This window comes from Lontra canadensis, unplaced genomic scaffold (genome assembly GCF_010015895.1).
Source record: "Lontra canadensis isolate GAN:19392208 unplaced genomic scaffold, GSC_riverotter_1.0 scaffold4, whole genome shotgun sequence".
In the NCBI taxonomy this organism is placed as follows: domain Eukaryota; kingdom Metazoa; phylum Chordata; class Mammalia; order Carnivora; family Mustelidae; genus Lontra; species Lontra canadensis.
In genome coordinates, this window is record NW_022630998.1 from 32,144,825 (window position 1) to 32,384,362 (window position 239,538).

The 239,538-nt window shown below is 38.5% G+C and overlaps 2 protein-coding genes and 1 pseudogene across 6 annotated transcripts; 1 reads left to right on the forward strand and 2 right to left on the reverse strand.

Annotated features, from left to right (window-relative positions):
* Positions 1-6,152: 6,152 nt before the first annotated feature.
* Positions 6,153-180,432, reverse strand: MSH3 (mutS homolog 3). 3 transcript variants are annotated; one of them, XM_032847505.1, is made up of 24 exons: positions 180,183-180,432; positions 178,137-178,257; positions 173,321-173,541; positions 169,656-169,871; positions 167,677-167,793; positions 167,165-167,282; positions 164,850-164,995; positions 161,330-161,496; positions 127,840-127,952; positions 125,142-125,256; positions 114,024-114,108; positions 111,336-111,445; positions 93,979-94,111; positions 77,927-78,114; positions 77,012-77,180; positions 71,784-71,848; positions 69,282-69,398; positions 65,424-65,531; positions 58,630-58,741; positions 42,697-42,854; positions 20,510-20,696; positions 16,317-16,446; positions 9,500-9,668; positions 6,153-6,667 (listed from the first exon to the last, which is right to left on the reverse strand). In XM_032847505.1, the coding sequence occupies exons 1-24, from the start codon at positions 180,387-180,389 to the stop codon at positions 6,559-6,561; spliced, it is 3,381 nt and encodes a 1,126-aa protein (XP_032703396.1). In that variant the 5' UTR covers positions 180,390-180,432; the 3' UTR covers positions 6,153-6,558. The 3 variants fall into 3 exon arrangements, 2 of the variants coding, with proteins under 2 accessions (XP_032703396.1, XP_032703405.1); XR_004381402.1 differs by lacking the exon at positions 6,153-6,667 and having other exon boundaries at positions 9,557-9,668; positions 16,317-16,406; XM_032847514.1 differs by lacking the exons at positions 6,153-6,667; positions 16,317-16,446 and having other exon boundaries at positions 9,511-9,668.
* Positions 180,433-180,589: 157 nt separating this feature from the next.
* DHFR (dihydrofolate reductase) lies at positions 180,590-204,451 on the forward strand. Of its 3 annotated transcripts, none has more exons than XM_032847536.1 (7): positions 180,590-180,715; positions 181,065-181,114; positions 183,569-183,674; positions 191,339-191,465; positions 194,384-194,499; positions 201,714-201,820; positions 204,359-204,451. In XM_032847536.1, the coding sequence occupies exons 1-6, from the start codon at positions 180,630-180,632 to the stop codon at positions 201,790-201,792; spliced, it is 564 nt and encodes a 187-aa protein (XP_032703427.1). In that variant the 5' UTR covers positions 180,590-180,629; the 3' UTR covers positions 201,793-201,820; positions 204,359-204,451. The 3 variants fall into 3 exon arrangements, with proteins under 3 accessions (XP_032703427.1, XP_032703436.1, XP_032703418.1); XM_032847545.1 differs by having other exon boundaries at positions 201,714-201,799; XM_032847527.1 differs by lacking the exon at positions 204,359-204,451 and having other exon boundaries at positions 201,714-202,907.
* A 14,997-nt stretch (positions 204,452-219,448) lies between these two features.
* Positions 219,449-219,763, reverse strand: LOC116863910 (annotated as a pseudogene).
* Between the last annotated feature and the right edge of the window lie 19,775 nt (positions 219,764-239,538).

Sequence of the window (239,538 nt, forward strand, 5' to 3'; positions counted from 1 at the left end):
TTGTACCTACAGTGAAAGAATGTTTTAGAATGTAGCTTGTGTCCAGATAGCAAAGTCCCTGATCTCTGGAAATCTGTAGTGTTCAAGGTCATGAAACAGAGATGGTGCTTGGGAACACTCTCATTGGCTCCTTTCCTGATTATTCTATACATAGGTTCGAGTATTTAGAGTATCATGAAATATTACCAGTATTTGAATGACAGATTGTTAGAACAGCATTATAGCAGAAAGCTTATGAACAGTTTAAAGAATCGTGCATGCTCTTTATAGACACTCCTTCAAATCTCATAACACAAAAATGTAACTTTAAATGTTTGCTTTTGCCTGAGACTCTGTTAACAAAAACTGCTCTAAAAAATAAAGCCTATTTTAAAAAAGGAATCTAGATATAGACCTTCCACCCTTCACAAAAAATAACTTAGATGGTCATAAACCTAAATGTAAAATGCAAAACAATAAATCTCCCAGAAGATAAGAGAAATCTAGATGATCTTGGTATGCCAATGACCTTTTAGATGTAACACCAAAGGCACTAACCATGAGAGAAACAGTTGATAAACCTGACTTCATTAAAATTAAAAACTTCTGCTCTGCAAGACACAATCAAGAGAATGAGAAGACAAGCCACAGACTAGGAGAGAATCTTTTCAAAAGATACATCTGATAAAAGGGCTATTATCCAAAATATGCAAAGAACTCTTAAAATGCAGTAAGAAAATAAACAACCCAATTAAAAAATGAGCAGAGGGCCTGAACAGACACCCCACCAAAGATATACAGCATTTGAAAAGACATGCAGCATCCTGTCAGCAGGAAAACTGCAAGCTCAACAAAGAGATTCTACTAAATGCCTATTAGAATGGCCCAAATCCAAAACACTGACAACACCAAATGCTGGCAAGGATAAGGAGGAAAAGGAACTCTTGCTAAATGCTGGGAGACATGCAAAATGGCACAACCACTTTGGAAAACAGTTTGGCAGTCTCGACTAAATATACTCTTACCATATGATCTAGCAATTACACTTCGGTGTTGGCCCAAATGAACTGAAAACTATGTCCACACAAAAACCTGCATGTGATATTTAGAGCAGCTTTATTCCTAATCGCCAAAATTGGAGACAGTGACGATGTCTGTCCTTCAGCAGGTGAATGAATAAACTGTGGCACACCCCCCCAGATAATGGGATATTATTTGGTGCTAAAAGGAAATGAGCTGTCAAGCTGTGAAAAACATGGAAGAAACGTAAATACGTATTACTAAGTGAGAGAAGGCCATCTGTAAAGGCTGTACGATCTCAAGTTTGTAATGCTCTGGGAAAGGCAAAATTAGAGAGAGAGTAAAAGGATCAGTGGTTGCTTGTGGTTAGAGGAGAGGAAGGGTTAAACAGGACGACTACAGAGGACGTTCTGGGCAGTGAAACTATTCTGGATGATACTGCAACGGTAGATACATGCCATTATGCGTTTGTCCAAACCCACAGAGTGTACAGCACCAAGAATGAAGCCGAATGTATACACGATACGCTTTAGGTGAAAATGAAATGCCAATGTAGGGTCATCAGTTATAACAAATACATGACTCTGGCGAAGGATGCTGACCACAGAGGAGGCAGTGCTCGGGGGCGGGGCAGAGACTACAGAGGGTCTCTGTACCTTCTGCTCAACTTTGCTGTGAGGCCTAAAACTGTTCTAAAAAATAAAGTCTAGTTTACAAATAATAAAGTTCCCTGGGCCCCGAGCCAGACCTACAGAGTCAGACACAATCTCGTAAAGGGGTGAAGATCTAAGGAATATGATTTTTAGCAAATGGCTCTGGAGACAAGATTACTAACATGGTGGGAGTGGTGAGAAAGGTCAAGGGGAGAGAAAATGGAGAAGAAATGAGGACAGAAATGAACACTCACTGACATTTTCATGTCCCAACCTTAAAGATTCCGGTTCAGTACAGTGAGAGTGGTGCCCGGAAATACGTCTTTGAAAAACTCTTTAGGTGGTTCTGATGAAGGGAAGCAACTGCCCAACCCAGTGAGGAAGATTCAGGGAAGTAGGGTTTAATAAAAAGGAGATAAAAATGGCGTGCATTATTTCTGATGTAGAAATAAACTGTTCTGAATGTCCAAAAAAGAAAAGAAAGAAAAAAGAAAAAGAAAAGACAAGAAAAAAAGAAAAGAAAAAAGAGAAAAAGAGGATATAGTCAAAGGCAATGAAGGGAGGATTTGAGCAAAGGACAAAACAACCCAAGAAAGGATTCTGCCTTCCAAGCTCAATAATTATTTCTGCAAGAAGACAGCCTTGCTGTGTGTCTTATGAAGTTGTGTTGATGCACATTCTTCACCACAATTTCATTGAAACAAGGCAGATGACAAGTAACCTTCAGGAATGTAGTCACAAAAGTAGACTGGGGGAGGGTGCCTGGGTGGCTCAGTTGGTTAAATGTCTGACTGTTGATCTTGGGGTCAGGAGACAAAGTTCTGCCTCGGGCTTCACACAGAGAGTCTGCTTCCCCTCCCTTGCTCCCTCTGCCCCTCTGCCCGCTCACCCTCTCTCTCTTTCTAAAATAGATTATGGAATAAAGCTGTAATAAGCCAATTAGCAGAGAGTCATATTTTCTAAAAGCCACAATAGAAAGCATTTATTGCAAACAGAAAAAACAACTGGTGGGTCTTTGATATAAAAATCAGTTCATGCAATGACTGCCTAAGAAAAAAATGAATTTTTTAAGATGATATTTAAAATCTATCAAGTGGGTAAAGTTTGCCTATGAAGTAGAATCTATAACTGGGTAATCATATAATGTATTATCTAAAATGGGACATTTGTGAGTGAAAGAGACTTTTAATAACTATTCCAGGTGGGATGGCTGGGTGGCTCAGTCAGTTAAGCGACTGCCTTCGGCTTGGGTCATGATCCCAGGGTCCTGGGATTGAGTCCCGTGTCGGGCTTCTTGCTCAGTGGGGAGTCCTACTTCTCTCTCTGCTTGCGCTCTCTCTTTGGCAAATAAATAAATAAAATCTTTAAAAAAAAAATCAAAACACACACACAAAAACTATGCCAGGAAAACTGGTATAGACCAAGACTGTCCCAACTAAACCAGAAAGGATATTCCCCTAATGGTAATAGTTCTCAGGACATAATAAATCTAACAATAATCATATATACTAACTTACAATGGTCCAAAGAGGAACTGACCTTAATTATAAAGTTAGAAAACACAGATGGCATTAATTCAAGTTTCTTTCTCTCTCTCTCCGCATCCTTGGTTGAGAGCACCAAATAGCACTTTTATAATTACATAGCCCAGCAGTAATTAATATTGATTTTGGAACCCAGTAAAGGTCAACATTAATTTGTGTACTACACTGGATTTCAATCTATCCTTTACTCTGGAATTCGTTCAGCAGGCATTGTTTCACCAGCCCCGTTACCACTCCAACCATGACAACAGGTTCAAACTTGAATAAACTGTCATAATAGATTTTTTTAAGATTTATTTATTTATTAATATTTTAAGATGTAGCATAATTTCATATGGATCTTGACTCCCTAGAGAAATGGTATCTTGATTATAAGAAGGGTTTTTTCCTTGAGTTTTTAATCTGAAAGGGTTTGGGTTTTCTTTTCTTTTTCAACAAACAAGTATTGGTGGGGGGGTAGCTCTAGTGTGGCATACTTTCTCCTATGTGACAGATAAAGCAGAGGAGAGATGGAGCAAATAATTGTCAATCCAATGAGAAATAGCTTAGCCATTTGTCGTCATTGAGAATAGTGGCTTACAAACCTGACTGCACGTTAGAATTATTAGGGGAGCTTTAAAAAAACAACCATGTGTCTTGTCACATAAAAATTCACAGCAGAATTACTCATAAAAGCCAAGAAATGGGAACAACCCAAATGTGCATCAGCTCATGAACTGATAAATAAAATGAAGTACATAAAGCAGAGTAGTTTGCAATAGTAAAAAAGAATGAAGCGCCATTACCTGCCACCACATGAATGAACCTTGAAAACAAAATGCTAAATCAAAGAAGCCAGATACAAAAGACCATATATTGTAATGACTCCATTCATATGAAACGTCCAAAATAGGAAAATCTACAGCGACAGAAAGCAGATTAATGGCTGTCTAGGACTAGGGATTTGGGGGAGGAATGAAGAGAGACTGCTAATGAGTACATGTTTCTTTTTTAGAGTAATGATAATGTTCTAAAGCTGACTGTAATCATCAGGGAAATGCAAATCAAAACCACAATAAGATATCACTTCACACCTGCTAGAATGGTTGTTATCGAAAAGCCAAGCAATACGAGTGTTGGTGAGGACAGAGAGAACGCGAACTCTTGTGCACTACTGGTAGGAATATAGATTAGTACAGCCATTATGCAAAACAGTATGGAAGTTCCTCAAAAAATTAAAAACAGGGGTGCCTGGGGGGCTCAGTTGGTTAAGTGGCTGCCTTCAGCTCAGGTCATGATCTCAGGGTCCTGGGATCAAGTCCCACATCAGGCTCCCAGCTCCATGGGCAGTCTGCTTCTCCCTCTGACCTCCCCTCTCATGCTCTCTCACCCTGTCTCTCTCTCAAATAAATAAATAAAATTTAATAAAAATTTTAAAACAGAACTACCATGTGATCCAGCAATTCTACTTCTGGCTATCTATCAAAAGGAAATGAAATTTGTTATCTAGAAGACATTAAAATTGCACCCCTCAGTTTGGTTATCTGCAGTATGTACCCAACCAACTGCATTTTTCCTGCCAATCTTCATGGCCTTTGTGCCCTCTTCCTAACTGGGACTCTGCCCCAGCGTTCCCTTCAACATCTCAGCTACCTGGCCAGGAAGGGGCCTTGCTTGGAAATGCAGTTCCGCAGTGCTGGTCTTTTCCTAACCAGGCCTGACCTCTTGCACACTGGCTGGCTGATACCCTGCCTCATGTTAAAGAATCTACCTTGTAATAGCCCACATTGTCACTTGCAGATACTGTGTATTGCCACTGCCTGGGCACACTGCTCCTGGAGCCCATACCTGCTTAAATGTTGACGCTGGCCTGCCCAAGTCAGAGATGGCCCAAGTGTGCACTTGGACATGACCTGTGACGGCCGGTCCCTGAAGCTCCCTCAGGCATGGGCATGACATTCCTGGATGCATCTCCTTTTCCTGCTGGCCTGCATTAAAGTTACAGCACTACCTCCAAAATCTTGTTAGAAAGAATATAAAAACATTTATAATCATACAGAGTATTAAAGCACTATTTAAAGAGTATTGTTCTTTTTAAAATTTAGATTCTACTTCCCAATAGCAAATTCTTTTGAGAAATTCTTGAGGATTTCCCTGTGTTAATACTTCTGAAGGGACCATGCAATCAGTCAAGTGGTACTCTTAACTTCAAAAAGGCTAGGAGTCAAAGGGCTACAGTGTGAGTGATCAAAAGTACAGCAACCAACCACCCTTCAGCTTAGGGAAATTATATGGACTCCCGTGTCCAGGGGCCACTGTTAGGACCATTAGAGGAAATAAACTAAAGAAAGAGTTTGAAATACGTCCATCAAATGTGGAGAAGACATTTAATGAATAGGGATAACAGCTGGGTGTAAAATAGGAGGGAGAGCCTTTGCCCAAGATCCCAGATTCACCACCGCCACCATACGGCTGTGAGAAGCTGGGGTGTAAGTGCTGTTAAAAACCTCAAGGACACAGATGAACGTGTGTCAACCTAAACACGCAGGGAGGGAGCATTGTTAACTATCAACAAAGCTACATATTTCAATATGAGATCATATGCTTTCTATACCAATTAACAAAAGATCCAAAATAAATGAGCTCAGGACTCATTTGGTAGAAGCAGCAACCTTGGTTCCACAATTAAACCTAAAAAAGTAGCAATTGCCAGATAGAAGAAAAAATCCAAAATCCAACAAGAAAAAAAATCATTATTTATAGCAAGTACTCATTAAATGTTTATTACCTGAATGAATGACAAATAATTTCATTCCATAATTTTTAAATTGCGTAAAACTGTGAGAGTATTTAATTTTCAAATTTCATACGATCTTATTCCTTCCATGCTCTACTTTCTAAAAGTTTGATAATCTTTTCCTATTTCTCATAAAAAATTCTTATGCTCACAGTGAATAAACTGGTGGCATAAAGTTACTTTAGTTCAAGCGAAAAGGTTTATTTCTGCTAGATGTCTCACCCCGTTGCAAATTAATCTGAACTGGAACAAATAAAAATATGAATTAAATTTTCCTATCACTCTCTAAAGGTTCATGTTAGGCTTCATTTAGGTGATCAATTTTATGTGAAGTTTACTATTCATGAAGTTTTTAAATTATGTAACAGAAGTCTTAATATTCAAAACTGTTTATACTTTTCTAAGTCAGGATGACAAGAACCTGGAACAGACTTTCTACACAAAAGGCCTGTTTCCCATGGGAATATACCAGAGTTCTGATTTTACGCTCACATCACACAAAGATAGGCTGTTACTGGAGAGTTTTTTGTACAGATGGTATTTTTAATTCTCCATGTTTTGTCCAAAAATGTAGTCTTCGTTTTCATCAAGAAGAGAAGTCTGGAATTTCTTCCATTTCAAACTCGTCTCTCCATTTTTGCAGGTCTTTTGCATCATTTATCATCCATAACTTTGCAAAATACTTTAGCTTTTTCCTGGAGAGAAAATAAAATATGATTTATTTTATAAATGGAATTATCGGGGTACAATACATTTCACTGACAGCTATAAAAGGTCTAAGACAGGTGTGCCTGGGTGGTGCAGGTGGTCAAGCATTTGACTCTTGGTTTTGACTTGGGTCATGATCCTCGGGGTTGTGAGATCGAGTCCCATGTTGGGCTCCATGCTAGGTACAGAGTCTGCTTGAGACGTTCTCTCCCTCTGCTCCTCCTGTTTGCGTGCTCTCTCTCTCAAATAAATAAATCTTAAAAAAAAAAAAAAAGGGTCTATGACTTAGAACAGCAGACAGGGCTCTGTGGTTAGGAAGTTGTGTCAGCATCAGCCTTCTGGTGACACTGTTATAATCAAGGACTGAGGCTGCTGATTGCCACTACTACCTCCAAGGAGGGGAGACCCCAGCTTCTTACCCTTCTAACTCAGACCAGAGGCTAAGTGCGCTCACAGGATGAAAAGTAAAGCTGATTTAATATAGCAAAGCTAGCTAATGAAAGAGCAGAATGCCAGCATAACATAGACCAACCAGTTAAATATTTAGGTTCTGGAGCCAGGGTGAATTCCAGTTATTGCTCCACCACTGACTAGGTATGGGACCCTGACTTCCTGGTCGATTTCCAACCCTCGCTTGGCCTCATTTTCCACAACTACAATATGGGGATAATGCCAGTACCTGTACCTCACAAGGCTGTCATAAGGACTGAGGTAGTGCAGGTAAAGCAGTAACACTAGTAACTGGTGCCTGTCTGTCTGGGCTGCTGCAAATGACTGTGTAGACTTGTTTCTGTACACAGTAAGCATTCGATAAATACTAGCTGTTATCATAAACCCACAGAAATGTACAAGATTCCCCTTGGTTTCTTTGATCTCGCCAATGGAACTGATGTGATGAGCACTTTAAGTCAAAGGGTAAAAATAATGAATATAGTGTCTGAGTAAATGATCAGTTTCTACCCCAATGCAACCTCTTTTGACAATTCTATCTTGTCAAGATTATAGATTTCAAAATGTCACACAGTAGTTGGAAGAGTTAAAACATTATAACCTGTGAATTTTATTGCTCTTGCTGTATAGCAGAAGTAAGTATAAACTACCATATTTTACTGCCATCTCATATATATATATATATATATATATATATATATATATATCCCTTTGTAGTAAAGTTTTATTCTAGTTTCTCTAGGGAAGAAGAAAAATAATAGTAAGATAACAAAAGAGGATTTGTCTTTGGACTTGTGCAGAGAAGTAAGGGCTCATCTTTGAACTCTCATAATAAATAACTACTTTTCTAACCTGGTATTGTGGAAAGGATCCAAAAGAGAATGCCAACAGAGGAAGCCACACATCATGCCAGAATCCAGCACTTTGGATTTGGTCAACCATCATTTACCCCTGCACACTACAGAGTGGCAAGGCAGAACCACAAGAGGAAAGAAATGGAGAAGTTGTTTGCAGTACTGTACTTCAGTATACAAGTTGGTAATTGTTTAATTAATATTAGGTATTGCTATTTCAATATTTAAATTTGGTAACGATTTGCAGGACTAAAAATTTTTCCTGTAGTGTGGTCACCAGCCAAAATTTTCTATTTGACCAAAGATCTGTTCCCTCGCAGTCACAAAGTTATCAACCAGGGCAGTAATATCTTGCCCTAAGCATATCCCACTTTCCAGGTAGCACAGGAGTGGGGCAGGGGATGGATGAGGAGGTTATGTCCTTTTATCATATAATCTTGTATTTGGGGGGAAAAGGCTGTAACTTATTATTTTTTACTATAATATTTTTCTTGGGAGTATCTTTCTTCCAAAGCATAGCTCTGATACAGATCAAGATCAGTTAATATACTGACTACCTACTGGCTGGATATCAAGGGTAAAAGATAGAATGCATTCACATAATTCACATAAGCATTCTAAGTGACAAAAAGAAGTCAATTTAAAGATATATTTATTCATCTCAGAGAGAAAGAGGAGAGAGAGCCAGAGCAGGGGGGGGGGGAGGGGCAGAAGGAAAGGGAAAGAGAATCTTTAGGCAGACTCTTCACTGAGTGCAGAGCCCCACACGGGGCTCAATCTCACAACCTGGATATCATGACCTGAGCCGACACCAAGAGTTGGACGCTTAATTGACTGTGCCACACAGATGCCTGAATAAAGCTGGTTTTTTGTTTTCCATTTTTTTTAAACATAGACTCCACACCCAGTGTGGAGCTCAACATGGATCTTGAACTCACAAACCTGAGATCAAGACCTGAGCTGAGATCAAGAGTCAGATGCCCAGCCAATTGATCTACCCAGGTGCCCTGCAGGTAGTTTAGAAAGAAAAATTTGTCATAAACAATCCACAAAAGAAGGGACATGGGGATATGGACTATAATTACATAGTTATATAATACTATTATTTTCATTCATACCCTGACAGAATTCTTACTTTCTGAATGCAGTATATGGATAAAGGAAGTACTCTAAAGGTTTTAAATGTCATGGTTTCTTTTAGTCATTTGTTGTATAATTGAATGCTTTAAGCAACCAATGTGTTGGCACACAGTAAGGAGTTAACTTAGTTCTTTAGAAAAATGACTTTAAAACCAATTTAGCAACTCAACAGATAAAGATCTGAGTAAAGAAGGCGGACTGAATTCACATGAGCTTTTCAAAGATCTGTTTTCATTTTATTTTAATTAAATGTTTCAGAATATTTGAAGAAATGCTTAAAGGTAAACCTAACGTTCATTTACAGGACATTCCACTTCATTGGACAACTTGGAAGTTTTCATTATAAGTAAAAAAATGCCACACAATCATTCTGACCTCTTCATATTTACTAATCCTTCTAACTCTTTTGACTTGCTAGCTGCTTTCTTTAAAATTTCTCCAGGAACATCTGCTAGTTTAGCCACATTTAGTCCGTAACTCCTTGCTGCAATTCCTCTGGTTATTTGATAAAGAAAAGTGACAAAATCAGGAACTTGCTCTTCACCTACAAAATAAAAAATAAATAAATAAATAAAAAAGAGGAGATAAAGGAAACCATGCCTGAAAGTTCAAAGCAGAAGATTAAATAAAATCTATAAATTCTTACAACTTCACTCAATTAAAACTTACAATCTGAAAAAGAAACCCATTGTTCCTAATCACTCTCAGCTCCATTTATCAATTATACATATTTAGGAAAAGGGGAAATACTGTTTTGAAGATTCTCTTGCATTTAGGACCTTATAGTTCACCTAAAGGGTTTTTTTTTTTTTTAGTAAGATTTTGTTTTTAAGTAATCTCTACACCCAGCATGGGGTTCAAACTTACAACCCTGAGATCAAGAGTCACATGCTCCAATGACTGAGCCAGTCATGTACCAACCCCACCCCGCCTGACATACAAGTTTTTAAAAATGACTTGGTGTAAGGAAAAGATTTGTTTTATGCTTCTTCCTAAAAAATTTCAACTGAACTGCTATTATCAGAAGGGAAATGATTCTGATACACAGTACAATTTTTCCTGTAAAAACAGACCAAGAAAGTGTTATTTCAGTGAATGTGCTCACTGAGCAGTCTTGTATGCAACACACTCTGTAAAGTAACACATGTAAGAGATATTTCTAAGAATGCTAAAAACAAAACAACAGCAAAAAACGCATAAGGAAATACAACATGGTGCAGTTTAAATAACAAGACTGAGAAATTCTGGTTTACTAAATGTACTGGGTTAACTGAGAGTTATATATATTCAAGTGGACACAGTTCAGTTCCACCCAGCTCCCCCTGAGGACTAAAGGGTTTATTGCCTCAGCTCTCAGGAAGGTTGTCAGTCCACAATCCACAGCTATATCCCCTCTTTGGGAGTCACCTCAGCTTAAGAAGAGAACTGCTTCATCTGAGGTCATGTCCTGTCTTGGGCAGCCTGCACCATGACTGGTTGCTATGGGAGTTGGTAGGCAGCTTCTAAGATGGCAACTAAAAATCCCTGCCTCCTGGTGTTCATGCCCTTCTATCATTCTCTGCCGCTGAGTGAGGCAGGACCCACTGACTTGCTTCTAACAAATAAAATATGGCAAGAATGATGTGTTGTCACTTCTGAGATTAGACTGCAAAACACTGTGGCTTCTGTCCTGGGCATTCATTTTCTTGCTTACTTGTTCTGAGGGAAGCCAGCTGCCATATTGTGGGCTGCCTTATGAAGAAGCCCACATGGAAAGAAACTTATGTCTCGGGGTGCCTGGGTGGCTCAGTGGGTTAAAGCCTCTGCCTTCAGCTCAGGTCTATGATCCCGGGGTCCTGGGATCGAGCCCCGCATCGGGCTCTCTGCTCAGCGGGGAGCCTGCTTTCTCCTCCCGCTCTGCTTGCCTCTCTGTCTACTTGTGATCTCTGTCTGTCAAATAAATAAATAAATAAAATCTTAAAAAAAAAAAAAAGAAAAGAAAAGAAACTGATGTCTCTGGCTAACGGCCACACGAGTGAACTTGGAACTTGGAACTCTAAAGCTTGCCAGCACCCATGTAAGAGGTCTGGGAAGTAAATTCCTCCAGTGAAACTGTGAAGTGATGACAGACCTAGACAATGTTGACTGTAGCCTTGGGAGAAATTGTGAGGTAGATGTGGCCATCTAAGCTGCCCTTGGTTTCCTGATGCAGAGAAATGGTAAGATGATCAATGTTTGCTGTTTTAAGCTATGTTTGGGAGTAATCTGCTATGCAACAATAGCTAACTAATAAAGGGTATTAAAGGCCAGGCCCCCTCACCTCAAACTGAGTCAACTCTGAAAGACCAATCCCATCTCAGAGCTCTTGGTAGGACTGGCTGAAGCCGGATGACCACAACACAGCCCCATCGGAACAGGCCTGCCCTCAGGTGTTGATCATGAGAGCACTCCCAGCCAACACCTGCCACAAAAATCTCAGACTCTGCTACCACACAAATACATACACAGAAACTAAAAACTTCCAAAGAATTGGGATATAATGAAGTACAATAACAGAAAGACAAAGCTTGCATACTGTTTAATCTTTGATAAATCTCACGCATCTCAGGATTATGCAGCTTTTATTATGAAACTCAATCTAATTACATAGAGTTGTAAAAATGCCCAAAATGAACCAGATTTTTAATAATTTCTGAGATCCTGGGGCCCCTGGGTGGTTCAGTCGTTAAGCATCTGCCTTTGGCTCCGGTCATGATCCCAGGGTCCTGGGATCGAGCCCTACATCGGGCTCTCTGCTTGGCAGGTAGCCTGCTTCTCCCTCTGCCTCTACCCCCTGCTTGTGTTCCCTCTCTCCCTGTGTCTGTCAAATAAATAAATAAAATCTTTATAAAAAGAATTTCCGAGATCCCAATAAACATATTATAATTTTATCAAGAGCTTTTTCTCATGTCATTTCATAAATGTGTATGATAAATGGGTTTACTCTTTTATCAGCTAAAAACTAAAAAGCATAACTGAGAACAAGGATAATGGAATTTTCTTTAACCTCTTCTAAGAATTCAGCAGCAAATAAAACCTTTCTAAGGCTGGATGCTGGAAGTGGGAGGTGGAAAGAATGCTGGCACTCTCAGGAATACAGACTAAAACTCACATTACAAAGCACTAAGAATACCTTTTGCCTCCAAATAAAACTTGAAGAACATAAAGAACAGGTGAGGAGGTGGGTGGAAGGAGACTAGGAAAGAAACGTGGAGAAATCAGTGCCTGCTAACCTGGGTAATTTTTTGTTACTCACTGATGCTCACATGACCAAAAGTGAAGTGAACAGCAGTAGGCAATCCAAAGGGTAAATTCTTCTCATCCTTAAGACAAAAAAACAGTCTTTATCACTTCAACTGGCTTGGTTCTAACTGATGTACCTATGTCCAGCCTCTCCTCTCCTCTATAATCTAACCTCCATGCCAGTTTTCTAAAAAAAAAAAAAACAAAAAACAAAAAAAAACAAAAAAAAAAACCAAAATCATTCATCTGTCTGTCCATTTGTCATCCCTCCAGCCATCCACTCTTCTATTCTTTTCTGGAAGCCCACTAATGCCACATAAAACCCCCTTAGTTTTTAAAATTTGCTTTGCTGATGGCATTTTTTTTTTTTTGCTTTATATATATAACATATAGTATGTATACATATACATAGCTATACTATGCTTTTTATATAATATAGCTATAATATTCCTATATTTTATAGCTATATAATATAAAATACTATGTTGTTCTAAATAATTTAACATACCTCAGTACAAACAGCTGCTCAATTTCTCATCACATCCTAGTCTCCACTGTAGTACTAATTTTGGTAGTTCTCACACCATCAAGGTAAATAATGAGACTACTCTTCCATAATCACATTAGGGTTTTGTTTTGTTTTTTTTTAAGATTTATTTATTTACTTGAGAAAGAGAGAGTGTGAGCATGAGCATTAATGGACCGAGGGAGAGAAAGAATCTCAACCAGACTCACCACCAAGTGCAAAGCCTGACAGGGGGCTCAATCCCACCACCCATGAGATCGTGACCTGAGCCGAAACCAAGAGTTGGACACTCAACTGACTGAGCCACCCAGGCACCCCCTCACATTACAGAGTTTTTAGAGTTATGTTCTACATCAGGACTGTCCTTCACTCCTCTCAAAGGGGAGAAGGGGAGAGAGCGTGAGTGTGTGTGTGATGCAACTGTGGCAGCAGACAGCCAGCGAGGAGAGAAGATGGTAAATAAGAGCTCTTGGTGAGGACTTCACTTATAAGCTATAACCATTTCTAGATGGGTATTACTGAAAAATTTATCTGATACTGCTTAGAGTCAGAGAAAGTAATAATTCATGTTTCTGCTGGTCACAGGGGAACTTAGCAAAATTTGTTTGAAAGCCAAACTTCTGTGGGCAGTTATTAAAGAAATATGTGTGTTGATCAAATAGTGTCTGAAGTCACTTTTGGGACTGATTCATAACATTTTTAGAGGTGGACGAGGTGAGGTAACCTGTCCAAGATTTTATAGACTGGAATAGATTAAAGTACATGTTTCTTACTGCAGGTCCGCTGCTTTATCTACCTCGCCACGAGAAATAACAGCGTATCTTCAAAGCCACCCAAATGGTCTTTGGGGTGCTTGAGCGATGACCTACGCAGGGGCCTCTAATTCAGACAGCAGAGGAGCTAGGTTAGAGGTAATGGATGAAACACAGATGTAGCTGGAAAAACACTGGAGGTAAGCAGGCAATGCACCAATACTTCAAAATTCTGAGTGAAAATTATTTTCAACCTAAAATTCCAGCCCTAGGGAAATGATAAATGAAGTATGAAGGTGTACTAGAGACTTTTCATTCCTGCAAAATCTCAAAACTTTTCACTCCTTTAGCTGATATTATTAGTAGCCTATCCAAAATCTTTTCCAACCCTAAGAAAACCCTGATTTTATATGGAAATAACTCACTGACCATTTATTTAACTGAGGGGATAATGTCCTCATGCCAAGCTCCGAAAGTTGATCCTGATTAATCTAGGCTGATCCAAGCTACCCCTGTCATTGTCGCTTTCTAGCCATTGGTTTAAGGGTGAGCATGTGATTCAACTCTGAAAAGGAGAGGCGACAATGATGAGATGTTAGTGAACATCTGAGGAGAGCTCCCTGGCTCCTAAGAAAGAGTCCCAAGAAACGCTGGTCCCTATTCTTCCTTTGGATATTTGTTGATTCTGGCTTTAAGGCACGAAAGAGCCTCGGCTACCCTGTCTGATGACGAAGCAAGCAAGGCTGGAAGACGGAGCCTGGGGAACTGTAAAGAAGAGCTAAAGCCCACTCTTCCTCCGAGGTCCCTGTAATGTGAGATTATTTCTACTCTTACTGTTGGAGCCCCTGTGAATTCCAGGATCCTGTTACCTGCAAGCAAATGCACAGAAGGCGGGATGAGAGAAGTCCTAGTGTGCTGGTGAACGCAGGTGTCGGGACAACAGCTGTGCAGCAGGCCTAGGGAGCAACCAGCGCAGAGGAGCAGGACAAAGGGCTCCAGGGGGAATGACTCCGGCGAGGAGAAGTGGAACCAGCAGTTCAATCACATAGAAAAATGTCTAGAGAGGCATTTTATAAAGCTACTGGCAGGTACAGGAAGAGTCAGATATAGACTCAAAGAGAAGAATGGAACGAAAACAAGGCAATTACTGCCTTCAAAAACACAAAAAGCAAAAAAGTTGCATAAGAACAAAAATGCACTTGTCCTCATACCTGGCTCATGATTAAGCAATACTTCCTGGCAATAACAGTGATAACTCTGAAGAGGAATGAGGCAGAAAGAACCTGGAATGAGTACCCTGGGAGGTCAGAGCAGGAAAGGCTGAGGACTCCCATCCAGCACAATGAGAAGCCCGAACAGTAATGTGTCCAGATGATGAAGCAGGAGATGGGCAGATAAGTGTATGATTTAGAGATTCGGAAAGAGCAATGAAGAAGGTGAAAGTGGCTGCCTTGGGACTGGACGGGGAGAGGGCATGGAGGGAACGGACAGAGGCAGGGGTTTACTGCCCATTAGCATGTGCCTTTCAGCATCATTTCATGTTTAAAATTAGGTTCATGAATTTAAATTTCAATTAATAAAATAAAATGCCAGAACACTTACAGGTTGGTAGTCAGTTCACATAAAGGCTTATCACTGACCCTTCCCTGCTGGTGAACTCTTGTTTATCCCACTGGGTTTTAGCTTATAAGCTCCTCCTGTCACTTTGGATGCAGATTAATAGACATGAAACTGCTTCCATGAGAGAATTTATGATGTGTTTTTCAAGATTGCATGGTGGCGAAAGGTAAGGATTGCCTAACATTACATTTAGCTCAAGTCCAGGGCTTTGTTTTATTTGGGCCAGCTGCCTGATTTCTTTTTCAGGTCCATCTTTATTACTTTTCCAAAATAAAATTTGGACCCTAGAGTGTCTTGGGTAATGGATTTTCCATTGTAACAAACCAACTGTGTAAACCACCACTGGCCCACAGGCTGGGAGCTTAAAAAAATTACTACTGAACAGGAAAATAAGATTATACTGAAACTGAATTACTTAGAGCACTTGAATTTATTTCTGTTGGCTAATGATGTTCTTTTTCATGAAACATCTCATTCCTGTGACAGTGGTCCAGGATGGGAAGGCTAGGAAAAATAGTGTAGATCCCACATACCTCTTTTAGCAGAGCAGGAAAGAACCTGCAAGCAGATTCTAGGATGCTAGGCTTAGTTCAACCCCTACCCAGGTGGCCACGTGGGCAAGCCACTTGACCTGACATTCAGTTCCCTTGTCAAGTTAAGATAAAACATATGTTCAGTATAGAATACTGGGGATGAGACATTTTTAAAGATGACTAATATACTTGACTGTTCGGGCACCTTTCCTGAGACCAATCTAAGAGTAAAACCTACACGGCACCCCTGACTCCATCTCCTTCTTATAGAAAAATGAGGTAGACAAAGACCAGAAAAGTGCTCATAGATGGCAAAGATAAACGTAAATTCTACTTGACCTAAGCTTGGAGAAAATGAACTTGGACAAATGTCATTTATAATCAACATTCACAGCTTTTATTTTTAATAAGCAATAAGTTCACGTATTCATAAATCTTGAGTTATCAAACACGAAAACCAACAACATTCCCGTTGTACTTACTGCAAGTATATTTCATACCTGAATCCTCTTTGCTTTCATCCTCAGTGATCAAGAATCCCATGTGATAATTTCCCACCTGTTGCAAGTAACTTTTTTCTAATTCACAAACTGGTGGATAATGGGTGACAAACAGGGTTAAGGATTTCACCTAAAGCAGTAAGAAGACATGACAAACGTTATTTTATTTTTATATTTATTTATTTTTAAAGATTTTATTTATTTGTCAGAGACAGAGAGAGAGAACATTAGTAGGGAGAGCGACAGGCAGAGGGAGAAGCAGACTTAGCGATGAGCAGGGAGCCGGATTCGGAACTAGATCCCAGGACCCTGCAGTTATGACCTGAGCTGAAGGCAGATGCTTAACCAACTGAGCCACCAAGGCGTCCCTGTTATTTTATTTTTAAATTTTACCTTAAACTTTTCTCCAATTTTGTTTTGAAAAAGTTCAAACCTTTATAAACATTGTAAGAAAAGTACAATGAACATTGCTATATTCTTGCCCTAGACAACCGTTTTTTGGTTCAATTTTATACATATAATATATAAATATATATAAATATTTTATATTTGGTTTGCATTTTATATTTTATATTTGTTTTGCATTTTGCCATACACACACACACACACACACACACTTTTTTTCCTGATACATTTGAAAATTGCAGACATGATACTTCATCCCTAAATACCTAAAATTCTATCTTTTAAGAACAAAAGTATTCTCATATTAACCAGATAAAATTATTAAACTTGAGAAATTTAACACTGATATATTACTATTACCTAACATTAGTCCACAAATTTCCTTAACTGTCCCAGTAATACTCTATAAAGTTTCTCTAGATTAAAAAAAAAATTCAAGGATCATGCATGCCACGCACCTCGTCATGTCTCTTTAGTCTCCATCAATCTAGAAGAGTTCCCAGCCCCCTTTTTACGTCTTTTATGACATTAATGTTCTTGAAATATCTAAGCGTTTCTTATCATGTTTTGTATAATGTCCCTCAATTTGGATTTGGCTGATTTTTTTCTCCAAATAAGCTTAAACCTTACTGGCAGAAATATTACATATTTATGAAGGTGCCATACTCTTTTCAGTACCTCATATCAGGAGCCACATGATATCAATTTGGCCCACTATCAGGGATGCTAAATTTGCTTATTTGGTTTAAGTGAGTGCCCAGAAGATTTCTCTACTATACCGAAACCTTTCTCCTTTGTAATTAATGTCTTCTGGAGTAATACTTTGAGATTGTGTGAATATCCTTTTTTCCAACAATCTTTCATCTCAAAGTTGTGCCATCTATGGATCATTGTTGCCTGATGATGCGGTGACTAGTAAATACTGATTTTAAAAAATTCTCTCTGTATTTATTAGTTGGCATTCTGTAAAGAAGAGCTTTCTTTTCTCCCTACCCTACCTCTGCCATTTTGAAATTTATTTTTGTTTTGTTAGTACTCATATGCATTTATGGATTCCTTAATAAGCATTATTTTAAAGTGTACATTATTATGTATTTTTGGAATCCCTTATTTCTTAAATCTTAAAAGAAGCTTACACCAAATCTTGATCTAAAAATTGGCAGAAGAGGTGCCTGGGTGCTCAGTCAGTTAAACAGCCAACTCTTGATTCTGGCTCAGGTCACGATGTCAGGGTCCTGGGATCAAGTCCCGCAATGAGCTCTGTGCTTAGCGGGGAGTCTGCTTGGGGAGTCTCTCTCTGCCCCTACCCCACCGTTCACACATTCTTTCTCTCTTTCTCAAATAAATAAATAATCTTTTTTACAAAAAGATAAAAGTCAGCAGAAGGGGGTGATTAAATCAAAAAACTTCAGTTTTGATTCATCTGCCATTCACCTCATTAAAAGAGAGAACATGTGCCTTCTCTCTTATAACAATTACAATAAACCTATTAAGGCAAGATTTCTTTGATGAGCTGCTCTTAGAATCTGCCCCAAAGTATCTGTGGACCAGCTGTCTCCATGATGCCCCTTCCCTGAGGTGACATGCATTTGCTGCCAGAAGACCTAAGGGTTTGGGTCATAACACTGCTCTCCTCAAGGCCATTTTCAGCTCACAGCAGCTACACAGAGCTTCCCCATTCCTCCTCTCTGCTCTCTCTTCCCCATCCCAGCAATCAAAAGACACCAAGAAAATGAAGATTTTCATCCATAAAAAAGGGTAGAGACTCTTTGCTCCTGAAGAATCCTCTCCAGTGACTTACCTCTAACATAAATTTTACCTAAAAATAACACTTTCTTCATTAACATTTAAAACATCAAAAAGCTGCTATAGAAGCAATGAAAAGAGAAGTGACAAATTTAATTGTCATGATTTGTTCCTGAGGGTTCCTAAAGGGATCTTTAACATATCGCCAAACTGCTTTTGGTAGCCAGCCTCCAACATGGCCTCCCAATGCTCGTGTTCTTGAGCAGCCCCTTCCCATAGTGAATCAAGGCTGGCCCTTGTGCTCAACAGCATATGATGGTAGTGACAGTGTGTGGCTTGTGAAGCTAGGTCATAAATGCATAAAATACTCGGGCCACTTGGAATGGTTCTTCTGGGAGCTGCCAGAAGCCACTCATATTCGAACGGCCCCATGGAAAGAGGTTCACAGAGAAAGGAAATGAGAGCCCTGGGCAACTGCCAGCACTAATTTGCCAGCAGCGAGCGAGCCACATTGGAAAGGGTCCTCCAGCCCCAATTAAGTCTTCAGATGACTCCCTGACCACAACCTCAGGAGAGAGCCTGAGCCAAAACCACCCAGCTAAGGTGCTCCCAAATTCCTTACCTCCAGACCCCTGAGAGATCTAACAGATGATTACTGCTGTTTTAAGTCACTTAGTCTTGGGATAATTTGTTATGTGTCACAGTAATTGATAAGCACTTGGAGCAATGAAATCAAGCTCAGAGGGGGCTGTCAAATTCAGTCTGTCATGATTCGTTCCTGAAGGTTCTTAAATCAATGTTTAGAATGTGTTTGGGAGGCAGTGACAGGACTTTCCTGAACCTGTGATATGCAGTTTCTACGATAATTAAAGAGATGTTCCTGAGCTTTTCTTGCAAATAAAGAATTTTTTTAAGAAAAATTAAAAGTATTTATTTTAAAGTGGAAAACATGCCACCGTTAACTATGTAATCTAACTAAATGTTCAAACAAAAAACAGGCCCACAGAAGTTTAAAGAAAAGGGGAGTTATTTTTGCATCCTGTGCTGTGTAAAGGAATAGGAGTAAAAAATATGCTTTTACTGGTTATGTAAGGAAGAGAAGAAGAAATGAAAAGGGAGGAAAGACCGACAGGAAAGAATTTAAAAAACAGAGAACAAAATACTAAAAGAAAAACCGAAGACCAGACAAGGTTCTGGACAGGTGCCAAGAAGGAGAGAAGGGAGAGGAGAGACGAGAATGAACAAAGAGAGAGAGCATTAATAAAGGGGGGGAGCTTGATGGAGAGGACAAGGATGGAGCATTTAACACAAACAAAACTTCTCACCAAGAGGCTCAGACCTGCCCTCTGGAAAAAACAGATATGCCTTCAAAGAGTGAAAGAAAGACACAAAGACATGAGATTAAACGTCTTCTACCAAGGTCCTGTAGGATATTGCTCAAAAAAGGATTTCATAGGTTAAAATGGCTCTATCTCCTTTTTGTTCTTTCCTTAAGGACTGGGTTGCAAGTTGAGGGGGGGTGTCCCTGCTTTTAATTCAGAGTTTGCCAAGGATAATGAGAAACAGTTCTGGGGGGAAATACTGCCAGAGAGGCCTTTATCCTACTGACCAGGTTTACTCTGTTTCAGCAAAAGCAAAGAAGACACATCAAAGAATTATAGACATGATGTAGGGCCAATCCATCTAAGTTCAAAGTAGAGTGTTTTAATGGCCAATTGCAGGTACAGGGTCACTTATAATAAAGATCATTTTTTAAAAACAGATTTTAATTATTTATTTGACACAGAAAGAAACAGAGACAGTGAGAAAGGGAATACAAGCAGGGGAAGTGGGAGAGGGAGAAGCAGGCTTCCTGCTGAGCAGAGAGCCCGACTCGGGGCTCGATCCCAGGACCCCGGGATCATGACCTGAGCCGAAGGCAGCCACGTAACAACTGAGCCACCCAGGCATCCCTGATCATTTTGAATATTTAGAAGCTGACCAGAAAAACAATTTATATGCTATGCACCATTCACATACAAAAAGCTGTGCAAGATACTCACATCTCTAATAAAATGCTCGAGTGTAGCATAAGCAATGGCGATTCCATCATGGGTGCTCGTCCCTCTTCCCAATTCATCCAAGATAACCAAGGACTGGGATGTTGCTTGTCTTATTATTTCTGCAGTGTCAGTCAGCTCTTCCATAAAGGTACTCTGTCCTTTATATATATTATCTGCCGCTCCCATCCTACAAAAAAGATGAAGACACCTTGATTTTTCCTCTGAATTTTATTATTAGGAAGCCAAGTATTACTTTATGAAAAATAAAGGATCCCTGAGGGCCTATATACTGTGTGCCAATAACAGCTGAAATCATATTAAAAAAAGAAAGCATGTGTTGGATATAAAAGAGTGCCTAACGTCAAAGTGCACCCTGTAGAAACATTGTGGATAGAGCCTGAGGTCCAGGACAGAGCTCCCAAAAAGTAGGGAAACCTCTGACCCTACCTTCTGGGCAATCATCCCAAACCAAAGTTTTGGTATTCCAAGGGAAAATAATGCTTCTCTGTGTCGTTGTGTTTAAAAATCCATGAGTACTAGAAAATTACAGAATTAAAGGGTTTTTTTCCCTAGTATTTCCTTAACAAGATTCCACAGTGTTTTACAAATTACAGTACCACCTGAAATAATTTATTTATATAAGCTAAAACTTTTTATTAGGATGAAAGATGTTTAGTAATCTCAGACACCTGAAACAGGTTCCTAAAGTGGACTTCATGGAACACAGTTCTTAGAGGTGTCAAGAAATGGGTGCAAAAGATGTAAGGGTTTCTTTCCTATAAGATTTCCACCATCCTTTAATACTATACTGCACATTGTGTATTTTCTAGAGAAGGATTTACTATACAGCATTTCTCTAACTCATTTCACTGTGGACCCCTAAAACTCCCAGAGCACCTCATGGCAATAATGGTCTACAGAACATATTTGGGGAAATGTCTATTTAGTCTAAAAGGATTCTGGGAGAAAAAAAGTGTATGTGGGGGAGAATCATTAAGCAATACTCACTCAAGGTCATGCAGTTAATAGCAAAACTCAGAATTCAGGTTTTCGACCCGCTAACCAGCTTTGTGAGTTCTGGTTAACTATTTTCTTAGCAAAATACCTTCATCAATGTAGTTTTTCTCCAATAGTTCACATGTGACCTACAGCAGCATAATGTACCTTCTCTTTCTGGAGAATGTCATGGTGAAATCCAGCCTTAACCATCTCTGGGCTGGAGCCTTGTACTGGGCAGGGAAGATGGAGTACATTGTTTTTCCCACAGATTGGCAGACCCTTAGGAGAACTACTCCAGGAATAAGTGCCATTTAGAAACTGTATGTAACTCCATCTAGGATAACTCTACCATAGATAGGGTTATATAGAAATATCCATACAGGGCCCCTGGGTGGCTCAGTTGGTTAAGCAACTGCCTTCAGCTCAGGTCATGATCCTGGAGTCCCGGGATCAAGTCCCGCATCGGCCTCCCAGCTCCATGGGAAGTCTGCTTCTCCCTCTGACCTTCTCCCCTCTCATGCTCTCTCTCAAATAAATAAATAAAATCTTAAAAATTTAAAAAAAAAGAGAAATATACATATATATTTATATAACATATATGGTTTACATATATATGGTTTATATATATATATATATATATATATATAGTGCTTTAATTTTATCCATTTTAAAATCAGTAACAATAAAATAGAACTTTTGAAATGTTGCTAACTTATGAGCATTCTGGTTACTTCCTTAAAGTTCAAACACTGTTATTTATATCAATTTTCAATGTTTAATAATATTTCTCCCCACCACAAAGGTTAAACTTTTCTATCTCTGAAACTACTCAACTCTCCAGAATTGTAATGTTTGACCCCATTTAACACAGTTGCTTTTTCTCCCTATATGTTGCAAGCTGACAAAAACAATGAACCTTTGGCTGATAACAAAGTGCTCTGATAAGGCCAACGTGGGGGGGGGGGCTTTGAGTCTCAAGAATTAGAGTAACAAGCAAGCACTAAGATTTTCATACAATATTTTAAGTATTTTCTAGAAACAGTAGGGTAACAAAGGGGTCTGGCTAGAAGTTTCATGAACTGTAGAATGCTCTTGGGAAGTTATTTTTAGGCAGATACATACACATATAAAACATTTAGTATGTGACAAGGGAGAGATTTTTAATGAGGAAGGGAGGAAAGGATGAATGATCAATCCACAAAAAAAAAAATGCCAGCTAGGTGGTTATTTTGAAAACAAAACAAAACAAAACAAAACAAAACAAAAGAGACGTGCCCCTACTCAAACCATATTCCAAAATAAATTTATGTAAAAGAAGAAACCATAAATATACCAAGAGGTATAAATGAAATTTAATCTCTGGATAGGTAGATGGGTGGCTTTATAAACTTAGCACCAAAACATGTGTACAGCAAAAAACACATAGGAAAAAGTTAAAGGCAAACCATAAATGGACACAAATATTTGCAACATGTATAAAAAAGGGTTAATATTCCTAAAACAAATACTTGCATAAAGCAAAACAAAATGGTGAACATTTCAACAGAGGCAGGCAAAGGACAGGAAGAGTCAATTCACACACACAAAAACTCATGAAAATATTCACATATTATGCAAGTTCAAACAGGAATAAAATGCCATTTTATATACATCAATTAGCAAAGAGATGAAAAGGAACTATGACATCTACCACTATCGAGAGTGAAGGGAAAAGGGTATTCTTATGTGAGACTGAGACCTGATACAATCTCCCAAAACGCAATTTAGTGATGTCTGTCAGAAGTCTTTCACAACCCATAAATTTCACTCCAGTAATTAACACTATGGAAATTATTGCAGAGGTATGAAAAATGCATGTACAAATATATTCCTTAATGTTATCCAGTGAAAACCTGGAAAAATCAAATGCCTAAAGGAAAAAAAAGAGCAGTAATAGTAGGATGGAAAACTCTGCAGCCGTAGAAGTGGCATGTTTGAACTTAGGACATTGGAAAATGGTCACAACATATCTTGTGTGAAAACACGAGGTCACCACAAAGTGTCTAGAGTTAGTAGAGGGATCCGTGAGGGCAAGAGGCCTGTCCAGCTGCTGAGGGAGCACAGGCTGGTGTTAAGAACATCTTTAGCAGTGTTCCATACAGACACAAGGACAGCACCCAAAATTAAAGAAAAATCAAGAAGAGTTGAGGAAAACTGACAGGATAGAGAAGGACTGAGAACAACCAACAAAACAACTACCACAGAAGAAATGAATAAAAATATAATTCACTAAACAGAGTTAAACCAAACAAAACCTCTATTTGGTGTCCTCAGAGAGATTAAGAACACTGCAGCCTTAAAATAAAATAGCCTACCAAAAAAAGGAACAGCTGGAGAACATCTTGTAAATTAAAAATATGATGACTGAAAAAATTCACTGTATAGGCGGGATTAAAATTAGATACTGTGGAGGACCACGGTTTTAATCTGAAAGATAAATTCAAAGAATTCTCTGAGCCCAGTAAACAGATCAAGAAATGAAAAATACACACAAATAATTTTAACACAGTCAGTTTCTGAGAGTTTAAATCCCACCCAATAGGAAGTACAGAAGCCAGACACAAGAAAAGTAGTAATATCATAAAAGAAATAAGACATGCATCTTCAAATGGAAAGTTTCCACAAAATGCCAAGTAAGATTAGTAAGACAAGATTTATACCTAGAAACACACCGGTAAAATCTTAGAAATGACAGAAATTTAAAAAAAAATCCTCAACACTTCAGAGAGAGAAAAAAAAATTCCTAAGAAAAGAATGAGAATAAGGTGCCACCAAACTTCTCATCTGTAATGAATGCCAAACTAGAAGATAAGGGAGCAATTCCTTTACATTTAGAATCTGGGAGTTTATATCCATTTAACCTTACAAAACAGATATGAAGACAAAATAAAGCTTATCTTAGACTTTCAAGAACTCTGAGTTCTCAAGAATAAACTGCTCAAAGAGAGATAGAGACCAAAAAGGGAAAAGAGCATTTGAGAGGAAAACACGAGATACAGGGAATAGGAGAAGTGCAAAAAGCTAAACAGAAATGAGAATTTTAGAGTGGGGTACTTAGGAGGGGCCCCTCTGACAGTCTAACACCTTAAGGATTACATACTTTTTAAGCTATCAAGTGAATGTGGCTGTAACATATACACAAATCCGAATAACATAAATGCTCATTATTGGCTCCTTCCATTTGTAAACTAGCCTGTGAAAAAGAACGAGGTAATTGCAGCAGGACAGATGTTGAGAGCTTTTGGAAAGGTATAAGTAAGAACAGTTTTAAAAATGAGAAGGCTCATATAATGATAAATGATTTCTTTGCATTTGTAGCCAGAAGTTCAACAGCTAGTGTTTAAAGCAAATAAATCCAAAATTAGAGTGAGGACTATTTTATAGACATTGTAAGGTTAACTACCAGCAGAACAAAGGTGGGACCCTTCAGAGCAACTGCTTTGAGTGCACTGGTCTAGGGTTCAGTAACAGAGGTGCTGGGAGTTTGAGGGGGGGAACCTTTTAGTTTTCAGTTGTATGCTCCCTGTACCATTTGAGCTCCCTTCTATTGTGACCGGGCATTGCTTCTGTAATCATTGTTTTTAATAAAAATATCATTTTTATTAAAAACTGTGCAGAAAAAAATATAGGAGGTTATCAATGTGGTTAGAGTTATTGTCTCAGGGTGGGAGAATTCCTGGTCATGTGGTGACCCTTTCTCTTCCTCCAAGCCCCTAGCAAAACATCTGGTACAAAGATGGAGAATGATAAAAGAATATTAAATAATGTCTTCTTTCCCAGCTCCAGGGATTAAGCAGGAAATACTGGCCTAACATGGCTGCTAACAAGACTGTATACTTTTTAAGTGCTCCTTTCATTACTATCATTGAGGTGCCTTTAGAAATTAGTTCAAAATAAATATAGAGTCAATAATTATAGATAAACATATACATGTAAGTCAGTAATTTAAATTTACATTTAAAGAAGCAAATCACATTTTATATAAGAGAGATGTTCAGAAAGGCTGAATTTTAGTCACTAGAGATAGGTGAATTCTTATTTTAGGCCTTAGGCCTTGAAATTGAACTTTCTATATATCTATCACTTGGCATTAAAAAATCAGCTGTCACATTGAAAAAGGAAGTTCTGGCCTAGAAGATGGAGTGAAAACTTTTTAAAAAGTCATGCAATTTATAAATTATGTAATGTAGCCAAATATGGTAGAAAAAGTAACTTGAGGGAAGAGACCAGCGCTCTAGTCCTGGCTTGGCCACTAAGTACCGTGTCATCTTAGCCGAGTTAGGTTACCTTCCTGTGTGGTCCTAAGCTTCGTCATCTGTGAAATGGGGAGACTGGAACAGCTAACCTCTATGGGCCCATCCTCTTCCCAAAGTCCCATGATTTCCACGAATGTGTTCATTTGTGGTCATACTAGTACGACAAAAAGTCCGTTAGATTAAGTTTTCAAATCCTGAATATCAATATCAACTTATTTAACTTGGGCAAATCCTTTAATTGAAACTTAACTTTTCAATTAGTTATTCTTCACAGTGGCTGAAGCCCAAATGTGATAACACACGTGAGAAAGAATGAGCATTTTACTGTGTTCTGGGCACCTACCTGAGTGTTATACCTGCATTATTTCACTGATTCCTGACACCACAGGAGATAGACCTTATCCTCATTTACAGATGAGGAAACAGGTTTAGTGACCAAAAGGCCAGTCATTCATGGAGTCAGGATTTGAACCCAGGTCCATCTGATTCCAGAATGTACACTCCGATCTCCTTACTGTACATGCTGTCAAAGGCTGGAAGTATGTGTGGTAGACACACAATAAAGTGACCCCAATGAATTCTGCATTCTGGTATTCACCCCTTGTACGATTCCACCTCCCCTGAGTGTAGGTGGGACCTGTGACTTGCTTTCAATCAATGGAATACAGCCAAAGTGATGGGATTTTACTCCCTAGATCATATGATGTTATATGAAACTACATCTTGCTAGACCCATTCTAGAGACTTTCTCTAATGCTTTGAAGAAGCATGCTGCCACACTGTGAGAGGGCCATGGGAAAAGGATCTGTGAGTGGTCTCCAGGAGCTGAGAGCAGTCCCTAGCCAAAAGCCAACCAGGGGACTCAGTCCTATCATCTCAAGGTGATAGATTCTGCCAGCAACTTGAATGAGCTTGCAAGTGGATCCATCCCCAGTTCAGCCTCCAGATGAGAACTCTGCATAGGACCCATCGAAACTACAGAAACCACAGAAACTCTGAAATAATATGCTGTTTCTTTTAGCTGCTGAGTTTGTGACTGTTTGTTACACAACATAGAAAACTAATTCAGTACCTTTACTCTGTAAGTATGAAAAATGAGAATGTGGCGTTCTCTTTGGATTCTTCTTGGTCTCTTAATCTACAGTATCCAGTCCTTAGTACGTTCCTTTCAATCCCACTGATGTTTCACTAATTTATATTCATTGATCTGAGTTATTCCAATAACCTTTTCTATCTTCAATTTCTCTAACAGCTATTCTATTTTTCACCTTACCACCAGACTCCTATTTTAAAATCAACTGAGTCATGTTGGAAATAAGTATAATAAGTCAGCCATAGAAGGACAAATACTGACTCCACTTATGTGAGGTCTCTAAAATAAACAAACTCGGGGTGTGGGGGTGGCTCAGTTGGTTAAGTGGCTGCCTTCGGTTCAGGTCATGACCCCAGGGTCCTGGGATCGAGTCCCACATTGGGCTCCCTGCTCAGCGGGGAGTCTGCTTTTCCCTCTGACTCTCCCCCTTCTCGAGCTCTCTCTCTCAAATAAATAAAAAAAAAAAAAACCTTAAAAAAATAAAAATAAAACAAACGAACTCATAGAAACAGAGAAGTAGAATGTGGTTGCCAAGGGCTGGGGTGGGGGTGAGGAAGGAATGGGAGTTGCTAATCCACAGGCATATAGTTCTGATTTTCCAACATGAGTAGGTGCTAGAGATCTGCAGCACAACATTGTTCCTACACTCAACAAAAATGCATCGTATACACTTAAAAACCTGTTAAGAGGGTAGATCTCATGTTAACTGTACTTATCACAACCAAAGAATTTGGGGGGGATCTATGATAAAAGAAAAATAAGAGGGTGTCTCAAACTGGACAACAGCTTTTTCTGCAATGTCAGCGAAAAGTTGATGTTGCATGAATGCATTTAAAAGTTTATATGTACTTTTTTCTCATCTTAATACTAATTACTGAGTTTAATCACTGACAACTGCAGCATACAGAGACAGAATGAATCCTAGGCAAGCGGCAGCAGGACATAAAGGTTGAGTGAGTAGACAAGTTCCAGAGCACTGTGCTTCAGCTTCCCCATCTGTAAGCAGTGACAGTAGTATTGCCTGCTTTTCTACTTCTTTCAAAGGTTATGAGAAATAAATAAGTTAATTTCTTAATTTTTTATAAAACAAAACATAAAATAGTTTCTTAATGCCTGGAAAATGAAACCCTAAATTCCTAGCATGGTTTATAAGGCCTTCTGAGTCTCTGTCCTTAAACCCTCTCTCCAATCTCTTCTCCTTCTACCCAACCCAAATGAGTCAAGAGCGAACAACAACGTGAGTGTCCAAACTTAAAGTTAACAAAGGACTGACTGATCATTTGTGGCAAGAGTTGCAAGGGATGAAAGGTTTTAAATTTATGTTCTCCTTTGTACTTCCGTATAAATTACAGTTATCCTTGTCCACTGTTGCTGAGTTTATTCTAAAATTATAACGTACAAATCTAAGGAACATAAGAGAAACTTAAGTTTTTAATGAATATAAAAATTAATGTTTAATATTTTCATGGAAAGCTTATTGCAATAACATGGTACCTGGTAATTAAAAACTAGCATGCAATCTCAACAGTATTCACTTGCATTTTCCATTCAGTTTAAAGACACTGCATTGAAAACAGTAAGTCCAATTTTCACTTTTCACGATAACCTATTTAATGTAAAAATGCTTTTCCTATGCCAAATTTTTAGTGGTAAAGTCAAATTCATACTGATGAAGTATAATTTTTAAAAATGCTATTTACTTTCTGCTTCTCCAAACTATCCTTGCTAACGTCTTCAAGGCCTTCCTGACAAGACTAACAGATCACCCATTCTCCATCCTGACCTTGTTAGATTTTGTCACTGATGGTGACCAGCTGTTCTCTAATGATCTTAGCATCAAGCCTAGATAGACTCTCAGTCAATCTCAGACCCCACGGTGAACATGGAAGTCCAATGTGGGCTTGATCCTGTGACCATGAGATCATGATCTGAGCCGAAATCAGGAGTCAGACGCTTACCTGACTGAGCCACAACATGCTTTACGGTATTATTGGGTTTCTGCCCTTAAAGACAGCAGACCAGATTTGAGGGCGTCTTAGATGTACTTTTATTATGCAGTGTTCCTAACTACCATTAGGCCACTGATTTTCAGTATCTTTTTAGCTCTTAAATCCCTTGCTCAAATGAAATTTCGCAGAAAAACTCACTACAGATCAGATAAAAGGCATGCTGATTTGGTCCCGACATAGTCCTGTAAGGCCCCCTCTCCTCATCTGGAGGGGGCTCTGGGGTGCTCTCAAGACCCTGTACAACAGTTTGAAAGCCATCGCCTCAGCAGGCAGTACTTTTTCTATTACAATTATATTTTTCCACAGCACATGATGAGAAAGGAACAGTGGTGCCCGGCAGACACTGAAGACAGACCAGCTTGCTAACCAGTCACTGAGGAGAATAGGGAAGCATGAGCTTCTGACTATGGGAAATGTTTACTAATAAAATATTTTCTGCTAACTACCCTTAAGGAATATAGTTTATTTTTCTAATAAATTTCAGCAGTATAGTTATTTTGATGGACACAGAATTTTATAACTAAACACATTTTCCTTTTTGCCTTGGTTACTAAAAACTGAGTAACATCTTATAATAACAAACAGCAAATCTCACTTTATTTTTCTATCCTTACTATCTTATGTTTCTCTCCTTATGTGCTCTTTATTCCAGGGTCTTTAGATACCATTCAACTTTTCCATTATCTTGCTAACTTGTACATATCCCAGAAAAGCACCAAAAATAAGTTTTTGAAGACATTATAAATTAATATATTTTTTATAAGTTTTTATTACTTCAACAAGCACTTTACAAGACACAATACTGGACAATGATTCTGAAGTTTTTCAAATGTTAAAATATGTTAGAAATTTAAGGACTTCTAGAACACATGTCATTATTATTCCGTCTGTATTTATATTCAAAAGTAGTAAAAAAATGCATTCTTTAGGTTTCGTCTTAGAGTTAGTTTGCTCTGAGTACACAGGTTATAGTTATGTGATTAAGAAAAAAAATCACTCTGATATTTTTAGGAGTGGCGGTTGACTAATCTTTCTAATCCCCTACTCCCTCCTCGCCTATAACCCTTAAATAGGTCAACAAAGTTTAATAAAGCACTAATGGAGAAAAGAATTGATAGTTTCTAAACTCAGTTTCTAAAATAAAGAACAGTTACATGAAAATTTGAAAAGGAGTTTGTTTTTATGAGATCTTGATATTTTGAGGTAACATTCTGGATGTTTTTCAATTGTAGCTAACAGGGTGGGCCTCTGTCCCCTCAAATCACAATTTCCAGGTCTTACACAATTTCCAGGTCTTACAAAATGCTAGCATGAGGGAAAAGTGCTGTAATTAACAAAGAAAAACAGTTTTTCTTATTGAATGATCAATACTGGAGCTCAAATATAAAAATCACTGAATAGAGGCAACAATTATTATATTTGGATTTGGGGACATATTTGAGTGCTTCAAAAATTGTGGTAAAAAATATATAAATAAAGTTTACCACTTACCATTTTTCAGGTACACAATTCAGTGGCATTAATAAGCACATTCAAATGTTGTGCAACCATCACCACCATCCATTACTAGATCTTTTCATCATCCCAAAAAAGAAATTCTGTACTCATTAAAAAACAAACTCGCTATTCTCTCCTTCCCGCCAGCCCATGGTAACCTCTATTCTATTTTCTGTCCTTATGAATTTGCCTATTCTAGCTTCCTCATGTAAGTGGAATGCCTTATTTGTCCTCCAAGTGCTCTGTATAGGAGGAGGACTTTTGTGTTAGCTTATTTTGCCTTCTTTTTGAAATTAAAGATGTTTTCCTATTTACTTCACTTTGCTACAAAGTTAACAGAATTCTGTAGAGTATACATGTCAAAGCTTCTTATTTTTTGAGTATTATATAAATGTACACAAGCAAAATAATCTCCTAACTTTGGAGAAGGATGGTATAAGAAAAATTTAAAAATTACAGTCCAAGAAAAGAAAAAGCCGTAAAAGGATAGCAATTACTACAAGATGTGTAGATACTGGATAGTACTTAAAAGGCATTAAAAAAAAGATCTGTGTTGCATTTAATTAAAACATAAACATTAAACCAGAAATGGAATGCAGTCACCAATGATTTACCACTACATTGTATGCATTTTTAAAAGAGCCCAAAAAGGCAAATACCTAAATAACGATTTCCAGGTGGTAGAATTGCAGGTGATTTAAATTTTCTCCTTTTTTTGAGCTTTTCTATTTTTAAATCTTGCACAGTGAACAAGCATTCCAGTGTAATTAGAAAACATGTTATTTTTAAAAATCACAAATGATACATTTAAGAACACTTTATTGTATCATTACTTTAAGACAAGGGAAAAAAGAAAGTAATTACCAGGTTAAAGAAGCAGCTTTCTTCTAGCAACATTGAAAACACTTGATTAGCAGCAATAAAATTATTACAAAAGACAAGAAAAGTTTTTCTTTCATATAATTGTTTCTACTAACAGTTGCAATCACATCATACTACAGTATTTAAAATTAATTTATAAAAGTTGTAACACTGAACTGCATATGTGTGTGTGTGTATATATATATATATAACCAAGCAAAAAATACTGTTAGCAATCTTTCAATTTCAATGGAAACGATGTTGAGAATCAAGACAGTAAGCCAGGAAAATGCCAAACTTCTGTTGGCTCTCGTGAAACTACGTTCACTGGAAACATCTACAAACAGGCAGGCCACTTATGAAGGACAGGGGCATTTTCCTATCAAAGGGAACCCAGGATGTGCTGACTGGGCAAACTATTCTCTAACACATCTACAGTCCACTCTGTGGGAAAGTCCCAAGAATTTCAAAGGATAATAATGAAGAGAGCAAATGTTCTTTTCCAACCTTAACTGCATATGTTAAAGCCACAAATAATTAAGGCCATCAAAAGGAAGACAAGATCAATCACTCATCAGGAATAAGATAATCAGATTAATTAATTACTCAAATTAATTAATAAGATTAATAGAGGGGAACCTGACACAACCAGAGGGATGCATCCTTATAATTAAACACTCATTATGAGCTCAGGCAGACAAAATCACAATCTCTCTGATTCTGTTGTTCTCTTTGCAAAATTTCGGGAGTGGAAATTGAACAATGGCTCCTAAATCTGAATACGTTTCAGGGTCACTTGCAGAGGTTCTTAAATACAGAGTCTAAGAGTCTCCTCCATCACACCAATTACAACACTATATCCAGGGCATCTGTGTTCAAGGGAACTGCCTGGGCTCTGCATTTCAAACCAAACCAAGTCCTCAGGTGACTGAAGTATTAAATTCACACAACCACTTCTTATCAAAAGATGAAGTGAGGCATCTCCTGTTTGGCAAACACAGCTGTGGGAACTAAATAAACAACAGAGATATTAATAGGCAACACTTCTGATGCCAATAGAATTCATAACAGCCTACTCATTTAGGAAAATATCACTTATCATGCGGTTTTTAGTGCTGGTATTTACTACCAACTGGAAAACATACACTGATTCAAGATGTTCTCTTTCTGCCCAAGGAGGATATATACATACATATATAAAATATATATATTAAATATATAAACATATATTAGAATATATACACATACAAGTATACATAAATATATATCATATATATTTAATAGAGTACAAATACTCCACAGTAGGTGCTCAATCAGTATTTGCTGAATTAAACTAGACTGGGCAAACAAATCAGTAATCATTCACACAGTCAAAAGCAAATAATCAAAATAAGTTAAGCATTTGAATGCCTATTACGCTCCAATTCTCTCTTAAAATAAGCACACTGTTGCCATTTTGAGTACACAGTTCCTGAAGTGAGGAGCCGAAACAGACTTTACTTGGGTAACATGGCAAGAAAATTATTAACCAAGGGCCATTTAACGTAAATACCACTTTCTACCAACATTTAATTGACATAAATTATTCTGACAGAAGCCAATTGTTTTTGCTTTTTTCAGGCCACATTTAATTCACTGCTTTTCTAAAATGTAATTAGCAAGTCTAAAAAGGTAAATGAGGTTTAAGTTTGCATTTATCAGGATAATAAACAACAGATCTTATATTCTGCTGATGCACTCAAACATGTTAATGATCCTTAGAAATATGTGTCTAGAAATAGTTCACTGATAAATACATATGCCACAATATACTGATATAAATATACTAATTAGAGCCACATGTATATGTTTGCCAAAATTCTACTTTTAAAAATAATGTTCTTGTTCAGGAATAGGCTTATACAAGGTTACAACATTCAGCAAAAAATATTCCTAAAGCCTGTCTGTTCACAGCTTTTCACACATTCATTTATTCCTCTGACAGCACAGCACATGGCACAAAGTAGGCACTTGAGTATTTACAGAATGCATGAATTTAAACCCGGTATCATAAATGTCCGGTCAATAACACAAAAATAACCAACTTAAAGGTAAAAGTTTGCAGCCAAGTGTTATGCATCTATCTCACTCTGCTAGATTTTCAGTCCTCCTTCCATTGAGTCCAAACAGGATTTGCAATGATTTGAATAACAATATACCTATTATGGAAGAATTACAAAGAATATGAAACTAAGATCATAAGCCATCCAGTAGATCTTCATATTTAAGACAGCACATTTTACATGAGCTTTGAAAATGCTAATTTTGGGTCTCAGCGATTCCAACTTAATAAATAGGTCTCTGATCAGGGCTTAGAAAGCTTTAAACATTTGAAACAAGTTTCTCTCTGATTCTGATGCAGCTGTTATAAGAACAGTATTAGAGAAACAGTCCCATGTATGAGAAGGGGAAAACTAAACTAAATCTGTTTCTGCACCTGAGCCTTGAATTTAGCTCTTGCTTTCCTGGCAGCCAAGACAAAAAGGAATTAAAGAAAGTAACCATCAGCTGATGAGAGGAGGCCTGGCAGTTTGTCAGAGCAGGCCAATAAAGTGCTTCAGATCTTTTTGTAAACAGGCAAAGCATGCACAGGGAGGGAAAATAATCCCCTAGCATTAAAAAAAAAAAGACTTCTCAGATGGCACTTCATGTACAAGACTGTAAATTAAAAAAATGAAAATTTACTTACGAGCAATTTGGAAGACTATATAGAAACATCATCAAATGGGTATGTCTAATTTTCTTTTATTTTCTGTATTTATGTCTGAGACAGAGCATGTATGCACAGGCGAATACATGCCTGCATGCCTGCGCCAGTGGGGGAGGGGGACAGAAGGAGAGTGAGAGAGAGAACCCTAAGCAGGCTCCACACCCAGTGCGGACGCAGACACCGGACGCAGGGCTCAATCTCATGACTGAGAGATCATGACCTGAGCCAAAATCACGAGTCAGACTCTCAGCTACCCGAACCACCTAGATACCCCTAATTTAATGTTAAAGCGCAAGTACAAACTTTTACATACTGCTGGCAACCTCCCTGAAGAACAAGAAAGACACACACTCCTTACACTCCACAGTCCCACTCCTAGATAACAGCTGGGATTCAGAAAACTCGTTCATGTGCACCAGAAGGTGTGTGCAAGACAAGTACCAGTACTACCTGCATTTGCAACAAATCTGAATCATGTTAAATATCAATCATGGAAAATGGATAAACCGTGGTAGGTGCATGTACAATGGAATATCCATAATTACAGAAAAATGAGTAAACTGGAATTACATGTATCCATATGGATTAATTTCATAAATACAATATTGGGGGAAAGGCCACTTGCAGAAGAAAACACAGTGTGATAACATACATATAAAGGGTTAAGAGCATACCCAATAACTCTGTATGTTCTCAAAAACATACCTATGTAGTAAAAATAGAGACAAATGCATGGTATGACAACTATAGTCAGAAGGGCAGATCCTCTAGATGGGGTGGAAAGGAAAAGAATTAGGGAGAATTGTGGGTTCAATAGTATTGGCCATGTTTTATTTCTTTAGTAGAGTGGCAGTTACCTGGGGCATTGTTATATGTCTGAATTATTTTACAATAAATAAATGAAAATATGAAGGCATACTATCACACCACATTCCAGTAAGGATCTAGGATATAAATGAATGTGGTCCATGAAGACTCCTTTCCAACTGTAAAGGGAGAGAGGATGAGGACAGAAGAAAAGACAGGGAACAGGATCTTTATACTAAAGCAGTGCATCGCAGATACAGCCCTATGAGGTTAGAGACCCAGGAATCTCCGCACAGCAGATACCTTGCAGCCATTAAAACATGTGAGATTAATTAGCATGAACTGGTAGAGAAACATGTCCCCTACATATCTGGAAATAAAAGCAAGCTGCATAGCAGTAATGCTTAGTATAATACCTTTTATATAAAAGAAGATTTACATATACTTGCACATTTGTGGAAAGTTATACAGAGAACCATTAATAGTTGTTGACCTGGGCAGAAGGCAAAAGTTCCACTCTATGCCCTTTATACTGTCAGGCTGTTTTCATAATAAGCATCTACAATTTTTAAATTAACTTTTATAATTAAACAACTGAGCTCTCCAGCAAGGGCTTGGGGAAATGCTTCTCAACCTCAGCTGCACTTCAAAACTATCTGGACGCTTACATAACTCAACTTCTAGACCCTAGTCCATCTTAAAACCTCTAGGGTCCATGTATCACTATTTTCTAAAAGCTCCATCCCAAAAAAGTCCAATGGGGGTACCTGGGTGCCTCAGTGGGTTAAATGTCAGACTCGTGATTTCAGCTCAGGTCATGATCTCAGGGTCATGAGATCAAGTCCCATCTGTCTCAGGCTCTGTGCTGGGCTTAGAGCCTGTTTTAAGAGTCTCTCTCCCCCTCTTCCTCTGCCCCTTACCACCCTTGTGTGCACACGTGCACTTTCTCTCTCTTTCTCAAAAAAAAAGTCTAAGGTACATTAAGGGTTCAAACTCATTGTTTTAGATGTTACATGTGCAAATGACAACGTGAGTTATGAAAATTAAAGACACCATCTTGTATAATGACCCAGACAAGAAAACCATCAATGTCTATAGGAGGAAGAACGATAGGCTCGGTTAAACACTTTTTTGAAAAGTAAGCTCTAATACACTGAATCACCTGGGAAGGTTTACCCTCAGAACCCCAAATTCCATTCCACTGAGTAGGGAAGAGAAATCTGCCCTGGAAAAAAGTGTTCCCAGACAGTGACCACATAAGCATTTCACTGGACTCCTACAAAACATCTCGTTTTGATTGATACAGCCCTTAATTTGAGGTTGTATCTTTGTTACGTATTTATTTCAGATGTTTAAAAATATTAATAAGCAGTAGGAAAGAACACTCACCATAATCCCATATCCCTCATGGTATTTTAGAATACAAGCCTTCTATTTCGATGATTTTCTCTGCATATATTTACATGTATAATTTCTCATACAAAAGTGGAATCATACTGAATGCCAGGCTTTGTAACCAGCTCTTCTTTTCATGTATTATAACAAGAATATTCCTTCATGTAATACTTCCTCTGGATGGGCCCACAAGGACCAGGTAACTAACTGTAAAATGTATCCCCAAGTAGCTGAAAAAATGGACGTGTGTGAAGACGTTAATTTGGAATGAAAACTACTCTGCTGAAATCATCAATTCGGTGTTTGCAAGGTTTAAAGCTTAGTTGGTGCATTGACCAACGCAGTGACTGGTGATCAGTCCAGCTCCTCGAGGCTGCTCCTGGTTCAGGAGATGAAGGCACACTGTCATGCATGGAAGAGAAGAAGCTCATGTTCCATCCAAGCCCCTTCCAGGCCAGCCACTAGCTAGTCTTACTGTTACAAACTGTTTTCTAACACAATAAAAAGGCTTTTCTGAAGCTGTTTTCTTAAGCAATTTGTTTGTTTTTCCAGGCACTGTGAACTATTTTAACTGAACAAGATTACCTTTGTGGAAACTCCGCAACGGTGTTAGTCATTATGTGATAAATATTTTCAGATTCATTGCTGGCTCCATTTTAAGGCCTCACCCTCCTTTTTACTTACGCTATTTAGAATCTTCTGCAAACCAACACTTAACTCTTTTCTGGAAGATGGCAGGATAAATACAAATGAACGGGCAAGCAAATGACGATACAGACACAATCATTTCTCCAGCACTGCGAAGATCTCACCGCATTGTAATCCCTCAGGCCTCTGTCTCCCTCACCTGTTTCTGGAGGGCAGGTCAAGAGGTCTCATTTGGCTCGGTATCCCTAACTCCTGGCATCAAACTCTAGTACATGGTAAGGTTTTAAGAAAAACATGTGTTCAGTACCCTAGAGTTTTGGCCTTCTCATTGAGTGAGTGCTCAATATCCCAACAGCCTATAGTTTGTGCTCACGAACACAGAAAGTAATGGCCGTCTTATGATGAGGCCTCCTTGCTGTGCTGCGTGTTACCAGTTAAGATCACTTCCGAAATCAGATCCTCCTCCTGAATTTCCCAGTGTTATTGACAAGCACCACCATTTACTCCTTTTGGTCACCTAGGCTTGATGCCTCCTTGCCTCTAGTTCTTCAACTATCTCTCTTCATCCACTGTAGCTACCAGAGCCTGTCAGTTCTAACCCTGCAATATCTCTCCTCTGTCCCTCGTCCACTCCCATGTGTATCAGTCTAATCACAATGCCCAGGATCTCTCCAAGAATTAGATAATGACATCATGCCTTTATATAGTCTGTCTTTCACAGGGTAGCCAGATGAATCCTCCTGGAACCTCAATTCTAACTCTGATCACATCACTTCCCTACTCCTACGTCTTCAAGGGTCCCTACTGCCTGTGGATTTATCTTCCATGTGCCTGATCTTGACTTAAAGGTCAATTCATTCAACAGCCCTGTTTTGTGTATGTATAAGTAGAGCAAGGTCCAGGTTCAGGGAGGGAAAAGAGAAATGTACAAAACATGAGACTCATCTTTTGGGAACAGACCACACAATAGCAGAGGCAGACCTGTACAGGAAGAGCCATAAAACTAAAAGTGGTAAGAGCTTTTAAAAAAAGGCAAAATACATGGATGATGGAAGTACAGAGATGAGAAAGATTAGTTGTGGCTAGGGGAATCAAGGAAGGCTTCATGAAGGAGGTGGAATTTTAACAAAAAAAATTAGAAGAAGTATTTCTGAAGCAGGAAATAGTAAAAACTAAAAAAAAGACAAATGAGAAAGCACATAATAGCTTCCTGGAATTCAGAAGGAAGTGCTGGGTTAACACATTGGTAGGTGAGGGAAAGAAACAGAAAACAAGACTGAAAAGGTTGCAGTCATCTGGGGGTTCTGGACTGACATGCCCGGAGACCTGTATTCACGGTTAGAGGTTTAGCAGAATTACCTGGTCATAGCTGTGCTCTTAGAGGCACCTCACAGAGGTGTGAAAACTAACTGGAGAGGAAGAAAGGAAGACAGGAAGAGCAGGGGACCAGTTTCTGCAATAATATGTAATAAGAAGTGGGGGCCAGGATTAGACCTGAAGCAGGAAAAATTGCATCACTGGCCAGAGTGCATCCAGCAATATCCGTAGGGGACAATGCCATCGACTCACACTTATTTTATCTGTTTCTTTCCTGCTGGACTGAGGAGCTTCTGGGTCCAGGTGACACAGTACGCATCTCAAGTTTCAGGGCCAGTCCAGTTAGGTTGTGGTGTGTGGCACCGACAGCTTGTGGACCCACCACTGCCCAAGCTTGGTGAGACTTGTCCCAGGTGCCACCCTTGTCCTTCCATGTGTTCCTCAGTCAGAACACTGTCTGTCCTCCTCTGTGGCTCTTGTAGCCTCTAACATCAAGTCCATACTGCTCTCCACTTCCAGGTTTTCTCCAACTCTCTACCTCATCACCTCCTAAACCCAGGCACTGGGCACCTTGCCATACTGCCAAATGGCCGGCCAACTCGCCTGTGTCCTCACTCTCTTTTCCCCGTGGGCACTCCCTCCCTTTCCTCTCCAGTCCCTCCCCTGCAACCCTCTCGGAAATCACCTATTTATTTCCTTGCCTCCTGTGGTACGGCAAGGATTCTCCTGCTTACAGTTCTTACTTCTAGACTCTACCTTCTTGTAATAACAACAGCTCCTTTGAGGTCATACCGTTTGACCATGACATCCTCCCTTTGTCCATGTTGTCAGCTATTTAACTTCAACCCCCACCCCCCATCAAAGTTGTTAACATTTGGTGTATATTCTCTCCTCTGCCCCAAGAAACCTGCCAACGCTTCTGGAAGCTAAACTAGCTAACACCACCTAGATCGAGCCTAGATCTCCTCTTAGCCGCTCTCCTCCTCTACTCTACCTCAGCCATCCAGCCCCAGGGGCACATCTTGGACTTCAGCAGAGATATGAACTGTTTCACCTCAAAAGCTGCCCATTCTGGCTCATGCAGCACGTCCACCACAGCTGCTCTTCCAGCCCCGCAGGACTCCAGCCCACCTACCACTGTGCTTTCCCTTGGGCCCTCTTCTCTGTTGACATGCTATGGTCCATTATTCCCAATGTGCACTTGCCAACCCTAATCTTTTTTTTAGATTTAAAGATTTTATTTCTTTATCTGACTGAGAGAGAGAGAGAGAGAGAGAGACTGTGAGCAAGCACAAGCAGGGGGAGCAGTAGAGGAAGAGGGAGAAGCAGGCTCTTCACAAAGAAGGGAGCCCAAAGCGGAACTCGATCCTAGCACCCTGGGATCATGACCTGAGCCCAAGGCAAAAGCTTAACTGACAAAGACACCCAGTCTCCCACACTGGACAACTCTTATATTCCCTCTACTTTTTCATTCACTTCTCTGGAAAAACTCCACCCTTGGAGGGGGTTAGAAAAAGGATGACACTCTAATTTCTATCATTCCTTCTTCGCCTATTAGCTGGGGCGCTTCTATAATGAGAAACTTCCTCTCGTCACCTGTGTGGAAAGACAGAATTGTCTTGATTCTCTCTTTATTTTTTAATTTTCATTCTCCAAAGTGATTAATGATTTTTGTTATTATAAATATCATTAACTTAATCTAATATCCTCCAAGGTAATCGAAGGATTTTTTAAATCATAAATTTATGGATATAACATATCCCCTTGGATATTCCACTGAAACATGTTCAAGTCTATCATTCACGAACAAAACAAGCCAAGTCCCTCACTGGATCTCTCACCTCCTCCTCCCAGCCAAGCTGCCTGGCCACACCTGTACAGTCTTATTTCTTGACCTCTGGCGCATTCCTTTACCGTCTGCCACCACTCCACCAAAACAGCTCTTGCTGGGGCACCTGGGTGGCACAGGTGGTTGGGCATCTGACAACTGGTTTTGGCTCATGTCATAATCTCAAGGTCATGAGATGAGACTGAGCCCTGCATTGGGCTCCATGCTCAGTGCAGAGTCTGTGTGAGATTCTCTCTCCCTCTGTCCCTGCCACTCATGCTCTTCTCTCTCTCTCTACAATAAACAAATCTTTTAAACAAACAAAACAGCTCTTGCTAATGACCACCACTTTGTCAAGATCAAAGTTGACTTCTCCGGCTTCATTTCATCTGATTCATCTGACCACTCTGGGCTGCTGGCCACTTCCTTTCTCCTTGGAGGAGTCTTCTCCTGACAACATAACATCCTGGTTTTTGTCCTCCTGGCGGTTTTCCTAGCTTATCATCTGACTCATCTATGCCATGTTGGCAGTCCTAAGGCTCAGCCTTAGGGCACTATTTTCTCCGATATACTCTCTACTAAGATGATCTCACCCACACCTAAGACTTTATTTATCGCTTATACAAAAATGTCTCACAGCAAATTTGTATCATTACCATTCATCTCTCCCTCTGGACTCCATACGCAACTGCCTAAACGACTGCTCTGTCTCTGCATAGGTCTACTTACTACATATAAATAAAGTCGGGATCTATGGAAAAAAGAAAATCACCCTCTTCCCGTAAATGCTAGAACAGAAACCATGGTTGTATTGTAGTCCCAATCATATAGTCATTATGTCATATAGTCATATATGTCATATAGTAGATGCTAAGTTAGTATGTATTGGATGAATGAATAAATGAAAATGAATAAATACCCCCAAATTCCTGAAATTAGTGTGGCTTGTCCTTTTTCAGTAGGCTTATACTTGCTATCACTGAATGTCACTTTATATAAAGTATTTAATATAAAGGGCACATGGCAGTCCCTATACACTGATAAAAAGTTTTAAAAACATATATATATGATAAAGTTTAGCTGTTTTTATTATTATCATCACTGAATTCATTTTTTGTAGGCAAAAACTATTTTCTAATTACCTCTGAATCCATTCCCAAACACTTGTCTAACTCCATGAGGAAAGCTGGACAAAAGCAAATTCTTACTTTCTGTTTCCCTTGCAATTACGGCCAAGAGACATAGGTCTGGACAGTGAAATAAAAGTGGAAGTTTTCTAAGAGGCTTCTGAAAAGGTACTGATTTTCTGGAAATAAATAAAATGTGTGGGGGGGAACTGTGGCATTCTGTCTTCCTTTTTCTTCATGTGATGTGATGTCTGGAGTCAGCAACTATCTTGCAACTATGAGGGAAAGGCCAACAAAACTGCAGAACCACTGAAGGAGCAGAAGCAGCAGCCCACCCCAAGTCTTCCTGTTATTTGAGAAAAGTAAACTCTTCTTTTCTTTTCTATTACTTGTATCTAAAAACATCTGACATTCTGCTCACTAACAAGATTCTCTTTCAGACAAACCACCTTACTTTTTTAATCTTTTCTCTTTGTCAATCTTCTAAAATCTTTCCTTTGTTAAGTTTCTCTGTCCCTCTCCCTAATAATGTAACTGAAATAAAATACCAAGTATATTTACATACACACAAACACATACTTTTCTTTTTTTACAAAATAGAAAATGACAATTTAAAAAGTAAAGAAAGATTCCTTAAATTTCTTATACTGAGTTCATCTGCAAATATACAGAGATCAAAATAACATCTGCTTGGTGATATGCCATCAAAAAGAATTTAGGTCTCCTTGCTTTGCTCACTCAGACTAAAAACCAAGCTCTAAGATAAAGTATTTTCATGTCTACTCAGGTGCATCAATATCAGCATGTGATATATTCTGATGTAATTCCAAAGTCAAGAATCATATAAATATGCAGCTAGACAAGAAATCAAACATTTATACACAAAGCTTGACTACACAATATAGCCTATATTTAATTTTCCCAAAAATGTACATGCAAGAAGTATAATACTTAAAGAACTGATAAATCTGAATAAATAGATTAAACTATGATTATCCTATTTGTAAGACCAGGATATTTCACCTATATTCTTAATATGACATGCATTTAGGTTTATAAAGGGTAAGACCCAGTTGGCTGGAGAGAATTTTCTTAGAGTAAAAAAAAAAAAGAGAGAGAGAGAGAAAATGTGAATTAAATTATCTTGGGCCACTGCCCTTTTCAGTCTGTTTTCAGTCCCCCACCTATAAAACAAGGAGAGTGTGGGACTGGTGCTCAGACTGTTCTCTGCACAGCCTATCCAGGCAAGTCTGCAAGCCTTCCACTCTGACTCAGGCAAAGCAGATCTGCTTTTATCCGTTTAAATATTCATCTTTTATATAAGATACAATTTTCGTTAAATAACTCAGGTACTAAAAATAACTTGGAAATTACTGGACAAAATGCTCTCCTTGGTCTCTTCTGATATTAATACTCATGATAAAATGATTTCTTTAAGCTCCAAAGCCTTAAATATTTTCAGAGCAAATCTATTCATCTAAATATGTACGCAGAAAGTTCATGTGACAATGTGGGCTTGCTTTATTTTCAGAAATATATTCAAATAGAACTAATGTTTTTACCTCGTGAAAATGCCATCCACGATTCCAATTGTTGCTTCCTCTGCAGGAACGTAGGAGCCAATCTGAGCCATGATAGTAATCAGTGCAACTTGTTTTATGTAGGAGCTCTTTCCACCCATGTTTGGTCCAGTGATTATCATTACTCTCTCTGAATTCTCCTAGAAAATTAAAAAGAAATTTCACTTGTTATACCCAAAGGTACATGTAATACCTATAATTTACCTTTTATGTAAATTTTATGTAATATGTAATATCTATAATTTATATGTAATATCTATATAATGTAATATCTTTATTTTTGTGTAATATCTATAATTTATTCCATAAATGAGAATGCACTGGGCAAAAGATGGCTTTCTGGTATTTAAATACATTACTGATTAAGTATCGCAAAGGGAAAGAGGACCTTTTTGTCTTCAACCTGAACCGTGCTATTGCAGAAGAATTCTGAGCAATATACAGGATGGTTTCCGCATATGAAAAAGGAAACCAGAAGCAACCTAAATGAGGTAACTACTACGGCTTTCTCATTAAACATTCATCAATCTGACTCTTTGTGTGCTTTTAATATTGCTTATATTTAAAATCTATCAATTTCCATTTATCCATCCTAAAACTGCACACATTATATAGCTAATTGCTCAAGGTCCTAATTTGAGTTGGTAGCACAAGAATTTTTTCAGTCCTAGATGAACGACTACTGAAGAGGTTTATAATACCAAATTCTAGGTATCAGCTTTATCAGCATTTTTCACTGGCATTTCACCAGAGCATGTAAAGGAGGCAGAAAAGCGGGGGCACCTGGGTGGCTCAATGGGTTAAGCCTCTGCCTTCGGCTCAGGTCTTGATCTCAGGGTCCTGGGATCGAGCCCCACATTGGGCTCTCTGCTCAGCAGGGAGCTTGCTTCCTCCTCTCTCTCTGCCCGCCTCTCTGCCTACTTGTGATCTCTCTGTCAAATAAATAAATAAAGTCTAAAAGAAAAAGTGGCAGAAAAGCTCAAACACTTATACTAATTTAACTTCTAGAACTTGCCTCTATTAACCAATTACAGTACTTGCCACATATAGACTCATCCTAAGGGAAATTGTCCAGCGGGAGACCTCTGCAGCAAGTGAGCCCAAGGCATCCACGTGCTATGCTCTGTGAACCCACCATGCGGGGCAATACCTGCTTGGTCAAGAGCGGCCACTGTGTAACTCACCAAGAGTCCTAGAGGTGGCCTCACATAAAAGGGCTTCTAGAACTAATCAAATAATCTCTTGGGAGTTTAAACTGAGTACCACGCACTGATTCAATCCGGAGGAAGACAGAACAAGGCCACAGAGCACCGGGGATCATGAGTAAGAAGTTATGAGGAAACAAAAGGAATGAAGAAAAATTACACAGAGCAGGGAGTAAAGGGGTAGTTAGCAATGAAAAGGAAGAAAAAGCAGAGAAGAGGGGCGCCTGGGTGGCTCAGTAGGTTGCACCTCTGCCTTTGGCTCGGGTCATGATCTCAGGGTCCTGGGATCAAGCCCTGTGTCGGGCTCTCTGCTCGGCGGGGAGCCTGCTTCCCTCTCTCTCTGCCTACTTGTGATCTCTGTCTGTCAAATAAATAAATAAAATCTTAAAAAAAAAAAAAAAAAGCAGAGGAGAGCCCAGAGTAGTTGAGAAATTTCATGCCAATAATGAGGGTCTCAAAGTTAAAATATCATAAACTCTTACTATTGAGAGGATAAAAAGAAAAACAGTTCCATCTCTAAAGTTGTCTTATATCCTAATTAACCAGACATTTTCAGACTCACTAAAGCCAAGCTGTACTAGAGATCTTGTTCTCCCTGTGATTCCTTTCTCTTATGGTTATAGGTAGCTTTAAAATGAGGGTCACATGTCTCCATTACTTGAAGGAACTTGAATGAATCTATGTTTCTTGGAACGGAAAGAGCTTAGCACACTGAAAGCAAAGAAAGAAACTTTGCATGAGTAGAATGATGAAAATAATGATTAAAATAAAATTAATTCTCCTACAGAGATTTAAAAATAATAAACCTATTATAAATAGTCAAACTTGGGACCTACCCAAATATTTCAAAAATTTAAATAAAATGAACAGCTTTTTTAAAATTGGCAAAAATGACACAAGAAATAGCTAATCTGAATAATCCTATGTCTATTAAAGAAACTCATCTGTAATTAAAAGCCCTTCCACAAGAAAAACTCCAAACCCAGATAATTTCTCCACTGATTCTTGCAAACATATAAGAAATAGCACTTATCTTACAAAAACTCTTCTACAGAATAGAACAAGGGCAACTCTTACCAAAACACTTCAAAACTCCAACAGAATCTTGATAGCAAAAACCCGACAAGAACATTACAAAAAAGAAAAATTACAGGCCAATTTCAACCACAAAAATGTATGTAAAACTCCTTAGGTTATTAATAAGCAAATCCAAAGCTATATAAATATTTAGAGTTTTTGAGGAGTATAGGGTTGATTTAATATTCAAAGACCAATCAATGTAATTTACCACATTAAAAGAACAAAGAAGACAAATCAGATGATGATCTCCAAGGACACAGAGAAAGCATTTGATAAAATTCAGTATCTACTCATTAAAAAAAAAAAAAAGGCATAAAAAGGAAATAAAAGGTACACTCTTTGGAAAGAAAATAATACATCTGTCATTAATCCTACAGATCATGATTATGTTTCCAGAAAATTTAAAGAAACCTATAAAAATTATTATAATCAATAAATGAATTAAGCAAGATCTTTGGATATAAGGTCAGTATTCAAAAGTCAACTTTATTTCTAGACTTTAGCAATAAATAGTTAAAAACAGAAAATTTACTGATAAAATTGACCACAATATCAAAAGAATTCAAATACCTAGGAATAAATCTAACGAAATAAGCAAGATAGGGAAACACAAAAGACACAGCAAACTACAAAATATCTCTGAAAGAAATGAAAGAACACCTAATTAAATGAAAGAATATACTATGTTCATGAACTGAAAAGCTCAATACTATAATGTGGCAATAAATAAATTCCTATGGTTCTGGCATAAAGACCCACAGTGGAATAAAGTAGAAACAGACTGGGGCACCTGGGCAGCTCAGTCAGTTGAGCATCTGACTTTTGACTTCAGCTCAGGTCATGATCTCAGGGTTGTGAGATCGAGCCCTGTGCACAGGGCTCCGCACTCAGCAGGGAGTCTGCTTGTCCCTCTCCCTCTACTCCTCTCCCTGCTCGCACTCTCTCTCTCTCAATAAATAAAATTTTTAAGAAAAAAAAAAACACAGAAACAGATCGATGTGTATATACTTACTTGATTTATGACAAAGGAGACATTGCAGTACAGTACACAAAGGATGATCTTTTGGTAATGGTGTTTGGTCAAAAGGAAGTCCATAAAGAAAAATAAGAAATCCTGACCCCTAACTTACATCATAAACAAAAATCAGTTTCAGGCACATTATAGCTTCGACAGACAAAAAACAAACAAACAAACAAACAAGATTATTAGACAATAATATATGATTTTGGGGTAGAGAAAGATTCTTTAAGAGATCACAAATCCTAATTAGCTATAAAGGAAGATTTAAAAATGGAAGTACATTGGGATTTTATTTATTTATTTATTTGATAGAGAGCACAACCAGGGAGAGCAACAGGCAGAGAGAGAGGGAGAAGCAGGGTTCCCGCCAAGCAGGGAGCCCATTGTGGGACTCCATCCCGGAACTCCAGGATCATGACTTGAGCCAAAGGCAGTTGCTTAACCAACTGAGCACCCAGGTGCTCCCATTTGATTAAACACAAAATGAAAAGGCCTAAAATAAAGAAGTAGTACTCATAGGTAGTAAAAACACCAAAACAATGGAAAAATGGGCAAAGGACATGAACAGGGTATTTATAGAAAAAGAAACACTCAAGGCCAAAAACATATTCTTAATCAGGAAAAGGAAAAGGAAATTGCAGGATTGTTCAAGGGACCTTAAGCTATCTCTAACATTCAAACGAAGAAAACTGAACATTTTTGAAGGAATAATTTTTAAAAGACACTTTCAGAAAATTCATCATATCATCAAAAGGCTTAAGAGTCTACTTTTGCGGCATGTTGGAAGTATATGGAGAGCAATTTGGAAAGGCCTAGTAAAGTTAAAGATTCTGTATTACTGGACTACATGACAGCAATTCCTCTTCTAGGAGTCTACCCTAGAAAAATAAACAAGTACTCAGAAAGATATTTATTTTCATTCTAGTACTGTTTGTATTCATAATAGGAAAAAAAAGGCAATCTAACTGTCTATCATTAGGAAAATGAAAAGATGTACTTTGTACAATTATGAAAACAATAATTTACAAAATAGCATAGGACAGGTTCAGTGTGCCATATTTGTGTACACTTTAAAAATACACAAAATTATATATTGTTAAAATATAAATAAATAAAAGAATAAAAATATGCATAAGGATAACAAGTAACATGAGGATAATGGTTACCAGTGAGATAAGGAAGTGAAGGGGGAGGTCTGTAACACTTTATTTACTTTAAATATATCTAATGTTTCTATCACAGAAGGTCATTCTCTATGATATCTGAGTGAAGGATAAATGGGTATCTGCTATACTGTTTTCTGTACTTTTTCACTCGTTTGAAATATCAGGTAGTTGAAAATTATTTAAATGAATTATCTTAAGATTTAATTATTTATTTCATAAATAATTATCATGAACCATCAAACAACTCTTTACAAATCCCTTAACATATTTAGGAAAAATTTACACAGTTTCAAATGACATTTCTTTATTTGGATTTCCAGCATATTTACATAAAAATAGAACACCAGAAAAAAACTCCACATACTAGAAAGTAAAAAATGTAATACAAGGCAGAATAACCTACACAAGGGTTACAATGTGTCATGAAGGGGCCCTGAATGGTGAAGGTGTTGTTGGTGGAGCCGCCTCAAGTGGAATTACCAAACCCAACAAGCAATGGGGGTGGGTGATGGAAGTGCAGACACAAAACAAATTTTTTTAAATAAGTAATTAGGAAAGCTACGAGGAAAAAAAAAGTATACCCTTTATCTTGTAGATACCTTATTTCTTCCAATCACTTGAAAGATAAGAGGATTTATACTTATGGCTCAATTAGGTATCTTCTTCAAATGGGAATCAAAAATGTGACAGGGTACTAACATGTCAAGAGAGCTCTGCAGGTCTCCGTTTCCTAAATTCTAACGTGAGGGGGTTGAATTAAATGATTTCTCATCCTCAAATTCTATGACCCTCTGAAAAATAACATGTCCAAATTCAGGCATAAGACAGTATGTGGCTCTGGGTTGAATCAAAGAGGGGAAGCTGTGGAATTCACTTACAAGAAATACTTGGGAAAAATCGTACACAGTGACCCCAGTCAGACATGCGGTCCCTTCTGTGGAAGTGGTCTTTCCAGGCCTATCCAGCATCTGAAGATTTCAGACAAGAACTCAGAAGATTTTAAGGAGTGAAATGCTTTCAACTCAACTATCTGTAGGTAATAAAGTGTTGCTTTGCTAAGAAGCACTAATACTTATATCTGCAATGGGAAATAAATTATATACTGGGCACACTCTAGTAAATACTAATGGGGAAAAAAGAGATTGTGAAGATTCAGGAGGTATTCTGAGATGCATAAATACCTCTTATCTGCATCTCTACTGCCACCATCCCGGTGGGCCACAGCAGCAGGTCCTGACTAGTCTCTCTGCTTCTCTGCCCACAGATCGTTGTCTACATTGCAGTCAGAGTGACTGTCTTAAATATTAAAACAGAATTTGTCTCCTGCTAAAAGCCCTCAAATAGCTCCCCAGTGTTCTAATACTAACGTCCCAACTCCTCACCATGACCTAAAGACCATGCCCGCCTGTGCGGCCTAATCTCCTGCCCCACTCCACACGTTACCTCAGCACTAGCCTGACTGGATTTATGTTCTTCTTCCACCTGCCATAAGATGCCAAGCTCATTCCTGCCTTTGGGCCTTTCCATAGCTTGTTCCTTCCATCTGAGATGTTCTTCCCTGAGATTAGATCCTTTCCATCATTCAAGTCCCAACTCAAACTTCAGCTCCCAGGAGAGACCTTTTCTGGCCACTCAATCTACCTTAAGCCCCTCTAACCTGTCATACTCTATGCTGTTAGCCCATTTTTTTCTTTATACCTTTTATCCCTCTCTGTAATTTCCCTAATTTTCTTGTGTACTTAATACCAATGTCACTGCTAGAAAGTAAGTTCCCAGGGTGCCTGGGTGGCTCAGTGGGTTAAAGCCTCTGCCTTTGGCTCAAGCCATTATCCCAGAGTCCTGGGATTGAGCCCCTATCCGCCTCTCTGCTCAGCGGGGACCCTGATTCCTCCTCTCTCTCTGCTTCTGTGCCTACTTGTGATCTCTGTCTGTCAAATAAATAAATAAAATCTTGAAAAGAAAAGAAAAGAAAAGAAAAGAAAAGAAAGTAAGTTCCCATCTTACTTCCCATCCCCACTGACTACAAGGTCTGACAAAAAGAAGGCACTTAATAAATACTGGTGAAAGGCACCACCACAGGGATATTCACCACCCTTACAGATGAAAAAATCATCTGCATTCTCTCTAGAACTAGTCAGGAATATGTGACTCCCTTTCCTCTACAGTCCCCAAGATGACAGGGTAAGTGAGGAAATGATCAAGAATCTCACGTGTGCATCTACCTTCCAGCACAGGCTTATGTATCAGAGGCACCACACATCAGAAAGTCCCAGATGTGAAAAACCCATTAAATCTATCTGGAAAACCAGTGAGGATGAGTAAGCATTCCAACGGAATAGCCAGAAGCCAAGAGCTGGCAAAAACCACGTTTTTACCCATTCTGGCGCCTACTGAATTTCCCAGGGATGCAATCAACTAGACAGTCGAGACGATGTCCACACCTGTGCCAGGCATGGAGCACGATGCTGCACACAGATCAAGTTCTCAAGAAGACACAGAGGGGGCACTTGGGTGGCTCAGTTGGGTGGACATCTGGCTTTGGCTCAGGTCATGATCCCAGGGTCCTGGGATGGAGCCCCATATTGGGCTCCCTGGTTAGCAGGAGCCTGTTTCACCCTCTCTCTCTGTGCTCTCACTCCCAAAAAAATCTCAAAAAAAAAAAAAAAAAAAAACCAGAAAAGAAAAGAAAAGAGAAAAGAAAAGACAGATCGATGGATGGATGAATGACGATAAACCATTGTACCAAGGGGACTGTTTCTGGGGTGTACCTATGGCCTGGCCTGAGTAAACCTTTGAGGAAGCTAGAGTTCAATCTTTAAAGTTTCTGCCTTAGTACTGGTGATGTCACTGGTGACAGCACTAGTCAATAAAATCTTAGTATTCTGTATCCAGTATCAAACACGGACTCTAAACCAGTAAGTTTGAGATAACTAATTAGTTTCCACAAAGAATGCTGTCATCTGTGGAAAGAAAAGAGAAGTGGAGATGGAAACTAGAAGGCAATTGTTAAGGTATCATAAGAAAATCACAGCTAGCACGTGCCACAGGTAACTGTGCTAATGACTGGGTAGGCATCACCTCATTCTGTTCTCACAATGGCCTCACAGGGTCATCCAAGTACTACTACATTCCCATGTTACAGGCGAGGAAACAGACTTGGGGAGTCTAAGGACCTTGCCCAGTAATGTGGAGCTACCAAGCAGCTGAATGGGGATGATAAGCGAAGATCATCCCCCTGACAGCTGTCTCACAGCGGCTCCCTTCTCAATGACAGGCAGACACAGTCACTGCCAGATACAAGGGCTGCTCTAGTGCAGGGCCAGCAACCCTGGGTCTATTGTTGGGTACACTGTGATGACGGTCAGTCAGAATGCCCCTGAAGTCAGGAGATGCACTGCAAAAATAAAATAAAATGAAAGGAAACAATAAAATTGTCACATGTTAATTTCAAAGACTTGGGCATCAGTTAATTTTCTACAAGAAAGGTTTCCTTCCTTGACAGGTACAGATATTGACATCGATCTTCAAAAAAGACTCATGGCAGAACTATTTTTATAATAGTTGCAGACTGCTGAAAAAGTTTGGCAGTTTTAAAGTGTTTTATTCCCTGAACATGTCAATCAATAACAGGTTACAGTGAGAAACTCCCTAGTGAAAGCCTCCTTCAGATAAGCTCTTAGCCAAATCCTTGCACTTTTAACCCAAGGGGAACTACAAACAGAAAGGGGGATAATGAAGTTGGAGAGGAGCACAGGCTGTATGTTGACATGCTAAGGAAAGGGTCCAGACCCTTCTGATGCCTGGATGCTGTCCAATTTATATTCCACAGAGAGCTAGTTGTTACTCAACCTAATCCTCTCATTCTGTGAATGAAAAAACTGAAGAGTACAGTGGTCTATCCAAGATGATAATAAAATAACAGCTAACCAAGGTATGAATTTATGCCTCTAATCAACTCCCCCACTACCTTTGTGTACCAACAAGTGATATGTGATGAGTTTTAAAAACAGAACAAAGAAAGTGCTAGGATAAAAAAGAGATTATTTCTGGACAGAGTAATAGTGAAATCTCTGAGAAGGCAGTAATATCTTTTCGCTCATGAGGGATGAGTAGGAGTTCCATCAATGGAGATGGGTTATAGACAGGAAGACAGAAGAAGGAACATTCTGGGCAGAGATAGCAATATAGGTCAGAACACTTTAAAAAGTAAGCAGTTATCATACAAAATATCCTTCTTTATCTCACTGTGTCAGAAGCAGGAAGAAATGTGCACCACGAAAAGAAGTAACAAAAAACAATGTTAAAATGCCATTGGTGGGGCGCCTGGATGGCTCAGTGGGTTAAGCTACTCTGCCTTCAGCTCAGGTCATGATCTCAGGGTCCTGGGATCGAGCCCTGCATCGGGCTCTCTGCTCAGCAGGGAGCCTGCTTCCTCCTCTCTCTCTGCCTGCCTCTCTGACTACTTGTGATCTCTCTGTGAAATAAATAAATAAAATCTTAAAAAAAAATGCCATTGGTGTTTCCTCAATTTTTTAACAATGTGATCCCATGATCATCCTATGTGAAAAATACATTTATAGCAAAATCTATGCAAATAATCCAGGCACAGAATTAAATTAAACCTAATACTCAGACATATTTTTATGGGAGGCATTATTGTTAGTCTATTTGGTAATTAAGTACAAAGAGTCAACAGCTTATGAATACAAATACAATGAGTCTTACTTTTATATAGCCAAACCAAGCATTTCTGGGGTAGCGAGAAGACTCTGTCTGGGAGAAGGGAGGAAATGGGAAGCTGGTGATCCTTGGTCCCCTCTTGTACTCCTTCATCTTTACCAGTTTCAAGCATCATTCATGTAACAAATATGTGAGCACCTACTATGTGCCACACATGGCCAGGCACTGAGGTGCTTAAAGTCCCTTCTCGATCTCAGAAGGGACTGTAACCAGGGTTCCAGTGTCCACCCAGACCCACTCCACAAGAGCTGGGCTGTGGACTTCCCTTGGGCCACAGAAATCTACCAGGTTCAAGTATTTCCTGGGAAACTTCCTGCTTTGCACATTCAACTCATTTTCTTCCCTTCCACAAATTGAGAAGCTATCAACGACAATTTTCCCACTCTCTCTTCCAATAAGGGGAATTTATATTATTTACATTAAAAACAAAAAACAGGGGTGCCTAGATGGCTTAGTCAGTTAAGTGTCTGCCTTCAGCTCAGGTCATGATCCCAAGCTCCTGGGATTGAGCCCCATATAAATAAATAAATTAACATGTACTTATAAATAAATAAATAATAAATAAATAAATAAACCTTTACCAACAAAAAACACAAAGTCAAACTCTAACTTTAGTCACTATCAAAAATCCATCCATTAGGCATTCGGTTTAATAAATAAAGAGTCCTGAGATGGTAGCGGATTGTAGTGGTGTTTCCCAAGCAGGATGTCTTGGCACATTATGCCTTGGTCTGCCTCATGGGTTACAGGGATGCTAAGAAGCCGAAGTCCTAATCCTCAAGGTGGCAGGTGGCCAACCTCTTTGGCTCCAAGCAACCTTCTCCTTTTTCTTTCATTTCAGTGTATCATCAAACTCCTCCTATCATTTTCTCCTTCCTTCCTTTCTTTCTTTCTTTCTCTCTCTCTCTCTCTTTTTTAAAGATTTTATTTATTTGACAGAAAGAGAGCAAGTGAGCACAAGCAGTGGGAGCAGCAGAAGTGGGGGAGAAGCAGGGTCCCTGGCAGGAAGCCTGACGCAGGACTCAATCTCAGGACCCTGAGACCATGACCCGAGCCAAAGGCAAATGCTTACCGACTGAGCTAGCCAGGTGCCCCAAATTCTCATCATTTTGAAGGTGTGCTACAAAGTGAAAACAACTGAAAAGCACTGGCTTGCCCTAGAATACTGTTGTGTTTTGGGAGAGCGCTCAAGATCACTCAACTTGGGTAACCTCTGGCATGTCAATTCTCTCTTTCTGAGCCTTGTTTCTTCATAAGTAAGAAGATATGGTTACACTAAACGACTCCTATTTTCCCTTCTAGTTCTACAGTATAATTAGTCAGTAAATTGTGATATTCCCCATATAACATCCTGAAACATAACATCTTGGAGGGGGGGAGGCAAAAGTTTAAAGTGAGATTTGAAGACTCTCTAAGGCTTGTGGCTATTTCTTGTTTATTTACCATATATGATCATGTGCCTGCTAAGTATGAGAGAACTGTGACTGACAGTGGGATCACAACTAACCCAGAGAAAGCCCATTCTGTTACTATGAAACTCACAGTGCACTGGGAACCACAGACAAAGGCAATTATAATTTACTGGTTAAGTACTAAAATGGGGAGAAATATGAGTGTTACCGGTAAGCGATGGGGTACCCAAACCCAGCACTGGTTCGGTGCAGACAGTGACACCCAAGACAAGACTTCAAGAACAGCAGGAGCTAGAGGGTGGGGTGGGCTGTGGGTGTGTGTGAGGCAGGAGTGGATGGTATGGAGAAAGATGACATTCTAGGCAGAGGGAATACCATCTGCCAAGTCCCAGAAGCACAGTAACTTGGGAACTATATGGCTGGAATTTTAAGCATGCTTTTAAATGGGAGAGTGTTAGGACAGGTTAGGAAAAGCCCTGTGGCTGCAGAATGCAGAAATGTGCTGGAGAGGGGCAAGATGGAGGTGGGAGATCCCACGCTGCTGAGTCTACAAACACTCAGATTATATAGTGAATCAGGGTAGGAAACAAAGAGAGGATTTAAAAGAGTATTCCTTTCAATTCTGCTTGGGGAAGTCAAACTGAGGTTTCCTAGAAGATGTAGAAGAGCCAGGTCCCAAAGGATAGAAAGGAATATACAGTAACATCTGGTTACCATTATAACAAGTGTGATCTTCAGATTAAACTATATCTCTAAATTCTGAAAACAAGGTATGGTAAATATGTTTAAAAGTTTCTTAAAAAGTTCGGAGTACCTGGGTGGCTCAGTCGGTAAGGTAAAGCGTCTGCCTTCGGCTCAAGTCATGATCTTGGGGTCCTGGGATTGAGCCCCCTTGTCGGGCTCCCTGCTCAGTGAGGAGCCTGCTTCCCCCTCTCCCTCTGCTGCAACCCCTGCTTGTGCTCTCTCTCACTCTTACTCTCTAATAAATATATAGCCTTAATAATTTAAAAAAGTTTTCGTTTAAACCTACTTTCAGGGTGCCTGGGTGGCTCAGTGGTTAAAGCCTCTGCCTTCGGCTCAGGTCATGATCTCAGGGTCCTGGGATCGAGTCCCGCATCGGGCTCTCTGCTCAGCAGGGAGCCTGCCTCCTCCTCCTGTCTCTCTCTGCCTGCCTCTGCCTACTTGTGATCTGTCAAATAAAAAAAAAAAAAAAAAAATCTTAAACCTACTTTCAGTGAAACTGAAATCAACCTTCAGTGTTAGTACTTGAGAGGGCCTTTTCATCAGTCTTCTTTACATGTTCATGTAATTTCTCTGACGGATTCAGAATCAAAACTGCTGTACATACGTCATGATCATTCTAAAATCTGTAACTCCAGCTCAGACCCCTCTCCTGGTCTATTCATATCCATCAATCCATGTTCCCATTAGGATCTCTACCCAGTGTCCCCCAAACACCTCAAAGTTCATAGTTCCTCTCTATTTAATCCTTTGCTATATTCTTGCATTCTAGAAATGCTAATATATAGCAGGTCAAGAAAATGTTAGTCTCTTAGATACCATTTGGATATCCTCTACTTTGAAATGCCTCCTCATTTAAAGCCAATTTTTCTACCATGTAATCTGTTAGTTCCTTCAGGGCCTTTTTAAGTATTCTATTACTATTAATTTAATTGAGTGTGTCTCCCACCAGATTAGGAAGGTATTCTGTGTCTTTCTTCTGTGTAATTTGATCTCAAGCACAATACTGACATAAAGTGTGTCAAAATCTCTAAGAACAAAATATTCATAAAATAATGCTAATAAAAATACAAAGTAAATGCCAGATTATGAAATGTGAAGAGTATTCTTAAAACTGGGAGCAGAAAAGTAGGCAGAAAGTTGGCTTGTTCAGAAGGACTATAATAAGTTCACTTAACACAGAATCCAGAAAAGTACACTTATAATCACATGTACAAAAGACCATTTCTTAAAATTACATGATTATCAAAAGCAACAATGTCATTTGACTTTCAGGAAATTATTTTCAGGCTATATTTTATAATTAACACCTATAAAATATTTTAAATTGAGTTTTACATAGTAAGTTCTTTTTCAACACTATCCCTATATATAAATTTATACCCTGTAAAATAGAATGCACTTCACCATAGCAACAGTTCTATATCAACTCCTACTCAAGTTAGAAAAAGCATATGTAAAAAAAAGGAATATTCTGGAATATTCTGAAGTGCCTACTGGAAAAAAATCACTCCATTTATTTTGTAAAAATTTAAATATAAAAGTTTAATGTTTCCTTAAAACATTCTTATAATTAGGCAAAAGGCTAGTTTAGTTTCTCAAATCTTGCTTTATTAAATAGTGTAATGCATTTTTAAAAGAAAGCAAAAGAGGGAAAAAATAATGAAAAAGCAAAGGAAAAAAAACCCAATGTCAAGAATAACATACTTGGGATTGAGCTGGTGGGCATGCTAGGGGATGGGAACAGTAACAGGAAATAATGTTCAAGTGATTTATAAGCAAAATATAAACCAAGGTATTAAATGTTGCAACTATATTACTTTCTCAAGAAAAGCTATACCCCACTGGTATTGTGAGAACTGAAAAAGAAATTCATGTTCACATAGCCTTCCTTTAAAAGTCAATAAAGCATCAAGAAGTGTTAACTTGGCTTGATAAATTAAGTCAATTACAAATTCCCTCATGAGAATGAACAAGTTTATAGACTTTGGGGATCAGGTTATATACTACCAACAAATCTATGTGCTGCATCCAAATGTAATATTAAACTAAACGTAACTGAAAGCATTTCCTTTCACTCACCACAGCTGTAGCCAAATTCACCACATGCACACCTTTGTCGCCCTTGCTCACAGCCCAAGAGGGAGTACTCTGTTATGTTCTCAACTCCCTTGCTGTTTGTTCTGGGCTTCCTTTCTCTGACCTAATTTCTAGCTGCTGCACTACATCCCAATTCTGCCACTGACCCAAAGTCCCAACTCCTTCTATGTTTCTAATATCCTTGCTTACCATTTCTTTTAAACAGGCTTAAACTGAAACCTGGCTATGGTTCATTTGGAGGCTGAGCTTTCTGCCACTTCCTACCACACATATCTCAGAGTTCAGAGGTTCCTTCTTACGTGTTCTTACTTGTTTCTTTAGAACCTGACCACCCTCTCTGCTTGTCTTCACTTCAGGTATTGACAAACTTCCAGGTCACCAGTCTCCATCCCTGACACCTAGAACACCGTCAGCTTCCCCTCCAAATGCTGATGTTCTCTTAGATGATTTCAACATTTACGTGGGCGACTTTTTCCCAGACTCTGTTCCTTGATTTCTTTTCCAGTCTGCTACTCATCTTCCATGGCCATACCTAGGACTTGCCGCCTCCGAAATCCTAAAGTTGGACATTCATTCTCTAATACAACGACCTCTCCCCCTTAGCTCCTCCCTACATACTAATTCTCCGATCTCACCACCAGATTATTTCACTTGATGTTGACATAGATGCTCTTTACCTTAACCAAACTCTAGTCCTGAGCCCTCTTCTCCGCTAGGCTTCAGTCTCGTCCTATAAAAACTCACACTTTCAACAGAAATGATTTTGTTTACTCCTCCCACTAAGTTAGTTCATGGCCATGTTCTTAGGATAATCCCAAACTCATTTTAAGTTCCTACCTAAAAAAGTACAAGACTGGCAGGAAAATTTACGGCTTGTTCCAGCCAAAACCTGACAACAGGCACAAAGGCCCCTGAACTTCCTCTTAAAGCAATGACTTCAGAAAGCTTACAGTTATAAATCCTTTCTCTGCCTTATTGAGGTGTAACTCTTCTGCAACCTAGAAGAGGCGAGCCATCTCTGAAATACAAACATTCTAGAAGATAACTCCCTTTCCTTCTACTCCCTGTGTGAGGGCATACGCTCCAGATGCCAGTCAGTAAACCCAGAGGGGTTTCACATTAATACCCTTTCCTGCTTTTTATAATTTCGACTCCCTTGAATCTGCAAGATAACCCTCCACCCTCCCTCTTTCCTCCCCCCAGTCCCTCATTCTCCCTTCAAAACACCCAGTCACCTCTGCACAAACTGAAGTTGAGTTCAGTTCACACTGGACTCTTTTCTCTACTGCAATTACATTATTGAATAAAATCTACGATTATATCACTTCAATTAGCGTATGGCTATATCTTTGACAATGTAACTCTATGTAACACAAACACACATACACAGAGGCACAGGCAGGCGCGTGCGCGCACACACACATACACACACACCCACACACACTCCATCCCACAAGTTTGCTATTTTTCAGAGCTTCAAATATTCTGTTGCTGGTATTCTCATTCTCTTAGGGGGGAAAAAATATCAAAATTCCTTAATATGGCAATGAGCAAACTGGCCTCTTCCTTATATCTGAACCCTTCTTTACACTCTATGCTCCACATCACTCACCATCTTTCACTTCCCTGAATTCACCCTGCTCTGCCTCACTCGCAGCCTCTGCCACACTGGTTCCTGGACTTGGTATACTGCTCTCCACCTCCCTGGCCTACACTGACTCCGTCTTCAATTGGTATCTTATCCCCAAGAAACCCTCCTCGATGCTCCCTCTACACTAAGTTAGGCTGACCTTGCTACATGCTCCCAGGACAACATGGTTTCCTATATTGTGTATTATAACAGCCTGGCTACCCTCTTGCTTGATCACAGCACCTTAAGGCAGGGAATAGTTCTGTCCTGCTTACCACTCCCTGTCCTAATACTTGTTTCACTACCTGAAACTAAATAGGAATACAGTAAGTATATGTTAAATGAATAAATCTTTAGGGTCATTAATGTTCTGTGAGAGAGAGAACGTTAGCCCGTGTGACAAAGTTCTCATCAACAAAATCAGCTGAGGCATCTCCAATTCTTTTGCAGAACATTTTAAAATACTGAAAGACAGGACAAACATATAGCATTAAACACTACTAGAAATTTGCAAAAACTCCAGTATGATTCCACCCTATTAGCATATTTGGGCATTTATAAATGAAAACTATGTATAGGGGTTACCTAGGATAACTAATTAAGACTAACCCTTTAGTTGCTAAATCTTTCCATTTAATCTCTCATTGGAAGTGACACCAACTCCATACTTGGTGCTGAATATAAAACTACAGCCCAAGATTACTATATTTAACGCCAAAGTTAAATCCTGAGTAAATTACAAAAATACTTATTTTGTATTTAAAAATTTGGATCAGTGTTAACACCTTTGACTTGTTTACTGGCATCATGTGGTACTTACTGATAAATTCGTACTGTTGGGAACATACTGATCCTGTTCTCCCAGCAACATGTCAATCACAGGGTGCCGACCATTTTTAATCACGATTTTCCTCTCCTCCTGCAGAGTTGGTCTGCCAAAAGAAGCATGTTTCAATTTACTAGGCATGAAAACTGCCTTTTAAAAAAATCTCTAAGTTCTAGCATAAGAAATAATGTTAGACTTTAAGTAAACACACACCCAAAATAAGGCTTCGAGTATAAAAGCTAAATTTTAACTATAAAATAAGAATTGGGAGGACAGTTATTATAATAATAGTGCTCAAAGCACAAACTTTAGCAGTCTTACAATAGCTCCACTGCTGAAGTCTACTTTACAAGATCTTGTTTTCCCTACTATTCTCTAAGATCAACATTTTCATTACTAGAAGTTACAGTTCAGATTACTGCCACTTAAATCATTTTTAGTAATAAGCATTATAAAGGAAGTCACTGAATATTATTTCCAGATTTAATTATTACATTAGTAGAAATTATGTTATGTGTTAGACTTGGAGACCTTAAATTTTCATAATCCTGTTTAAGTGAAACATCTTTCTATGGTCTTTGGTATCTTTCGCTTTTTTTGATACAAAATTTTTTTTTTTTTTTTTTTTTTACCTTGCTGGTCTTCCTTTCTTAGCTTTTATATTTTTCTGTTTTTATCTATAGCTTTATTTATTTTTCAAAGCCCCTGTGAGCACTGCCCTCCCCTCATTCTCCTCCCCGGAGATCAGTGTGGTGTCTACCCTTCCCAACTTTCTTCTCTGAATTTAGGTTTTTACACACTCATTGCACTGATTTGTGATTCTTTAAAAAAAAAACAAAACACAGCAAAACAGGGCGCCTGGGTGGCTTAGTGGGTTAAGCCTCTGCCTTCGGCTCAGGTCATGATCTCAGGGTTCTGGAATCAAGCCGCGCATCGGGCTCTCTGCTCAGTGGGGAGCCTGCTTCCCCCTGTCTCTCTCTGCCTGTCTCTATGCCTACTTGGGATCTCTCTCTGTCAAAAAATAAATAAAATTAAAAAAAAAAACAAAAACAGCAAAACAAATCAGGATCACACTGTAATATATTATTCCATAACTACATTTTTCCCCTTCACATTCAATACATATTTAAAAAAATAGGTTTCACCATTTACCACTGGACTCTTATTTTTTTTTTAATACTTTCAAGTCATTTTACAAATAATTTGCAGAAGTGGCAACAAAGGGGTAGTAAAAACAAAACAAAACAAAAAACCCAAGACAAATTTTAGTGAGAACTTAAACAGAGCAAATCTCAAATTTTTATTCCACATTTTCCTGGACTTAGAGGCAATATACTTGGAATGGGCAACACACTCTCAAAGTAATTAACTGCTCCTTAGCTGTCGTGCATGCACCTAGACCACAGTCATTCATAAATACTGATTCTAGATTTCCATACATTCCTAAAATGTTCTAGCTTATCATAACTTTGGGTTCTTCTCCTACTTGCATGGACAAAAATGCAATACTTGGATTTTTAAAAATATTTAAAGCTATCATTTTGTTGAGGAGAGGACAGCCATCTTTTTTGCTCCACAAATGCAAAACATTTTCAGTTTTATATTTATAAATACCAAATCAGAGTAACCGATCCAATCAATACTTTTATTTCACAACATCTATCTTCTTTTAATCTTCTGCCTTCAGCACCTGTACACCTACAAACAGTATTAGGTAAACCTTAGTGCATAGACATCACAAAAGACAAAGGAACCACTATATGTCAGGATGGTTCAGGTTCTCGTCAGCAAATGTTGTATGATGTGTGATGCCTGTGGAGTAACTAACTGGAGAAGAACACATTCCATTTTGTCCTTAGAAATACATTATTCACACACTGACTCTTAAGCTTGGGAAAATTCACCTAGGCCACTGTCACCTGAACACTTACGATCTGAGATTTTGTTTATACAAGAAATTTCATCATCGGTAGTATCTAGAGCACTGCTATCTTTCTCTTCGCATTCATCTTTTGATTAATCTGATAATTGTGAATTATCTTCTTTCTTTTTTCGCCTTTTCTATTATGGGTGAAAAACTTAAAAATTCGGAATTCTCAATTCTGTTCAATGAAAGTTAGAAGCAGCAGTTATAATATGTGAAAGTTAATTATTACATCAATAGAAATTAATTAATTATAACTGTAACAGTTATAATAACTGTTGTAGTTAGACTACAACAGTGCTATTTTTAGTCTTTTACAACTTCCTGAAGAACGATGCAGCACTTTGGGCGATACAATTAGAACAAGGAAGGATGGGGTGGTAGTGATTATTATCTTACCTCTGTATCGTCATTCTCTAGTTTTCTTACATTTGGTCTTTTTAGTAGAACTAATTGATAAATAATACAAAGTAATTCTAGAATGATGAAAGAGCAAGATGCTCCAGATACAGAAAAGATAAAAATCATTAAAGATCCCAAAGTACACGTCAGATTTATAAAAGGGTCCAATGGACCCATATGGTAAATGCAAAACAGGATTTTATTCTCCTTTAAAGAAAAATGTGAATTTTCTCTTTGTTCTTTAAAAGGCCTTTAAGAAATTTAAAAAGTGAAATTAGGTCCAGTGGAACCTGATGGGATGCTATACTTAAGATTCAGGATCATTTCTTGTCAGATCTTCAGTGTTCTTTTGAAGCTGCTTCACAGACAATTCAGTTGTTCTCCACTGTCAAACATTTACACTGTGTCTAGATTTCCACTGTTATAAACAATACTGCAATCAATCTTACATTTATGTCCATTGGCACATGGACAAATGCTTCTCTAAGCCAGAGTAAATTCCTGAAGTGTACCTTCTAAGTCATAGGGTATGCATACTTTTTATTTTAACATACAGAAATACTATATCAATTTAACTTCCCACCAGCAGGATATGAAACTTGACTTGTTTTTTCATAACTTCACCTAAAGTAGTTGTTATCAAATTTTCTAATTTCCAACAATGTGTTGGGTGAACAGTGTTCTTGAACTTTGTTAACTAGCACTCATCGATTACTAAGTGCTTTGACTCAGAACTTCCACATATAAGCACATTTCTGACCTTACTCATAACACTTAGAAATATTATTTCCCTAAATACTTAAATGCTTTTCCTTAAATATATCTGGCTAACAAAACCCCAAGTATGTACACTCACATTTCTCAAAGAAAACAACTAAAGTACCTTCGGAGTAAATAATTTAAAATTATCCATTGGAAAGAGACTTTTAAAATGATGGGAAAAGGGGTGCCCGGGTGGCTCAATGGGTTAAGCCTCTGCGTTCAGCTTGGGTCATGGTCTCAGGGTCCTGGGATCAAGCCCCGCATCGGGCTCTCTGCTCGGTCAGGTGCCTGCTTCCCCCTCTCTCTCTCCCTGCCTCTCTGCCTACTTGTGATCTCTCTCTCTGTCAAATAAATAAATAAATAAAATCTTTAAAAAAAAATGATGGGAAAAGAACATTTTTTTGGCTTTCAAAAAGTTTAATTCTAAAGATAGGATTTTTTATTTAGGTGCATTATAAATTTACTATAAAAAATGAAAGCATCTGCAAGTAATATCAGTTTTAAAATAAAATCTCAGGTGTTCTGCCAAGTGAAATCGATAGATCATTATTCATGACACTGATATGATTTCCCAGGAAGGTTTTCACTTTAGAATAAAATTTTGAGTGATTTGCTCTGCTCTAAAAATCTACACTGACTTACTCTGTTGCTATCAAAATTATATAATGACAAAACACTTCCTAGTGGAATAAGAAGCAAATCATAATCTGGAGAGATGAGATGATGCACGAGCATTGGATAGTTATAGCAAGAAGGATACGAAAATCATGTTGATGATATGGCATTTAAGAAGAGCTGAGGAAATTTGGATGCTGCCTGGAAAGACTGAAACCTTAAACTTGAACAAATTTATTTTGTATTTTTGAAATTGCATCTTTCCCCTTTAAATGCCTCAAGGAAACAGAACATAATTAGTAAAACAATATAACACCCAGAATAAAAAACGGATAGAAAGACTTAGAATAAGAACTTTTGCCTCAAAGTTAGGCTATAGTGAATAAAAGGTCCGAAGAGCATTTAGGAAGAAAAGATTGTGATTACGAAGCCAAAGTATCAATTTGAACTAAGTGCAATAGCTCAAATGCACTAAAATCTTTAAACAAGCTGGAAATCTAAGGGGGGGGGGGGAGATACAAATTTCAGATACTTTATCACCAGCTTAAAATGAATTTTGGTGAAAAGTTTCCTATTTTATGGCTATTTACACTCAATTTTATTTCTGCTGAAAAAAATAAAAAAGAGAAGTTGATTATATTCCTTGAACTTTATAGCATGATTTTTTTCATTTAAAAATATTCAGGTGGATTTTTCTTAATATATAGTACTCAAGTTGGAAAGTATTTTAGCATGTGAAATATTTCCTGAAATTGTCTTCCTAAGAGAATACGTCATTTGAAAGAAAATATGTCCTCCTGAAGACAAATGGGAAAATTAGATAAAGTATAGAAAATAGCAACTCTCCAAATACAATGTTTGTAATATAATCAAAACAACGAGGAATTCAAAAACATCTAAGAATGGAAGAGGAAGCCCCGAAATGAAAAATCTAGGACCAAACTTATATTGTAGATACCCAGAATGTTTGTTAAATCTCTGATGAGTCTACAAATTAATCATAGTTTTATAGTATTTTCACTCCTCAGAGATTTTGCCAAAACTACATCTCAATAAAAAATACCTACAACTTTAAGATTTATGCCACTTACTAATTCATAACTTCAATTCTTAAAATTTTATATATGAATACTTGAGATTTAAACAAGAATACATGGCTAATTAGTGACAGAGGATGGGCTAGAACCAAACCTGATATCAAAGCTAGATTCTGGTTATTAAAATGCACTGAAAATTATGTATTACTTTAAATTATATATTATGTGTAATACATATGTATGTTTAGGCTTACAAACATATACACACATACAGATATGAAAACTTAAATCTGATATAATATAAACCACGTACCCATAGACATGTTTCTTCTGTTCTCACTAGCTGCTCTAGCAGCAGCAGATGGCAAAAGGCCACTTGAAAGAGTTTAAGAAGAGATAAACCAAGCCTAAGTATTTTTCAGTGGAAAGAGCTTTGCATGAAAACATACACCAAGCGTACAGATTGTAGCTGATCCTTTGCTTAATTCACAAACAGAATCCATTAGGAAATGTTAGCTTCACGAACCTTGTGCACCAAGTAAGAAGTCCTACAAAGACCACAGTACGTAAGGAAGAAATCAAGTCAGAGGAAGACAGACTCTCATTCTTCCAGAACTCGTTTCAACTAGAGTATATTTACTCATTTTTATGGATGATAAATTGCACAAAATTTTCAAAGCCCTCTGATGTGAAAAGAAACTGAGTAATAATGAAGACACAAAGAGCCTATTTTAAACAAAACTATTGTGCACAGCATGGTAGATCACCCCATACATAAATGGACAGCAAAACAAAATGAAACAAAACAGCAAACTAAGTACATTTTTGTCTAAAACTGGGGTAGCCAATTCCTGCAACTCTTCTCCCATAAATAAATAAATGCTTTACAATAAACAAACTATCTTTTAACATCCACTCTGGGTATTATGCTAGGTATAAAGAACATTTAAATGTTAAAAAAAAACAAAACTGTATTTGGCACAAACTAGAGAGAACATGAAAGAAGTATGAACAGCAGAACATATCCTCTCAAACATAATGAACTCTGTATGCTAAAGCACTGATAAGCAGAATCACTTCTATATATATATTTTTTTTAGAAAGCCAGTGAGTTAAATATTCCCTTAAATTTCCTTAAGTATATGAAAAAATAGACTTCATGCTTCAGAGTGCTTCATATGAACCTAATGTGATGGGATTGTGGGTCAGGACTATATAAGGTGATTAGTTCATAAGGGCAGAGCCCTTGTGAATGGGCTAGTGGTTTTATAAAAGAGCCCACAGAGAGCCAGACCTCAATAGCCAATGTTCTCCAGAACCACAGAGCCACCAGCACAAAATTCCAGGCTGGGAGAGCCACAGGAGGGAGTCCAGGCACAGAGCATCAGCAGCCGTGGGACTACCACAAAGAACCACCTCAGCGGCGGGGTCAGGCACAGGACCACCAAAGGGGCAAAATGGCCTAGAGCTCTGGGGGCCCAACATTTGACCTGCAAAACTACGGTAACAAGACTGCTGCCCCAGTGGTTCTGGAAGGTGGGAATCCCTAACCCAGTGGGCCTGGAAAGCAGAGCAATGAGCCAAAGATGTGGCTCAAGCTTAAGGTTTTAAACTTAAGAGCAATTTAATAGCAACAGAGACACTGTCTCGAAATGGATCACACATTGAGTCTCATCCATCTGATTTAGTTGTCATTTAAAGGAGACTTATAAAGTGAAACATACTACAAAGTGTTCAAGTCAAAGCTAACAAATGAAAGGATTACACCTTTAAAAAAATGTCACCCAGATAAGCTTAAAAATTGAAATATATAACATTCACCTCTAGATTACTGTGAACATCTGCTTTCATTGTACTCAATGATAGAGCAAGCAAGAAAGGGATTTGTTAATTTTAAATCAAGCTATACGTGTATGACGTTCAGCTTTACCAAGGGTCCAACATATTTGCATATATTAATATTTAATAATAAAAATACTAAAATTAATGGAATGATGCCATCTGATCTAAAGCACTGAAGAAGAGGGAAGAGTTAAAAAATACATTACCTGCAGTAATCTCCTTGCTTAGCGACCTTGGCCAGGGAGAAAATGCAGTCAACAGTTGCTAAGTGATGTACTGCTTTACACAAGGAGTGATAATGTTCGCTGAAATTCCTACAGAGGTGACAACAAAGAGGTGAACACACCAATTTCTTGGACCTGTATAAGCTGCTCAATATGGGATCGCTTTATTAGCTAAGATGAGCATCAACAAAATAACCAAGGATGATACCTAACAGTTAAGAAACATGGAAATTACTCTGGACGACTTCTCATTTTAATGTAGTAACTTGATTCCTGAGGCTTCTTTTGTTTCATTTGGATGGAAGTACATACCTTTACAATAGCTTCTATATAAAGATGCCTGCTTCTAATACTGTACTGCACATTTCATTTGACCATGACATGTCAACTAGATTCAATGAACACAAATGTCGTGGTCATTTTCACTCAGCTTAAATAACATGAACTACCCAGATGAGTCGGTTTGCCTTTGTGCTTCTCCTTCATATCATCATCCAAACTAGGATTAACAGTTTCAGTATCTTTCTCTCACACCGAATGGGAAGGTTCTCGATGTTGGGGTCCACCTTTGTCTGATTTTCCTATCATTATTGGCACAAACATCTAGCCAGTAACTTTGGTATGCAGGAGACGATGCAATAAATTTCGTTAAAAGCAAGCAAATAAAGTACTTTTTTTCAGTGATCTTCAGTTATCTTATTAATAATGCATACATAAATTAAATTTTAGATTTGAAAAAATAATGATTAGTGCCTCAAATCTTTGACTAATTAAATAGGTTCTGATCTAAAGGCTTAAAACCTTTTATTGAAAGACTTATTCAGAAAAAATACAGGAATGTAGGCAAGTGCTTTTCCTTTTATTTTTTTTTAACTTAAATTATTCCATTTTTTTTTCTTCTATATTTTTAAAAAAATTTATTTACTTTGGAGAGTGTGACAGCACAAGCAGGAGGGGCAGGGAGAGAGAGAAAGACTCTCAAGCAGACTCTCCATTGAGCACGGAGCTGATGCAGGGCTTAAGCTCATGACCCTGAGATCATGACCTGAGTTGAAACCAAGAGTCAGACGTCCAACCAACTGTGCCACCCAGACACACCAAATTATTCCATTATTTCATACCACAGGTATCCCTTTCAAAGAAGATTCCCCCCAAAATAGATTACTAGGTTGAATTCTTCTGTTAAAAATGATTTCTCTGTTGTACTATGGGTTTCAGAAACTTTGAGATTTAATCTGCTTCTTAAATCCATAAGTTTTAGAATGCTTCCTACCTTGAAAAGGATATCCAGGTTAATTTACTATGTGATCAGTTATTCCTATATTATCACTATATTGATTTTTTGGAATCTGTAATATGATTTTTCTAGTAATATTATAATAAGGTATTCTATGTAAATGACTTTTCCAGATAACAGAAACAACATTTTAAGTACCCAGTCATATTTTTGTGTTAACTTTATGAATTGGGAAATATATTTATAGCATATTTTACACTTTTATATCTGAATAGTTAGAACATAATAAATATAATTTACCTATTTCTCACTGAATTAAGGTTCATTTAAACAAGCAAGAATCCCACGAACAGTGTTAAGAGTCTGTGGAAAATCCCGAACTCAGACTGAGAAGACTCACCCCTGGCATCGGACAAGCAATGCTCAGTTGCCACCTTAAAAATGAAGATGCCACATTTTGAAGACGCCACATGCTACACGAACCTTACACTTCTGAGTGACTGCGCAGTGATCATGCCTTGTCATTCCTGGGCTGACTTCAATTTTAGATCTGACCACTGGTTTATGTGTTGGACTGTGTTGTCTTCTGCCCCTGTTCTAGCCCTTCCTATCCTGGCACTCTGTTTTGCCAGAGAGCAGCCATATTTGATATCTCTGCTCTTGCCTCTCTGGAATATGAGTATCAAAGTATCTTTGGCACTAAATACCAGTCATTTTTTCCTTCACTATCACGCACTGCTTCTCAGCTCTTATCCGGGCCACTAAGACCCTAATTAATTTGCTATTATCTAGGAGCCTTAGGTTGAGGGTAACTGTCTCTCATGATATTCTAGTGTCCGAGACTGAACTGAGTGACATAGCTCTCAGTGGGTTCCATTTCAGTTAAAAAAAAAAAATAAGGAAAAATAAGGCAGAGAGATAAGGTAATTATTTTGATATAGACAATAATGTTCTTTCTCATGTCAATTATATAAATAAGACACGTGAATAAAATGAAACACTATCATAAACCTTTAACATCATTATCATAACCTAGAAAGTCTTGATTGACTTCTTGATCTTTGTCCATTTGCTACACTTTTCCAAATTTCAAAAAGATTACCTAGAAAAAGAGAATGACTACCAAAGAGATTTCTGTTTAGAGTGATGCCTATAGGTTCACCAAAGGCAAGCTCTACAGCCTGATGGTAAAGGGCACAAGCTACCACCAGACACCCTGCATCGAATCTTGGCTCCAACCCAATGTAGGCAACTTACTTCTTTATTCATTTGTTAATTGGGGGTGATAATATTTCAGTCCCAGAGATCTTGGGAGGAATAAGGGCCTAATATACCTGAAGTGCTTAGATGAGTGGCTTTTCGCTAAGGACTCATGAAAGGCAACTGTACACCTCTCTTCCCAACTTCAGTCCAGCAGCAGCTTGAAATCAACCACAGTAGGAGTATTTACGCTACAGTAGCCAGCAAACACCACAAACACTACTATTCTTCCAAAGAACTGGCTGTTAACCTCTTCTTTACAGTACAACATTGACTTAAACCTGTCAATCTGAACACATAACTATTAATAAGTCCAAATATGAAACATTCCTGGAAGCAATAGCAAGGACACTTAAAAAAAAATCTCATAAAAAAACACAAAAGGTGGAGCTCTTGGATGGCTCCGTTAGTTAAATGTCTGCCTTTGGCTCAATTCATGATCCGAAAGTCCTGGGATCGAGGCCCCCGTCAGGCTCCTGCTCAGTGTGAAGTCTGCTTCTCCCTCTGGCCCTCCCCCCAGCTCATGCTCTCTCTAATAAATAAATCAAATCTTTAAAAAAAAAAAAAAAAAAAAAGGTGGGGGACTATTCTAGATTCAACCACAAAAGAAACATAACAACAAAATGTAACATGTGAAAGTTGAATAGAGCTTTCATTTAAAAATGGGGGGGGGGGTAGAATTAACTCAATATTCCTTAAATTAATAATTTTTCTTAGATGTGATAATGGTCTTAAGATTATATAGTAGCATGTCCTTAGTTTTAGATGTATGCTTAATTAAATATTTAGGGGTGAAGTGTTATAATGTCTAAATTGTACTTTAAATTGGTTCAGGAAAAAAGTGTATGAGAGATATAAATGTGGCAAATGTTAAAACTTGATAAATCTAGGTGAAGAGTATGTAGGTATTTATTTCAAATTTCCCAGATTTAAAATTCTTTAAGATAAAAAGTTACAAAGAAAATATTCAGGATGTAAAAAAATAAAAAAAATTTAAATGGAGATAATAAAAACAGAACTAAACCTTTCTTTTCCAACTATGAAAATGTTAAGCCTTTTTATAAGTAAAGGAAGTCCAAGGTGGCATTTCAAAAAGGGACTCTACCAAACATCCTCAGCAACTAAATATTAGTACAGTAACAATAAAGTATATTAGATCTCTCATTAAAGACTAAGATGAGCTTACATTTCAGTGGATTAAAAATAAAATCAGAGAACACATGTACTCAACTATTTTATGGCAGGTCACAAGCAGTAATCTCTACTTTTCTTTTTGATGGAAAGATTTTCCAGTCTGTTTCTCATAGCAAAAAGTCAGATTATATTTTTCATTGTAAACTCACTCTAGAAAACCAAGCCATTCAGCACTGCAGTCAAGGACTAGCTGCTCCCGGAGCTGATTCAGATGTCTGTAATTTTCTACAATAAAAGGAGAGTGAAAACGGCTCACAGCTTTTGTGCTAGAAGAGGGGAAGAAACATAAATAGGAAATCAAGGTTACTAAGGAATCACTAATGCCATCACTTCAGAAAATTAAAGTAGTTATTTATCATTCTCTGATGAACCTTGAAAGTAAATAGCTGTAAACACAGAACATTCTTTAATTATGGTGCTGAACTCTATTGATTCCAAAGACCTCTGTTGTAAATAAAGTACTTGGAGTTCATAGAACTTTGTTCAGGAGCTCTGAAATGCATTTCAAATTACATCCATATGGCAAAGTCAAAGTTTAGAATTTCCATTTCATAAGCAGAAGGCTTTTTTCTTTAAATTACACTAAATGAAAATGCTTATTAAAAAAAAGATCAGAAGCAAGTAAGTCTTGACAAAGCTGGATACACTGATGAAAGTCCTACTATTCTTTATGTTTTATACTTTTCTGTAGAATTAATGTATTTCAGTGAAAACAGAAAAATATAAAGAACTACAATGAATAGTGATGCATTAATTCAGGAAGCAATCAAAGAAGAGGAATGTTTCATGATCTAGCTGTAGATTCACAGTGGCCCCAGAGGGAAACAAATAGGATGTGCTCCTCTTGTGGGCCTGTGCACTGTCTCTGCTCCTTCATCAAGAAGGTAGAGCACAACAGGGGATGCCATCGGTTCCCAGTTAAAAAAATCTGGACCAAGGCTCTAACACTAACCACTTACTTGCTACTTGTGTGACCTTAGGCAAATATAAGTGACCTTTTCTAAACATCCCTTTCCTCATCTATAAAATGGGAATAATGATAGTATCTACCTCATAGGCACTGTTGAGAGAATAAGACAGTGCTTAGCACAGTATCTATGTCCTATGTCCTTAGTCCCTAATGTTGAGTTGTTCTGTGGAGGTGGTGACTGCTACTGCTGTTGATGTTACTATTTCGATTGGACTTTTGAGAAGAGATCAGGGTTGAGTGATAGGCAGGTGATGAAAGAGGGTAATTACTGTTCTTTGTTTGCTCCCCAACTCCTGTCACAATTATGTTTAATTTGGCCAGTTATTGTACTAGGAGTGAGACTTTCATATTCAAAATCTGATTAATATTCCAGCCTATCCTTGTCAAGTTTACGATAGTCAAATGACAAAAATAATAATGAACCTCCCCAAAACCACCTTATTTATTCATTCAATTTACATCATTGAATGTTCAAAGGATGTTGATACTGATTTATCCTTTCCGTGTTGCTTCTGAAATGTCATCTAGATTTCTATGCAAACATATTCATCATAGCTTTCTCTTCTGACAAAATTCATTTAGTGAAACATTTCAGCTTCTTAGATAAATAGATGTACAATTTTAAATAATTTATTTTCATAATACATACTTCGATTCATGAGCTGTAGGATAGGACAAAGTAAATAAAGGAAAGAAAGCCTGTGAAGGAGAAAACAGCCTCTAAAATCAACAATATTAAAATCTCAGCTACAGCTTCCAGGAACACAGGAGAAAAAACAAAAAAACAAAAACCAGAAAAACAATGGTAACAGAGCTAAAGAAACCCATGACTGTGCCTTTAGAATCCTTTGATAGTGGCAAATGGATACTCCTTTTTTCCTTCTAATTAAATTATAATCATTTACACATGTTAAAATTTTCTTCCATCTTTAATAGAGTTCTTTCATATAAACACTAGCTACTATCTGCTTACTTGGGCAAATGTAACATTTTCATCTCGAGTTCATGCAAGCGTATAAGTAACAGTAGCAATAAATACTTCACAACGAATACTACTCACAGGAGTATATACTTTGCTAATACCACTTCTGAAATGAGTCCCCTTTGAGAGATTAATGTCTAATCAAGGAGAAAAGGAGTCTCAATGTGGTTCGCTAATTCTGTTTTTGATTAAATTTGTTTTCATCAATTCATGATATAACTTACAAAAAAGAAGCCATAAAGAACTATTATAATTATGTGCCACAGAAAGCATCAAGAATAAAGAAATGCAGAGCTCAGTGAGGTAGAAAATGAAATTTTAGCTTCCTAAAAGAAATTTCAGGTAAGCACTCATCAGGAAGGAAATTCAAGCAATCAAATTAATCTTATAATTGAATATTCCCCAATATTTTCTTTCATGTGTTTAAAGTGTACTCTGAGGTATAAGAATAAAATGATAATTTACAAAACAGGAAAACAAGTGTATACAAACAAGATACTCTTGGGAAAAAGTATTTTTAAACCAATGATAAAAAGAATTTAAAATAATTATTTTTTCGGTGAGAAGTTCCATAAGAAAACCAAAGGGAAAGAAATACTTTTTATGTCAAGGAGGTGGTTATCTTCATTCCAGTAGTGTACAGGTATACAAATGCCATTATAATTCACATTAGTAAGAAAAAATGTAATTGAAACCCACCTTCCAACCTTAACCCAATCAGCTGGTATACAAGATACAGCAGAATTCTTTATTTCAATCATAAACTAAAAGAAATACAAATAAAAGTTAGATATCTAAATGATTAACCATTATTAAACCTTTCTCAAAATTGTGCTCTAAGTTTAGTAAATACTATTCTAAACATTCAAAATAAATCCAATATTGTTAATACAAAAGTTCATATATGTCCATACAACCAAATACCACTAATTAGGGTTGCAATACTTGGGATAAAGTACAATGTGTACTGAGCAAAAGTTTGTAATAAGCATGTAACTTGGCACTTTAATGTCTATAACATTGTCATGGCCATTACCAATGGTGATTTTTCTTTTTTTTAACAGCCTCTTTCATTTATTAGTACCACTTAAGAATTCTATTACTCAGTAATAAGACTGAAGTTCTACGTACATACAATTTTAAAATATCAATTATGATGTGCTATACCAGTTTCATATGTGGCCTATCCCCTATTCTGAACAGAAGAGGACTTATTGTCATAGTTTTTATCCATAGAACCCAAGGTCCCTAAGAGTATCCTCATGAAAAAGCACTGATTTCTTCAGGTATTAAGGGAAGAAGAGATTTCTTCCCATGAGAGTTTTCTTAAAGTTTTCACTTCCATGAATCATATCTTTATAGAGCTGTGTTCTGTAAGCAAGCTTTTCTGAAATCAATCAGGAAGCAAGTGAAATCAACTGCGTCTGTCATGCCTTTCCTTTTTAGCATTAGTTGTATATCACCTCTTCTTCCTGCTCACTCTCCTATATCACTGTAAATAAAACACTGAAATTCAGTGTTTATTTAAATGCATAAAGACACACAAACTTATTTTATAGAGGAGGAAACCCAGAAGCTCTGTTGCTACCACTAATTTTGAGATGGCCACAGGAACTTTTTTTTACATATACCAGTTTTATAACATTCCTGGTATTTATAATATAAATATATATGCATTAATATAATAATATGCATATTATTAATAATATTGGCCTATCTTTGAGTTTATTTTTCTATATAGTTTTTACACTAAATGTAAAACAGAAATTATTGGTTAAATTTAAGAATTTTCATCCTTAGAAAAAATTTTGGGACTCATCATGTCTTCTTGTATAGAGAGGAATTAATACAATTTCAAATCTGCCCCACCCAGTTAAACAGTGAAGAGTCAAGACTCTGAAAGAGCTCCCTTCGATTACAAAAACTGAGGAAAAACCCACAAGATAAATATCATTGACAAGAAAGATAAAAGCACATTAAGACCATGCTAAAAAATTCTGCTTAAACTTTATTTGTAAATGTCCTGCAAGAAAGGCATATTGATCTTTTTATCAAATAATTCTGGGAAGAGCTAAGCCTGCAGCAAACAGCAAAATGCAGGGTCACAGTGGCTCATGAATACTTGGCAAGGACACATCTAGATCCACAAAAACGAACACAGAGCTCCACAGGAGTTACTGTGTAGGGAAGACAGAAATATGGAAAAGAAGCTAAAACTGCCTCAGTGGGATCACTGGGTGCCAGGTAGGCTGGCTGGCTTCATCTGCCCTAACACTGCAGCACAGGGGACTGGACTGAAATCTGTGCCTTAGACACATCACAGATCGTTTCTAGTCACAGCCCTTTAGAGCAGGCTGGGGAAGGTTTGGACCATAATGGTTCAATCTGTAAGGATCAAGGGTCTACTTCAAGGACAGCAGCTCCTCAAAGAGGCCATATGCAGAGCCAATACTCGATGGAAAAGAGAGTAAGAGTTGGGAAGGTCCCCATGGATCTCCTGGCTTGTTAGACCCCTGGGGTTACTTCTTCAAGTTGGTGCTGGTCCTGTGTGTCCTCTTTGTCTCAGCTGGGTTTCTCTTCAAAATTGTCATCTACTAGCAGGTTTTTTTTTGTTTTTTTTTTTCCTCTTCTATACTGCCTAAGGAACAGGAAATTTTCTCTTTGCTTCTTTTTACAAACATTCTAAGAATGAGCAGACAACGCCTTTTAAAACTTTTATTGCTACAGAAAAGGAAACTAAATTTGGAAATTAATGTGTATTTCAGAAATCTTAGAGAATTCTCATAGCATCCTTCCCTGCTCTACAGTTCCTGACTTTGTTTCTTAGGTGTTGATGCAAGAAGTACGTCTTGATTTGTTCTAGCAATTTCTCATATACTGCTGGGATCCAATTCTATCCTGGTTAAAACATGTCAGGTTTGTTACTCAAACTGCAGCCTGTTGTATCACTCGGCTCGCATCATTGCTAAGTTTGCTTAATTCACTTCAGAAACTGCTCTCTGTTTTCTCCAATACACACTTACCCCATTCCTACTCTCCCTCTTTTCTTTCTTCTCTCTCAAAAATTTTCCAAATATTTTTTCTTTGGAAGTAAGATTTAATAGAGAATGCTTTTCTCATCTTAAAACACTAAGCAGAATTTGGATATTTTGCATGCTGTGCATTAATAAAAATTTTTAAAAGATTTCCCCCCCCCAATATTTCTTCCCTTTTCCTTAGGAATACTACTACCTACCAATACTGCCTCAAATCTAAATACCACTCCATATTTGATTCAAGGTTAAAAAATGAATCTCTATATACACAAAATATGAGAAAAATTATCACAGAAGCAGTGAGCTAAGTTTCTGCTTTCATTATTTTCTTACAAATACTTTCAGAGTCAGCGATAGTAACACACATCTTATAGTATTCTAATGATTCCAAAAACTGGGAACTGGTAAAAAAAGGAAAGTTATCAAAAGTATCACTAGCTTGACAATCTACTTATTTTTACTAATAACAAAATCCATGTACTGCATAGGCCTGCTAAAACAGGTTTTCAAAAAATTATTACAAAATTATAAAATTTCAGAACAGAAGGGTATAAAATAAGAAGCACATACAAAATAAGGGTTTTTTTCCTGCCTTCCTCTCTCACTTCTCAGATATAATCATACTTAACAGAGTCTGTTCTTGATCCTATAAGTCTTTTTAAATAATTTGTTGATACCATTAGTACAATTTTTTAAGAGAAAATTTGACTATAAAACAATGCTGAATATCTAGAATTCATTTGTTGTTTGAATAGAATCACTAATTCTCAAAAATGTTATAAAAGTGATTCTGTATTGATATACTATTCAATTTCTATAGGTTTTTTAAGAACCAGTAAGAATTCATCCCAGAGTTAATAACTAAGAAATTTCTTGCCTCAAACTCATCACCTTAACCTAATAAAGGTTAAGTAAAGAATAAGATAATTTATTTCCCTAATTATTTATAACCCAATTTCATCTCCATTCTGTGCTTTGTCTTAAACTTCACTGCCACACTGATTAAAAAAAGGAAAAAAAATCTAATCTACTATTCCATATGAATTCCTGATCAGTTTTCCCCACTTTTACTGTAAAACTACCAGCTGGATCCAGGGCTATCTTCCCAAGACTTCAGCTTTATTTTAGTTTGTTCTAAACTGAGCTCTAAAACGTTGGGTTTCACAAAATAAAAGCCAAATGTTGATAATCCTTGTGTTAATGTTTGTGAGTAGCGTGAAATAAGGAACTGGTAGAAAGACTGGAGTCAGGCAGGACTGGGCTTCTTACTTATGTACGTACCCAACTACTCCAACCCTCAGTTTTCTTCACTACAAAATGAGAATAACCCCTTTCTCTGTTATTACAAATGCTAAATAATATATGTGCAGTGCTTAGAACCATTCTGATCAAGTGCTTGACAAATATATTAGTAGTTACCATATAAGGAGAACATTTGCGTGGGATTAACCTATGATTAAACCATACTCTCATGTAGTTTAACTCCGTTGGTCTTTGGAGCAGTCTCACAACACAGGTGATTCGGCCCTGGTCACACAGCATGTACATGGGGAAAGTGACATTTAGACACCCAGGTTTCCCTATTATAATACCAGTGGTTACCAATTTTCCACTACATACCTTTTATTGTTAGTAAGCAGTTTTGATCATCTCATTTTCAATAAATAGCCTGGAACAGTGGGCTAAGGTCACTTGTTTGTTTTGCAAGATCCAGACTGCATAGTGAAACTAAGTGATGCAATTAAATATTTGGCTGGGGGACGGCAACTAAGTATAAATACTGTCAAATCAATTTCCTGTTATATAGACTTGTATGTGGAATACACTGAAACATCTGCCTGAGTCCTAAAGATGTGAGTCCAAAAGACAGACTGACAATCTTATTAAGTCAGTCTTAATACTATGGTCTTAATACTATGGTCTATTAAATGGCACAAGATTGAAAAATATTTTAATAAAGATTATATTCTGCTGTAGGGTTTCGTATTTCAAATAATTACACAAATCAGCAGTCTTTTGACTAAATATATAAAGTAATGCAAATATTTTAAGATTTTATTTGAAATTAAGCTCTTCCCCGTGACAAAAATAAATCCCGAATAAAAAGTTCATCCACCCAATGGAAATTATTCACAAATTTCCTAATTTGCGATTTTAATGAAGTAGAATTTCTCAAATTCCCTCAGTTAGGATCTCTATATTTTATTAAACATAAGATAGCATGCCTTAAGACTCAGAATAAGACCAAAGGATACAACCACATTCAAAAAGCATACTTCTTCCTGATTCTCACTCAGATATTAATAATATCAAACTTTACACTGACGTATGCATACCAAAAAACACGTTCTGAATAGCACTTATATCATCTTACGGAAGACTCACTAATTGTAGGTCTTCATTATAGTTCGGTTTTTTGGTTTGTTTTTTTTTCTTGCTATTTGTTCTCTAGCAGCTATACTACCAACTTTGGAAGGAAACCCTGAGTTTCAGTCACTGTGTGATCCAACCTACACAGGTGGTTCACTCCGTATCATTTCATTCTCTGCAGGCCAGAGATCAAAGACTAACTTCTTTTCTCCTGGATTTAGGTGAAATGAATCCTATAAGTAATTATTTACAAGAGTCATGTTTTCTATAATACAACTTCAACAAATAATACTAAAGCACATGTAACATCAAGTTGCATAATTTTACCAAGAAAGTAAACAAACACATAAAATACTGTTATTAAAATAATTCTTACCCAAAGTAGTACATCATATTTCCAAGGAATAAAAGAGAAAATCTGAAAACAAACTTTCATCCTCTCTTCGGATTTTTGTTTACATTTTAAAATAACTTTTCTATTTAAGATAAATGGATGCAAAATAAAAGTATGTTTGACATTACCTCTTGTCCTGACACTGTCACATATTGTATAGAAGGATTTTTCAGTACTTTTCGTATTTCTTGCAAATGTATTTGGATCTTGTCAGTAACTTCTTGAATTTCATCTTTCCTCTTTTTTATTAAAGGGAACTCAGTAAGGTCTTTGAATAATTCAGTTTTATTTCCAGTCCTAAAAAATGAAAAAAATGCAGAAACATATACTGAAGCATGCTACCTATACCAGTTATCAATTATTTTTCCCAGCATGAGAAAAGACCAAAGGGTTGGGAATCAGGAAAACAAGGCTCTAATTCCAGCTCTGTCACTAAATATTTATGGTTCAGTTTCTTAATTTCTTTGAAGATAGACAAAATTATCCTAACATCATTTTCATTTTGCAAGTTCACGATTCCCATGGTGAAAATGAGAGATAAAATTAAATATCTGTTGTTCACCTATGAAGAAAATAAATATGAATGTCAATACTATCTTTTTTTCCCTTTTAATATAGAGCTCTTTGTGGAATGAACTGTAGAATGACTACCTTGTAAAGATAACTTTGCTTCTGAGGTTTCTAAATATAAAGCAGACTACTGCTGGACATCTAGGAAATAAGGGTAAGATGCCATCTGACTCCCACTTTTGAATAAACTGCTACTACTTGCTCTGCCTGGGCTTTATCTTTCCATCATCTGGTATTGTATCTGTCCTAGGTATTGTATTGTATCGGTCCTAGATAATGAACTGCCTATGTTTTGGGTGGCGGAGGGTTACTTCCAGCTATCATGGACAGCCTTTAGCACCCATCATATTTCTAATTTCAAGTGCAACTTCTACCAGTACCATGAGGGAAGCTTATGAATGCACACAACAAATGGCATATCTGTTAGTTTTTCCTTTCCAGCAGTGACAGTAATCTAAGAGTCTACAACTTACTTGGCAGCTTGTTCATTAAGGATCCTTAAGTAACGCTCCACTGGACTAAGGAGTTCAGGAATTTCTAAAAGAGATGTCTGCAGCAAGTCTGACCGAACGTGGGAATTAACAGCAGGTATTAATGCTTGAAATTCTGACTGCAGATGATACAGGGTTTTGACAATCAAGAAGAACTCTTGCGTAGAACACTGAAAAAATAAGTTTTTTTGCTAAATAACAAGATATTTGAATATGAAGTTTAATTAGCAGTCTTTTAATTAGTGGTGTTTTTTTTTTTTAGGTAATGGTCTTTTTAAAGTTAGAATCAGAATTAAAGAAAATTTTAATTTATTCTATAAACTAGTTAGTTGAAATAAAGTATTGTTGATACCTACTAAAGTTAAACCAATAGTTCGAATACTTGATTAACATTTTAAAACTCTAGAGAAAATAATTTGGGCTGGGGAGAGTAAAGCCAATACTTGTTCAATAATTTTTCATTTTAAAATATATTGACCACATAGCAAAAATGCAGTAAGCCATGTCAAAATTATAAAGGACAATTCTGAGGAAATAGCTGCAAGACATGTGAGGAATAAATGGCAATATTCTTCCCATATAATGAGCTCTTCTTACAAATTGACCTGGAAAAGATAAATAACCCAAAGAATAATGGCTAAGTGAACTGAATATGCAGCTCATTTAAAAAAAAAAAAAAAAAGAATGTCCAATAAGCACAATTAACCTCCCACATAATTAGAACAAGCAAATTAAAATGACAAGATAGCATTTGTCATTTAACAGAATGCCAAAGATTTAAAAACCTGGTAATAGCTAAGTCACACAGGGTATTAAAAAAAACACTTAAAAAAAAAAAAACACTCTAATTAGTAGAGGCATAACCTATTTGAAGAGTAAAGTGCATATGGCTTTTTGACTAAATAATTCCATCTTAAAAATTAAACAAAAGCTATAACAAGTAGTAAAAAAGTATGTGTAACTGAATGTTTATAGTAGCACTATTGGTAATAATATTAAAAAGATGAATAGGAAACAAGTATCATAACAATTGCGCTCTTATTAGGAAAAGCTCATACAATGTGATAGTATTAAACAGCTAAAAATTAAGACATCTGTATATATATATTGATGTACAGATCACACAGAACTTCATAATTTCAACATATATTAAATACACATAGCATATGTTTATACTATATGCCATATGTGTATTTATATAGTAAAATTTCATTTTTGCTTCTTCATATTAAATGCATTATTCTACATAAATAAAAATATAAATAAAAAATATCTGGGAGGGCACACATGTTAATTTTAGTTACCTCTGGGTGGTGTGTATTCTGGGGAAAAGTAGAGGAAAATGTTTTATTCTTTATTTCATACCTTTATACACAGGTTTGCAATTTTTAAATATGAACACAAATAATTTTTACTTTTGGAACTTCTGATAAAGAGAATAAGCTGAACGTGTACATCTAATTTCACACTATCTTGAAACTACAGTCCAAGATTGTTTAAACAGGTATAAAACCTCAGGAATAACTAGAAGACAAGACAATAGTAACAACATCTTGGAAACTATAAAGTAAATGGATGAGGGGTAACTGACTTAGAAGATTCAAAATACTAGCATTTTAAGCTGGCTGTGAGGAAAACTAGGACCCAACCTGAGTTACACCAAGATTCCTAAAAGACTCAGAAACTAGTGGTACAAATTATCTTTGGAAGTGGAAGCTGGGGGTGGGTGGGTGGGTAGAACAGACTGGTTACAAATGAATTAAGAAACAATTATCCCTCAATATTCTATCCATTGCACTGAGCAGCCACTATTTTCCTATCCAACGAAAGACTAATTTTATTCTCTGGAGAAGGAAAAACACAGAGTACCCGAACCATCTTCAGGCACACTAAAAGATGAGAATACTACCAAAAGCAAGGGATTAAAATGAGAGAAAACAGAGACCCCCAGTTGCCTCCATCTAGCTCCCAGAACATTGTTAGCCATTCAGGAGGCTGAAAGAGTCCCTGGGGAATCTCACAGGCCCAAGAGGAAAATTCTGAATATACTAAAGCAGGAATTCACCCCTAAAATGTATCAGCTAGTACACTGTACAATTCACCTCATATTTTGCAAGCCATATTCATCTAGAGACCTTATCAGCATTTCAGCTTTCCACTCTTCAAAAATGATCAGACATCAGATGAAAAATTCTACCATGAAATTTAAAAAAAATCAATCAATCAACAAATACTAGAGGGAATACAGCCTATATACGTAGAAGAAAAGGTCTTTTAAAAAAAACTCAGTATTACTGTTGGTGGGAATGCAAGCTTGTGAAGCCACTCTGGAAAAACAGTATGAAGGTTCCTCAAAAAAGTTGAAAATAGGGCTACCCTATGTCCAGCAATTACACTACTCGGTCTTTACCCCAATGATAAAAATGCAGTGAACTGACAGGGCACCTGCACCTCAATGTTTATAGCAGCAATGTTCACAATGGCCAAACTATGCAAGGAGTCCAGATGCCTATCAAAAGATGAATGGATAAAGAAGATGTGGTACACATATACAACGGAATACTATTCAGCCATCAAGAAATGGTATCTTGTCACTTGCAAGGATGTGGATCGAACTAGAGGGTATTATGCTAAGTGAAATAAGTCAGTCACAGAAAAGACAATTATATAATCTCACTCTTATGTGGAATTTAAGAAATAAAATAGGACTACAAGGGAAGGGAGGGAAAAATTTAAAAAAAGACAAAAATCAAAGAGGGAGACAAACCATAAGAGATTCTTAATCATAGGAAACAAACTTAGGGTTCCTGGAGGGGAGGGGAGGGGAGTGGGGTGATGGGATAAATGGGTGATGGACATTAAGGAGGGCAAGTGATGTAATGAACACTGGGTATTGTGTAAGACTGATGAATCACTGAACTCTACTTCTGAAACTAAAAATAATACATTATATGTTAATTAATTGAATTTAAATAAAAACATTAAAAATAAATATAAAACTTTAAAAAACCAATATCCTCAGTTAGATAATGCAACCATGAAACAAGAACAGGATACCTTTTTTTTTTTTTAAAGGAACATTCAGAGAACAGGATTCAATCAATTCGAATGAAAGAACTACAAAAAAGAAAGAACCAACAACTAACTCGGGAAAATTTCCCAGAACTTGGTCGCCAGATTGAAAGACTCAGTACAATGGATCAAAACAGAACCAAATCACGGCAAATCGTCAGGAAATTTTAAAACATTGGGGATGAAAAGAAAATGTTTCAAGTTCTAGAAGGAGAGGGAAAAAAGTCACACCAACAATCAGAAATCAGACTATTCAACAAAAATAATTGAAACTAGAAGACAATGAAGTAACACAAAATTCTAAAGGAAAATAAATTTATAGGCCAGAATTTTATACCCAAACTACCAATCAAGATGTGAGTAGAAAACAAGACATTTCCAGGGGCGCCTGGGTGGCTCAGTTCAGTTAAACATCTGCCTTCAGCTCAGGTCATAACACCAGGGTCCTGGGATCAAGCCCCGTGTTGGGCTCTGTGCTCAACTGAAGAGCTATGAAAAGCCTTCTTCCCCTCCCTGCTGCTCATGCTCTCTTGCTCTATCTCATATAAAACATGTTAATCGACTATCATTAAACTTCAGATCAGCAGCAGGGTATTAGTAGTTAAGTTTTGGGTGAGTCCAAAGTTATACATAGCTTTTCTACTGTACAAGGGTCAATGCCCCTAACTCCTGCATCGTTCAAGGGAGTTGAGGACAGCTGTACTTCCAATACCCTTTCTAAGGATGCTTCTAGAAAATGCATTCTATCAGAATAAAGTAATAAACTAAAAGGAAAACACACAATTCAGAAAGATTGAACCAAAGATTCAATTCAAGAGAAATAAATAAAAGAAAGTAGCTATACAACTAGTATAGAGGGAAATCAGTCCAGGTTCGACCAGGTAAAATGAAATAGAATATTTGATGAAAATAAGTATCTTGAGTTAATGATAAGTACACATAATAAATAGTATACAAGGGTGCCTGAGTGGCTCAGTGAGTTGAAGCCTCTGCCTTCGGCTCAGGTCATGATCCCAGGGTCCTGGGATCGGGCCCCACGTCAGGCTCTTGCTCAGCAGGGAGCCTGCTTCCCCCCTCTCTCTCTGCCTGCTTCTCTGCCTACTTGTGATCTCTGTCTGTCAAATAAATAAATAAAATCTTAAAAAAAAAAAAAGTAGTATACAAAGGGGTACCTAGGTGGCTCAGTCAGTTAAGCATCTGCCTCGCCTCAGATCATGATCTTAGGGTCATGGGATCAAGTCCCACATCCGGCTCTCTGCTCAGTGGGTAGTCTACTTCTCCCTCCATGCTCCCCCTTGCAAATAAATAAGTAAAATCTTTAAGAAAAAATAAAATAAAAAAAATAGTATATATAAAATGAATTAATGCTAAGGATATATTTAGAAAGAATTAACTAAAAAGAATGAAGTAAATTATGCAAAAAAATAAGTTAGGTCCAACTGAATAAAAGTTGAATTTGAAGTGTATCATAAAATATCTCTTTCCCAGAAAGGCCACTGTATGATGGGAAAGATACATATAGGAAGCTGGATTTTTGTATTGTGGAGCCCAGAAGTTTTCTGGCCAACAGTCAATAGTTAATTATTAAATACACACATTCTAACAGAAGTGAAGAAAGAAAAGTAAACATTTCAATACAATTTTTGAATAGTAATGTCTTATAATAAGAAACCAAAAAGGGTTTGATTTTTCACCCTCAGATACAAAATTTAAGTCAGCAACAGAAGCAAAATGAAAACAAAGTGCTTTGTAATCAAGTTTTAAGTGCTCAAGGCAGGTTGCTTTCTAGTTTCTTAAACAAAATAACTGAGTAGAGCTGCCAGAAAGCTAAAGAGAAGGATGAAGTAGTAGCTCCTGGAGTCACTCATGTTCAACCCCATTTCCAGCAGCAAGCTTCTCTGTGAAAGGGCTGTAGAACACATTCGTAAGTGTGGAAACGGGTCATCATGGGACTGGAAGAACTCCAGCCTGGGTTCCATACTGAGAAGGTGGCTCTAGGCTTATACCAGTCTGGCCAAGAAATTATTCTCGCCTACAAAATTCTGGAAACAGTCTCCTCTAACATTTACTAAGTGCTATAATCCTTTAAATGTACTCACCCATCTTAGCACTTATGTATCATTTTCTTACAAAATAGTTCTTGAGCAAAGTTAATATGGGTTTCTAAGACTAACACTGTTCTAAGACTTGGATTTGAAGTTTTACTATAAGATACTAATTTTATATATATAAATATGTATGTATGCATCTATGTATACACATATATTATTAAAATACTTTTACTAATAAAGAAATGCTTGTTTTGTTTCAGGGTTGGGCTTCTTGGTATCTTCTATTATTATCGACATGAGAATACCTATTTGTGACTATTCCGCGGCACTTTCCACACAGCCATATGGCCTAGGCTTACCACTTCCACAACATCCAAACAGTGTTCCTAACCATTTTATGAATTTTACATAATTGGCACAGTCCGTACCCAGGATATCACTCACCATTTGGTGCATACAGCAGAAGCTTATTTAGAGTAAATTAATGATAAAGAACAGACATGTGTTTGATGGTGTGTTCCAAGAGCCAACTAACTAATCTATAAAAATTTGGTTGAAAGCATTTAGACTTCCTCAAGTTGGTCTGTTACCAAGTCATTTCTAATCCTCACTTTTCAAATCAATCTTCAGGCACACTTGTATAAACATTAAAGCAGCAATAAGGAAAAACTTCTGAGTGAGTCCTAAGTTCCTTCACTAAAGTACAATTTGAAACTCTAAAACAAAAGGCTTTCTTAGTTACTTTTAAAAATGAATTCGATTCTATACCATATAATTTTAATTGTATGTAAAATCGAAAAAAAAGTTAAAAAAAAAAAGACAAACCCACAGATGCAGAGAATAGATGTGTGGTTGCCAGAGATGGGCCAAGGAGGGCAAGTGGATGAAACAGTTGAAGATGATCAACAGGTATAAACTTCCAATTATAAAATAAATAAGTCCCGGAGATTTAATGTATAGCATGGTAACTACAGTTAATAAAACTGCACCATTGTCTAGATACTGCTAACAGAGCAGATCTTAAAAGTTCTCATCATTAGAAAAGGAAGGCTTTATAACTACATGTAGTGATGAATGTTAATTAGACCTATTTGGATTATTTCTCAGTATATACATAGATCAAACCATTGACTATGTGGTATATCACAATAGAGACATACATACATACAATGCTCTATGTCAATTATATCTCAATTTAAAAAAAGAATTAGATTCTGACTTTTACCGGTTTTTAAACTTTTGTAAATATACAACCCTATGGATTGAAAACATCAAAGCAAATTTTAAAGGAAAGAAGAGAAGCCCAATAGAAGTCATAGCGCCATGGAAAGATGCTTCTGTCGACGCCACGAGTACTTTGACTCAGCTCTTTTAGCAATTAATAATTTTCTCAGCTTTGTCCCTATTTTTTTCTTGAGAAAAACAAAATCTTTAATAACTGTCAGTGAAACCTTTCAAGCAGTGAAGACTGCTTGGAGACCTATTCCTTGATGAAGGGTAATAAGCACTGATTGTAAGGCCCTGGACCAATGATACCCCTTAATGAATGGTTTGACGTCCATTTTGTAACCTCAGAAGTGTCAACCATAAAACTTTCAAGTACATTAGTCCCCCCTTATCTATGGGGGATATGTCCCAAGACCCCTAATGGGTATCTGAAACCACAGATAGTACCTAACCCCACAGGTGCTGTTTTCGTATACACATACACCTATGACAGAGTTTAACTGATAAACTAGGCACAGTAAAAGGTGCACAATAACTAATAATCCAGGAGAACAATTATAATGATATATTGTAATGAAAGTTATATGAATGTAGTCTTTCTTTCTCCCTGTCAAAATACATTATACTGTACTCACCCTTCATATGATGATGTGTGATGATAAAATGCCTAGTGATGAGACGAAGTGAGGCAAATGTCACTGGCACTGTGACAGACAGTTAGGCTATTACTGACCTTCTGACAGTATATCAGAAGATGACTAGCTGCTTCTAGATTGCTGCTGATGGTGGGTACCTGGGACCGCAGGTAACGGGGCGGTACAGTATCAGCACAAGCTCTGTTTCCGCCAGCAAAGCAACACCACAGGGGCACCAACTTGCAGTACGGAAGACTCCACTGACCCCGTAACCAACTCATGCATTCTTCCCGAGGGATTAGTGTTTCCCAGTTCTGGCTTATTCTTTGTTTTCAAATTTAGCTGAAGCATATGGAGCAGTTACATAAGTCCTCTTGGGCACTGCAAGTATTCTCAGAAGCAGTACTTATCGTTCCAGTAAAACTTTGTGGGGGAAAGGACTAAAAAAGGTAAAGACTAATGAAAAATTGGTCACAACTAAAATGTGGGCACATAAAAATTGTTCTATAATAAAATTATGACATTGGCAAGGATTTACATTTGGGCAGAAAATAAAGATGGCTTATGTCAGGATAACCAGGAAAAAAATACAATGGTAGTCAAAACCACTACATCAAAAATGGTCATGTCCAAAGTGTACCCACTAAACACCCAGTCAAGGACCCTGGTATAAATACCAATTCTGTCCCTGACTAACAAGCTACTAACTCTCTTCTCAGCATCATCATTTTATCCACAGTAATGCAACTGTGGTAGCATTATATAGAGAGATACAGCCTTCCTTTAGTAAGAAGGTGAGAAACACAGTATCTCCTCAATTTCATAAAGTTTTTTTTACAAGGGACAAAGTGTCTAACATACGTGAATGACTCCCACAACAGGTAAAACACTATAGAAAGTTTATCAACAATATAAATATACTTAATTGATTTTGGTTAATTCTAAGCATATTTTGAAGATAAATTATTTCTGTAAGTGTGAAAAATCTCTTAGATTTTTTTCATTTAATTGGCACTAACTTATTTACTTTTAATTAAGTTTTTATTTTAATGCCAGTATACTTAACAGAAAGTGTTACATTAGTTTCAGGTGTACAATATTGAGGTTTAACAATTCCATATATCACCCAGTGCTCATCACGACAAGTACACTCCTGAATCCCAAGCACCTATTTCACCCTTCCCCCTACCCCCTTCCCCTCTGGTAACCATCAGTTTGTTCTGTATAGTTAGGAGTCTGTTTTTTGATCTGTGTCTCTCTTATTTTTTCCCTTTGCTTATTTGTTTTGTTTCTTAAATTCCACATGAGTGAAATCATATGGTATTTGTCTTCCTCACTTATTTCGCTTAGTATTATAATCTTTTGCTTCATCCATGTCATAGCAAATGATAAGACTTCATTATTTTTTATGGCTGAATTCCACTGTGTGTGTGTGTACATATGTATGTATATACATACACCACCTTTTCCTTATCCATTCATCAATCGATGGACACCTGGGCTGTTTCCATAATTTGGCTATTGTAAATAATGCTGTAACAGACCAGACAAAAGGGTCTATGTATCCCTTTGAATTAGCATTCTTGTATTCTTTGGGTACATACCCAGTAGTACAACTGCTGGATCATAGGGTGGTTTTAACTTTCTGAGGGATCCCCAAACTGTTTTTCGCAATGGTTGTATTGCTTTGCATTTGCTTCAAAAGTGCAAGAGGGTTCCTTTTTCTCCACATCCCTGCTGACACCTGTTGTTTCTCATATTATTGATTTTATCCATTCTCACAGGTGTGAGGTAATATTTACTGTAGTTTTGATTTGCATGTCCCTGATAAGTGATAATGAGCATCTTTTCATGTGTCTGTTGGCCATCTGGATGTCTTCTTTGGAGAAATGTCTATTGATGTCTTCTGCCCACTTTTTAATTGCATTATTTGGGTTTTAGGTGTTGAGCTATATAATTCTTTACATATTTTCAATACTAACCCTTTATCGGATATGTCATTTATCTTCTCCTATTCCAATGGTTGTCTTTTAGTTTTGTTGACTGTTTCCTTCACTGTGCAGAAGCTTTTTACTTTTATGTAGTCCCAATCATTTATTTTTGCTTTTATTTCCCTTGCCTCAGGAAACATTATCTAGAAAGACGTTGCTACAGCTGACGTCAAAAAAAGTTATTGCCCATGTACTCTTCTAGGATTTTTATGGCTTCAGGTCTCATATTTAGGTCTTTAATCCATTTTGAACTTATTTCTGTGTATGCTGTAAGAAAGTGGTCCAATTTCTTTCTTTTTCTTTTTTTTTTAAGATTTTTGTATTTATTTCTAAGAGTGAGTGAGTGCAAGTGGGGGGAGGGGCAGAGGGAGAAGGACAGAATCTTAAGCTTGACTCCCCACTGAGTGAAGAGCCTGACAACGGTGGCTTGATCTCAGGACCCATGAGTTCATGACCTGAGGCGAAACCAAGACTTGGACACTTATCCAACTGTGCCACCCAGGCACTCCAAGATTGTCTTTTTCCCATTGGATATTCTTTCCTGGTTTGTTGAAGGTTCAGTGACCATTTAATTGTGCGTTTGTTTCGGTATTTTCTCTTCTGTTCCATTGATCTATGCATCTATTTTTATGCCAGTACCATACTATTTTGATTCTATAGCTTTGTAATAAAACTTAAAATTCAGAATTGTGATGCCTCCAGCTTTGCTTTTCTTTTTTTTTAAGATTGCTTTAGCTATTTCAGGTTTTCTGAGGTTCCACACAGATTTTAGGGTTATTTGTTCTAGTTCTGTGAATAAAAAGGTGTTGGTACTTTGATGGGATTCCATTAAATTTGTAGATTGCTCAGGGTAGTAAAGACATTTGAACAATATATGTTCTTCCAAATACTGAAGCATACTCTTTCCATTTCTTGGTGTTGTCTTCAATTACTGTCATCTGTGTTTTTGTTGTTGTTGTTGGAAGTTTTATTTTTTAATTTTAATTTTTTTTTGAGTTGACACACATTGTTACATTAGTTTCAGGTGTATAACATAGCAATTTGACAACTCTCTACATCATGCTCACTCACCATAAGGGAAGCAACCATCTGTCATGATATCATTACAATATTAGTTACTGTATTCCCTATGCAGTACATTTTATTCCCATGACTTATACATTCCATAACAGGAAGCATGCACCTCCCACTCCCTTTTATCCATTTTGTCCATCCCCCCACCTTCTTCCTTCTGGCAACCATCAGTTTGTTCTCTATTCACATGTCTGAGTCTTTTTTGTTTGTTCATTTGCTTTACTTTTCTCAGTCTAACTTATTTCACATAGTATAATACACTTTTTAAAATTTTTTTTTTAAATTTTTCAGTGTTCCAAGATTCATTGTTTATGCACCACACCCAGTGCTCCATGCAAAATGTGCCCTCCTTAATACCCCCCACCCCACTCTCCTTCAAAACCCTCAGTTTGTTTCTCAGGGTGTACTATCTCTCATGGTTCGTCTCCCTCTCCAATTTCCAATTCGCTTTTCCTTTCCTTCTCCTAATGTCCTCCATGTTACTCCTTATGCTCCACAGGTAAGTGAAACCATATGATAATTGACTCTCTCTGCTTGACTTATTTCACTCAACATAATCTCCTCCAGTCCCATCCCTGTTGATAAAAAAGTTGGGTATTCATCCTTTCTGATGGAGGCATAATATTCCATTGAATATATGGACCATATCTTCTTTATCCATTTGTCCGTTGAAGGGCATCTTGGCTCTTTCCACAGTTTGATGACTGTGGCCACTGCTGCTATGAACACTGGCATACAGATGGACCTTCTTTTCACTACATCTGTATCTTTGGGGTAAATACCCAGTAGTGCACTACCCTATGACCCTGCAATTGCATAATACACTTTGGGTCCACTGATGTCTTGCAAATGGCAAGATCTCATACTTTTTTATTTTTATAGCTGAATAATACTGTATATATACACCACACTTTCCTTATTAATTTGCTCATATTTGCTTTTTGTATTCCATGTCTAAGTGGATCATATGGTATCTGTCTTTCTCTGATTTATTCCACCGAGCATTATACCTTCTAGGTCTATTCATGTTGTCAAAAATGTCAAGATCTCTTTCTTTTCATGGCTCAGTAATACTCCATTTTGTAATATTCCAATATATCTCTTATCTTTTTTTTTTTTTTTAAGCTTTCATTTAAACCCCAGCTTGTAAACATACAATGTACTACCAGCTTTGGGTATACAATTCAGTGACTCAATACCTATACACAATAACCAGTACTCATCCCAAGTGTACTCCTTCATCTCCATCACCTATTTCACCCAATCCCCCCACCCACCTCCTCTTTCATAAACAACAGTTTGCTCTCTATAATTAAGAGTCTCCCTGGTGCACCTGCATGGCTCATTCACTTGAGTGTCTGCCTTCAACCCAGGTCATGAACTCAGGGTTCTGGGATCAAGTCCCACGTCAAGCTCTGTGCTCAGCGGAGAGTCTGCCTCTCCCCTCTCCCTTTGCCCCTGCAAACCACTTGTGCTCGCTCTCTCTCAAATAAATAAATATATTTAAAAAAAAAAGTCTTTGGGGGCACCTGGGTGGCTCAGTGGGTTAAAGCCTCTGCCTTTGGCTCAGGTCATGATCCCAGAGTCCTGGGATCGAGCCCCGCCTCAGGCTCTCTGCTCGGCAGGGAGCCTGCTTCCTCCTCTCTCTCTGCCTGCCTCTTTGCCTACTTGTGATCTCTGTCTGTCATATCAATAAATAAAATCTTAAAAAAAAAAAAAGTCTTTCATGGTTTGCTCACTCTTTTGTTTTCCCCTATGCTCATTTGTTTTGCTTCTTAAATTCTACACGAGTGAAATCATCTGGTATTTGTCTTTTCTGACTTTACTCATTTAACATAATATTCTCTAAGGCACCATCAACAACGTAACAAATGACAAGGTTTTGTTCTTTTTTATGGCCGACTAATATTCCATTGTCTCACACACACACACACACACACACCCCTCCATTGTGTGTGTGTGTGTGTGTATGTATATCTCACATTTTCTTTACCAATTCATCAGTTGATGGACATATCATCAGTGTTTCATAGTTTTCAGAGTATAGGTGTTTCACGTCTTTGGTTAGGTTTATTTCTTGGTATCATATTATTTATTTTTGGTGCAATTGTAAATGGGATTGTTTTCTTAATTTCTCTTTCTGCTGCCTCATTATTGGTATACACAAATGCAACAGATTTCTGTACATTGATTTTCTATCATGGGACTTGACTCAATTTATCAGTTCTAGAAGTTTTTTGGTAGAGTCTTTGGGTTTTCCCTATGGAGTATCATGTCATCTGCAAATAGTTGAAGTTTTACTTCTTCCTTACCATTTTGGATGCATTTTATTTCTTTCCCTTGTCTGACTGTTGTCGCTAAGATGTCCAGTACCATGGTGAATAAATGCGGTGAGAGTGGACATCCTTGTCTTATTCCTTATCTTATTCCTAGTTTTTCTCCATTAAGGATGATATTAGCTGCAAGTTTTTCATATATGCCCTTTATTATGTTCAGGTATGTTCCCGCTAAAACTACTTTGTTGAAGGTTTTTATCATGAAAGGATGTGGCACTTTGTCAAATGCCTTTTCTGCACCTACTGAAATGATCACAATTCTTATCCTTTCTCTTATTGATAATGATGTATCATATTGATTTAGGAATACTGAACCGCTCTTGCAGCCCAGAAATAAATCCCACTTGATCGTGATTTTTTTTTTTTTAATGTAGGGTTGAATTTAGTTTGCTAGTATTTTGTTGGGATTTTTTGTATCTATGTTCATCAGGAATATTGGCCTATAGATCTCTTTTCAGCAGTGTCTTTATCCATCCCGTTTTGGTATGAGGATAATGCTGGCCTCACAAACAAATTCAAAGGTTTTCCTTACTCTTCTATTTTCTTGGAATAGTTTGAGAATATTAGGTATAAACTGTTCTTTAAATGTTTAGTAGAATTCATCTGTGAAGCCATCTGGTCCAGGGCTTTTGTTTGTTAGGAGATTTTTGATTACCAAATCAATTTCTTTGCTGATTATTGGTCTGTTCAAGTTTTCTATTTCTTCTTGTTTTGGTAGTTTATATGTTTGTATGTTTCTAGGAATTTATCCATTTGGTAGTTTATATGTTTCTAGGAATTTATCCATTTCTTCCAGGTTGTCCAATTTGTTGACATATAGTTTCTAACATTCTGATTGTTGGTATTTCTGTGGTTTTGGTTGTTATTTCTCCTCTCATTTGTGATTTTATTTATTTGAGTACTTTCTTTTTTTCTTGTTAAGTCTGGCTATGGGTTTATCTATCTTCTTATTTATTTTCAAAGAACCAGCTTCTGTTTTCATTTATCTATTCTACTGTTTTTTGTTTCCATATCACTTACTGCTCTGATCTTTATTATTTCCTTCCTTCTCCTGATTTGCTGTTTGCTGTTCTTTTTCTAGAACCTTTAGGTATAAGGTTAGTTTGTTTATTTGAGATTTGTCTTGCTTCTTGAGGTAGGCGCCTGTACTGCTATAAACTTCCCTCTTATGACTGCCTTTGATGTGTCCCAAAAGTTTTGGACCATCATGTTTTGTGTGTGGGGTTTTTTGTTTTTTGTTTTTTTTTTTTAGAGATTTTATTTATTTGACAGAGAGAGACACAGCAAGAGAGAAAACACAAGCAGAGGGAGTGGGAGAGGAAGAAGCAGGCTTCCTGCTGAGCAAGGAGCCTGATGCGGGGTTTGATCCCAGGCCCCTGGGGTCATGACCTGAGCTGAAGGCAGATGTTTAACCGACTGAGCCACCCAAGCAGGCCTGGACCATCATGTTTTCATTTGTATTTGTTTCCATGTAGATTTGTCTTTCTCCTTTGATTTCCTGGTTGATCCACCATTCCTCATTTAGTACCATGTTGTTTAACCTCCATGTATTTGGGGTCTTTACAGATTTTTTCTTGTGGTTGACTCCCAGTTTCATAGCATTGTGGTCAGAAAAGATGCCTGGTATGACTTCGATTTTCTCAAATTTGCTGAGGATTGTTTTGTGGGCTAATACGTGATCTACTCTGGAGAATGTTCTGTGTGTACTTGAAAAGAATGTGTATTCTGTTGGTTAAGAATGGAATGTTCTGAATTTATCTGTTAAGTCCATCTGGTGCAATGTGCCATTCAAAACCACTGTTTCCTTGATTTTCTGTTTAGATGATCTGTGCCTTGATCTATTGTATTATCAATTAGTTCTTCTATATTGGTTATTAACTATTTATGTATTTGGGCGCTATGTTGGGTACATACATATTTACAATTGTTACATCTTCTTGTGGGATTGTCCCCTTTATTATTATTTAGTGCCCTCCTTTGTCTCTTGCTACAGTGTTTGTTTTAAGGTCCAGTTTGTCCAATATAAGTACTGCTACCCTGGCTTTCTTCGGACATCCATTTACATGGTAGATGTTTCTCTATCCCCTCATTTTTAATCTGCTGGTGTCCTGAGGTATAAAATGAGTCTCTTGCAGCCAGCGTATAGATGGGTCTTATTTTTTTTTATTCATTCTGTCACCCGATGTCTTTTGATTATTTAGTCCATTTATATTCGAAGTAATTACTGACAAGATATGTATTTATTACCATTTTATTACTTGTTTTGTGGTTGTTTCTGAAGACTTTCCCTGATCCTTTCTTGTCTGTCTCTCTTTCATGTTTTATTGATTTTCTTTGGTGATACATTTAGATTTCTTTCTCTTTATTCTTTACAAGTCTACCAGTGATTTTTGATATATAGTTACCATTGGGTTTGTATATAACCTCTTCTGCACATAGCAGTCTCTATTAAGTTGATGGTTGTTTAAGTTTGAACCCATTCTTTTCTCCTCTTCTCCCCATGTTTTAGGTATATGTTATTATAATTTATATCCTTTTTGTGTGAGTTCCTTGACTGATTTTTTACAGAAATATTCATTTTTACTGCTTTTGGATTTCCTACCTTTATACTTCATCTTCGGTCTCTTCTTTACACTCAACTTTCCCTTTAATATTTCTTACAATGCTGGTTTAGTGGCCATGAACTCCTTTTACTTTTTGTTCGTCTGGGAAACTATCTCTTCTATTCTGAATGATAGGCTTGCTGGACAAAGTATTCTTGGCTGAGGATTTTTCCCATTATGCACTTTGAGTATATTGTGCCACTCCCTTCTGATTTGCAAAGTTTCTGTATCTTTGCAGAAAGATCTTTGCAGAAAAAATCTCCTGCTAGCCTCATGGGAAAATCCTCTCTTGTTATTGTTATGACAAACTGCAAAGCTTAAGAGATAAAAATCAAAATAATGCTTTTTACTTAGCTTCCATACCCAAACTCATTTGCATATTGATAACCACCACAGATATATAAGCAGATTTTTCCTTTAGATAACTCAAATAAGAAGTTGTCCTGGGGTCAAAAGAAAGAAGGCATCTCTTTTTAAAAATGGCTAGTTTAGGGGTGCCTCAGTGGCACAGTTGATTATGTGATGGATTCTTGGTTTCAGCTCAGGTTGTGACCTTAGGATCATGGGATCAAGTCCCACTTCCGGCTCTGTGTTTAGCACAGAGTCTGCTTTGGATTCTCTCTCCCCTCCCCACTCACCCCACACAACCAGGTGGGGAGGCGCATGTGCAGGCCCACACACACTCTCTCTCTCAAATAATTAATCTTTCTTTAAAAAATGGCCAGTCTAAGAAATTTCCTATTTTGATGATGGTCCACATGATGAGGATGAAATATGAGAATATCCTGCATTATAATAGAAGGACCTCTATGTGTTGCTGTAGTTAACAGAAATGCGCAAATTTTACTTTTTACAATGCAAAAATTGAAATAACTTTAATTTGTGCCATTAAATGTTCTAAGAATTCTCTCAGGTTATTCACAAGATTTCAGATTTCACAAAATAATAACAAGATAAATCTCTGAGATGTTTTCCTTTACCATCTGGTGTCCTCATGTTGAAGAACATTATCAGTTTTACTATATCTGATTTCTATCACACTTACTTTTTTGTGATAAATGCTACAGAGTCCTCTCTCTATATCAGGTAGTTTACGCAGATGATTTTCTATCTGACCAAACACACTGGATTCTGAATGGAGCACTTCAGATACAGCATCTAGTCGAGCATTTATCTCCCTGTGAGAACAGAATAGTAACAATTATAAGATATGTTAGCAACTCGGAACATAGACATTTCCCACTTTTATGCCCAGCACCATGACAATAGCTACTTAGAAAAACATTAAGGGACTCCTCCTCCATGCCTCTGGCCCTTCCTAATCCCTATCATTTGAATCAAAGAGCAGGTACCATACAAGGGAAGTCAATAGCTAGGTGCAGCAGAAACTGCCTCATTAGCTTTTCCGCTCCCCCTGGGCAAACACACAGACGACATTTCCCAGTTTCCCTCTGCAATTAAGCAAGGCCCTGTACCCAAGTTGTAGACAATAAAATGTAAGCAGGAACAATTAAGCCACTTCTGGCTTGGGTCCATAAAATCATCCTGTGTGATCTTTCACATTGCTCTTTCCTCACTGAATGTTGGGCCCAGAACAATCTTGGAAGCCACATGGAAGACTGTCTTAGCCTGGATCTGTTAGTGGAACAGAAAACCCATCACTCCCATATTTGCTACCAGCTGGACTTTATATTAGCAAGAAATAAACTTTTGTTGTACTTAAATCACTGAGACTGAGGATTTATTTGCTACAACTGCTTGTTTGACCTTGGCTAATAGAATAGGTCCACAATGGGCAACCGAGTTTTCTAGTCTGACTGAAATGACTAATCATATCAGTCAAAAACCAATTCATTCAGTCAGCCAACCACTTTGATAGAAGATTTGGTGGTGGTGGCTGACCTGATCACCTGTTTGACTGAAGTGGGATGAGGCATACCGAGCCTGAGCTAAGACTGGGAGCAGTAACAGAGAGTACAGAAGATAAGACATCAGGAGACAAGGGTAGACCAGAGTTGCAGCGTGGACCACCTGGGAGAAAACGGTGAGGCTGTCAACTTAAAATGGAAACCTGATTGGCTAAATGTGCCCTAAATGGGATGTGGCCCATCTAGCACCTCTAAATGCCAAAGGTAGGTATGATAGCCATAATGTATTAAAGACTGAGTTAAATAAACATACCTAGTAGATAATGAGCACTCAGTAAAAATTTTTTTAAATGAACGAATGAGCAAGTAAGCAAAAAATCAAAGAATGAACTGACACGTCAGGCCAAAGGGAAACATGACCTTCTGAATACACGTTTGTCTAACAAAGTTCTGTTGGTACCATACCACTGATATGAAGGGCAAGCCTCAGAATCCTGCCTAGATGACTATTAAATTGAGAACTTCCCAATTAATTGAGTGCTTTTCTCTTTATTATCCTTCCAACTACTCTGTGAGGTTATGCCTGTTTACAACATGCATACTAACTTGGTTTCATTTCTAACCCATTTTTCTCTGGCTCATACTCTACTATGTAGAACAGGTATCTGGTTCAGCATGACACAGTAGAACACAACCGAGCTCTGTAGACAGACACACTGGTTCCTCCATTCTCAGTGGGGTGGCCTCTTAAATCAATCCATTTCTTTCCATCTTTACTATCGTTACACTAGTTTAAGTAAAAATTGTTTCTCACACAGACTACAAAGAGAGCTTCCCAAGTTTTCCTCCATCCACTTCTGTTCATGTTTCCAATCCAGTCTCCACACAGTAGCCTGAGTGGTTTTCCAACCATACCTCTGCTTTCACCTCTTCAACGACTTGCCAATAATCTTAGATGCAAATCCAGATTCCTTCCTTAACCCAGAAGACAACTTGTCCCTGCTTACCTCTCAAGTCTCAATTCAGGCTGCTGCCACTCTCTTCCTCTCACTGTAACTTTCAGTTAAACTGAACCTGTTGCATGTTTTGGTCACTCCAAGTTCTCTGACATCAGGGCCTCCTCATTTGCTGCTTACTCTGCCTTGAAGACTCTTGTCCTCTTTTCTACTACCTACCAGCTCCACTTTGTTTGGCAAACTCCTACCTACTCTTCTTCTGGAAGGGCTTTTTGGACTCACCAGACCAGATTTAATCCTCGATCATCCTTTTCCACACAACCCTCTACTGTGTTTCCATAGTGGAAATCGTAATTATATTTACTTCTCTGTCTTTTCTGCTGGACTGTAAGCTCAAAGAGAACAGGGATCATTTCTTTATTCCCACAGTTCTGGGATGACAATATGTGTTCAATAAGTAGTTCTTGAATTCAATTCAGCTCAATTCCGAAGACTACATATAAAGTAAATCAAGATGAGGTGAAAAAAATAAAAAATTAAATTTTCTTCGCATAGGATTGTTGTGATAAAATAAATCAATGTTTTACCCTAACGTTTACCCAAAATGCTATACAAATATAAAGTTTTATTTTAATAACTCACTCCTGCATAAATGAAAGATAACACCAATTGGAACAGACTAGGTTGATGCTACAGATGGTATGAGGACAGATAAAATAATACCATCTGTGAACGTATAAGACAGCCTACAAAGATAGCTGCTCTCTCAAAAATTATAAAGGTTGTTGGAGATACAGAAAGATAAAAGCAAAAGAGGTTAATAAAAGCCCAAGTCATATTTATGAAATCTTCCAGAAGATTTTTTTAAAAATAGACATAAAACTATAAATTTCTTAGAAAGAGATGAAAAAGGTTGTGCTAAGTTGGTCTGCAATCTGGAAAAGTACAAAGGTACTGGCTTTTTATTTTAGCCTAATGACAGCACAGGCAAAAGCATATTTACTATGAATCATTTTGGTTTTAACCCGGCCTTCACTGGTTAGGGAGGTAATCGCTCAGAAGTTAAAAATCTGGGCAGCTGACCTCAGTTCAAATCCAGCCTCTTCCATTTACCAGTTATTTAGTCTTGCCCTAGTTTCTCCATCTATAAAATGGGAATAATAATAATGGTCTCTAACTCAGAGCTGTACACGAATGCAATGAAATAATGCATGGTAAACAGTAACTACTTAGTCCAGATTAGCTGTTAACGGTGATCTTTATTTGCTTATACAATTTGTTTGGTAGATACCACAAAGAACAGCAGGAGATGGATTAGAAGGCTGCACTGAGAATGACCGAACGCATTACTAGTGTTTAAAACAGGCAGGAAGAGATTGAAGGGGTGTGCAGCACTGATTACTACAAACTTCTCACCACTGGGGGAGCTACAGTTCTACTTTTATCTCCTATCTGCAGATCAGAATGCAAATTACTAAAATGACTTCTAATCAAGTTTTTTTTTTTTAAGTTTGCATATCTTGGAACTGTTCTTTACTTGGCAGGAGTAACAAGACTTGCCAAATAACTCTAATAAAACAGTATGTCAGATTACCAAAATAGAGAAAAAATGTTTTGGTGCAATCAATGAGAGATTCAGTTCATGACAGTAAACAAAACAAGAAGTAGCACTGTCCAAAAAAAAAAAAAAAAAAGCAGCACTGTCAACTAGATGATGATAAAAGAATTTGTGTCAAGATGCCCTAAAGTATTCTATAGTTGATTTTACAGCATGACACATTCCAAACAAATGAAAGGAAGATACGTGAGTCATTTCATTCTATATGACAAAAAACAATGGACTTGAGGTCCTTTGATGACAAAGATTCTTCTTTACCACCAAAGACTCAAGGACTAAAAGTGGGTGTCACTGGAGTCCTTCACATTTGAAGAATTGGGTGATGATGCCAGTATCTATTGTGTGTGGCTGTCACTCAGGAACACAGTACGTAATCTACAGCTGTTGCATTGTAAGGACATGTGATGAAGTCTGAACCTCGTGGGTGCTATTTGTGGAGATGCCTCTACAATCCTAACATAAGGTTACCTGGAGGGGCAGGGGGCAGGAGCCGATAAAATACAAACTACTGAGGGGAGGTGGTGTTTTGTTGTGTTTGTTCTGACTTCTCACTGAAAAGTTTGCTCTAAAGACAGGCGATATAAAATGAGTAAATTAAGTTCAGACATTACCACGCTGGCCATGCAATATGGCTCAACTACCTACCTACACAGCTCTCTAATAGAAACACGAGAGTGCCTGTGACTACTTGGATCTCCCTAGCGTCACACACATCATTCACTCATTCATCTGTCTCATATGAGAATACTGTGTCATTCATCTAATGATAATAACAATTACCAAGTGCTTACAAAAGTACCAACTGTAGAAGTAGCATAGGAAAATGGATGGGAGATGGAGGCTGAAAGTGTGAGAGTGTGACGGCAGGAGCTAGGCAGCCAAGCCAGCGAACGGTCATGAGAGGGATGTGTACCACACAGGAGCTGGGACTTTCTCCTGAGAATGGGACCCAATGGGTTACATTTCAAAGGACAGAGGACAGTGGAAGGAAGACTCCAGCGGAGGGATGTTGACACTCTGAACTTGGGTAAAGGATAGAGGGATGAAAAAGCACAGGTCTGAAGAGATATTAAGGAGATCAAGTTAACAAGAGTTGTGACAGATTAGATAAGGCAAGGAAGGAGGGGGAAGAAGGAATAGCTTGAGTAAGGAGATGGGCTATGAGTCATCCACAAATATCATTATTTTATTTATTTACAAAATACATCCTAAGAAGCTATTCTGAATATGTACCTTGTTGCTAATTATACATCACCCAACAAGCTTTTGAGGATTTTTATCACTCCTATTCTAGTGACACATCATTTTAGGAACAGACAACAATTCACCCTTTTTGGAATATTAAACAGAACAAATTTTCTGACAGCTACCCTCCATTACCAGTTTAGAACATCAACTTGAGTCTTTGAAAAGAGCGTAATATGATTTTTGCTTTTGGTAATGGTGAGAACCAGTACTTTCAGATTATCATTCTAATGAGATTAATTCTAATTCTAATTTCAGGTTATTATTGTAATAATAATATCATTCTAATGAGGACAATTTAAAAGCCAAATGAAATAGAAAAACATGTTCTTAAAAGTATCAAAGAACTAACAAAATGGTGAGGAATGAATACACCAAAATCTAAAAGACAACAAGAACCTAGAGGAGAAATCCAGCCGTCAAAGCCACTTCTATACCAAAGAGACCTGCTGAACAATGAGCTAGACTCACAGTAAAGATGAACTTGCAGCATGGGTTAGCCTCATTTGGATGACCTAAAACACACAAACGCTGAACTTGAATTAAAATGGGCCCAGCATGGTCATGCCACCCAAGAACATGGCAGAACCAAACTAACAGAGAAGGCAACTTCATCCTGGCCCTCACATTATTCTTAAAATAAATCTCCAAAGCATATAATCAGTACGCAAAGATAATCAAGCATAAAAAGCAACTAGATGAGTAAGAATCAACAGAAACAAGAGACAACAGGAACAGACATACAAACTATGACGCTTTGGGCAGGGAAAGGAGTGGTTAAATGAAAAATAAAAACAAAAAACAACTCAATAAATCCAAAAGAAATCACTGAAAGAAAGCAAACAAAGCAGAGAACAGGTGGGAAAATTAGAAACCAAATCAGTTATGTAATTTTTAGGGCATTACAGGGGATCTTTCTTTGCTCTCTGCTCTCTGTAATTTTTTTTATATCTGACTGTAGTGGCTGGCATACAGTTTCCGTGTGATTTAGTGAAGTGTGGATTTCTCATTTGTTCTCAAGGTTTGGACCCACTGTGCTTCCTAAACCTAAGGATTCATATCATTCATGAAATATGAGAATTTCTCCTCCTAATAAAGGACTGTCAAAGAGCAATCTCTTTGAATACTATCTCTCTCCCTACTCTAATTTTCCTGTGGAAATCTGATGAGGATTATGCTAGACCACCTAATTCGTTTTTGTCTTTCAATTTCTTATATTCTTTATTGTACTGTCTCTCTGTGCTATACTCCAGTAATTTCCTCAGATATTACCCTGTATTACAGTTATTGCACCTATTCCTGTGTAACCCACCCACTATTTCTAAAAGTTCTATGTGGTTCTTTTTAAAAAACAACCTACTCTCCTTTGATGGCATTTTTGTTTTGTGCTCATATTTTTAATCTTTTTTGTATTTCTTTTAACTTTAATTCCTCTAACTTTTGATATCTATCCTCATAATCTCATTATCTGAAGGTCTTGCGATTCTAATTCCGCTGTTTATAATTTGTGCTTATATTCATAGTTCCTTGTTTCCCTGTCTTTTGCAATTGTGGTCTGTGAGCTTATGGTAGAGCTCTCTCTTTGGGATTCCTAGGAGGCATGGACTGAGGGTGTATCCCTTCAGGGAGGGCCTGCATTTGCTTCTGCTAGGAACCCTGAGGCATGGGACCACTTAAAACAACTTTCACAAGTTGGAAATTGTCAGACCACACAGATAGTACAAATTGGAATAGCAAACCTGAGTGAGAGTGAGACTGGGGTTGAGAATTCTTGGCAAATTTCCCCTCTGTAAAGACTACACGCCAAGACAAACGTATTTCCTTCTCCCCTCTCTTTAGTGAAATTATGATCCTTTGAGGGTCTCACATTACTACAGGCTCCTAACTTAGACACAAAGCCCTTACTCCAGTTTCCCACAAGGTTTTTTAAAACCCAATCTTTTTGACTACTGAGGCAGAGGCCTAGGGGGGCAACGGCAGCAGCAAAATCAACTCCCATTACTAGAGGGTATTATGCTGAGCGAAATAAGTAAAAAATCAGAGAAAGACAATTATCATATGATCTCCCTGATATGAGGAATTTGAGAGGCAGAATTGGGGGCTTGGGGGTAAGGAAGGAAAAAGTGAAACAAGATGGGATGGGGAGTGAGACAAACCTTAAGAGACTCTTAATCTCACAAAACAAACTGAGGGCTGCTGGGGGGAAGCGGGTAGGGAGAGGGTGGTTGGGTTATGGACATTGGGGAGGGTATGTGCTATGGTGAGTGCTGTGAATTGTGTAAGCCTGATGATTCACAGACCTGTACCCCTGAAGCAAATAATACATTATATGTTTAAAAAAAAAATCAATTCCCATTTCCAGCTTCTTCTTTAATTTGTTCCCTCAGTTTTTCCCCTTATCACTATTATTATTTATTAAGATTGGCTATGTCCGAAAATGATGTTTTATGCTTTATACAGCATATCTAATTCTTTCAGATAGGGAAGTATTTTTAATGACATTATAGCCACAGGAAATGAAGTCCTCCCACAGCATTTTGAGGTGATGTATTCTGAAAATCCCCACCAGTCAGGGCGCAAAGAGAGAAAAACAAAACTGGAAGAGCCAAGAAGGAAAAGATCTCCAACTCTCCCTCCTCACTCTCTCCTGCATATCTTCTCCTCAGCACAAAGGAAAGCTGCCCTTTCCTGCTGGTCACGCAAACCAGGTAAGACTTCCCTGGAGGCCTGCTTACCACAGAACAAAGCAGAGACCAGCGGCAGACTCCTGGATCTAAGCCAAGAGACACCAGCTCCTCCACAGGCACTAAGTCAGGGCAGACGCTTGGGTAAGGGGTGCTTGGGGTCACTTTCTTCTTGGCAACATCAGTTTCTGCTCATATATTCACGCGGCGAGAGGCAGGGGCAACACCAACCAATCTTGGTTCTCCGCTACGCACCACCTACCGCTCTTCATTCCTATCTGTGAGCAGGACTGTGTCTCACTGGGCTGCGGAAAACCACAGTCATCAAAGGCGAACACTGTGTTGGCAGGTTCATGGCAAACCACAAAGAATAAAGAGGGCCTCCTGATGGTAGTTCAGGGCAACAAGTTCTGGAGAGTTTAAAATGGCATTTAGTTCTGTTAATACAAATTAAATGGCAGAGGGAAGAAATACATAACATTTTACTACTCTGTCATTTAGGCCAGAGTTATGAATTAGAAATAAATCATTAATACTCCAAACATATGAGTTTACCAAAATAAAAGTCATTTAATTATTCAAGAGAATGAACTATCACTAGAATGTACTTAGTGCTTTAGAAAATTACACAAAAATGTAATCAATAGTCAGGGATCTATTTCCTAACACCAACAATTTTCAGTTTTGCTAATTTCAATGATTTATGTGATTTAAATACCAAGAATAACCTTAGCATGCTTAATTCTACTTTAATATGCTTAATACTATTTAAAGTTTTCTAAAAATTAATTTGAATTTAAAAAGTATTCTTCATTTGCTCTAATTGTGCTACTGAGCTATACAGCATATAATGGTAAGAATTTTATCTTAGGTACGAAAGCTTTCCCTATCTGCATCTCCTGCTCACTAGATTATACCTGGACCAAATTAGATTAGAAACTCCTTGAGAGTAGGAACGCCTTGTCACTGAGATAGTAATACAAAATTTAATGTAACTACCTTATACTATTAAGGGAAACAAGCAAAGAGTATTGTGTATATTATGCCCCATCCATGTAAAAAGGGATGGAGGACTATATATTCCTATTTATTGTTTATTTTTTAACACTGAAAGTTTTGGGGCGCCTGGTTGGCTCAGTCATTAAGCTGCTGCCTTCGGCTCAGGTCACAATCCCACGTTTTGGGATTGAGGCCTGCATAGGGCTCTCTGCCCAGTAGGAAGCGTGCTTCTCCCTCTCCCAATCCCCTTGCTTATGTTCCTCCTCTTGCTGTGTCTCTCTCTGCCTAATAAATAGATAAAATCTTAAAAAGTCAAAATAAAAAAGTAAAACAGAAAGTCTCTGGAAAGATATACAAGAAAATAATAACCATGATTATCTAATCGGAACTAAGCAGATGTGGGTCAGGGATGAGAGACAAACATTTTAATATATATCTTTTTGCTTTTTTAAAGATTTTCTTATTTATTTGAGAGTGAGGGAGAGAACACGAGCTAGGGGATGGGCAGAGGGAGAGAGAGAAGCGGATTCCCCACTCAGCAGGGATCCCCGAAGCAAGGCTCGGTCCTAGGATGCTGGGATCATGAACCCAGGACACCAGACACCGGGATCACAATCCCAGGACACTGGGATCATGACCTAAGCCAAAGCCAGATGCTTACCAGCTGAGCTACCCAGGCACCTCTCTTTTTCCATTTTTAAGCTCTGCAACTATGTAAAGGTGTTGCCTATTCAGAAATTTAAATAAGTTCATAATTTAACTGTGTAAAAAAAAAAGAAAAAAGAAAAAGTACAACAAAGTTGAAACAACAATACAAAGTTAAAGGAAAAATAGCCCAACTCTGGCAATAGACTGCTAGGTATTCATTACATATGGCTTCTTCCTCCTTGACAAACATTTGTCAACCTCCCCTGCAGTTAAGTGAGACCATCAGAATGAGTTCTAGTCAAGGACATGTAAGCAAAAATGATATTTGCCACTACAAGACCTGGTAAGCCAAAAATATGTTCTCCATGCTCTGTCCCTTTCCTCTGGCTGGATGTCAGTGCCCAGGCTGACCTCAGAAATCCCATGTTTAAGACTGAATAGCCTGTGGAGTTCCTAAATGCCTTTGTGAGGACTTCCAGCTCACCCTCAATATGGCAAGACCTTGGACTGTTCATGCAAAGAAGATAAAGGAGAAATCCATTTTCACTGTTAGAGCTATAAAACTGCGTGGTGGTTTTTTTTTGTTTTGTTTTGTTTTTTTTGCTGTTGAGAAGACAGTTTCTCTAACCAATGCATGACCTTTAGTGTTAACATGTTCTGAGTCAGTCAGAACATGAGGCTGGGCTTCCTAAGGTCCCAGGATGGAGTCAGGCTTAGAGCATTAAATAAATGAGAAAGGTTGTGATCCAAGCCCAACCAGACAAAATGACAGAGTTCATTTGCTAACGGATGCATCATTCTGAGAGGGGACTTACAAAGACACTACCTACTCACCAGTGTTCCTTGCAAATTCTCCTCACAATCCTGACTGCAGCTACAGGCGAAATATATAACACAAGAACGGACTAGACTCAGGAGACCTGACTAGACAGAGGCGGGACACCTGACAGTGGCCCCCAGCCTCCACCCAGTCAACACAGAAAGCCTCCAGCTGGGTCACCTGACCCCTGTCTTTATTTTAACTGCTATTAGCATATCCTAATGTAAGACTAGATAACGATTTATTTTTCTACTCCCCTATTAATGACTAGGTTGCTTCCAGTTTTTTGATGACAAATTATAACCAATTATAAAGACCACAGCTATTTTCCTGAACCACATAAGTGATGCTAGGAACCAGAACAACTCTTTCTATACACTGTCTCATTTGGTCCTCACAACCCTGTGAACTAGGTTTTAGAGCTCCCACTTTCCAGGTAAAGAAATAGAGGGTGTAGCAAAATTCATAACTTGTACGAAGTGACACCACTGGATGAGGGAAGCAGAACTAGAGGTCAATGGGACACTTGGGTGGCTCAGATGGTTAAGCGGCTGCCTTTGGCTTAGGTCATGACCCTGGGGTCCTGGGATCGAGCCCCACATCGGGTTCCCTGCTCAGTGGAGAGCCTGCTTCTCCCTCTCCCTCTGCCTGCTGCTTTGCCTACTTGTGCTCTCTCTCTCTGTGTCAAAACAAAACAAAACAACAAAAACTAGAGGTCAAGTCCTAATAACACTCCAAGTATGCTTCTAGATGGGCCCTATGTGCTAGCTGGATTATCTTGGATAAATAACCTGGTCTCAGTATTCCACACCTATAAAATGAAATAATAACTATCTCTGAGGATAGCTGGAAGATTTAATAGACATATCACAGACTCAAAAAATGCAACACGGACATCAGTTTTCTGTGCTGCCATTTTCTGTCCACTCCCACACACAGCCCACTTAGAGAATAACACCTCTTACCTCAGAGCCCTCAGCCCTCTCCCTTCCCACCACGGCTACTTTTCTCTCCTCGACCTTTAGATCTGGACCTTTGCTCCTTTCTACCTAAAGATTTTCCTTAATCTTTTTTTCCCACATACAAATGTCTCTTTCTGATCCCTAAAATGAGCCTAACATTTTGTGTAAATACCTTCACCTGGAAGACACAGACCAGAGTGCTTTTCAAAAATAAGACCAATGGATGATTTTTCAGAGTACTGTACTTCAGGCACAAAATTACAGAATGTTTGCAACTTACAAAATTCAGGGTTCTTTACAACATCACTTCAGATGTTGAATAAATGTGTAACACATTTAAATGATAATCAAAATACTTGTTTCCATCCAAGAGATGAATATATTCAATCTGTTTGCACCAAAAAGGAGGAAAGATGAAATTACTGAGCATACCTGTTATGGGTTGAATTGTATGAACAAAAAATACATGGTGAAGTCCTAAACCCCTGTGTCTCAGAATCTGACCTTAGTTGGAATCAGGGTACTTGTAGATGTAATTAGTTAAGACAAGGTCATACTGGAATATGGGAGGCCCCCAATCCAATACGATTACAACCTTACTGAAAGACTGTCATGTGAACAGATATGCACACAGGAAGAACACCATGTGAATGTGAAAGCAGACAGAAAAGAGAAGCATCTAGCAGCCAAGTGATACCAAAGACTGCCAGCAAACCACCAAAAGCTAGGAGCAAGGCACAGAACAGCTTCTCCCTCTGAGAACTCCGAAAGAGCTGTGAGACAAATGTGTGTTGTTTAAGCTATCCAGTTTGTGATGCTTTTTTTACTCCCAGCAAACTAATACACTATCTAATCTGCCCATGGAATTTAAATTATATAGGCATGGCCTTAAAGAGTCATAGGAAAATCACAGTGTATTTCTAATTTTTCTAATTTTAATTTCTAATTGAATTCAATTTCTAATTTCAAATATTTCTAAGCAAAAACATTCCAGTTCAGATGTGTTCAGAGTTGTGAGAATGCCCCAAGGCATTCTTACCTCAATAAACATTAAATAAACTTCTACATGATACTTAAAACCAGCTATGGCTAAGGTGGCAAGATGGCCCCATCCCATCACTCAACCTGGCTTCAGTTAACTACGTCATGTGACTTATGCCAAGGCACTTCTATTTACTACTAATTTCACTAAGAGTTGATGAGAATGCAAGACACAGCCAAATAATTTCTGCCACTGTTAACTGTTAATGTTTTCATTCCTGACCAAGCAATTGTTCCACTAAAACAAGGAATCATATGAAGGAAAAGTGCTTCCAAGGTGCTTTTAGAGTCAAGGGGTTTTTCTTAGAAAATAAACTCTGACAGAGAAGTGCCTTTATTTTCAAAGCCCACTTAGAACCCTAAGATTGTCAAATGGATTCATTTACTCTTAATTTCTTGATCATCTATTATATTCAAAGCACTAGAAGCCCCCAATTCATTCTGTGTGGGTTAATGATGGAAGGATAAGGGGTGAGGTGAGTTAATTTTCTATGAGGTGAGTTAATTTTCTATGAGGAAAAAAGGAGAAAAAGAACAACTTCTCAAAGGAGACAGCTGAATTAGGTCCTGAATGACACATTATTTTAATAATCCATTCAATAAATATTTATTGAGGGGTGCCTGGGTGGCTCAGTCATTAAGCGTCTGCCTTCGGCTCCGGTCATGATCCCGGGGTCCTGGGATCGAGCCCCACATCAGGCTCCCTGGTCAGCAGGAAGCCTGTTTCTCCCTCTCCCACTCCCCCTGCTTGTGTTCCTTCTCTATCAAATAAATAAATAAAATATTTTTAAAAATAAATATTTATTGAATGTTTGCTATAAATGAAACACAATTTAGTGGGAGATAAATATCAAATAAACAAAAACAAAACAAAACAAAAAGATAACTCCTATATGCTAATGAAGAATGATACAAGGAACTTAACTAAGATTAGGCAATCAGAGAAAATCTCTCTGAAGAATGATACTTTAAAGGTGAGACTGAAAAGAGGAGTCAGCACATGAAGACTGAAGAGATAAAGAACACTCTAGGTAGAGAGCCACCAAATGCAAAGACCACAAGATGAGAAAAAGCTCTGGGTTGCTCGGGAACCAAAGAAAGGCCAGAGTGACCAGAAGACAATGAATGCATGAATGCAGGGGAGAGTAAGACAGAAGAGTCATGAGAGAAAATTTTAACTTTACATGAAGTAGAAGCCTAATGGAGAGTTTAAGGGAAGGGAGAGGATGAGAGTCTTTATCTTGAAAAAGAAATGAGTTAGGAGGATACTGCATCTGTCCAAGTGAGGACTAATGTAGTTTAGACCAGGGTGGGGTGATGGTGGTGGAGATGGCAAGACACGCACAGACTCTGGATATATCCTAGAGCTAAAGGCAACAGGACTTAGTATTAGATTGGATATGATTGTCAAATAGGAAATGTCCAGGATAACTTCCAGGTTTCTGGTCTAAGCAACTTGTTCGGTGAACTGCTGGTTCTTGGAATGGGAAAACCAGAAGGAGGAACAGGAAGCTTGAGATGTCTGTGATACACCTATGTGTTTATGAACCTAAGCTGATAAGCCTGGGGAAGAGGAGAGAGTAAAGACTAGAGATACAAATCTGGGAGTCACTGACATTTGGTATTTACAGTCACGGGAACGGGTATGTTCATAGGGGTAGGAGCAGGAGACAGTGAGAAGAGGAGAGGCAGTGAGGGGAGGTTTAGGGAAGGAAGAAAGCTCAGCTCCTAAGGTTTAGTTCTCTGAAACACCCACGTTAAAAGGATACGCAGAGGATAAGCAGATAGCCAAGAAAACTGTGAAGAAGCAGGCAGCACCCGAGAATGGAAACAAAGAAGAGTACAAGTTTCCACTTTAGACAAAAGAAACAGACCGTACAAAGGTCCAGAAATAAATGACACCTCAGCGTGTTGTGAGAACTGCAAACTATAGGGAACAAGATAATCAGATAGACATTTTCTTTAAAGTAATCAACTGGTAGTGCAGACAGAAACAGAGAAGGGTAAGACCAGAGGCTTGGATATACTGAGTTCCCTCAATAAACAAAAAACCTTTCATGAAAAAGGCTTTCATCTGACTGCCTTTCATAAAAAGTGATTTTACGAAAAGGCAAGATCATATAATACTACCTCTTGCCAGAAATCCAGTGTTTTCACTGTTGAACCAAATAATCCATCCACTAGAAGGGAAGGGACTGACTTCTCAGATTCTGCCTTGTGGTTAATGATACCCTGCTCTGTATGTGTGTACACATATACATGCACATGTGATGGAAGGATGGGCGCGCACACACACACACACACACACACATCTTCATTTCCAAGAAGTCACTGTCTCACTAAAGGACATGCTTTGTTTCCAATCTGTTTCATTCAGCATTCAAATGGAGTATTTTCTGAGGCAGAGATGTCCCAGCAGATGTGAACATAGAACTGCTGCAGATAATGTGACCAAGTCATCAGCACAGGATCTACAGAAACCATGACGCCAGGTGGGATCCTAAGTAGCGCAGAAAGTGAGAAGAGGTCCCGGGAGAGAGCCCTGGGGGGGGGGAACATCCATATTTAAAGTGCAGACAGAAGAGATACCCACAAAGTAAAGCCACAACTTATTTTTGTTTACTATTTTAAAACACAGAGTAGACCACCAACTCTTGAATCCTTCTTCCAAGATGAACAAATCTTCCTTGGAAATTAATATTTTGCCTGAAACAATATTTTAGAGACTCATCCCATACTACCCAAAGTTTTCTTTTTCCCATTTCTTCCAGTATTAACAAAGAGAATTTGTATTATAAGGCTTTTAGACAAAACCAAAAAACTATGTATGGTGTTTATATATAAAATTGACAAGATCATATCAACTCAAAGCAGCAGAAGGAATTCAGAGACAGAACCTCAACAAATGAATTCAATATAATTTAATTTTAAAAGGTCTTAGGACAAATGACTTGCCAATGTGACATTCATTTATAAGAGGAAGACAGAGAACTACAGTGAAAAATCTTCCCTAAACTTGGAGAACTGATAAAAAGCATAGGTCACAACACATGACCTATTTATAAAAAAAACAAACTCTTAAATACAGACAACAAACTGGTAGTTGCCAGAGGGGAGGTGGGTGGGAAAAGATAGGTAAAATAGTTTGTAAGGGGGATAAAGAGTACCCTTATCTTGATGGGCACTGAGTAATGTATAGAATTGCTGAATCATGACATTGTACATATGAAACTAATATAACACTATATGTAAATTATACATGGCATTTTCTTTCAGCCTTCCTGGGAAAGTATGATCCCAAGAGTTACATGATTCAGCTCCTACAAAGCATACAATATGGTCTACTGAATCTATCTCAAATTAATCCTAGTTATAGAAAACAAATTTAACAGTAGAAATAAAAATTTTAATTTACTTGAAAGAGTCTGCTACTGACTCTGTTTCTGCTGAATATTTTAACCAAGCAAATAAGAATACAAGAGGTGCTATGGTTGCTTAGGTAGACGTCTTTCCACGCTTTCTGCAGAAAGCCATCTTGTCTGTTTTTGCTCCCCAAGGCATTCTTTCAGTAGTGAACCAAGGAGACACAGTGGACCCTTGAACAATGTGGGGATTAGGGGCGCCGTTCCCCAGACCACAGTCAAAAATCTGAGTATAACTTTTAACTCCCCCAAAACTTAATTACTAATACTAATACTAATACTAATTATTGCTGATCAGAAGCCTGATAACATAGCCAATGAACACGTATTTTATATATGTATTATATACATACATAACATATCATAACAAAGTAAGCTACAGGAAAGAAAGGGTTATGCAAATCACAAGGAAAAACATTTACGATACTATACTGTATCAGAAAAAATCCGCATACAAGTGGACTTGCACAGTTCAGACATGGGTTGTTCAAAGGTCAAATGTACTTCCATTTCCAGAACGTCTTCTTTACCCAGTTTCCCGTTTGAAGGTCTTTACCGTCAAGAAGAAAAACTGGAGTGACCCACTAAAATCCTGCAGTGTTTGGAAATCATCATCATCACAACAATGTCTTAAGCTTCTTACTAGCACCAACAACATGTGCTGTCCTTTGCTGAAGACGACTACTCACTTGGCTCAGTGTAATATGCAGCCAAAAGGGAGGCTCTTGTGTATTTTAAAAGCTACAATGTGTACAAGGCCCCCAGTACAGTGCCTGCCATGTAATAAAGAGTTCAAAAGTGGTAGTTAGGGTTCCTGTCTCATCTTACCCTTGAGGGCAAGCCTGTGAGGAGGCGGTTTACCATTTCAAAGATGAGAACATGGCATGGGGAGGCAGGCACACAGGACGGGACACAGGACGCAAGGACTTAGTGAGGGACTCACTCAGCTGACAGAGCGGACACACAGCAGTTCTAACAGCACACCACCCTCTCTGGTCTAGCTCTTTGGGAAGTGGTTCAGAATGGTTAAGTGCCTGCTTGGCTCTGGAGTCAATGCTGTTTTTAAACCTGGACTCCACCAGCTGTGAAGCATTAAGCAAGTTACTGAAGCTCTGAATCTGTTTACTCATCTCAAGGACCTATCTCAGAAGCCACTTTTGAGTATTAAAGAGTGGTACAAGAGTAAGAATGCAATAAATAACAGCCTTCATTCATTCAGTAAACATTCATAGGGCTTCTACTAAGGGACAGGTTAGAGTCACCAAATTTATCTGTTTATCAGAAACATCTGGGGAGCACTGAAAAACTCCAATTCCCAGGCCACACTGGAGACCGATTAAATCACACTCGCTAAGGGTTTAGACACAGGCATCAGTGTCTGTGAGGCCCCTTGGGTCCACATCAGTCCCAAGGACTGCAAGGGGCAGACAAGCTCAGAAAAAGCTGCATTTTAGATTCAGCAAAACTAAGTGCTCCTAGTTTACTCATCTACCTTCCCAAATGTCTCATACCTGACCCCTCCTTCAGATCCCTACTGTTCTGGCTTTAGCTCAGGTCCCTCAGAACCTCTTCATGAACTTACTAACTTGCTCCCCCTCACCACTTTGTTCCATCCCACATACAAGCCCAGCTCTGATCCTAGCACTCCCATGCTCAGACTCCTTGGATTAACTTTGCCTGGCTACCAATTCAGGCTAGCCTTCAAAGCCCTCCACGAAAAGAAGTGGCCCAGCTCTTGAACCCTCTCCTCCCTACTCTCTTATGCTGCGGATGACCCAAATTGACTGATAACTCACTTTCCCTGGACACACCCCATGTCTTCCCATCTGCAAGACTCACTCCTGGGGACAAAGGAAACAACCTCACAATACTAGACAGTGTATTGCCAGATACGAAATAAAATCTCCAATTTAAAATTCCCTTTTTTTTTCTTTATTTTTAGTAATCTCTACACCCAACATGGAGCTCGAACTCATGACCCCGAGGTCAAGAGTCTCCACTCCTCTGAATCAGCAGCCAGGTACCCCTAAAATTCTGTTCTTTTAACTATGGTAACCTTGATTTTAAAGAGGCTAACATATTTAATTTCACCACTTTATATAATTTCAGATTAAACACACAAAAAACAATTCCCTTTACCTTAGTTTAAGGAGAGGCTGGGTCACCCATTTCTTTAACTTCCGTCTCCCAAATGAAGTTTTAGTATGGTCTAAGACCCAAAGTAAACTTCCTTTGGTTTTCATGTCAGTCTAAGAAAAATCAGAAGAAAAGTTTTATTAACTGGACATTGCATTTGTACCAAAACTGCTAGTTGCTCACGTGCCTTAATTAGTCCATGTATCCCAATTTTAAATGTTACAGATGCCTATCATTAACGTATGACTCATAAAAGGTGTTCATTTAATGTCTGATGAACGCATGTACACATGAACACACATACACGATATAAAGAATTGATATTTGCACAGAAAAGGGACAGTTCTATGTGTGCTTTTGGTTAACTAAGAATATTCAGAAATGTTTTAAAATATATGTTTGTCCTAAGCATTTTAAAAATACAGACTTTTCTGCCTTGGGAAATACAGTGAAGATAATTTAATTTCCTTTGGCAATTCAGTATCCTCCCCAGCCTCTGAGTTCTAAGTGCTGATGCTCCCATGAAAACAATGAACAAGTAAAAGGTACCAGAGATGGAACTAAAACTAAACTGCACTATAGGAATTCACCCTGGAAAGATTTTATTTTAGTCTGCTTTATTAAATCCTCAGTAAAAAATTATCGATCAATGCTCTGCTACTTCCAAGTTGAATGACTAAAAAATATTTAACTAGAGATGATAGGTAATTTTAACCAAGGTTTCACTGTACGACAAAAAGTTAATTAATAGGTTTAAATCTTATTTGGAACATAAAATTGCTTTCACCTAAGTTGTTGTTTTTTTGTTTTTTTTTTTTTTTCCTTCAAGTCATCAAGCAGGTACTTCCAGAATACTCCAATGTACTCAGATGCAAAGGTATATTCAGACATGGTCCCTCCCTTATGGTACTTATATCCAAGTGTGGGAGAAATGACACATAATTAACACAAGATGCCACTTGGCAGAAATTAACTAAGGCAAGACAAAAGCTGCCAGGCCTTAGCAGTTTAAAGCAGAGCACACACAGAAGCCACAGGTCACAGAAGGCTCCCCTGAGGATAGCTGACTGATGACGGCGGTCCATATCAACAACAGCACCATTTCTTCAGAGTCAAGAGCCCCACTAGCCTACATACAGCAAAAGGTCCGAAGAAGAGGACAGTGGGTGGAAATAATTTTCCAATTAGTTCCTGCATCACTGAAGAACCAGGCTCAGACAAGAGAGCAAGGGGTGGGAGGTGGGAGGGAAACAGTTATTTCATTGCTCTTCCTGATACCCAGTCCCCGTCTCATTACCCCTTTCCACTGCTCCATGGTAACAGAGGCCAGTTCAGTTCAAGTGCAAAGACAAGCCAAAGATGTGAATTATTAGCTTCTGTTTCTATAATGGCCCAAGTCCTGACAATGAAAGAGCTTTTAAGGGTATGTTTGCCTTAGGAATTTATTTTGAGAACTGACTCCACAGCAATAGGATTTGAACGGGAAAGAAGTGGCAGAATTAAGCTAGCTAGGAATGCCAGGGCCTGTGTCTTCAGGGTCTGACTACTTGCTCTTCTTCATCCAAGAAATGTCCTTTTCATTCTACTACTCCTTTCCTATTAGGCAATGTATACAGTGTTGACGAGAAAGATCTGTGGGAAAAATTCTCAATTTCCTGATAATATAACAACAAGATCAAAATGTTATGGAATTAAAGTAGAGTTGACTCTAGTATACAAGGATAGCCTGGGAGAAGGAGAAACTAAACGAGAGAAAGCAGTTAGTAATATACAAATCTAGGAGTTAGGAAAATAAATTCAGAATTTACTTTACAACAGTAATAAATCTTTCTGAAGAGACTTAAACCATTTAACTCAGACGGTTCAGCTTTTCAACTACTTACTCAAATGATTTGGAACTGCTTTTTATTTCTATGGCTTTGTGTTATGAACATTATATAAAATCTTATCTCTAAGTGATAATTTAATAAATGAAAGCAACCAATTTAATGTCTCCATTATCTTCCTAATTCATCAATAAAGGGCAAATAAATAATGATGGAAGTCTGTGAAATGAAATTTATGCATCTTAAAATCTAATTGAGTATCACAGTAACTTGTTTTATATGTTGGATAATAAGACTAAAGACATTTCAGTGAAAAGTTAAAGGTATGTAGAAAAAATATAACAAGGAGTGCCTGGGTGGCTCAGTGGGCTAAAGCCTCTGCCTTCGGCTCAGGTCATGATCCCAGGGTCCTGGGATCAAGCCCCACATCCGGCTCTCTGCTCAGCAGGGAGCCTGCTTCCCCCGCCCCCTCTGCCTGCCTCTCTGCCTCCTTGTGATCTCTGTCAAATACATAAATAAAATATTAAAAAGAAAATAACGAAACAGACAAAAATCTGCTTTATATTAATTTTGAAAGATGATGCCTTTCCAAACAAATATTTGTTACAGAAATTATCAGGATGGGAATGTCACTTCAATAATTAAGAAGGACAGCTCTATAGTTTCCAAAGTAACCCCCATATACTTCATTCTCAAAAAAATGGGTTCTGCAATTATCAATTAATAAACAGATAATGGGCAGAGTCATCAGCTAAAGATAATATTTCTGTTCTCACCTTCACTCTTAAGAACAGACCGCCACCTTATTTCAAATTTTTTTTTTTCAAAACCATTTTGAATCAATTAGCCTTTATGTTTATCTGACCTGATTCTGTAGGATTTCAAGGTTTCTTAATGTTGTTCCATTAATTGTCATAAATTCCATTTCACCCGACAACTGTTTAAAATTCCTGTAAAAGAATGAAATGTGAGCCGTAAGTGCATAAAAAAAGTTTTAAAACCAATTTAGCCAAGATATAAGTACATAAAGAAATGTTAAAAACTAAAACTAAATATTCCAATACCATTATGACAAAAATGAGTTATCTGATGGAAAATCAAACCAAAAGGAGCAAAACAAGTAATCATTGGGATACTGTATTCCATTGATGCTGGTGCCATTAAACAGACTGATGCTAAAAGTTAATTGTCTCACACCATAAACAAGCACAAGGAAGTAAATGGTACCAACATCTCTTTTTTGCATTACCAGGAATAGAACCAAACACAGTCTTTTATTATCAGCATAGCATGTGGTGGTATCTTCTGGAAAAGCTATGCAATTAGCTAGAAAAATATGTCAAGATATTTTAAAACATCCTCCTTATTCTTTAGCATGAGATCATCTTGATAAACCCTCTAACAGCTTTTAATCAACATTCTGATATGTGCAACAAATGGTATTTACTCTATAATTAACAACACACATTACTGGAGCTAACGTTTTAGTGGAGTATACAACTAAAAAAGTAGCAAAAATATTTTCTTAAGCTCAAAGAATTGTCTCTCTGTCCCTAAAACTATCCCAAATGAGATTAAAGTTCAATAAATTTCAGACTTGAGTATTGAGTTGCGATGATTAATAAGTGTACACACAATTCCAATTCTGTCCTTAGCAATCTTTCATGTTAAGAAGTACATTAATCAATGCATTACTAATCCAGTAATCCAATTTCCTTTATGTTTCTATCAACAGTACTTACAGATTTTATAGCTTATTTTTAAAGGCAAGAAAAATAAGGGCAAGTCACTAAACTATTTGGAGGAAAAGCATGAATGTTTGCATTATAAACTACTATACTTCTCACACGGCTGTGATGAGATCTAAATATAATCCACGTTCCCAAGCCAGTTATGGAACCAAATCTTCATCCAGGAGTCCAGAGCCTAAAATCAGAGCCAGTGCTGAGAGATGCCTTCACTTCTAGATGACTCCCCCAACCGAAGCTCCAGAATCCTGCAGCTTGAACCCTTGCTGCATATTAGGAATATTGCCAAGTAAGAACTGTCCTTTAGCAGCATGATTTCTCTGATAGGTTTGATGTAATTTCCACTGATAACTTGTTAATGATTTTTAGAGGGAGGCAACTCCAACACTGACTGACAGCAGGTGTGTGTATCTACTGTTCACTCCTTCTTAGGGCAGTTAACTTCATTTGCTTAGGATTAGAGCAATTTCATGTTCTTCTGCTATCCTCATTAACAGATCTAAGTCTCTTGAAGGCAAGAGTTATTTATGTCATGCATTTTGCAACACTTGCTGAGCCTAGCAGCACAAGCACGCTCCACAAATGTCTGCCATCTTCCTACAGGGAAGCCAGTTCGGGTTGGTTGGCTGGTTTCCTTTGAGTCCTAAAACCCAGAGATCTCCGTAAAACACCAAGGGACGAGAATAAAATGTAAAACGTTATTTTCAGGAAGAAACAATTAGGCAGTGATTTGCTGTGTAGCTGACAAGTGACCTTTATGGTCAAAGATCCAAAATGGAAGAGTTGAGAGCCTGGACTCGAGCTGATATCCAGCCAGTTCCCAAGCAGTGAGGCAGAAGTCCTCCCCTGTTCCTGACAGTTAGGCTGAATCCACACCCTAGCAATGATTAACACAGGAGTACGTTCATCAAGTATAGACAGTACAGGGATGCTCATTTGGTATGAGAGAAAGACTAATCAAGAACCCGTAATCCACAGCCTTTTCTAAAAACATCTCAGTTAGCTGTCTTCATCTCCCATGAACAGCAGAGCTGTAACATAAATAAGTGGCATTTAAGATCTGTGGACTATCCAGAAATACTGTTCAGTTGGCTTCACCCTCATAAGAACTAGTAAACCCAACAGTCCATGCAATGAAGAATGGGGTTTTAGGTCTAGGTTTCTGAAAGCATCCTTGATCCACCAATTAGTTCAGAGTTTTGTCACCTAACTCCAACTAAAAGTGCTTCTACTATGCCTCAAATGAACCTCAGAAGCAAGGTGCTGTCAGAACACTAAAAAACAAAGATTTGGGATTTCATGGAGCTTACAGAAGAGTTAACAGGACTGCTTTTGTGTCTGTTTGCTAAGAAGTATATGTGTGGCAGAATTTGGTTTGGACTAACACACAACCTAGTAAAGACCACTGGGGGAGGAATCTTAGAGCCCTCACCTATATTTTTACTGGATACAATTCCTGGATATCCACAATACCAAAAGAACCCAATAAACTGAACAATCAAATGGTCTTAAGTTAGCTCACAAAACTAGACCTTTAGAGGAAAAAGTATAGGTTCCTTTATTAATTAGCAGCATTAGTAAGTTGTGCATGTAATTTTTTGTTTTAGTTTCTTCCCTTACTGAACAAGTCCCCTAGGTCTGAAAGTAGACACAGTGAGAAGCAAAGAGTTTATTGAAAACTGACATCTGCATTGATTTTAATAAAAGAGATCAACCACTGGGCAATATTAAATTGGAATGATTCCTAAGGAACAATAATTATCAAGCAACATAAGAACTAAATATGTTTTTTAAAAAAGATATTACTTACTAATTTGACACAGAGAGAAAACAAGAGAGCACAAGCAGGGGGGAGCAGCAGAGGGAGAGGGAGAAGCAGTCTCTCCACTGAGCAGGGGGCCCAATTCAGGGCTCGATCCCAGAACCCTGAGTTCATGACCTGAGTCAAAGCTAGATGCTTAACTGATGGAGTCACCCAGGTGCCCCAAGAACTAAATATGCTTTTGGGTTTCCCCTATGCTTGGTTGATAATGTATTCTGGAGTTTTGACTCTTCTTCCCAAATACACAAGAAATTTCCTTCTGTCAGTGCCTAATTTCCATTAGGAATTATGTGTTTTTTGGAACTCAGAGTTGTATCTGCCAGCATCCTTAGGAATTCAACAGTATATGATCAGTGATCTGAAATACTCAAGCAATTCTAAATTATTTATCCTTCTGGAAAAAGCTAAATTTTATATGCTTTGAAATGAACCTCATAAACAATGCCTGGCTAGAATTCATGCTGTGTGAACCTGGATGAAAATCCTACAAGTAACGTGGGAAAATATCTCATTAATATTTCAGACAAGAAAGTACAAACGATGCTTCCCCGCCCCCTCAAGTTTTGTAACGGGAGGAAAATGTCATTGCTGAAAAGTTGCCAGTAAAATTTAAGATTCTATATCATTCCTACCCTAGTTTGTTTGTTTTTTAAACGAAAACCAATCTTTCGGATTTAGACACAGGCAGTTAAAGGTACAGATCTTACCCAAAAGACAAACCCTTTACAAAGACACTATTTAAAAATAACTTGAAAACTGAAAAGGACCAAAAAATGCACAAAACTACTATGTTACATATGAAATCTATAGTGGAAAAATAGTTCTCTATGTACAGTTTTCAGATTTCAGACATTCACCATTTGTCAAATCTTTTCAGGGTTAATTTAACTTATGAGTTACAAATTACCTACTAAAAAACTTGTTTTATTGTAGATTCACTTCTAATTGATTTGTAACACAACAAAATGACCATCTTTACATTCCTAAAAGCTGCCAAGAAGCTTATTAGAGAGGAAAATAATAGGAAAGATATATAATGAGTCTCCAGTGATTCTCCAGGAGGATACACAGGACTCTGAGTATAGCTGTACTCACAGCTATGATTTATTACAGTGAAAGACCACTAAGCAAAAGCAGAAAAGGAAAAAGATACAGAAGGCAAAGCCTGGAGGACTTCAAAGCTTCCAAGAGTCCTCTCCTGGTGGAGTCACACAGGGTGTGCTCAATTTCCCACGCTGTGAGTTGTGATGACACGCGTGGAATGTCCACCAGAGAAGCACATTAGAGACTCAGCACCTAGGGTTTATACTGGAAACTAGTCACACGGGCATCTTCTCCTCTACATGTGCAAAAATTCCAGCTCCCAGAAACAAGCAAGTAGTTAGCATAAACCATGTTCTTTGAGAAGTTTGGGGAGAGTGAGCCATTCTTATCAGAAAATGCTAAAAACTTTCTCAGATGCCAGTTAAGGGTCAAGCTTGCAAGTAGTTCTTTCTAAGGATGGCTGTCTCATCAGGTCTGCTATGTTAATCGTTATTTTTTGCACATCTCTCTTTTCAAATTCTAGTTCTCTTCAAGTATATGTGCTATGTTTATTCACTTTAGTATTCCTTCCAGTTTACTCTTCACTCCTAAATTGATCTTATTCTTGAATACACAGTTCATTCTTCAATCCAACCATCTCATTTCAAAGCTTTCCTATTTCTCATTCTCATTTGTTCCTTCACCCCTGGTATTATTTTCTTAATGTCTTTGAGCTCATTTTGAAGTAGTAGGTTATAGTTTTCATTTCATCTGTGGACATCTTTCCGGCACACATTCATTTTCTGTAAGGACATTATCTGACTCCTTATTTTTTTTTTCTTATAATAAGTTTGTAGAAGATTTGAATTTGGGTCTTTTTCTGTTTTTAATTTTAAGTGAAATTAATTTTCTGGAAGCTTTAGAACACAGGCATTGTTATGGTTAGCTGCTGTAACCTCACACATCTTCTGTGGTTTATATGTGATGTTCAATTATGGTACCTGACTTTTGCTTTCATTCATAAAAGATTAAATGCATGAGAACTGTCCTTTAACCATGAACAATTAGAAAACTAGACAAATTTATATTTTTTAAAAAACTGGGCAGGTATTAGACATCAGATAGCACAGAATTGTAATCCCTGAGAGAAGAAAAACAAGTGAGGTAAATTATGACTGATTCTTTGGAGAGACCAAGGAAACTAGAATTTGTGGAGAAAGCCAGACATGACAGAGCTGCACACAAGAGAGAGCTCCAGAAATCTGTGGAAGGATCCCCTCAAGGCTTTGGCCAGGTAGGTATTGATCCTTAAAGGTGTAGGGAACCTCCACAGGTCAGGGAAAGAACCCAAGAAAACACTAGGTCAATCCATCAGGCTTTATCCGAGGGTTCGTACAGGGCTTAAAATAGTTGGCCCTCTGACCAACTAGAGTGGAAATGCCTCAAAATACATGAAGCACTGGGTAGAAGCCTCAGAAGCATATTGCTTTAGAAGCGGGAGTAAAATAGAGACAAGGATTTCCCAATCTTGATACTAATAACATTTAAATATGTATGTGTATATATGTATATCTACTACATTAAGATATAATTTGCATACCACACCATTTATTTGGAGTATGCAATTCAATGGTTTTTAGTATATTAACAAGATTGTGCAATCATCCTCATTATGTAATTTCAGGTATTTGCATTACCCACCCCAAAACCTCTATACCTATTCAAAGTCACTCTCCACTTCCCTCTAGCCGAAACTGCTCTTAGAAACAACTGATTGGCTTTCTCTTTATCACGGATTTGCCTACTGTGGATATAAGTATACTGTGATATAAGTGGAATCATACAGTTATGTGTGTGGTCTCTCGTGATGTCTTCTTTAACTTACTTAATATTTTCAAGGTTCATCCATGTTGTAGCATGGACCAATACTTCATTCCTTTTTATGGTTGAATTATATTCCATTTTATGCATATTCTGTATTTTATAGATCTATTCATCAATGGATGAACATGTGGATTGTTTCCACTTTTTGGCTACTGTGAATGAGACTGCTATGAACAGTCACATACAAATTTTTGTGTGGACATATGTTTTCATCTGTGTTGAGTACATATCCAGGAGCAGAATAGCTGCATTATATGGTAAGTCCAAGTTAAACACTGTGAGGAACTACCACAGTGTTTTCCAAGGTGGTTATAACCATTTTACCTTCCCACGTATGAGGGTTCTAATTTGCCCACATTCAGACCAACACCTGTCTGGTTTTTTAAATTATTATTATCGCTATTCTAGTGGATATGAAGTAGTATCTCATTGTGACTTTGATTTGAATTTATCTGATGCCTAATGATGCTAAGCATTTTTTCATGTGCTTAGTGGTCATTTGTACATGTTCTTTGGAGAAATGCCTATTCAGATTCTTTGCCCATTTTTAATTGGGTTATCTGTCTTTTTTTAATATCTGTCTTAATATATGCAGAACTATAAGAGTGGACATAGGTCTCTATACAAAGTTTTTCTCCCATTCAGTGGGTTCTTTCATTCTCTTGACAGTAGGCTTTGAAGAGCAAGTTTCTTATTGTGAAGTCCAATATTTTCTATTTTTTCTTTTGCCACTTACGCTTTTGGCATCACAGCTAAGAAACTATTGCCAAATCCAAAGTCATGAAAATTTTTACACCTATGTTTTCTTCTAAGAGCTTAATAGTTTCAGCTCTTACATATAGGTCTTTGGTCCACTTTGAGTTATTTTTTATTATGGCATGAGGGAAGGTAATACAAAACTCACTCTTTTGCATAGATAACCAGTTACCCTTGAGGTCAGGGAAAGAACCACAAGAAAACACTAGGTCAAACAATAACCAGGGTACACACAGGGCCTTTTATTGGGGAAAAACAAAAAACAAAAAACTATTCTTTCCTCCATTGAATGCTTTAACACCCTTGCTGGAAATCAATTGACAATACGTGTATACTTTATTTCTGGACTCTCAGCTGTATTTCACTGATCTGTATGTCTGTCTTTATGCCAGTGCCACACTATCTTGGCTACTGTTGCCTTGCAACAAGTTTTCAAACAGAAATGTGAATCTTCAGATTCTGTTATTCTTTTTCAAAGTTGTTACAGCTCTTTTTTGGCGCTTGAATTTTCATAAAATTTTAGGATCAGTTTGCCGATTTCTGCAAAAAAAACTAGCTAGGGTTTTGGTACAATTACACTGAATCTGTAGATCAAATTGGGGAATATTGCCATCTAAGTAAAATCAAGTCTGCTGATCCACAAACCTAGGATGCCTTTCCACTTATTCAGGTCTTCTGTTATTTTCTTTCAACAGTGTTCTACAGCTTTCAGAATACAGGTTTTGTATTTCTTTAATTAAATGCATTAAGTATTTTATTCTTTTTGATGCTACTGTAAATGAAATTATTTTCTTATTTTCATTTTTGGATTCTTCATTGCAAGGTTATAGATACACAGTCAATTTTCATTTTGGTATATTGATCTCATATCTTGCAACCTCATAAACTCATTTTATATGCTTTAATCATTTTTTCCTGGATTCTTTAGGATTTATACACATAATTTCATGTTAACTGCAACAGCAAAATTTTACTTCTTCCTTTACAATATGGGTGCCTTTCACTTCATTTTTTTGCCTAATTACCCTGACTAGACTTTCTAGGACAATATACAACAGAAGTGGGAAAACACTGCTTGTTCCTGTTTTTAGAGGAGAAGCATTCATTCTTTCCCCCATTAAATATGATGTTAGCGTCTGAGGTTTTCACTAATGGCCATTATTAGAATAAGGACATTCCTTTCTAGCTCTAGTTTGTTGGATGTTTTTATCACGAAAGGGAGCTTTCACGGTCTGTTGAGATGCTCCTGTAGTTTTTAATCTCTCATTATACAGTATATTACGCTAAATACTTAAAATTCATTAAAACAAACCTATGGTCTTAGAATAAATCCCCAAATCATGATGTATAATCCTTTATATTGTTGGACTCCATTTGCTTGTATTTTTTGAGGATTTTTATGTCCATATTCACATTAGTCTGTAGTTTCTTCTCTTGTCGTGTCTTTATGTAATTTTGGACTACTGAATTTGGGGCTAAATAATTATTTTTTGTAAAGGGATATTCTGTGAATTTTAGGATATTCAGCTGCATCTCTGGTCTCTACCCATTAGAGGTCATTAAAATAATTACAAAATTCACTTTCACTAGTAAAAGTAAACATCCTACGTTATCATTCTAATAAGTTCTCTAAGAAAAAGCTCTTGCAGTTCATCTTGGGTAGGTTTTGTCATTCTTTCCTAAATTTCCAAAACCTATGTGAAGTTCTGACCACACCAATCTTAAAAAGTCCTCTGAAATGACAAAAGTGCTCATTTTCAACACTAACAAAAACACCAATTCCTTTAAAACTTCATAAATTTGGGAATCAGGCTAATAATTTCATGATGACTAATATCCCTCACATCCTATTTATTCTATTATACTATTTCGCTCTGGAACAAACCTACTTAAACTCTCAAGACAAACTTGGAACCTCAAAATCTGGCCTAACTAATAAAACCTCACTTAACCCATTTTTAAGAATACCTAAAATACATATTTTCTCAAATAACCTGAAATTCTACCATAAAGGCACAAACACCTTTAAGTAAATGCGTATCAAGACTTTTTATGAAATGTACAACAGTTTTTGTGAAAGCATTTGCCAGACGACGCAACTCAATTTTTCCCCATTAACAGCTCTTAAAGTAAATCCAACTATACCTTATGCTGCTGAACTTTTAAGGTAATATAACTGAATTCTAAGTATACAAGAACATTCTTATTTTCCAAAGTAACCACTCAGAGCAGCAACATTCTTTTTCCAAAATGTAACTGTGGAATTACTCTTTTGGAATTATCTCCAAAGTCGTATCACATCCCATCTGTATAAAATCATCACTCACATTTTAAGCAAAAAAATTGTACCAGTCTGATCACCACCTTTATTCATTAATCTTGGCTCCCAGGGACAGTTTGACAATTTCCAATCAAGTCAATGCTCACAGGATAAAAGAATTTCTTCCTTCTCTCCTTTTCTTCCATTAATCCTGTATTTACTGACTCCCTGCTTGGTGCTTGATACATGCTGGGTGATAGAAATTTATACCATATGAGCACCTTTACTATGGATCTCCATCTTTGTCTTTGGTTCTATGGCAATGAGAACAGGGGATCACCCGACCAGCAGATTAGACACATACTAAGTCATCAGCAGATTCAGTTCCCTGACTACTGCCCACCACCACCACCACCACCAAATACAAAATGAGAAAAGTTCAGCTTCGTGTAATTTATCAAGTTAGGTAATTTAAAAGTAAACTAGTTTAATTTCAGTATAAAAAACATGTTTTTCTATTCAGTATTATTTTTACTTTGAATATAAGGATATAATAATTTTTTCAGACCCAAATTCATCTACTTCTATATATATCAGGGCCTGATTTTTTTTACAAAGTTTTTCTATTCCAAAATTAATACTCATTCCTTGGTGATACAGTAACAGAGACAAGTCTTAATGGGCAAGCTATTAGTCACCAATTCCATTTCACTCAGAGGGGCTCCCTATCACGAAGAAGTCAAACAGTAAGTAGTTTGCCATCCTTTCCTATGGGATCCAACACAGTCAATCATATGGATCAATTTCTGCAAAAAGTATCCTATTGTTGGAGCCTGAAGTGCAACCCAATGAAGTATAATACCAGCTGATACTCTTTTTAATAAAATATTTCAGTCATACCAAAACATATATAGACTAATATAGTACCCAGGATAAAAAATAAAACATCAAGTCGTATCTTTCCTATATAGACATGTATACTTACGCAATGTTCCTAACCACTACTTAAATAGTGACTTTTTTTACACGTTTCTAACTTCATATAATGGCGAGTACTGTGTGTTCTTCAGTTATTTGATTTCTGGCTCACTATAATGTTAACATAATTTTTAAAATATTGATACATGTAACTCCAGTCCATTTATTTTCATTGCTATTTAACCTTAGACTGCATGAACATACCACAGTAAGTCCACTCTCCGGATGACAGACATTTAGACTAATTTTAAACAGGACAAAACTGCTTCCAGATAACTGGTATTCTGTTCTATCCTAAATACTAGGCACACCAAAAAAGACATTACAAAAAGATTCCCAAGGGACGTGCCTTTCTTGCACCGCCCCCAACAACTCCATTCCAGTACCACTTTTTTGTACCCCAATTCATATTCAACCATTTTAGTGAGATAGTGCCTATATGTCCACTCCCCTCTGCAGAACAGGAAGCAGCTTACTTATCAAGGATCAAAATGATAAAGGTTAATTCTTCAGAGCCAAAACAAAGGGGCTGAAGGTGAAATACAGAAAGGCAAGAAAATTCTCCCACTACCTTTTATTATTCCACTGGTTTTTAAACTAACATCTTCCTAGAACGGCAACTGTGAGTTTTAAATCTCTGAGCTCCACAAAGTTAATCACTCTTTTAAAAAGCCATGGTAGTAGCTATCTTCTTCATCCCCAAATTTATGGTCTATGAAATAAGAACTGAAACCAGGAATAAGAAAGGCAGTGAAGTTTTATGACTGCTTTCTAATACCACTTCCTAATCCATTTAATACTACTTGTCAATTAACTCTGCTCTAGTATTTTGTATATTAAATAGCCATGTGAATACAAATTGACAGAATTCTTAAGGATTCTATAAATATTTTTACATTAATATTTTTCACCGATAGCACCACGCAGTTCATTCTTGCTCCCAAATAGAATATTCTATAGGGGCACCTGGGTGGCTCAGTCAGGTTAAGTGGCCGACTCTTGATTTCAGCTCAGGACATAATCTCGGGGTCCTGGAATCAAGCCCCATGTCCTGCTCATCAGGAATCTGCTTGAGGATTCACTATTTTCTCTCTCCTTCTCCCACTGCCCCTTCCCACTGCTTGCGGTCTCTCTAAAATAAATAATTTTTTTTTTTTAAAGGATTTTCTATCAATAGTGGGTGAACTTGTCTGAGTACAGTACTTACCAAACTCAATTTAAGAAATGGTTTCATAGACTGAATTATGGAGAGAATGAATTACACTCTAAGGCTGGACATATTATATTCAGACTTATGGTTTAATGTTGACACACAGTAAAAACAGAAGATGACTTTTTATCCGCCAATAATCAAAGGAAAAGGTAGTAATGTCAAATTTCTCAGATGCTCTTATTTCTAAATGAATGCATGTGAACTTCAAGCCAAAAGAAAAACAAGAATTTTTTTTTAAAGGAAATGCTTTTAATATAACTCTACCCCCCTTTTTTTTTATTTTTTGAGAAATCACTTACTTGGGCTTGGAAAGCACCTTTTCCAAGTTAAATTCTTTGAGGTATCTTATTATGGCAGCCAAAGAGCAAATCACAGGCTTCTCCAAATTAATGATGCCAGAAAAAGTTTGAGAAGCTAAAAAACAGAATATATAGTTTCATTAAAGTTATTGCTCACCATTATGAAAAATGAACTTTAAGTTAAATGAAGTTTAGTTTGTGGTTATTGAAATAATAATTTAGACAATACCTCCTAAAATTGCCTTTTGGGAAAACATTGAAGATTACAGGTATCTAAGTCATGAAAAAATGGGCATTTTTCTGATTGTGAAATAGACATTTTCTGGAAAGCAAGAGAGCAATTTCTTCAAAATATAAAAACCTATCCCCTCTGATCCAGAAATACTCTCAAATGCATGTCAAAGATGTGTGTACAAGGAACTGAGCCGAAACATCTCCTGTAATAGTAAAATCCACAACCTAACTGAACATCAGGAGCGTAAGAGTTTAATAAATTTTGCTAAGTCCAGATTACTATGCACTACTAGTAACAATGACTTAGAGCTATCTGTACAGACACAGAAAAATATCTATAATATACTGCTGAGTGAGGGTGAAAAAAAGTTGTACAATCATTCTTATCTCTCAGCAGGAATATTGCTTACCATCTGCTCTCTCAGCTTTATCCCTGTGCGCTACAGGATATTCTCAACAGAGCAGCTGAAAGAATCCTTTTCAAAACGTACTCGAGACCATTAGACTACTTTGCTTATCAAAATACTCCAACATCCCTAACTCACTGAGAGAAACAGCTCACGTCCTGACAGGAGTCTTATGGCCCTACAACCTGGCTTCCACCTCCCCTGTATCTCTTAGCTCACCTCCTCAGAGTCTCTGCCTTACTTTGTTCTAGCACCCAGGCTCCTTTCACTTCTTAAACCTACCAGGCATGTAGATATGTTGTACTTACTGGTGTCTCTGCCTAAAACACTGTTCCTTCAGCTGTGTGTATGGCTTGACCCCTACACTCCTTCAGTCTTCGTTCTAATCTCCACTCAAGGGCCATTTTCACAGTGAGGCCTTACTTCACCACACTATTCAAAGGTTCTCCCTTTTCCCTGACTTATTTTCTTCCTAATACCACTTTCAAACACACTTAACTTATTTTATTGTATATATCCTCCCCTTAGAATGTGAACTCCAGAAGGGCAGGAATTTTTATCTTTTTTATTCTTTTATTCTTTTTTATTCTTTATTGTACGCACGATGCCTCACATAATAGGCAGTCAATAAAAATTAGTTGAAAGATAAACCCAATTTATATGAAATATACAGAATTTTTTATATATATATATATATATATATATATATATATATATATATATATATTTATCCAAATGGATTTGTGCCTATAAAAATCCTTAAAGATTTGGGGGGAGGGACTTTTTTTCCTTTATGCAAAACTATGTTTGGACCTTTTTTTGCAATAGTCATTTATTACTTTCATAAATAAAAGAAAAACTTACAAAATATCCTCTACACATCAGTAATACCACATACATTAATTTCTATTGTGGCTTTTTATAAAACCAAGGTGTGAAGAAAGAATTAACAAAACTCTTCCCCCTTTTGAGAAGTTTACCTTTAACTTTTTAGCTCCATTCCCCAGGAAACCTGATAAAAATGAAGTGCCAATGTATTATAACGTAACATTGTACATGGTAAGAATGACCTGAAACCAGCAAATCGCATCTAAACTAAGAAGTACTATAAACACCTGATTCTAGAAATGTTCACCTACTCTGTGTACATGGACTCTGAAGTTGGCGTGGCACGAGGCTTCTATGTCTGGGTAGACCCTGAAGAGTATCTGTCTTTGCAGCTGAACTGTCACTTGACAGGGGGCAGGGCTTGGGGATGGGCTCTCAATGGCTCTATGGGGCTGCAAACCCTGTGGAGGGCTATTCCTACTAAGAGGAAAAAGGCAAGCTGGTTTCCTATCTCACAGACTCCTAAGTGAATATGATGTCAAGAGTGGCTTATGGTAGTCTTGTCCTTACCTGAGCATAAGACAACAATCCCTTGGTGACATCGCAGACTGTGTCAGAATGGGTTAGCCTCTCTGATACTCAATTCAGTTTGACACCATGAGATTAAAAGGGATGGCAAGAGAAATGCTAACAGGACATTGGTGTCTGTGGGGGAGCCAAGGGGAGACTGATCCATTTACCGTCTAATGGTGAAAGCCTTGCAGCATGGGATAAGATATAAAAATGAACCTTAACAGAATAAGCTGGACTAGCAGGAAGGAGGGGCACAGACCAAGTTAACAAATACTGGTTACTTAACATATTACTACCCTGTCATTAATGTTCTGGTATTTAAATTGCGGCGAGCCACCTAACGAAATACTAGCCTTTATCCAGGAAATTTATCCAAATACTCTACAAAATTCCAAGGAAAATGACGGGCCACTTTTTAAGAGAAGCAAAAAGGAGGGTTGGCCAGTAACTCCTTACACTCCAATGAATATGTCAAAAAAGCTGCAGGGGTGTTTTTGATGAGTGCAAGAAAAGTGAACTCTTGCCTCCACTTGGGCCAGTTATTTATTGGTAACTGCCTAGTTTTCATTAAATTCAAAGTCAAACTTGTACCTTTATCCAAATCTCAACTCAGTTAAATTCGAGGACATTAAGGCTAACACATAGAAAATATTTACCTTGGAGGTCAAGTGCATCTTTTGCATAAAACTCTGTAACCGCCTGGAAAGCATGGCTGTATTCAAAATACATGTTATCCATCCTTTCTACTCGAATTCTATCATCCCGTACACTGAAAGAAAACAATGAAAATTTCAAAGATAATTATTCATAATCTTGAACTCTCTATATTTAGGCCTTGGCCTGACCAAAAAGAGAAAGTCATCCTTTATTCTCCCCCAAGTTGAAAAAACAGAGAGAAAAGATCTAAAGTTTCCCTGTCAAAAGGCCCCATTTCATAAAATGTAATTACAACCTTTACCACTGGTACTTTATACCAAGAAGTACACTGTGATTATCAAGAACTCACTGGAATTACGGTCGATTACTTTGATAAATACAAAAGGGAGAAAACTGGAAAGGCAACATTTTAATGTAATTGCATCATTTGTTTAAATACTCTACCAATAAAATACATCTTTCTCTGAAATGGCATCTTTTTGCTAAGTCCAGTTCTACCACAGTTCCCATTCAAATGCAGTAAATTCCCCGTAGGTCAACTCTCACTCTCTATTTAAAGCAGTTCTGTGGTGTCTTTAAAATGGCATGCGTGAGAGAGAGAGAGAGAGTGTGTGTGTGTGCGCGCGCGCGCGCACGTTTGTGGTAAGATTATGTAAAATACATAAACAAACCATATCATCCATGCTGGGTAGTACGTTTTCTCTCTCATTTTCTGTTTCGCTTGGATCCCCATTCCCGCTGCCCCCTCTCTTTTCCTATCACCTCACTCCCAACCCATGTTAACGGTCCAGAATGAATCCTTTTTTTTATTCATGTTCGTATGTTCGTACATAAGCACGTATCATATACATACATACTCATACACATCCTTGTTTTATACAAATGGGATGACCTCACACAAATTTTTCCGCATCTTACCTTCTTCATAAGCAGTAAGTCTTGGAAATTACTCCACACAAAGTGACCTATCTACAACTAATTGTTTTTAATGGCTGAAAAATATTTCATAGTATGTAAAAGCCATAGTTTATTCAACCACTTCTTTATTATTGGATATTCACCTGATGTTAACATCTGTGACATGTTGCCTTAGAACACTTTTATCTAAAAAACCAGTAAAACACTACATTAAATAAATAATAAAACACTGTATACATCCTTCCTCAGTCACATTCATCTCTCTACCACCTGAAAAAGTAAATGCCATCTCTAATTTGGTGTATGTTATTACCACATACGTTTTTATACTTCATAATATACTTTAGCACCTTTATACAACATGTTGTTTCATTTCATGTCTTAAATTTTACGTTAAGTGGTACTTTATTTTTTTTTTTGAAGATTTTATTTATTTATTTGACAGACAGAGATCACAAGTAGGCAGAGAAGCAGGCAGAGAGAGAGGAGGAAGCAGGCTCCCTGCTGAGCAGAGAGCCCGATGTCGGGGCTCAATCCCAGGACTCTCAGATCATGACTTGAGCGAAGGCAGAGACTTTAACCCACTGAGCCACCCAGGTGCCCCAAGTGGTACTTTATTACACCTATCCTTCTATAACTTGCTTTTGCACTGAGTGTTATAAGATTTATAAATGAAGACAGATAAACTTCTCTTAATTTTCAAGTACTGCTAAGTATTCCATTCCTTCTTATATTTTCTGGTGAATTTTTAAGATTTGTTTTTCAAATTAAATTTACCTGAATTTATTTCAGGGGATGGTATGAAGTTAGAAATACAGTTTGATTTTCCATATGATTATCAATTAAAGATCAAAGCACCATTTATAGATCATTCCATCTTCTTCTACTACTTCATAATGCTGCCTCCAATACCTATCATGTTTCTATATATGTGTGAGACTGTTACTGGCTTCTCTATCCTGTTCCACTGATCTTTTCATACATCTCTCTGTATTCGGACTAGAGTACCTTAATGTCCATCAGTTTGGCATCAGTATCTGTGTCCGAGCCCTACACCTTGCTTTTCAAGGCTGTCTTAGCTCATCATGGGCCTTTGGATTTCTTTTCTTTTTTTTTTTTAATATTTTATTTATTTGTTTGACAGAGATCACAAGTAGGCAGAGAGGCAGGCAGAGAGAGAGGAAGGGAAGCAGGCTCCCTGCCAGGACCCTGGGATCATGCCCTGAGCCGAAGGCAGAGGCTTTAAACCACTGGGCCACCCAGGCGCCCGGGCCTTTGGATTTCTTTATAAATTTTGGGTTCATCTTGTCAAATTAATAAAAACCCAATACTATGGGGAATCTGGGTGGCTCAGTCATTAAGCATCTGCCTTTGGCTCAGGTCAGGGTCCTGGGATTGAGCCCTGCTCCGTGGGGAGTGTGCTTCTCCCTCTCCCACTCCACTTGTGTTCCCTCTGTCTCTCTCTGTCAAATAAATAAAATCTTAAAAAAAAAAAAAAAATCCTAATATTATTAGGATTTTGACTGGATAAACAATGAATTAATTTAGAGAAAAATATCTTTAAAAATCAAGATACCCTATTGTTAAAGATAGTACAATCTTTCTATGTCTTTTCAATAATATTCTTTAATTTTCTCCATGTTGTATATTCTTCGGTTGTGCTCACTCTGAGATATATTACAAATTAATACTACTGGGAAGGGAAGCATATTTACTAGAGGGTTATCATGGTGTACAGAACCCAATGATTTTTATATGCAGCAACTGTACTGACTACTTTAATTTCTTGTGCTGTATTGTCTATGTATGTGTTAATATCACCTGGGGAAAAAAAAGATATTTTACCTCTCCCTTACAATCTATTTTTCTTTTCTTTTTCCTATCTCATTACACTACTGGCTAAGAATTCAGGCTGTACTTAACAAAGGTAATGCTAATAGGCATACTCTGTCTTCTTACTGACAATAATAGGGAGGCTTCTAAAGTTTCCCTCTTAGGTATGAGGCTTGCTATAGGTTTTGGAATAAATGACTTATTGGCCTAAGGTTTGGTAAGTTCCCCAGTTTGAGGGGAGAAAAAGCTTTAGTCATAAAGGATTATTAAAGCTTAATCTAATGTTCTTTCTACATGTGTTAAAATAATCACATGGCTTATATCTCAATTTCTTAATATATTATTCATATTTTCTTTCTTTCTTTCTTTTTTATTTTTTATTAACATATAATGTATTATTAGCCCCAGGGGTACAGGTCTGTGAATCGCCAGGTTTACACACTTCACAGCACTCACCATAGCACATACCCTCCCCAGTGTCAATAACCCAACCACCCTCTTCCTATCCCCCCTTACCCCTGGCAACCCTCGGTTTGTATTATCACATTTTCTGATGCTGAATAAATCATCCTTGCATTCCTGGGATATATCATACTTGTCATGATGTACTGTGTTGCTTAAATAAAGCTATAAGCCTGATTTTGTAGTGTTTTGTTTCCCCAGAAAAATCTGTGCCAGCATACCTAGCTCCAAAGGCTTTTTCTGTTCTGCTACAAGACTAGGCAAGCATAAGCTGATTCAGGAAGAAATCTAAGAGGGAGGATTTTCTCCCGTCTGCAGTGCTGAAGGATTTTTTCACCTTAATCCACCAGAGACAGAGTATCAGACTAACTACTATAAATCTCTTATCAATTTTTATCTTTCTGTAGACTCCCTTAATACCTGGATTTTTAGAAGCCTGTAGCAAAGTTATTATTTAGCAACTCAAAAAGCAGTGAATGACCTTACATGAGCTCCACAGCAATTTTGTACAAATTCTTAGAATGAACGCAAGAGACAGCTGGTTACTCAATTACTGTTCTAATTAACGTTTTGTTTGGTAAGCAGATAAGGATTTAGAAACCCATTAAATTTGATAAAAATGGACTTCTCAGTTATCCTTCAGGCTTTCACCGAAGCATTACAAGAGCGTTAAACTCCTCCTTCCGCAATCTGTGTACTGAACAACTTCATGCAAACATTTTTTCCACAAAGTGGTTGGAGTTATAGAATCTGTGTTTTGCCAGATTTCTTAATCGAAGAAAGTTATGGTAAATTAAGTCACTATTTTTGAAACAAATGTCTACTTGAAACACTGTCTACATAATGAGTAATATCCAACCAGAATTTTGTCAAATTAGATTTTAGTAAAACTTCTCCATTAAGCACAGAACTGTCAATCTCGATTTCCTTGAACAAATGTCATGGAAGACCTGCATCAGAGTCACCGGCAACACACGGTAAGAGCATAGATCCCACACACCAAATGTGTTAAATCTGAATTCACAGGAAGTTGGGGAGAAGGGGTGTTTTCATTTTCAATGGGGCTTTCAGAATGATTCAAAGGGAAACTGCAGACTGAAAACATAGTCAACAGGAATGATACGACAGTCACTGCAGGACAAGAGAACAAAGAGAAAATGGAAATCTTCTCTAACAGTAGTCTATGTTTCAGCTGTGCTATTAGAGGTGAACCCCCCAAAATCAAGGAAGTCTACTATGGTCTTGTAACTAACCTGAACCTAAAAAATTATACTGGGGCACCTGGGTCGCTCAGTCAGTTAAGCGTCTGCCTTCCACTCAGGTCATGATCCCAGGTCCTGAGACTGAGCCCCACATCGGGCTCCCTGCTCAGCAGACAGCCTGCTTCTCCCTCTCCCATTCCCCTGCTTGTGTTCCCTCTCTCGCTCTCTCTCTCTGACAAATAAATAAAAATCTTTAAATAAAAAAATAAAAATAAAAAATTATAAAAACACCTTCCCCTTCCCACCTTCTACAGAGACTGTGGCCTGGGCTGAAGCCTCCTGAATGGAGAGGAGGCTGAACAGAGGCTGTGCCCCTCCCTGGGCTGGGTGGTGACTACTCTTCTCTGCTGGACAGGAGGACAATGGTCAAGAAAGCAGTCTCAGTCATTACAAGGGGTATGTGAAGCTGGACTGTTTTAAATTAGGACTTCTAATTTTTTAAAAAACCTTTTTATATGTAACATGCCTTTCTGTTGCCAAATATATTATTTTGAAAAAATTAAATGATGAGAAAACTCTCAACAAGTATGGAACCCACACTAAAATAAAGGAACTTCAGACCCAGTAATATCTTTTAATGTCAACTTGAACATAAAACTGATGACTCTCTGGTGTTGAGTAACAGACCACCTACAAAGATCTTGATCTAACATTCAATTGTGACCAAACAAATGTCAGCTTACCAATTTTACGATCTATGCTAACTTTAGAAACTATAATTTTTATAGACAAAAAGAGCCTTGTAAAAGGCTGACAATCTGCTACAGGAAAACTCACAAAGCCTCTTCTGACAGCCTTCTTACTGATAATAAAAATACTGATTCAGTTCCAAACTTCCTGGCTGAGTGATTAATTCTCTCCTCTGAGGATAGAATCCAATAGAGATCCAGAATGAATAAAACAGGCCATGTAATAGAGTTACAATGTCTCTATGTTAAAATTAGTATAATTTTATCACTGTGTATAGTAAGGAACTATAGGAAGACTAAGAGCATTATGTGAAAGTGAAATTATGAAGACAACTATTACCTGACAAATATCAGAATACCTAGACACAAAAACAGCAAGGGAAAAGGCCACATAAAGATTCTTCACAAGAAATAAAACCAAAGAATAAAATGACATGGACAAACTAACATCAAATATATCTGCCCAAACAACGAATGTAAATGGGGTAAACTTACTTATTAAAAGAGAGGTGACCTCAGATTGGATTACAGAGGGTGAAAAAAACTCTCTGTGCTACAAATAGGAGTAAAACTTACAAGAAAGTAATTCAGAAAGATTAAAAATAAAAGGACAGCTGAAAAAAGAACTTGACTAGACAGATATACTAGTCAAATATAAGTGAAAAGAAAGCACTAAATGAGATTTTATTATCAGGCAGTACAAAAGTCAGGAGAAAAAGCATTAAAAAAAGACAAAATGAGGAGCTTCACACTAATAAAAAGGATGAGATAAAAGAAAGTCTTTTCACTCCACATTCTTAAAATACTTTTACATTTTTGAACCACTAAAATATACTACCTCTTCAAAAAATAAAATTGTTTATTAGAAAAGAGCAAGAGAAAGAGAAGGAAAGAATGGATTACAAAATTGATGCAGGAGCTCCCAGGAGACGTTCATCCATTTCCCAGGACTTGATCCTGGGAGTCTGGAAGTCCAGGGACCGAGTGGCTGGAGACATTCTGCCACCGTGTGGAATGTGAGAGGAAAGTGAACACAAGGAGAGAACACAAGGAGGACAAGAGCTCCTAAGTCTAGCCTACTTTCTGATTCTAGCCTACTTTCAAGCTTTTCACTTACATGAGATTCACTTACATGAATTTTAAAAGTTCAGTAAGAACTCATTACAAAATGAGAGATTTTCAAAATGAAGAAGGAACCTTTTGCTGCCCAGAGAGGGAAATAGACATAACGACACAGACAGCATTTAAGAAAGTTGGCAACCTCTACCCAAGTCCACACAGCCAACAGCGAACCAAGGTAAGTAAGACCCAAAGTTTGACTTTAGCTGGTAAGTCTGCTTTAGATAAGGCAGGCAGAGTACAAGTCAGAGATTTTGAAGACCAGGAGGACCCTCCTTCCAGTCTTTCCCACCAAGCAGAGGTGACGAAATCTTAGACAAGTTGCCATGGGGACTAAACACAAAAAGCAGATTTAGGGCCCCTGCAGGATTAGAGAGAGCAGAGGTAAAGAAACACACCAGGCCCAGCCACAGGGGACAGGCCTGTTGGGGAGTGAGAGGGAGGATTGAGAACTTCCTTATTCCCTGTGCAAGCTCCTTGAGTTCTCAAAACAGAGGCCCAAGGCCCAGGAACTAATCAAGGCCAGTATTCAGGGCAGCTGTGCGTAAAGAGGTTTTATCTTAACATAAGTTTGTACTGGGAAAATTTAGGGTCTTTCTAAAACTTTCTACTTTTTTTTAACACTTTCTCTAGCTTTTCTTCAACTTTTGGTTTTACTTTTCTTCCTTTACAGTGATTGCGACTTTTTTTTTTTTTCTTTAAGATGAAGCAGCATCAAAATGTCTCCAAACCATCTTGGCCAACCTGACAGAAAGAGTACTTCTTCCTGCGACAAGGTGAGGAAAACGAACAGGATTGCGAAATCAAGGGGAAATAAAAAGGAAAGGGAAAATGTGAGGGTGGGAGTGGATGGAGGCAGAAGCCTAAAGGCCTCAAGAAGCCATTCATTTCTCCCCAGAGTCATGACCTCTCAGCTCTTCTTCTCTGACCCTGGAAATCTTCTCTAGGTATGAATTCTCTTGAGCAACATTTTACAACCTCTATCCTTTCTTAAACTTTCACCTCATCAAAATCACGGGTCTTTTTACCACCCATCTCCACATACCAAACCCCAGCCGTTTACACACATTCTTATACAGAAGAGGGCCAAGACTCACCTCTTCTAAGATGCTTTCCCAGAAGAACCACCACATGCTAGGAAGGCCTGTGCTTTCTACCAGACACATGGGACTGTGGTTTGTAAAGTAACAGCTTTAGAAACAAAGCTACTTTGTTTTAAGCACATATGCTTTTCGTTAGAAACTTCACTGCCAGAGATAGAAATACAAACTGTAATATGCATTATAAAGGATGAAAATTTCATGAAATATTAATCAAAATAATATGTCAACTAGGCTATAAAACATGACTCTTTTTTAAGTCCACAAACAGGGGTGAAGGAAGGGAATGGTTGCTTCCTTTTGTGTTTTTCCTGAGCAGCCATATAACATAGTGGTTGAAAGCATGTGCTTCAGAGCTAGGAAGTCTGGACCAAAGCCCAGTGGTAGAACCCTAGACTTAACATATCTCCGCCTCAGCTTCCTCATCTATAAAATCTATATTAAAAGAACAGCAGCTCCCTCCCAGGGTGTCTGTGAAGACTAAATCAGTCAGTAAATATAAAGCCCTTGGAATAGTGTCTAGGGGTACCTGGGTGGCTCAGTCGTTACGTGTCTGGCTTTGACTCAGGCCATGATCCCATGGTCCTGGGATTGAGCCCCAAATAGGGCTCTCTGCTCTGCGGGGAGCCTGCTTCTCCCTCTCCCTCTCCCCCTGCTTGTGTTCCCTCTCTTGCTATCTCTCTTTGTCAAATAAATTAATAAAATCATTTAAAAAAATAGTGTCTAAAACACTGTTAGCTACTGCCACCATTATTACTACTATTACTGCTACTTAAGAATGAGAGAAAGGAGTAGTGATGTACTCAAAGGAAAAGGGATAAAAGGGAGAGAGCTTTAGAACAGATGTAATTGGACAGGACAAGCACAAAGTAAAAAACATGTCAGCAAGAAGGAATATTCTCAGTAGCTACTGAGAGCACCTTTTTCACTCCAAGGGAACAGAGGTGAAGGGAGGGAAAAGCTCATGTGTGATTTCAGAAACCACTGCACCCCGCCCCCATACCATCTCACCCATTTCTGATGCTTGAAAGGGTTTTAAATAGACACAAAGCATTTTTGTTTCACAAGAAGAAACAAGTTACTCAATGGTCACTTAAATAGCAGTCTTCGAAGACAAGAAAACAAAAAGATACAGAAAGTCTTACCTATACTCTGGTTATTTTTTAAACTTACACATAAGAAAAATTAACAACAGAAGTTACTAAGCTCTAAAAGTGATTACTTAAGACTGTACCAATTGTGCAACATTACTGATGTACTTTCCTGGATGTTCCACAAGCGCTTTAGCTTAATTTTTCTCACACACACACAAACACATGTACACACACACACAGTCATCTATTTTATACTCATCCCTAATTGGGTCTATTAGGGTGACGTTGGCACAGTGGGTTTCTAGAGCTCCCACCCCACCCACTCTAATGTTTCTAAAATGTAAATAACTTTTGAGACCAAAAATCAAAACGCCACATTTTTAAAATGACATCCTAGAAAGTCAGTGTCTAAAACACCTACTATAAGAACATAAAAATCTAGGTTACTTTTCGAAGTTAAATTCAAAATAAAGCCTTTGGCAGCAACATAATTCAATGTGGATAGAACAGTCTTTTCAACCACTGATGTGAAAACAACTGGTAACTACATGGAAAAAAAGGAACTCCAATCCCTATATTCATACCATGCCCCCAAATAAAATAAAAATACTTAACAGAACCAAAAGTAAAATTTAAACTATAAAACTTCTAACAGAAAACATAAGAGAAAAATCTTCATGACCTTGAAAAAGGCAAAGATTTCTTAGGTCATGAAAAGCACTAACCATAAAAGGAGAAAATGACAAATGTGACTTACATGGAAAAAAAAAAACAACAACAACTTCTGGGACACCTGTACCCCAATGTTTATAGCAGCAATGTCCACAATAGCCAAACTATGAAAAAAGCCCAGATGCCTATCAACAGATGAATGGATAAAGAAGATGTGGCATATATATATATAACAGAATACTACTTAGCCATCAAAAAAATGAAATCTGGGTGCCTGGGTGGCTCAGTGGTTTAAGCCTCTGCCTTCGGCTCAGGTCATGATCTCAGGGTCGTGGGATCGAGCCCCACATCAGGCTCTCTGCTCACCAGGGAGCCTGCTTCCCCCTCTCTCTCTGCCTGCCTCTCTGCCTACTTGTGATCTCTGTCTGTCAAATAAATAAATAAAATCTAAAAAAAAAAAATGAAATCTTGCCATTTACAATGATATGGATGGAACTAGAGGGTATTATGCTAAGCAAAATAAGTCAATCACATATATTAATATAAGTCAATATATGCTCTTACTCATATATGAAATTAAGAAACAAAACAGTGGATCATAGGGAAAGAGAGGAAAAAAATAAAGTAACACAAAATCAGAGAGGGAGACAAATTATAAGAGACTCTTAATCAAAGGAAACAAACTGAGGGTTGCTGAAGGGGAGGGGGATGGGAAATGGGATAACTGGGTGATGGACACTGGGGAGGGCATGTGTTGTAATGAGCACTGGGTATTATATAAGACTGATGAATCACTGACCTCTACCGCTGAAACCAATAATACATTATACATTAATTAATTGAATTTAAATAAAAAGAAATTTTTAAAAAACCTGTTTTTATAAGGTCATCAAGAAAATTAAAAGGCAAGCCACAGACTGGGAGAAAATATTCATAATACATATACCTAAACAAAGGATTTTTATTTAGAATGCAGAAAGAATTTTAATTCTTATAGCTCAGTCAGAATAGCAACCCAATTTCTTTAAGTAGGCAAAAGAAAAAGATATATGAATAGCCATTAAGTCCATGAAAACATCGGTCACCCAAAAAAAATTTTTTTTTAAACCAAAGTGAGACACCACACAAACTATAATGGCTAAAATTTCAAAGATGGCAATACCAAGGGCTGGCAAAGACAGCGTGACTAAAACTCTGGTGGGAGTATATAAATGGGGAACTACTTTGAAAATGAGTTTGGCTCTCTCTTACACTGTAGTCAAGTACATATTTACCCATACAGTTCAGCAATTCTACTCCCCTAGGTATTTACCCATAAAAACATATGTCCATAAAAAAAGCTAGTACACAAATGTTCTTAGCAGCTTTGATGAAAATAGCCAAAACCCCAAACATTCAGCAAGTGAACAGATGAATACATTTTGGTATACTCATACAAAGCAACGTTACTGAACAATTAAAAAAAAAAACACTGATACACAGTAACATGGGTGAATTTCATAGGCATTACGCTAAAAGAAGCTGGACATAAAAACACATGATTTCCTTGATGTTAAATTCTGAAAGAGTCTAATCCAATCAGTATTCACTTAGACTCAGGAGGTGGGGAGCAAATAACTGCAAAGAGGCACAGGGAACTTTCTGGGAAGATGGAAATGCTCTACATCTTAATGGGGGGGGGGTGTTTATATTGATGCATATATTTGTCAAAGTTGACTTGACCCATACACTTAAAAATGTGTAAATTACATTGTATGTAAATCATACTTGATTAAAGTTGAAAAATAAAGCTTTTATAATTTATAACTGAATATACAATTTATAACTGAAATTTTTCTATTAAAAAAAACTGAACAATTATACTAACAAATTCCTGTGCAAATGTGTGGTGGTTGTTTTTTTTTTTAAAGATTTATTTATTTGAGAGAGAGAGAGCATGTGAGCCTGGGGAGGTGCATAGAAGAGAATCTCAAGCAGATTCCGTGCTGAGTACCAAGACCAAGGTGGGGTTGGAGATGGAGATCTCAGGACCCTGAGATCACGACCTGAGCTGAAATCAAGAGTTGGACCGACTAAGCCACCCAGGTACCCCTCAAATACATATTTCAAATACACCTCTGGAATAAGATTCCAGTACTTATTTAGCAAAAAGCAATGGTGTGGAGAATTCTCTCATTTTGAAAGAAAAATATTTAACTTCAAAACATACATCCAAATTTACATGCTTTGAGATGATCATAAACATTATCCACTATTTTGTATACAATCATCCTAACACTAGATTTTTGGAAAATAATTTATACTTCTTGTGCTTCAAAAAATATTTTTTCGGGGAGCCTGGGTGACTCGGTGGGTTAAGCCTCTGCCTTTGGCTCAGGTCATGATCTCATGATCTCCCTCTGCCTGTCTCTCTGACTACTTGTGATCTCTGTCAAATAAATAAATAAAATCTTTAAAAATATATATTTTTTCCAATAACAAATATCACAAAATCATTATATGACATTATATTTGCTTTTGAGAAAAAGAAAAAAAAAAAAAAAACCCCAACAACCACAACAAAAACCCCTACTTTCCTCAGAACTCTATGGTCTTACATAATCCTGAAGATGACTATCACAGCATTAAAACATTCTCAGATCAGTGGAAATTCATTTCATTTTTTCATGCATGAATAAAAGCATTTTCTCAGCAACAGACAAAAATCAAGACTATTTCACTGAGATCATATGCCTTTTGAGTTCATGAACAAGCTCAAGCCTGCCTCAGACAACCTAAAATAACTAATCTTCTTAAACTAATGTTTTTTTCTCTATAAATACTAACTCTGATATTATGCCCAGAAAGAGCTGCTTCAAAAAAAAAAAAAAAATCAACAAACTATCTGAAAGTCATAATACAATGAATAAAAAATTATAGACAAATAACACACCAGTTAACTGATGTTTCCTTTTTCATTCAAGTCAACAAATCTTCACTGTGTAAATACTACAGGAACAAACAGAGAAACAGAAAAAAGAAGTTCCCTGCCTGGTGTTATGGCTGGAATTGTCCCCCTAAAATCCAAATGTGGACGTCCTAACTGCCACCACCTTAGAATGTGACCTTATTTGGAAATAAGGTCCTTACAGAGATAATCAAGTTAAAGTAAGGTCCGCAGGGTGGGCCTTAGTTTGGTAGGACTAATGTCCTTATGAAAAAGGGACATTTGGACATAGAGACACACAGAGAAGAAAAGACAATATAAAGAGACAGAGGAAGAAGTTAACTGTCTATAAGCCAAGGAAAGAAGCCTGGAAGATCCTTCCCTCACAGCCCTTGGAAGGAACCAATGCTGTTGACACCTTGATTTAGGACTTCTGGCCTCCAGAACCCTGAAACAATACATTTCTGTTTTTTAAGCCATCCAGTCTTTGTTATGGCAGCCCTAGCAAACTAATTTACCCTAATAAAAGGCTCAACACCTATTCAGAGAGGCTTATAAACAAATCACAGGAATACCAAACAGATTGAGAGAAATGTTGTGGTGGTATCTGCCAATTTCAAAAGTGTAAATATTCCCACCATGGCTGATTTTTAAAATGCCAGGGCTTTAACAACTGGACAGAAAATTCCCGGAAATACAACAATTCCTCCTCAAAACTTCTACAAGTCAGCTCTAGCACAGACCAAACATGCAGGCATCAGGAGCACCTGGATGTCTCAGTTAGTTAAGCGTCTGCCTTTGGTTCAGGTCATGATCCCAGGATCCTGAGTTCGAGCCCTGCATCAGACTCCCTGTTCAGCGGGAGTCTGCCTCTCCCTCTCCTTCTGCCGCTTCCCTTGCTTGTGCTCTCTCTCCCTCTTTCACTCTCAAATAAATAAATAAAATGTTTTTTAAAAATTCAGGCATCAGTATTTAATATCCTTAGGCAATTCCAATTACAGCCAAAGTTAGACCCACAACTAAAACTTGTAGGGCAGCTTCATAAAAGCAGTAAAATATTAGGATGTAGAAAATTTCAAGACAAATGTGGGAAAAACACACTGCACAACCTAAGAATAGCTTAAGAATAGTGGAAAAATAAACGATGAATGAAAAATAAGAGCTCATATTTACTGAATACTATGTTCTAAGGACTGTTTTAAGCCTGGTATATGTATTAACTAATTTAACTCTCCCTACAATTTATGAGATACTTTTATTATTATACACCTGTTTTTGAATAAGGAAATTGAGCCACAAAAATGTTAAGATCCACAGCTAAAAAGGAAGCTAGGATTCAAAGGCAGTGCCTGGTGCCAGACCCCCCGCTCTGTGCCATCTGTCACTGTATATGACATGCTGAGAATATGCCAATGGTCTGCTGTAGCTAAGGTCCAAAGACAGGGACAAGAGACCAGGTAAGAGAAAGTACACCATTCTTCTGGCCTCAGGTATAGGTTACCTTAAATAAGTGATGGGTTTGCAAATCAAACGCTTATTAAACAGATCAATTTAACCTTCATGCATGACTTTCATTTAAATGCATCAAATCAAATTAAAATTTGAAAATACCTCAAAGTCTGCAAGTGAAAATCTCTCTGTAAAACACAATCACCATCTCCTTATCTGCCTGTGTCTAATTCCTGATCTTTATATACAAGGAGCGATTAGCAGGCAAAAAGGTACCTGTGATCACTCAGGAGCAACAGGCATGGCCTAGAGCCTCTGATGATAAAAGCAGGAAAATCATAAAGATTCCCTAAGCCATAAAGGGAATTCCAGGGGTGCCTGGGTGGCTCAGTCAGTTAAGCGTCTGCCTTAGGCTCGGGTCATGATCCCAGGGTCCTGGGATTGAGCCCCGTGTGTCAGGCTCCCTGCTCAGCAGGGAGTCTGCTTGTCCCTCTCCCTCTGTCCCTCCCCCCATTCATGCTCTCTCCCTAGCTCTTTCTCCCTCTTTCAAATAAGTAAATAAAATCTTAGCAGAGAGAGAGACAGAGAGAGAATTCTAGCATAGGAGGCTGCCCTCACTAAGCTCCCAAAGCACAGGCAAGCAGAGAAAGCATAGATTTTCCACTTCTGAAGTTAGAATAAAGACACCCGCAGGCACTTCACATCACCACAGCCCCAGGGAAGTAATGAGTTCCACTGTTGTCTTACATTGAGCCAGCATTTAACTCTGGAATCATACTTTTTAAAAAATCACTCTGTATCTACATGTTCAGAGCATTACAAAAAATCAGTACTCTTACAAAGGTAATATTTTAGTATATAGGATAATGACAGGAGTGAATAAAACACATATCCCTGAAGTAAAATCTCTGCATTGTTAGTACAGAAGGAAAGATAAAGTGGAAGGAGATATGCAAGCAGGAAGCAAGATAGAAGCTTCTCTCCTTCTAAGAGCATATGCTTCAATGCACACAGGGCCAAGGAACTAACCTAAGGAAGCCCTTTCCTCACAGAACGTAAGCTCTGTCTCTCGGTAGCAGCAAGTAGGTGGGAAGGAGGCAGAATATGACAATCAACTTGCGGGCCAAGCTGTTCTCACTGTTCTCTGGAAGGCAGAAGAAGTAGGATTTTATTATGTATGGGTGGGCAATCTCTTGTCTTACTCAATTTAATCACCCACAGATAAACTTTGTGACATCTGGGGGCTGATAGTTAAGAGTTATATAAAAAACTGTAAAGTATACTTAGCTATAAGGTAATTCATACATAAATGATAGCCTGACTTAGCAACTAGAAACTGCTCAGACTTACAAAGGGCAGTTACCACTTTATCCAGTACTTCCAAACTCCCAGTATTTCAGTCAGAACCACAGCTAGTATTTATGTTATGTCTACTTAACAGTATTAGATACCTGTCATTTTCCACTTACTCTAAAAAATGAGGAAAGAGAAACTGAGCATCCAAGAAAGACAGTGGTCTGACTTAATTCCTGCAAATAGCTACCCATGAACAAAAGGTTAAGAAGAACATTTTATATCATTATCCAGAACCCACACAAAATGACAGTGTATTACTGTTCTTCACTACTAAAACAAACTACCACAAACTTTTTGGCTTAAGAAAACAGACATTTACTTAAGTGAGAATTCTAACACTGGTCTCACTGGGCAGGAGTATTTCCTTTCTGGACATTCCTGGTGAGAATGTTCCTTGTCTTTTCCAGTTTCTTTTCTTTTCTTTTTTTTTTTAAGATTTTATTTGTTTATTTGACAGAGATCACAAGTAGGCAGAGAGGCAGGCAGAGAGGGGGGGGGGGAAGGACGCTCCCCGCCGAGCACAGAGCCCGATGCGGGGCTCGATCCCAGGACCCTGGGATCTGACCTGAGCCGAAGGCAGAGGCTTAACCCACTGAGCCACCCAGGCGCCCCTCTCTTCCAGTTTCTAGAGGCAGGCTATGTTCCTTGGCTCATGGCATCTTTCTCTGTCTCAAAGCCAGGATTACGTATCAAATACCCACATCACCCATCACTCTAACCCCCCCCCCTACTTCCCTATTGTACTTTAAAAGGACTCCTGTGAGTAACTGGGCCAATCTGGTAATTGAAGGCAATCTCCCCCTCTTAAAGTTACTTGAGTAGCAACCTTAATTTCCCCTTACCATGTAACCTGACATATTCACAGGCTCCAGAAATTGGGATGTGTATATCTTTGGAGGGCCATCATCCTGCTTTCCACAGGTAGACAGATACTTACATACATATATACATATATACATATACACATACATGTTACTTGACCTGCTTCCATGTTTATAAAAACTTGTAGTTTATACAATATATAGTTATTATATAATGGTAGTTACTATATAATGGCAGTAACTACTTCAAAGGGCTATTGTGAAGATTACATGAGTTAGTAAGAATAATGATCAGAGGGGCGCCTGAGTGGCTCCGTGGGTTAAGCCTCTGCCTTCGGCTCAGGTCGTAATCTCAGGGTCCTGGGATCAAGCTCCGCATCAGGCTCTGCTCAGCAGGGAGCCTGCTTCTCTTCCTCTCTCTCTCTCTTGCCTGCCTCTCTGCCTACTTGTGATTTCTCTGTCAAATGAATAAATAAAATCTTAAAAAAAGAGAGAGTAATGATCAGAGAATATACCTCATATACAGTAAGAGCTTCACTGACACTATATATATATATATATAAATATATATATATATATATTTTTTTTTTTAAAACAAATTCTTATTTCACCTTTGTTTACACTTTTCTCTCCCTACGGAATGCTGTTCCCAGCACTCTCTAGTTAAGTGCTACCCATCGTTCTAGGCCCTCTCTTACATAAAGTTTCCCTATACTCTAGACAATTGCATTGTCTGATAGAATAAGTATTCATCACATGTGGCTGGCTACCGAGCCCCTGAAATGTAGCTAGTCAGAACTGAGATGTGCTGCTAAATATAAAACACATATTAGATTTTGAAAATTTAGTGTGTAAAAAGGAATATAAAGAATTAGTGTACAAAAAAAGAATGCAAAAAAATTACACGTTAAAATGATGTTTGGGGTACGCTGAATTACATAAATATGCTATCAAAATTAAATTCACTTGTCTCTTTATTTTTTCATGTGGCTACCAGAAAATTTAAAATTACATATGTGTACTCAATGGTATTGCAGTAACAGTATTACATGGTGAAAGATGGTAGCTACACTTGGGGTGAGCATAGCATGATGTATAAACTCGTGAAATCACTACGTTGTCCACCTGAAACCAACGTAAGGTCCTGTTTTCAACTTGACTTCCATAAAAAAAATAAACAAGTGAGTCACATTTGTGGATCGCATCATATATCTACTAAGTATCCTGCTCCATTCTCTCCTCATGTATTTGTAGTTTTCAGTTTGCTTTCCTAACACACGCTGTATTGATCTACTTTGTACTAGAGCCATCTGTGTCTGTGCTGGCTCCTCAAAAAGACTGGTAGCCCTTACCAGGCAAAGGGAATGGATCTTCTAATCTCAATGAGATTCATGATAATTATACAATAAATGTTTGTGAAGCTGAATGAAAAGGGAAACACTCAGTTAATGTCTATTTGTATACAATATTTTACTGTTAACAGGAATGACCGAAAGTCAGTATGACACTCTTCAAAGCAACTTATTTTGGGGTTAAAGACAGGATTAGGATGTAGAGCAAATGGAAAAGTTTCATTAAACAATACTTAGCTTCTTACATACAGTGCATTCATCTATCTTCCACCCTACACTATCCTAATTCATTCTTTAAAGTGGTAATTGCAACCCATAAAATTGTTTTCATGATTCATTAATGACTATGACCACAGTTCGAAATGCACTGCCATGATGGGTCAGGTGCAGGCCTTCCTGGCCAGACACAAAGCACCCTAAAGACACTACCCTGATCTCAATGGCCCCACCAGGTAAGGACCAAGCCTGTGGATGGTCATGGTCCAACATGGCCTTCAGGGAAGAAACGCAGATCCACTCACACATTTCCCTTTCTACCAGCCTTCCTATTAGGGTTAGGGGCAACCTAGCATAACTACATTGTATGTTGTACAGTCACGTCCACTCCCATGAGATGCACAGTCCAGCTCAGCCTGACCAAGAAGAGTTGGTCAGCACTGAAGGTACAAAAATAAAGAGTTCAAGATAACACTGAGGGTAAGAGTCCCAAGGACTTGTCTGAGTTTTCTAAATTGTTAGGGTATATGGGAGCTTCCAAGCAAACCTGGAGAAACATTATCAACCTCAGTATTATGTATATTAAGTCAAATTATATGTTAAATCAAATACCTAACAGAAGACAGAAGGAGGCGGTGAGAGAGAGGGGGAAGAAAAATGGTAGAGGGAAAAAACATAGCAGGACTTCACAGGCTTTTATTGCTCTAGAGATCAAAACTTCGGCTACTGGTTAAAAAGAACCCACAAAATTAAAGATGAGAGAGAAAAGAAATTCCTGGCCTGAAAACAAGAGATAAGAGAATAATCTCAGAGTAATCAAGAAAAGTAATGGAAATTAGTGAGAAATCTCTCTGTACTAGGGCAATTTGACAGGAAGGAGCCACTAAAAAGACTAAGGGATAAGACTAAGTCCACAAAGGCATAGACATAAGCCCAGAGAGGCTGTGAACCAAGCTAGGTTTTTTTTTACTTAAAACAGATTATGAAAGGAAACTTTGCTGTAAGGGAAAAGAGTAAAAGGAATCTCTTTCTGAACTATGAAGAGGGAAAGGGAAGAAAGAAATAATTGATCCTGTGGACAGATGGCTACCTGTATTAGGAGTTCAATTATGGAAATATTTGTGTTTTAGGTTGCCATTAGGTTGTACCTTAATGATAGCAGAAGCATCAAACAGGACTGGAGAGCCAGTGGGCTTTGCCCCTTACTACCTCGGTGATCTTGTAACTTCAGAATAAAATGCTTTAATTAAAACACTTTACGCAATTAGTGTTTTAGTGTATCAACCCCAAATGAATAAGTATACTTACAAAAGTCATATAGAAGTAGTAAAACAATCATGCCTATCTCACATAATGCTTTCAAACTTTCTGTTGAAGCAGTCTGGACCCAGCTTGGGGGTTCTCTGTATTAATCAGTTAAGTCATTCCTCCAGACTCTTCAAATGCTGTCTCTTCCTATTCAACTACTACCAGTAAGCCTATTACATGTACACTCCCTTTATGCTTTTCAAGCAAAGACATTCCTGCGGAGTTACACTCAATGAAAATGCACAAAGGCTTAGAATTTCGATAAACCCTATAGCAAACACTTCTGTATGGTAGCGTTGACCTATTCATTTACCAGGTTTTAAAATCTGGATTTTCACATATAAGAACATACCCATTTCATATATATTAAGCACATCCATTAAAAGCACTGACTACATATACTAAAAACTATCAGTTGGGGATGTAATGTACAGCATGGTGACTACAGTTAATGATAAAGTATTATACACTGGAAGTTATTAAGAGAGTAGATCTTAAAAGTCCTCATCATAAAAAAAATTGTATAACTATACATGGTGATGGATATTAACTGTCCTTATTGTGGTGGTCATTTCACTCTGTAAATAAATATCAAATCCTTATATTGTACATCTGAAACTAATATAATGTTTTATGTCAATTATACCTCAATAAAAACAAAATTAACAAGATAATATAAATCTTAACACAAAAACAATTTTTTCTTATTAAGATCACAAGGAGGGCGCCTGGGTGGCTCAGTGGGTTAAAGCCTCTGCCTTCAGCTCAGGTCATGATCCCAGGGTCCTGGGATCGAGCCCCACATCGGGCTCTCTGCTGAGCAGAGAGCCTGCTTCCCTTCCTCTCTCTCTCTCTGCCTGCCTCTCTGCTTAATTGTGATCTCTGTCTGTCAAATAAATAAATAAAATCTTCAGGAAAAAAAAATAAATAAATGCTTTCCTAAAGACATTTTCTTCTGGTGTATGAGATTTTTTTTTCTGCTACTTCATCTACTATCATCTGCAATTTCTTAATTCTGAATTTTCTAAATAGTGAAGTGAAATTATTATATAATAAATAATGAAATACAGTGACAAAGGAGTCAACTTTATCTCCTACTCTAGAATTAAGGAATGAGGAAGATGAAAAAGAATAGAAAGAAAGGAAAAAGGCTTCCTATGAGCACAACACAGAAAAGGTCTCAAGTGCCAGAAATGAGGTTGGGACCTTGCTATCATTAATATCAATCTTTAAAATATTATATAATTTCTTGTCCAGGAAAACTTAGCCAGGTAGATTCCATTAGTATCTTCTGTAAGGGAATGTCCACGGAAATGTCAAGAAGCCTAAATAAACTAATGTAAAGTGTTATTATTCTTTTTTTAATTTTAAAGACTAAAAATAATAGAAGAAAATGATAGGGAATTAATACATTAGTCTTTCCAAAAGAAGTAAATGATTTGGCTACATCCACGCCACTTAAATATACATTTATCATCACATACATGTATGATTTCCCAGCTACTATAACAATCCCTCCATATTTATAAAACTTAAATCGTTTTTCCTAAGAAAAACACATAGGAAATACCCATTTCTCTTTATTCCAAAAGTCACTTGTTTAATCATTCATTGATCATTTATTAAGTATCTACTATGTGCAAGCCACTAAGGTAGGTTCTGGGGACACAAAAGATCATTATGACACAGTTTCTGCCACCAGCCATTTGTTCTAGTCTTCTTCAGAGGAAATTCTTTATCTATTCCATCCACGATTATTACTTTCTCTCTTTGGTTCTTTTTCACTTTACACAACTATTCTCCCCAAACCCCACATCTGTCCTGTCTCAGGTTGCCATGTCCACCCTGGCTGACCAAACTCATTTCTGTTCCCTAAGAAAACCACACGGTTCCACACCTCCATCTCCCTGGCTGTCATTTTTCCAGTCTCAATTGTGGCCCATTGTTCTGGGAAGCCTCGCCTAACTCCTGCAAAGCTTGATGTTCTCATGCTACCAGTCATTCTATCAGACCTTAACAATCAGTACTTTCATTATAATTATTTATTTCCATGACTACCACCCTTCTTTAAGAATTGGGAGGTAAGGATCTGATTCATTTTCAGATCTTCACTATCTAATTATGAACTTAGCATACAGCAAGCACCCAATAGATGTTCTTAAGAATGAATGAATGTATAATAATGTATAACTCAGAGGATGTATCAATAAATTGAGAATCTACTGGAAATATCTATCAATACAGATATTGATAAAATAATACATCTAAGAAAATAATAATCAATTAGAATTTACTGCTAGCTAAATTAGTAACAAGAACTTGAAGGCAGAATAAAATATCTTCATTTAAAAGATAAGCGCTAGCTAAATTAGTAACAAGAACTTGAAGGCAGAATAAAATATCTTAATTTAAAAGGTAAGCTACTGGAATGCCTGGGTGGCTCAGCCTGTCCGACTCTTGATTTTGGCTCAGGTCATGATCTCGAGGTCCTGGGACTGGGCCCTGTGCTGGGCTCCACACTCAGTGGGGGAGTCTGCTTCTCTCCCTCTCCCTCTGCCCCTCACCCCCACTCACACCTGCACCTGCATGCTTTAATAAATAAATAAAGCTTTAAAAAAATAAAAAGCGCAGGCTATCATGAAAAATGGAGAGCAATCCATCTTCAGGGAGTTTAAGTGACTTTTCTAGGCCTTAAATTCATCATCTGTATTTCCCTAAAACTCTGGTTTGAATCTTTATTTCATTCAAGCAATGGTCCCACTTATATTAGATTTAGCTCAAACACATGTAATCTAAATGACAAGAAACATATAAATGTGGCATATACTCCCTTATAACGTGTTCTAGCACATTTCCCTGACTTAAGTCATATCCCCTCTACCTTCAAAAATATTATATCTATAAGCATCATCACTACAACCCAAGAGCTTCTGTTAAATCAACCCACATTTTTAATTCAAATATCAAGTTAGGAATCTGTCACCATAAAAATTTATAAAATCACTGGTTTGATTCACTAATTACATGTTTTTAATACACCTCTTTCCAATATTTAGTTCTCCTTATTATCTTTAAATAAAGTTTTGAAATTTTCTTCATTAAGGTCTTCTTGTTTTACTTTTGGTGAATACAGTCCTAAATAATACTGCTTTTGTTGCTATACCACGTGGTATCTTCTTTTAAAAATTTTATTATTTGTTGCTGCCATATTACAATACTATTCATTTGCATATATGGATTATATTTAACACTCTTGATGAATCCTTATTACTTCTAATAATTTGTCACTTCTGCATTTTCTATGTAGGCAATATGCGGTCTGAGAGTCAAGTCAGCTTTAGAATTTTCAAACCACAGTCTTTAAATGTTAATTACCTTTCATTTGTGCTATTTAAAAATATACTTCTAGGCAATATCTGATCAATTTTAGGTAGTAAGAATGTGCATATAAGACAATCTAAGGTAACATTTAATTAATATATCATATTAGGAGTTTAATTCCCTTCTTGGAGAATTATAAAACTAGATAAGGTTTGTAACGAGGATCAGAAGTCATACATACAAAGATTATGCAAAGACAGATAAAACTGAAAAAAAGCATTTCACGAAACACTTAACCTTTACCACATGTGAAGCATTCTGATAAATTCTAATTTATTATTTTCATTGTTAGTTACAACCTACCAAACTGACTTTATGACCTTTGGTTTGGAAAAAGCTAGATCAATTGGATTACCAGCTTTTAAAATGAATGCTGCCACAACTTCAGTTCCTGCATTTCTGTTTATCCTTAACATCACATTAGCAATAAGGAGCACTTCAGGTGTTAAAGGTTTAATGAGAAAAAAAAGAAAAAAGAGGCAGTTTTACAATGAAAGTGGTGGGCAAATCACTTAAGCTACACCATGGTTCAAAGAGAAAAACAGAGGGAAACAAACTGAATCTTTACATAGCACATCACCGTATAGAAATATTGAACTGCCAAGAACCTGCTTCTCAGTGGGGGACACGTCCTTCTCAAATTGGGAGGAGCAGTTTATTTTCAGACAAAAACATCATCCTTTGTACCACAGTATTGTTCATTGATAGTTTATGATCTTAATACATTTGTCCAATTTTAATCTCGAATTTTATTTTGACTTCTTTACTATAGAAAAGGTATAAAGCTAAAGCATGAAAATGTAAGTTTATATAAAGTCACATTGTAATAAAAATACTTTAAATCAAACTGGGTGGGGAGGTTAGCAATAACATTTTCCTTTAAAACTGGTATTTTGGGGGGGGGGCCTGGGTGGCTCAGTCGTGATCTCAAGGTCATGAGAGTGAGCCTGACCCAGGCTCTGTGGTGGGAGTGAAGCCTGTTGGGGATTCTCTCTTTCCTCCGCCCCTCCCCTGACTGACTGACTAACTAACTAACAAAATAGATAAATAGATAAATAAATAAATGGATATAGATAAATAAATAATATGAATTAAAAAGAAGAAAAAAGAATCTTAAAAAATAGTAATCAAAAAAACAGGTATTTTGGGGACATCTGGCTAGCTCGGTTGGTATAGTGTGAGACTCTTGATACTGAGGTCCTACTTCAAACCCCATGCTCAGTATAAAGACCATTTAAAAAAAAAAAAAACTTTAGGGGTGTCTGGGTGGCTCAGTGGGTTAAGCTTCTGTCTTCAGCTCAGGTCATGATCCCAGAGTCCTGGGATCAAGCCCCACATCAGGCTCTCTGCTCAGTGGGGTGCCTGCTTCCCTCTCTCTCTCTCTGCCTGCCTCTCTGCCTACTTGTGATTTTTCTCTGTCAAATAAATTTAAAAAAAAAAAAAACTTTAAAAAATAAATAAAATAGGGGTGCCTGGGTGGCTCAGTTGGTTAAATGAATGCCTTCCTCTCAGGTCATGATCTTGAAGTCCCAGGACCCAGTCCACATTGGGCTCCCTGCTCAGTGGGGAGTTTGCCTCTCTCTCTGATCCACCCCCTTCTTGTGCTCGCTCCCTTGCTCTCTCTCTCTCTCAAATAAATAAAATCTTTAAAAATAAATAAATAAAAAATAAAATAAAATCAGTATTCTTACTTTTATTTTAAAAAAGTACTAACTGTAATTTAACAAATTTAAAAGAAGAAAGTTGTAACACAAAATAATAAATGAAAGGAGTCAGAAGGCCAAAGTGGAGAAACATCAAAATAAAGCACAAATTCTTTCTGCCCGCGCCTAGCATCCTCCATAAAACAGCCGCAGTCTCCCTCCCCTCATTCTTTTTTTTCAAAAAAATTTTTTTTAAATATTTTATCCATTCATTCTACACAGACATCACAAGTAGGCAGAGAGGCAGGCAGAGAGAGGAAGGGGGAAGCAGGCTCCCCCGCGAACAGAGAGCCCGATGTGGGGCTCGATCCCAGGAACCTGGGATCATGACCTGAGCTGAAGGCAGAGGCTTAACCCACTGAGCCACCCAGGCGCCCCTCCCTCCCCCTCATTCTTAAACATGCTGCTATACAGCAAACACTCACTAAGCAGTTCTTAAGGGCTAGATTTTGTCCCAGGACACACTTGGGCCATATACACCAAACACTCCAGTCAACTCCATGTTCACAATCCCTGACTCCATCCTGTGTTCACACTCCCTTCAATGCCCTCGCCCTACCCAGCCTCACCTTCCCACTACATACAGGGACTGTGTGGTTCGTACCTGCGTGCCAGCCAGTGTTTGATACATGCCGCATTTACTTGGAGCTGAGTACCTCCAAATAAGAGTCACATGGAAATGATGCCATAAAAGCCCAAGAAATTGAGCTTATTAAACACTCAGAGAACAAACTGGAAAACTGCAATCACTAAATTCAGACCATCAGGTACTGGCCACTTAACATTTCTTTTGTGTGGAGCCCTTCCTCTTAACCAAGTTAATCAGTAATACCTGTCTACTTTTTTCCTCTCCTCCTTTAAAAAAGATTTGATACTTTTTTTTTTTTTTAAGATTTTATTTATTTATTTGACAGATCACAAGCAGGCAGAGAGGCAGGCAGAGAGACAGGAGGAAGCAGGCTCCCTGCGGAGCAGAGAGCCCGATGCGGGGCTTGATCCCAGGACTCCGAGATCATGACCCGAGCTGAAGGCAGCGGCTTAACCCACTGAGCCACCCAGGCGCCCCAAGATTTGATACTTTTTAACTAATGATAAATTCAACTAATAACAGAAAAAAGTTGGACCTTAGCCATAAAACAGATACTGCGCTTACATAACAATTCCTCTGATACTTAAGTACGTGTACATTCTCAACAATAATTTCATTTTGATACTGAAACTACAAAACATTTTCCAATAAAAATTTGAAAATCAGGGGTGCCCGGGTGGCTCAGTCATTAAGCATCTGCCTTCAGCTCAGGTCATGATCCCGGGTCCCAAGATCAAGCCCCACATCAGACTCCTTGCTCGGCCAGGAGCCTGCTACTCCCTCTCTCACTCTCCCTGCTTGAATTCCCTCTCTCACTGTGTCTGTCAAATAAAGAAATAAAAATTAAAACAAAAAACTTGAAAATCAAAGTACAAGAACACCAAGGTGGGAATCAATCTCTGACAAAAATTAATTCAATAAAAGAGAAACACAAAATTAAAACACTGCAAATGTATACAAATGACATTCAGATGGTATCAATCTCCATTATAAACAATCACATCAGATAATGATTTTGGTTAAACCTTTGAAGATTTAAGGCCTTCTGCGGACACAAAGACATAATACTGTATTTCTTTTTCTCTCTCTCTTTTTTTAAAGATTTTATTTATTTATTTGTCAGACAGAAAGAGAAAGAGCAAGTGAGCACAAGCAGGGTAAGCAGCAGGCAGAGGGAGAAGCAGGCTCCCTGCTGAGCAGGAAGCCAGATGTAGGACTCGATCCCTGGGATCATGACCTGAGCCAAAGGCAGATGCTTAACTGACTGAGCCACCCAGGTGTCCCTGTATTTCTTTTTCTAACACTGGAAGTATCCACAGTAAGGGTCATTCTCAACTCCCAACACCAAGATTTGAATGTTTTCTTCAATCTGCAATGTAAACATCTTTCAGTAAATGCTAATACGTTCAAGCCTTTATTTCATAAGTTAAATTTCTTCAATCACTGTAGTGCTGAAGAACATTTTCTATAAGAAGAATAAATGATAAATGATATCAACTGCTTAGGATTAATTTATAACCAACTATCTTTCTGAATATCATGCAGCTTCAGAAAATTTTAGGATTCAATAAAATTAACACATACTGTTGGCCATATCATTTGCAACAAATAAATTATAACTACACAGCCCTACTTTGCCCTAGCTCTCTACCTCGCTCTTTCTCCCATTCCTTTCTGTTTCTTTCTATTTTTCCTCCTCCTACTCCTAAACTATGATATCCATTAAACTCCTAGTCTTATTCTTTTTCCCATTGTGGGAATCACTTATTTTTTTGAAGTTCAATTTTCCTGCCTTAGGTAGTAGACTCTCCTCTTCTCTTTTGCCATTCTTTTGCCCAGAAACCTTAGTGACTTCCATTAGGATTCCAGACGCCTTTCCTGGGTTTTAAGGTCCTTGACCCTTTCCTCCTCCATTCTCAACATTAAAGTTCACCTCCAATTAGAAAATCTCCCCTCTATCTTCACACCTCCTCTAATATTTCCAGCCTAAGTGCCTCAGGACTCGTACTGTTTTTACACACACACACACACGCAGCACACCTTCCCTCCTCCACTACCAATTCAAAGCCTCCCATCCTGGGAATGTTGCCTACACAGCCCACCTCTTTCACAAAGCCTTCCTTGGCTGTGCTAGGCCCAGGAAGCTCTCACTTCTCTGATCACAAAATAGAGCATCATCTGCTCTGTTCATCTGATCTGCCTCAAATACCAGTTTCTTTGACAATTAGTAAACATTGACTAATATTTGTTTATTATTTTCTATAGTTTTCCTCTCAACCAGTTTTATAAACATAACATCCTCTAAGCTAAAGCGAGCTTAACTGCAGCTAATACAGTGCTTAAAATCATCCATTTCCCTTTATTTCTTTCTGTATATTCCTACCACAAATGGACAAGGTAACAAAATATAATAAAAATGATTTTCTAAGATCCAAACTGAAACTTTATACATATATTTTACATAAATAAAAATAATTAACCTAAGAAAAATTGTTTATCATCATTTAAAAGCAATTTTATCTTAGTACCATCTTTGAATACTATGTAGTTATCCATAATTACCATAAGATAAAAAGTAAGTCAGTCTACCCCGCTATATAAAAATAAATGTGAAGGTTCCAATAGTCTTTAAATGGTAATCCACAGAATAGAAAATCCTTTGGAGACCTCTTGTGGCCAAAAAATACAAAAAACCTTAATACTTTAAAATGCACATTCCATAATTCCAAGCCATTCTCCTGCCTTTTCTCACACAACTTTATTATTTCTTAATTATCAGTAAAATATCAAACAGCAACTGACAAAAACTACTCTTTTTATCTTCAGATTTACAGCAGAAGAAAAGAGGGGATGCTAAGTCTGAGACATGAAAATCTACTTATCGTTGCTAAGAACAGACAAGAATCCATCAAAAATAAAACAACTTTTCTCCTTGAAATTTCCAGGCTACATGGTTTACTGGTCATAAATACGGAACAAAATTTGGCAACACTATGTTGTTCATGCCTAATTAAAAGCACTTCTTATCCTCATTGTTTTCTTTTTTTTTTTTCTTTTCTTTTCTTTATATGCCTGTGATTTGTACCTCAGTTTGATGAAGGCTAAGTTTTATGAATGCTAAAATGCACAAACTAGCATTCATGGGGGAACTTAGGGTAGGAGACCTCACACAATAAAAGTACAATAAAGAAAAAGTCAACACTTAAATGCTAAAAATTAGATAAAATTTTAAATAAAATTAAATTGAATAAAATACAGATGATGACTGAAGTAGCTTCAGAATGGGGAAACATCTTAGTACAAAAATAAAGGAACACTACTGTAAGCATGGACAACTTGTTTGATCCAGACCATCTACTAAAAACCCATAGAAATCGTGAATTAAAATACAATAAAAAATGTTTCAGGGCGCTTGTGTGGCTCAGTTGATTAGGTGTCTCCCTTTGGCTCAGGTCATGATCCCAGGGGCCTGGGATCAAGCCCCATGTTGAGCTCCCTACTCAGCAGGGAGCCTTCTCCCTTTCCCTCTGCCTGCCACTCCCCCTGCTTGTGCTCTTTCTGTCAAATAAATAAGTAAAAATTTTTTAAAATGTCTCTTAAACAGAGTCAAACAACAACAACAACAATAAAAAGGGGAAATCCCCAAGGGCAAAAACAAAAATAATAAGAGAGACATCTATTCCAGACAGCTGTAGGTGGGAGGTAACACCATAAAGTGCCATGCATAGGGAGCAGATAAGAAGGAATTCCAGAAGAGAACAGCCAGAGACAATATTCAAAAAGATAATGGCTGACAGGAACAATAATAAAGTAACGAACAGAGAGAATTCTTTCCCCCTACAGAGAACTCTACAGTTGAGCACCAAAAGTCACTACGGGGAAGAGCCAATCTTCTAACCCAAACCTTATGTCACAAGAGCCACAATGTTTGACAGCTTGACTTTTAAATCTCTAGCACTCCATTCTGTCCATAGATAAAGGTTAGCTTTAGACACTCACAGAAATGTAGATTAACTTTTGACTTTGCTTAGTCCAGTATGAAAATTAAAAAAAAATTACACGTTCTCAATAAACATAGGAAAAACGACATACTCTCAATGCTAAGCAAAGAAATATAAATTAAAACAAGACAAAGGCAGCCATCAAATTAGGAAAAATCCACATATGACACCCAAACTATCTTTAGTATGCCACATGGCTCTTGAATCTCATTTGATGAATAAACATTTAGGAATATCTACAGGCAAAGATGTTCGCCAGCAAAAAAAAAAAAAAAAGCCCTTCACTTTTGGCAATGTCTTTGTGGAATATTTTCCTATTTTATTTAATTTATGCCTTTATTATTTTGTTTTTTTTAAAAGTAGAAATAAGAAAAATGGGAGTGTTGCTGTTTGAGTTAAGATGGCAGAATAGTAGCGGACCCCTGAACTTGCCTTGTCCCTTGAACACAGCGAGATCAACATAAAATCATTCAGAACAACTAGGAAATTGATCTGAGGATCAAGAAAACAATGTGCACAACTGGAAAGAGAGAACATGGCAGATGCGAGGTTCTGAGACTAGGGGAGGTTCTGAGACCAGGGGAGAGAAAAGCTACAGTGCTGCTAAATGGAGGGAACATTTTTCGCAGAGTGGAACTGGAGAGAGGGAGAGCAGGAGAGAAAGCCATACCCGGGTTCCACACAAGATGCCACAGTGTGGGGATCCCCAGGGTCACACTGGCAGAGAACGCTCCCCTTCTTAGAGTACATTTGGATGAAGGCATTTTGCCTCTCCAAGGATGAAAGGCCCGCCGGGCACCTATGAGCAGCCATTCAACAGCAGGCCACAGAGACTCACGCAGAGGACACAGAACCTGGTCTCAGCTTTCCACCGTGCTTCACTGTAGACTCCAGGCAGCAACAAAGGCATGCAACTGCTTTTCTGGGACAGAACGGTGACAGGCACAATGCTGCAAGGCTCTCCTCTCAGTGGTAGGGGTCAGTGCTTAGCCAAGTTCTTTAAGATTTGGAATTCTGATCCCAGCCATTGGTTGACCAGAGGTAAAACACAGGAGAATTGTGGGGTTGGGTGTGCGCACAGCAGGGCACAGACAGGTTGGGAGGAGTGATCTGAGGAAAGCCTGGGACACAGGACAGGGGATCATTTGCTTTCCTGGGAGGACCTCATAAAGAGCAGCGACTGTGGGTTCCCTAGTTCCCTTTCTGGGGACAAGAAGGAAGGGTGATGCCATCTTCCACTCTCCCTAGCCCCCACAACCAGCACTGCAGAACTTGAGAGAGAAACACAGCGCTGCCAGTGGAAGCTGGAGTCGCTTACACCAAACCCTGCCCCATTGCTCCAGACAGGGACTTCTTTAATAGGCAGGTCTGGCCACAGCCAATGCAGCAGACCTCTCCCCGAGAAGACCAACACAGGCCCCCTGCATGTAAGCACATCTACTGATCACAGAGTGCTCCAAACAATCAGCTTCAGTTCTAGTGGAAACAGGACCAGGCTTTTATTCTTTTTTTAATTTTTTTTAAAATTTTTCCTTTGGAATGAGGCTTATAGTTTTTTGTGTGTTACTTGGTTTGTTTCCTTTTCTTATTTTTTGGATCATGCTTTTTTTTTTCTTTCTTTATTTCTTTCTTATTTTCCTTAGAATCAGGCTTACAGTTTTTTGTTCATCTGTTTGCTTTAATGTTCCATTTCCTTTTCTCTTTTCTTGGATCAGGAATTTTTTTCTTTTTTTTTTTAAATTAGACTTATCTTCACAAACAAATTAAAGCACATCTAGTTAAAGGTCCAAACACTCCCCACTGCAAGCAAAGAGGAACTCTGGAGAGGACTGATCTGTGGGAAAGAGCTACCAAAACACAACAGCAGAGTGCACAAGCATACACCAGAAACACTTCCTGAAGCGCCAGGCCCTAGATTCTTAATGTAGTATTACTCTCAGGAGCAGGAAACACAACAAACTTCCACAAAACGCAAAAGACAAAAGCCCAGACATAATGACAAGACAGAAAAATTCTCCCCAAAAGAAAGATCAAGAAATCATAGCCAGGGATTTCCTTAAAAGAGATATAAGCATAGAGCTCAACAAGAATTTAGAATAACACCTAAAAATTAGTCAGACTGAAATAAAAATGCTAAAACTGAGATGCAAAACTGACTGGAGATAATAACAATGAGGATGGAAAAAGAAGTGGATAGAACAGATGATGCAGGGGCGCCTGGGTGGCTCAGTGGATTAAGCCGCTGCCTTCGGCTCAGGTCATGATCTCAGGGTCCTGGGATCAAGCCCTGAATCAGGCTCTCTGCTCAGTGGGGAGCCTGCTTCCCCCTCTCTCTCTGCCTGCCTCTCTGCCTACTTGTGATCTCTCTTTCTGTCAAATAAATAAATAAAATCTTAAAAAAAAAAAAAACAGGTGATGCAGAAGATAAAATCATGGAAAATAATGAAGCCAAGAAGAGGGAAAGAAAACTATTAGATCGCAAATATAGACTTAGGGAACTCAGCAGTTTCACAAAGCACAGTAATGTCTATATCATAGGAGTCCCAGAAGAAGGGGGGGGGGAAGGGGCAGAAGGTTTATTTGAACAAATTCTAGCTGAGAATGTCAGTAATCTAGGGAAGCAAACAGGCATTCACATCCAAGAGGCACAGAGATTTCCCCTCAAAATCAACATAAAAAGGTCAATACCAAGACCTATCATAGTGAAATTTGCAAAATACAAAGATAAAGAGAGAATTCCGTAAGCAGCTAGGGACAAAAGGTCCGCAACCTACAAGGACTGACACATAAGGTTAGCAGCAGAGCTGTCCACAGGAACTTGGCAGGCCGGAAGAGAATTGCTGGATATATTCAACATGCTGAATGGAGAAAGTATACAGCCAAGAATACTTTATCCAGCAAGGCTGTCATTCAGAATAAATGGAGAAATAGAGTTTTCCAAAACAAGCAAAAAACAAAGGAGTTCATGAGCACTAAACCAGCCCTGCAAGAAATATTTGACCCTTTGAGCAGGAAAGGGATTAAAACCAACAAAGAATAGAAAGGAACAGAGACAATCTAGAGGAACAGCAACTTTACAGGTAACACAATGGCACTAAATCCGTATCTGTCAATAATTGCTCTGAGTATAAATAGAATAAATCCTCCAATCAAAAGACACAGGGTATCAGAATGGATAAAAAAAAAAAAAGACTTCAATATGCTTCTTACAAGAGACTCATTCTAGACCCAGAGAAAAATGGAAGTATTGATTCAACTGACTGACTTTAGTCTCAGTTATACCTCAGTCAATTGAATATATATGCAGTTACAAAGAAAAATGAAAAACAAAGATACAAAATATTGGACACAGGAGACTAATTTTAGAAGACTAATTTTTTTAGGTCTTCAAGAGCAGCACCCCTTATCAGTCTACTGCCTCACTTTCAATTATTCAATGTTTTGGTTTTTTTTTTAAGATTTTATTTATTTATTTGACGGGGCAGGGGGCAGGGCAGCAGGGAGAGGGAGAAGCAGGCTCCCACTGAGCAGAGAGCCCAGGACCCTGGGATCATGACCTGAGCTGAAGGCAAACACTTAACCATCTGAGCCACCCAGGCACTTCAATTATTCAAGTTTTAACTCACTGGCAGAAAAGGATAATAAAATAAGGGGATCTGATGCAGAATTTTTCATCTATCTAATCAGCAGAGATTCTTTAAATGATCCAATGTTAGCAAGGTTCAAGCAACTCTCCTATCTGGTAGGGGTAGAAGTATAAACTGATATTACCAATTCTAGCAAGCAACCAAGAGTTTTAGTACTTATATCTTTGACCCAGTAATTCCACTCATAGGAATTTAGCTTAAGGAAATAATCAGAAATGCACACAAGTATTTCTATGCATGGATATTTATCACAGCAATATTTGAAAAACTGAAAAATGAATGCAACATAACAAAAGGGAAATGGATAAATTATCCATTTACATGACTGAAAGATATGTAGTCACATTGTTTTCAATGACTACTCACTGACATATTAGTAGATGATATGATGCCCTCTAGAATTTGCTTCAAATAAATAATTCAAGGTGAGGGGGAGTAGGAATATGCAAGAAATGAAATTGGCTGAGTTGAGCAATGTTTAAGCTGATTGATGGGATTCATGGGGGGTTCACTGCAATATTCTGTATAATTCTGTATATGTTTGAAATTTACCATAATAAAATAAAATTTTCCACAAAAAAGTATGAGGAATTTTAGGAAAAAAAACAACACAAAACTGATTTTGCAACATGAATCCAAGTTTATAAAGGTGACATACATAGAAATAACACACCAAAACATTTAAGAGTAATTATTTTTCTGTTATAGGATTTGACTTATTTTTAGCTCTTCCTTTTGTTTTTTTCTGGTAACTCCCAGGTTTTCCCAAATGATCATGGAGTAGTATAATCAAAAAAATACATTATGAAAGCTACTTAGAAAGAAGTTCAATTCAAATGAAAACAGAACAGTCCTAACTCAAAGAAAAAAATATATGGAACTTCACTTAATCAATTAGTTTGATTTTCTGATTGACCTGTCAACCTAACTGACAGTCTTTAGGGGCTCTCCTGCCTCATCTAAAGTCCAAATTCCTCCATACAGAATCCTCTCCATTGGACCCCCAGTCCGCCTTTCCAGTGTCTTTTGTCCCCAGACACTCCTCCAGGTAGCAGTATGAAATGCTCTCAAAAAGGTATCTTCATGTTTGTCACTTAACACACCAGGCTTTGTGAATCCAGTTAGGTATGTACACATGTGCCTCTCCTGTTGGATTATAAACTCTGCAAGACACAGACCACAACCACACCCCCTTCTTCTGTATGCCAGTGCCTAGCGCACTGCCTCATAAGTGTGACCTTAAATCTAATTGGTAACATTCCTACAGTACCACAAATTAAAACTCACAGCACAGATAAAGCACTTTCAAATTTACTTAACCTTTATAAGATATGAACTCTAAATTAACTCCAGAAACTAAAGATTCATTACCAAATACTATTACACCCCTTTAAAAGCCCTACATTAAAGTGATATTAAGGGTAATTTTTTTTTCTTTTTTGACATTTCCAGGACTACTGTTAAAACATTTTTGTAAGTAAAAACTTTTTAACAACCTTAATAAATTTAGTAAGCACCAATTCAGGAATTAAATCTGATTTCAGATCAGATTTCAAACTCAGTGTTATTCTCCAGGGCGGTGCCGTCTTACCTGGCAGCTGTGGCTCTGTGCACGAGTGTCTCCGTCTGCTCTGACAAGTGTGAGGGAAGCAGCAGCTCCACCGGCTGCAGGCACAGTATTCGCGTCTCCAGCTCCGAACGGGAAGCAGAGTCCTGGAAACTGTCAAACACCACCTCACCTGTGGCAGGCTGCACTCCCTGAAAGCAAAACACTATGTCACAAAATGTGTTGCCCAATTATAACCCTGACACATTATAAACATGGAAATAGTAAAGAGGATAAACTCTTTAGCTGGTAGTCCATTTCTAAAGCGTTTGAAAACCTGTGTACTTTCCAAGACTCTTACGTAGGAAGTCAGACTCACCAATATATAAGCTATGTTAGATGGGATTTTAGAGACACTCTGAGTTAAGTCTTGGATCCAACAAAACTGACAGAGTGACTCTGACAAGTCCCCAGACCCTCAGTTTCCTCCTCTTGAGGTGAGAATAAACCAGCTTGCTCTAATCTTCAGATTACTGCAAGGGTCAAACTACAAAAGAATCATGAAAGCTTTACAAAGTATACAGTTCTGTACACTTAGCAGTTATCACAACTAAAAGTAATATGTTCCTAGTAATGTGGCCATCAGAGTAGTAGTAAATTTCTACTTCATTATATAAAATCAATGAAAGTATAATTTTTGCAAAAAAGAATACGTGTATGTACACACACACACACACACACACACACACACATATATAAATAAAACAAACTCTGAATCCCAAGTAGCGAATCTATCCAGGGAAATAACCATGAAAACTAAAAGCTACACCCTATCATCCTAAGCCATAGCAAAGATAACCTGGAAAAAATCATGATTTGGAAGAGGCAAAAAGTTAAGGAATCTACGCAAGGCCGCAGGGTGATAAAGTGGTGGAGCCCAAGGTCATGCAGCCTCACTCTTGTCCACTGCTGATGCTTAAGGCAGGCATGGCACTAGTTACAGCTGGCCTTAGCGACACTCATCCCTGCACTCAAACACTGCTGACAGAAAGTCAACCAACACAGCCTCTTAGGAAAACCGCACGGTATTTTCTCGGCAAGTCGTGAACACCCATATACAAAACTCAGCTAGGTACATATTCAGAGGCATGCACAGAAAGGTTTCTAACAGCATTTTATGTACAACCAAAAACTACAAAGAACCCACATGTCCGTTAATAGAAGAATGAATAAAGTATAAAACATACAATGAAATACAACAGAGTAATGACAATGAAAACACTACTATAGTAACACAGGTAAATAAATCTCATATACAAATAGTAGTTTGTAAACAAAAGGAGCAAGATCCAAAAAGATACACACAATATATTTACATTTATATATAGTTTAAGTTGGTAAAACTGGAACTTAAAGAAATTATTATCATAAAAGTCTGGATTAAAATTCCCTCTGCTGGGGGTGCCTGGATGGCTCAGTGGGTTAAGCCTCTGCCTTCGGCTTGGGTCATGATCTCAGGGTCCTGGGATCTAGCCCCACATCGGGCTCTCTGCTCAGCGGGAAGCCTGCTTCCCCCTCTCTCTCTGCCTGCCTCTCTGCCCACTTGAGATCTCTCTCTGTCAAATCAATAAATAAAAATCTTAAAAAAAATAAAATAAAATAAAAAATAAAATTCCCTCTGCTGAAGGGATGGGGCCCTTCGCTACACAGTATTCTATTTTCTGACCTAAGTGTGGCTGTCTCACATTACTATAATTACTACAACTATGTACTCTGTTTTATGATTTTTTTTCTTTTGAATATTTTATAAGTTTTTGAAGTCCCTCATTTTTGGCTCAAGGAACTTCCTTAATTCTAGGCCAGAGGGCTTCTCTAGTGCCCAGATAGCTGGACTATAAGTATATTAGTATACATAAGTAAATTTATCTCCCAATCTACAAATCAAACATTTACAAAAGCTAGCTACAGAAGTTCAAGTAACAAATTTATCAGCCTAATTCCCCTTTGCCTTTTTTAAATCAGAGAAATGGTGTACATTAGAATGCTTGCAACATTTATTATGATGTGATACCTGACACTAAGAAATCCAAAGTCAGTCTGTATAAAGCTGTGCGCTGCCCAAAGTGAAGGTCAAGGGCCCTATTGCAGTAGTACTATCAACATTTAAACCTTTGATTTTACCCTGCCACTATCCAGCAGATAACTCGTAGGTAGTAAAAGAGGAACACGTGACACTCATCACAATACGGACCCAGCAAAGAACAGTCCTGAGGGAATAAAAAAAGATGAGATCCATTGCAGCCACACTGATTTTGAGGAGTGAAGACAAATCCTGAGTGCCATACCCAGCATAAAGTTCAATGCAGGAAGCTGGAGCTCAGGAGAGAGGCGCAGCCTCGACCCAGAGCCTTGATGTCATCAGCCCAAAAGTGGTCACTGAGTTCAAGGATAGGACAACACAGAAGAGGCATTTCTCTCTCACATCCCAATTCATACACAATCATTAACACTGGCAGCAAGCACTAAGGAGGAATTGTATACTATCTGCTCTGTTCTTTAGACTGAGTTGAGGGTAAATATAAAATAGCACGTTTTACATGTTAAAGCTTAAAAACAAATAATCTTACTGTTTGTAAATAGATCCAATTTGCCTGTGGCTACATAAAAAGTACTTCTCAAGGGTAAGAAAAAAAAATCATTTAGAGCCACCCAACAGTAATGCTAACTCCCTGAAACAAAGGTTTATTGGCTAAGCAAACGTCAAGTTAGCAAAGAGTTATCCAACCAGAATAAGGTATTAAAAAGTACTTTGGAGACATCTGGGTTGTAAGAATTTTTGTTGATATTACAGCTGACTGTAAAAGTTAGAAAAAACAAAAAGAATGAGTTACTACTTAGGCAAGGAGTCCTACTTTGGCTTCACCTACAACAGAACATGGGAGTAACAGCTCTGAAGGGCATTAAAAAGTTTAAGGTTCTGAGCAGAGTTCAGGTAGGTCTGTAAATGGGCAAATTTATTCACAAATTGCTAGAGGGAAAAAATCAATAAAACTATGATTCACAAATTATATTTCTCTAGAAGAATGACAATAAGTACTCTTAATGTTAATTAAACATGGAGTTTTGTATTCACCAAGAATCATTTCCCCCAACTATTCCCTTTCCTCCAAATCGACATACAACAATCCCATCACTATTTCAATTTTAAAACCCTAGAGGAAATTTATAAAACCCTTTACTACCATGCCATGTGTCGGCTTAGTGTTTTCTTCTGCTCTATCTTATCCATACCCCATGCCCATCACTGTGTCCCTCCTGAACCCAAACTCCTAGAGCACATGGACAGAAACTACCTGGATGTCTCCAGAGCGCAGAGTGCCAAGTAGCCACATGAGAAAATCTTAACTAGTGATTTAACATATAAAATTATAAGGAAAATGTCTTCATAGTACACCTACTTGAGGGCACATTTCATCAGACAGTCTCACTGTAAGCCATACATGAGTACTCACAGAGACACATACCAAGAACATCTATCATTCGTCCTTACCTACAAAGTACTTACCACGATTCCAATAAAAATGTTCCCTTTTTTTCTGTCCTTTACATTTTCCTTATTTTCACAGATACACAAAAGAAAGCTGGTAGAAGTATCAGTGATTATCTCATCGACATTTACAGCATCATCCAGCTTGACTAAAGGGTTCACATGTAATAATCATTAAAGAAAATTATATGCCACATTCCCATTATCTGCTTTCTCCTTTAAAATAATGGTTCACTTTCCCAGACATTTTTGCTCTGTGCAAAATCTTCCATACAGCCTTCATTCTTCTGATTTACTCTGATCATAGTTACAGGCCTTATCTTCTCTAAGATAAGAGGCTTGTAAGGAAAGACAACTACTGTCTTCTCACCTCCCAAAAGGCCTACGAGAGTACCCTCATGGAAGCTGAAATCATAATCTGCTTTTTTACTTGAATAATGCTAAGACCTGAATCCTTAACAATCCCATAATGCTTAATTCCACAAGTCAAAGCATGAATACACTAAAATAGTGTAAATTACTTTCCTCCTTTAAAGTGCCTAAAGCTCTCAGAAAAAGCAATCGAATTTTTAAAAGACATGAAAAAAGAAAACCAAAGAAGAAAAGAGAAACATAATGTGTGTATGCATGTATGTATATGCAATGAGTCCGTTAATTAACTTCTCAGGGATAAATGCTGATTTGGGTCATTTTCAGAAGTCAATCTGAAAACAACCAACTGTGACATCAGCAGGTAGGAGCTGTAGCAACAGCAAAAGAGAAGCAGGGAGGTGTACTGTTTTAGGAGCAGACTTCAATAAGACTCAAGTTGAGCAAAAGAAGCGATAAAATTATCAGGTTATTACAGCCTGATCAGCTTAGAACCACAGAGAACTGTTAACAGTTTGGGGTCTACGCAGTAATAGCTCTTTCTATCCATGATATTAATGGAACAAAATAGTCTTTGTAATTTTGGTAGAAGCTAAGCAAGTCTCTTAATAGGCAGGTTTGTAAAAAACCATAAAAGAAATACTGCTTTCACACAGTAACTTCTAAGACTTATTCTCTATATTTTTATCGAGACCTGATCCCATCACATAGGAAACACATTTTAAAATGCATCTTTGTCCCATTTCATATACAGTTATTTGGTTTATTTTTATTTTTTATTTTTTTAGAGGTGATGAGGAGCAGAAACAAATGGAGAGAAAGAATCTGAAGGAGGCTCCACAGCCAGCAGTCGGCCTGATGAAGGGCTCGATCTCACAACCCTGAGATCATGAGCCTAAATCAAGAGTCAAACACTTAAACGACTAAGCCACACAGGTGCCTCTGGTTTCTAAAAAATAGAGTTTTACATTTTGCCATTAGAATCATTTTGCTTCATGTAATTCATTTGAATTTATGAACGACCATAAAATTGGGGGGGGGGGCAATCACCGTGCACACTGAGGATTCTTACAAAGTGAGAAAGCTTCACCTACAATCAAAAATAACAAAATTTGGGGGGCACCTGGGTGGCACAGTCAGTTAAGCATCCAACTCTTGGTCGGTCACGATCCAGCTCAGGTCACGATCTCAGGGTCATGAGACCGAGCCCCACATTGCGCTCCCTGCTTAGCACGTAGTCTGCTTAAGATTCCCTCTCTCCTGTCACTCCCCCCAGCACTCTTTCTAAAAAAAGTAAAAAATAAATAAAATAAAACTTTTATGAAGCTCATAATTAGTGAGGATGGCCCACCTATTATCCTTTATAGGCAGTCAAATCTGTGCTAACTTTGTAGTATTCTTCTCACATTCTGAAGTTAATAAGCTGTCTTGTTAGGTCTTACCTCAGGAAGATTCAGAGGAGCCTATAGGCCCTAAGCACCTAACCAGGGAAGGGATGTCTAGGGAAGGTGCAGCTCAAATCAGCTACCAACCTGCTATCACCAGGCTCTCTTCTTTTGTTCTTAAAGTAAGACTCTCTTTTCACAACTGCCATTTGAAAATGCTTGTTCCCAACCCCTACCAACTCTCCCTGTTCACTAACACACTAATCAAATGGCAAGGTAACTAGAATGCCTCATCTCATCAGAATAGTTCAAGAACAGTTCAATAAAAATGTTATTTAAAACAAAGACTTTGGGGATGGCAGGCGGAGGGATGGGGTGGCTGGGTGATGGACACTGGGGAGGGTATGTGCTATGGTGAGTGCTGTGAAATGTGTAAGCCTGATGATTCACAGACCTGTACCCCTGAGGCAAATAATACATTATATGTTAATAAATAAAATAAATAAATAAATAAATAAATAAATAAATAAAAACATAGACTCTGTAACAGTTACGAGAAAAACTACTCAAAAAGGATATCTTCTCCAATGAGTGTAGATTTCGTATAAAGAGCAGTCAGTTTCCGGGAAAACAGTGAACTTCTGTTGTCCCCGACCGCCTTTAATGCTGCAGTTTCCGTCTGCTTCACAACTCCCACCTTCAATAAAAATAAACACTGAATATCAAACCTGATGGAAATTGTTTTAAAGAAACAGATTTGTAGACTTCAAAAGGTTAATTCTGAAACATGTAAAATAACCACATTTGTCCACAATGTCCAGATGCAGGGCTTTAGTAATAAGCACCACAAGAGTTTGCAAGTGTGGATAAGTCACTAAGAAACAGTCTCTATCACAGAGGTTTTTTAAATTTACCTTAAAATTCTAGTACATTAGAAACTGATGAAGATATACCACCATTAATTGTGACACAATTTCATTTCCCAAATGCCGAATTCCAATTACAATCTACCACCTTACAGAACATGATTTCACTCTCTGGAAGGGATTCCAATCCCGTTTGTGCAAGCCAAAGCCAAAGCCAAAGCTGACCTTATATCCCTTTGCCACGAGGCGGCGTACATGAACAAACAGTCTGTGAGTAGGTATGCTTGCTGTCATGAAGTTGTGATCTAAATGACAATAAATATTGAGCTCCCGGGCTGCAATCTAAAAAATTTAAAAAGAGAGTTATCAGTAAATTTCTCTTTCAAGAGTCCCTGTGTGGTGTTTGCTCACTTTGCTAAAAATCCATCAAGGTATACACCTACGATCTGCACACTTCTCTATCTGTGTGGTATATACCAATAAAAAGTTTAGAAGACATTTCCCATATAGAAGCCTATGGTTTAATAGATTTTTGGCAGTTCCCAAAGCCTAACCTCAGGGCCAACATCTGTACCTATAAATGACAGGGAAAAACAGGACAAGTCTTCTATGCCCCTAGATCTAGCAAAACCTTAAAGTACTGAGCTCTCCCTGCACAAGGACTAGTCAATTCACAGAGTGTGAGACTCTAAGAGAAAGAATTTGCAACAAAGCAACCAAACACTGAAAATGAGGACCTTACATAAATTCTGAAGCTACTTGGACAGACGGCATCTTTGAGGAAGTGAGAAGAGAACCACCTGGTCTGGTTAGCTAATGTACGATACATAATAAAGGATAGGAATGCAGAACCAAGCACCACCACCTGACTCCCCACTACCTTCTAGAAAGCTCAGAAGCTCAGATATTGACCACTGGAGTCATGGAACTCTCATTCCAACATTGTCACTCCCCTGCCCCACCCAACTCTGAACTGTATTAGTTCCTCACTGCAGGGCCAGAAGACATTAGCCTTTACTGTGGTAAGGCTGAACTTACCACTTGACCTGGAAAGAAGGGCAGAGAATGACATTTTCTTTCACCCCTTTACCTATACAATGCCAACTATGTATCTGTCCCTGTCCTCAGGGAACACGCTGTCCCCGTTCTCAGTTAGACTCTGCTTCAAAGTCTAACTTCATAACAGCAAACAGCCACCTCAACTAAAGACCACCGCTTTCAGACCCACAACAGGATTTTAAAAACTGGAAGAAAAGTTGGCTAAGTCTTCACTTCCTGTCCATGAGACAGACGTTGGCTGTGACACCTCATCGCTCTCCCATAATGTCTGATATCTGATACAGATCTGAAGTTGTGGAATCATCACAACCATGCCTGACTCCAACAGACCATCATCAGCAATGCTTTCCTTAAACTTGCCCACAAAATGCTCAAATTCACTTCTAACCTTAACTTCGGCCTACTTCAAATCCTCAAAATTAAATACAGAATCAACTTGGACTAACAGAGCAAGATGACTGACCTAAAAAGAAACTATAAGACTTCAAACACCTTCTGCAGGTGCCTGGCACTTAATGTGCTCTTCCCCTGAGACATAACCACGTTCCAGGCTATCAAAATTTTTAAGAGTAAATGGGCCGGGGGCGCCTGGGTGGCCCAGTGGGTTAAAGCCTCTGCCTTTGGTTCGGGTCATGATCCCAGGGTCCTGGGATCGAACCCCGCATCAGGCTCTCTGCTTAGCAGGGAGCCTGCTTCCTCCTCTCTCTCTGCCTGCCTCTCTGCCTACTTGTGATCTCTGTCAAATAAATAAACAAAAACTTAAAAAAAAAAAAAAAAGAGTAAACGGGCCATCTCAAAATGTTTTCTTGCTTGAGTCTGCATCAGGAAACATTAAATACTCACAGGACTATGGTTCATTCACTATCTGATTCATCCAATCACCTCACAGTGGATGGAAATTATTGGACGAGCACATGGAGAAAAGGCATAAAATTTCAAAAAGGGTCCCTTTGGTCCTCCCCCACTGGCCTAGAACTCCCCCAAGTTCACCTGTGTTTATTTTCAGTTTTGACTTTGACAGTATTTTAAAAGGCAACTGATCACACTGGCTCTCTTACAAAGTCAGAAAATGAAACAAAAATATCAGAAAATACTTAAGGCTGTACAAGAAAAACATGAAAGAGCATTTGAAAAAAATAACTTACCTCTGCATCTTCCCCAAAGAATCTATATTTATATCCACATTCCACACACAAAATTGCATCTTTCTGCTGTTGTTTCAGTTCTATGTATTGTAATTCTAAAGGTGTGTAAATGCTTTTTGACCGTTTGTTAGATGGCTTAGGATCAGAAGTTTTCAGTGAATTGTCATTACCCGTGTGTAATGATCCAAAAGGACTGAGATCAGAAAGCGTCTTATCCTGGCAATGGAAAGATTTTTACAGTTTAGAAAGTATTAACCATAATAATAGTTTTCAGAAAGACCGAGAATGCAAATTTGGTGCAAACCTAACAACTGGTGAATCTAAGTTAAAGTTTACAGGAGTGCGCAGTATATTCAGATAAACTTTTTCACAGGTTTGAAATTTTTTTTCAGAGTAAGAGACTTAAAAAAAAAAAAAAAAAAAAACTAAACTACTGCATATTTAAGCAAATTTTAAAAACCTAAACATTTTAAAGTTCTATACACCTCTTTTTAAATTTTATTTCATTAAATCTATCATAATTAACATTTTTCTTTTCCTTACTTATTCCTAGATGTGTAAGGCACAAAAAGTGAGGAGGGATGAATGTCTCTCAACAGTCGGTAAACCACCTTCAATAAGCATACCATCAGCTAAAGAATGTTTCAAATTTCCAAGCACAGGCCAAAAGATAGTACATTCCATAAATCTTGACCACAAGAAAGAAGCATGATTTTGTTTTTTTGGTAAAGAGATATGACAGAGAGCTTTTGGGAAGTATAAAGCATGGTCACTTTCAACATCTGTATTCCTGCTAGCCTTCCCTTCACGTGTGAAAACCATTAACTAACTCTAACTAACTTTAGAGCTTAGGGCAAATTCCTTGCTTCTTATAAATAAATACAAAAGGTAAAATGAGACAAATTTGTAAGCTAAATCTGACTTCTGGCTGTCACTGTATCACTGCTATCATCTAAAAATTTATCAGCTACGCCTGGAATTAAAAACATGGCCTAAAAGGGGCACCTGGGTGGCTTAGTCAGTTAAGCACCTGCCGAAAGCTCAGGTCATGATCCCAGGGTCCTGGGATAGAGCCCGAGTGGAGCTCCTTGATCCACAGGGAGTCTGCTTCTCCCTCTCTCTTTGCCTTAACCCCACCCATTTGTGCTCTCTGGCTTGCTCTATCAAACAAAATATAAAATCTTAAAAAAAAAATTATATATATATATATATATATATATATATATGGCATAAAAGACTAGCGTCTGGCTGGCTCAGTCAGAAAACTATGCAACTCTTGGTCTCATGATCATGGGTTTGAACACCACGCTGAGTGTAGAGATTACTAAAAAAATAAATAAATATTCTTTAAGAGACTAATTATCAGGGCACCTGGGTGGCTCTGTTGGTTAAGTGTCTGACTCTTGATTTTGGCTCAGGTCATGATCTCAGGGTCTGGGATGGAGCCCTGCCCAGAACAGGAAGTCTGCTTCAGATTCACTCTTTGCCTCTCCCTCTGCCCCCTCCTCACTGACTCAAACAAATAAATCTTAAAAAATAATAGTAATAAAGACTGGTGATCAGCAGGGGAAGGGAAGAGAAAAAAAGAAATGCCCTATATGGCCAAGTGAGAGGACCTTGTTCCAAGAGAAAGTCCAGCAACATGTACTTTACAGCTGCATTTAAAAATGTGGCTTAGCTGAAATAGGAGGCAGAGATGTAAATTATCTGAATAGTGCAGCCCAGCAAAACTCCAAATCTCAGCAGTGAGGTGGGGAAGTGTGGGGAGGTGTGGCAACAGAAGAGTAGGTCAATATATCAGAAAGAGAATGCATTTACTTTTAACTTTGATGGATTCTCTCATTTGTTTCCATGACTTTTATGTAAAATCCAGGAATACTACATATTGTAACACCTAATCCATACTTGAAGAAAATATATTTCCTAGGGAAAAAAAGTTCTTAACTTTATGCTTTATTCACATATGGAATGAGAATAGGCATGGAGAAAAAAACTTTTATACTAAGAAGTCAATCTGAATACTTGAGTATTAAGCAACTTTTTTTTTTTTAACCATTTGGGTGGAAATACTTCCCAGAATGTTAAAATGGGAATTTCAAAACCTAACAAGACTTATGGGGTTGTGGACTCCCACACTAATGGTCCTAGCCCCTAAACCCTGGCCATTTAACTTCACTTAGAAGCTTCTACCACTCATCTGTGTCCTTCCATGCCATCAAACAACTATGTCCTACAATGACATCCATGTACTACACTTCTAGGTGTCCCTTCTAACTGGTGACTGCTAATGTGCTATGAATCAGAAATACTAACGTGGTCATTTTACGTATAAAGTAATGGTAAATAAGCTCTAATCAAGCCCTAGAGTAAATTCTCCAATTAATAAAATGAGCTTTAATAGACAACACTTTGATATCTCTATTTTTATGACCACTACACTCAGGTGAACTGCTTCTAAGTATTGAAACAGATTAAAAATAAAACAAAAACATCTTTTTTCCTGATGACCAATGATAAAGCAGTGGATCTCAGCTTGGATGAAGAGGGAGTTCATGAACCCAGATGGAAGGATTGTAAACTTCTGAAAATTACGTATAAAATTGTGTTGGTGTGAGTATTTTTCTGAGTAAAGAAGTCATTGCTTTCAGTCCATAGCTTTTTAAGAATCTATAGCTTTTCATTTAAATGACTCAAAGGGGAAAAAAAGGAACTATTTCTTTAATTCAATAGCTCTCAACCACCATGACTACACATTAAAATGAGAACTTTTAAACAATATCCATACTCAGTTCTTAGCAAAGACCAGTATGATTCTGAAGAAAGGTTTTTGTTACCAGTATTTTTTTTAAGTTCTCCAGGTGATTCTCATTTAAAGCTGGACTGAAAACCACTGCTCTGAATTGTGGATGTTAGTGACAGAGCAAAAGTTCAATTCTCTGATTTTGCAATGTTGCAAACATTGATTTATCATTTAACAGTGGAAGTAAAGAGCCATATATATTTGGTTTGCCTTTGAATTTACTTTATATCACCAAGTTTTCAACTAAAAACCCCAAAACCCATATATGTTGCCTAAGATTTTCCATCATGATAACTATAAGGATTAGAAAACTTGTCCTTGTACTCATTATTAAGAATCTCCCCAAGCCGGGGCACCTAGGTGGCTCAGTGGGTTAAAGCCTCTGCCTTCAGCTCAGGTCATGATCCCAGGGTCCTGGGATCGAGCCTCTCTGCTCAGTGGGGAGCCTACTTCCTCCTCTCTTTCTCTCTCTGCCTGCCTCTCCGCCTACTTGTGATCTCTCTCTCTCTCTGTCAAATAAATAAAATCTTAAAAAAAAATTTTTTTTTTTTTAAGAATTTATTTCCCCCCACCCAAGGATTCCTCCCCCCAGGCTTTACATCAAAACCCCTTTGGGGGTTTTTTTTTTTTTTTTTGGGGGGGGGGGTCTGTTTTAATACAAACCAATTCTTCCCTCCTCAATACATAGTAATCAGAATCTCCGCAGTCTTAAAAAATAAATAAGCTATAATGCAAAAGCTCCCAAAGCTAATCTGGATGATTAGCCAAGTTTGGGAACAACTGGCTTGTATGAACCCACAGAAACTTACGGCACTTTGGAACCTACTGATTTGAGTACCTGGATATTCATCTACAGAACACATACCTTTTGACTAATACGAGATTTGGAGTCTTCACAAGAAACTGCCTTCTTTGCACGTAGATGATTGATATCGTCAAAATCAGTACATTTTGGCAGAACTGCCAATCTCTCCTGAAGAGGTTCTGTCTGGACTCTATATCGAGGAGGGGCGGAATCGCAGCAGAATTCTTTCAATTTTTCCAGAGACTTTAAAACATTCTTGGTCCTCAGACATTTCTTTGGCTCTTAGTTAGCAAATCAGAAGAAAATATAACAATAGTATTTTGTTCTCATTATGTCAGTTCATAACCAGGGTATGATGAAGGGGGAGTTCATGAACCCGGATTTTGTGGGAAGGAATGTACGCTTCTGAAAATTACATACAAAACTGTGTTGGTGTGAGTATTTTTCTGAGTAAAGAAGCCACTGCTTCTTTTTAGAGTTGTATTAAAACCTCTTTTTAAAGAGGGAGCTTCTCACTAAAGCAATGAATCTAACTAAAATGTGACAAGGAGATAAACATTTAGGTTTAGGGTAAAGATAGCATACTGAAACATACATGTCATTTCACTTGGTCCTGAAACCCCATTACAAACTACAGTAGGGTTTTGTGTTTTTTTTTTCTTTCTTTCTTTTTTTTTTTTTTTTTTTTAAGATATAAGCACATAAGGACAGAGACTTTTCTCTTTGTGAAGTGACAGGTACAAATAAAAAAAAATCTGAAACGAGAAGGAAAAATAGATGAATAATAACCAATTTAGCATGCCTGAAAGCTAAATACTAAACCACTAGTGAAGAAAACCAAGAACCAATACCATTTGCTACATAAAATGCTTAAGGCTCAGGAATCAGGGCAGCAGTAGCATGTACTAAAGGGAGATTCTAAAATAAAGAAGACTGGTTCAAAGCAAGTTGATCCCTCGACCTCTAGCCTACTCCAAGCTCAAGGGCAGCTGTGCTTCTCCACGTCAGCAGAGAACTGGAGGTTACTCTGGAAGAGGTAGAACAGGCACAGGTGAGATGGGAGAACTGTGCCTGTGCCAGAGGAATAACGGGAAATAGGGGCTTACCGTAGGCTAAGAAACCCAGCCTTTTCCTCATGAGCTCTAGAACACAGGCAGCCAGAGCTCCCCGCTCCAGCCAAGAGCCGGGAAGATTCCAGACCAGGGAAACTGATCAGCTTAATGGGAAAGACTTAGAGATACTGACCCCAGAGTTCTCCAAGGAAGGCAGATCATCACCCTGCCATAACATGCCTACTATCCCACCTCCACAGCTTTACTCATGCTATGCTTTCTCCCTGAAGGCCCTTAACCCCAATTTTCATGTCAAAATGATACTCATCCATTCTTCAAGATCCCTCTCAAAATTACTTTTCCATGAAACTCCTGCTAACTCCCTTAGCTTAAAATCATCTTTTGTCTGTGTTCCTATAATAAGATCACATTTCTCCATAGCACTTATCCCAGGCTGCCAACTGGCAGTTCTTCTTAAGCAAGCAATCCATAAAAGAAAGAAAACTATCATTTACTGTCTACTATCTACTATATGCCAGAATACATTATTTTTCCCTTTAGGGTAATACTACTAGGTAGCCACTTCTAAATATAATGAAAAAGGGACTGCATTTATAACCTCTTACCTTTCCTATTAAAGCAAAACAAAACAAAACAAACAAACAAACAAAAAAAAAAACTCTGAGAGCAAGAATTGTGTTTGGTCCATTCCTATGAGTTTAAAACTTCTCATATTTATATTTAGCTATATATGCTTATTTATATTTAAACCTCTTTTCACAGGTAAATTGTACCTTGTCTTCTACTAATCTTGTAGCTGGAATAATGTATATTTGAATCTCTTTCAAATTACTCTCCACTTTTCAAAATATATACTTGAATCACTCTTCAGAAGTATACTGTAAGTGTGTATATTATACAAGGACTTCCCTCCTATGGATATTAAAAAACCTTCCTGGGATGGGGGTGGTTTTCCAGTCTTGGGGTTGTACTCATAAAAGTCTGAATTTATTTATACAGCATTATGATTGTACTCACTTCAGTAGCACATATACTATTAAGCATTAAGATAGTGAATATTTATATTTATCAAAATACTTCTGAGATAGAGTTCCATATTATGTTTATCTGTAACTCAAATAAGAATATTAATAACATAAAAAGTCAACTCTGCATTCTGACCCATGTAGATTTTATTTATTAAGGAGGGCCAAGTATATAAACCCTGTCTCATTTGCTCTTCCTACAACGTGATGCTGATGCTCCTGCGTTGAGAGGTGGGATCAAAGGTCACTTCCCTTGAACAAAGGCAGGCCTTCTTAACTAACTCAACCAACAGAGTAAGGCATGTTAACTTCTGAAGCTAGATCTTAAAAGTCAATACAACTTCTGTCTGACTCTCAGGGTGTTCATCCTTGGAGACTCAAGCTATATGGAAACTCAAACTAGCTCACAAAGAAAGACCAGTGGTGTGCTTAATGAAGCCAGTTGATATTGGCTAACCAGAGGCAACTGTTAAACCTTCAAGAATTTTCTGAGGCAACTGTCAAACACAGTCATGATTACAAATTACAAATTAGATTACAAATTAGATTATGTCAACTTACAATTAAATAAACAAAGGTATTAAAAACAAAGGTAATAAATAATCAAACCTCATCATTTTTTAAAACTGTTACTACATTTTACTATTACCTATGTTCTCTTTTTTTTAATTACTTATGTCCTAAAGGTTATTAATGTCCATTTTTTAAATGTGGTAGAAATACTATATAATATGCTACTGCTACTATGTATTCCTTCCCAACTCTAGAAAAATCAAACTTTAGGAACAGAACTACTCTAAGCCTTCTCTTCCAAAATTTAAAAACAATCCTTAAAAAGATCAAACTGAACCACAAAGAATTTAACTGCATGCCAGAATGAAGTCCAACATTCTTTAAAGAAATCCCAAACCCAACACATGATAACACAGAATTCAAAATATCTGTGATCCAAACAATTACTTACTAAACGTGAAAAAAAGCAGGAAATAATAATTAAGGGATACAGACCCAGAAATGACAGAGATAACAGAATTACCAGATATGGACATGAAAACGTATTATAAATACATTTCATATAATCAAAAAGGTAAAGAAAAACATGAATATAAAGAGAAGCAAAATGGAAGATTTGGGTTTTGGAGCTCTGTTTGGTTTTGGTAACAGCTTTTCACTATGTTTCACAGAGAGAAAAAGGTGATTTCTTTTAAAAGAACAAAATAGAACTTCTAAAGATTAAATGTACCTATCTGAGATTAACATTTTACTGAATGAGACATATGGCAAATTAGACACCACAAAAGAAAAGATTATGGAATTTGAAAACATAGCAGGAGAACTGATCCAAAATGAAGCACAAGGAGACATAAGACTGGAAAACAAATAAAGGAGCTGGACTGGCAGATGCTTTCCCTTTTTTTGAGCACCATTTTTAACAAGTCATAAAAAGTCTTGTTTCAAAACATTCTAAGTCAATTGCCTTGTTGACAACAGAAAAGATTTATCATTCTCTTTAAGTATACATCTCCATTTCTATAGTTATTTCATACTAAGGCTTTCATGTTGACCCTAAATTTCACCTTTTGGGGAAGGAAAGATATCTTACATGCTTGATCCACTGAACTGAGACTTTTTTTTTTTTGCTTTTTTTTTTAATCTCATTCTCTGCCTAGTTTTCTGTGGATAATGAAGAAAGAAGGATTTTCTGTTAAACTTTATAACAAATCCTCTGAGGTCAACAACTAAAGAAATAGTGCTTAATCATCTATAAATCCAACACCACCCCTAGAAGTCAACAATCTCAGGAATGGTGATTTTATCCAAAGACTTTTGGCATACAGAAAGAGCACTTCCATGTTAAAAAAAGGACAGGGTAGATTTACATAACCTGACATTGAAAATTGTTCAAAATGTTCTGTTAAGTGGAAAATGATAGCTGCAAATTAGTACATATAGTATAATACAATTTACAAAATACAGTTGAACTTAAACAATATTGTTTAAACTACATGGGTTCACTTACTTGAGGATTTTTTCAATAAATACAGTACACTACTATAAATGTATTTTCTCTTCCTTATGATTTTCTTAACATTTTCTTTCCTTTAGCTTACTTCATTGTAAAAATATGGTATGCAATATATATTACATATAAAATATGTTTTAATCGACTGTTTATGTTATCAGTAGGGTTTCCTATCAATGGTAGGTTATTAGTAGTTAAGTTCTGGGGGAGTCAAAAAGTTCTACATGGATTTTCAACTGTGCAGGGCATCAGCGCCCCTTATCTCCTTGTTGTTCAAGGGCCAACTGTATTATTACTTAGTAATTTGTGGGTCTTCGTGTGTACATGTAGATGTGTATAAAAAGAGAAACCTGGAAAAATATTCAGTAGCCCCCTAAAATTACCACAAGGTCTCACTAAAAGAGAAGAATGATGAGGTCTTTCATTGTCTACCCTTTACATATTTGTATTATTTGAAATTTTTATAACAAGAATGCTTTACTTTTATAATCAGGACAAAAATTAGCTAAGAGAAGTAAAAGAGAAAATGGGGAGAACTATAGGCAAATTGCAGAACTCCAGCTCTACCTCCACACCCCCAAAGCCCTACTCAAACCACCACTTATGGAGGGGCCGCTCTACTCAACCACAATGGAGACCTTTGTCCATAAAGGAAAAAAATGGCACAACTCTCCAATAACTTCCTCTGCTCTCTGGAGAATACAGTATCTGTGCCACAACTAGTGAGAACAAACAATCATCACCATAGGACTCACCAGCATTCCCAAACTTTATTGAATCACTTCTTCCTTCCTTTTCTTGGACTTTCTTTGCTTTCTTTTGAACAGGCCCATCACTCTCCAGCGGTCTCTTTTTACCGCTGCCAACTTCTGCAACCTATATTAGAAAATGATGTGTTATCTCTAATCTCAAAACTTGATGTATGTGAAATAATTTAAGCTTCACTTCTGAATAACAAGGTTCTTGCCATCCCACTACTTATGGAATCACATACCTTTAGACTTGGAAAGAACTATATAGATATTCTCCGTACTGTTATGAAAGACAATGTGGAGACCAGAAGTCATGAGCCTCAGCACTTCAAGCCCTGCTAGCATTAATTAGAACCAAGGCTTATGCCTTTCTTTACTCAATCAGCCTTCACCTATCTCAGATTATAAAACCTGAGTCACCCTACTTACCTATGTTAAATAAAATACCTTTTAAAAAAATATATCCATTCAGGAAAGGTGAAATTAGATACATAACAAAAGGACACTACCATTTTTGAAACGTCAGTGTTAATTATAATTTAACTGTTTCATGTTCAAACTTGGCTTATGTTCACCACTGAAGATACCACAAGACTATAAACTATGTACTGGCAGGAATCCTGTCAAAAATTAAGTCCTTCACAAAATACCTGCTACATAGTAGGTGTAAAATAAAATCTTGGTATATTCATGAAATGTAGACTATCATCAAAAATCAAAAACAGGGGCACCTGGATGGTTCAAGTCAGTTAAGTGTCTGCCTTCAGCCCAGGTCATGATCCCAAGGTCCTGGGATGGAGTCCCATAATGGGCTCCCTGCTGGGTGGGGGAGTCTGCTTCTTCCTCTACCCCTCCCCCTGCTTGTGTGTTCTCTCCCCAAGTGCTCTCTGCCAAATAAATACAATCTTTAAAAAAAAATCAAAAACAGGAGAGGAGAACTCACTCTGAAAGAAATATAAATGAAGACTTTGTAGCTAGGCTGTCATCTGTATTAAAAATTGGAGGGTGGCTAAAAGTCAGTCTGCAATCCCTTTCCACATCCTCAGCTGTTGTTATTGTTTGGTTTTTTTAAAATTTTATTTATTTATTTGTCAGTGAGAGAGGGCACAAGCAGGGGGAGCAGCAGGCAGAGGGAGAAGCAGGCTCCAGCTGAGCAAGGAGCCCAATGCAGTACTGGATCCCAGGAGCCTGGGATCATGACCTGAGCTAAAGACAGATGCTTTACCGACTGAGCCACCCAGACGTCCCAACACATCCTCAGGAAGTGTTGAGATCAGGAAGATACTGCATCAGGAAGCCTCGGGGAGGGCTCAAGCTTGGACTTTCCCCGCTGGCAGTGTCCCTGGGAAAAACAAAACCAACTATTTTACTCAGGTGAACGGTGGTAAGCAACAGGAAGGATTCAATGACTAACCATTCACATCTGCACTCCTTTAAACCTAATCCAGCCAAACTGTGTATCAAACTTTACAATCAGCCACAAGAAGTATAGTCACTGAGGAACTGTACAATATGACTGCTTTTACCCTATTCGCTTGAAATATTGAGCACTGCTGTTGCATGCTTAAAAACTAGAGACTTAGCGGCAATTTACGTCCGGTTACTTAACCAAGTATATACAAATAAGGTAAATAAAGCTCCTCTTTAACCTTCAATGCAGATTTTTTATTTTTAAGGCTGGGGAGGTAAAATGGAGGTTAAAAGATGTATCCTTTGCCCACAAGCCCCTACCCTCATCAGAATGGAAGTACGGAGACCTGAGCTCCTGTTTCGAGTCTGCCATTAAGTATCCGCGAGACCTTGGCCTCAAGTCTATTACTCCTAGAGGAAACTAAAACGTGAACTGCGCGGAGGATGGAGGCCAGCCCGACTTTTCCCGCCTTCTCCTTTCAGAGCCCTGCCCCTCTCTTTTCCGGCCGTCTCATCTCGCCGATTCTCGCGCATTATCCCCGCCTCCTCCCGCTCCACCCACAAGCACGGTTTCCGCACCCGCCCATCTTGCCCCGCCCCATCTCCCGCCGGCCCCGCCCCGTCCTAGGCCAAACCCACCACGTGTGGCGGCAACTGAGGCGGGAAAGTGGACGCTAGGGGCGCTGCGGAGTCAGAGTCAGGGTCGGCCTTGTCGGCTGTACCCGTGGGGGACGAGGTGGACTTCAGGCTTCCCGTAGACTGGAAGAATCTGCTCAAAACCGCTTGCCCTGCAGGGGCTGGGCTGGTGGTAGCGGCACGGCCAAAGGCAGGTTTCCGGCCCGACATCGCACGATACAGAGCAACACCACCCAGGAAGGTCCGAGCCCGGAGCGCGAGCCCGTGGCCGCAGATCCCCGGCGTCTGCGGACGCGAGCACGTCACGACCTTGGGTGCGCCGGGGCGGGGGGCGGAGTCTCGGCTGCACAAATGGGACCGAGGAGGCGGGGTGGCAGCAATTTCGCGCCAAGCGCGGCCGGGAGCCTACGGTGGGTGCGAGCTAGCTAGGAGGTGTTTACAGCTGCTGTCATGGTTCGTACGCTAAACTGCATCGCCGCTGTTTCCCAGAACATGGGCATCGGCAAGAACGGGGACCTACCCTGGCCCCCGCTCAGGTACCTGCCGGGCCGGGGGTCGATTGGGTTTGGAAGAGCTAGCGCGGGGTCGCGCAGACACTTGCGGCGGGAGGAGGGGGACGGACTTGGCACCCGAGAGGACGAGAGCTGGACCTGGGCTTCCTTCCGCCATCGGGAGCCGGGAGGCCACGTTATTGATTTCCGTCTGCCCCTGCCGCCCGGTGAGAACATGTCCCCCCGCGGCTCCCTGCCTCAGAACAAAGTCCCTGTCCTAGAGGCCCCTCCACTCCACTCGCTCCCCACCCCGCCAGCGCAGCGCCTGTGGGTCGCTTTAGAGCTGGAGCGCGCGGAATAATATTCTGAGTAACGCTGTTTGTCTAACTTGTAGGAACGAATTCAAGTTTTTCCAAAGAATGACCACAACCTCCTCAGTAGAAGGTAATGTGGGATTTTTAGGAGATTGAGGTTTTGGAAACATCTTGCTGAGTAAGCTTACCAGTGAAGATTTTTATTTAAATGAAAAGTTATCCATGTTAATCTGGGACTTTTTGCCTTACCACTCATTTGTATGCAGTTCCCAAGGTTTGTCATACCCTTAAAAAAAAAAAGGTTCTTTCAAATTTTATATGGGCAGACGTACAGTTGAGGTACTGGGCAGAATTAGCATCTAGCTTCAGGTTTCGGTGAAGATTAGAGCATGGTAAAGAAATCAGAGGAGACCTTTGCGATTGTCCCTGCAGGATAGGATAGGGCCTGAAGGAGGGCAGTGAAGAGGAGAGAAGTCCAAAAAACGGTTCCATGATACTCAGTATGAAGATAAGGAAGGCGAAGGGGATGCAGGAAGGGATCCAGGATGAACCCATAGATGCTAAATTTAATGACAGTTGAATAATCCTGGGTGAGGTGGAGAATAAAGGAGTGGACAATTGTGCAGTTGTTAATAGTGCTAATTTTGAGGTTTGGGGATTGCAGATACAGGGAAGTAGATGAGTTGAGCTGCTGGAGAGAAGAGGATAACCAAGGAAAAGAATATGGTGGTGGGATACTCGTTTAAAACCTAAGAGACATGTATTTGGTCATAGGAGAAGGAATAGCAGAATAAAAGGGAAATGGTAAGTCAGCCAGAAGCACATGCAGCATAACTTTAACAGGACAGATACAGGTTTGTGGACCTGGGACTTAGGTCCGTGGTAGAGACAAGATAGCAAGGGCTTGAAGCTTAAGGAATTGATATGAACCACTTTCTAGAATCCAAAGTATGATCTAGTCATAGGAAAAGCATCCAATGTCTGGCCTGTTTGCTAGTGTTCAGTAAATACAGTACTTGTTGGATGAGTGGATGGAAGGGTACTGAAGGTATTTTTTTTTCTTTTTGAAGGCTTTTTTTCTTTTTTCTTTTCCTTTCTTCTATTTCCCCCAAACGTCTCTGTATGCTCTTCACTTATGTCCACCTTAATTGTTAGGCCAGGTCTGTACCATTTGTCTCACCAGAATTCCTCACCTAATGGCTCTGTTATTTTTGATACTTGATATCTCTTTACTAGCATCTAGAGCTCTGTCTTTGAAAATGCAGTGCAAATCACATAAGGGGCACCATGAATAATTGGGTTTTTAATTCTTGGAGGAAAAAACTTTCCAAATACAGAAAAACACTTAGTCGTACCACTTGTATTTTATAACTGTTCGTATTTTTAAATAAAATCATGCAAATGATAATTCTTTGAAACAGACACATGTACTTCTTTTGCTAGCCTGTCAGAATATATCAAGAATTATAGAAATGGGTATATTCCTTTATCCAGATATCTGACTCCGAGGATTTTTTTCCTAAGTAATTAAACCAAAAATGGAAGCTATGTGTATAAAGTTTCCATAGAAGCATTATACTTGAAAGAAGCACAATTGAAAGTGTTATAGCTTTTTAACTGAGTGGAATATTAAGCACTTATCTTTAAAAGTATGACTGTTAGGGGCACCTTGGTGGCTCAGTGGGTTAAGCCACTGCCTTCAACTCGAGTCATGATCTCGGGGTCCTGGGATCGAGCCCCTCATTGGGCTCTCTGCTTAGCGGGGGTGCCTAAGTCCCCCTCTCTCTCTGCCTGCCCCTCTGCCTGCTTGTGATCTCTCTCTCTCTCTCTCTCTCTCTCTCTGTGTCAAATAAATAAATAAGTAAATCTTTAAAAAAATAAAATAAAGGGGCGCCTGGGTGGCTCGGTGGGTTGGGCCTCTGCCTTCGGCTCAGGTCATGATCAGGGTCCTGGGATCAAGCCCCGCATCGGGCTCTCTGCTCAGCAGGGAGCCTGCTTCCTCCTCCTCTCTCTCTGCCTGCCTCTCTGCCTACTTGTGATCTCTGTCAAATAAATAAATAAAATCTTTAAAAAAATAAATAAATAAAAATAAAATAAAATAAAATAAAAGTATGACTATTAATATGCCTACAAAGTATACAAATATGAATAATACTATCATATCAAACAGTTAAACAAGTCTTCAATCCCCACAGTAACCCTAGAAGTAGGAACTACCGTTATCTCCATTTTATAAATAAGGAAAGTAAGACAGAGAAGATTACCATGACTTGTTCAGTAGATGCTGAATACACTGAACTTGAGCACTTGGCCCCAGAATCTTGGCTCTTCACTATTATACATGATTGCAGTTGAGTAAATATTGGATGTGAATTGGATAACGTCATAGGGGGGAAAAGTTACTATATTTAGGAAATGGGTGATAAATGTAAATTTTGGTATGCCTGTTTTAAATTTTTATTTTCAGTGCAAATCCACTAGATGTCACTATGACAATCATATCTGTGTGTGTGTGTGTGTGTGTATGTATATGAATATATGGAACTATATACTCCCCAAATATTCTTTTTATGTGATTTTCTAGGTAAACAGAACTTGGTGATTATGGGTAGAAAGACATGGTTCTCTATTCCTGAGAAGAATCGACCTTTAAAGGATAGAATTAATTTAGTTCTCAGCAGAGACCTCAAGTAAGTGCTATAATAAATTCACCGCAAAAAAATCATGTTTCATTTCTTAGGGTGGAGGTCTGTGTATGACAGATAGTGTAAATACAGTTTATTGATCAAGCTGCCTAATAGAAAGGTAATTTACAGAAAATGAATAAGCAGTTAGAGGACAGTAACTCACTCTGCTATTTAAGGGATTGATTTCACCACTGTAAAAAGTCACATTAAATCGCAAATGTGGTAACAGATTTGCCAGTTTCCTTAAACTGTTACTCTGTGGGCTCAAGTATCATTTATATAAAATAATTAGTAACTTTTTTTCTAGTTTCACATATGTTTTGGGATTTGCCAGGATTAAGTGTTTTATCCCTGTTCTGGACTCTGTCCTCAATACAATAAGATAGAAATTTTAGGATGGGCTAAAAATCAGTCATAATCTTATGTCCTATTCCTAGTTTACCACAACACCCAAGTAACATTTTATACTTGTATTCCTTACCCAGTGTCTACAGGTAAAAAATTTGAAAGTACTGAAGTCAACCTAAGGATCCTAGAGAGAAAGGAATGTCTCCACTTGGCCTGTGCTGGGAATTTTCCTGTCCTCCAGTCTAACATTGGAGTACATAGTTACCGATGCTTGGAAATGCCTGGGGATTTCATTCCAAGGAATTAGTTTATACATTTGTGTGTGCCAGCTAGATACGTCCAAAACTGTGGGGCAGGCCATAGGGAAGGGCATGCTGGAACTTTACAGCAAGGGCTGAAGTTGCTGACTGCAGGCGGAATTTCTTCTTCAAGGAAGCCTCAGATCTGCTCTGAAGCCTTAATACTGATTGAATCCTGCCCATCCATACTGAAGTTACTGAATTATCAACTTTAATCACTTCTATAATATGCCTTCACAGCAACACCTAGATTAGTGTCTGAATAATCAAGGGCTATAGCCCAACCAAGTGAACCCCTCAAAGACCATCACATCATGGGAAGGAAAAAACATTATACACCGTAGGCTAAGGGGGATCAGGCTTATATAGATTTTCTACCAAGTCCTTCCTAGGATAGCGTAGGTAAAAACGTGAAAGAAGATATACCAGAATATTTGCACTGGTTACCTCTGGATGATGAGGGATATGTTGATGTGCATCTTGCCATCTGCTGCAGTCTTCATACTGTTCTCTTCCTTTTGGTTGCTAGGATATTCTGGTTATCTCTTCGCTTGGTAGAATCCAAATTCACAGACTGTACTGCCATTCCCAGAGACTCTTTAGTAGCATATTCTTGAATACTACTCAAGTTTATTTATGGCTAGCTTGAGCTAAAACAAACATAAAGAAATCTCAGTGGGGAACATACTCAGTTGAGCCAGCAAATCTCCTCAAATGATGAGTCTAATTTCTTCTTTATGACCCCCACCTGTGGTGTATGTAATTGGGTTTGGTTGTTCTCTTATGTATTTATATATAACATTTGTTGTGATATTTCGCTTGTTTTTTTAAAGGCAGAAAATTTCAAGTCTTTATTATCAAGGAAAAAAGGTTATCAGTCATGAACACGTCTTAGAGTTTATTTTTTGCCCTTCCTTCTGGTTCCCTACTTGAAGGTCAATTACACACATAACCTGAGCACCTGCTGTGTGCCAGACAGTGCTAGATTTACTCTTGTAATCACTGTAGCTCATGAAGTCTTTTGGAAATACTCAATTTTTCTTCACTCAGGAAACTGAGTCCTCAAGGTAATCCCAGAATTTGCTGCCAAATACTAATTATTTTGGATAACTAGTTCCCTAAAGTATAGGGAGACAGTGCTTTTCCAAAGCTATCTAGACAATCAAGTTGTGGCTTTAAAAGAAATATTATGTAGCCACATTTGGAACACAGATTGACATTTTCTCAAAATGTTAAACATAGAGTTATCATATGACCCAGCAGTTCTACTTCTTGGTTTATGAAATGAAGGAAAAATAAAAATATATGACCACACAAGGTCAAATGTTCATAGCAGCATCATACATAATTGCCAAAATAGAAACATCCCAGATGTCCATCAGCTAATGAATGGATAAACAAAGTAGCTTATATCCATACAATGGAATATTATTCCACAATAAAAGAAGAACCAATGTATGCTACAATATGGATAACAGTATGCTGAGTGAAAACAGTATGCTGAGTGAAAAAAGCCAGAAACAAAAGGCCACATAATTCCATCTATGTGAAATTCCTAGAATCAAATTCATAGACAAACTAGATTACTGGTTTTCTTGGAGAGGGTGGGCGTGGGGAATGAATGCTAACAGATACAGGATTTCTTTTTGGGGGAATAGGAATGTTCTAAAAGTAGGGTGTGGTGGAGCACCTGGGCGGCTCAGTTTGTTAAGCCTCTGCCTTTGGCTGGGATCAGGATCTCAGGGTCCCGGGATCGGGCCCCACATTGGGCTCCCTGCTCAGTGGGGAGTCTGCTTCCCCCTCTCTCTTTGCCGGCTTCTCTGCCTACTTGTGATCTCTCTCCCTGTCAAATAAGTAAATGAAATCGTTAAAAATAAATAAATAAAAGTAGGTAGTGGTGATGGTTTTACAACTCTATGACTACACTTAAAAGTTGCCAAGTTCTACGCGCTGAAAGGGTAAATTGTACGGTATATGATTTACATCTCAATAAAGTATTTTTTTAAGCTTGAGAACCAAAAATTAAAATAAATTTTACCATAATGCTGTAACTTTGACAGCATCTTCAATAAATCCAAAATTCCTCCCATGATATAAGATGTTGTAAATTGTCTCCAGCCCATAAGTTACCTGACATTTCATAGTAGTATAATTTTTATGGTCTCACTATTATCATCCACAGTGATTAAAGCTTTCTCTCCTTTCTCCCCACCACCCACACATTTAGTATAGCAAAGACTTAATCTGTCTTCTAATGTCTGCTCTGGTACCTACTAATTTTGTGGCTTCAAGTTTTATTAACTTTAAGCCTTGCTGAAACCCAGTTTCCTTATCTACTAAATGGGATTAATAATGAGAACTTCTTAGGGTGATTTTGAGGATTAATTGAAATTTTGTATATTGAATTTCTGGCACACACAGAGTACCCTATCAATATCAGCTCCTACTCTCCCAACCATTGCTATTTGACCAAAATTACCTTATTTTCTATCTTACAGAAAATATTAATATTAATGGAAACACAGTGAACAGGCTTGTGTTCTCACTTTTGCCCCAACATCTAACTTTGTTCTTCTTTCCCTCAGTTTTAAGGTTCATAATCAGAACCCTCTCCCTTGCCCCCGCCACTTTTTATTCTAGACTTCCATTTTCCCATGTCGTCAAGACCTTGCTGTGTTGTTCCACCCTTTATTATTATTTTTTTTAAAGATTTTATTTATTTATTTGACAGGGATCACAAGCAGGCAGAGAGAGAGAGGGGAAAGCAGGCTCCCTGCCGAGCAGAGAGCCTGATGCTGGGGTCGATCCCAGGACCCTGAGATCATGACCTGAGCGGAAGGCAGAGGTTTAACCCACTGAGCCACCCACCACCCTTTAGTATATTAAACCTCAGCACAGATTACTTCTACTTTGAACTTTCTTGAGCTTTTTGTTAAATAACTTTAGTGACTTCAGTACAAACCTCAGTCATATCTATGGTCGTCTATCACTTTTGTGTTTTGAACATGTTTTTCTCTCTGAGACGCTCTGCTAAGGGATCTTTCTCCAAGGAGTATTCTCCCTCATCGCCGCACCCAGAAGATACATCCCCTCTGCTCATCTGGCATCCTCCATGCATCCCCTTTGCGTGTCCTTCACACAGTGGCCACTGCTGAGATATTTCTCTGCCTGCCAGTGGTATAGGGAGTGCTATTCTTTTTCTTTTTGTCTCTATTCCCAGCATTTAGCATATCCCTTAGCAAAGCAGGGATTCAGAAATTTTCACGGAATAAATGACGAATAGGTGATTTATAAATCTAGAACCATCCTGTTTTCTAACCTGCCTTTCCCCCCCATTTGATATATTGAAAGATTAATTTCTATAAATATTTGTAGTGGCTGCATAGTATTCAATTAAGAGGATAGAGCCTACTTGAACCAATTTTCAATAGTCGGACATCCCATTTCAAAGACTGAGTTTGAAAGGCTTTAAATTGAACTCTTTTTTTTTTTTTTAAGATTTTATTTATTTATTTGACAGAGATCACAAGTAGGCAGAGAGGCAGTCAGAGAGAGGAGGAAGCAGGCTCCCCACTGAGCAGAGAGCCCGATGCGGGGCTCGATCCCAACAACCTGGGATCATGACCTGAGCGGAAGGCAGAGGCTTTAACCCACTGAGCCACCCAGGCGCCCCCCCCTTTTTTTTTTTTTTTAATTTTGGTTAAGATATTATTCTAGCCTAGGGTTTTTTGTTTTCCAATAAGCTTTCCCAACCGTCTCTAGGGAAATTGAGCCAGAATTTCATCTGCCACATCGTCCTCTTTCACATCAGGCACAGTGGAAAAGATAATGTTTATATGGTACCCTGCGGTAATCAAATGAGGCTGCTCAAGGCCAGAGGACACTGATCTTAGGGATTGCTTAAATTAGGCCACACCCTCCTGAGGTCTGAGGGTTCTAGAATAGGACACCTTTGTAGTATGTGACCATCAGCTGAGAATCTATTGTCTGTGTGGGAATTTGCAGCTCAAGACTCCAGCATCAGGCTGCTGGAGTTCAAATCCCAGGTCCACCATTTCCTAGCTCTCTAACCACTGGTTTCTTAACGTCTCAGCCTCAATATCCTCTATAAACAGGAATAAAAGTACTTACAAAGGACTGCTGTTTGCATTAAGTGGTATGAAGCATGTAAAGCACTGCTTCATCCCACTATATGGGAGAACAAGGGGGCACTGCATAAATGTTAGATATTTTCTTTCTACTATAACTATCCATCAGGTAAAAAGCAGCCTTTTTTGAATAGGGCCTTTAAAGAGAAGGATGGAGAGGCACCTGGGTGGCCCAGTTGGCTAAGTATCTGCCTTCGGTTCAGGTCATGATCCCAGATTCCTGGGATCAAGCCTGGCATTGGGCTCCCTGCTCATCAGGGAAGCCTGCTTCTCCCTCTCCCTTTGTCCCTCCCTCTGCTTGTTCTCTCTCTCTCTCTCTCTCTCTTTCTATCAAATAAATAAATAGAATCTTTAAAAAAAAAAAAAGGATGGAAATATCATTAGAGTGCCTATAATGTACATTACCTTTCTTTTAATCCTCATCCCAGCCCTCTGAGAGAATTCGACTCTTAAGTTTGTAGCAAGATATCAAGCATATCCACTTGTTTCTTGACTGCATACAACCACATACCAATTATCTCTTGTCAGGGAATACAATCTCTGTTAGCTTAAGATAAATATAGGAAGGAAATTTAGCAATGAAATAAGTCACAATATTGAGTGCTTGCTATATTCTGTTTACTTTGGTCGTCTCTAGGATTTGTGCTTCCACAGAATGAATACAGTGGGCTAATGAACTCAAACATTAGCTCAACTTTTTGCTAATTTTTTTCTACCCATCTTGGATCAAGGGTTTCCTGTGAAACTTATTCCTAAACTGCTAAGTAGCAACATTTTGCAGAATCATTTCCTCTATGTCTCTATGATAACTAAAATCTGAAACAAATCCTTTGCTTTCCTTTTCCAGACTCACTATGAAAGGGCAAAGAAGTAGTCTTCACCTTAGGCCCTTGCACCATTTCAAGCCATTGTTCCACAATCTACACAAAATGTGTACCCCGTTAATTTAAAGTCCAACTATTTATACCACCTTCTAAATTACTTTGCTATAACCCACCAACTTCTAGGATGCCCCTTCCAGTTCTTCTCATATGTCAGTTCCTAAGTCACCATTTTCCATTCTACCCCGACTCCTATCATCATTCCTGATTTTAGCATCCTCAAATACTAACACCACCTTAACTCTATTTCAGGCATTCTAGACTACCTTCTCCAAGTTCAAATCTGTTTCTTATTCAGTTCTTCCCCTAGCCTCATCCAACCTAGTCGCTGCAGCTGCCCTGACATCTTAGAGAATCCCTTGGCTCATTTAACCTCACACAGGCCTCCATATCTTTTCCAGCTTTTAATCAAAATATACTCTTTGTGCTCTTAACTCCTTTAGAGATGACAAAGAGTGAAATAAGTAAAATGTCTGTCAAAGAGGTGAGGGAGGAGGCAGCCAAAAGAATGAATGTCTCCATTAGATCTTGATTAACTATTGTTATAACTACAAGTTCAAAGGCAGTTATATAATTTTTTAAAGCATCAGTCTGAGAACTTGACATTGAATTGTAATTTCTGTTCTCTAATTACAATGGAAGCCAAATTCTACATGTTTCAACATTTATAAAGGGAATTACAGCCCTCCCCCAACTCTAACAACCAACCCCCCCAAAAAACAGTTGTGGAGATAGGGAGAGATTAACCTGAAGATCTAACCCTGAAATTAATTAACTTTTCCTCCTTTGGGTTTTCTTAAATTTTTAAAATTGGGGTTGGGCTCTGGAGGGACAAAGGGAGAGAGAGAATCCCAAGCAGGCTCCATGCCCAGGACAGAGCCCAACACAGGGCTTGATCCCACAACCCTGAGATCCTGACCTGAGCTGAAATCAAGAGTCAGACATTCAGGTGCTTAGCCAACTAAGCCACCCAGGTGCCCTTCCTTTGGATTTTTAATTACAGAAACAACATGCTAATTTATTAATACTTCATCCATCTCTGCATGTTTGAAACATGAAAAATCTTTTAACTCATTCCCCATTCATCACATATTAAGAGTATGAAAATCATTCTAGGGCCTCCTGGGTGGCTTAGTCAGTTGAGCTTCTGACCCTCAATTTCTCAGGTTTCTCAATTTCTCAGGTCGTGAGACCAAGCCCCACATCAGGCTCTGAGCTTTGAGCCTGCCTAAGATTCTCCCTCTCCCTCTCTCTCTGCCCTAACCCCCAACCCCCACACTCACAAGCATACTCTCTCTCAAAAAAACCATTCCATACTAAAGTCATTCAAACATGCTAATCCCTAACATTTTATTATAAATCTTTCAAACGTGCAGAAAAAACCTTACAGTAAATACCTGTATATTTACCAGATACATTCTACCATTAATGTTCTACTATGCTTGTTTTACCATTCATCCATACATTAATTGGTCTTGTTTTTTTTTTTATGCATTTCAGAGTAACTTGTAGACATTAGTATGTTTTCCCTTAAATACTTCAGCATACATATGATTAACTAGAGTTCAGTATTTCACTAGCTTTATTCTTTTAAGATAAATATATACAGTGAAAATATAAATAAATATATATACAATGAAATATACAAGTCTTAAATGTATTTTGCTAAATTTTGACAAATGTATGCACCTTTATAATCCCATATCAAAAATAGAGAACATTACCATAACCCTTCAAAAGTTCCCTTATGCCTCTTCCCAGTCAATCTTTAACCCCATCCCTCTGGAGACAACTATTCTTATACTATTTTTCCACCATAAATATCACAAGACACCAGAAGTGTTTCTGTTTTTTGATTCATTGTGAACCATACATACACAAATGTGGTTTCTTTAAAGGATTCATATTTATGATGATTTGGGTTTTATAATTAATTGCTTAATATGATTAGGTTTTATAGAAATTATTTCTAATTCTTTTTTTAACCTCAGGGAACCTCCACAGGGAGCTCATTTTCTTGCCAAAAGTTTGGATGATGCCTTAAAACTTATTGAGCAACCAGAATTAGCAAATAAAGTGGACATGGTTTGGATAGTGGGAGGCAGTTCTGTTTATAAGGTAGGTAAAATTATAAAGAAATGTTCTACCCCACTTTCTTTCAGCTCCCCTGCCATCTGAACTTTAAAAAAATTAAGCCATGAGCAAAGGAAGCATATTATCCCCACTGTTAGCTAGACATATTGTCAATTTGAATTATTCATTTTAGATACTATCATGAAAACTAAATAAAAATATAAAAGTGAGTTTTTAAGCCTGTTGGAGTTTATTTTCAATTCAAAATAGTTAATGTTTCTAATTTAAAAACATTCTAAATCCTTCCCTTAGAATCATACTTGCATTGCACTGTTTTCTGCTCTCTGGATGTGCTTTGATATACTGAATTATTCCCCTTTTTTTCATGGATATATATGTTCTCACTGATAAAGGGATGGGGCTCTCAGTTGCTGTATACTGACTAGATGTATATGAATTTGTGAAAAGCAGAAAACTTTCCCTTAACAATTTTTATATAATATGAGGGCATGGGAAAAATACTATATGATTTCATAATATAAGGAAAATCAGGTAAAAGAGAAAATAGTCTGCACTTTTTTTTTTGTACACTCATCATGCCATGAATTCATAGGGAATGGGTTCCAGCATCTCAGCCTCCTTCCCTGAAGGAGGTGCTTCACTTGAACCCAAGTACCTTTCTCTATGCTTCCTTCTTTTCCTGATCATTTTCTTTCACACACTTCAGGAAGTTATCTCAGCTCTTGAGGGCTTAATATGATGAATATGCTCTTGGCAAGAATCTTGTCCTTCAGTTGTTTTCAACAGTGCCGACAGCATGCTATACCCTTGTAGACTCTTCTAGCTTTGCCATGTCAGCATTCGTGGAGTGTTCCTGTTTGAACAGTGCCCTTTCCCTTGATGTCCACAATATCACTTTTCTTGTAGATTCCCATGTATGTGGCCACAAGAACAACTCCATGTTTTCTAAAAGGCCAAGAGAACATATAGCAGATACCTCTCCTCTTTCCCTTGGTGCTAGTCATTTTGGTAAATTACTGGAAGACGGAGGCTCTGACCCAAAGCTTTTTTCTTTTTTTTTTTTTGGTAAGATTTTATTTTTAAGTAATCCCTGTACCCAATGTGGGGTTCAAACCCACAACTGCAAGATCAAGAGTCACACACTCCACAGACCGAGCCAACCAGGTATCCCAAAATATTCCTTATTCTTGATACCAAAATTTTCAGCTTTCAAAATTTTTGAGAATATTAAATAGAATTTTTTGACTCTTAAAACACTAATGAGAGATTAGCATTTTGTGGGAAGGAAAAAAACCAGCCCTACACTTTGGTGGCTTGTGGTGACATATATACCCAGAGATTGTTTTATAAAGAAGAGATATACCAGGATCCCAGACCTGTTTCTACAACCTTTGGTTTGCTTTATTTGTATTATGAGGAAATGGACATTTTCCTTTGATCTTGCAACCTAGGATGAATTTCTAAGAAAACAAGTCGGTTTTTTATTTTGTTCAATATGCATTTTGAATAATTTAATACTATATTGACTTCAAAATACATTCCTTATAAATATTCAAAATTAAATATAATTATATAACTTGGTATATCTATATCTATATAAGTCATAAGGAAGTAGAACCTCTAGCTGATAATTTTGCTTTTTCCACCTGCCTCACATCACAATAGTTTGTAGAACAAGCTTATCTTCCCTGGGGCCAGCCTGTTTTTGTAAACAAAGTTTCACTGTAACACAGCTATGCCCATTGGTTTAGTATTATCTATGGCTGCTGTTGCCCACAAAGGTAAGAAAGAAACCATACAGTCCACAAAGCCTGAAATGTTTAGCATCTGACCCTTTACAGAAAACCTTTACCATATAGCATTTCCTTGGATACAGACCTTCAAATGCTTCTGTGGTTGGTCCCATTCAGTTTCTCTAATTTGATAAAGTAAAAATTAGTAGAATTTTTTTGATTGGGGCAAGGGAATTTATGATTTAATATATGCTGTAGTAAAAAGCCAAAAATAAAAAGTAATATTGGTTATATGCCCCTATTTGGAATTTCAAGGCTAACACACTTGAATTACCCTTTTTTGTTTTTGTTTTTTTTCTTCCACAAGCTATTTGAAAATCAAGGGTTATTGCTTTCTTGGAGATGCAATTAGGACTCTTGACTTTTTATTAGAGTTTTAAGATACTTGTTTGAGGGCAGTTTTGTTTTGTTTTGAAGTTTTATTTATTTATTTCACAGAGGAAGACACAGTGAGAGAAGGAACAGAGAAGCAGGGGGAGTGGTAGAGGGAGAGTCAGGCTTCCCGCTGAGCGGAGCAGGTTTTTTCTATAGAAACTCAACAGTACCATAGGCAGTAGTTAGAAAAGCCATTAACAATATAAGGCCAAATACAATCATTAGCAACAAGGGGCTAAGAAAGTAAATTACCTACTAACATTATTACTATCTCCTAAGAAATGGAAGCATTATTAAGATCTGTGTAAATGTACGAAGTATGCCCTTGGGGTTTTCAATAATCAAAGGCTCATGAAATTATACTATTTTGTCCATATATATGCAAATTTTTCTATGGAGAATAACTAAATAATTTATAGTTCTTAATTCTTAAACAACTACCAAAGAAAAAAGATAATACTGAATGCTTAAATGAAAAAAAAAGAGTTCATGTCAGCAAACTAGAGGCCAGAATATATTTAAACTCACTGTCATAATTATTGATAATGATTAGTCCCATTCTCAAAATAACTAAGACATACTTTTCGGGACCCCAAAATAAAGAATGGGATATTTAAATAGCATGCTTTGGAGGTAACAGTTATGTAGCATGTCTCTAATACCTAGTACAAACTTGACTGTATAATTAAAACAAACAGAAATCTTAAGAGTTTCTATTTCTTTTGACAGATAAATTAAGAAATTAATGCTTTTTTTTTTTTTTTTTTTTCAAAGGAAGCCATGAACAAACCAGGCCATCTTAGACTATTTGTGACAAGGATTATGCAGGAATTTGAAAGTGACACATTTTTTCCAGAAATTGATTTGGAGAAATATAAACTTCTGCCAGAGTAAGTAAAATGTTATTAATTTGTCTGAAGCACTTTTGGATTTCCTGTTTAAGAATTATAGAAAGAGTAATACTCTTCAGATTGAATTTGGAGTAGTTATGTTTTCTACAGACAAATACATTGGGAATTTTTGGAAATCTGCTTTAACAAACTTGGGAATGTTTAAGTTCTAATCACCTTGCTGAAATCTAGAGAGTAGTCATTAGTTCATTCCACGAAATCTGTGCTGAGCATCAGATGCTGTCTTGGGCACTGGAAAAATAGTTCTTACAAGACAGATGCTATCCCTGCTCTCTAAGATTAGATTCTTTGTAGTAGAGGAAGAGGGTAGCAAATGAGAAACATCAAGAAAGTTGCTATATGGAGAATTGAAATACAGTGATGTGGTAAATACTGTATTGTCTGAGAAGTCCTCTCTGAAGAGTGGTATCTACGCTGAGATCTAAAATGGCAAGAAGCCAGCCATGCAAAGAGCAGAGAAGAGCATTCCAGAAACCAGAAATAGTGTAGACACCAGAGGGCAGGAACAATTATGGTGTGCTCCCTGACCCTGCAAGCCACCGTGAGCATTGTAAGCAAGCAGGAGGCTAGAAAGGGTCAGACCAGATGCAGGTTTAGAGGGTTTGAATAGAGAGCGAGCGATACTGTTCCAGCTGTTTGTGGAGAACGGAAGGGAGGGAGCAAGAGTGAATCTGAAAGACCAGTTGGCTATGAGAGTTGAAGCAAAAGAGTAAAGGATTTGGATAGCAGTGGTGGAAATCAACAGAAGGGGTTACACTTGTTTTACTATGGAGTTGTGATTTTAACATGAAACTGCCTGATTTTGAAGACTCCTAGCATTTTAGTTTAAAGCACTTTTCATACTTCAGTATGAAAATTAAAAATAATAAAAGAAAATTTAAAAAGCACTTTTCAGCTCTTGGCTATGGAGAGTAAAAGATCAATTGTATCCACACTTTCAGACTAGGTTTTAACACATTCTTTCAAATAGTCTCAGTTGAATCCAGTCATTATTTAATTTTGAGTTTGTTTTGGGAAATACCTCCTAAAAGAACATTCAGAGTCAAGTCTAAATACATGGATGGCCAGGCTTTAAAGTAACCGTCCATAGAGTAATACGTAATAGTCATGAATCTAATGAAGTGTGTGACTGATTTCCTTGGGCTTTTAACTAGCTGTAAAGAAAACTGAAAATTTTAAGAGCTCTATAAGTATTCTAAACAGCTGAAGTACAGCCTTTTGCTTAGTCTTCAAAGGTGACCACATAGAAAAATCACACTTAGTGATTTTGTATATATTTATGAAATCAGCTATATTTCTTTGTCACATCTTATATGTTTTCTCTTATACGGCTTAGGTTGCTATTCTCATATTATGTGAATATTGATCTCTGCTGTCCCTCATTCCATCTTTGCTGCTAACAAAAAGAAAAGATTACTGTGTGAATTTACCTTTCCAAATCCTGTTGCTCTTCATCAGACCTCTTTTCAGAACCGACTCTGGGATCCTTGATAACTTAAAATATTTTACTACCATCCTGGCTCTTGGCTCTTAGAAATGAAGAATTTAACATCTTTACTGAGTGATGATTCACACATCACAGCATTCACCCATTGAAAGTATATGTTCAGTGGTTTGAATATATTCAGATTTGTGCAACCGTTACTACAGGGATTCCCTTAAAGAATTTTGCTATCTAAGCAGTATTTATTTTTCTAAACCATAAATGTGTGATGTCTTCTCCTTATTTAGATACTATTATAAATGGATCTTTTTCATCATTTTATTTTCAAACTGTTCATTGGTAATAAAACCAATAGAATCAATTGTAATAGATATACAATTGATTTTTTTTTATTGATCTTGTATCCTACAACCTTACTGAACTCATTTATTCTAATGTTAGTGAATTCCTTAGGACTTTCTGTATGCAGGATATACATTTACAAATAGAGGTAGTTTAACTTCTTCCTAATCTGCATTTTTAAAATTTCTTTTTCCTACCACTTGCTCTGGCTAGACCCTCCTGTGCAGTTACGAACAGAAATGGCAAGAGTAAGACATCCTTGTCTTGTTCCTCCTCTTAAGGGAAGGCATTCAATCTTTTACCATTAAGTATATTACCTGTGGGCTTGTCATACATGCCATTTATCTCATTGAGGAAGATTTGTTCTATTTCTCCCTCATTGAATATTTTTATCATGAGGAAGTGTTGGATTTGTCAAATGCTTTCTCTGAGTCATGAGATAATCATGTGGTCTTTGTCTTTAAAAGGTTATTAATACAGTGTATTACATTGATTTTCATGTTAAACTATTCCTACATTTCCAGGATAAATCCATTTTGTAGTAATATACAGTCCTTTCTATATGTTCCTGAATTCAGTTTGCTAATATTTTGTTAAGGATTTTTGCATTTATATTCATAATGGAATGTTGTATATAATTTTCTTTTTCTGTAATGTCTTCACCTGGTTTTGGTGTCAGAAGAATTACCAGCCTCACAGAACGTGTTAGGAAATGGTTTCATTCCTCTTGTATTTTTTTGGAAGAGTTTGTGAAGAATTGGTATTGGTTCTTCTTTAAATGTTTTAGGAAGTGGCGCCTGGGTGGTTCAGGTCATGATCCCAGGGTCCTGGGATCGAGACAGCATTGGGCTCTCTGCTCAGCAGGGAGCCTGCTTTCCCCTCCCTCTCTGCCTGCCTCTGCCTATTTGTGATCTCTCTCTCTGTCAAATAAATAGATAAAATCTCTAAAAAATAAAATAAATGTTTTAGGAAGCATTTTTAAGATTGGGGGGGGGCAGACAAGAAGAAGGAGAGAGAGAATCCCAAGTGGAGTCCATGCTTACCATTGAGCCTGGCATGGGGCTCCATCTTATGACTCCGAGATCATGACCTGAGCCAAAATCAAGAGTTGGATGCCACTCAGACACCCCTAGAAAATTTTAATTGTGGGTAGATTCAGATAGGAAATTGCTAGCCAAAGCCAAAATCCAAGGAAATTGCTCCAAAATGGACATTCTAAACAAGGCTATGAAAGAAAAAAGTCTTTTTTCATTGCATCATTTGATGGTTTTCTTACCTTCAAGCCTGTACCAACAAAATAATAGCCTCTTAAAGGTGAGGTGGAAGGAATCCCCTAAGGGTAAATCTGGGGTAGGTCAATCTTTGATGAAGTAGAGAAAAAGGAAAACAAAGGGAATATACCTTGTTCCTGGAAGTTTGTAATGTTGCTCAATTCTTGAGCTGCTTTCTCTCCAAATCTCTATATACTGAGGAACTTAGAATTGCTCCCTACTGTCCAGAAATGAACTCTGATCATTCTCTACCCTCCCCTTATTCTTTCCCCACAGCTACACTTCATTTAGACCCATTATCCCTATTAGTGGGCCTCTTGTGGTTCCATAAGTTTCAGTTCAAACACAGTTATCTTTTATTAACACCATACTTCCTGATAATAAAAGCACTAGTAAAAGGGAATAAAGATGAGAGGACTGTTGTAAAGTGCAAAGAGAATAAAATTAGAAGTTAGGTGAAACCACAAGCGGTAGAAACCTAAAAGCAGAAATTAGTCTTAACAAAGTAAGGTTTGACTTTGTGTCTGCCTTTTTCCCCCATGGGTCATTGTCTGCAATTCGTTTTTTCTTTTTTTCTTTTTCTTTTTTTTTTTTAAATGACAGCACCATGCCAGCCTGTCCTCTAAGACTCTGCCCTCATTCTTCCTGTCTGGAAGAAATCTTTCTGCCTCAGACAATTTCACACAAGGCTTCAACCAAACCAGCAGGCCCAAATATTTTCTATCAGCAGTTTTCTGCTTAATGAGCCCCAAACAGGTTTTCCTCTTAGTTAACAATCTTCTGTATTAACCTTTCAGTCAAAGAGGATAAAGACCAGACGAGGTCTTTGAAACAGTAGTTGGCTCCAGAGCTGGTACAGATGTCCCTTATCAATGGACAACTCGAGGAGGGTTTTTGGCCTACGTTTCCTCTTCTGTTACCATGACGTCCTAACAAGTCAACAGGATCCTTATTCATGTTATTTGTCTTTCTCCTGAGCCTGTGCTTGCTATAGAGCTTTCATTTTATTTTAGTTGTGAGTTGTTTCTTATGGATAACTGCTTTAGGAACTCTACCTATTAGACTTTACATTAAATCATCTCTGTAATAGTCTCATGATACTTTGTCATTTCAGATCTTAATATCTTTTCATATTCATTGGATTCCTTACTGCTTGAAGATTCTAGAGCTGGATTTCTTTCTGGGTGGTTCATATAGGAGGTATTTCCAAATCCTGTTAGGCTTAAACTCGGAGTTCATATGTGGCTCCTAGGCCATTGGGAAATATGATGGTGGGGTAGTTATGGTCATTATTAAAATAGACTGAATATGTGAATATTGTAGAAAGTAAAATTAAAGATAAATAGAAATGAATTTCAGTTTCACAGAGCAGATTAACATTAATACTGCAGCTAGTGACCATAGCCAGCCAATAGCATGGTATTTCTGTTACTATTATTCATGGTTTGTTTGGTTTTTTTAAGATTTTATTTATTTGTTTGACAGAGATCACAAATAGGCAGAGAGGCAGGCAGAGAGAGGGGGGAAGCAAGCTCCCCACTGAGTGGAGAGCCCGATGCGGGGCTCGATGCCAAGACCCTGAGATCATGACCTGAGCTGAAAGCAGAGGCTTAACCCACTGAGCTACCCATGCGCCCCTTATTCATGGTTTTAGAAATAATTTTGATACTTTGCTTTTATTTTATTAACTGAGAATCTTGATACTCTTGAGAATTTTACACACAGACAAAAATGTAAATGTTACTTTTGCTGACTCATTCCAAAGAAACTAAAGTCATGGTTAAACGTTGGCCTCATAAAATCATTTCTTTAAAAATTAAGGAAAAATGCTTATTGCTATTAAAACAGTGGAACAGGGCACCTGGGTGGCTCAGTGGGTTAAGCCTCTGCCTTCGGCTCAGGTCATGATCCCAGAGTCCTGGGATCAAGCCCCGCATTGAGCTCTCTGCTCAGCGGGGAGCCTGCTTCCACCTCTGTCTCTCTCTGCCTGCCTCTCTGCCTACTTGTGATCTCTCTCTCTCTCTCTCTGTCAAATAAACAAATAAAATCTTTAAAAAGATAAAAATAAAAAAAATAAAACAGTGGAACAAAAACAGCTTAGAAAATGGTTAGTAATAGAAACATAGCTTCTCCCTCTGAAATATAAGTTTCTCAAGAAAAAACAGCTTTTTCATCTCCTTATACATCATTATGCTGTTACTTTATGTCTCTAATTATATTTCTTATCACATGGCATCACCCCTCATTAGTGTTATTACTCAGCATTGTACTGGATATCAAAACAGATTTTTTTCCTGTATTATCCTTACTACATTGAGTTTAGAAAATATGGAGATGAAACCAAATGAAAATATTAAAAGGTAACATTTGTAGAGCACTTAATGTAAAATCATGAACTCAAAAAAAAAATAATAAAAATTTTTAAAAAAGAAAGAAAAAATCATGAACTCAGTGCTAAATTATTCCTAAAGACAAAGACTGTGTTCATAACTAAGTATCACAGAGTAGAACCAAAGTGAGACACAAATCTGAGTAAAGCAGTATTCCTTCTCACCACCTGGAGCATATGGGGGTGGGTAGCCCACAAATACTGATGAAGTACAAGATTTGGGTTGGAGATGGGAGTGGTCAGTACAGCCTTCAAATGGAGAACCGGGGTTTTGGTTTTCTTTGCCCGTGGTGGTTATTTTTCAGTGGGGGAAAAAAAATTTATTGTGATGAGAATAAACATGAAACCCACTCTCAACAAAATTTTCATTATACAATACAGTGTTGTTAACTGTAGGCACACTGTTGCACAGCGCATCTCTAGAACTTAATCATCTTGCACAACAAGCTTTCTTCCCTTTGAACAGCAGTTCTGTCTTCCCTTCCCCCCAGCCTCTGTCAACCACCATTCTACTCTCTGTTCTTATTAGTTTCACCGTTGTAGATACTGCAGTATTTGTCCTTCTGTGACTGGCTTATTTCATGTAGCCCAGTGTCCTCCAGGCTCATCATGTTGTTGCATATGGCAGGATTTCCTTCTTGTTTGAGGAAGAATAATATTCTATTGTATGTATATAGCACATTTTCTTTATTCATCTGTTGATGGGCATTTAAGTAGCTATTGTGAATTAGGCTGCAGTGAACATGGGAGGGCATATATCTCTTTGAGATCATGATTTGTTATCAAAAAAGCCCCCAAGAGATAACAAGTGTTGGTGAGGAGGTAGAGAAATTGAAACTCGGTTATACATGTTGGTGGGAATGTAAAATGGTGGAGCCACTGTGGAAAACAGTACAGAAGTTCCTCAAAAATTAAAAAAGAGAACTGCCTAAGATCCAGCAGTTCTACTTCTTGGTGTACACCCAAAGGAGGGCCTGGGTTTTGAATTGGAAAGTGGAGGGAACACAGAGCTTACTGAGAGTTAGAAAATACCACATAAACAGTGATGCCAGGAAAAGAATTGCAGTAAGCCACACACTGGGAAACTGAGCATTGAGTGGCAGGGAGGACACAGAACTTCAGTTCTGCTCTAAGCAGCTGATGGTTGTATTTTGTTTTTCCTTTGCTCAGATGAGAAATTTGATACCAGGTGTGAGATTTGCAAAATGTTATTAAGCAATTTCATACTAGCTGATTGATTAGTGGAAAGAAAAGAGAAACTGCTGACAGTGGTTAGTTTTTGGACAAAAGAATTAGGGGTCAGAAGGGAAGGAGAAATTGCCCTTTTCGTTTTCTAACTTTCTATATAGTTTGAAAGTTTTTCTTTCCATTCCCATATGTAGTGTACTTGGAAAATACCCAGTTTCACAGTGGCTTACCATTGTGAAGAAAAAAAGGAAAGGAAAACTTTTATTTACCTTATACACTATTGATGCCTCTTGGCCGAGAGTCAAGGAAGCTTTTTTTTTTTTTTTTTTAAGATTTTATTTATTTATTTGACAGAGATCACAAGTAGGCAGAGAGGCAGGCGGAGAGAGAGGCGGAAGCAGGCTTCCCACCGAGCCGGGAGCCCAATGTGGGGCTCCATCCCAGGACCCTGAGATCATGACCTGAGCCAAAGGCAGAGGCTTAACCCACTGAGCCACCCAGGCACCCCACAAGGAAGCTTTTTAATTGACGCATTATTATGCATGTTTTTCTTTTACAGATACCCAGGTGTTCTTTCTGATGTCCAGGAGGAAAAAGGCATTAAGTACAAATTTGAAGTTTATGAGAAGAACGATTAATGTGAAGGTGTTTTCTGGTTTATTTCAAGTTAGTTGTTCCCCCTCCCCTCCAAACAATTATAGATTTTAATATTAGAAAAAAAAAGACTTTTGTTGACTTTAGGTCAATGGATAATTACTCTAAGCAATGAAATTTTATTAATCTTACTTAGGCTATAGTTAAGACTAATCTTAACTAGACCATATCAGATACCATTTGTGAAACATTTCTGGCTATAACTGTATGTTGCCCATCAAGGACCAGCACCTTCCTAGGGTAGCATATCTACCAAGAGCCTAAGTGAGACAATCCCCTGATAGCATAAGTTGAAACCAGGACTTAGAAAGATAGGACTAGACAGATTGTCCAAAGGTCAGAAATGGATTATAAATAGAAGAGCTAGAACTCAGATATTAAAAGAAAATTAGATCAAAATAGGAACTTTGAGTTCTCTATGCATATCACACTTCTGAAAAAAGTTCTGTTCACTCAGAGAATCTGTAAGTTGAGAACTCTAGTATATTCCATAGGCCTAATAAAGAGGCAGGTAGGATACTACCTTTCTAAAGGTTAAAAGAGAAGGTCTGAGACCTCTAAAAACTCTGCAATCTTCAGTGAGATTCCATGGGATGTTACAATGATAGAAGAACAAGAAGCTGGCCTATATAAAAAGAGATTTAATAACAAGTATATGGCTAGAACTAGAAATTAAAAAGATAATGAATTGAAAATGGATAAAGCTAGAAACCAAAATTACAGAGATGGAAATTAAATTAAACTTCACTGAATTAAAAAATGAAAATTAAAACACATTTTACCTGTCATGTTAGCAAAGATGTGGATTGTTAAGTATCCAAAGAAATAGCATTTTATGCCTTGTAAATTAATCCAACCTTTTAGAATTTAAGTAGCAATATCAATTAAAATTCAAAATATTCTGTGTTTGGGCCCAGAGCTTCCACTTCCGGAAATTAATCCTGAATAAAGAGATGGACCCAAGAATATTTGTTGCACCACTTTTTTAAAACTTGGAAATAGCCCAAATAACAATAAAGAAGTAACTAACCAGTATGGCTACAAAATTTAATATTGTCTGTAGCAGTTAAAAGCAATGAGGTGCTGACAGGAAAATGCCCAAGACTACTAAATAAAAGAAGCACATTGTGTATAGTACCTAAAAGTTTTAATAAGTGTATGTAGTATGTGTTGGAAAATGTGTGCTGTAAACTGTCGAGAGTATCAGAGTTGGGTGTGTTATTTTATGCATTAGGTCTGCCTATTGTGATTAGATTTTTTTTTGAAGCACCATGTGTTTGTTTTCATGCACAGTCACTTAAGATAATAATTGAGCCATTTATTTTCAAGGGTCACACAAAATTCCAAAGACTGATTGCTAGGGAGCCACCAGGCTGTCTCTGGTTTGTTCATCTTTCAAGATAAAAAATCAAGTCTTACTTTTTCCAGGTTGATTTATGAAACAGCACTGTAAAGTGATGATAATTTGAGACCAAAATGTAAATGGTATAACATGCACATGTGTTTTAAATATTTAGGTTAGCCCATTTTGTTTCTGTGAGGTTGAAATTATGTAACATAACCACGTCTTAACAGATAGTGTTTCTCAAAATGTCATCCCCATTATACCTGTATGAGGAATGGGTCCCAGAATCTGCAGTACAGGGGCACATGGGTGGCTCAGTCAGTTGAGCATCGGACTCCTGATTTCGGCACAGGTCATGATCTCAGGATCCTGAGATCAAGCCCCAGGTCTGGCTCCACTCACCGTAGAGCCTGCTTAAAATTCTCTCTTTCCCTCGCCTTCTGCCCCTCCCACTCCCCTAAAAAAAAAAAGAGGAAGAAGAAGAATCTGCAGTGCAAACCAGCACCCCATATAATTCTGAAAACTACCCAACGATGTAAATCACCAGGTTATAGAGTGCTTCTGCCCTCTGAGGAAGAAAAAACCTGAACTGTTATTTCCTGTACTAGGGCATCTAAGTAAAGCAAAATAGAAAAATGAGTGAATTGTAAGTCAACACGTATGGGATTGAAGAAAGTAAAATTGTAAAGATTAGACCTGTGTGTTGCTGATCTATTTTAAGAAGTAAAGATTTTCACTTAATTAAATATGTAATAAAAATACATATGAAAGTAATGTCAGTGACTCAAAAAAGTACATAGTAAACAAATGCAAGAACAGATGTCCTTTAACAAGATGCATTTTTTATAGGTAGTAAACTAAAAACTGTATAGGACATGACCTAATTAGGCACCATGACTTTGTGAGGGAAAAGTTGGCCAGCCAGCTGCTGAAAACGTTCAGAAAAATAATGATTTCTGAAAGACTGAAACTTGTGATCAAGGATTTTCCAGTTGGGACAAACAAGAAATACATAATTAAATGAGTATGAGGATGGAATTAGAGATTCTAATGAAAAAGTATTGCTCACAAAAGGGATAGAGCCTCTGGCTAAACACAGAGGGAAAAAGACCTACAGTCTGTGTGATTGTGCTATTTCTGTGGCAAAGTAAGATTGTACTGATGACCATTTCTAATTATTTGCTCCTGACATTTCTGTTCCCCAGGAGACCTCAGATGGACCAGGAAGGTTTTCTGTCCATAAACTGACATTTCTGTTGAGTCTCTTTATTCTTGGAATAAAAAAGGGAACAAATCAGTTTGTGTGGTATTTCAAATAACTTTGCAGTCAGTAATCAAACTAGATGTGAAATTTACTATTGGATAACAAATTTTAGGTGGTCTGTACTTCTTTGTCCCCAGGACAATAGGACACACAAACCATGAGGGAATAGAGGGTTAGTCTGCAAGAAGGAGAAGATTTAGTGATGCTGAAACTCAGGAAAAAGTGCAAAGAAGAAGATTTCTACAGCACCTAAACAGCCAAAATCATTTGGGAAGGCATCCTGCATGAGACTGCGCCTTTTTCCAGCCCCTGGTCATAGCCCCCTACAAATGGCCAACATTTTGCCTGCAGGGTGGTTTTTGATTGCCAATCCTCTTTGATAGGTGAATTATCAAATCTTAAACTCAGAAGTTTCCCCGTAGCGTTTTTGATGAACTCTTTCAAGCACACAGAGAAGTTGAGAGAAATGGACATTAAGCACCCATTTATCCATCACCTAGACTCCATCATTATTAACACTCCTATCTCTGCTTTTCCACATACTTAGCTGGCCGGCCAGCAGCTTACACATTGTCAGTGACCGCTCAATCTTTGTGTACATGGGGGGTTATAAAATTTATACGTGGAAGTGCAGATCTGAAGTGTAGCATTGTACAGATTTTAATAAACCCATGTGCCTATGTGACCTAAACCTCTGTCCATCAACCCAGGAAACTCCTTTATACCCCTTGACAGTCAGTCCCCCGCCCCCAAAAGCAAGTGTGCTACTCTGGGTTTTTTTCTTCGTTGTAGGTTACTTCTGCCTGTTTCTGAACTTCCTATGAATGGAAGCTTAGGGTGTGTGCTTGGGTCTGGCTTATTTCGCTCAGCATCATTTAACTGAGAGTCACCCAAGTCACATGCATCACAGGTTTGTTCCTTTTCATAACTGACAGGCCTTCCGTTGTAGAGCCGCACTACCATTTGTTTTTCCATTCTCTTGATGAACATGTGGGCTCTTAAAGGGATTTGAGCTTGGTATTGAAGGATCTAGAGAGGTGGTGGGTACTGAAGGCCAGCGGGGAGGCAGATACATGCTCCAGGCAGAGGAAAAGCCGTGAAGAAACTTCATCTCCGGATTCCAAAACCCAGGACAGGGCCTTACCAAAGAAGGGAAAGTGTCGTCAGGGCCCAGGTCCATCAAGTGCTAAACACCCACTTCTCATTTGAGGCACCTCTCAATCTGTTCTTTGTCTTCTCTTCCGTGTGTGTGTGTGTGTGTGTGTGTGTGTGTGTGTGTGTGTTTAAAGAGTGATCTATTGGAGAGAAAGAGCACAAGCAGGAGTGGCAGAGGTAGAGGAGAGAATCCCCAGAAGACTGAGCTGAACGTGGAGACAGGCTGGAGGCTTCAGACCACGACCTGAGCTGAAACCAAAACCAGACTCTTAACCGCCTGAGCCACCCAGGCGCCCCTGTTCTCTCCTTCTCAATAAGCACATCCAGTTTAGGTCTTTATTTTCTCTTACTTGGACTGCTGGTGGTTTTTTCATCTCTGACCTCCCTCCCAAATAAACTATCATAAACTTGGCCACCAAGACAATCTCTCTGAACTATGCCGCTGACTATGCCGTTCTCTCCTCCTCATGCTGACCCAGCTAAGACCAAACTCCACCTTGGCCTTTAGGGCCCTCTACAGATGGCATTGATCCACCTTTTCAGACTTGTTATCTAAAATTTCTACTCCCTACATGTCATACACAAGACATGGGAATAAAAGATACAGCGTAAGGAACACAGTCAATGACATCGTAATAGGTGTGTATGGTGACAAGGTAGCTACACTTGGGAGCACAGCATAATGTACAGATGTGAATCACTATGTTGTACACATCGTGTATACACATTGTGTGTTAAGCATACTTTAAAAAATATATATGTTTAATGATATATGTTTTTATATAATTTTTATATATTATATATTTTAATACATTTTTAAATTATATTAAATATATATTAATATTGTTAAATATATCTTTATAACATATAAAATATACTAATGTAACATTGGGTGCAACTCTGCTTCAAGACTAGATCTTTCACAAAAAAAAAACAAAAAGAAAAGAAGAAACAGGAAAAAAAAAATTGGAGGAAGTGGAAGTCAAGTTTGAGTCTGTTACCTGTCTCTTTGCCTTATGGATGTGGCAGAGCTTAGCTAGCTGTTCACCAAACCTGTTTCCTCTTCCTTGATGATCCACAAAGTAGACCACAGTTCCCAGGCTCCTAACATCAGTGTGTAGTTATGTGACAAAGTTTGGGTCAGTGAAATATGGTAAAAAGTGATGTGTGCCCTTCCCAGCTTGCCCTCACTCCAGACCTCCCCACTTGTGATCCTCCATCTTCTTTCCTTTTCGACAACAACCTTGGAAATCCCTAGTTGAAGAGAGAAGCCCCAGGGTGGGAAGAGCCTGGATCTGGCTCACCCAAATTGAACGGTTCTGAATTTCCAGCTCAAAAACTTTTAGTTGGGCAATACGTGTCAATGTATCGGTCAGAATTTTCCATAGAAAGAAAAACAATAAGAAATACATATTAAGAGATTAATTTTAAGGAATTGACTCATGCAGTTGTGCGGGCTGGCAAGTCTGAAATCCGCAGGGCAGACCAGCAGGTTGGAAATTCGGCCAGGAGCTAATGTTGGAAACTTGAGACAATTTCCTTTCTGGAAAACTATTCTTGCTCTGGATTAGATTGGGTCAGTTGTCAAAGGTAATAGCCTTTACTTAAGGTCAACTGACTGGAGGTGTTAGCTGTATATACAAAATACCTATATCTTGTGATTAAATCACCAAGTAGTACAGTAGTACAGCGTAATTAAGTAAACCCAGAAAACGAACTATCACGGTAATGAAACTAATCGAAAAAATAACTATGCTATATGCCTCCTCTCAGTTACTTCCTTTTTGCATCAGAACATTTTTTGAAAAAAAGACAACAGTCTCTTAAGCACTAAATATCACATTTGTGTTCTATCAGAATGCTTTTTTTTTTTTTTTAAGATTTTATTTATTTGGGGCACCTGGGTAGCTCAGTGGGTTAAAGCCTCTGCCTTCGGCTCAGGTCATGATCCCAGGGTCCTGGGATCGAGCCCCGCATCGGGCTCTCTGCTCAGCTGGGAGCCTGCTTCCACCTCTCTCTCTGCCTTCCTCTCTGACTACTTGTAATCTCTGTCTGTCAAATAAAATAAATAAAATCTTTAAAAAAAAAAAGATTTTATTTATTTAAAGAGAGAGAGAGAGAGATCACAAGTAGGCAGAGAGGCAGGCAGAGAGAGAGGTGGAAGCAGGCTCCCAGCTGAGCAGAGAGCCCCATGTGGGGCTCGATCCCAGGACCCTGAGACTGCCTGAGCCGAAGGCAGAGGCCCAACCCAGTGAGCCACCCAGGCACCCCAGAGAATGCTTTTTCTTAAAGAGTGTGTAGTTCAGTCTGAGCCGAATCTCAACCCCTGTAGAAGTTCTTTATTTATAATTGGATCTTAATTGTCTCCTTCTCCATAGTTCAGGGATTTTTCAAGCTTAGATTAAAAATGAAAGTTGAAGTCTGACTTTTAAGATTGTCTCCCCTATGCTCCTGAAAATCCAGCTCCAATAGGACATCTCACTCTTGTTTTTTATCAGTGCCTCCAGATATCTGCAGTCTCAAAAAGCATTTCTTTGGCAAATCTAATCTGAAAGTCTTCAAAGTGCTGGCCTTCAGCTCTGCAAACTTTTGACCATAATGTACATTAGATGAGATTTGTCAGAATCTGTTTCTTTTCATAGCCCAAGGCTTGTGAGTGATTTCTGGGAAATGTTGCTTATAAGATAAACTCTTTTCAGTCGGTTTCAAAAGGTGACCCCAGATAGGTAACCATCAAGGAGAGGCGTCTCTGCAGAGAAATGAAGGGGTAAGCAAGCCCCTCTGGGCCCACAGTTCTCTTTGCCCGGCGCCATGAACCTGCCCATTGAGCGCTTGAAAAGCAGTGCCTGCCAGAACATTGGAGAGCCTGCTGCCCCCACAAGCAGGTGTGTGGGTGCGACGAGGATAGCCTCGACATTTTGTATGTTACCTTTTCAATACAATTTCTAAAGCTGGGGAAGAGGGCAGGAAAACATCCAGGCTTCATCACCAGTCAGCCCTCAGATCTGTCCTTGAGTCATTCTGCTAAGTGGTACTGGGTAATTGTCTCACTGGAGACCTGCAAAACAGCTCGTGGGAAAGAACGATTTGCACCTGGAATACATTCATTAGCTTGTGTGTCAAAAGGCCACACATGGATAGAAACCAAGGTCTTGGCATTCTTCACACACAGCCTTGAGACTTGAAGGGCAGGAGCCCACGTACTCAAGTGGCCTCCTGTCCTCCTCTCATGGCCCCACCTGCCCAGCAAGCCTGTGGCAGGTGGAGGTGGTGGGAGGGGGCGGCCTGAACTCCTGGAGATTTGTGTTAGAAAAGAGCTGATAAGGCAGACGCCGTGTACAAATAAGTACCCCGTTAAAGGCCTATTTTCAGTTTCTTGAGACTCTCCTACTGGTCTAGCTTAAATTGAGAGGGGATTTGGTTTGCCTCACTGGCTGTTTCCTCCCACTCGTATTCACAATTACAGCTTTTCTCATTTTCATTAAAATACATTTAATATGTACCATTTTTTGCATGGCCCTCTGCTAAAATATGCACAAAAACAATGTCTCTAAGCCCTGGAATAATAGGAAAGAGCACTGAGCTCAGAGAGAAGGCCTGGGTTTCAATCCAGGGTCCACCTAGGAACATTCATTACAAACCTTAGGTGCAAGAAACAAACCCTCACTGGAATTACCTTGGGTGATTGGGTGGGACCAAGTGGTGACTGTAAAGACACACACTGAAATGGGAATGTGAAGGCCATTGGGAACAGGGGGGCTCCGCTGGCTGTCAGTTGTGGTTTCTTTCCTGCTGTGTCTGATTTGCACCGTGTACCCCTTGTAACTCCAGCCCGCCATCTCTAAAGGCTTCTGGTGGGGATCCCACTACTCACTCATCTTCAGTTTCTTTTCTCATTTTTTAAAAATATTTTCTTTTTAAGTAATCTCTATACCTAACGTGGGGCTCAAACTCACAACCCCGAGATCAAGAGTTGCACGCTCCTCCGACTGAGGTAGCCAGGCGCCCCTCTTCTCTGTTTCTTAATTCAAATTCTCAACCAGTAATACAATGGTCCCACCTCATCTTTTAAAGTCAGGCCTTAAAATAGCCCAATAGGGACCGGCCCCTTGCAGAACAAAGGCCCTCCCCGGGTCAACCAAGTGCATTGAGCAGCCTACTTCTCTTCCTCTCTGCAAGGGGTGGCAGGTCAGGCACTCTGAGGCTTGCTTTGTCCAACACTTGCACAGGTTACTTAACCTCCCCAAGATCCCGGTTCTTCCACTACATTATGATGGTAGTACCCATGCGAGCCCACAGAGTTACCGTTCATGCATCCAATATTATTTATTGAGCTACCATGTACTTTCCAGGTACTGTGCTCAGCAATGGGGATACAGGCGTGAGCAAAACTGTTGCATCAGCCCATATGGAGTTTACAGTCCAGGATCAAGCAAGATCCTATCTATGAAAACATGGCCCCTCCCCTCCCCCCTGAAACCCCACTGCAGACCCATTTTAAGATTCCTTCCTTCATTCATTAAAACGTTCTTGAGCATCTTCATAAGTCACACCAGCACTTGCAATCCAAAGATAAGACACGGTTTCTGATCTCAAGGAGCTCATGGTTCATCTGAGAAACAAACATGCAAGTAAACGGTGATGGTGCAAAAGCACAAATTAGCAGGTAGAGCAGGACAAGTAGGAAAGGAAACCTCAGCTTGGCTGAGGAGACTTCTCAGAGGAGGTGATAGCTGAGGTGAGATTTAAAGGATGGAAAGGAGTTTGTCAGGTGTTCAACCATTGGAGAGGGTGTAGGGTGAGGAAGGACTATGGATATTCCAAGCAAATAAAATAACATGCAAAGCAAAGATGTTGTAAAGATTATGGAGAATTCCAAAAAGTAGAAACACTCTAGAATTGCTAGAACATTAAGAAGTATGGCAAGAGGCCAGATTATCACATAGAATCTTGGATGCCTTGCTAGGTAGTTTAATTTTGCCTCATGCCCCATGGGGAGTCATGAAAGAATTTAGAGTAATGGATTAATCTCAGTAATTAATCTGAATCAGCTCAGATTTACTTTTTATAATGAGCATTATAGAGGACAGAAGAAGTCTGGACTAGAAAGGGGCAATCAGAGGCAGCGAGGCAGTAGACACAGACAGATACAATGGTCTCAAGGAGGGAGGACAAGGACCTGAACTTAAGAGGCAATAGTGGGTAGGAGAGTAGGTGAGCATCTCCAGAGAATTTTAAAAGGTAGAACTGGCAGAAGTTGGTGATTGTTTTATCAAGCGATCAAGCAATAATCTTGGAAGTTGGAAGAGAAAGGATGAGAAGATCACTCCCACGTTTCAAGGCTGAGACACTAGAGGGAGGGGTGCTGAACCCCAGAGAGAGGGGCTTCAGAAAGGAAGCCAACAGGGAGACATTCATTTGAGCAGGTGGAGTTTGAAGTGCCTCTGGACTGTGAAGGATGGTGAGTGGCCCTGCAGCTGGGTTTGGAGGCCTGTCACTCAGCCCTGGAGGCTGGATGGAGGTCTAGACATGGACACATCAAAATGTGGAAGCCTCTGAGATGATGGGTCCAGAGAAGGTGAAGTGTGAGAGTGAGAGGACCCATATGGAGACCATGGGCAGACACTTGTGTGCAGAGTGAGGACAGTAAAGGAAAACTCACTGTAATCCAAAGAAACCCCACCCTCCCTAAGAGAAGCTGTTCACTCCTGTTCTGCCACTTAGGAGTATAAAGGCAAAGACAGAATAAATCATTATTCCCTGACAAGGTTCAGTGGTAGCCTCCCTTAACTAAGAATCTGATCTGGCCCAGGGCAAGGATAAGTTGTAGTTTCAAAGTCTGTGGCACAGGGAAGGCACACTAGGGGTGGGTGTTCTCTGAAAGGCTCAGTAATGGGCTTCATGAGGCTCTGGCCCGATCCCCAACTCCTACTGCTCTGCCTAGTAAAATACTTGGCTATCCTCATTGTGGACACAAGAAACTGCACTGGGAAACATTTGTTCTGGAGAAGGATTAAGAGGGAGGAAAATACATACTCGCAGGCTAGCTAAAAGATGTCAATGAAGCAGAAACTGAAGACAGAAGTGAGAAAGGTAAGTGATGGAGATGGAGAACGCCCCTGAGGGCTCCACAGCAGAGAGGAAGGCGTGGGTCTTAGAGAGGAGGTGCAAGAGGGAAGGAATAGGGAGGGTGGTCCACCTCACAGAGGAGGTGAAGGGAAAGGAAGTCACAGGCGGAAGCAAAGATGTTCACAGCTGAAGTAAATCCCTGTGAATATGGAGAGAAAGAGCAAGGCCTTCTGAGGACAGGGAACCCATGTTTACTCAACCTGGGTTCCAGAACAGGCAGCAATGTAGCATGGAGCAGGCCAGGGACCACAGAAACATGGAGAAAAACCCAACCATATTTACCATATTCACAGTGAAGTGTGTACAGTATCTGTCAAGGCTATATTTGGGGATGAAAGTGGACATCTCATGTATTCCAGCTTTTCAGTAGAAAAAGACCCAGAGAGAGTCATTTCTTTTTTTTTTTTTTTTAAGATTTTGTTTATTTATTTGATAGACCGAGATCACAAGTAGGCAGAGAGGCAGGCAGAGAGAGAGGGGGAAGCAGGCTCCCCGCTAAGCAGAGAGCCCAATGCAGGGCTCGACCCCAGGACCCTGGGATCATGCCCTGAGCCAAAGGCAGAGGCTTTAACCCACTGAGCCACCCAGGCACTCTGAGAGTCATTTCTCTTTTAATGAATTCAGAATGATTCATAGTGAGTACTCAGAGAAAATACAGGGATTGAAGTTTGGGCAAGCAAGTACATTTTTTTAAAAAAAAGTTTCCATCTCCACAATATATAAAAAGTACTGAGGAACAGAAAAGAAAATAGCTGATAGAAAAATGGACAAAAAACAAGGTCATGAAAAAAGATGCAAATGGCCCTGCTTACATCATGAGAAATAAGAGCTATGTCAGAAATGCACTGTAAAATGAATCGGATTTGGAACAAGCCTCCAGACACAAATTCCAATTTATTAGAAATATAGAGGATAAAGGAACAAGTCAAGTGGTACCATCATAAAAGCAGAATGTTGGACAATTTTTAGGAAAACCAGACTGGACCCTAAAAACGATCAATGCCAAAAACTAGAAATGACCCAAACCCCCATCAACAGCTGCATGGATAAATGTTGGTACAGTCATACGTGGAATGTTATACAGCAAGAATAAATGAACTTCAACTACATATAACAGAGGAGACAAATTTCACAAATATGTTTAGTAAAATAAGCAAACAACAGAGTTAATACTCTAAAGTTTATCTTACATAAAGTTCATAAACAGGCAAAACTAATCTATGGTGTTGGAAATCATGATCCTGGTTATGGTTACACTTAGGGGGACAGTGATGGGAAAAGAGCAGGGGCTGTTCAATTTGGGAAAATTTGGAATTATAAACTTTGGGTTTGTTTATATTTATTTTCTTTTACAATTTTTTTATTGTGGGGTAAACACGGTGACATTCATAAGGTGCAATAATCTTTCTTTTTTAAGATTTTGTTTATTTAGGGGCACCTGGGTGGCTCGGTGGGTTAAGCCTCTGCCTTCAGCTCAGGTCATGGTCTCAGGGTCCTGGGATCAAACCCTGCATCAGGCTCTCTGCTGTAGCGGGGAGCCTGCTTTCCCCTCTCTCTCTGCCTGCCTCTCTGCCTGCTTGTGATCTCTCTCTCTCTCTGTCAAGTAAATACTTATTTCACAGAGAGAGCCACAGTAAGAGAGGGAACTCAAGCAGGGGGAGTGGGAGAGAGAGAAGCAGGCTTCCCACTGAGCTGGGAGCCTGATGTGGGGCTCGATCTCAGGACCCTGGGATCATGACCTGAGCCCAAGGCAGACGCTTAATGACTGAGCCACCCAGGCACCCCATAAAGTGCAATAATCTTAATGTATACCATTAGATGGATTTTTAGACTTATATGCACCCTGTCACCACCACCCACATCAAGATATAAAACATTTTCAGTATCTCAGAAAGTTCCATGATAACCTTCCCAGTCTATATCACACTCACTCACACACACACACACACACTATTCCAAGTCCTATTTCATTTGATTAATTTTTCCTATGAACTCCATCAGACTTCTGTGTCTGACTGGTGTCTTTTTTTTGTTCAGCATAATGGCTGTCATGTTCATCGTTATTGCTGCATCTATCAGTAGTGGTTTTTTAATTACATAGTAGTCCATTATATGAATATAGCACATTATATTTTGTATTCTCCTGTCAGTGGATATTTGGGGTGTTCCTAGTTTGGCATTATGAATGTTTCCTCTGCGTCCCTTTGGTGCACACAGACTCTCTAGAGTCACTAGGCAGGCGTACGCTTAGCTTTAGTACCGGGCGCCAAACACTCTTCCAAAGTGGTTGTACCAGCTTTAGTCTCACCAGCAAATATATGCCGAATCCAACATTTCCATAATCTCATCAGCTCTTAAATCTGTCATCATTTTCATTTTAGCCATTTTGATGAGTGTGTAATGGTATTTCATTGTGGGCTTAATTTGCATTTCTCTGATAACCAATGATGTTGAACTCCTTTGCATATGTTTATCAGTCATTTGGGAATAGTTGTTTATAAAATGATCGTTAATGCTTTTGCCCATTTTTTTAAGCTTCAGTTGTTTTTATTTTTTTTCTTTGTTTATTTTTGGTGATTTGTATTTCCATGTGTTCCGGATATCTGAGAACTTAGTCAAATAGTCTTTGACTTTCTTTTTCTTTCCTAATTGAAATGAATGAATTGAATGAACAGACATGCTTTATTTTAATGAAGTTCAATTATCAGGGTTTTTTCTTCTGTTATGATTAATGCTTTCTGTTTACTGTTTTAGAAATGTTTGCCTCTCTATGTTCAGGAGGACCCTTTCCCCTGTTCTCCTTTAGAGATTGTATTGTTGCACTTCCCAGCTCCAGGTCTGTGATCCACCTGAAATTAATTTTCGCATATTATGTGAGATGGGATCAAGTTTCCTTTTTTTTTTTTTTCTACATAAATACCCCTTTGCTCCAAGGCCGTCTATGAAATGGTTATACTTTCCCCCATGGATTGCAGTCATGCATTTGTCATATATCAAGTGATGATATATGCTTGCATATATTTCTAGACTCTGTTTTACTCCATTGAACTATTTGTCTTTCCTTAAGCTAATACCAAAGCATCTTGATTATTCTAGCTTTATTGTCAGTCTTGAAATTTTACAGTATAAATCCTCCAAATTTGTTCTTATTCAACATTGTCTCACATGATGGTTTGCAGTTCCACATGAATTTTAGAATCAACTTGCCAATTTCCACAAAAATACTTGCTGGAACTTTGATTGGCATTATTATGAATTGAAAGATCAATTTTTGAAAAATTAACATCTTTTCATTTATTTAGGTCATCTCTATTTTCTCTCATCAACATTTTATAGTTTTTAGTGTAGAGGAGAGGTCTTACACATGTTCTGTTGGGTTTGTTTCTGGGAACTTGCAGCTTTGTCCTGGTATTATAATTGATATTTTTTACATTTCATTTTCATTTCTTGTTGCTAATATGTAGAAATGATTTCTGTACAATGACCTTATATCAAGAGATCTTGCTGAATTTTTTATGGTAATGGCTTACAGATTCTTTGGGGTTGTCTTTATAGATACACAATCATGTCATCTGCAAAGACAGTTTTCTTTCTTCTTTTACAATTTTAGACCCATTCTTTCTTTTTCTTTCTTATAATGCTGACTACCATTTCCAATGATTTTTGTACTTTTCTGTATGTATAATAGAATCCAAGTTTAGGGCGCCTGGGTGGCTCAGTGGGTTAAGCTGCTGCCTTCGGCTCGGGTCATGATCTCAGGGTTCTGGGATCGAGTCCCGCATCGGGCTCTCTGCTCAGCAAGGAGTCTGCTTCCCTCTCTCTCTCGCTCTCTCTGCCTCCCTCTCCGTCTACTTGTGATCTCTCTCTGTCAAATAAATAAATAAAATCTAAAAAAAAAAAAAAAAAGAATCCAAGTTTATTTTTTAATTTGTAAATTGTAACTAAGGTAGACTAAAAAACTAAAATGATGTGATCAAATGTAATGAATGAAATATGACTGAATCTTGGTTTTCAAAAATTTACAAAAGTTGCAGCCACTCTGGAAAACAGCATGGAGGTTCCTCAAAAAGTTGAAAATAGAGCTACCCTACGACCCGGCAATCACACTATTGGGTATTTACCCTAAAGACACAAATGTAGTGATCCAAAGGGGCACGTGCACCCCAATGTTTATGGCAGCAATGTCCACAATAGCCAAACTATGGAAAGAACCTAGATGTCCATCAACAGATGAATGAATAAAGAAGATGTGATACACACACACACACACACACACACACACACACACACAGTGGAATACTATGCAGCCATCAAAAGAAATGAAATCTTGCCTTTTGCAATGATGTGGATGGAACTAGATGGTATTATGCTGAGCGAAATAAGTCAATCAGAGAAAGACAATTATCATATGATCACCCTGATATGAGGACTTTGAGAGGCAGAGTCGGGGGGGTGGGGGTATGGAAGGAAAAAATGAAACAAGATGGGACTGGGAGGGAGAAAAACCATAAGAGACTCTTAATCTCACAAAACAAACTGAGGGTTGCTGGGGCAAGCGGGGGTATGGAGAGAGTGGTTGGGTTATGGACATTGGGGAGGGTATGTGAAAGGGTGAGTGCTATGGAGTGTGTAAGCCTGACGATTCACAGATCTGTACCCCTGGGGCAAATAATACATTCTATGTTAATAAAAATAATTAATAAAAAAAATTACAAAAGATGTGTTTGGGGATATCCGAACCTGATCTGAATATTAAATGATTGAATGGAATTATTGTTAATTTTCTTGAAAGGAATTGTTAATTTTCTTGAAAATAGTATCATAGTTATATAGAAATGCACTATTATTAAGAGACTAATGAGTATTTACAGGGTAATATTAATCATGACAAGTATTTTTTAAAAGTTCAGCCGAAGGGTCACCTGTGTGGCTCAGTTGGTTAAAGCTTCTGCCTTTGGCTCAGGTCATGATCCCAGGGTCCTGGGATCGAGCCTCACATCAGGCTCCCTGCTCAGCCTGGAGCCTGCTTCCCCCTCTCTCTCTACCTACCTCTCCCCCAACTTGAGATCTCTGTCTGTCAAATACATAAATAAACTCTTAAAAAAAAAATAAACTCTTAAAAAAAAAGGTCAGCAAAAATGTGTGTGTGTGTTTGTGTGTGTGTGTGTGTGTGTGTGGAGACAGAGAGAAGGCAAATATGGCAAAATGTGAACAATTCTTAAGTCTAACTAAAGAATTGTGGTGCACAGGCTTAAAGTAGGTCCCATCATCTCGTGGTGTTCATGTTCTTATGTGACTTCTCCTTGAGTGTGAGCAGGACCTGTGACTTGCTTCTAGACAATAAAATATGGTGAAGGTGACAGGATATGAATGTTTATGCATATGATTATGTAATTAAGTTACTTGAGATGGTGGCTTCTGTCCTATGCCTTGTTACCTCTGAGGAAGTAATTGGCCATGTCAGGGAATCCCAATGGCAAGGAACGGTAGTGGCCTCTGGGAGCTGAGGATGGCTTCCAGTTGACAGCCAGCAAGAAATCAGAGCCCTCTGGGTGCCTGGGTGTCTCAGTCGGTTAAGTGTCTCCCTTTGGCTCAGGTCATGATCAGCAAAGAGTCTACTTCTCTCATTCCCTTTGTCGGTCCCCCTGCTCATGCACTCTCTCTGTCAAATAAGTAAATAGAATCTTAAAAACAAAAAAAAGAAAGATAAGCCCTCAAAGAACTGAAGTCTGCCAACAGCCTGAGTGAACTTAGAAAGAGATCCCTTCCCAGTCAAGTCTCAGATGAGACCAAAGCCATGGTGGACACCTTGTGCAGCCTTATGAGACACTAAGAACAGGACCCAATGAAGCCATGCCCAGGATCCTCACAGAAATCATGAGATAACAAATATGTGTTGCTTTAAGCTGCAAAGTGCATAATAATACTTTCATGCAGCAATAGATAACTAATACAATTAATAATTTTATGTGTCAACTGAGCCCCAAGATCTCCAGGTATATTTGGTCAAATATTAGTCTGGATGTTTCTGTGAGGGTGTTTTGGATGAGATTAGCATTTAAACAGATAGACAGTTTACCTTCCTCAAGTGAGTGGGCCTCATCCAATCAGTTGAAGACCTGATAGAATGAAAGGTTGACCTTGCCCCAAGTTAAAAGAAAATTCTTCTTGTCTGACTGCCTTTGAAGTGGAATATCACTTTTTGTTGCTGCTTTCATACTTGAACTGAAATACTGGTTTTTCCTGGATCTCAAGCGTGCTATTCTTTGAATAAAGGCTATACCATCGGCTCTCCTGGTTTTCAGGCATTAGAGATATGTAAGGATATACAGATGTCACTGCAAGATTCTTTTCAACTTTTCTCCATGTTTGAAAATATTCAAAATAAAAATTGGCGAAAATGTTCTAAAATCAGGAAATGTCAGGAGACAGTTTAAAGAAGGCTGCCACAAAGATTCACTAGACTTCCTCCCTCCCTTATTCTCAACCTCCCTCCTTTCCCTTTTCCTCAGTGAATCTACTTTGTTTAATATGAGATTTTGCAATGCACAATAGACACTGTAGTTAAACATAAATAATAAATCTACCCCCTTTCTGTGCAGATTTATGCTTTATAAACATCACACTGAGTAAGTCTGGCCTTAACCTTTGTTCTGCAAATGTTTCAGAATTTTTTCTACTGCCACATTACAAGATAAATGTCAATCTAAATGAAGGCTTTTCTATAAAACTCAGCAGCTTCACAGATGGCTTCTAATTTATAGTCCTAAAAGACTACATTTTTGGTTGAAAATAATTTTAAAAGCTCTCCAAAGTAATTTCAAAAGCTGAAACATAACGTTACTCTTGATGCTGTGAGGTCCATTAAATAAACTCGGGCACTATCCTCTAGGAATTATCAACCAAACTGAAAAAATTACATAAAGAGGCCTTAACTAGTATTGATATAATCTCTTTTTTCAGAAACTTTAATAAATACATGTGGCCAACTAGCTACTTTGCCCTAGGTTTCCCTGACGTGACTTGAAGAATAAATAGTCTTTACACAAAGGGAATAAGGGTAACCAGAGGCAAATGATGCAAATAGGCTTCAAATTCATTTTCCAAAAAACATACGTTAAAAAAACCTGTTAGCACTGAGATTATATTTTTACGGAGGTCTGTGACATAGTAGAACAGTGGGGATCACTCTAGCTGCACACTAGGATCACCTGGGGAGCTTAAAAAATGCCTGAGTTCTCATCCTCCTCATCCCAGAGAGCCCAGTTTTGGTCTGTTGTGTGGCCTGGCTATCAGGATTTTTCACTTACTTCCTTCCTTATTAAACTCATGCAATGTTTACTGAATAGTGAACTGTTGCCTACACTACTGAAATCTGCAGCTCGCTCACCCAGATGCCTCTCTCGGCCACTCCCTGAGAAGGAACCCCCAAACCTGATCACCCCAAATGCCGGAGAGTAATCATAGGGCTGGGGGATACGGGGATATGGGGAAATGTGGGGAGAGGAAGGAGCAAGGCAGGCAGGGTGCAGAGCTAAACTTCGGTGCGGGAGCGTGCACACACACACACACACACACACACACTCACGAGGGCAGGGACCAGAGGCATCAATCTCTGCTCCCACAAGGCGGCTGCAAGGACGTCAGGGAAAGCCCAGGCATCCACAAGACATTTCAGTCCTTCCTGTCCTGAAGCACCTGCCACAGGGGCTGGGCCAAGGTCGCTGGATTTGGCCTTCAGGGCTTATTAGCCCTGAGCCAAGGTGGCCTTGATGGCGACCACCAGCCTCAGAAACTAGCTTTCCATGTCCACATAGCCGGTGGCCTGGGGAGCCCCCTTGCTGCAGATGTCCAGGCATCTGGGGAACTCATCCTCTAACTTCTTCTTGAAATTAAGGTACCAACCCTTATAGCCTCAGGTGCCACCATAAATGACTGCAACAGTGAGGGCCCTGGCTGGGGACAACAACGAGGGCAGGCGAGGGCCAGTGAGCTCTGCTGCCCAGGGCTGCCAAACAAAAGCAGGATCTGTGGGTTTCATTAGTGGTTCTGGAGGACTCATGTTCTAGGTTTAAGAATTATTATTATTATTATCCTGTAGTAGCTCCATAGTGAGTGCATAAGTGAATAAGTTGTCATTTAGTGAGTGAATAAGTGAGTTATTTACATACTCCTAGGTTACACTCAGAAACCAGTTTGAATCAACTGTGCTCCATGATGGTTCTCTAGGATCTAGGCTGTTTATGCTCCACCAGAATGCACAAACCCGGAGGAAAAAAGAGAGATCTAAGATAGAGAAAGGATTCAAATGGCTGTCAAGCAAGGAAAAGACAGACCTGGGAGCATGAGTACTGCCTTCACTTAACTCAAAGGCCCGCCCAAGGACAGAGATCACAGAAGAAGCTGAAGGAAGCTAGACTTCAGCGTGATGTAAGATTTGTGAAAAAGTAGTGATGTCTGGATATTAGCTGGGTGCCTTGAAATTGAGAGTAAGGGGTCACTGCCAGAATTCCAAGACTGGCTTTTTGAGCTCTGGGCCAGTGTGTTGCAGAGGAAACCCCAGTGCCAGGCACTTCAGTGCACATATTTACTATTTTTTGGCCATCCAAAATCCCTTGGCTCTTTTCCTAGTAACAGCCTCTTCGGCTTCTTTGAAGACTGGCTTTTCTCTCACTTTCAGTTCTGATAGAGCTCTCTCTCTGGCGCTAGAGGAAGAACACTGATCTACCCCCAACCAACTGTGAAATCTGCATCTCCCTACACAGTACCTGGTCCAAAAATGAGCAAATAACCCAAGTGGAGCCCATCAGAGGCCATGAAATCAAACTCTGGGGATTTTGCTTACATTGTTAAAGACTCTTCCAGTAGATTGAAAATCGTGACAATGTGATGTGGAAAATAGGAACTCGGAGGAAATGAAAAGAGGAGAATTTCAAAATGATCTTATCAATAGCCTTAGAGTAAACAAGATAATGTATCTGTGAAATAAAAGACCGATGCTACAGAGAAAAAATATTCAGGTGTCGGAAAAGAGCTCTTGGAAGTTAAAAAATGTGGTGTTAGTTCTCATTAAGGAAAAGAAAAGAAAAGAAAAAAAATTGATGATCAGTGTATGCTGGTTATGCTTCAGCTTCCCTAGTTGCATATGCCATTCAACAGACTGCCTGATAAGCCACCTTTTATTAGACTACTGAGCTGCCTGGTTCTGCTGGCAACTGTGTATATGAAGTCTTTTCTTCTGATATTTTCAATAAATCTCAGTTGTTAAAAGTTAATGAATAAAAATTTTAAGCATAATAGTAGTATTGAAATAAAACTCTTACAAAGTTGAAAGATAAATCTGACAAAATCCTGACAAAAGTAGAAAAGACAAAGATACATAATAGAGAGAAATTATATACATAATTAATTCAGGAGGGTTAATATGCTAAAAATATAAGATAAAAAAAAACCAGAATAGAGAAAATTGAAACAAATAAACTATTAAAAAAATAATAAAAGAAAAACTCCCGAGGACAGGAGTATTCATAGTAAAAATTCACTGAAGCAGAGTGAAAATAAATGCCAAAGACCCACACTAAGGCCCACCACCATCCTAAAGGTAAATTCTTTTTATCATAAGACTTGGAAGAAAATAAAAATAAAAACGTAAGAGTAAAGAAGGGTCTTCCCAGACTCTGAAATGCAAATTCAAGCAATGCCTTGCTTTCATGGTGCATATTTCTCTTAAACAAAGCTTTGAAAAAAATCATTAAAACATTTTAATAGCTTGGTATTTTAAGAAATTTTATAGTGACCTCCTTCATAAACATGGCTATCAAGATCCTCCAATCTAGAAGAGGCTAGAAGACACAGGTGACTCAAAAAAGGGAATCAGGAAAACCGCCTTCCCTTAGAACTCTGTCTAGTGGATAATGAAGGCCTATAATCACTATATGTGATTAACAGGATTCTCAAGATGACTTCTTGAAGCTCCAAAATTGCCTCAATAAAGGATTTAAACAAAAAATTTTTGAGTGTTACAATTGTGTAAAAAAGGTATCTATAATATGGCCAATCATAAAAATTTGCAAAAATAAAATAACAAGTTTTTTTTTAAAGATTTTATTTATTTATTTGACAGAGAGAGATCACAAGTAGACACAGAGGCAGGCAGAGAGAGAGAGAGAGAGGGAAGCAGGCTCCCCGCTGAGCAGAGAGCCCGATGAGGGACTCGATCCCAGGACCCTGAGATCATGACCTGAGCCGAAGGCAGCGGCTTAACCCACTGAGCCACCCAGGCGCCCAAAATAACAAGTTTTAATAGTATGTTTCTATGGGTGATATATTTATTCATTCCCCAATTTTTAAAATATTATTATATTAGTTTTGTGATGAAAAAATTAAGCTCCCTTTCTTTTTTCCTTTAAAATAATTGGCCCCAAGTACAAAATGATAACTTCAATTCATTTTGTTTATTCTCATGACATGTTCCAAGATAATTTTGTGAACACCTAAGTGTTCCATTTAGTATTAGGAGAAGTAAAATGTTAAGGGATGTTTAAGCTCTGCAAAGTTGAATAGAATAGCATTTGAATGACAGGATATAATTACAGATCACTAAGGATGTGGTACAAAATGTACCCAATCCCACCTCTTCATACTTAGCTAAGAACAGAACACTTTAGTAAGATATCAGATTAATAAAATATCAAAAGAAATAATAATTCTGGAAGAACCAAATCTTCCAAGTTAGAGCTACCAGAGCTGGAAGAATTATTACTAAAATTTAATACAATCTGTATCAATCATAATGGACTAGAACCTGTACCACTTGTGTGTCATTTAATTGAAATCTGCCTTTTATTTTCCTTGTTTCCAAGAATATGTGTCCAAATACTCCATCTAAGCTTATAAGAGCCTTATGAACAAATACCATATACTATGTATCTCTCTGTCTTAGCTCAAGATCCCCCTAACGCAGAGCCTAGACAAGGTCTGGAAACCCGTAGTTTGTTTGGGATGTGATCCTAGGAAGCAGAAATGAGGGAATAAAGCAGAAAAGGATGAAAATTCTTTAAAGGGTACATTCTCGGGGCACCTGGGTGGCTCAGTCAGTTAAACGCTTGGCTTCAGTTCAGGTCATGATCACAGGGTCCTGGGATCAAGCCCCACATCATGCTCCTTGCTAAGTGGGGATCCTGCTTCTCCCTCTCCCTCTGCTGCTCCCCCTGCTTGTGCTCTCTGTCAAATAAATAAATAAAATCTTTTAAAAAATAATAATAAAGTGTGCATTCTCAATGTCACTATTAGGTCATTGGGGCTGGACTAAAATTTGGGGTGGCCCAAGGGGATATGACGTGAGCTCCGAAAACATCTGCTATACTCAGATAACTAGAATCTTGCCCTACACTCAAGACTCAGTAAAAGTTTTCTGAGTCATTTAATCAATTCCAGTGCTCCCAAGTCTTCCTATTCAAATCAGTGATTACCTGGAAAGTTATACATTGCCTTTTACAACCACATTCTAGAACCTTACGTCATTTTGTCAGGTCCCTGTGTCTTCGTAAGGCAAGTAATAGACACCTTTTCATGTCAGCCTAACCTAACAGGATATTTATTATGAGATTATGGGAATATCTTGGAAATCCCAACATGAGTGCCAAGCTGAGTTTGGATTTGGAAATCTGAAGGCAGCCCTCTTCTCTGCATGCTGGGTTTTTTCTTTTCTCCTACAGAGTTTAAAATGAGCCATATTGCTGAGTGGACTGTCAATCAAGCATCCACTGCTCATTGCCTGCACTGAGGTGGCCCTGTTGGCCATGGGGAGATGAGAGATAGAGATTAGCATTTTGCCGAGAAGGCACATAAAGAGAAGTCTGCATACAAAGAGAGGATCAAATGACTGCTACTTACAGGTATTATAGGAGCTCTAGAAAGGGGTATGCCACAGTGCTTGAGATGGTCAGCAAAGGCCCCACGGAGGAGGTGAGCTGCCTTGGCAAGGAGCTACAAGATTTAAAAAAGTGCAGTGGAGGAGAGGAGGCAGGAAAGGACAAAATGTGCAAGCAAGAGTTCGGAGGAAGGAATGTGCCCAGTCTGGTTCTAAGAAATGACCTGCCCAGTGGCAACTCCATCCATGCTGATAAATGCATTACCGAATGCTGGTCAAGATGGCAAACTGGAACCTATTAGAATCCTAGGAACGTCTTCCCAGTCTTCTCAGATTAGAATTCAGTCACTGTCTTACCTTGCGTAAGATCTTGAAAACTGCACAGAATACCTGGGTGAACTCTCTTACCTAGTCACAAACATAATCAATTTTTTTAAATTAATTTATTTATTTGGAGAGAGAGAGCACAGATGGGAAGGGCAGAGCGAGAAGGAGAGGGCTTTTTTTTTTTTTTTTAAGATTTATTTATTTATTTGAGAGAGAGAGAGCGGATAAGCGGAAGGGGCAGGGAGAGGGCAGACGGTCTTAAGCAGACTCTGAGCTAAGCACAGAGCCCTTGGTGGGGCTTGATCTCACAACCCTGAGATTACAACCTGAGCCAAAACCAAAGCTGAAACCAGCTAACTGACTGCACTACTCAGATGCCCCACCAATGTAATCAGCCTTAACTGGGATCAAGGAACACTAAGAATCCATCCACAAGAAAGGGGTTCTGACCAAAAAGAAAAGGAGCTTTCTTTTCCAGGGAGCTGTAACACACAGATAGCTTTCCACAGAATTTGAAGATATGGACTTTATGACATTTGTATGAGGCTTCATAATTCATTTTAACACTGAATTCTTGTGCTTTTAAATTATTTCCTTTGAGAGGCACCTGGGTGGCACAGTTGGTCGAGCGACTGACTCTTGGTTTTGGCTCAGGATCGGGAGATCTGAGATCAAGCCTCACATCAGGCTCCGCGCTCAGCATGGAGTCTGCTAGGGATTCTCTCTCCCTTTTCCTCTACCCCTCCCACTCGTGCTCTCTCTCAAATAAATAAATAAATCTTTAAAAAACAAATAAAATTCTTTCCTTTGAGTTGAAAGCAAAACCGAAAGTGATAGTAATTCTTAGTTAATGTTCTCATTCTTAACCTCCTCATTCTTTAAGAAATGGAACACCCCTGACTTAAATCCATAAGCCATCAAAGAATCCTATTGTACCATGATTAGTTATCATCACCTAAACATTACGTTAATGTAGAATATAACAATTACTTGTTTTCATCACACTACTATTTTACATTGTAAAAATGCTCACCAAATATTTTCAAAGTTTAAAAAAAAAGTTTTTTAAATATAGTGTATTAACCGGGTGTTTACTCCTTAGTTTTCTTTCTTCCTTCTGCATATTTGTTAAGTAGGAACTGTCTATGACCTCAGCCTTGCAAGAACAGCTCTCGTCTCAGCTCTCCTTCCTGGCAAAGCTTGTGCTGGACTTCTCCCACTAAGGCTTGTCCCAGTCTTGCCCAGATTCTCTAGACTTCTCTGTTCTGGGAGACCCCTATTCCCAGCAGAGTCACCAGCTTGGGTTGGAGACAGTTCTTTTTCATTGCAGATCCTTTGCTCATCCAGCAACGTGACTTTAAAAAAGAGGAAGTAGATCTATATTGGCCGTGTATCACTGGTAAACAAAAAGCAACTTTAAGTGGCAATAGCCTACAGAAGAGATGAGTTATCCTGAAATACATCAGTGGTTTGGAAATATCTAATCTGTCAATAATGTGACATGAAAGCATGCTGTATGGTAGTGATGCTCAAGAAAGCTGCTTATTGTATTACCTTTTTTTTTTTTTAATAAAACCCACTTTTAAAAAAAAGATTCTATTCATCCATTTACTTGAGAGAGACAGAGAGAGAACAAGAGTGGGGGAAGGTTAGAGGGAGAGGGAGAAGCAGGCTCCCCACTGAGCAGAGAGCTGGAGGCAGAACTCAATCCCAGGACCCTGGGATCATGACCTGAGCCAAAGGCAGATGCTCAACTGACTGAGCCACCCAGGGGCCCCAAAGCAGATTTGTTTTAAAATGTTGATTTTCAAGCCTAACGGAGTCAAATTTCATCCTTCTAAATGATTTATTAGTTCATTTTGGGGGGGGGGAAGTGCCATATAACTAATATCTGCCCAACAAAGTAAAGCAAATATCTCAAACTGAAGGGATAATTCTACGCATCAACTAGATAGTGTCACCAACCAGCGAGAAGTCCATTTGCAATGAGATTCTACTAGGCATGTCAATATCCAGACCAAAAAAAGAGGGAATCAAAGTTGGATTCATGAGAGTTTCAGAAAGCAACCATTTCCAACAGGGTTAAAAAAAAAAAAAGTGTTTAAACACTTAAGCTAATTGTCCACACATCTCAGGGATGAGAGAAATTCAGGTTTGGCTCTAGCGTTGAGACTAACCTGTTCTTAGCCAACCCTGCATTCCAGCAACATCTCGACCCCCAGCCAGCCTTTCTGTGTGGCAACACTCTGACCCCAAGCTCTGATTCTGTGACTGCCCTGGCCTTGGACCCAAACAGACACTCTCTGATCCCAGTTCTGCAAACGAGATACCTGTCTTTGCCACTCTCTTCTTCACCCTGCCTGTCTTTCCTGCTAAATAAAACAATTCTCCAGGAGTGGGTGTCTGATTACAATCCCTGTTCTTCCATAATTGGCTCTGCAATTTGGGGTAAATCATTTAGCCAGCCTGAACCTCAATTTTCTTATTTGTAAAATAAAGGGTTTGGATGAGATAGTTTCAAAGGTCCCTTTGAATCCTAAAACACCACTGCCTTTCTGTCAGGCTCTCGGAGACTGTAGCCTGTCTCTGATTGGTCCTTTTTCCTTTCAAAGAATGAGTAGCAATTAAGTGCACTGAACAAACATGTTACAACTCAACGTTCTTTGTAAAATATATGCTTTCCTGTCAGTTGGACCCTTAATGTAACTGTAGTTTTAAAATTAATTCTTCCTGGTCTAGAAATGGACCAGGTACAGAATAATATCACATATCCTATTTTCACATAGAGTATGAAACAGCCAGTTTGGAATAATAAAACCAACATTGGCTAACTTATACAAAAAAGAAATTTATTGGAAAGACATTGGGTGTGTCAAACAATTTCAGGGAAACTGGAGAATTAGTCTTGGAAACAGGAACTCATGGCACAGTCAAGATCCCACCAGAGGTTCAGTCCATGTAGGGTGCTGGTGCTGGTATCATCAGCCCTCAACACTTGTCACACCACCCACAGATGTCTTAATTCCGTCCAGCCACTTGAATGCTGTTTGACTGTCTCTGGCCTCATTACCACTTCCTGAAGGGCCAAAGTCTTGGGAAAAAGCCTCTGATTGGCTGAGCCTTGGTCAAGTATCCATACATGGGTCCAGTGAGTCCAAACCTGGATTATCTGCTCCTCTCCAGCTTCCAGAGTAGGAAGCCTGATCCTGACCTCTATTCATCTTGCACTCATGAAAATAGAAAGAGTATTTAGATGCTGGACAACCAAAAATGACAAATGTTCACTAGACAGTTTTCTCACTTGTGATCACAAAGTCAACACATCCTAGAAGCATCTGTAAGAGGTTAATTATATTCTGGAAAGGTTTACAGCTGATCGATTATTCCAACATTATTTCATCTCTTCAACGATTTATAGGAATCAGTGGTTGGTCCAGTTAATGAAAACATATTCATCAGGATACTGACCAATTTATTGGGCTGACTTTTCATATTTACTTGACTCCTCTGGAAGACAAAGTGAGTATCTGAAATGAATAATGAGCCACTGGAAGAAAAATGCACATCTTCATCCAGAGCACAGGCTGTCACTGATTTTTAGAGTAAAAAATAATATCTGGTATTTAGTCCTAGTAAAGTTCTTCAAAGAGATGATGTTAATTTCCCTAAGACTTTGCATTGTCCTGGTTTTTGAGATCAGCTGGGATGTCTGAATTACCTGGAATTTAGGTGACAGATGTTGGAAGAGACACCAGAGGTAAGTCCTGTCAGCCACATCCCAAAGCAAATCCCTTAAGCCTCAGAAACAATTTTTCCACCCTGAAAACAAAAGTGGCACGCAGACTCCCACCAGGTTGCTGGCCATGAAGTAGGACCCCTTCCATGGCCAACGTGGAAGCAAAAGTTAGAAGAGAGAAGAAAAGAGAGTTTTGTCAAGGAGCTCAGAGATTGAGACAATCTTCTGGAATAAAGGTTAAGTTCAGAGAGGAACTTGTCTGACAAACTGCAGAGGCATCCTTACATAAAAGGCCTTCTCGTTTTGTTACATTTTTCACATATTCAGGGGTCGACCAAAGAAAACCTCCCTAAAGAGGACCAAGCAGCCAGCAACCCAGAGTTCTCTATCCTGGAAAGCAAAGCTCCTCCCTGTACTGGGCCATGTAGTGGTTTGGACTCCCAGTCCCACAGGAGAAGTGGGTCCTTCCAATTGCTTAAGGAAGTGTCTACAGTGGTACACAAAATGGGGGCACCTGGCTGGCTCCATCAGTGGAGTGTGCAACTATTGATCTCAGGGTTGTGAGTTTGAGCCCCATGTTGTGTGTAGAGATTACATAAAAATAAAAACTTTTTAAAAAAGGAATGTATTCATTATGATACCAGTTTGGATACATATAACAAAGGCTCGAATAACAGTAGCTTAAATAAGATGGAAGCTTGTCTCTTTCCATGTAAAAGACTCTTCACTAATATGATACCTACTCGTCCTCCAGGTCTCCCTGGAAGTGTCACCTCCTCTGAGAAGCCTTCCCTGATGTTACCTAGACAAGCTAAAGTATTCTTACCTTCTGTTCTCTGGTCCCTTCTCTATCAAAACAATGATCATATTTTGTGTTATCGATTGTTTAATTTTCCCCACAATAGCATTAGCAACACAAGGGTAAGGACTATGTTAATCCTGCTCATCAGCATATCTCCAGAGAGCCATCCCCCACCTGCACAGCACAGGTACTTATTTGAAGTACTGAATGGTACCTCTGCTGAATGTTCTTGAGGGTGGCAGGAACTGAATACTTCTGGCTTATCATACATAGGGCTCTTGCTCAGAAAATTCCAAAATAGTAAATGGTATTTTTTTTTATTTAGTTATGAGAGAGAGTGTGTGCACACAGGTGTGGCGGGTGGGAGGGAAGGGACAAACAGACTCCATGTTGAGCAAGGAGCCCAACCCAGGGCTTGACGCGGAGTTCCAACCCACAACCCTGAGATCGTGACCTGAGTCAAAACCAAGAGTCGACGCTTAACTGACTGAGACATCCAGGCACCCAAGTAAACAGTATTTTTAAAATGGGGATATAATAGCCATTTATGCTCCTCACACAGCTGTGGATTTGAGAAAGAGCAAAAACAAGTATTTCCATTTTTTTATTGTTTTATGTTAGTCACCATATAATACATCATTACTTTTTAATGTAGTGTTCCAAGATTCATTGTTTATGTATAACTGAATACCTTAGCCTATAGAGCAGGGCTGGCAAACTTCCTGTAAAGTGACAGTGAATTATTTCACATTTGGCGGGCCATATGATCACCACCATTCCACTCTGCCTTGAAACTAGGAAGGCGGCAACAACCAAGATGTAAACTAATGGTGTGGCTGGGTTCCAATACAACTTGATTCATGAATGCTGAAATTTAAATTTCACCTCATTTTCAAATGTCATGAAATATTCTTTGATTGTTTCCAACCATTTAAAAACACGAGACATTCTTGGTTCATGAACCTTGCAAAAAAGGCAGCAGCCAGGCTTGGCCCACAGGCTGTGGTGTGCCAGCCCTGTCAGAGAGCACATTTTTGACAGAGAAGAATCTGACCTTGGTTCACTTCTTAAGCCTCTCAGTGCAATTCACGTTCCTAAGCACCTACTATGTGCTGGTGCCAGGCCAGAGGCTGCAGGGCAGCAAAGATGGTTAAGACTAGCTCTGTGCCACTAAGTTTACGCGACAGGCACCCAAATCCACCAACTGTGGTTGCAGCATCTGGCCGATGGAGGGAGGTTACTTCATGACAAGGTGGCATCTGAGGGGTAGGTCATGGGCTGTGTCCCCCCAGGAACAAGCAGCACTCAGTCTGGGTATAGGTCTGGATGAATCCCAGAGCGAATGCTGGGCAGTAAGGCTAGGAGGGCCTGTGTCAACTGTATGAGGGACCCTCAGGGACCAGCATAGAGCTCAGTCTGGTGGGCAACCGAGAACTAAAGCGGGTGATTAAACTGAGGGAATCGAACTGGTAACAACAACATGCATTGGGTTTTTTAACATTCTCACTTTCAAACTATTAAAAAGTGGTTTCTGAAGCTATTTGATTCCTTTTTCTGTTACTAATTTACCAAATATTTCAACTGACAAACTCTCCTGGGAAAAATACATGGAGTTCAAGGACACCTGGGAGGGGGAAATGCCATCTGTGTTTTCCCAGGGGCAGAGCTTATAAAAGGAGCCATTGTATGGTAAAAGAAAATAGAAAGCCAAGAATAAAATAGTAATTTCAAATATTCATTAGATTTTGAGAAAACTGAACTATCAATCACACAATGCCCTTCTTAGCTGCACATTAAATAGGAAACTCCTGGGTGGCTCAGTTGGTTAAGCAACTCCTTTTGGCTCAGGTCATGATCCTGGAGTCCCAGGATCCCACTCCCTGCTCAGCAGGGAGTCTGCTTTTCCCTCTGACCCTCCCCCTTCTCATGCTCTCTCTCTCTCTCAAATAAATGAATAAAATATTTTAAAAAGGAAACCAAAAAAGACACTCCTATTTTGCCCCTAAGGAGAAAATCACTCAATATTACACTGCCTTTTTCCTTTTGTCTCTGAAATGGGAGCTTTGTTGGAAATCATCAATAGGAAAACAATAAATCATTCTTTCATAGCACCATAAAATATAGGCGGCAGGAAATATCAACCCAAGTTAGGAAGACGAAAACTGAATTCTCCTTTAGTTGGCATAAAATGTCACCTTGCTCATCCAACCAAAAGTTCAGGACAAGTCTCTTGGAGCGCCTCCTATTAAAAGATACCATCTTGGCACCTACGATGTTCAGGAAATGGATGTGACATCAATCTGCATGCAGGAACCATCTCCTTCACACCAATGCACAGTCTAATTGGGGGATGAGGAGTCCGACTGCTGGCATGCAGATGAGTGCTCCTGGGCAGAGATAGGCTGAGTGCTACAGCTCTACCTTCCCCTCAGGGACTCACCTGGCTGCTCCTTTCTGCCAGCTTTATCCATCCCCTTTCCCCTCTCCCCAGTTCATAGGATTTGTCAAGGAAGTCAAGTGCTTGTTGAGTGTCAATCACGGACAAACTTCTGTGGTGCAAGATCAACCTTTCTCCTTAACTGAATAATTTCCATTTTAAGGTTTTTTAATTGATGTAGAGTTGAAATTTTTTATTTTAAATTTTTGAGTAAGTATTACATTTATAGGGTTCAAATTTCAGCAATTCTAGGTATGGAGTAAACACAAAAGGACACTTCCTCCCATGACCCCTCCCCAACCTCGGTTTTCCCTCCCTACAGGTAGCCTATGTTATTATTATCATTTCCTAAATAGCTTCAGTGTTTTAAATGATGATAATCATTGTATTAGTTGAGGTAAAAGGCTGGAATGAATAAGTCCCAAAGGCAGTGGCTGAAACAAAAATAGAAGTTTCTTTCTTTCTCATATAAGCGTCCAGGGTAGGTGGTCCAAGTCCATGCGTGGCTCTATATCGCACATTCAGGGATCTAGGCTTCCTGGCAGCTTTGCCATCTTCACAGAGGAGCTCCAGCACCGCCACTGGGTCAGAGAAGGAGTAGAAGGCAAAAGCCAGGGATTTTCCCTTCCATGCACTGCCCTGCCCTTCATTCACTGTTGGCAGAAGCTTGGTCACGTGGCCACAATGGCTGCAAGGGAGGCTGGGAAAGGCAGCTCTATGCCAGGGGCGGCTCTGCTACTGCTGTTGTAGTTGTGCTTTGTTCCTTTAAGGAGGTTAGCCCCTGGCCCACTCTCTACAGATCACCTTACAATGCTTTCCCAGACTGCTGCCCAGCACCTCTGCCAAGTGAGGGCAGCAGCCCTTCCCTTAATCCCTGAAGAAAAGCTAATACCAGGTTGTAATGTTCAAGTGGCTGTTCTGCCAGAAGAGAAGTACCATGCAGAACAGCCATGGTCAATGGTAGGCCCTACTGACTGCCCACTCTCCCCTTGATCAATCAATCACCAACACTTTTATAGAGTTTTGTGTGATTTATAGAGTTTTGTGTGACTCATTTAATCTTCACAGTAATACTGCAAGACAGGCACAGTCATGGTCCAATTTCCAGTTTACTGATGAGAAAACCAGGAAGCAGAGAGGTTAAGTCATTTTTCAGGGTCACAGATAGAAACTTCTGTTAGTCTGCCCGTTTTACCAACAGAACCTTGATTTTATTGTAATTTCAGTGAACTCTGTAAAAAAAGATCTTGCTTCCTTGACAAGCGGAGATAGCCATATGATCCAGTTTGGGGTTAGGCACCAAAGAAAACTATTGTTTTGCTAAAACAAACAAACAACAACAATAACAACAACAAAAACAAAACAGGAGAGATACAGATGGTGTACATTTTGCCCTTTGACCCTTACCCTACTTCAGCTTTGGAATGTGGACAAGATGCCCGGAAGTCAAGCAGCCATTTTGTGACCATGAGATGAAAACTGAGGATGGCTGAACAGGAAGATGGAAAGAATCAGCTGTATCAGCCATGGATTTCTTTGATCTGTGAATGAATATATATGTATGTGTATGTATATATATATATATAGAGAGAGAGAGAGAGAGAGAGAGACACCCCCATTTGAATTGGACCCAAAGCCATCTTCACTGATACTTAAAACTAGATCCTGTTCCTGACTGCCCCAAAGTCCACAGGTCAATTATTCCTTTTTAGGGGTACCCCGACTGGCCTCTCTATTAGGCCCTGTATCTTCTTCTCAGAGTCCAACACTCATTTACTCTACATTTAGGCCCCAGCGCCAATTCTACCCTCAACAAGGACAATCTTTCTCATCATAATGCACAGCCATTCTTCGTGGTCTTGAAATTCTGAATTCCAGCAGAGGATTTGGATCTACCCACTTAAACTGGGTAACCCTGTTTCATTGCCATCCCTGCAGTTGTATTTGCTAAGCCATTTACAAAGTTCAAGGAAAGACTCATAGGCATCTCCTAAATTTTAGAAAATTCTAGCCTTTTCATAATATCACAGAAGTCAGTATGCAGAGGGAACAAAAAACAATTGGCCTCTCAACTCTGAAGGACTCAGTCTTCAATCCAAAAGAGCCATTTACATGTTCCTCTGCTAGGATATAGAGCAAATACAGAGGATCAGCTCCTACCACCAGGGAAAAGATTGCCTGGCCTAAGGATTGCTGCCTAGGGACAAAGGGTTGCACACAAAACAGATTCTATTGTTCTCCAGTATATTATGAGACTATTCTCTCTCTCTCTTTTAAGATTTTATTTATTTTTTTGAGATAGGGAGTGAGAGAGAGAGAGAGCATGAGTAGGGGAGGGTGTGTCAGAAGAAGAAGGAGAAGCAGGCTCCCCACTGAGCCGGGAGCCCAATGTGGGGTTCAATCCCAGGACCCTGGTTCAGGACCTGAGCGAAAGGTAGATGCTTAACCAACCGAACCATCCAGGCGCCCTAAAACTAGTATCTTTTTTTAATTTTAAAAGATTTTATTTATTTATTTGACACACAGAGAGATCACAAGTAGGCAGAGAGGCAGGCAGAGAGAGAGAGGAGGAAGCAGGCTCCCTGCCAAGCAGAGAATCTGATGCGGGGCTCCATCCCAGGACCCTGAGATCATGACCTAAGCTGAAGGCAGAGGCTTAACCCACTGATCCACCCAGGCACCCCTAAAACTAGTATTTAAGGCAACGTTCCTCCTATAAGGAAACACACAGTGTGGGGGACTTCTGTGGACGGCTAGGGGTTTTGAGACTGAGCACATGGAAATCTAAGGCTTACAGATTTTAAGCACAGACCATTAAATAAAGGTGTTAGGGGCACCTGGGTGGCTTAGTAGTTAAGCGGCTGCCTTCAGCTTAGGTCATGCATGATCCCAAGGTCCTGGGATGGAGCCCTACATTGGGCTCCCAGCTCAGCAGGAGCTTCTCCCTCTCCCACTTCCCCCTGCTTGTGTTCTCTCTCTCTCTCTTGCTGTGTTTCTCTCTGTCAAATAAATAAATAAAATCTTAAAAAAAAAAAAATGAAGGTGTTAGCCCTCGCGATCTTTCTAGCACATCAGAAGTATTTTTTGTTTCTTCCTAGAACAGGAAAGCAATCTTCTTTCTGATTCCAAAGATGAATCAGAAAAATCCTGGCAAGCTTGGAAACAGCAAGCAATCCATCTCCACACTAAGCTGTTATGGTTTAGAAAATATTGGGGAAAAGCTCAGCCAGGGGGCTTCCTGTTATGCTAGGACAGTATGGAGAAAGAGGGAGACATGAAAAAATGGCTGGAACGGAGCCAGGGGAGAAGAAAATGATGACTATAGGGAATAAAACATGCTCTGTTTCTCTCAGTGTGACAAGGAGCTTACTGTTTAATGTTTTCCTATAGCCTTTCCTGTCCTAGAGAAGCGTCCCTAAAAGATAATATTCATTGTATTTGGATCTTTTCTCACATGAAAAAGGCCTTGAAAAATGTATCTGCATCTCTAGAGCTGAAACCAAATATTTTCCTGACTGGATGAGAATATCAGGGCCATTGACAGGGGAAGCAAGGGGATAGCCCCGCCCACCGCCCCCCAAGGACCAGGGCAGAGCCTCCCTTCCCCACCAAGCCAGGCCCAGTGGGTTCCAGGAGCTGGAGATCTTGGAGCTCTCCCAAACCCACTCAGTGGGGTCACCCATTGTCCCCAGTCTGCCACAACTGCTCTGGGGCACACCACTTAAAGCTTTCTTCAAAAACTGTCTCTGAAACTTCTGAACTGTTCGTTTTGGATTTTTTTTAAGATTTTATTTTATTTTATTTATTTGACAGATAGAGATCACAAGCAGGCAGAGAGAGAGAGCGAGAGAGAGGAAGCAGGCTCCCTGCTGAGCAGAGAACCCGATGTGGAGCTTGATCCCAGGACCCTGAGATCATGACATGAGCCGAAGGCAGGGGCTTAACCCATTGAGCCATCCAGGCGCCCCTGAATTGTTCATTTTATATGTTTATTTTGGGGACGCCTGGGTGGCTCAGTTGGTTAAGCGTCTGCCTTTGGCTCGGGTCATGATCCCAGCGCCCTGGGATCGAGTCCCACATCGGGCTTCTTGCTTGGTGGGGAGCCTGCTTCTCCCTCTGCCTCTGGTGCCACTCTGCCTGCCTGTGCTCTCTTTCTCTCTCTCTCTTTCTCTGGCAAATAAATAAATAAAATCTTAAAAAAAAATAAAAGTTTATTTTGCTGTGTGAATTTTACCTCAAACATTGTTTTTTCTTGGGGCGCCTGGGTGGCACAGTCGTTAAGCATCTTCCTTCAGCTCAGGTCATGATCCTAGGGTCCTGGGATCGAGCCCCAGGTCAGGCTCCCTGCTCAGAGGATCCCTGCATCTCCCTCTCCCACTCCCCCTACTTGTGTTCCCTCTCTTGCTGTGTCTCTCTCTGTCAAATAAATAAATAAAATCTTTTTTAAAAAAATTGTTTTTTCTTTAAAGAAAGATATTAGATGGAATTTGTGGAAAAAGAGGTGGAAAAAGCAGTGAAGAAGAGTTGCCTGTTTAAATGCTGCTCCCTCTTCACTTCTCCCTTCATGGGTCACTCCCTCCCCCAAAACCTTAGTTTAGTATTAACTAAGTATTAAACTAGTATTTAATTTTAAATAGTATTAAAGCCTTAGTATTAGTATTAGGCCTTAGTATTAAAGCCTCGCTAACCACTGCTTCCCATGACAGTCGTGTCCCTAGTTCAGCGTCTCCAGTAGTTACATCTGTCGCTTCTAGTCAGTCAAATGTGGATAGCATCTTTTCACTGTCACTCCCTATTTTCTAACATGAGGCTATCACAGACCCTACTCTCCTTTCACTCCTTTTCCTTCTCTGAACTCCGAGCTCTGCCTTCTATACTTTACATCACTGAGATTCATAAAACGTTAGTCTCTTCGACAATCATAACTACATCTTCTGTGTTTTGTCTTCAAAGTTAAAATATCAAGTGCTTACACCACTCCGACTATCTGCATGTTGTTCACTGCACCCTTTAATCACTGCTTTCCAAGAAAATTTCCCAGAACTGAAATACATGAATTTCCAGATGTGAAGGGCTTACTAAGTGCCGAAAAGATTACAGAAAAACAAACCCAGCCTTGGGCGCCTGGGCAGCTCGGTCAGTTAACGCTCTGAATGCCACTCAGGTCATGATCTCGGGGTTGAGCCCAGAGTCTGGCTCAGCGAGGAGTCCACTTGAGATTCTCCTCCTCTCCCTCTGCCAAGCTCCCTTCGCACACACATGATCTCTCTCAGATAAATAAATAAACCTTTTAAATAAATAAACAAACCCAGATGAATGCGAATAATAGTGAAATTTTAGAGCACTGAAGAAAAAGAGCAAATCTTACATGTTTCCAAAAGGAGGAGTGAGAGGAGGGGTAGGAGTGTCCCAAATAAAAGATCAGGAATCAGAATGGCTTCAGATTTTCTCTCAGTAACTCTGGGATCTAGAGAATAAAGGAGGAATGCCTTCAGATTTCTGAAGGATGATTATTTTCGTCTTAGAATTTTATACTCACATAAGCAATCAAACAGTGTTAGGGTAGAATAAAGACATTTTCAGGTAAGCAAGGACTCCAAATTTACCTTCCACATACCCTTTTTAGGAAGTTACTGGAGAGAGAGATTATCCATAAATAGAGGAAGTGAATTAAGAGAGAGGAAGAAACAGGATCTATAAAATGGGGTCCATCCAGGAGAATCACAGAACAAGGTCCCAAGGTGACAGTAGAGCAGTCTTCCCAGGAAGCCATCAACCCAAATTTGAGATGGGTGAGGTAAAAGGAGATTCCAAAGGTTTGACACCGTCCTTGGGGACTTGGAACAACTTAAGTAAGTGGTAAAGGCAGAGAAACCTAAGGGGCTGGGATAAAAGGGACGATGAAAAGGCCAGGGTAGGGAGAAGCTGTTTAAGACATGAGAGCATTTATTAACGATGATTTATGACTATGAGGATGATAACCAAGGGATTTTAAATTCAAAATGACAGACTAATCACACATCTCCTCTCTGTCCTGAGATCTGAATTTGTAAATGACTTGTAGTGTAAACCACAATTTTGAAGGGAAATGGAGGGGTTCCATCAATAGATCAATGTTCAGCTTATTTCTGGAAGGCAGAAAATTGGTGGAGGGATTTCTGATCAAGATGCTTACCAAACACAAGCACCTACCATTACTTATTCCTAAAACCCCACCAAAACATATTCTTATTGGCATAAAACCAGGTAATCCCACTATATCACCCACAAAGTAGGATGTGTCCTATTTGGTTTGTGCCTGTAGGGTCAGCTCTGCCTCTCAGCTCCCATGTCTACAGGTGTCAGTGGATCTCACACACCAGGGAGATGGGACAGTGATAAGGGGAGCAGAGCTACAAGGATTGCTGTGCTGTAGCCCCATTCCTAAGGCTCCTTGAGCAAATCAGAAAGCTGCTTGGAGCCCTGGTGCTCTTGTTGGTAAAACAGGGATAACATCTGTCCTAGCTCCTTCAAGGGTGTGGTGGCTGGACCAAAATGAAGCCAGAAGGAAGGAGAAACTATATATCCTTGGGGCACCTGGGTGGCTCAGTTGGTTAAACATCTGCCTTCTGCTCAGGTCATGATGTCTGGGTCCTGGGATTGAGCCCTGTGTCAGGCTTCCTGCTTATCAGGGAGTCTGTTTCTCACTCCCTCTCCCTCTGCCCCTCCCTACCACTTGTTCTCTCTCTCCCAAATAACTAAACAAAATCTTTTTAAAAAGAAAGAAACTATATGTCCCCATCCTTAAGTCTAGAGTGTTAAAGCCCTCCAGCATCCTTTAACATTTAAGTTACAATGAAGGCATGGGCATGCCTGCCTAGATTGGCAGGCTCTGCCATCCCATCACATTCTCACCTTACTCCATAATTTCACCATCAACCCTGAAAAAGATCAGTCCCAGAGCCCGTTGGATGGACAGTGACATGGATGGGGTGGGTCACTGTCTGCTGACCATAGGACCTTACCCACAGGGCATAATGTGATCTGTTCACCATTGTTTTCTTGCTGTTACCAATCCTTCCCTAACATTTCAGTTGGCAGGGTGCCCAAACAAAATCGACCTAGGCTCTCATTCTCTTTATGAAAGCCCTGGGCCCCAGACCTGTTGGTGGTGTCAGGATCATATTGGTCAGAGGTAATTTTCCAGCATCAGGCACCCTTTCCTGCCTACCAGTCCTGGCACAGCCCTTAGGGCAAGAGAGCCAATCCTCCAGGTGAATTGAACCTCAGGGCTTCATTATCATTTTCACTTTTGTTTCTCTTTCCCTTTTTTTTTTTCAGTCTAGCCTCTCTCTACCCATTCAACATAGCGGGTTTCAATACCCTGTTGATAGGTGTAGTAGAGTGAATAATGGCCCCCAAAGAGTTTCATATCTTTGTCTCTGGAATCTATGATTATGTTCCTTATATCACAAAGGAACTTTGCATTTGTGATTAAATTAAGGATCTTCAGATAGGGGATTATTGTGGATTATCTAAGTGGGCCCAATATACACAATATACCAAAGGTCTTTATAAAAGTGAGGCAAAGAGGATCAAAGGGAGAGAAGGAAGCAGAAGGAGAAAAGGACATGTGACAAGAGCAGAAGAGTTGAGAGAGAGAGAGAGAGAGAGAGAGAGATTGAGATTGGAAGTCAGAGTAAGGGACCACAAGCAAAAAAATGTAGTCAGCCTCTAGAAACTGGAAAAGGCAAACAGTTGGGACATCTGACCTCCAAAACTTTAAAACAGTAAATTTGTGTTGTTTTAAGTCACTTAGTTTATGGTAATTTATTACAAGTAGCAAAAGAAAATTAATAGAGTGAAAATTAGGTCATCTACTTTGAAAAACCATTTTGCAATATCTGCAGAAGTTGAACACATATGTATGTATGTATGTATGTATGTTTCCTATGTATACTCAACAAAAATGTGTATATACTTTCACCAAAGACATCTACTATAATATTCCTAGCAGCATTATTTATAATGTCTCAAACCTGAGAATTACCCAAATGTCTATCAGTAGTATAATGAATAAATTTAGATAAATTCATACAGCATTATTCTATACAGAAAGAAAAGAACAAACTATGACCATAGACAGTTTGCATCTCTTTAACATAATGTCAAGTGAAAGAAGTCAGACAACAGAGTAAATTCCATATAATTTGATTGTTATAAAGTGCAAATATAAGCAAAAAGTCTCTGTTGGGTGAAGCTACTTCCCTGCCCCCTCCAAAGGGAGGATATGAGGAAGTCTTCTGGGAAGCTGCTAATGTTCTGTGCTTTGATCTTAAGGATGCTTCATTTTTCACAATACCGATGAGCCTGTGAAATGTGCACCTTTTAATATGTACTATACATTAATAAAAACTTTTTTTTAAATGAAGGAAAGGAAGCCCATGCCTTCACCAAAATTTGCCCCCTTGGGACTCTCCAATCTTCCCTCAAAAATGGACGGGGTTACAGGTAATCCATATCCAGGATTCCAACTCTCTAGTGGCCAACTCCAAGTTAAAATGTCCTGTGAACTTGCTTTACCTATTTTTACTAAAGGGCCCATTTCAGCAGGTCATTTTCCTAAATAAAAGAAGCCTGCCCACAGATAAGTTTACTTACCCCTTTGAGAACTCAAAACTACT

Excerpts from the sequence above, each read along its gene's own strand:
- MSH3 (XM_032847505.1), bottom strand. The coding sequence starts at position 180,389 with ATGTCGGGCCGGAAACCTGCCTTTGGCCGTGCCGCTACCACCAGCCCA. Across the intron at positions 78,115-93,978 it reads GTAGCATTTATCACAAAAAA|TGTTCTACGCAAGAGTTCTT; the intron begins GTAAGTGTGATA and ends TTATTTTTTCAG. Across the intron at positions 69,399-71,783 it reads GATTGGGTTAAGGTTGGAAG|CACAAAAGCTGTGAGCCGTT; the intron begins GTGGGTTTCAAT and ends CCCCTCTTCTAG.
- DHFR (XM_032847536.1), top strand. The coding sequence starts at position 180,630 with ATGGTTCGTACGCTAAACTGCATCGCCGCTGTTTCCCAGAACATGGGC. Across the intron at positions 180,716-181,064 it reads CTACCCTGGCCCCCGCTCAG|GAACGAATTCAAGTTTTTCC; the intron begins GTACCTGCCGGG and ends TCTAACTTGTAG. Across the intron at positions 181,115-183,568 it reads CACAACCTCCTCAGTAGAAG|GTAAACAGAACTTGGTGATT; the intron begins GTAATGTGGGAT and ends GTGATTTTCTAG.